Raw genomic sequence first — 246,574 nt, 5'->3', positions numbered from 1 at the left:
GGTTTTAGGGAATTTAGTGTACATTTGTAATTGTATTCAGAATGAAATCCTACAATGACTTCTTAAAGAACCATATGCAACTAAAATGACATCAATTGGTTTTGTAATATAGTAGTAAATGTTTCTTTTGTGAATTCTTCATTGACACAATTATTCAACCCCTTAAAGAACTACCACTCTGAAGAACAGAGGTTCATTGAAGTGTTTTCAATCAGGTATTGAAAACACCTGTGGATGTCAGGGAACAGCAATAAAGCCTAATAAGCACCAATTAGGCAGCTTTAAAATGACTGTAATACTCAACTCCTTCTAAACATTTACTGGTGTGGTTACAAACATGGTGAAGTCAAAAGAATGGTCCAGGAAGACAAGAGAAGAGGTGATTAATCTTCACAGGAAGGGCAATGGCTATAAGAAGATTGCAAAGATGTTACCAAGAGACACCATAGGAAGCATCATTCGCAAATTCAAGGCAAAGGGCACTGTTGAAACGCTTCCTGGTCGTGGCAGAAAAAAGATGCTAACTGCGACTGCTGTGCGCTATCTGAAGCGTAGAGTGGAAAAAAGTCCCCGTGTGACTGCTGAGGAACTGAGAAAAGATTTGTCAGATGCGGGTACTGAAGTTTCTGCTCAGACAATACGGCGCACCCTGCCTACTGAAGGCCTCCATGCCAGAACTCCCAGGCGCACCCCCTTGCTGTCTCCAAAGAATAAGAAGAGTCGACTGCAGTATGCCAAAAGTCATGTGGACAAACCACAGAAGTTTTGGGATAGTGTTCTGTGTAATATTAGAACTGTTTGGGCCCATGGATCAACGCTATGTTTGGAGGAGGAAAAACAAGGCCTATGAAGAAAAGAACACCTTGCCTACTGTGAAGCATGGTGGGGGGTCAATCATGCTTTGGGGCTGTTTTGCTTCTGCAGGTACAGGGAAACTTCAGCGTGTGCAAGGTACCATGAATTCTCTTCAGTACCAGGAGATATTGGATGACAATGTGTTGCAGTCCGTCACAAACCTGAGGCTTGGGAGACGTTGGACCTTTCAACAGGACAATGATCCCAAGCATACCTCCAAATCCACTAGAGCATGGTTGCAGAAAAAAGGCTGGAACATTTTGAAGTGGCCATCGCAGTCACCAGACTTAAATCCGATTGAGAACCTCTGGTGGGACTTAAAGAAAGCAGTTGCAGTGCGCAAGCCTAAGAATGTGACTGAACTGGAGGCTTTTGCCCATGATGAATGGGCGAAGATACCCGTAAATCGCTGCAATACACTTGTGTCAAGCTATGCTTCACGTTTAAAAGCTGTTTTAACTGTAAAAGGATGTTGTACTAAGTACTAAGATTGAATGTCACTTGGGGGTTGAATAAAACTGATAATGATGTGAGCACAGAAAAGACATTTGTGGTTATTTCATTATAAATGTTATGTTATATTTGTCTGACCTACACATGCCTCTTTGATGTAATTGTAAGCAGGATGACTGAATGATCAAAATCAATGTCAAACCGGCCAAAACAATCAATTTCAGTTGGGGTTGAATAATTTTGAACACAACTGTGTATATACTGTATATATATATATATATATATATATATATATATATATATATATATATATATATATATATATATATATATATATATATATATATATATATATATATATATATATTAATTTATGGTTAATGCATATATATATGGGTGATTCTCACGAAACCATTGAAACAACACGGCACTAATGATTTTAGCTTTAAAATGTGTAATATAGTAACATTAAAAAGCATCAGAATTAACACAATACTGTGTTCTACCTTGCACAATGTGTGATTTCAACATAAGAATTTATAATTGGAAATTTAATCTCATTTTCTGCAGAAATTCTCATTACCGCAATGTGTCCGGCTGTGTTTGAACATGCGTTATGTTGTAATTTAATCAAATTAACACAAAAATATTAAGAAAAAAAATAAATAGATGTTTTGCTAGACTACTTTAGATGACAGAAAAAATATTTACTGAATATTCATGTATAATAATAATGAAGAAAATTTAGGAAAATTATGTGTCCATGCCTGATGTTCTCATCCTCCGCAACACTTTTTGAGAACAGTTTAAGCACACATACAGAATTTTAATAAAGTTTGATTTTGAGTGACCAAGCACATGGACCAGTTACTTCAAGATGGCTACCAGGTAAGATCATTTTTTTACAGTTAATTTGAAATATTGTCTTGTCAGAATGCTTACACGACATTTTGATTATCATTACCGCAACAGATGCTTATTAAATGTTAATTTAATTAATAGAAGCATAATACTTTGATTTTAAATGCATGTGCAGAATCTCCAAATTATGTTCTTTCAGGTTTGTCATGTCATTTTGAAAATATGTCAGTGTTGATGTTTTCTGACGGTTGCGGTAATGAGATTTTTAAGGACTAATTTTTAAAATTATGTTACAAAAAGTGTTAAATGATGAGTAAAAGTTTTTAAATTAATGTTCCCATTTACTCCAGACTTTGTTTTTCAATGTCTGGTGGGAAAAAAGTAAATTTAAGCAGTTTTTACATTTTCATGCTTGACATTTTTAAAACCAAGTTTTCGTGAGAATCACCCATATATCTCAATACTAATGTGTACCTAAACAACAAAATAGTTCAGTGTTTTGCAGTTTATATTACATGCACAAATGTCCATAATAATAATAATTTATCATAAACCACCAATAACACATGAAAGTCATACAGCAAATGAAAGTTAATAAAGGAGGATGACATTTTTTTATCTATTAATTACATAGACTAATAATAGACTCCATAATCTATCATCAACATCACAAATCATAACATTCACTAAATCGAACAGTGTGCTCCAAGCTGAGCAACCAACACATTATTAAAATAAACCTTGCTTGACTCACCAGTTTAACTCTGCTGAATTCATTTTAATGAAAACAATAGCAAGAGCATTTAACCTTCGCTGACCTATTGCACTTCGTGTCAATTTTTAAATCCTTTTAATGGTTCTTGCTGAATGACTTGCCAAGGTAAATATGTTCCTTTGGTATAATACATTTGTTATGCATGCGCATGACGCTCTTCAAATCTTCCTTGGTTAACACAGATGGCAACAACCTGGCCCCACGCATTATACACAGAGGACCATTTTAATTGCTTTAATAATAATAATAATAAACATATAACAACATAATATAATTATTATTTTCTAACTTTCTTGTATAATAGACATAAAGTAAACACTGTGTAAATGATTAATATAATATAAACATGATATTTATATAATACAAATTACTGTATTAATTTGTTATCCCACACATTTTGCACAACAGCGCCCCCTCCATCTAATGTAGATATGCTACTGGTCAGTAAAATTATATTTTAATAATATTAAACTATGCTGTAAAATTGCTGTAAAAGAAAAACAGTAAAATCCTGTTTTTCAACAAAAACAGTAATATACTGTAGAAATGTGCATTCTGGGTAAAATTATATTACAACAATAATTTCAGATAATGTCATAAATGATGAATACCTGCTGGTAACAAGCAAAATCACTAAAGGAAATGTGAACAAGAGACAAGAGGTGAACAGAAACACAACAGCAACAGATTTACAGACACAAAAACTGAATGATGAACATCACTTGCAAATAACAGAACCCATTAAATCTCTCAAGGTCTGCCAGGGGAACATTAAACAACTCCACAAACACCATTACCACCGTTACAAACCAGTTTATTTCTTTCATACATTTACAAAAGATCTTATTGGGAATTAACATTTAATATTTATGTTTTGTTGATGTTTTGTTGATGTTTTCAGTCTTAAACTGGAAGAGTCACCCCTGATGCTGCTGTTGCATTCCTTTCCTACCTTTTCATGTGGTTCATGAAAAGGACATACTGCCACTTTTGCCACATATTGCCATATTGCCAAATATAAATAAGTTTAACCTTTAAGCTGTCTTGGGTATTTGTCTTTTGACTTAAAGGTCCTGACTGAAATAAAAATTCTGTCATCATTTACTCACCGTCAAGTTGTTCCAAACCTGTATGAATATATTTGTTTTGCTGAACACAAAGGAAGATATTTAAAGACAAGTCGGAAACAGTATCTCTGACTTCCAGTGAGCAGAAAATACTATGGAAATCAATGGTGCTCAAACATGGTTTGCTTATAAACATTGCTCAAAATATCTTTTTTGTTTGTTTAGCAGAACAAAGACCAGTGACGGCTGGTGCTAGAAAAAAATTTAGGGGCCGCAAACAAACTTTAAAATCAAACTTTTACTGTAGTAATGCAGGACTGTAAATAGCCAATAATATTCATGTGATGAATTTCATTACTGCTTTGCTAAAATGCTGAAAATGTTACTGTTGAAGTCAACTAAAGCATGAAATAAATGTACTATGAATCTGTAAATTTTAGTATAATGTGGGTTTATATCAGTAATGAACTAATCAAGGTAATCATACCAGTGGCGGCTGGTGCTAAAGCCGACAATCTGCAATGCAGTTATGAGACTCTAAGAACAATCCAATCACATGAGGTCAAAAACTTCGCTTACAACATAAGTGGGATGGTTTGGGGCGCACAGTGCTGCGCCCCAAGGCGGATCTGAAACCAGCAAATTAGAGCTCAGCTTTAAGTCACATGCTTTTACCTCATTTACTGACCTATATAGACACTCGTTTGGGGTGCGCCCCCACAAACACGACACACACACACACATACAACAAACTTAAAGTATATATTTAACTTTTTGGTAACATTTTAAAGTAGCTTTCCCCTCTGGCCAATTTTAAGGGGGTGGCGCCCCAGCACCCCAATTGACAAGCCACCACTGACAAAGACATTTATACAGTACAGATTTGAAACAAATTGAGGGTTAGACATTTTTTTTCATTTTTGGGTGAACTATCCCTTTAAGGGAAATCTTTTTCAGCAGCTGTTTCGATCAGAAACGTGAAAAAATGTTTTAAAAATGTTTAAAAATTGAAACGTAGGTCAATGTAGGTAACAATGAGACCATTGGTTCTGGCTCTGACGCAGTTATCATTTTCACATCCACCGGCATGTTGATTAAATAACAAATTCACTAAACGAGATGTGTTCAGGCGCATTGTAGGTGTATTGCTATCTTGAGGCAACTGAAAATGATTGCGTTATTGTTCAACTAAAACTTGGTCTAAAGGCAAGCCATGTGCTAAGATCGTTAAAATATGGCCACGGGCATCGAAATTCATAATACAAACCTTAAAGCAACACCAAAGAGTTTTTCTTACCTTAAAATAACGTTTCCAAAAAAGTTTCAGTGGTTCATCCACTCAAAACAGGGTGAATGGCACTTTCACATTCGATTTGCAGCCCTCTATCGGCCAAAACCGCACTAAAGAAGTTTCCAACCGTCGGGTAGTGGTCCTGTAGTTCGAGTGAAAACTACAAAACTTGCTTTACGGCAGACCTACAATCCAATCAGAGCCAGCTATGCTGCAGTATTTACGACAGTGGTAATGAACAATTACGCTTCTAACCTGTAGGGGGAGCAAAGAGCAATAAGTCTTTAGTGTTGCTTTAACAATGCATGGAGTTGTCATGGATAAGTTTGTTACTACGCTGATACTCAGCATGCAATGCGGCATGAACGTTTTTTTGGACTTTCATCATTGTTGAGTTTCATACATTGTTTCTTAATGTCTTTATGTGTCCAGCTGATACAGTAGTATTCAGTTGAAGCCTTGTTAGCAGCAGGTGTTCATCACTAATGCACAAACTAATACTGTTAAAAGCAGTAACTGTGTTGTGCGAACATGATTGTATCACCTAAATTACAAATAAAGTGTTTTCAGTTTCGTTTTATATTAAGGAATGTTTGTTTTTAATGGACTCATAAGTTCACAGTACTAACACCATATATAAATATATGTTTTTAAAATGTAATGGTCCAAGACATCAGTCAACTTCCAGAGTATTATTATGGTACTGTAACACTATTAAATGAAGAGTTTCTTTGCAAAACGAGATAAATCCAATTTTAACATTTTTGTCAAAACATGTTTATTATTATGTTATCATGTTATTATTTAGTTTTATGGTGCTACTTTGCTGTATTTTTAAGTTATGAAGGTTTAAATGAAAACAAACCAACTGCAGTTGTATTGATATTAATTGGAATGCACAAAAAAAAAAGATTTCTGAAAAATAAAAAAACGGAGTTATCTCGTTTTGCAAAGCAACTCTTCAAATATAGGAGCTGTATATTAGCACTAGTAGAACTGTAAATGAACAGTAGACTACTGGCAAACACAGCTGCCAGTTTTACTGCTATTTAACAGCACAGGTGTTTTACAATATTTAAAAGCACAACAAAACAGTGCACAAATGTGTTTGCACACATAATACCTAAAGCAGTATATACAGCAAGTATATTTACAAGTACAAATAGCAACAATGAAAAGGTTCAAACTTTTTTCAACATTTCTACAAAACGAGACACTTTACAGTGTAGTGTTCCAGATATGTGCACTGCAAATTATTCTTAAATAAGCCATTTTCAAAACAAAATTATTCATTACTAATATAATCAGAATAATTACTATTGAAGATTTTCCCAATCTGTAATCACTTTACAAGTTTCTTTTTAACATAATAATAATTTAGTGTTTTAATAAATACCTATGGTAAGACTTTACTTGAAAGGGTGTTCATAAGACTGACATGACACCTTCATAATCATGAAATGGACAAGGAGTTTTTATTCACATCTATGACAACTTTCATTAATTGTCATTGTTAAATTATGTCATTTTTAATGCAAAGATGACATTGATTGAATTGTCCCTGTCATGACTTGAACTTGACATAAACCAATACATCATAACTTGTCATAAATCAGTCATAAACATGACATAGCAGAATAATTATTAAAAGTAAGAAACTACCTAAATATATGGGTTAACATTACATTCAACTGTCATTTAAATGTCATGAAGTGTCAATACTTTAATTTTAAATACCTTAAAGGGACATTCCACTTCCTTTTGAAAATATACTCATTTTCCAGCACCCATACATTAGATTTGTACCGTTTTGTAATCCATTCAGCTGATCTTCGAGTCTGGCGCTAGCACTTTTAGCATAGCTTAGCACAATCCATTAAATCTGACCAGACCACTAGCATCGCACAAAAAAACAACCAAAGAGCTTCAATACCCCTCCCATTCAAAACCTGACTCCTCTCTAGCTACATCATGCACTAAAATTAAAAGTTGCGATTTTCTAGGCAGATATGGCTAGGACTATACTCTCATTCTGGTGTAATAATCAGTGACTTTGCTGATGTAACATGGCTGCAGCAGGCACAGTGATATTATGCAGCGCCCAAAAATAGTCCCCTTAGTAACTGTCAATGCCTAGAAAATCGCAACTTCTAATTGTCGGTCCCGCTACACGATGCAACTACAGAAGAGTCAAGATCCAAATAGGAAAAACATCAAAACTCCCCGGCTACTCCTCAGCGCGATGCCAATGGTCCAATCAGATTCAATGGATCATGCCAATCCATGCCAAAAGTGGCAACACCAGACACAGAGATCAGCCGAACGGACTCCAAAACGGCAAAAATCCAATGTTTAACTCTATGGGAGCGGGAAAATCAGTTTCTCAAAAAAGTGGAATGTCCCTTTAACAAAATGCAACAGAAACGTCAAAATATTATACTTAACTTTATGTATGTGCACAATACATAAAAAACTGGCAACTAACAGAACTTGTTCTTCCTTACACAGAGGGTTCTGAAATTTTCTAACATAAAAGAAAAAACTAACAAAACATTTAATCAATTTAATTCAATGTAATTAACTTTGCAGTGATATGGATGCAACACTGCATGTTTTCATTTAATTTTAGGTGAATCGGTCTCCAAATGCAATAAAATATTATTTGTAATAAAAACTAAATAAATTTGATCAATTATTATTATTAAATGGTTGATTCTATTTGTTAAACACATGGAAGAAATTTAAAAAAACATTATGAATTAAAGAATATTCATGATATTCAATATTCAAGAATTAACAATATTAACACTTAAAGGAATATTCCATTTTCTTAAAAGCAAAATCCAGATAATTTACTCACCACTATGTCATCCAAAATGTTGATGTCTTTCTTTGTTCAGTCCAGAAGAAATTATGTTTTTTGAGGAAAACATTGCAGAATTTTTGTCATTTTAATGGACTTTAATAGAGCCCAACATTTAATACTTAACTCATCACGTAACAGTTTTTTTCAACTGAGTTTCAAAGCATAAGGGTCTTATTTAGCGAAACGATTGTCCTTTTTGACAAAAAAAAATGCACTTTTAAACCACAAGTTCTCGTCCAGATCCGGTCGTGATGCGTCAGCGTGACCCCACGCAATACGTCATTACGTCAAGAGGTCACAGAGGACGAACGCGAAACTCCGCCCCAGTGTTTACAAATGTGTTGAAAGAGGACCGTTCCTACGTTGTTGTATGTCAGCTGATACTAATTCATGTCTTTGTGTCAGTTTATTGTTTACAATGGTCCGCAAATTTGCGTTTTATATATGTAACACGTGACCTCCCTACGTCACTACGCATTTACGTTAGGTCGCGCTGGACCGGACCTAAACGAAAAGTTGCGGTTTAAAAGAGCATATTTTTAATTTTTCTTGTCAAAAAGACAATTGTTTCGCTAGATAAGACCCTTATGCCTCGTTTGGGATTGTTCTTCTGGACTGAACAAAGAAAGACATCAACATTTTGGATGACATGGTGGTGAGTAAATTATCTGGATTTTTCTTTTAAGAAAATTGAATATTCCTTTAATGACATTGTAGCCTCTTATGGAATGGCTGAAATTCCACAAGGGGGCGTATTTGTTCCTCAGACGTTGCACAATAAACCTGACATCCGAATATATTCATTATGAAGCGTGAATGAAAAGTGAGATTCGAACGAATATCCGTTAGTGAACTAATTGTATACACTATTTATATCGTAATTCAGTCAGAAACGTCAAGATTGTGAGATGAACAAATCGTTTTGGATTAAAAGGCTTGGATATTCAATTTCCTTGGACTTTTGGGAATTTATGAACAATTTGTTTTGGACAATTTAACCGAAGCAGATAAAGGGAAGATTTTGAAGGTAAGTAAATATCCTATATCAGCGCCGCCCGGTTCAGGTAACTAACACCCAGATTACAGTTTTATGACTGCTAAAAATCATATTATGCTTTGTGTGTGTGCGCTTAATGGAATCCCGAAAGTCTAAGCTTTACAACGATGTGCCGCATGGCCGTATATTTTAAGATGTAATGCTTCAAAGTTACAATGACGTAATGCAGCCTCACGTGCAAGAGAGGGGGTGTACCGTGTACGGCACAGTGTTCCTTATCAGGTTAATGACAAATTATATTTGTACCACTGTAGTTGAGGTCAAGAAAAATATTTACGATGCTTTTATAAAACTATATGATAGAGTATTAACACTCAATAACATTTTAATGACAAATTCAATTTGTATCACTGGTAAAAAGTGGTCAGTTATGTTGTCTTGGTAGTGTCAAGTTGTCATGACAAGTTATGATGTATTGGTTAATGTCAAGTTGTCACAACAAAGACATATCAAACAACGTCATACCCGCACTAAAAATGACATAATTGAACGAATGACACTTAATGACAGTTGTTATAATCATGCATAAAGTCTCCTTCATGTTCATAACATGTCATGTTATGATTATGAAGATGTTATGTCAGTATTATGAACATTGGCTTTATCAATTTTGATTCATAATGAATATTTTGAAAATACATGTTATTTAAGAATGCCCTGGCTGTCGCAATTTAATACTTTAGTATAGGGCGAGTGCACTGTGCAATATATTGCATTTCAACACAATTTACAAAAATATTATGAATATGACTTTATGAATATGAAAATATGTCTTAGCTATTATAAATGGAGAATAAGATCAATCTTTTGTTTTTGTAAGGCAATTCTGCACATCCATTCATTCAAATGATCACCGCTTTCAAGCAAATAGACAACCAAAAGTCTGAAATGACAAACTATGCAACTTAATAAATATATATAACAGAACATTGTCAGATGATGATCACTACCTGCTAACAACAACGTGATTTAATTCATGTAATTTTGTGCTTTGTTATTATGCGTGAATGGACTTTCATCATTAGGTTGAAAACATGTCAGTGTGGAACAAAGAGAATATCTTTGATACTTTCAGAAACCTTAAAATGTTCACTGAAAATGTTTTATCATGTAACATCATTCACATCAAATATATGTGAGGTCACACCAACTAAATTCATTTTAAGAGTTAGTTTAAATTCAAATATATCCTTAAAGGCGAGGTGCATGATTTATGAAAAACACTTTGGAAAAGGGAGTTGGGCTGAGTACCATATCACACTTGTAGCCAATCAGCAGTAAGAGGCGTGTCTACTGACCGACACTGTTGCCTGGGTCGCGTATGTGTTAGGCGAGTCTATCAAAAGAAGGTCCAGATTCTATTGGGGTAGGAGCGTGTTTGTTTAGGTGATTTCATATATCAACATTGGCTTTCAGAGATCATGCAGCCCACTGAATTGAGTAGGCCTTTTATTGTAGTTTTTTTTTTTTACTTGTGCCCTTTAGTTGAAAAGTGTAAATGAAAGCGAAAGACAGCGAGATAGAGAAAAAAGAAATCAAAAGTTGTCACTCTCCTTGTCTCAGACCGTGGAAACACTGTTCTGGGGCTCAACTAAGGGCTGCTCCTTTGGGCTGGATTTCTCTAAAACTGAGATTTGTGTGACCGTGCTGCTCTCAGTAAAAAGGGTTCGTCTTCTCTTACTGTATCTTAAATAACTTTGCGTCTGCCACTTCCACAGCCTCTTTTTCAGTTCTGCTTGTACCTGAAACACACACAAAAACTGCTGTGCATTCCTAGAAAGCAAAATACATTTTCTGTTTTACACAACTTTGTGAAAATCTGTGGCTTACCTCTCCATTGAGAAAACAGTATAACAGAGCGACAACAAAACCCTGAAACCATTAGAAAAATATATCACTATAGGTGGATTAACAATCACATGAATCTTATTTAAATAAAGACCCAATACATGTTGATTTGTGACCCAGTCTGTGAAAAACTCTTAAAGTCATTTGTACTGTTTGCTTCATAAAACCATCTTACATAAAAAACATTCTGTGAAAATATAACATTTAAAGGCGGGGTGCATGATTTTTGAAAAACACTTTGGAAAAGGGAGTCGGGCCGAGTACCAAAACACACTTTTAGCCGATCAGCAGTAGGGGGCATGTCTACTAACCAACCAGTTGCCTGGGTTACGTATGTGTGGGGCGGGTGTATCAAAAGAAGGTCCAGATTGTATTGGGGAAGGGGCGTGTTTGTTTGGATGATTGTCAACATCGCCTTTCAGAGATCATGCACCCCGCCTTTAAGTTATATTGAGTAAGTAAGGCCATGTCAATGATGAAATTAATGTGAAATCAATGACTTGCTCTCTAATTAGATTACAAGACTTTTGCAACTTACATTTAATAATCTTTTATAGATCTCAGTTAACAAATCAAAAAAATAAAACCATGTAACATTCAACTAAATAATGAGTAAAATTTTTAACTTAAAGGTTCAGCTTTGAATTAAATCTTTGAGCATTAGTATTCTGTGAATTGGATTTTAAAGATGGTGGAGTGTACTGTACCTGAAAAGGTCCAAGGCCGAGCTCAAGGAAGTGGCGTGCGTTCTCGCCTGTGTTCTCTGGCAGAAAGGCAAACACCATGTAGTGCATGCCAAACAGAGGAATCAAGAAAAGAGTAGATTTGGCCAGTCTCATAAAAGTATATATGTATAGTTAAGCATTAATTCAGATCAATAACAAACAATGTAATCAAATTATTTTCATTAGGTGGCTGTAACTAATAGCAGCCTACAGGAAAATTAGCCTTATGTGCATTTTGGAAACAGTAAACTGTTTTTGCATTTCATCAATGTAATATTCTTAGTTTTGCAGTATATGGTTGCAGTATTTGATCTGCATGCATTAAACAATTGTGAATGCATTGCTGCTGTATTCTTATAAACTGAACCCGTGTGTGTATCTCAAGCCTTACATAAAGTGACTGGTATCATTTGTCCCTCCGATTCCTGGAGACTTCAGCTTCTGCACAAGAATCCGGATCACATTTATGAAGATGAAGAAATTGATCTAGATCAAAAAAAAAAAAAAAATAGACAATTGTCTATCTATATATCTATAAACGACTAATATGCATGTTCATGAACAAATTATGTGTCACCAGGGTGATCAGCATTTGTGATGTTATATTTAGGTATTTGTGATGAACTATATATCACACATTTACTAAGGCCAACCACTCATTAAAGTGATCTTACTCTGCTTTTTTAAACTTTATACTTTTTCTATCAAATTTGAATTATTATTAATATACTAATAGTATAAGTAAAATGAAAAAATTGAGGTAAATTTAATAATCTTGCTCAAATCCGTTTTATCCTAGTATGGTATATTTACATTATGCGTTTGACAGATGCTTTTATTCAAAGCAACTTACAATATGCATTGATCGTATACAGTATGTTTAGCATATGTGCTCTCGCCTAGGTACGCAACCCACAACTTTAAACTCTTTTTCCGCCATTTGACGAGAAAAGAGGTAAAAGTTAACTCGTCAATATAGAGAAAACGTTTCCCTGCCAATGACGAGTTTTTCCTGCAATCCATATTTCCACTATTATCCACCAGTTGGCGCTCTTACCCAACTTATAAAACCTGGAAACAACCCAATAGGGAAAACAGTAAGAACTCCATGTAAATTTCGACGAACACTCTGATTCTGATCTCTATCAAAAGTCCTTCATAATAATGGAATTATCTCAGCTTTTTGCTCAAATTTGCGCAAATGTATTCACGCTGCAAGTCTAGCATGGAAACTGTGGACCTCTTTTGTCCCTAAAATAGGAAACCACAGTGTCACTAAATTGTGTTGCTTTTCAATACCAATATACAGCTACCGGTTTAGTTGCATAGCTTTCAGCTGTGTGCACACGCACCAATAAAAGTTGTTTACATTTGAATCCATGTGGCTCTACATACGTCATCTGGTATAATTGAAACAATTGGCTGTGAGCTACATACAAACGCATTTGATAGACATTCATAGCGCCCAATAAATGGCTCTGGGCATTCGTAAACCACGTCTCAAATACGAGAAAATTTGCATATGGTTCCAGACCACATCTCATTCTCTATGAGACTGATCTGGTGTTAGCCAGGCTAGCGCTGGCTGGCCATTTTTTTTAAAAACGCTGGTGAGGAAAGAGTTAAAGGGATAGTTCACTTTAAAATGAAATTTTTTTATCATTTACTCATTCTCATGTTGTTCTAAACCTGTATTTCTTTTTTCTGATGAACACAAAATAAGATATTTTAATAAATGATGGTAAACATACAGCAGATAGTGACCATAGACTTTCATAGTAGGAATAAAAAATATGATAGAATTTAATGGGTACCATCAACTTTGTGCTTACCATCATTTATCAGAATGTTTTCTTCATCATTTATCACAATACTTCCAAAATATTTTTTCCTACTATGGAAGTCTATGGTCACTACCTGCTGTGTGTTTACCATCATTTATCAAAATATCTTCTTTTGTGTTCATCAGGAAAAAATTATACAGGTTTAGAACAACATGAGGATGAGTAAATGATGACAGAATTTTCATTTTAAAGTGACCTACAGTTTTAAGTTGCTTATGCTCGAACTGAGCTATAAGAAGACATACAGTAGAGGAATCTGAGAATGTTCTAAATTCTAATGGAAGCAAGACATTTTTAAACCATTTAAAAGTAGTTTAGATGTCACAGATTTGTCTTCATTTGACTGGTGACCAAGAAATAGTGTAGACATGTCAATTTTTGTTTTAATTAATACCGTAATGTCTTTTTTGTTTATATACTGAATAAACATTGACTCGAAACCTTAGATTTGGATCAGAACCCTTGATACAGACATCTTATTTAACCAAGAGTATTGCCTTCGATTCTAATTATGCAATACTGATTTATTGATCGTTTTGAAATCAATTTTGCCACTAAAAGATACAAACAGATATTAGCATGACAATGATAGGTCAACAGAGAAAATGTAGTATAATCCCTTTAATTAAAGGGGACAGAGAATGAAAAACCATTTTTACCTTGTCTTTGTTGAATAATGGTAGTCTACCCACATTCACAAACATACAAAAATTGCTAAACATCTCAGTCTCATAGAAATTCCTCTTTTAGAAATGTAAGCCAGAAAACAGCCCAATCTAAAAAACTGATGCTTATGACATCACAGGCATCTGCCCTTCCACTTTAAAATAATTGGCTACATTTTTTGAGTGGCGGCAAAGTCAGCCAATCAGTAATGAGATTGCAAGTTAAGCCAGTAGGGGGAGCCAAATAGGTGCAAAACCACTTGTTTAAAATCCCCCACCCTAGAGCTTTCTTAGAGAGGTTTTAAGGAAGCTTCTAAGGCATTACAGACCCAAACAAATTTTTTTTTGTCTACATGTCACATCACAGAACAAGGATAAATACTCTGTTCAATCATTCTATGTCACCTTTAAGGTTTCATGAATATGATTAACTCAAGGGTGCTTCACTGCAATTCTTTCACATACCAAAAGAGAAACTGTGATTGGTCCTTTGATGATCCACCAGAAGTAAGCATTATCTGTGTCATCCCAGCACCTTCAACATTAACAATTTACATTATTGTTATTTATAAACAGACCTGGATGAAATTTAAACACAAATGTAGCATATTTACCACAGTTTCTTAAAACCTACTGATCCCCACCCCTTGCATGTTTGTTTATAACATATTTTTTGTAATTTAATTAAAACTATCAACAAAATGCATGGCCATCGGCTGTTGTTGGGAAATGTGGGAAGTTTGAAAAGTTTTTATATTAAGCAGATCTTACTCTCTGTTGTCAAAAAAATTCCTTGCCAGAACCCAAATGGTGACTGTTACTGTTGGAAGACCTAAAGGATTCAACAGGCAGCAGAATTACACAAGAAAAATGTGATTACATTGACAAAAGTCCAAGGTTATTCCCTTTTAGATTGAAGATGCTATAATCTTCCATTTGATGTCTAGAGATGTCACTTATGTTATAATAGCACATACATTGGGGAAAATAAGTATTTGAACACTTTTTTGAACACTATTTTGCAAGTTCTCCCACTTAGAAATCATGGAGGGGTCTGAAATTGTCACCGTAGGTGCATGTCCACTGTGAGAGACATAATCTAAAAAAAATCCAGAAAATCACAATGCATAATTCTCTAACCATTTACCTGTATGACCCAGCCGCAAACAAGCATTTGAACACCTGTCTATCAGCTAGAATTCTGACCCTCAAAGACCTGTTAGTCTGCCTTTAAAATGTCCACCTCCACTCCGTTTATTATCCTAAATTAGATGCACCTGTTTGAGGCCGTTAGCTGCATAAAGACACCTGTCCACCCCATACAATCAGTAAGAATCCAACTACTAACATGGCCAAGACCAAAGAGTTGTCCAAAGACACCAGACACAAAATTGTACACCTCCACAAGGCTGGAAAGGGCAACAGGGAAATTGCCAAGCAGCTTGGTGAAAAAAGGTCCACTGTTGGAGCAATCATTAGAAAATTGAAGAAGCTAAACATGACTGTTAATCTCCCTTGGACTGGGGCTTCATGCAAGATCTCACCTCTTGGGGTATAAATGATACTAAGAAAGGTGAAAAAATCAGCCCAGAACGACAAAAGAGGAGCTGGTCAATGACCTGAAAAGAACTGGGACCACCATTTCCAAGGTTACTGTTGGTAATACACTAAGACGTCATGGTTTCAAATCATGCATGGCACGGAACGTTCCCAGGCCCGTCTTAAGTTTGCCAATGAACATTTGGATGATCCAGAGGAGTCATGGGAGAAAGTCATGTGGTCAGATGAGACCAAAATAGAACTTTTTGGTCATAATTTCACTAAACATGTTTAGAGGAAAAAGAATGATGAGTACCATCCCAAGATCACCATTCCTACTGTGAAGCATGGGGGTGACAGCATCAACGGTTTGAGGGTGTTTTTCTGCACATGGGACAGGGCGACTGCACTGTATTAAGGAGAGGATGCCATGTATTGAGAGATTTTGGGGAACAACCTCCTTCCCTCAAGTAGAGCATTGAAGATGGGTCGAGGCTGGGTCTTCCAAGATGACAATGACCTGAAGCACACAGCCAGGATAACCAAGGAGTGGCTCTGTAAGAAGCATATCAAGATTCTGGCGTGACCTAAACCCAATAGAGAATCTTTGGAGGGAGCTCAAACTCCGTGTTTTTCAGCGACAGGCCAGAAACCTGACTGATCTAGAGAAGATCTGTGTGGAGGAGTGGGCCAAAATAAAAAACTACAGAAAAAAATTACAGGAAAGATTTGACCTCTGTAATTGCAAACAAAGGCTACCGTACCAAATATTAACATTGATGTTCTCAGTTGTTCAAATACTTATTTACAGCTGTATCATACAAATAAATAATTTTAAAAAATCATACATTGGGATTTCTGGATTTTTTTTTTAGATTATGTCTCTCACAGTGGACATGCACCTACGATGACAATTGATTTCTAAGTGGGAGATCTTGCAAAATAGCAGGGTGTTCAAATACTTATTTTCCTCACTGTACATATTCACAGTAATCATAAAGCAACCATATGACAAATTAACATAAACATCACATTATGATTATTTTAAATATTCTTCTGTATCTACAAGCCCTGTATCTTACATTGTGTATGGTATAGCTACATTTTCTACTGGCCCACTCATGTGGTAATATTCTGTGCTTTTTACCCAACTTACCCCAACCAATAAGGATGTACCACCAGAAATATTTCTTCTGTGAGACAAAAGTAAGGGCTAGAAGAGTCTGGAGATACATCCCCTCGACGAGCAGCCAAAAATAATTAGCCAGAATACTGAACTGGAAGAAAGCCACTGCCGCCTTGCACGATGGCTAAAGAGGAAGACAGTCAGATACCATCAAAGATGTTTCTTACCACAGACGATACAGATACATAAGCTCTAGAAGTATCATATAAGGGTTGATAAAATAATGAATTGTGATAAGAAACACAGTTCAAATAGAACTGCAGTGCAGGAAAGTGTTAACTTTGTACAGAGGCTGCGTTGTAAGAGGTGGATTTTACACTTCAAAGGTTTGTACGTTTTTTTTAGCAGAGGCAGGTCTTAAAAAGTGTGTCTGTAGGCGCTGGTGGGTTTGCTGTTCTGATACTGACTTGGGGTAAGAAGCATAAAATTTGTGTTGTACTGTATATGCCCACAACCTAATTGTTAAAACTCAAATGTCTCTTCATCAACACAAACCAAAAATGTTTTCCTTAACCTGAATGTTTTTGTAAAAAAGTGAAAATTCTATGCTATATTATTAGGCTAACAACAATATACACCGTCAGAAGAAAATGGTCAAAAAAATGCTCCCTAGCGCTCACTGAGACAGTACCCTTTATAAGGTCCTAATATTTATTTAAAATATAAAGATTTGGTTGTAATATGTACCGTTGATGTACTAATTTACACTCTTTGTTAACAAGACCTCTGAGGTACTAATTTGAACACTTTGTTAAAGGAACACTCCACTTTTTTTTGAAAATATGCTAATTTTCCAGCTCCCCTGGGGTTAAACATTTGCGTTTTACTGTTTTGGAATACATTAAGTCGATTTCGGGGCCTGCCAGTACCTCTTTTAGCATAGCTTAGCACAATCCATTGAATCTGATTACCATTAGCATCGCACTAAAAAAGATCAAAGAGATTACGCAGTGCCCAAAAATAGTCTATTTTCCGGCACTGCGTACAGTAATATCGTTGCGCCTGTTGCACCCATGGTACAGCAGCAAAGTCCTTGAATTATTACGCCAGAAAGAGAGTATATAGTTCCTAGCGATATCGGCCTAGAAAATTGCAACTTTTAATTTTCCGTCGGTCTTAGTACACGATGTAACTACAGAAGAGTCAAGTTTTAAATAGGAAAAATATAAAAACGAATTGGTCATTTTTGAGCGCAATGCTAATGGTCTAATCAGATTAAATTCATGAATTATGCTAAGCTATGCTAGCCTGACGTTGTCATACTCAATTCTAGTCAGAATTTGAGTCTGATACCGCTCCATTGAGCTATAATTATGAGGCGTGTCTCAACCGAAAAATGCCTCTGCACTCAATTGGATAGACCTACGACCAATCAGAGTGTGTGACGTATGTTGAAATTACGTCTTTGCAGCCTGACCGAACTGCCAGTTATTTCGCTACAATGACACTAACATTGTGATTATACCGAGTTAGCGAATGTACATCAACACCTATTATGTTTACAACATTTTGTTTATATCACAACATGAAGTATTTACTAAGTCATAGAGTAAGGCTATCTCTTACCATTTGTACGTTAGGTGAACTTCATCCACGACAATACCCATTACGTTGGCTTGAAAATATTGGAGCTTAGCATGTCCCTCCACTTATTCAGCAACCACGATTCCGGGCTTCCGAAAAGAAGCTGGCAACGACCGCTAATTATATCCATCTCGTCGTGCACGCTGCATCGCCTTGATAACGTTAGCCATTTCAGTTGCGACCAACTTTTGCCGAATAGGAAGGACGGCAAAAACATCAACAAATGCCCTGCTCGCGTTTCTCTGTTCCTCTTTTAAAATCAATGCTCTGTCGATATCTTTTAGAACAGACTCAATGTCAGAATCCACACATCTGAATTCTACAGCGGCAGCCATCCAACACACGCGCTCTTTGGTGACGTGGTTACGTTACTGTTGATTATCTGTCCATCATCGTATAAAGCCCGCCCTGACAATTTGATTGGTTCGACCAGCATTTGTCTAAGCATAGTAGCTCCTCAACGGAGAAACGCCAGACCGATCTTCCCGGTTTCAAATTCTTGTGGGCGGGGCTAAGATCGGCTGGCACCCCGGCTAAAGCTATGCTAAAAGTTGTACCTCCAGACCTGGAGATCGGCTGAATGGATTCCAAAATAGTAAAACTCAGATGTTTAACTCTAGGGGAGCTGGAAAATGAGCATACCTTTCCAAAAAGTGGAGTGTTCCTTCAACAAAATATTCTTCTGAGGTACTAATATGAATCCTTTGTTAACAAGCTAGAGGCGCTAGAGAGACACTAGTATTTTTACTTTCTACATATAAGTACATTTTTACATATTCATATTTTATCAGTGTTTTTCTTTGGAAAACATATACATTCCAAAGCATATTATCATATCTTTTACTCTACTATATTTCATATGTTCAAGTTTTTGGCTTATAATTAATATTTAAGTACATTAAACATCTAGTATTTTTTTACTTTTACTTAAGTAAAAAGTACTTTTGTACTTTTACTCAAGAAAAGTAAAAGTACAAAATTTTTATGTAATTAGGTATTAAATCTATTTTAATATCCAATATAAAAGGAATACACAGTATGATTCTATGCTTTAGAATGTAGTGAACATTTTTTAGTTAAGTAAATTTTTTTCTCAAGACAAGAACTCTTATAAAGCACAGATGCTTGGAAAATGTACTTAAAATACTCACGTAGTGTCCGCCTCTGTGGTACTAATATGCACCCTTTGTTAAAAATATATACCTCTGAGGTACTAATATGAACTCTTTCTTTAGGTGCAAATGTGAACTTTTTGAAAGGGTATTGCCCCAGTGACAGCTAGGGACTTTTTTTACAACTTTTTTCGGAGAGTGTAGGATGTTGGGGAATTTATTGCAATAGTTTATTACAATGATCATTCAGATAATGATTACTGCTTCATATGTTCATAATTAATTTCAGAGTTTACTACAAATAATTCCTTTCTCCTTTTCAAAGCGATTAATATGGTAAAATATTACAGACAGGTACCCTCTGTAATTATTACAAACAAACATAAAAGGTCATAATTATGTAAAAAATGCTAATTATAATATACCTGACAATTACTATTCTAAAACTGTACAAAGATTACCATAATATAGCAGTAGCTGGTCTTACTTTAAATGTCATGCTTTAAATGTAAATGTATACATATTCCAATAGTGTGCTAGTCTGACATTAATGTTTATATTGTATATCAGAGAGTAGATTCAACATGGCCTTTAAGTTATGAAGGGAGTGGGAGAGCTGAACATGTGCATTCATGTCTATACAGTATACATTTTTCATGAGACAGCTGATGAGACTCACTGTTGACATGGAGCAGTGGTCCTGATTCTCATCTGCAAATAGGACCCCATCTTTGATAAAGACCGCACTTGCTCTCAAGATGAAGGACACAAACAAAGTCATGTGGATGTAGTTTCTGGTGCAGTGAAATTTTCTGTTGTGGATGAAGTAAAATAGAGTAACAAGAGTACCAAAGTATCCCTGGCCTTTAGTTACTTTTTAACTGTGTTTTACTGAGGTTGGTGGGCATGCACAACAGTGATATTTTTGTAATAATTTGTGTCTGCTTAAAAAAATCACAGTAAATGGAATTGTGTTGAGTTATTCACCATCATGCAATCTCAGAGGTATGGCTTATCAATTATTTAACTAAACACAAATAAAGTAGTTGTTTTTTTAAACCAGATGACATGAAGCTGAGTAAATTACTGTATGTTAGAATTTTTTCCCAACACTACCTAATGTGGAATACGCAATTGAAAAGTCATTGTAGTACCTGAAGGCTGTAAACACAACGATGGCGGAGATTAGGGAAATCAGAGAGGTAGCATAACCTGCAGTGTACACCTGCATGAAAGTGGAATAGTATGTGGTCTGAAACAGAATAAAATATAAATAAAGACAGAGAGTTAAAAAAAACTTGATGTCTTTTTAAACATGATTTGAGCTTAAACAACGGCCTGTTGAATGCTTTATTCTGATTGGTTGAGAAATGTTCCACAAGAGTGAACCTATGTGCATCACGTGTCTTGTCAAAATAAGTGTCTGCTACAGACACGTCTAAAAGGTTTATGATGAAAGAGACGCTCGCGTTTGCCAAATACTATAATCTCATGCGTAATCAGAGTGTACTGTTAAGGGAGGGTCTTGCGTGTATTTTGTGAATGTAAGCGTCTCTTCTATCATAAACCGTGTGTAGCAGGCACTTATTTTGACAAAACACGTGGTGCACATGGTTCACATGACGCAACAAAGACATAATTTGCATTACCACCTTGGGTGTGCATTATTTGTGCTAGTCTAGATGCTTAGACTACTTTTACAAGTTATGATGAGTTCAAACTGCACAATTTTCAAAGTAGTCGTTTTTTTCACACTGCATGACTATCAGTGGTAGCATTCAATCCCTGCTGTGTTGACACTGCAGGATAGATTGGTAACAAAATTTGCAGCAACAAGAAGAAAAAGAAATAAAGATTATTAAGAAGGAAATGGTTGCGGAGACTCCTCCACAAAATTCCAGCTGTCCTGTATGTTGCTCTGTCATTGGCTGTAGGTCATTGCCGTCATGTTATTTTCAGTTAAAACACTTTACACGGCATGATTTTGAATTGCAGACAGGTCCAGATATCTAGCATGCCAGATATCTCATGGGTGTCGGGACTCGTCTGCGATTCTCATAGATCGCGTCTTTGATAGTTCACACTGTTTTATTGTCACTCGCGTGCACGTGCACCGATTTGTCTGTGTTTTCGGGCATTTGTTGGCGATTTTTCAAAACCTGTCGAAATCAGGGCTAAAATCTTGCAGTCTGCATTACTGTGCTTGGAAACCGCCAGCAACTCTTTCAAAGAGGTTGACAGGAGGCGTTCGTAATTCTGTCTTTGTTACAACTATAAACAAATGAGTATACGTCCTATCAGTAATTGACGAAAGACGGATGACGTGAACTCCACGGTTTGACTCTCACTGATAGACGCTCATGAATGTTGCTGGTCATTTGCATAAATTTGTTGCATAGATGGACACGCCCACTTCCTGTGACCAATGGTCACTGTCGCTCATGTTGCAGGAAGTTGGCAAGCTTCCACTGAAATAAGTAGATTGCGTCACTCCACCCTTGATAGTCGCTGGCGGTGTGCATGCAGCATGAGGGGCGATTCACATTTCGCATCTTTTGCGCACTTAAAGGACAAGTTCGGTATTTTACACTTAAAGCCCTGTTTTCAGATTGTTTATGATGAAATAGAACGGTTTTGACTGAAATTTGGACATTTGCGGCTGCCCCGAGAATTTTTGGGTGTTTGTTGTATCACCTCCCACCTTTACAATGGGTTTAATGGTGCACTGGAACAATCCTTCCTAAAATGCATTAAACTTTCGTTTACAAAGATGTGAAACTCACCGGGTGGTCAGGAGTGTTCACTGATGTGCTCACACAAAAATCGCTGCAAAATACGCATTCCAACAGGTTTTATTGTAGTTTTTGCCAACTCCATTGACATGTATTAGATGTGCTGTGAGGTACGGTATTACTCCGCGCCGGGAACTTTGTTTCTATACTTGCAATTGGCAATGGTGGATTATCACCATCACCTGGGCTGGAGTGTCTATTATTCAAGCTCTAAGCGGAAGAATATACGTGTGTGAGGCGTCTGGAAAAATAGGTCCACAAGTTAACAACGAATGCTAAAACAGCTGTTGGAAAGCATCTTCTGCAGAGATTTTTGTGTGAGCATATCAGTGAACACCCCTGACCACTCGGTGAGTTTCACGTCTTTGTAAACGAAAGTTTAATGCATTTAAGGAAGGATTGTTCCAGTGCACCATTAAACCCATTGTGGAGGTGTGAGGCGAGACACGGACACCCGAAGATACTCGGGGTAGCCGCATATGTCGAAATTTCTGTCCGGGCCGTTCTATTTCACCGTGAACGGTCTGAGGACAGGGCTTTGGGTGTAGAATACCGAACTTGTCCTTTAAGCATCTTAAATGTAGGTGCGTGGTTGTGACTCGAACGCAGTGCGACGCGCTAGTTTTTTTCAGGCGCGTCCGCACTGAGTTAAAAACATCTCAACTTTTCAGAATGTTGCAAGTGCAGTGCAGGTCATCTGACAAGAACCAACCGATGGTCAGATTCTATGCGCAGTTTTAGGCAAGAAATGTGAACCGCCCCTTAGTCATCTAATTTTTTTACTGCACATAGTGCTTGGACTGGACTAGATAATTTAAATCCATAGTTTATGTTTTGGCTATCTTTATGGTTCAGGTAGTTAAATCAGTTGGCCTTCAGAAGCAGGACTTCAAGATTATTTTTTTTACCAACAATTACCAATATTATTCCGGTTATTGTAGCAGTTCCTATTTATGTCAAATCTTTAAGTGCATAAATGTCACATTAAAGCAGGTCGTGTTGTTCTGGGACTACAGAATATATAACTAAATATATCCCATAATAATGCATAATCTATAACCTCATTGCCCCTTCCCTTGATGCAGGCACAGGTGAAAGTCATTATGAATAGGGAGTTTAAGTGGCAGATATTAAATTTAGCACACGGGAGAGAGGGAGAGAGGGAGAGAGAGAGAGAGAGAGAGAGAGAGAGAGAGAGAGACTTATTCTAGGGCTTGTAATGAGTTTGTTCACATTGCAACATGCTCCTCTATTAGTCTGTGTGTGCTGAATATGATCTCTCTTTAATAATCAAATCAAACTGAATTGAACTGGTGAGTTTCTCTGAGGGAGTGTAGATAAAAACCAACATGGAATGAAAGGAGATAAATGTTTACCCCTGTGTCTGATTCCACATCCTCTGCAATCTTGCAAGCATTCTCATAGGATGGGTAGGTTTTTGTCCAACCATCTTCAGTGCAATTCCTGAGTATGTAACCTACATTCAAAACAATAGTAAACATACTGATTGGTTTATCAGTTTGAATAAGCCATTTCTTGGTTCATTGTTGGGAAAAGAAACTGGGATTTTTCATCCTCTAGCGTTGGGTCAAAAAGGGATGAACCCAACCCATTTAGTTATAATTTAACATTTCAACCTGAATTGCTGGGTTCATTCAACCCTTTGTTGGGTCAAATATAAAAAAATTGGGGGGTTAATTTTAACCCAACAGCTGGACAACTTACACTGCATTTGATCTAAACATTTAATCAGTGTTCCCTAAAACCCAATGCAGTGCTCTACATAAACACTGTAAGTTAATTCTGCTTGAGGTCAGTTTTTCCATTATAGCACAAATAGGCAAAATAACCATATTTTATATATGGTTTTATATCATATCTTATTTTTATATTTATAAAAAACTTTGTTCATAATAATTATTATTCGATAATCGGCATATGAATCACGGCAATCACAGTTTTTTTTTAGCAAAACAGCACTCAGCACTCCCACATATAAGTATTTGACACATCAGCATTTTATCAGCTAGGGGATTTCTAAGTGGGCTATTGGCACAAAATTTCCACCACATGTAGCCATCAAGCCAAATATTGAATTTATACAAAGAAATCAGAACATTTAAGTATACAGGTTGAGTCATAATAATAAAGTGAAATGACACAGGGTATAAGTATTGAACACACTTTATTTAATACTTTGTAGAAAACCCTTTGTTGGTGATGCCTCTTGTATGGAGAGACCAGTCATCTGCATTGCTCAGGAGTTATTCTGGTCCATTCTTCCACACAAATGTTCTTTAAATCTTGAAGGTTCCTTGGGCCTCTTTTATGAGATTTGATCTTCAGTTCTCTCCATAGATTTTACGGGAATCTATGGGATTTAGGTCAGGTGATTGACTGGGCCATTTAAGCAACTTGATTTTCTTTCTTTTAAACCACTTCATTGTTTCCTTGGCCTTGTGTTTGGGATCATTGTCTTGCTGAAATGTCCACCCTCTTTTCATTTTCAGCTTTCTGGCAGATTTTTATCCAGAATGTCCCCGTACATTTCTCCATTCATTCTGCCTTCAATAATATGAAGTCTGGCAGTACCCCTTGCTGAAAAGCAGCCCCAAACCATGATGCTTCTACCCCCAAACTTAACTGTTGGTATGGTGTTCTTGGGGTGGTGGGCAGTGCCATTTCTTCTCCAAACATGGTGTGTAGAATGACTGCCAAAAAGTTTAATTTTGCTTTCATCTGACCATACTATAGTCTCCAATAATCCACAGGCTGCTCCAAATGCCCTTTCGCAAACTTTAACTGAGCCTCAACATGCTTTTTGTTCAGCAATGGAGTCTTGCGTGGTGAGCGTGCATGGATGCCATAGCGGTTCAGTTAATTGCTTATAGTTTTCTTTGAAACAACAGTACCTGCTAATGCAAGGTCTTCCTGAAGTTCTTGGTTCTTGGCTCTTGGAGATCTCTCCTGATTATTCTTTGGACTCCTCGGACAGGGATCTTACGTGGAGCACCTGATCATGGTCGATTTATGGTAAAGTGATGCTCTTTCCATTTCCGGATAATGGCCGCCACAGGGCTCACAGGAACATTCAGCATTCTGGAAATGCGCCTATAACCATTTCCATCAAAATGCTTTTCAACGATAAGATTACAAAGATCTTGAGAGAGTTCTTTGCTTTTACCCATCATGAAGTCTTTCCTGTGTGTAAGTCTATCTCCCTCTCACTTTAAGGGCTTATTCACATTATGCGTACTGTACAAGAGTACGTTTGAATCCAAAGTTTTTTTTTTTGGCTATTGTTTTTGCTTAGGACTGTACCAGGGTGCGGTCCCATTAAGCTTATCCTAGTCTGTTTTACAGAGGTGGTCTCAGGCATGGCTTGCCTTGATTCAGGGACAATATTCAGACAAAAAAGCCAACATTTTCCTATTTATATGTTGTGATATGTATGTCACAGCATGTACAAATAACAAGGTCATATGAGACACAGCCATCTTTTAACCGTATACATACTGGGAACTATATTCTCAGTAGGTGAAGCCCTGTGGTGAGGAGCAAAGAGTGTTGCACTAATCACTGCTAGCTGGAGCCATTTACTTCCAGTCTTTGTGCTAAGCTAGGCTAGCGATGGGCTAGTCAGACAGAGTTACGGCACACACGGAGATGAAAAGGGATGTATGAACTTATCTATCTCTGTGAATAAGCTAAAGTCCCAAAACGTTGGTGTGTTCCTTTAAATCAGATTAAATTAATAATACTTAATAATATGATATTAAATACTCAATATTATTAATAATATTAATAACTACATTTTAAATCATGATGTTAAATCAAAATAATATAATTGAGTAGTATTTATTAGTATGGGGCTGGTTCTTTATCCAGTATACAGTAGTAATTTTTTTTAATTTGTAACATTTTTTTATTTGCAAATAGCAGCTTTTTTCAATGGGTTACTATCAATTAATTAATAGAATTGCTTGTAATCTGTTGCCACAATTGTATTAAGTAGATATAGCATATTATTTTTACAGTGCACCTTCTCTTGCCCTCAAAATAAACTTTCTCAGAGAGTACACACATACGCTCCCAAAGTATTATTATTATTATTTTCACACAAAAGAAGATATTTTGATAAATGATGGTAAGCACACAGTTGACAGTGCCCATTGACTCCCATAATATGACAAACAAATAATATGGAAGTCAATACTGTGTGCTTACCATCATTTATCAAAATATCATCTTTTGTGTAAAACATAATAAGAAAACTCATACAGGTCAGAACAACATGAGGGTGAGTAAATAATGACAGAATTTTTATTTTCAGTGTACTATCCCTTTAAATATAAGCTACAGTGCCGGTCCTAAATGCTGGGGGGCCCTAAGCAAACCTTTGTGAGAAGCCCCCAGTCAGTGCATTCAAAAAACCCATTCATTGTTTCTGCTAAGTTAGTTGTTAAATAACACGTTTTTATTATATTATTTTATAGCAGTATATTATTCCTATATGGAAATTTCTTTGACAGCCACCTCTGACTGATAAACTTGCTGATAATAACATGAAACATGCATTTGCTGTTAAGCTGTTTTGATTTAAAATGTGTTGTGAAAAGCACAAAAAATAAAATTGATTTTAATTTAAATGAATTTAATGAATCAAATTAAATATAAATACATAATTTTAATACAGTAAGAGTTAAAGAAATTACCCATTTAAAAAATGGCCCATTCTCCAAACTGAAAGACAAACACATTAAAGTTCATAAATGTGGTTCTCTTGCTTACAATTATTTCTTTTTATCTGCTTCAGGCGAATAGCTCCGTTTTGAAGCCATGGTGGGCATACAGTACGATATGCGGACTGTTAGCACATCACTTTCCTGCGTCATCCACCTTCGGAGGTCTCATATGTACGCTGCATACATCATCAAGCTTGTTTATGTTTAACTGAGCATTTCATTTGCAAATCATGAGCATATTATTACAATTTAACACTAACTAAGAATAATAGTCAACTTTATAATTGTTAAAATTCTGAAATGAGTCTTTATGACGTATGCAGCCCACAAATGTGACCTCTGAAGGCCACAGACTTCGGATTGGGAAACAGCCTGCATGTTGTCTGAAAGCAGTGATTAAAGAAATCATTCATTATTTATAAAAACCCACATAAATCCGCATGTTTGAAAATTATTAAAATTATAACATCTTGTTTACATTAAACATAATAATCATTTTGATTTGGTATAATGGCATTTCATTTATTTTGAGATTAAGGGGGGCCCCTAGTAGTGTGGGGCCCTTTACATATAGGAAGGACAGGCACTGATAAGCTACAGTTTTAATTTTTATATAAAATCAAAGTTTTTTATTTTATGGTATGATGTTCCTAATTGATTAGTTTTTGCTCAGTTCCTCATGATTCTGTGCATTTAATATGTCACTATTTTGTTTCAATTATTTTCAGTGACTTTTCAATACAAGCTTACAATGTCAAGGTCACCTTGGGTAAAAAGATATTTGTATTTGTTGACCTATGATGAAATATGTAATTGGTCAAAGTGTGATTGAGCACCAGATTAGACACAAGCACTTAGCCCTAAATTGGCACGGGAGGGTAAGAGGTTGACTATGGATAAACAAAAAAGTTTCAAATCCTGATACACTGAGGAATTAAATCATGTGCTCCAAAGACAAATGTGACTCTACATGCTAAAGTCATTTTTTTACCAATTTAATGTTTTCTTCATAAAATCATCCTACATACTGTAATGTAAAGAACATTTTGTGAAAATATAACCTTGATATCTTTAATACTGAGTAAAGTCATATCAAAGATTATAATCTATGTGAAATCAATGAGTGAAATCAAACTTTGATACTCCAATTCGAAAAATGAGACTTTAGTCTGCATTTTACAGACATAATCACAAATGTTCTTTTTTTACTCAGTGGGAGATGGAAAAAATTACACTGGAGCAGCGGGCATTACTAAAAACCAGCTGTTCCCCCTTTAATTACAAAATAAACTGTCCAGCCATTACAAAGAGTTTGACAGACCTTTTGTACTATGAACTCCCACAGTCACACAAGCATGAACTGAAAAATGTACAAAAATAATGAACCTGCATCAGAACAGAGAAAACACAAATGCCTTCAAGATTCTTTATGGAACCATACAGCTGAAATTATTTTTCCTAATACAGTCGATTTGTACAAAGCTTAACATTTTGAGAAAGTGCACTGTGATCCTTATCAATACGAGAACAACTAAGTTAAAAAAAAATGTTTACCCTTTATTTTACCAGGTGATGTCCCATTGAGATATTCAAATCTCTTTTGCAAGGGAGCCCTGGAGCAACAATTACACAAATTACACAGAATCACAGAAACAGACACAACAAACAATACAAATTTACAGCCTACATATAAAACAATTTAAAACACAAAGGGGTCATTTAAAACATGTACATTGTTCAAACATTTAAGTAATTGTTTAGAATGTTCAAGTGAAATAAAAACAGAAAGCTTTAAATCTTTTTGGAGCAAGTTCCAACACCAAGGAGCAGCATAACTAAATGCAGTCTTACCAAGTTCAGTTGTTTTACATGGGATTTTTAACGCCAGAATATAGAGATTGTAAACGGCATGATTCCAGGTCAACAGACTGTTAAGATAACTTGGTAAATTACCGTTAATAGCTTTATAAATAAAAATATGCCAATGGAACCATCTACGCAAACCTAAAGAGCTAAAACCAGTTGCCTCATAGAGACGACAATGATTAGTACGTGATTTGGCGTAAGTAATGAACCGTAATGCACCATGGTAAACTGTGTCAAGTGTATGCAGCAATGTAGAAGCAGCATGCATATAAACAACATCCCTCCTAGCTTGATAAGTAAAGCAGGATTTATTTCTAAAATAAAAACAGCTCTAATCTCAACGTTCTCACTAATTTCTCAATATGAACTTTAAAAGTAAGCTTTTCATCAATCCACAAACCAAGACATTTATAAGATGAAACATTTTCTACACACTTCCCATCCATTGTGAAAATGGATAGGGTGGTTGACTGCATCACCTTAGTTTTACCAGCATTTAATACAAGTCTAAGTAGTGATGCACCGATGTATCGGCTGACGATATTTATCGGCCGATATTTGATGAATTTGAAACCATCGGCATATTGGTAATAGCACGAGAAAGGCCGATACCGATTGTTTTTGAATTAACCACATAAAGGCAATGAGTTGCATGTCTGTTGTTCTATTAAAATGATTTAATGTTCTGGTGTGCACTATACTTAAGCACCGACAGAAAACCTTTGTTGAGCTGGCTCAAATGTCTTGGACAATAAAAGAAACAGACTGCACTTTAGTGGGGGAAAAGAAGTCCACATTTTTTTGAAGTTGCAATAGCACTGGCATTATTTATGTTTATTAAAGAAATCCATTATATGTAAAAAATTAGTTAATGTTGTTAATAATAGAAATGCTGAATAACAAAAAACACCTGTGAAGGTTGTCATGTTGTCGTGTTATATTTGTTTTAGCTTAATTTGTGCCTCTCTTATTATGTTGGTCAGTTGAATGTTAATTAGATCCAATCCATGTTCAGTAAAAATAATTTGATGCAGAAATAAACTAGCTAATAGACCAACTGTATAGTATTGTATTCAAGTGTTTAATATCGGTATCGGCCAGAAGTTGTCTGTTTAAATCGGTATCGGCCCAAAAAATCCTATCGGTGCATCCCTAAGTCTATGTTCAGTAAAAGTAGCTTGTAACAAATTAAAAGACTGCTGTAGTGATTGATAAGCTTGAGCTAGGGTAGGGGCGGAACAATATAATACTGTATCATCTGCATAAAGGTGTATTTTGCCATTGTCTACTATAGAGGCAATGGTGTTAATAGGACCGGACCAAGGATAGATCCTTGAGGGACACCTCGCCGGACCCCCAGTGGGGCAGAACTATGCCCATCGACAACAACAGTTTATATGAGTCATATGACCCAATTTCATGTTTTCCTTTGTCTTTACAGTGTTAAAAGCTGTCTGTGCATATAAAAGATCTGTAAAGTTACAAATATTAAAGTTTTAAACCCAAAGAGATCTTTTGAAGCCTCGTCCTTACTTTCTTAAAACAACTTGTTCAAACCATAGACTGTAAAAAAGATGTCTGTGACGTTGCCCATAGGTTTCTGAAGATCGTTTTGAAGCCAATATTAGGTGCCTGCCATTGCCATTTTGGTCGTGCATCACTGGCGGATATCCGAAAATTAGTAAAGAGGCGAGACGTGTGTGAAGCTGTGTGTGAAGCTGTGTGTGAACCACGCCTGCCTAGCTCGACTCTAGTTACAGCAGTAGCTGTTCAACCGTCACTCAAGTGGCCACGTCCTTAATTATGCAGAACTTTAAGGCTTAACCCTTTAACTGGCACAGCCATTTTTGAGTGGGGGGTTGGTGAAAAGGTGATATACACCTTTAAATTAATATAACTCTGGCATTTTTTTTTTTTTTTGGTCTAGAAGCCTAATTTTGGTTTTAATTTTGGTAATTTTTGGTTTTAAAAAGACACTTCAACGTTTTTTAGGGAAGTGTCTGGAGGTGAAAATATATTTTTTTAAAGCAGTTTACATTTATTTGTAATAAATAAAAATGCAATATAGTATAATTATTAATACACAAAATTGTCAAAAAACTGAGCTTTGTGCTGGTTTGCTTTGAGGTTTGCTGCATACTTGTGTCACAAATGAATAAATTACAGTTAGTGCATTATTATTACTGCTAAAAGGTTTTGAAATATGAAAACTACATTCTTAGACCTTTCCAACAATATATAGTTTGTCGTGATAGATTAACATTTACATAGAAAATATTGAAATAAACGTAGGTGTCCCGCTCACGGGACAGCGCCAATTAACGGGTTAAATTTAAACGCATGAGTTACAAAAAAAATTCACCCCCCTCACAGTTGTCATGAAGGGCAAAATTAGCTATAAATACCAAAAACAATTTTTGTACCAAGCTGTAAAAATGTTTCTACTCTAAAGATGGGCATTACCAATCTGTTACGTTCTGCTAAAGTCGTGCTGGCAAAATTGATCGATCTGCTTGGTCATCTGCGTTTCCTGGGTCAGATTCGGGCTCGTATTGATAAGGATCACACTGCACTTTCTCAAAACGTTGAGCTTTGTACAAATCGACTCGTTTCAGAAAGGTGGGGCATAGATGAGCAACACAAATGTACATTATGTGGAAAATAACATTGCATTACACCAAATACACAAATGTATGTCTTTTTAGCAATGGAATATTCACATTACTACCATCCTCCCCCTGTGTTTGAGAAAAAGCACCAAAATAATATAAACTCTCATCACTCTATAAAAGATGAGTTATTCCATATGGGATTTCTATTGGGGAAGAGCTAAAAATATGCTTATACTTATGTATGCATTCGTACAGTACACTTACTATGAATCAGTACACTCGGCAAGACTTGACATTACAGCAAACCTATAACCTCCGTTTTTCTCACATACTCTCATCTCGACCGCTCTGAAGGCCTGCTAAGTGGGTGTTTTAGTGCAAGCTTGCCAATGGGAGTTTTTCCCACCCGCTGTTTCTAGCATTATCATAAAGCAGAGTTCATGATGCAAGTCTCACTCCCTCAAGCCACAGTGGGAGAAGACGGACCAGTAAAGGTCTGACCGCTGCTGCTTTCTGTGGTAGGGGTATGAGGCATTGGCCTCGGGGGACTGGAAAGATTTACAAGAATCGAATAACCAGTACTAACATTTATTGCTTTGGCCCTCTTTGATTTTTTTTATTATTTCCTTGGCACATGTTTAGCAGCATTTGGAACACAGGGGTGTTTTTTTAAAGCCTCCGCAACCTTTCTACCTCTCTTTTGATTTCTCTAAAGCCCCCGGTAGTTATGCTTGCTTCGAGATTTTGAAGGAGTAGCTCAACCACAAACAATATATATATATATATATATATATATATATATATATATATATATATATATATATATATATATATATATATATATATATATATATATATATATATATATATATATATATATATATATACTTACAAGAGCATTGTGTCAGCAGTGCAAGAGGTCATTTGTTCAACCCACATGCTGATATAAATGTATAGCTTATAATGCTGGTATTAAGATGCCTTTTGGATAATTGGATTGCGAGTGGATGAGAGAGGCATATTTACGTGTCCACTTTCGACTGCTTCTGTCCAGAATACAGGGGAAGAAGTCTGAGGGCGAGTCCCTCTGCTTTCTTTAAACGCAAGCGAGAGAAATGATGGGTTAAAATTGATGTGAAGTAATATTATGACATTTTGATTATGAGTATTATGAGTTCGCTGCTTGTGTTGTTAGTAAACATGCTGCAACAGAACTTTCTCTGATATTTCAGAGCAATTCATGAAATAAGCTTGCGCAACTTTCAAACGCTTGCAAATTGAAACAAAAGCAGAGAGCAGCCGCTTCAGTTTAATCAGTGAAAGCCTAAAGCTAGTGCTGTACAGTAGCCATGTTTCATCACCATTATTTTATGGGCATTTTGAAGTATCGCATCAAAAACGAGTAATGGAAACGCCAAATTTCGATTAAAAATCCCTTAATTAACAAAAAAGTTTTTACGCTCGCTTGAGGTGGTTTTTGATTTATGCAAGCATTAGGCACAGGACTGACCGTTTAGGTGTTTCCGCTGTCATTGTCTTTACCATATATGGGGCTCGACGTTGGCACAATGTCCTTGTTGCAATGCTGCATTTCTCAGTTTTGCTGCAGCGCTAATGAATTAATAACTTGCCACATCATGACTACATGCAGTCCTGTCTCCATTTTCCATGCATGCCTTGATTTGTTTACTATTGGTTACTAGGTTACCAATACCATGTAATTCGCTCAAACAACTTGATGGAAACACACCTAATTTGCATTTGTTTGCGGATTTAAAAAAAATATTCGTTTTACGTTTGGATGGAAACCCAGCTACTGTGGGTTCGCACTAGAAGTCATGGCCTATGTTTAAGTATAGAGACAGAGCGCAGCGCGTCACAACCTGAAAACCACGCCCACCGGGGGGGAAAGCAATCCAACAGTCTCCATTGACTTTGTATTGCAAAAGGCCACCTCCTTGTCATTTCTGGCTTATAACAAAAAACTGAATAATGCCTAAAAGCTGCTTTGGGACAATATGTACAGCTAACAAGCCAAAGAACGCAGAAATAAGTTTTTATAAGCTGTCGAGCCGTAAAACCCAGTCTTTAAGGAGAATAAAGTGGATCGCCGATTACGTTTCCCCCTATTGGACGCAGTTTTACTAATAGGAGTACTATGAAAAGTTGCCTGTTTCCATTTCTGTGTCTAAACGCTCGTTTTTTGAAGCTTATAAAAAATTATTTTTTTTTTTTTTTTTGGCGTGTTAGATGTACACCTTGTCACACAGCAGCTTTTAGGTATTATTCTGTTTTTAAGTTTAATCTGTAAATAAGTTTTTATAAGCTGTCGACCCCAAAAAACGAGCGTTTAAAGACACAAAAATGGATACAGGCAACTTTTCATAGAAAAACTTTTGTACATAAAAAAGTACATATTGGTACCTCTACGGTACATACTTGTCACTAAATGGTATTACATACAGTATTAGGACCTTTTTAAAAGGTACCGTCCCAGGGACAAAAACGTACAGCTTTTGTAGTTTTTTTCTGAGTCTAAGAGTGTACTTTCAGGATTTACTTAAAGGTGTATGGAAATGTCCTTTTTACACAGCCTATTATGTTGCGTTCACACCAGACGAGGAAGAGGCGGCAAAAATGCGCTATTTGTGCAATGTTGGACACTTGAACATTTTAAGTTTACTCGCTTTATTCACGCGTGAAAGTCGCATGTGAAATTTTAGTCATTTAAAGCATTTACGCAGAAATTCGCGTCATGGGAGGGGCTTATATAGCTCAAATTGAGTTAACTTACCACATTGTTCGACCTCCTCACTCACTTTCTTCCAAACAAAGATCCTTTTAATTCCTTTTAAGTCTGCGATGATGATTGTCATCCATCGTTGTCTTATTTTTTTGCCTCTGCTCGCTTCCTGCAATCACGTCACGGCTAGAGCAAGCTCCTGATTGGGTAACGTGGTGCGAAAATTCGGCAAAGTTCAGATTTTTCAATTTGTGCGGCTCACGCGTCAACGCTCAAATCGCGCCATACACGCCATTGGCGCTTACCGTGCCGCAGGATGCCTATACACGTCTTTGCATTGACTTAACAAGTAAATCGCTATTTCATTCGTTCCATCATGATGCTTGGAACAATAGTGATGGACATAAATGTCAAAGATTGTTTTTTGTCAACAGAAAATAAATCACAAGAAGATGCAAATGTATCCGCATTTCAGGAACATGACCAGTTTAACACATTTATAAATAAAAAAATCTGAATTGAGCATTAATGCTTGCAATCTGAACATAGTCTTTGACTTTAAATGTCTTCAACTGGTTAAAAGTATGTAAGGTAACCTGCAATTTTATGGTTCATACAGATGCCGATAGAGAGTCAAAAGTTACATATTGCAGCTTCAAAAAAATGTTTTAATGTCATGTTTAACTTATATAATTTTCTTACCTTATCTTAATCAAATTCCAGTATCTTCTGTTCTTCTGTCAAATAAATAATAATAATAACATTTTGCCGGTTTGCCCTTTAGCATTAGGGTGTCTGCATTAAGTTGCAGACCTAATGCAAACAACCATTTCTTTCATAGACGCTCTAAAAACCTTGTCATCCGCTGACCATAATATCCAATTTTTAGGCACTCTCGTAAGTTGCTCATTCATTTTAAATTGAAACATATTTATGGTGTATGCTCTTCAGCATGAAATGTAGCCTAAGATTTGTCATCTGTAAAAATTTGAAACAATTTCCTGTGCACTACACAGCACTTACAGTCCATCACGTGTACGATTCCTGTGATCACATATTGCAAAGACAGTGAAGAACAACTGTAATATCTACACAACCCACAAAAACAAATACACTCAGTGTCCCTTAGCAACTATTAGCAATGTTTATGATATCCGGATATTCAGAAAAAGAGTTTACAGAGCACTCCTGATGTTTCTGTGTGCGTGTTTGCCTTTTCACTTTTATTGCATGTGCCAGGAGAGGCTTTCAAACATTTTGTTTCCTTTGCGTCACCAATTGTAGACGCAGGAGACAACGCAAGGAGTACAATCTGATACGGGGTGTATACTGTTGAAGATAAATGCTTGGAAGTGGTTAAAAAAGGGGTGTTTGACATATACAGAGACAGCCCAAGATAAAGGTTGTCATAATATTGCCTTTGTGTTCCGCACAGATGTAAAGCTTCAAGACCACCAGTGTAAAAATCAACTGAGCACACATCATTTATTCACCAAATAAATGTTACCCTGTCTGTGAAATCCAAGGTGAAGTATCATAATCTAATTCTGAGATAAGGAAGATGTAAACTTTCATTTAATCTATGAAATGGCCTTACTCAGTCAATATTAAAGATATCAAGGTTATTTAGAATTTATTATATATGATTATTTTAGAAAGAAAACAGTAAATCACAAATATAACAATTTTATCTGTGTTTTCACAGATAGATTATTTAAACATTGGTTTTGCACTTCTATGTGTCTTCGTGGTCTGTGTAATGCTTCACAATTCAATTTTCAGACCATACAATGTAAATGCAAAAATAAAAAAATGAAACTAAAAGTTATTTTTCTATTTTTCTGGATAATCGCATTATTGGATTACTGTAATTTTTATTTACTTCTACTAAATTATAATTTAAGAAATTAACATTTAAACAAATGAAAAGTTAGCGATGCATTTTCAGATGCACTGGAGACCTACCTACCCAGTAAATAGCACGAAGTGTAAAAATCGTGCAATACATACGCCAAATTCCACTTCGGCGTGCATATGATACGCCAGTCCTTCCTATTCACTTAAACGGCACATCATTTTTTGTCGTTTTATTTATTGGTTTCTCAATTGTTTTCTGTTTTTTAAACCATTTTGCTTGGGGTTAGGGTTAGATTTCAGATTTGCTTAATGAGGTTATTTAATATAGAGGTTTCTCCATGTTTTTGTCTATAATTAAGCCATGGTTGCTTGGAGTTGGGGTTAGAATAACCAATAAATAAAATTTGACGTATGTATTGCACGATTTTTACACTTCGTGCTATTTATATGCAACTCTGTGAGACTGGGTCTTTTTATTTCATTTTGGAACCAAACTCTTCATATCTTATAACAGCCAAGGTACATTAAATACGTCATAGAAAAATAATTACATGTGATCGTCTTTCTGTCAGTACTGAGTGCGATACATTGTTCTGATTAATCTTAACAATGTTACTAGACATGTTTTAAAATAGTGATCTGGATCAATCGCAATACTGCGCGGCCATGGACAATTTATATGTGTGCTTATACTCATTGTTACGGTAATACAGTGAGAAAAAATAAGTATTTGAACACCCTACTATTTTGCAAGTTCTCCCACTTAGAAATCATGGAGGGGTCTGAAATTGTCATCGTAGGTGCATGTTCACTGTGAGAGACATAATCTAAAAAAATCCAGAAATCACAATGTATGATTTTTTTAACTATTTATTTGTATGATACAGCTGCAAATAAGTATTTAAACACCTGAGAGAGTCAATGATAATATTTGGTACAGCCTTTGTTTGCAATTTCAGAGGTTAATTGTTTCCTGTAGTTTTTCACAAGATTTGCACACACTGCAGGAGGGATTTTGGCCCACTCCTCCACACAGATCTTCTCTAGATCAGTCAGGTTTCTGGCCTTTCACTGAGCTCCCTCCAAAGACTCTCTATTGGGTTTAGGCCTGGAGACTGGCTAGGTCACGCCAGAACCTTGAAATGCTTCTTACAGAGCCACTCCCTGGTTGTCCTGGCTGTGTGCTTCGGGTCATTGTCATGTTGGAAGACCCAGCCTCGACCCATCTTTAATGCTCTTACTGATTGAAGGATGTTGTTCCCCAAAATCTCGCAATACATGGCCCCGGTCATCCTCTCCTTAACTCTTTCACCGCCAGCATTTTTTTTTTAAGTTGCCAGCCAGCGCCAGCGTTTTTCATGATTTTCACCAAAGTTTAATGCCTTCCAGAAAATGTTCTTCTTCAGATATATAAACATACAATATACCAAATGAAAGAACAGATCATCTGCTTTCAAAAAAAAAAAAAAAAAACGTTTCATCCTACCTTGAGCAGTTCTTTTGTAATCAGCTTTTGAAAATGGGTAGGTTTCTGCAAAAACACCACATTTTGAGCAAAAAGCAGAGATAATTCCATGTTTGTGACAGACTTTTCATAGAGATCCCATTTAGAGCGATCTTTAAAACAGACAAGTACATGCAGCAGCTTGCCATAGGGCAATACTTCCGGGTTTAAAAAGTTGCGGAAGGGCGGAACATCTCGTCATTGGCGGGGAAGCGTTTTCTCTTAATTGACGAGATATCTCATCAATGGCTGGGAATAGGTTCAAAACAGTGCAATCACCCTGTCCCATGTGCAGAAAAATACCCCCAAAGCATGATGCTACCACCCCCATGCTTCACAGGATGGTGTTCTTGGGATGGTACTCATCATTCTTCTTCCTCCAAAGACTTTTAGTGGAATTATGACCAAAAAGTTCTATTTTGGTCTCATCTGACAACATAATTTTCTCCCATCCAAATGGTCATTGGCAAACTTAAGACGGGCCTGGACATGTGCTGGTTTAAGCAGGGGAACCTTCCGTGCCATGCATGATTTCAAACCATGACGTCTTAGTTTACCAACAGTAACCTTGGAAACGGTGGTCCCAGCTTTTTTCAGGTCATTGACCAGCTCCTCCCGTGTAGTTTTGGGCTGATTTCTCACCTTGCTTAGAATCATTAAGACCCCACGAGGTGAGATCTTGCATGGAGCCCCAGTCCGAGGGAGATTGACAGTCATGTTTAGCTTCTTCCATTTTCTAATGATTGCTCCAACAGTGGACCTTTTTTCACCAAGCTGCTTGGCAATTTCCCCGTAGCCCTTTCCAGCCTTATGGAGGTGTATGATTTTGTCTCAAGTGTCTTTGGACGGCTCTTTGGTCTTGGCCATTTTAGTAGTTGGATTCTTACTGATTGTATGGGGTGGACAGGTATCTTTATGCAGCTAATAGAGATGCACGGATGGGCTATTATTTCATCCGCAACTGCATCACAAAACTCATCATCCGTCCGCCATCCATCCGCACAAACGTTTCTGACCAGTTTTCAAAACCGCACCCGCCCGCCATCCGCTGACTGGGCGATGCAAGACGCTGCTGATGACAGCCGCGAGACTAGAAAGCTCTAGAATATCTGCAATGAACTCAGTCTCCGATCGGCGCACATGGGACAAAAATAAATAAATAAATAGCCTAAATTAAACGCACAAATTACATAGTCTGCACTGGTGTCATCCTGATTTACCACTTTTTAAAACTTATTCAAGGCAAACCTTTTCTGACCTTCTATTTCCTTTGTTTTTAATTCTCATTTTTTGAGTTTGCCACGTACCTCCTTCGCCAGCGTTGATAAGAGCTGTGTCAAAATGCGTCCTCATTTCTCCGCGCTTGTAATGATAGAACGAATGGATCCTTAACATGCAGAGGCTATCCGAAACAATTAAAACCTTTATTAAATAAAAGTGTATTAGAAAACTTTTTCTTGTCACTGTTTTAGTATTATAAGCAGTGGCGGCTGGTCACTAGGGGGCGCTGGGGCGCCGCCCCCTTAAACCTGGCCAGAGAGGAAAGCTACTTTAACATGTTACCAAAAAGTTAAATATATAGTGCAAATTAATACAAAATAAATTCATTTAGTTGTACTATTTCACTTTTAGTCATGTTATAATTTATTTAAAACAATTAAAAATCAAAACTGAGTTCGTTGTGTGTGTGTCATGTTTGTGTATGGGGCTCACCCCTAATGAGTGTCTATGTAGGTCAGGAAAAAGTATAAAAACATGTGACCTGTGGCTGAGTTCTAAGTGGCTGGTTTCGGATCCGCCCTGGGGCGCAGGACTGTGCGCCCCGAACACTCCCACTTATGTTGAAAGCTAATCAATATTGCTTTTAATGTTTTTTACCTCCTGTGATTGGATCGTTCGAAGAGTCTCATAACCGCGTTGGAGATTGCTGTGTTAACTGATAGCTACAGTACAGATCAGTGAAAGCAAGTGAAATATCTTGAGATGAAGGAAAATATGCTTTTATCCTTACAAAATCACCCTATAAAAGGTATTTAATTGATGAATAAATAAAGGATTAATAAGCTTGGACCAGATCGACCAACGGAGTCAAATGATGGCAGTCTGTGTTCTCCACCACTTCTCATGGCAAACGGAGTTGGCTAGCTGGATATCATGTAAGTCTTCTTGAGTTTTATTTTTTCCCTGTTTGCTGTTTTAAAGTCTGAATGCGTGATAGACGTGCACAACATGAACTTTTGTGGCGCGTTTGAGCTTGTGTTGGGTGGACATAATGAGAGCGAGAGCTCATATAATCCGGTATATTACGTGGCTTGGTCAACTTTGTTGTTAGTTTTGTTGTTGTAGAGTTTAAAAAAGCACCCACGAGAAACCACTGTTTTTAAGAAAGCTTCACGAACCGTGCATATTGAGCTGATGGACTGTATGTAACAGTTACTTAGTCTGTTGTGAGGGGAAAATGTGCTTGTGCTATTGCTATAAAAGCAAAAAGAATTGTACGAGCCTGTAATTAGGCAACTTTAGTGTCTCTTTTTGTGTGTGTTCGGTCGCGTTAAACGAAAAGTCTTTGACGGAGAAAATTTAAGCAGGATAAAGAAAAATATGAGCGCCATTTTGGCAGATTGCCCACTCAACTCAACTTGGGAATGTAATTCCTATGTATGTCCAGTTGGTGGCAGTGTGTTGCTCAAATGACGCCCTGGTTTCTAGACATTCTTACGATATTTTGATGTCATACACTGATTGGTCTGCTCATGGCTGCTGAAGTTAAACACTACAGGAGCGCTGCAACAAGACGTATGTCTAAGGTAAAGATACAAAATCTAATGACAAGAGTCTGCATTAATCTGCCTTCATGCGTTTATTACATAAGATGGTTTCAGATGAGTTTAGTTCAATTCAGATTTTTACATGTTTATTGATATTTTAATCGCAGTAGTATTTTGTTATTTGATTTGTTCATATTTGCCTGTTCAGCATAAAGCTCCGTGTTTTATTGCCTCCGCTCTCACTGTGAGAAAAAAACATTAATTCATCTGCTTCTTGTGATGGTAAAGTGATCCACGGTCTCCGTTTATCTGTTCTCTAAACAAATGAATAAACACATTGATTTGTATGCTCGTCTTGTAAGTTTATGATTAGAAATAGACATGTTGTGAAGGACTCTGTTTATCAAAAAAAATGACGGAGATTGAAAATGTCTTTCGCAACCTCTCTGTGTGTGTACGTGCGTGTGAATGATTGCCTTGATATTAGTTCATTACAGATTCATGGTACATTTCCGTGCGTTTGATTTCAACTGTACCATTTTCAGCATTAAATGCTAACGATACTCATCACCTGATAAATGGCTATTAAGAGTACTGCATTACGACAGTAAAAGTTTGATTTTGATTGTGTTTGCGCCCCCACAAATTTTTTTAGCACCAGCCGCCACTGATTATAAGTTATGTTTTGTGTTAATATTATTCTGTTTAAGTTGCGAATATTTGTTTAATAGTTTAATCTACATCAATGTGTCATATTTTCTCAAATAAATTAATATTTTTGATTACATATTTATTTTAATAAGTCAGAAATGTCTCCGCTGTTTTCTGCTGACAGGCGCGGTGGGCGCTACTGGGGGCGCGTGCAACAGGTGACGCAAATTATGGGTCCTCAGAAGGCTAGACCGTCTCATTTCAGTTCTCTTTGAGAATTTCTGAGGCTGCCACCCTGAAAGACAGAGTGCTCAACTTTTAAGGTTGCATGCTTAGAAGGACACAGCTAACAAGCAGTCGATCCGCCACCCGCCCGAATTTAATTAAAATATTATTTTTCGTCACGTCATCCGCCCGATCCGCGGTTTATCCGCGGAGTCCGCGGCTGTAACCACCAACCGCGCATCTGTAGCAGCTAACGACCTCAAACAGGTGCATCTAATTTAGGATAATAAATGGAGTGGAGGTGGACATTTTAAAGGCAGACTAACAGGTCTTTGAGGGTCAGAATTCTGACTGACAGGTGTTCAAATACTTATTTGAATAAATAGTTAAAAAGCACCTACGATGACAATTTCAGACCCCTCCATGATTTATAAGTGGGAGAACTTGCAAAATAGCAGGGTGTTCAAATACTTATTTTCCTCACTGTATGTCACTGAAAGAGTGTGCATAACCTCCTGGTAATGACCCACAGCAAATAGAAAAATACAAAAAAAAGAAAATTGCCTACTTTTCATTTGTTTAAATTTTTATTTCTGAAATTACAATTTAGTAGAAGTAAAATTAAGAAAAGGAAAGTAAATGACAATAATCTAACGATGCAGTTATCCAGAAAATTTGAAAAATTAACTTTTACTTTCATTTTTTAAATTTTTGCATTTACATTGTATACTCTGAAAATTGAGTTGTGAAGCGCTACAAGGACCCTTTTTCATTGTCTGATTTAATCCTATAAAAATCCTATAAAAAAGAATAACTAGATAAAATAGTAGTAGTAGTTTACCCTGGTTATTGGCGAACAACTGAGAGATATTGGAACATGAAACATTCACCACCTGTCCAACTTCTGCCTTGTACCAGCACCAAAATTCATCTCCCTCAGTGCGGCATCCTAAAATAAATAAACAATTGTTAAGTATTGGTAAAAACTATTTTATACATATAATATATAGTTTTCTATACCAGTGTTTCCCAACCAGGGGGTCGGGGCCCACAAGGGGGCTCAGCAGATTTCCAAGGGGGCCTCAGGATGACTTATGATTATTACAAACTGGACATTAAAATAAGCTGAAACAAGCAAAAATCAAGATGTTTCTTTTTTTGGCTATTTTAGTAGCGAATATACAGTACTGGGCAAAAGTCTTAGGCCACCATTAGATGTGGTGTTTTTGCAATTGTATAGTGATCATATATAATTATTTCTCAGTCTCTTTATTAGAATACAACCAGGATATTACAGGAAATGTGTATGTAGTATTAAAAACAGTATAAAAGTAAAAGCTGAAGTGTCAAGTATTTAGGGTAAACTCCAAGTCCACTTGAGCACTAGCAGAAAACTGCAGGATCTCTTGAACCTAAATGAAATTAAATCCTATTTTCTAATTCTAATCGAATGACTTCAGGACTTCAGTCTCCTCAAAAAAGCTCAAGATGTGTTTCATGCCAAGAGATGTCACACTAAATACTGACTGATGCCTGAAGAAAACATTTAGTTCTAAAAATTGTTTTGTTTTTAATTTTGTGTACATATTCTCTGTATTTTCGGTTGTATCTTAAAAAAGCGTGGAAAATAAATATGGATGGACGTTAAAACTTTGCTAAAACAACAAAGCTGGTGATAGTAGCATAAGACTTTTGCACAGTACTGTACATCTGTAGTCATTCCAAATTCTATTGAATTGTATGTGGATAAAAAAAATGAGTGAGTAAGGGGCCTTTAACTAGAGGGACTTGAAGTGAAAAAGTTTGGGAACCACTGTTCTATACAAAACAGTTTTGTTAAGTAATATTTATGACTTGAATTCAAGTAATTAACATATTAAGATTTACCACAAGCACATTACTTTGGTTACCTGACCAAATGTCTTACAGCGTACAGTAGATAAAAGCAAGTAGCTGGAAGCTGCAGGCAAAGCAACAGAATGTGTGCTCTCAGAGAAAGAAAAGAACAAAGGAGATTGTCTCTCCTCAGTTTGACAGGAGCACAGAAGAGGGGCACTACGATGTTAAGAGAGATCGGGACAGGGCACAGACACTGAGAATTGCTAAAAAGCTTTAGATAAGTCAGGCAACTCCGCTGTTCATAGGAGATCTTTGACTGAGAAATAAGACAACAGAAGCTGAATCAACGAAGAAGATCTTGCGTATAATGAGAGCCACAGGGATCATATTAAGGCATGGCTTAATAAACATGACTGCCACATCTAAGCCATGGACCAAATTTCCACCGTTTGCATCTATATCCTCAATACTGTACAGTACTATATACACACACTTTACATACACAGTGGCAACTTGATGTAAAAAAACACTTTTCAAACAAGTTAACTTCACTACACTCTAAAAATGCTGGATTAACCCAGCGTTGGATCAAAAAGGGACAAACCCAGTATGCTGGGCTGTAATTTAACCTATGATGGGTTGTTTTAAGAGTGTAGGAACAGCTTAATTTGAAAGCAAATTCAGGAAAACTGTTGATCACATCAAGTAATACCGCAATGATGTCTATAAATAAAGTGACCTCATTCCTGGAAGGAAAGATGTGGAAATCTGTTTCAGAGTGAAAAGTTGACACAACTAAAGCCTGCTTCTGGTTTTAAAGAGTCATTGCATTTACCGAATTACAGAAATTAATCCAACCCCTCTTTTCTATTATCTCAACGACCCGTATATAAATCTTTACAACATCCCCTTTGCAACATGTTTGCCCCTTTGTGCACAAAATATGTAATAATTACAGCCCAGTCTCACGAAATTTCGTTATATAGTCACGTATTTTTTTGATTCTTTTTTCGTGCTATTATCACGAAATTTCGTGTTTTTTCGTAGTCGTATAACGAATTCCTGTTTTCGTGTGATTATCACGTATTGGTTACTCGACTGTTTTGTCCTATTTTCCTTACCATTGTCGCTTCGGTTTAGGGTTAGATTTACATAAAATGACATCCCTAACCAAACCCAACTCTAACCCTAACGGCAGGCGACATATAAAAAAAATAAATCAGGAAAATAGTATAGATCAATATATTAAGTGACATTCTAATGCAAGCACCAAATCTAACCCTAAACCGAAGCGTCAATGGTTTAAAAATAGGAAAAAACAGTCGAGTAACCAATACGTGATAATCACACGAAAACAGGAATTCGTTATACGACTACGAAAAAACACGAAATTTCGTGATAATAGCACGAAAAAAGAATCAAAAAAATACGTGACTATATCACGAAACTTTGTGAGACTGGGTAGAATAATTAAGACAGCACTGCAATGTGTCCAGGTTTAAATATCATCAACATTCAGGTCAACAGGATATTACAAAATTCTCCTTAAAAGTTTTACTTGTGATAGTATTTGTCTTCACATGATGCTTAAAATTGGCATCTTACTGTCTCTTTAGAGCATGATGAGTTACTGTTTTTATGGTGGCTTTAAGACCTCGATAGCTCCTGGTTAAAACAATCTTTCATTCTAGTGAAAATTTCTTAGAGGGGGACATATTATGAAAATCTGACTTTTTCAGGTTTAAGTGCTATAATTGGGTCCACAGTGCTTCTATCAACCTAGAAAATGTGAACAAGATCAACCCAGTAACTTGCAATTTGGCCCCTTTTGTGATGTCAGAAGGGGATAATACCGCCCCTTAATCTGCACTATCCAACCACGGCACTGCCATTTAGTGCAGAGATCAGCTCATTTGCATTTTAAGGGACACACCCAAAATGGCACATTTTTGATCACACCTACAATGTGGCAATATTAACATGTTATAATAAAATTATTTATGGTATTTTGAGCTAAAACTTCACATACGTACTCTGGGGAAACCAAAGATTTATTTGACATCTTAAAAAGTCTTGTGAAATGTCCCCTTTGGAATGAGGTAAGGGTAAGTAAATAAAAACTTTATTTGAACTGTAAAGTCATATCACAAAATAAATATGAAGATCTTGTTTCGTTCATAACAGGGTGATACTAGATCCATCCACTTGTATCCGGTCCCAGTCAAGGTTTGAAATAAAAAAGTCTGGAAAATCCAGAAAGGAGAATGAGTGATGTGCCATAGCGCAGACAGTCAGGAGTCATGCAAACTTGGACTGATCCCTACAGGAATAAAACGACTTTGAAGGCCTAGTGTCACCTCATTAATGTACATATAATCAAAGAGCCACTGAAAAATTCAGTTAAAAACTCTTTAAGTACGTTCTTCAAAGTAGATTCTGCCATTGCAAGGTTTAACATATCTATAGATCTGCAGCTCTAATGAGAACGGATTGGACAGATAAACATCATTAACTTCAACTCTCATTATTGGAGCGCAATCAAATTTGGCCGTATAGCAGAACTGCCAATCAAAATAATTTCACAGATAATTCAGCTTAATATAGTGAAACGGTTATAGGCTCATAGCTCAGTGGACTAATAAGTATCAATGTAGAGTAGAGCCCTTCATGGCATTGCGATACGGCTAAATAGTTTGCTTTCTGTCTGTGTTGTCATTCAATCCAACCCTGCTTATGTGAAATCACTGTCAGTTACATTAAAGGGGGCATTTCAGAAGACTTTTTAGGATGTCAAATAAATCTTTGGCGTCCCCAGAGTATGTATGTAAAGATCTAACTCAAAATACCATATAGATCATTTATGATAGCATGTTAAAAATTGCCACTTTGTAGGTTTGAGCAAAATTGTGCTGTTTTTGGGTGTTTCATTTTTAATGCAAATGAGTTGATCTCTGCACTAAATGGCAGTGCCGTGGTTGGATAGTGCAGATTAAAGGGCGGTGTTATCCCCCTCTGACATCACAAGGGAAGCCAGATCTCAATTACTTATTTTTTCACATGCTTGCAGATAGGGGTCTCCATGGTTAACAGATTAACCGATTAACAGTTAAAAATTGTTTAACCGAGTGAAACATTTTGCTCGGTTAACTGGCATCAATGGCGTGCATTGAATTCAGTTGTAATACATTTTTGCACCACCAGAGACCGCCAAAGCGCTCCCAGACATTTGTAATGTCCACAAGTAGTAGCAGTTTTCTAATATGAAGCGGGCAAAGAAAACAACAGCGTGGGAGCACTTTAAAATCGAGAATGACAGGGCAAAATGCAAGTATTGCAATGCAGTGCTTATATACTTCATGTACAACCTAGGGTTGCTGCGGTGACAGAATTTTCCCACCGGTTAATGCATGCAGACATGCGCATTTTTATTTTCACTTTTGAATTACGCAATTGTTTTAAATGCAGCGCTTGCGTAAGCTGTATTAAATCGCGTATGAATTTGCGTGCTTATGAAAAAACAGCTGGTTTAATCAAGTGTTTGAGTCAATGTGCGCAGGTAATTCTTGCAGAACTCGCCAGTTCCAAGCAGTGCAACCGACTACTCCTCCATAAAGCGCTGCTTGAAGGATGGGTTTATTATTTTTCTTGATAAAAATACAACAAAACTATCTCGCTTATATTAAACATCATATATGTGCATTATAACAAAAACTAGTAAGCACGCGGCTTCTGCTATCGTCTGGTCATTCAGCTCGCCTCGCAAACTCTGACAGAAATAAATGAAATCTGACACCTGCTGCTTTATGACGTGACGCGCATTCAGCTCCGCTGTGAATTCATGCAGCAGACACATTCAGTTATAAGTGTTTGCTCTCTCTAACGAAGCTAAATGATTTAATTACAAGAAAATATCAAAACGACGGTGAAAGACGGTGTCGGGGTGGGCAAGTGATCTAACCGGTGAGAGGCTGAAGCACCGGCAATCACCGTTTCACCGACTATCGCGACAAACCCAGCCAACACCCAGGCATCATAGAGAGGGCGGCCGCGGAGCCTGCGATTACCTTCGCCCAGCCTAACATCCCCGCGAACGCAAAAGTCAGTGACATACTTAAGCTGCTCTGTCCTTACCACTGCGTTTTATTTCTATAAATTAATTTTTTTTAAATGTGGTCCAACCAGTTATTAAAGGTGTTAAAAATTAATAACTACCCCTTTCTCGTGTGTCTGTATCTCTGGGTTGCCTTGCGCATATGGTTAACGTCTCGGTTACATATGTAACCCTCGTTCCCTGAAGGAAGGGAACGGAGACGTCACGTCGTGACCGACGAATTGGGAACCGCTTCGCGGGTGACCTATCTGCTTCGAGAAACCTTTAAAACGCCAATGAACTTGGCATGCAGATAATTGCCTCTGCCGGCGCCGCCCCGCCGCACAGGGATTTAATGAGCGGCAGGTGCAGTTATCAAATCAGCTATTTTTTGCTGAGAAAGCTGGACAGAAAGAAAAGTGTCCGGCCGATATCAGCAGTGGAACAGCAAACTGTGGCGACGGGACGTGACGTCTCCGTCCCTCTTCCTTCAGGGAACGAGGGTTACATATGTAACCGAGACGTTCCCTTTCAGTCGGTCACTACGACGTCACGTCGTGACCGACGAATTGGGAATCCCTACCAAAGCGCCACTGAAGCTGACCCTTCCAGTGCCTGCGTAAACCCCTCGACTCTCCTCTTTAAGGGAACGGAAAATGGGGTTGAAGCAGAGGCCGGTCACTACTTGTTCCTTAACCCACGATAGTGACTAGGCGAACTGGGAAGCGAACTCGTCAGGCGGGACTAAGATCGCTGCGGAAGAAAAACCCTCTAGGGGTCTACCACTAAGGTGATGGATAAAAAGACACGAGGTCTATAAAAAATACACTCTCTTAGCAACACTAGAGAGGCGCGGAACAAACTCCGCTAAGGGAAACGTGGTAAATCATAAACTTTCCACGGAAATACTCACAAAGAAACCACTAGGGGGCGCAATGTGGGCGCTAGCCTCACCCAGATAGTCAAGAATACATCTAGTGAGAGGCTGGCAGCGGATGCTCCGCAACATCGGTCACCAAGCGGTGGAAAAGACAAAAAACATTTTTTGTAACGTTTTTGCCTTAATGGCCTTCCATAATGGTGCGGTTTCCGCGCAGCCAAAAAGAAAGGCTCCAAGCCGACACAGGAGCCGTTCCTCGATGTTCTCACTGATCTGACGAGAGAACTCGAGAGGATACCGGCTCAACACGAACACTGTAGAATCTAGTGAACGTATTAGGTGTCGCCCAGCCAGCAGCTCTACAAATATCTGAAAGCGAGGAACCACGAGCCAAAGCCCAAGATGAAGCCACGCTTCTGGTTGAATGGGCTCTCAAACCAAAAGGGCAGGGAATGCCCTGTTTCTCATAAGCCAGGGCGATTGTGTCTACAATCCAGTGAGACATCCTCTGTTTAGTGACAGCTCTCCCTTTCTGCTGACCACCGTAACAGACAAAGAGCTGCTCTGAGGTCCGAAAGCTTTGAGTGCGATTCACATACACACGTAGTGCACGTACAGGACATAACAAAGCCATAGCTGGGTCTGCCTGTTCCAAAGGCAGTGCTTGTAAGTTCACCACTTGATCCCTAAAGGGAGTGGTGGGAACTTTAGGCACGTAGCCCGGCCGGGGTCTCAGTGTAACGCTGGATTCAGCCGGCCCGAACTGAAGGCACGAATCGTTGACCGAAAATGCATGAAGATCCCCTATCCTTTTAATAGAAGCCAGTGCGAGGAGCATCAAAGTTTTCATAGTGAGAAACTTGACACTCACCGTCTGCAGAGGCTCAAACGGGCAGTCCCTGAGAGCATTCAGCACCATGGACAGGTCCCAAGGAGGAATAGAGGGAGGACGCGAAGGATTCAGCCTCCGTGCACCTCTTAAAAACCTAATGACCAGATCGTGCTGACCCACAGATCTACTAGGGCTGGGTAAAAATATCGATTCATCAATGCATTGCAATTATTTGTTCCTCAATTCAATATCGATTCATCAAATCCTATGAATCGATTCAGCCTACCGGCCAGTGGCGGCGCTGTAGGTGGGCAACACTGTAGCGCCCGCTCCCCGAGGTAATTTGATCCGGCCCTTTATGTAGTCTGTGAAAAAGACATCTCTAAAAATAAATAAATGTTGAATTAAAATAAATGTAGTTGGACAACGGGCCCTACAGTTACGAGTTGATGAGCGTGCATCTGTTACAGCATGAGATGCAGAGCGCGAGTCACGTGACTGGCGCGAGCAGCTGTGTCACGTGTTTATATTCGTGCTTTGGTCCAACGCGAGCCGCTCGCGCCCGCATATCAAGACGCGATGACTGACAGTGGTGAGACCACGGACTCTATGGCTGTTTTAACTTGTATTTCCATCTTACAAAACCGCCTTTTCCGACAGTTGTTGTTTGATATGTCGGCTCTATGATGACTTGCTTATCCACAATGACATTAGATGTCTTAATAAAGGAAACGCATTGAAACGATAAGTAACAGTTAATCAACTATCGCACCAAACACCTGAACCACTGAACGCGTATCTACTAACAAAACATACACCTGATTTTACTGCTCTAGCGAAATCTAAAAGTATAATTTCTCTTATCAGAAGCTAGACTAATGTTTGCCAGTTATTAAGATGGCTGTTGTAGTTTAAATAGGGGTAGTGAAATAATTAGCTTTGACAAAAACAGCATAAAACAATGTTATGTTACATATTGTAAACTTTTTTTGTTATGGTGTACTAAAGTGAGTAAGTTAAATTCTCAATGAGTGTGATATGGCTCTTGTTTACCCCTTTCAATGTAAATTAAAGCATCTTACAGTGCACTTATGTTGTTATGCAGTTTTAAAATACAACATATGAACATGTCTGGATGTAGAAAAAGCCTACTTGGACATCTTACAATGCACTCATTTTGTTGTATGCAGTTTGAAAATACATGTTTGTAGAAAAAGCCTATACAATGCACTGATTTTGTTGTTATGCAGTTTAAATATAGGAAAATGTAGTCATAATCACTTGATATATCTTCGGCCCCTTATATGAGATGCTTTTCATGAACTGGCCCCATGACAAACTAACTGAATAGCCCTGCTCTAGTGAGAGCGTTCAGCGTTGAACAAAACACGCTTTACCAAAACACGCTTTACCAAAACAGCAAGATGGCAAACAGCAGCTGCAACTCGTGTACTTAATTACTTGTGTATCTACTTATTATTGAATCGATATTGAAGCAAACAAATCAATATCGAATTGAATCGAATCGAATTGAATCGAAGCCTCAAGAATCGGAATCGAATCGAATTGTGAAATTCCTTACAATACCCAGCCCTAAGATCTACCGTCTATGGGTGCATGATGCGCGGATATTGCCGCGATATCTACTTTAATAGTAGATGGTGACAGCCTCTTCTCCAAGCGGTGCTGGAGATATGAAAGCACAATACTGATCGGGCATTCTCGGGGGTCCTCTCGTTGAGAAGTACACCAAACAACAAACAGGTTCCATTTCAGCGTATACGCCTGTCTCGTAGACGGCGCTCGCGCTGCAGCGATGGTGTTAGATACGCATTGATATACGCAACAGTCGCAATGTTGTCTGTGCGAACTAATACATCTTTGCCTCTCAACTCGCTGCTGAAGCGGACGAGCGCAAGATATACAGCCCACAGTTCTCGGCAATTTATGTGCCAATGCAGCTGAGGTGATGTCCATACTCCTGAAGCTGCAAGCTCGCCATACGTGGCTCCCCACCCCGTGTTGGAGGCATCTGTGCACACTATCGCATGTCTGGAGACCTGTCTCAGTGGCACCCCCGCCCTGAGAAACGCTGGGTCTGACCACGGGGTGAAAATGAGACGGCATTTCGGTGTGATCGAGACACGGTGAAAGCCGGTTAGCCACGCTCTCCTCGGGACTCGGTCGTGAAGCCAATGCTGAAGCGGTCTCATATGCAGCAACCCGAGCGGTGTTACAGCCGCGGCTGCAGCCATATGCCCCAGTAATTTCTGAAATTGTTTCAGAGGGACCGCAGTCTTGCCCAAAAACGTATTCAAGCAAGCCAGAATCGACTGAACGCGCGCCTCCGTGAGGCGTGCTGTAAGATTGACCGAATCCAATTCCATGCCGAGAAAAGAGATCTTCTGTGTCGGGCACAGTTTGCTCTTCTCTCGGTTGACCTGAAGACCGAGACGGGCGAGGTGTTTGAGCACCCGATCTAGATGAGTGCAAAGCATTTGACGCGACTGTGCTATAATGAGCCAATCGTCGAGATATGCCAAGATGCGAACACCGCTCTCTCTGAGAGGCTTTAAAGCGCCCTCTGCTACTTTTGTGAAGACGCAGGGAGAGAGAGAGAGCCCGAACGGTAAGACTTTGTACTGATATGCTCTTCCCTCGAACGCAAAGCGGAGAAACGGCCTGTGCCGGGGAAGTATTGAGACATGAAAGTACGCGTCCTTCAGGTCGATGGCTGCAAACCAATCCTGTGGGCGAATGCACTGAAATATGGTTTTCTGCGTAAGCATTTTGAACGGCATCTTGTGAAGTGCTCGATTCAGAACGCGCAGATCCAGGATCGGTCGCAACCCGCCGCTTTTCTTGGGTACGATAAAGTAAGGGCTGTAAAACCCTGACCTCATCTCGGCTGGAGGAACCGCCTGAATCGCGTCTTTCGCCAATAAGACAGCAATCTCTGCACGTAGTACGTGCGCATCGCCGGGTTTCACTATAGTGAAACGGATGCCTGTAAATTTGGGAGGTCGCCGGGCGAATTGTATCGCATAGCCAAGACGGATCGTGCGTAAAAGCCAGCGCGACGGACTGGGAAGTTTCTGCCAAGCTTCCAGATACCGGGCGAGGGGAATTAACGGCACAATCGAAGTACCCGCGGCAGAGCGGAACGGCGGTGCTCGATGACGCACTTTCTTGGGCTGCGTTGACATGTGTATTGTGAGAATGAGCACTCACCTGACTCCGCTGATGGATGGCTGCGCGGGGAAGACTCTGATGAAGATATCTCGGTGCGCTTAACACATCCGTTGGCGAGAGAGGAGGGGGAGGACGTAGGGTTATGAGCCCATCCGTCACACCCGACTGCCTCTGATGACCTGGAGGAGGAAGAGGAATTCGCTCTTTTTGTAGTTTTGTGGGTGACGGCTGAAAAGCCGTCGGAACGGAAATTAATGAAAACCAAAGATTCCCCACCCGGTCCTCCTCCGGGGGGGGGGGGGGAGTGGTGCGTTCACCATCTCCCGAAGAGCGATCCCCTCCACCTCCAGGTCGCCCATCTCAGGGCCGCTTAGATTTTCGCTTTCCACCAGGCTTAGCGGGCTGAGCGGGCAGGGCGGGCTGCTGACGGCCGGTTCCTCGCTTTCTAGGACGGCCCCGCGATGAGGAACGGAGGCGGCCGCCGCTGCAGGACGCCCTCGGCGAGGGGCAGACTGAGGTGCCGACGTCGACGGGGCAGGTGCTGGTCTCTTCCGACGCGGCATGATGTTGGCAAGAGCCTCAGTCTGCTTCTGGGTGGCGGAGACCTGTTGTGCGAAGTCCTCCACCGCCTCGCCGAACAGGCCGGCCTGGGACACCGGGGGCGTTTAGAAGCCGGGTTTTGTCGGCATCCCGCATGTCCGCAAGGCACAGCCAGAGTTGGTGCTCCTGGACCACCAAGGTGGACATAGCACGACCGACGGCTTGTGCGGTGGTCTTGGTCGCACGTAGCGCCAGATCTGTAGCCACACGCAGGTCTTTAAAGACCGCCGAATCGTGACCTCCCTCGTGCAGATCCTTCAGAGCCTTAGCCTGATGAACCTGCAACAAAGCCATGGCATGTATGGCTGAGGCCGCTTCCCCACAAGCCTGGTATGCACACTCCGTCAGAGCTGGCGAATGCCTGCAGGCCCGTGAGGGAAGGGCAGGACGGTCCTTCCAGTAGGAGACGCCGGCAGGACACAACTGCATCGCTACCGAATGCTCCACTGTCGGGATACCGGCATACCCTTTAGCGCCCCCCCCCATCGAGGGAGGTGAGGGGTGATGGCTGATACGGACGGTTCCGGGAGGAAAACAGGGTTTTCCACGTCCGAGTCAGCTCATCATGCACCTCGGGAAAGAAAGGTACCGGTGGGGAAGACTGTGAAGCCCGTGCAGCCCCAAAGTACCAATCGTCTAGGCGGGACGGTACGGGGGGGGAGGAGCTCTCCACTCCAACCCGACCGTCTCCGCAGCCCCGAGCGAGCATGGCCGTCATCTCGGGGTCGAGATCGGGAACCGCAACCCTTCCCGAAGGAGGGAGAGGATCCGGATCCACGTCTGAAAATGACGGCCCCCCCCTCCGATGTTACGACAGACAGGGAATCCTCGGGAGGTCCAACAGAGGCAGAAAGCGACGCAGAACGTGCGCTCTCCGTCTCCATCGGAACCTCGGATGGTTGCGGATCCGTTGGCTGAGAGCCGCTGGACGAACCAGCTTGCCGATTCAGCACCGTGAGGCGGAGGTCGTCTCTCCGTAGCTTCACAGCCGCCTTCTTGGTGGTGATCAGCAACAGAGGGCGGCGTTCCCGGGGAAACGCCACACGACCCCGCAGATCCGCAAGAGTCAGGCTCTCGCAAGCGGAGCATGTCCCTCCCACGAAAGCCGCCTCAGCATGCTGGAGACCCCAGACATGAGAGACAACGATCGTGTCCATCGCGAGGACCCATGTACTTGCCGCATCCAGAAGTTGAACACGGACGAAAAGACATCTTTAAAAAGACGCTTTAACGCCCGTGACCAGTGAACGGCTGTCTTTAAAAAGACGCAAGTTCAACTGCAGCTCTTTTAGGGGAAATCACTCTTTTAGCTGTGTAGTTGATGAAGCACACAGGGAGGAGAACGCACACACTCAAATAAAGAGAGTGAAAAAGAAAGAGGTGGAAACACTCGCGAGCCTTGCTGTGGTGCCTTCGCCCAACCAACTGACACGCAGAGATCTATTCTTGTAGATAAGAGCAGCTTCTCGTGAGCAGTGTCACTGCCAGCTTTCGAAGCTAAAAAGCTGATTTGATAACTGCACCTGCCGCTCATTAAATACCTGTGCGGCGGGGCGGCGCCGGCAGATGCAATTATCTGCATGCCAAGTTCATTGGCGTTTTAAAGGTTTCTCGAAGCAGATAGGTCACCCGCGAAGCGGTTCCCAATTCGTCGGTCCACGACGTGACGTCGTAGTGACCGACTGAAAGGGAACCGAGTATTAACCGCTAAGGGTGTCGGTTAACGGTTAATTAAAAACTTAAAAACGTGCAGCCCTACTTGCAGAGAATAGTATACCCAAACTAAGTTACTGGGTTGATCTTTTTCATATTTTCTAGGTTGATAGAAGCACTGGGGACCCAATTATAGCACTTTAACATGGAAAAGTCAGATTTTTCTGATATGTCCACTTTAAAGAGAAAGAGACCGGAACATTACAACTTAAAGGTATAGTTCACCCCCCAAAAAAATAAAAAGTCTGTCTTAATTTACTCACCCTCATGTTGTTCTAGGACTATATGAATTTCTTTTTCTGATGAACATAAAAGGAGAACATTTTATAAATGATGATAAGCACACAGCTGCTGGAAACCATTGAGTGTGTGTACATGCACAGTCTTACGCCAATTATGCTTAATAAACTGATAACATGTGGGGTCATATAAACGCGTATAACGGTTTTCTTTTATCGGGGAAAGCCCATAAACGGTGTAAGCAAAAACCCATCAGCACAGGTTGTTTTTTGCTTATTACCCCGATTTTTCGTGGCATGTAAACACCTTAACCAGCTTCCTCGCGGTTTTGTTCATGTGTGTATGTCTCCGTGTGTGAAAGATAAACGTCACACGTGGAAGTAAGCGCAAAGTAACGCATAAAAGTCTCCGCTCGACTAAAGCAGTGGGCAGAGAAACTGTGAAAATAAAAGCTCAAGTTACATTTAACGGTTCTGAGAAGAGATACAACAGTATAGCTTAAAGGTGCAGTGTTTATTTTTTTAGATGGATCTCTTAACAGAAATGCAAAATAATACACAAAACTAAATTATTAGGGGTGTATAAAGACCTTTCATAATGAACCATTATGTGTTTATTGCCTTAGAATGAGACATTTTATCTACATACACAGAGGGTCCCCTTACATGGAAGCCGCCATTTTGTGCAGCCATGTTTCTACAGAAGCCCTTAACGGACAAACTTTTTTAGTAAGTTGTCTTCAACAATGATATGTATATCCGGTGGTGGCTACCGTAGCTTCTCTATGTGTTTCAAAAGCAAGAGGTCAGCAGTGGGGACTTAGCCGTTGGTTGCAATTTGCAACCTCACCACTAGATGCCCGCTAAAATTTACACACTACACCTTTAAGACAGATATGCTGTCGGCTTTTTGAAAGACTATTATGTACTATAGGCGTTGACATCACTGCCTGCGAGAAACCTGACAAATCTTCAGATCCCATGTATAAACGCCGTTGTCTGCATAGCCGGTTTATTGATTTGCATGTAAACGCATGAAAACAGATTTCTATAATAAGCAGATTTTTAATAGTTATCCGCTTATTGACTTCCATAAACAAATCCTATGGAATTCAATGGGAACCGTAAACCCTATGCTTACATATTTTATTAAAATATCTTCATTCTTATTTAATCACAAAACTTCCATAGTATTTGTTTATCTTACATCAAGATTTTAATAAAGTATTTGTATTTGTAGAAATTAACATTAAAAAAGATTAATAAATGCTGTATAAGTGCAGTTCGTTATTAGTTCATGTTAACTAATGTAGTTAACTAATGAACCTTATTGTAAAGTGTTACCGAAAAAAAATAAATTCACGGTCTAAAACAACATGAGGGTAAGAAAATTATGACAGAATTTTCATTTTTGGGGTGAACTATCCCTTTAAAGCGTAACTAAACCCCTGGTCAGAGCCTGACTCCACCCACTGGCAAATTTGAAAAATCCAAGAAAAGTGGGCAGATCCCAACGGAGATAGAGGGGACGACCTAAGCTCGTACGGTGAGATCGTAACAAGGGCGTGGTGAGCTTGAACCTGCTTACGTCATGAGTCATTTTTTGGACCCAACATCCAATAGGAAAATTCAACTGCAGTAGCCACCGTTCAACCTGAAGAGGGCAGCACTCAGACGTTTTTACACCATATATTGTAGTATTGAAACAGTTTATATCCAAATGTCAAAAAACTTACTAAAATCAATGAACAGCACTAATAAAGCATCATTCTTACAGATTATTAACTAAAAAAAGTTGGTTAAGGGTTTAGTTACTCTTTAAGCAGTGCTTACTGTACAAATGTCACAAATAAAGCAGTGACTCCAAATCACATCATTTATTTAGTTTTTCAGTCAGCCTATGTTGTATTGATCCTTATATAAAATCTCCCATTTTTCTCTGAACTCTCATAATATTACCTTTAACACAATTTTTGGTTATTTATCACATTTCTCCGTTATCATATTTGTCAGTTGATGGTAAGTGTACTATTCATTCTTCTGCCCAACCAAAATCAAACTCTTATTACTGCATTTGTCTTCTCCCACAGTACTGTCCATGCATGTCACCGCTAGATTTGTTGTTTTTACAATGGTACAGTGACCATATATAAATATTTCGTAGTCTCTTTACAAAAAAAATACAAGAAATTGTGCGTAATGCAGCTGGGGTACATATTATACATATTAATATCACATATTTCTATAAATTTAGTTTTATTACTGTATTGTATATCAGAATTGTTGGAAGTATAGCACGAGAATTTTGTGTTAGCTGGCCAACTGTTTTATGAGGCAGAAAAGAACAGAATATTTAGAAGAGCCTTTTAAATATTTAGAAAGGTCTTATCTTTCCCTCTTTATTTGTCTTTTCCTGTCCATTTTATTTTGCTCTTTTCTTTAGTGACTGTCCATTAATGTTTGTGTGTGAAGTACAAGGTTGTGGGAAGAGAGCCAAAGAGAAAATGTAAAAAAAAGAAACATCTCCATGATGTGTCATTCTGTCTTGATAAAATGTGTCACTAAGTGCCGGTCGATAAAAGGCTCAAGGAAATGGTAAGCTACAGTATACAAAATCAAACAGGTGACACAAATCGACAGTTAATAGGATTTTTTAATACAACATTGCTCAAACAAACACTCCAGTTCATCACTTGACATCCAAAATGAAAATTATAATGTAATTGCAACAATACTAACCTGCTTGCAATCAATTGCAGATACAGAACATCATGATTTATATGTTATTTTTGGATCATCATTTTGAATTGCATAAAAACAAGTACATTTTGTGACAATCTGAGATTACTAGCCATAAGTGAATTTGCCAAAAGTTGTCCTTAGTTAGTTCAATGTTAAATACAACATGTAAAAGCCATAAAAATAAAACTGACTTAAATATTCAAGCTGCTAGTGAATTTGAAAGCCAATTTTATTTTAGCACCTATGATGTTTATCTCAGTAACGGTGGTAAGGAGGAAAGGGCATTGTGGTGTAATGTGCCGTGTAAATACCAAGGGCAAAGCGTAAAAGCCATTCAATCTTTATCTGGCAGTCAGTGGATAAATGGAATCTAATTGTGAATTCGGTGGGGGGCTCTTCTATCACTTTCTGATCATGATATGCTATAAATAGGGGGGGTTATGGTCATCAATGACCTTTGCTGCGTCTACTTCTTTGTCAGTTGGAGGAAAGGCAGAGCATCACAATGCTGACAATATCGGATATCTGATTAGACATTACAAGTTACGTGAACAGCTTCAAAAAGGTCTTCAAAGAGATCTCTTTGTCTGTTTTCTCAGAAATAAAAAATCTTTAACATCTCAGTCGTTCCTTTAAAGTCTGCGTAAAGCCAATATTAAATGTGTTCTTAGTTTGTCACACCACAAAAAAATGTTTTATTAATCACCCAGCCAAATTGGAATATTTAAAAAAATAAATAGCAAGTAAATAAAATAAATTCTTGGAAAAAAAGTCAGGATTCTCTGTTCTCAAAAGCTGGGGCGTGTCCGCTGTACCAGCTACAACCTGAATGGATGCTCGCAATTGTGTTAGGGGCGGGGCCATGCTCGGTTGCTCCAGTGCATCATCGAGCCACCATTTTAGCTCCGCCCAAATAATTCTGAATTCTGAGAAGAGGACTTAATATGAAGTGTTTCTTCAAAAGCTTTGAAACGATCAAACTAAAGTCTTATTCGAAATCTCAGTTTAGTATGAACTGTAACATTACTTTTCAAATCTTTCCAAGCTATACTATTCACATATGCTATTTTTAACCATTATACTTTACTATGTTGTCTCATTTGTACCTATTTGAGTGTTTCTCACGAAATCCAGGCTTAAAAGGTGTCTAGCATCAAATTTTTAAAAAGCCATTGAAGACAATTTTTTTTGCACATATAAGATTAAATCTTTCCCCGACAGTGTTTTTTTTTTTTTTAAGTTGCCAGCCAGCGCCAGCATTTTTCATAATTTTCATAAAAGTTGAATGCCTTTCAGAAAATGTTCTTCTTTAAATATATAAACATACAATATATCAAATGAAAGAACAGATCCTCTGTTTTCAAACAAAAGAAAACGTTTTATCCTACCTTCATTAGTTCTCTTTTTATCAACTCCCAAATATGGGTTTCTTCAAAAACACCAAATTTTAAGCAAAAAGCTGAGATAATTCCATTTTTGTGAAGGACTTTTGATAGAGATCAGATGCAGAGTGATCTTTAAAACATACACAGAGTTCTTTGTCTTTTACGTGAGGCAATACTACCGTGTTGTAAAAGAAAGCTGGAAATTCTCGTCATTGGCAGGGAAGCGTTTTCTCTTAATTGACGAAATAACTCGTCAATGGTGGGGAAAGAGTTAAGGTCTAAACTTACTATAACCATTATTTTTAGAGGATTTAAAAAATGTTTCCTATAGAATTATTTACATTTTTAAGATTATCATTATAAAAAATTATCATTACCGCAACATAATATTACATTAAATATATGCATTTACAAACTCATGTTTCGGTCATGTCATTTATGTCCCTTCCAACAATTTTTTTTTTTTGAAATTGTTAGTTTATTGAGGGCTTAAACAATGATTGAAAATTGTTACGGAGGATAAGAAAATTTGTCTTGGACAATTTTTATTTTCTCTACATTTGCCAATGATCACCAAATACCATGTTTCTTTACTGTAAATGTGTATTGTATAACATGCACTGAAGCTTTTTATTTTTAAAATATTTTTAATTATCAATATTTCCATGCAAAGAACCCAAATGCAGTAACGGACACGTTGCGGTAATGAAACATTTCCTCTTAAATGTGGAAAAACAACAAAATTGGTTTGTATGATGTCATTTGAAATAATGTGCAAAATAGTATATGAGGAGATGCTTGTAACTGTATGCTTCTTATTTTGATACTCTTACTTTGCATTTACTTTCTTATCAAAATGTTTCATTGCACCTCATAAGTCTAATTTCGCGAGAATCACCCATTTGTGTTTTTCTTGGACAATTTAAGGAGGAACATCTTAGACAATTTATGAGACATAAATCTCCTGGTATAAAGAGCTACTTTTGGACAAAATAATCTTTCACTGGGTACTTTATCCAAGTGTCCTACTCTGAGCACCTTTAAATTTCTATTATTTTCATTCTGTTTTATTATTCTTCATGGTCAATTATTTCATGGATTGGAACATGTTGTACTAAACCACCCATCTGATTGACTGACCGCTAACAAGTGCCCATTGAGTCTATGCTCTGCCTCTTTCTCCACTCAGTGTCAAGTCAAGGCTGGTCTACAATAAATCAAATGAAGAGATGGCGCCTGCCCTCCTCCTTCATTAGCCCAGTGTTAATTAAAGTCTATGTGGAGCAGAAGTCAGATCAGCGTGGGCCACCATTAAGAACTCAAGGGCAACATTACCACCTGCACTTATTCCGGGTCTGGAGACTTACTTTAAAAATCTGTTAGCATGTCTGCACTGCGCATGTCGATGCACTACCAACTATGTCACGATGGAACCAAGAAGCCTCATTTGTCAGGGCAAGGTTATATTATGTTGTTTCATAAACCTATTGTATGCAAAATGTATATTATCATTTCTGCAGATTACAGATTTATTGTTCCATTGATTGACTGAGTATTATTTAAGGAAGTATAATTCATTCCTAATTTTTTTTATTCACTCCCATAACAATTTCTTTTCTAATTCTCTACATTTTGTTTGCTCCACTAACTTAAATTAAGACAATTAATTTATCGCATCAACATTGGCATGCCAGCAGAGTCTGCTTTTTCATTTGCACGCTTAGTTACAGGTTTTTGTTACATGTACAAAATTACTTATTTATTTAGCATTTTCTTCTCTTCCGCGTCTGTTGTGAAGCGCATGCGTGAGACAAAAGCACGTGACTGCAGTGACACAGATAACGTATGACACGGCTGACGTGTTATCTGGTGCGCCCCAGTTTGGTTTATTTTGTTGTTGCCCGGGATTCGTTTACAGTCTAAGGGAGACGTACGCTGTAAGTTTTTAAAAAAAACTTTGCAAACATGTTTGAGGATAACACGCAATCTGTGTCACTGCAACCACTAACTTTAGCCTCGCGCATGCGCCTCACAACAGACGCAGAAGAGAAGACAATTCTGAATAAAGTCGTAATTTTGGTTAATTTTGGACCAAAATGTATTTTCGATGCTTCAACATATTCTAACTGACCCACTGATGTCACATGGACTACTTGATGATGTTTTTATTACCTTTCTGGACATGGACAATATACTGTATATTGATTTTCAATGACTTTGACTTCCATAGTAAAATATTTTGGATGTATTGTGATAAATAATGAAGAAAATATTTTGATAAATGATGGGAGGCACACAGTTGACGGTACCCATTAAATTCCATCAGATTTTTTTATTCCTACTATGGAAGTCAATGGTCACTATCTGCTGTGTGTTTACCATCATTTCTCAAAATATCTTCTTTTGTGTTCATCAGAAAAAAGAAATTCAAACAGGTTTAGAAGAACATTAGGATAAGTAAATGATGACAGAATTTTCATTTTAAAGTGAACTATCCCTTTAAGGTGACCCAACTGCTGGGTTGTTTTAACATGGTTGATTGACAACCAACAGGCAAACTGAAACCTCTGGATGTAGCCTGAAACGGATTGAAACCGTAGAAAAAAAAATGATTTTATGTTTTTTGGCCGTTCACACGTTCTAAATGCGTTTGGATTGCAATAGGCTTTATGCCCAGTTGCACTGCTTCCTGAGCTTCGGCCGGCTCTTTGTTTCCTGTCTGCTATTGTTGGACGGACTGATTAATCCAGGTGTGTCTGACCTCAGTAGTCACAAACAAACTGATTAATCCAGGTGTGCCTGACCTCAGTAGTCACAACAACAATAATCAGACACACCTGGATTAATCAGTTTGTCCAACAATGGCAGACAGGAAACAAGGAGCCGGCTGAGGTTCAGGAGGTGTTGCAGCTGGGCATAAAGCCTATTGATGCACCAAAATCAGATTTGGACTGACAGTGTGAACAAGGTCTAAATAAATTGAAAATCTCATCTGTGTTTTTTTATGAGGTGTCTACCCAGGGTGATTACAGTAATTCATTTAAAATTATTTTTAAATGATATATCTTTGACTTGAATAAAAGAATTTTACTTACTTTACAAGGCACCACATGAAGCCCATTTTGAGTTATTCCTGACAAAACATTTTACAGTGTAAAATGGCTGATCCGGGTGTAGCCTTTGTTAGACATAAAATCAATTTACGTATAAAAAAGCCCGTATCCAATAAGTTTAAACTGTGTATATTTAACAAACAAATCTGACAATTAAACAGGGCTAAATATTCATGTGTCTCAGCTGTCATACTGCAGAATTGTGCACGATTTAAGTTTTTCAGCAATAATACCATGTGGGTCTCCAAACCGTTCCAAGAAATTATCACATTAGTTTAGTGAGGGTGTTAAAGAGGTCAGCAGTAATTTGGTTCCACACCTGGGGGTTCAGTAGTTTTGTTACATTCCCTAATGTGGGTGTTAAACACACACTCTATTCATTTATATACCATGAATTATATTTAATAACCTGCCGGATACATCAGGGATCCAATAATTTACTAATTAAACACTGATTGCAACATCTATTAGTTTGCATACTGGCAAACTAAATATAACAAAGAACAAGAAACAAAGTGTAAAATCCCTGCAAGGAAACAGTGGCCATTACGTTTACACAAATAAGGTTAGAAAAAGAGGGTAAATTGGAAACACATCCTCTGCGCTACAGAGAATATATGGTCTGATTAACAATTTAAACATAAATGTGTATATTTGTTATCTTTAATTTAACTATGTTCAGTAACTCAGGGAAGGCTTAAGCATGAATTGTGCTTCATGCTGATTATTTGTACGTGCCGTCTGCTTTGTTTTAGTGCCCGATTTACTAAATAATTTCTCCAGGCCAATTCAAAGTCAAAAAGGGACAAACCCAGACATTGGTTACATTAACAGCAGAACATTTTTAGATTTAACCCAACAATGGGTTGAAACAACCCAGCATAGGTTAAGTCTCAACCTAACAGGTTGAGTTCATCGCTTTAGACCCACTGCTGGGCAGTGTTCGATTGAGAGGGGGGGCTGGGGTGGTAGGGACCCCCTATAAAGCAGAAAATTATATATTAGGGTGTACCCTGGTTTTTATGAAAATACTACCTGAATTTAAAATTCTCGTGTTGCGTTGCCATAAAGCGATACTCTCCATTATTTGTCCCAATTTTGAAAAATAAACTAATCCAAAATATTTCTGTCTCAAACTATGATCTCACACCAATTTGAGGGGTAAAAATAGTTCACGTTTGAGTTAAATGTTGATTCAGTATCACATCTTGTGAAATCGCTGCGACCCTTTAATGACTGATGGGTGGGGTGGTTCTTAAATAGGGGACACCCTATAATCTTTGACTTAATTCGAACACTGATGTTTTTGTGTACTGTAGTGAACATGCATGCATTTAAATTAGCGCCGAGTCATTATCCTTTGATCAGAGAGAAAATACAATAAGAGGAGTCATATTGATCCATCCTCCTGATCTTCACTTCCTTCATCAGCAGCAGCCGGAATTGAACATCATCTGTTTAAGTAACTGCCTTTAATCTCCTAAACCTCTACACCCGATAACATCCTGTATAATTGCCTTTGGCTGACCTGACCTCTATCGGAAAGTGTAAATCCTACTTTTCTGTCGAATAAAGATAAAGCGCATTTGAAATGTAGAAAAAAACATCACATGCATTTTTGATTTTTCATTTTAATTTTACCCTAATTACACTTTAAATAAAAACAGTAACATTAACAGACATTTTAGTGGTTTTGAAGTTGGCAGATACTGAATTGCTGGGAATATTCCTGTTGTAGATACATATATAAATACATTTATAGATAGGGGAGAACCGGGGCAAAAGTAACATGGGACGAAAGTAACAAAGCGATTTTCTCCGAGCCCTGATAATAACATTTGCATCCCAAACTGACGACAAAGCTGACAAATATCACGTTATTTTCTCACCATTTTTATATAACGGCAATGGACGTCTCATATGGCAATTAATATCCCCATAGGTTATAACTTAACATAACAGCATAATGAAATTAATAAACAGACAAGGAAGCAGGATTGACATGTAAATTGTATTATTATTAATAAACTCTGAGGTAAGCTAAATGCGCCAAACACGCTGTTAACCACAAGTCTAGATAAGCAATAAAAGTGGGTAAAACATTATTATCTCTTAAAACTTTATATGACAAAAATTATATTTAAAGGAAATGTATTCTTACAGTTATTCAAAGATGCACAAATTATTCCATAGATTTTTCCAGCACGTTCGTCTCTGTCCTCGCTCGCTCTGTTATGTAATAGTTGCTTGACAGGTGCGCATCTCCGTCTTTCAAACAGGTATCATTATAACCTTTATAACAATAGAGTAAACTTTATAGTTGCTTCCACTGTGTTTGTCTGATATGAATAACACATGATGATTATTGATTATTATCTGAAAATAATTTGTATTTATTATTTGCAAATTATTTTTTTTTATAGATTTTTATTGTTGCTTCCACAGACATCAGGGTGTATTTTACAAACAGTGCTTATGTGTATTTAAATGTCTGAAATCTAAAATAAACATTATGAGTTTAAAAAACACTGCATAGTGTTGATATATGACAGTGCTGAGCTCGTCCGTCTGACTCAGCGTCAACCAACGTGAAAGACGTTTGAATCTGGCAGTAATGGCACGTTACTGAACATTCTTAATCCCGTATGGGGATAAGGTTAAATTATTATTTAACTCAAAATGATGAAAAATGTATTTGAAACCATGAATACAAAAATAAAACAGAGGGGGCACAAATCAGATCTGAGGGGGCAATGCCTCCTTTTGCCCCCTCGTGGCTCCGGGCCTGCCTGCAGGTGAGGTCAAAAGTAACAATGCACTACTTATGTTTAAAGAAAAATTATACTGTCGTTTTACATTTTTACAAAATTCCACCTGGTATTGATAGACCACACTTGTGTGTTATTGACCACTGCAAAAATATATCTCTGTCTATAACATTATCTTTTAAAAATTACGTTTTTCTGAAAAATGGTACTTTCGCCCCAGCTCTCCCCTATATACATATAGATAGTTGCAGCTGTTGCACCTGTGACCTCAGTAATTACGATAACATCCAGAGACAGAAATATTCTCAGCAGTGTCTGGAATGGGCAAAGACTGGAACATTTAATAATTTAAAATCTGATGCCTAAAATCTATAATACAACCTGACTATAAGCATGGAAATGGAACAAAGTATTAATAAAAGATGGGTTTGTGATTTTTAAAGCTGTTAAAACATTTTATTGCAACATTCGTTGGAATGCTTGATTCTGATTGGCCAGTCACGACATTCGAAAAACTAAAAACACACGCTAACCCAGATGCAGCAAATCTTGTCTTTATCTTAAAACCGAAAATAAATGGGTTTTCCTCACGGAAGGTCTGCATTCATTAAAAATGAGCAAATAAAATATCTTAAATCAATATTTAATGTTCCTTACATTACTTATGAGGTAAATAGCCGTGTAATAAGCGGGATAATGTACAGGCAGCCAGTTGTTATGTAAGGAATAATTGACAACGAGCCATTGAATTTTAAGAAAATAATGCACACCCAAGGTGCAATGCAGAATGACACGAAGCGGAGTGCCGTTACACCGTGGGTGTGCATTATTTTCAAATAATTCAAAGGACCGGAGTCAATTATTCCTCTTATACCACGGTTACCACAAACATTGCTCTTGTGCCTATTTTTAAGACATTTGACAAGTTAGGTGTGCGGTTATCAGAAATTAATGCATACCCATGGAACATTTCTCAGCCAATCAGAATACAGCATTCAACAGACCCGTGGTATAACGTGAAATAAGCCACTTCAGTGCGAGTCGGGTCTTTATCATACGGTCGGGGCTTATTTCTGCAATAACAACCAGCTGCCTAAACATGTTCTCTTACAAAACAAATCCCTAGATACATTAACTTTGATAGCTTTTATATTAAAGCACAAAAATATAAATAAATAAATGTCAGTTCAGTCATAAAACAATAGCGATCCACAAGCCAATCAGCTTGACAAACCATCTCTCTTTAGGTAATTCGTATCGTTTGACAGTGCACACCTTTCTCTCTCTACATTTAAACAGTTTTGTCAAGATCTTAAAAAACACCCACCTCCATCCCCAGCTCCACGTTTACAGGATATTGCGCCTACAGTAACATTGCAGCAGAATCACTTGCATGCTCACAGGAGCGTGTGTGTATAGCAAAAGCAAGTCTTCATACTTGCCTTGGAACGTTATTAGCATAAACAGATCTGTAAGACCAAATAACGTTCAAATAACATGACCATTAAACATGTCATAGCCATGACTAAAAAGTTAAACTGAAACCTGAATGAGGACTTGACCTACTGAATGAGGTAATAAGTGTAAGTGATGTTAGAAAATCATACAATAATGGGCAAGCTCACCAGTGATATTGTGGCTTTTGGCCTCTTGTTGTTGTGTTTGAGTGCATTGTTCCTGAGCCTTTATATGTTCAGCCACCAGAGCACATGCTGGATGAATCGTTTCCACCTGCAAACCATAATCAAAATCATAAATATCTGAGGAAGGAGAAGCACAAAATCATTTCAAGCCCACCAGAAAACCACATGATAAAGAAGCTGTTCCCAACTTCAATCACTTATTGTTAAGAAAATTAACACTCAAGATCAAGAAAAATAACATGATATACACGTAGTTTCCAAGTACCTGCAAAATGATTCAAAATACTATTTCCAGATTTAAACCAAGCCACATAATAATTCTTTTCTGCAGCAAATGCAGCATTTAACCTTTAAAACATCCATTTATTTTCTTTTAGACCAAAGACATATTCAATTAAAACATATGGATACTTTATAACCCTTACTGGTCAAAAGGGTCAATTTTCTGAAATTGAGATTAATACATACTCTGAAACCTGAATTAATAAGATTCCAATTGATGTATGGTTTGTTAGGGTAGAACAATATTTTGGTTTGAAAATCTGGAATCTGATGGTGCAAAAAAATCTAAATATTGAGAAAATAGCTACTGCCATCCACTCACAAAAATAAAGTTTTGTTATAATTTACAAAATATCTTTATGGAACATGATCATTACATTATATCTTTTTTTGCATAAAAGAAACCTCAATAATTTTGACCCACAAAATGTATTGTTGCCCATTGCTACAACTATAACTGGTGCTACTTAAAGGGACACAAGGCAGCATTTTTATGTTAATAAATCTTCGTAAGTCGGTATATGGTTAAATGACTCATTACATGACGAATGAAGACTCTCTCGCCCGCCCTTACCGTCTGTAGGAAGAATACTCCACTTGCAAGTTCGCTGTAACCGACCCGGTGTCCTTCAGTCTCGTAAAGTCTCAGATATAGAAAGCATTTACTCCCAGACACTAGGGGGAGCTAGTAGAGAAATAATACTCAGACTTGCCGTGTGTGCCTTTAAGAAAGGTTTTAGGGTCCTACTGTGGTGCAATAACTAAATGAGATGTATCACAGATTCTGAAATACATATGAAGAGTTTGGTTCCAAAACGCGATAAACGCCATTTAAAAAAAATAGTTACCACCAAAATGAGTATTATATCAGGTCAGTATTAAAAAGTAAATTCTTACTGTAATTTTACGCAAAATTCGATATCCGCTGTGTTATTCTGTGATCTTTTCTCTCTTTTTCCCAAAACGCGATAAACGCCAGTTCTCCTTCTCTGCAAAATGCAACCAATCACAGCGCATCATTCAATGCATTGTAAACAATAATGGCGGCACGTTGAATACACACAGAATCCTAGTTTTCCTCATCTACTTTGTACTTCGTGATCAACAACCAAACAAAAACAAAATAATACTTTTGATGGCATTGATAAACCTGTGGCGGGGAAGAAACGTAAGCCACTCGGAGACGCAAAAATGCCGGCTGTTGCTTGTTCTCACATGACAGCATGAAACTTCTGTCATGCTAACACAGTGACCCCAGGTGATCTTATGAAAAACTTTCCATTATTTTACTCAAAGTCAACGAAAATCGAGCAGGACCAAAACATTTTTTCAGCGATGACGTCCCAAGGACAGTCTTTATATGACAAAGTAAGTGTTTTGATTAATACCATTAATGTTTATTTTTAATCAGTGTATACCACTAGTCAACTAAATGAATATAACATGGCACAGATAAATGCACATTTATATATTGATTCAATAGATTTATAGCATTTTGGGGAAAAAACTTGTCATGGATTTATTGCATTTTGCGGGGGAAAAAATCTGTTTTTATAATAAATCTTTCAAAATCAAATTTTGGATTTGAATTGTTAATGTTTTTATAACCTAAAGATGCTATGTGGAAGTTTATAATAGGAAATAGTGGTTTTCATCTTGTCACTTTCTTGGTATAGAAAACACATTTTTACAAATATTTGTAAAAATTGATTTATTGCGTTTTGGAACCAAACTCTTCATATTCAGAAATAAGTCACATACACTCTAAAAAAACAAATGGTGCTATATAGCACCAAAACAGTTGCTTTGGATCGTAACGATAGAAGAACCATTTTAGTGCCATATAGCACCGGTGAAGAACCAGTGAAGTACCAGTGAAGCACCAGTGAAGCACCAGTGTAGAACCATATAGGGGCCATATAGCACCACATATGGTTCTACATAGCACTATATGGTTCTACACAGGTGCTTCACTGGTGCTTCACTGGTGCTTCACCGGTGCTATATGGCACTAAAAATGGTTCTTCTATCGTTACGATCCAAAGCAACTGTTTTGGTGCTATATAGCACCGTTTGTTTTTTAGAGTGTAAAATAGTCAGCAAAATCTCATTATCTCTAAAGAAGCCCTAGAACCAGTTTGCTATCATTTACTACACTGAAAAAAAATGATTCATTGAATTTAATCAATCCTTTAAGGCAAGTGGCTGCAATCAATCCACTTAAGCTACATCCAAACAAAAGTTTTATATTTTATTTTACTTTATTAATCTTTTTTGTTTAAATGTAGCTTAAATAAATTGATGGCAACCACTTACCTTAAAAAAATCGATTAAATTCAATGAATCATTTTTTTCAGTGTACAATTCACAACATGTTTGAGTGGGGAAGATGGAGAGAATATGTTGGATGCTAAATCCCTTTATCTCATCGACAAAATAGAAATGGAAACCTGCCTCTGTTTCACCCCTTTGCTGTATAAAAAGGCTTGTAATGGCCGCCCACTTGTTCCTGAGAGGAATGAGGCAGAAAGTCAGAGGTGGGTGAATGCTAATGATCTGATTAAGCCTGGGGTTATGATGGAACAACCAGTACAAACACATTCAAAACTTTTTGAAACAGATCCACATATCTCCTAAAGAAATGAAGAGATGGTGAATCATAACAGTATTGACAAAACATTACTACTTTCTGTAAGGTTAAAGATTTTAGATCAAGCGTAAATTGTTATAATTCGATTTATAGGGATGCCTCAGGGCTGTGTTCAAGGGTCACACCAATTATTCCCAAGTGTAAATCAAATCAGTTGTATGACGCAAGTATTGAAATCAAGGTAAACAGACATCACTGCTTTATTGAGTGTTATTCATCCAGTGGCATAGTGTTTATGTTCTTTTAAAGAGACAGGGGCAAATTATAAGCTATTAGAGAAGTTAATGCAATAAAAGGGAGTTTATGACAGGGCATTTATGGCTATTATCATTTTAGTAAAGTGCCTGTGTATATACATGTGAGCACTTCTGAGTGCTTTGTGTATGACTAAGAGCAAATGTTTGAAAGTGCTCTTACAATCAAATGTGTCAAAAACTGACGACACTTTGGATGGTCCTTTACTATATATAAGCAGCCTGATATAAAGTTGTCCTCGCCAATAAACTGTAACTGTAGCAAGCTTATATACAGTATAAGTTTGAATTCTGAAAGAACCTATTATAATCAAGTCCAGAACAGATGGTAACACCGTTGGATTCAATGACCTCTGTCGCCCGCTGACAGGTGAGATAGTAGAGGAGAACAGGGATCTGGCTTTTCATTTTCTCAGATAATTTACATTCAGTGTGAATTGAAGAGGATGGAGCTGGTCCACATAAAGATTTATTTAACAGTTATCTACACTTTAAGAAAAATTCCAAAATTGAATGATTAACCACCTTTATATTTACCTACTACCTAAGCAAACTTGCATTTACACTATAATGAGTGATATATTGGAACTAAGGTACAGTATGAATTCACCAGCCTGATCTCACGAGAATTCGTACATATTTTACGAGTTGGTAAATCGTATGAATTCATATAAAGTTAATCATGCAAAAAGACAGAGCGGCAGAATTTGTGTACAATGTGAAATCAGCGTAAACACGTGGAAAGCGCGTGAAAATGGGAAAAAGCTATTGTGCGACAACAAGAATTCTGAGCTATCTTTTAACAGACTGCCAAAAAACACAGAAAGAAGTAAATGGATCGTCCATGCCAACATCCACTGACCACAGGTGGGTTGACAAGTTGCTAGGGTCACTATCAAGTCCAACTAAATAAAATTTTTGCTGATAATTGATAATTTCCATTTTGGCTGAGCCACAGCATTAACAGCGTAAAAAAAACACGCCTAAAATGGGAAAAGTAGTTGTGTGATCGACGGTGCTAACAGATTCAACAAAACTTTGGAGCTTTGGTCTTTTTCCAGACTGCAAAAAACACTCAAAGGAGAAGTAAATCAGTAGGAGTAGCCATATGTCAGATATGTAAAAATATAGGATAAGAAATCCTATGAAAAATACACCAATGAATATTCTTATTCTGTGTAATTGCACAATTTTGTCAGTGATCCTTCATTAAAAAACATCCATTATGATGAGCCTTGTTTTCAACAAAGGTGGGATGATTTAATGGTGTTAGGCAAGACAAACATATGTCAGGAAAAGCAATGTCTGGCCATATGCCAATGTCCACAGACTACTGGTTGTTTGGCAAGTTGTTAGGGTCACGGTTAAGGCCAACTAAATTCAATTTAAGCTGATAATAGTCAGTTTTACTGCCGTTTTGCAGCAGCCGCTATGTAAACCAGCCATTTTGTTGAATGGTTTGCCACTCAACAGGGCGAGCTTTGGCGTGGTCACAAGGAAAAGTGACGTCAATTAGAGCCTGACCGATATATCGGCAGGCCGATATTATCGTCCGATGTTAGGCATTTTCCAAACTATCGGTATCGGCATTCATAATGGCCGATAAATGAATATTTAAAAAAAAAAACAGACGAAACAGCCTTCAACCATGTCATGAGTGTTGCCGTTGTATAGTTTGTCGACCAGGGGGCACCCTACAACCTCCCTGTTGGCAACACTCGTGTATAACGCTTCACACATCCTGCAACCTGCTGATCCAACCAAAGTTGGGCAGAGAGAACAACGGTTAAGTGAGTTCATGGTGAGTTGGTCACAAGACAATAAAGGAAACAAGTTTCTTTTTAAAATGCATTATCATATTATATTGGTTAAAACTCATAAATAACTACAAATAACTAATGTTAGGGAAATCTGTTAATGTTTTGTTGCGCGTTTCATGAAATAAAAAAATATATATATCGGCAGATGTATCGGATTTTAGAACCAACAAACATTTGTATCGGTATTGGCCTTCAAAATCCTTTATCGGTCGGGCTCTAACGTCAATGCATACGCTCTATATGCTCGGAATGGTAAGCTGGCCCAGTGTTGTAATTCGCTAACCACCTACCACACGTGATCCGGAAACGTCATACCCCTTACCATTCCGGGCAGTTGCATGTGCTCCTGTGTATTGTACACAGTGCCGACAATATTGTCTTATAAATTTGAGCCAGAATTGGATTGAAGGAATATTAGTGAAGAAGATCGAGCAGAACCCTTGCAAGCACAGATCTTACAGGACGTTTCAGAATGGTATGTTTTTTTTGTTTGCAATTGTCTCATACTTTTAAGATACACTGTGATTTGTAGGTATTACAGTATTTAATTACAGGCTGCGGATCTACTAGGGCCGGACTGGGACTCATTTTTAGCCCTGGAGTTTCATGCCTTAGACTGGCTCACTTTAGTTCACTACATCATAATATGACTATATTAAAATAATATCATTAAATCCTCAGTAGCCCATATAAGTCTGCACTAGTGAACTGTTCTCTACAGCCTTGCAATTTGTTGTATTTTTCATATCATTTCCAATTCAGTGCAAATACAGTAGCCTAAACAATTATAATGTTTGCCATAATCGTGCAGCTCTTCCATAAGATATTTTAATATATTATTCAATTAAACTTGAACAAATGTGTTTGTGCTTTCCTGTATATTTCTATTTTTTTTTAATGGTGGGTCTTACTTGAGATTACCTGTTGGGTTGAAAAAGTTTGTACACCTGATATACAATACACAAACAAGATTTAACAAGTATGCAGGTGAAACAGATGAAAAAATAAAAATCCTAATTTTTATTAGTTAATTATTTAGATCATGTATATTGCCAAAGAAAGTAAGCCTATTTTGTGTCAAAAACAAATATATACAGTAATGGACTTTCATAATTTGAAACTTTTTCCAATAAACTGAGATAAGTTTTGCATCAAACAGATTTTTATTACTCTTGCAATAGATGATAATGATGATTCAAAGGCGATTCATATGTACATCTATTACTTAGATTTACGAGATTTACTATTAGAATTACGAGATCCTTTTTCTTTTAGAGGCTGTTTGCATCAAGTGCGCTAAAGTTTATTTTATTTTATTATTTTAAATGTAGACGTGTGGCAAGCACATTCAGAAATAGACGCATGTGAAACACAACTCGTGTTCACAGCGAGTGGAATGGTAGCAAAGGCAGACAGCAAGCACTTCCTGCATTTTCCATGCATTTTAGATGTTAATAACCCTAATGCAAGAATTCTTCCAATAACTGGACACAATAAATTTGGGCATAAAGTGGTGGGGACATCTTCCACCAGCACATTACGCCAGTGGAGCTGCTGTGAGTGCAGGCAGGGACAGCAACCTTCAACCTGGTGCTCCCGATTAACCAATCCGGGATCGCAGTGGTCACTACGATCTTTAAAGCACTGTTCGCTTGGTCTTTACACAACGAGTGTAGCCAAATATCTGTCACCAGAACTATGAGCCTATTACAAAAACAAACAATGGATTTATTACGGTACAGTGGCCAAACAAAACACAGAACCATGTTTAGTGTGCCTGTAGGAGCATGTAAGTAAACACTACATAAAAGCTCTAATCAAAGAATAATTTACACCGATAACACAAATGTCAACAAACACCAACATTCAAATTTGCCTGGTTGGATTAAAAAAGAGGTTTGCAGGTGTTTGTCTGAATTAGCATTTCTAACAGAGCCAAATAGCGTTGTCCTTTGTTTACATCCTTGCCACGACATAAGAAGCAGTCCAACATGGCCTCACTTTGTTGCGTGTTCCCGGGGGCAAAGTTTTGGAAATTTTGTGTTTGTGTAAATTTTGGAGTTTGCTACTAGGTGATGAAGCTCCAGCCGTTCATTTGTAGTTTATGATAAGAGATTTCTTTTAAAGAAAATATCTCCATTTGCATTGAACTTTGACTGTTGTAACTTTGCACATGTTGTTTATGCTCAAACCGCAATTAGGGCTGTCAAGGTTATGAAATTTGTCTGACGGTTAATTGTTTAATAAATTGTGACAGTTATGGCGATTTATTGCCTGATTTAGGGCTTTGGCAATTATGACGATTAATTGTCTGTTTTATTGCTTTGACATTTAATTCTCATTAATTTTTTGTTTGTTCATGAAATAATTTTCACACACTGTTGTGATTATTTAAATGATATATTTTGCAAGGTTTATCTGGAAGTAAATATTAATACACATAACACATGTTTAAAAGTAATCTGATACTGTCTCATTTATACAGGCGCTGCAGCTCCCCCTTGTGTTTTTTACAGAAATGTGCAATCATTGTGGTGATTTGAAATCATCGCGATGAGGTCAAACAATTGCAATGATACGATTATTTAATCATTGTGACAACCCTAACAGCAACATTGCAAATTAACTATAAAGTTAAAAAAGTTAAATCATAATCAAAGCCACCTTTAAATGAATCTTCCCCCTAAATGATAATTCACCTTACAAAAAACTGAATGTATGAATGTGTGATGGAGCTTTTATGCTGTAGTAAAATGCAACAACTACACGCGTGTGTCTAATCGGTACAAAGAGGGTGCATACTGAACATATTTCTCAATTGCTTCTAGCAAGATAAACTTTAGGAACATTTTACACCAGAATAACTAAGTCCCCGCCTTCTTATACCCGCATTACATGTAATCTACATATAAACCCCCACCTGTCCTCTCACTGATACTACAAATCTCTCTGGCATTTGCTCAAGCCAAAGCTCATCTGTCTAAGGACATATAGACAGTGTGAGAGGAATTGTAATGAGCGGAGCCCTCAATGCATCACTCCAGCAAATTTAATTTGAGTCAAAGGGCCTAGAGTTGCACCCAGGGTCCCGAGGGCGCATGAGAAAGCAGAGACGTGCCGAGTGAAGACCAAACCATTGCCCCGCCAGCGCTGGTGACATACCTGTGCAATATTGTGCTTGATTTTGATTAAACTGCATCCCGCAGGAAGACATGCCATTGCACCCGAGTGGCACTTGTAAACCCAATGTCTCCTATCTCATCCAAAGCAATTTGGGGACAGAATAATTTCTATATATCTGTCCAACACTGTAGGCAAAGATTTACACGATAATGCACAATGAATTTTACCGCCGACTCTAAGGTGTTAGCTGTTTAAACAAACTATCCAAAGCAGTCCTTACATTCTATCTTTATGGCTTTGTACAACTACAGCAACTAAACAGACACCTGTTAACTTCAGTTGGTTCAGCCTTTTGAGACTACTGGTGACCTGATTACAAATGTTAAACATGATGTTCAGGAGGAGAATATATAAATGGGAACAATAACTGACAGATAAACATCCTGTTATCATCCTGCATCCAGTCTGACATTAAAGAAGCTGATGAATACAGGGAATCATTATTATAGGAAATGAAGCACCATTCACGATAGGAAAGCAGTATCATTAGAGGGCATACCAAACAACAACTACATTTAATTACCACATTGATTTGTTTTCTTCATTGTGGCCTGTGTTACTCAGAAATAGGATAGACTTTGTATTGGCTGGTGGTTTAGTAAAACTGGTGGTTAGTCCCTTTTGAGGTCCAATAAGTCATTTAATTTGGTATGTTTAAATACCATTTTTGTCATTTGAGTTAAATAAAGTGTTTGCTTAGTAAAGGTGTACATCAAAAAAAAAAAAAAAAATGAGGGCAAGCTCTTATTTCTCAGATCAGGTCAGTCTAATCACATCAACCTATGTGGTGCATCAGCACTTTAAATATAGCACAGAACTAAACTCCAGAGAATACATTGGCCATCAAACAGCATGCTTTATACTTTGTCTACATTTCTGGTGCATTGATGCCTTTCAAAAGTATTGTGTGCATATATTTACGTTTCAAAACTGAACCTGTATGCACGTGCTTATACATTTTTCATTAGTTAGTAGTTTTCTATTTTCAGTTCACAACGGAAGACCCCACAATACAAAATCTAAATAGTAAGGTGTCAGAAAACTATGAGATTTCACAAAACCTCAATATTTACATTTAAGCAGTTGTTAGAAATGTACATTGGCTGTACATATGTGTCTGTTTCCTAGATTCGAACACATTGCCATTGCGCTGCTTACGCAACGCACTACCAGTTGAGCTGCAGGAACACAAATATACTAAGCTTTGATTATTGAATCATAACCATTAAGAAAAAAATCACATTTTAAACTACGTTTACACAGTTTTTTCATTTTAGACCTTCTCCATATAATATCAAAATAAATAGAAAACATGCTAATTACGTTACATCAAAGCATTTAACTGAAAGCGCGCGAACCCGCGCATACACAAACACAACAACACTGTCAAAAATAACTTACTGCTTTCCAGGTACTCTGGTGAATCCACAAACTCAGTAAAACGGCAACCAGTCTTAAAGTTGACGAAGTTCTGTAGAGTAACATTTTCAAGGCTCCAGTGAAAACTGAATGAAGTTTCTTATAGCCTAACAAAATAATAACCGTCCAGCTTCTTTTCAGATTTCTGGATGTTTTCAGTCATAATGCGCTTTGGAGTTCGGCACAAACCCTCACATACTATCTAATAAAGAGTGCACATTTTGAATATAACTCCCTTCTAACAGACTGTAGTTAATATCGCTGTCTGGATCCAGCACACACTGGACTTTAATGCTGCGCGTGTGGAGAAATGTAGTAGACTACTTGAAGTCCCAGCGCGCCACCCCTTTTACGCACAAACGCGCGCACCAGCTGAAACTGCAAGTGACTTATCACAACGTCTGGTAAATAGAGACTCAATCCAGGCACTGGATTTTAATAAAATTAAAGGTTTACACGTTAGAAAACTTGTTGCAAAGTGACACCATTTCTGATATATTTTATGTTTTGGTGTCCCAATCTCGACTTGAGTTTGCACATCCCTTTCTTAAATACAATTTACATATATGCATTTGGCAGACGCGTTTATCCAAATTAACTAATAGTGCATTCAATGCATAAACTTTATGTAAACGTGTATTTTCTGAGAATGGAACCCTGTGTGCGTCCAAATCAATGATCTACCAGTTGAACAACATATGTACTGGTATAGACGTTTCATTCTACACTTGGGTTTTGCAATTGGTTATGTTTTCAACTTTAGGGTCAAAAATATAATTCTGGTGATTACTGTATTTGCATGAACTTTATTTATTGCATTGCTCAAGGCCTTAAAATGTGTTTTGTTTGCTATTTAAATACCTGTATAAATACAATGTTGTGCGAATGCAAATAGTTTACATGAAAATGTCATATGTCTTGTAGGAGAATATGTTGGACATAAAACTTTAATATGCAACATTAATTACAGATATTAGGAATACATTGGGGTAAGCCTGAATGGGGGTATAAAGGAGAGAGAAAGAGAGAGAGAGAGAGAGAGAGAGAGAGAGAGAGAGAGAGAGAGACTTTAAGGTCCTAAAAGTTAATTTCCCAAGATGAGTGCTACTGTATATGGTTATATGATATGAAGTTCTGTACTTCTTTTACAATGGAGAACTATGGTAGCACTTAAGATTACAGCCCATGTGTTTCTGAACTAAGAATCAGGCATGTGGGAAATTAATTAAAATTGTTCCACATTTTTATACGCTACTAATTTAATACCAGAATACTAATAATATTTATAGTTTATAAGGTTACTCATTCAATAATTTACATGATTAGATGTCTTGTGCTATTACAATTTTTATTGCTTTTATTTAAGAATATTTAAGGATTTGGGGCGTATGTTAATCACAAGGTTTACAATACATTTTGTAGGCAAAGAGTGTATTTTCTTAACATTATTAAGGTGGTGAAGCACCAAGGACATTCATTTTAATGATTTACTGTAGGTCTTTAGAGACATTTTCAACAAGGATCTCTGGACATCAGCAGTTATCTCTGCCTTGAGCTTGTCATAATTTAGTCTCAGCTGGGAGATTTGAGAAATAAATCAGTATTGTGCCATTGAGCATGAGGAAAATGTAAAGTGCACTGTTTTGCATTTAAGGACAATAATAAATGCATCCTGCATTATTTTTTAAGACTAAAATAGGCAACATTAATAAATCACACACAGTATTTGATGAAGGGACTTTATTATATGTTAACAAATAGATGAGCACATTGTCATAATATTATGTTGGGAGTCCATTATGTTTGGAGACTTTTACTGCATATTGAAATTTTAATCAAACAACTTTAGGCTGTGGTTCCAAAAGCAAAGGAGAAAATAATGGCATAACTATATATGACACAACAGGACAACAGATGCTGCTTCTCTGTATAATAACTATTGAATTTTTCTGACTGCCCATTGTTTAAACAATTGAATGCTTTTTGTGCATGCAAGTTAGAAATCACTGCAGGGTCTGAATCCAATTTAAATTCATGAATGATATACACAGAGATGGTGTCTGAATCCACTATATTCATGCATTTTTATATCGGTCAAAAATGGCAGGAAGAAATGGACCTAATTTGAAGATTTTTAAAAGATTTAAAGATTTTTTATTTTTACAGTTCGACTGCTAAACATGGTGTTAGCATTGCAGTATCTCTTAATATATCTTGTAAAATCATTTTGCATAAAAGAATCTGCTAAATGCACAAATGAAAATGTTCTGGCTTTTGTGATATAAACTATTTCAGTTAAAAGGTTAAATGAAATAAGTGCTGCATTGAGATCACAAATAACAAAAGCTCTGCTGGGAGAAAGAATACAGTGCCCTTCACTCTTTTCAGTAACTGGTCAGTGGTCAGATAATTATTTCATATTATATTGTGATAAGTCATTGTGCATGAAATTCACCACTTCTGTTATATTTTACCCCAATCTTAAATTACATTGCATATTTTCATCAGGTCTCTTAGTTGCCCCCATTTAACCTTTTGTAACTTCATTGTCTGAATTGTGTGTGTGTCTGAAGTCTATTCGTAACGGAACGCTCATTTGCACATCTGTTTTAAAATCAGAGGTTTAATTTAATCTTTTAGTTGCGCTGCGGCTTTTCAGAGTGCCCTTAATGAACGCTTCCAAATTCGTCCCACTGAGAGCAGAGACTACATTACCCATACACCCTTGCTTTTACAAGTTAAAAGCGCATGCGTTGGTCAGTCAGTGTCAACGTGGTGTGGAGAGGTGTGTGTTTGTGTGTGAAACGCGCAACCATAGCTGCTCGGTTAAAATGAAAATACAATGAACACTTAATATGACCTCCTTATTTTAGACTCTGAGTAGTAAAAGAACAAGGTCAGAATCAGAGGACTCGCTGGCTGACATCCCACCAAGCCAGAATGATAGCTGCAAGTCAGACGCAAGCCTTATTCAATGCCCTTTTGTAGGTACGTGATAATCTCCGCTGTCGCGGCTGTCAGTTTGGTTCCCTCGAGGCAACTTCGGATTTCCTCAGGCGATGTGCAGAAAACATTCTTGAAATTGTAATATACATTTAGTTTCATTGCTAAACTACAAGTGAACGAAATTTCAATGAATTTGAACAACGTGCACAGTAGTTTTACCAACCGCAAAATGGAAAACAATGGGACAAAATAAATGACTTTCGAGATTCAAATGGCCAGTATTTTGTTATTCTTGAACCCATAGACATGTCTTGGTGTCATTTTAAAGTTTTTTTTCAAGCTCTTTCTATCTGAACAACTAGTTTTAGCATTTTACCATGCTGAAAATTTTACTCACATATCTACCTTTTGCACATTTTATTTATGTTCAAAAGCTCTACAGTAGCTCTTTCTAATGGTATTTAAAAAAAATCCTTTTGCACATTTTATTTATGTTCAGTAGCTATTTCTAGCTCAAGCAAATCCACAAACTTATAAAAGGATTTATTATATTTTACAAAGTTGTCTGTTGACTGCTGAATATAAACCCCCTTCAATATAGGAGTCGAGTCAGCAAAAAAAAATGAAAAAAAAATAGAGTACCGGTACCTCTTTTGGGCCACTTAAAGCAGTGGTTCCCAAACTTTTTCAGCGTGCGGGCCCCCTCGTGTACGGTGCATTCCTTCGCGACCCCCCAAAGATAATTTGTGACAAAAAACTGTTTTAAAACTCAACATTTTAATAAAAAAAAAAAACATTAAATTATACAAAAAAGTAGTGATTTTGGTTAGTAGCCTTATTTTTTTAGGTTTAATTACACAGATTTCGTGATAAATTAATGTTTTTTATGAAATGTCATAAAACTGGGGCCCCCCATCTCGCGGCCCCCAGTTTGAAAACCACTGACTTAAAGCACTGGGTGGGATAGCTTCTGACATCACAAGGGGAGACAAATTTCAAGGACCTATTTCACATGCTTGCTAACAATGCTTTACCAAAACTAAGTTACTGGCTTGTTTTTGTGCCACATATTCAGGTTGATAGAAGCACTGAGGACCCAACATTAATTCAGAAACAACATTGAGTGACAGTAGACTTTTTTAGGAAGTGGAGATTTTTGCATGTATTTAGAGCGCTTTGCAGCACAAGGTAAGGTTTGTTAAATACCAAGGAAATAAAGCATTTCAATTAGTGACTAATAACCTTTTCTGTACATTAACATTAGAGCCTGATAAAAAAAAATGTTAATTTACAAGAAAACACAGAGGGTTTTGCATCTGAGCTTTTTATTTGATGTTCATATTCAGCTGGAGGAAATATTATCTTAGTTGGACAACAGACCCCCCATTGTTTCCAGCTGTCTTGTCATGCTGCGAATAAAAATGAGAGAAGCAAGAGTGACTATTAGTCTTAAGGAAGGAGTTTCAGAAACAACCTTACTGAAAAGAACCTGATTTGCAATTACTGATCAATAAGATGGTGTGGTAAACACTTATTATGTGCCGTGTAACAAACACTTACTGTACATACATGTGACTAATGGCCACATGCATTTCTGGACTCAAAATATAATCTTCATTTTCTTTGTTTTGCTCGCTCTCTCACTTGCTCTTTTCTATATATAGCTAATAACAAACCCATCTGTCATAAGAAAGGAAAAATATTCTCAGTTCTCAGAAGTTTCCATAAAGCTCAAAGAGAAAGATGCACAGGGAAGCTGTAGCCTTTCGGGACATACCCGGGTTATGTTATGGTTGCAGCAGGTTTGATGAAGCTAACCTTAATGCTTTCTAAGGACTCTGGAAGTTATAAAACCCTCAAGACATGCCAAATGCAGGATTTTTTTAATAAACACAATTAGCCATTTTAATTCTTTTGTATAATTGGATGGTAAAAATACTTTTTTGAGAGTAAAGACACAAAGAGAGCTGTGAAGGCGAGTAGACCAGAACATCTTTGTATAATTTAATCCATTTTAGACATAAAAATAGATCTCACTGTACCCCTGAGAGTCTCAAATTGTGTGATTTGGCAAAACATTAAGCTGTAGACATTCGTGAGACGTTTCTATTTTGATTTTGCTCTTTTTATAATGCTATTATGGTGCAGGGCTACCTGGTTAATTGCTATTTGAACTGTATGCGCTTGCATGGAGAGATGCTGTTAGTGTATATTTAAGTGGCACTAATTTATACAAATATATGCAATGTCAGAGAAAGGTCAGACTCTAATGCTGTTTGGATGGAGTCTTTGTTTAATTTAATGGATGATACATTGACTTAACTGATTAGCATGTGCTGCATTACAACAACATTTTGTAGTTTGTCAAGGGGATTATTTTATTCACATCCTCAGATTTGTTTTTCCTGGTCTGCTAAAAGTTATGTCTTCAAATGGATAGTTCACTCAAAAATGAAAATTTTCCCAAACTTGTATACATTTCTTTGTTCTTCCCAACACAAATTGAGATTTTTTTAGAAATGTTTATAACCAAGCAGATCTGAGCACCATTCACTGTAAAAAATAAATGCCCGCCCGCAATCAAATTTATGTTATGTAAGTTGACTATTTAATGTTTTGGACTATAAATGACACTTTATAAACAAGTTGAAATTATTTAACTTAATTAAACCAAAAACTTGACTTCCATAGTATTCTTTTCTCCTACTGAATGGTGCCCTATCATTTTTGGGTGAACTATCCCTTTGAATCTTTGGTTTCATTTTGTTCATGTGGATTGAGAAAAGCAAATGTTTAATGTTTTACTCTCTTATTTAGGTGCTGAAAGCATTCTTTAGAAATGTTGGCACATATTGATAGGACAGCATCTTGCAGTTGATGGAGATTTGTGGGATGCACATCTAGGGCACGAAGCTCCCGTTCCACCACATCCCAAAGATGCTCTATTGGGTTGAGATCTGGTGACTGTGGGGGCCATTTTAGTACAGTGAACTCATTGTCATGTTCAAGAAACCAATTTGAAATGATTCGAGCTTTGTGACATGGTGCATTATCCTGCTGGAAGTAGCCATCAGAGGATGGGTACATGGTGGTCATAAAGGGATGGACATGGTCAGAAACAATGCTCAGGTAGGCCGTGGCATTTAAACGATGCCAAAATTTGCACTAAAGGCCCTAAAGTGTGCCAAGAAAACATCCCCCACACAATTACACCACCAGCCAGCACAGTGGTAACAAGGCATGATGGATCCATGTTCTCATGCTGTTTATGCCAAATTCTGACTCTACCATCTGAATGTCTCAACAGAAATCGAGACTCATCAGACAAGGCAACATTTTTGCAGTCTTCAACTGTCCAATTTTGGTGAGCTCGTGCGAATTGTAGCCTCTTTTTCCGAGTGGTTCCCGGTGGGGTCTTCTGCTGTTGTAGCCCATCCCCCTTAAGGTAATGCGTGTTGTGGCTTCACAAATGCTTTGCTGCATACCTCGGTTGTAACGAGTGGTTATTTCATTCAAAGTTGCTTTTCTATAAGCATTCTCCTCTGTCCTCTAGCATCAACAAGGCATTTTCCCCCACAGGACTGCTGCATACTGGACGTTTTTCCCTTTTCACACCATTCTTTGTAAACCCTAGAAATGGTTGTGTTTTTAAAAACACTGAGCCAAATCTATTTTACTTCAATTATGTGTAAGGATAAAAAGGTGAACTTGTGAACCTTACATTATCCATAAATACCAAGTTAACAATCTTAACCACAAGCTCCAGAGTCGTACATTAAGCATCACAAGCGTTATCTGCATCCGTGCTGCTAAGCAACATCAAACAAAAGCTGCTTTAGCAAAAGAGAAAATAAATCAATTAGCATGACCACATAATGGCTCGGTTATAAGGCGTGTTCAAAGGTTTAGAAGAAAACCAAAAGGGTGAGCCCTAATTGACTATGCAGAAAACAACAACCTTCACTTTCTACTTATTTGTCAAAGCTCTGTTTCGGTCATTAGGGATAAATTTAGAAGGTTAGAAACAAGCAGGTGACTTCAAGGGATGCAAAGCAAAGGTTAGGAGACAGCAAGGAGAAAGAAATTAATGAGGATGGCACTGTCTACACTGCACAACAGATGTGTGTAAATAGTGGTGTGCAAAGTGATGTTTCAGACCACAGGTACTGTCTCTGTGTAATTGAGTGTGTTATGCAAAAAAAAGATTCTTTGTGCTATATTAACAGCCTTGAAAAAAAAAATGCGTGTGTGTAGGAGGGACTTTTAAAGGATTAGAAAGATGTTTTTTTGTGCATGCCTACTTGTTAAGATTCACCTTCTTGGTCAGTTCATTATATTCTGTCTTTTACTCTGGTCAACTGCAGTAGAGGAGTTTTGATACAAAGAACACCTATGCTTGTTTGTCATCAATCATTGTTGGATTTAGGTATGAGGTAATGAAAGATTTTTTTTCTTCATACATAAGAATAGTTATTTTCTTGGAAAAAACAGCTCGCCAGCCTCATTTAAACTCAAGATGCATCTCTTCAAAACTCACCTACTTCTCATTGATCTTATAGGGGGAACAATCATCCCTGTCCTACACTACTAATATGCTATCTTGTTATCTTTCTCTGTATGGTATACTGTATATACATATAATGCTAAGGTCAGGTGGTTCAAGAAATACACAAAGTACTTATTCAATGTATAACTTGAATGCACCTTCGATAAAGCATTTGTTAAATGCATAAATGTAGAATGTAAAAGAATAATGTGAAGTTATCTTTCAGTGGGCTTCTTCTTAGCATCTTATTTCTGCATATTGTAATTTGTTCGGATTACATTTGGGATCTCAGTTACTCTGAAAGATATTTATAAGTATTAGTCCATTAAAATTTTAAACCAGAGGAAATTTTTATTGCTTGGATGTTGCTCCTTCATAATTGAGAAAATTCTCAGTTGTGTTTCATTTAAGCATCCCAGCAAGTAATTTTGCATTTATATTATGTCTAGTTGTCCAAACAAAGGCCAGATGTCTAAACAAGGCAACATCTGGGCTGTCAGTGAAAATGTAAAAGACATCTAACCATGGCAAAAAAATAATTTAAATAAAATAAATAATAAATGAAACCCAACTGCTTGTATTCACGGTTGAATTTGCATACATGGTGGAATATAAAATTCATCCCCGAGTTTTTTTGTTTTTGAAAAAAAAAAACGACAAGTACCCAATTTAATGTTTGATGCCTATTACTTGCTGGGAACTGGGATCTCAGATGTTCCTCATAAAATTAGAGAAATAAAAATTCAATGACACCATTGTTAAAATGCATTAGGATAGCGATAAAATTGTTGTGAATTGTAAAGGTAAAATAATCTTGATTTGGATATATTTGAAGAAAAATGTTTCAGTTCATACTGAAATCTTCAATAATATGTATTGATTATAGACGTGGCAAATCTGAGCTTATAAATAAAAATAAAATTAACAACAAAGGGTAAAAATGGACCCAAGCCATCACTGGGGCAGTACACTTTCAAAAAGTACTCCTTTTCACCTAAAGAGTTTATATTATATTAAAAGGAGGTATTAATACATATTGGGACAAAATACATACATTTCAGTGGCGGCTCGTGATTGCTCATCCGAGGGGCACAAAATATGTGTTCGGAGTGTCATGTGTGTTGCTTGTGCTTTCAAAAAGTTGTTGCGTCATGTGAACCATGTGCATGTTTTGTCAAAATAACTGCCTGCTGCACATGCATTAAAACCGTTTATGATAAAAGAGATGCTCACGTTCACAAAATACACGCAAGACACTCCCTTAACAGTAAACTCTGATTACGCATGAGATTATGCGAGAATCTGGCAAATGTAAGTGTCTCTTTTATCATAATCCCTTTAGACGCATCTACAGCAGGCACTTATTTTGGCAAGACACGTGATGCACACAGGATTACTTGACGGCAGAACACATATTTTGAAATTACAAACCACACACATGAAAAGCTACATACATGTTGTGACGAACTTCGCGTCGATCGCCCTCGATAAAAAGTCACCGCGTACATGTACCAGACTGATCTCACGGAAAGTCGTGTTATAGTCAAGCAAATAGTTTTTCCATGTTCGTTGCATGACTTTCTTTATGTATTGTTTTCTCATTTTTCATTTTCATTGTCGCCTGGGGTTAGAATCACTTTCTGTTACATTTTTAGACATCCTAATCCAAACCCCAAATCTAACCCTAACTCTTGACAATGATTAAAAAAAAAAGAGAAAACAATACATAAAATTACACGAAAAAAGAAATCATGCCACGGACACAAACAACTATTTATAGAAATTCGTACAGGTGACACGAAAAAGACATCCGACATGCACAAAAAGCTGAATTTTGCGCCATGGACACAAATAAATAAATACAAATTTGCGTGACTATAACACGACTTTTCGTGAGATCATGTTGACATGTATCCAAATGGTAGATATTGGGATCTTTTCAAAGAGTTCCCTTTCAGTAAGTCACTTCGACGTCACACCGAAAACTGACATATTGAGAACTCCTTAGGGCCGATTCACACCGGCTGCGTGGCGTGTGCGTCTCAGCTGCGTGGCGTGTCCGTTTTTATTTAGGCTCCCATGTTAGCAGGTTTGACCGTGCACACCGCCTGCATCACACGCACGTCTCAGGCGCGCCTCGAGCCGCACCAAAAATGCGTGCATGCTAGGAATAGGACCGACGCCTATTTTTCACGCCACACGCAAGGGTCTTGGAAGCGTCTCCAGGCAAAATATATGTCATCTATAGCAACAGCAGCGCGTCAGCGCTGCATCAGGCATGCTTCTGGTATGTACAGACACAAAAAACGCGACGCAGCCGCCGCGCAACTGATATGTAACAGATACGCCACGCAGCCGGTGTGAATCGGCCCTTAGAGAGACCAATCTGCTTGAAGAAACTAACAAAGAGCCAACGAATGTTGGCATGCAGTTTTTGCATCTGCTGGCGCCTTCCCTGCTGCACGAGTATAAAACGAGGAGCCGGTGCACTGCATAATCAGCTTTATTCGCTTCGAAAGCCAAGCAGCAAGCTACTTATTGAGGCCTTTACTGATAGGACTTAACAATAGATGTAATGCGCTCAAAATTGATAGAAGATTTGCTCAGGTACGTAGAACAAAAAAGTTTGTTGAGTCTAATAAATTGTGGGAATTGTCCGCAAATTGAAAAATTCAGACCAAGAGAGGTCTATCAAAAATATTTTTTATGCAAAAAGTGAAAAAAGTGACTACAGTGCAAAGTATATAAAACCAGACCAGAGAATAGATGTTTCAGCCCATGCTTTCTTCAGTGCTTATGAAATAACAAAGCAAACTCTGGTTGTTTCTCAATTCCAAGAATGCAAAGAACAGACTTGCGTTCTCGTGTAGATTGGTCTTGCCAGGCGACCTTGGAAAAACAAACTCAGAAGGTCACAAGAACACAGAACACACTTGTGAGATTTGAGATGCGTGCGATCTTCCTGTTGGTCACTTGACCTCCCCAGATTTCAGCATGCAAGTCTTCACTCGATGCATCCTCGATATCAAGAACACATCGGGGTATTTTCATGTGTCCTCTGTACTTGTGTTCTTGAAAATAGCAGCAAAGGCATTACAATGATGTCGTGCCCAATAGTGGGTATGCATTGACGTCACTTTTCCACGTGACCATGCCTGAAGTTGCCCTGTTGAGTGGCAAACGTTCAACAAAATGGTTGGTTTTCATAGTGGGTGCTGCAAAAATGCCAGTAAAACTGACTATTATCAGCTTAAATTTAATTTAGTTGGACTTAATAGCAGAGGTGGACAAGTTACATTAGTTACATTTTCCAAACATCTGTGCTTTATTAGGTTGTTTGTATTGGGAAAAACATGACTTCACTACTTTCTAAAGCATAGAATCATACTTTGTATTCTTTAAAGGAACAGTATGTAGGATTGTGGCCAAAGCTGGTATTGCAATTACAAAACTTGTGGCTAAAACTGGTACTGCAATCACACAACTGGTGGCCAATACACAACATGACAACATAAACATCAGTTGAGGGCTGCAACTCCACTTTTTAAATGACAATATCCTGGCTGGACCACTGTTGTCAGTGATATAAGTATTTGAAATGAACATGATTTCTTAATGTCTAGTGACATATCAGGGCCATTTTATGATTCATTGATATAAATTTCTTACATACTGTTCCTTTAATATTGCATATTAAAATTGATTTAATACCTAATTACATTAAAATGTGTACTTTAACTTGAGTAAAAGTACGTAAATATACTAAAATATTAAATGTAAAACAAAAACGTATTGTTTATGAAATGTAATAGAGAAAAAATTATGATAATATGCTTTGGAATGTATGTTTTCCAAAGAAAAACACAGATAAAATACAAATACTTGAAAAAACACTTAAAAGTAGAAAGTAAAACCTCTGCTTTATAGTGACCCTAGCAACTTATCAACCCACCTGTGGTCTCGTCTGTGGACGTTGGAATGGACGATCAATTTTTTTCTCCTTTCGGTGTTCTTTGGCAGTCTGTAAAACGATAGCTCCGAATTCTTGTTAAATCTGTTAGTACAGTCTATCATACAACAGCTTTTTCCCATTTCGAAGCGTTTTCACAGTGTTTTCACCGATGTCACGCTGTACTCAAATGCTGCCGCTCTGTCTTTTGCCACTCAGTGGGCGTAAACGAAGTCCCTCTAGCCGACAGTGACGTCATGTGCATACCCTCTATATATGGGAAAAAGAAAACGTCAGCTGATGCAGCTAGATGGTCAGTCAGATGGGTTTGGTGTTTGCTACATCAAGAAATTAATAGAACCATAAATCAAAAACCAACTAAAGCGAGCGTAAGTTTTCCATCACTTGTTTCTGACTTCAAAATGCGCAAAAAAATTGTGAAAACCCAGCTACTGATATAGTACCATGAGATAAATAATTGAGATTTTAAAGAGATCTAATCTGTGATCTTATCTCAATGATTTCATCTTCCTTTTAATGGACAAAAACTAGAACACTGCTACTTTCAAGTAGGCCTTCAGCCAAAGCATCATTACTTAGAGAATTACCAGATAATCAAGACAATTGTTTGTGTTGGATCATGCTCAGGCTTACCTGAGCATGATCTGAGTTTCGACTGATTGCACACTATGGTGATAATCAATACTGATAGTTGTTGCAGACCCATGAATGCATTGTGTAATGGGCCTATTGAGACACAATTGAGAGACCATTCAGTTGCCCAGTTATTTAAAATGAATGATCATCTCCATTTGTCAGCCTATAGCGTCAGAGGCAAACTTAGAGTATGGTTACAATATATAGTGCGCTAAGAATGTTGACTTCTTGGTAATTATTGTATTTATTTGTCTTCAAGCTCATCAACATGCACTTTAAAGGACAAGTTCGTTATTCCACACTTAAAGCCCTGTTCTCAGACTGTTCACGATGAAACAGAACGATTTTGACTGAAATTTCGACATACGCGGCTGCCCCGAGAATTTTCAGGTGTTTATTGTTTCACCTCCCACCTCTATAATGGGTCTATAGATGGTTTCATCGGACGCACGTAATACACGTCTGGATCCGAACCTTACTTCCGGTTTCGTTTTTTAATGGTCTGACTAGTTGCTAAACTGATCTCTTGAACAAATGCCTCGTCGAAAATAACAAATGTTTTGGTTTCCTAGGTAATGTATGTGTTGTTTTTTTGCTTGTTATATAAATAAACAACGTTTAAAGTACTTAGTTGTTATTTATTATTAGCGGAGTTTACCGGAAGTTACGTGCAGCCGCTTGTTTATGTTGTTACTGCTGAAACCATCTATAGGTGCACAGGAACAATCCTTCCTAAAATGCATTAAACTTTCATTTACAAAGACGTTAAACTCACCGAGTGGTCAGGGGTGTTCACTGATATGCTCACACAAAAATCGCTGCATGCTTTCCAACAGGTGTTTTAGCATTCGTTGTAAACTCGTGGACCTATTTTTCCAAACGCCTCACACCCGTACATTCTTCCGCTGAGAGCTTGAATAATAGACACTCCAGCCCAGTGGGTGGCGATAATCCACCTTTGCCAATTGCAAGAATACAAACAAAGTTCCCGGCACAGAGTAATACCGTACCTCACAGCACATTTAATACAAGTCAATGGAGTTGGACAAAACGATAAAACCTGTTAGAATGCGTCTTTTGCAGCGATTTTTGTGTGAGCATATCAGTGAACACTATACTGTGTGAATGTCAGGTGTGTGTGTAACAGGAATCAAATTAGTGAACAATAATAGGACGTACTGGCCCTTCTAATGTCACCATTCCGGGGTCACCTCATAAGGCAAAGGCCAGTATAGCTCTATTATACTCTCCTTTCTGATTAAACCTTCTCAAAAAAAAAAAAATATGCAATGTCCAAACTCATGAGGACAAGCGGTGGAAACAAGCGACAGCATGACATTTGTGAGCATGTAGGATTTTAATATTAACCTGACATTGAGCAATGTGCAATTACAGCAAACATGTTATTTTCACAGATGTTTATGCTTTCTCTATACAAATGACAGGTGACTAAATGTATAGTGAAGCTTCTGTATACAAATTTTTTGAAGGATGGATAAATAGACAGGCAGGTTGGTTCTTGTGCCATGATGTGTGTTATGTCTAATATTGTTTTATCACCAATGATAGTCTGCAAAATGTCATTAAACTCCGAGGTCACAAAATTTTGCTGATCATAGCCGAACTTCTTAATGGACATAGAGATCAAACACATTCCCCATATAGGTGCATGAAGAATAACAGATGAAGAAAGATGAAAGAAGCATCTGTTCAGTTTGTGGCACAAATTGTAATAAATGCTGACACGTTCTTACGGAAAAGTGCTGATTTTATGGTAATAGCAGTAGTGCATGTTTGAGCTGTTAACAAAATGAGAGATTTGATAAGGTCTTGGCATGGTTCTCATAGATTCAAACATGAATTTAAATCGACAATGGCGAGAACAGATCAAAGTCATCCACTGTATGGATGTTTTACTGGGTTAGCATGCCTTATTAAATCGGAAACGTATCCTGGTTGAATCATGCACTTGAATAATCTGTTTCTAATAAATAGGCTTCTGTGAATGTGACGGTTCAGTTTCAGACTGTTTACAGCAGTTTAAAAACCTGACAGTTTTGTTATATGACCTCACATTAATAACCTACATTAATGCACCAAGATGATGTGTTGCTTGGCAACTGTAAACATCCATGCCATTATACTGAAGCATAGTTTATTTGAATTCTTACTAACAATACATTTGACAGTTTGTTGAAGATTGGCATTTTACTCAAAGTGACCATAAGCGTTACAATAATTTACTGTGGCTAAGCATTTTACAATGCAGCCTCTTGTGTAGTATTATTGTTTTATAAAGTACCAGCCCTACAGAAATTATCTAATATGTCCATTAAGTACATTAATAAAATGTTCCAAGTGGATCTTGAAGTTTTAACTAGTTAGCAGCATGCTATTTTCGTATACGAACAGTACATGTTGCTTCAGTTAGAAGGTTTGTACCAAATGCATATGCTTTATTTAAATCCTAATCCTCAAAGCAAAGATTAATAAGGATCAATCGTATACAAAATAAAAGTTTTTGCATAATACACTCACCTAGAGGATTATTAGGAACACCTTTTAAATTTTTCATTAATGCAATTATATAATCAACCAATCACATGGCGGTTGCTTCAATGCATTTAGGGGTGTGGTTCTGGTCAAGACAATCTCCTGAACTCCAAACTGAATTTCAGAATGGGAAAGAAAGGTGATTTAAGCAATTTTGAGCGTGGCATGGTTGTTGGTGCCAGACGGGAGTATTTCACAATCTGGCCAGTTACTAGGATTTTCAAGAACAACCATTTCTAAGGTTTACAAAGAATGGTGTGAAAAGGGAAAAACATCCAGTATGTGGCAGTCCTGTGCGCGAAAATGCCTTGTTGATGCTAGAGGTCAGAGGAGAATGGGCCGACTGATTCAAGCTGATAGAAGAGCAACTTTGACTGAAATTACCACTCGTGACAACCGAGGTATGCAGCAAAGCATTTGTGAAGCCACAACACGCACAACCTTGAGGCAAATGGGCTAACAGCAGAAGACCCCACCGGGTACCACTCATTTTCACTACAAATAGGAAAAAGGGGCTACAATTTGCACAAGCTCACCAAATTTGGACAGTTGAAAACTGGAAAAATTTTGCCTGGTCTGATAAGTCTCGATTCCTGTTGAGACATTCAGATGGTAGAGTACATGTGTATGTTTTTGTGTTTAAATATACATAATAATTACACACAGTAGACACACACACACTCACATATATTACGCAAAAACTCACTTTTATTTTGTATGTGATTAATCTTTTCCCACCTCTAAAATGAATCAAATGTATTTAAATTATATTTAAACCAGACAGTACTAGGATGATACATTAAATTAAAGCTATACAATTTCAAAAAAAAAGTAACAAAATAATAAAATGTTGCGGTCTGAAAGTTGCCTTGCAATCAAATACATCATGGTTAACACAATCTTGTCAAGCCAGGTGTAAAAACTGGGACCACAAAACCTTGAAGATAACCTGTTTCTGTCAGCCAGAGATCTGGATTTAGGTTGAAGATTAATTTTCCAGTAGGACAGAGGACTGAAGCATATAGAAAAACTATAAAGAAGGCCAGAGCCCAGATTGAATTCAATTGAAATGCTATTGGATGACCTAAAACTATATTTTCTTCATGCAGTTTTGTAAAGGTGTTGACTATGAATAAGGTCATTTATCGCTTATACTTTTAATTGCCTACTTAGCACACTGTAAAAATATGCAGCATGTATGAAGTTAAAACAACTTGGTTTTGTAAGTCAATTCAAAGTTTTAGCTTGTTTATGGATGGAATAATGTTAATAAGTAATGTTAATAATGTTAATGTAAATAATGTTAATGAAAAATGTTAATAAGTAAATGTTACTTTAAATAATAAGTATCTTTATTCTATATAAGTTGTGCTAAGCCATTAAGAGATTAAAATGAGATTAAAGTTGGCAGAAAAAATCTTTTCACAGAAATTCCCACATTGGACACCATCCACTCACATAAAAGTAACAAGAAAACACAAAACAACACATTTGAATAAATTTGCATTTGGATTCTAAAGAACAAAGACAACATTTTTGGTTAACTTTCCATTTAAAGCAAATATCTGTGTTGCTACAGATGATTTTGTAAGCTATAAAACATAATTGACAGTAATAGGTTATAAAATATGCATTTAGTCGAATGGACTGACATGTTTTTAAATAATCTTAATATAGTAGTACTATTTGTTGGTGGTAATTCTATTAAATCCTTTCAATTGAATTTGTCAGGTGCGTTCGGCTGAAATGGACCCCACCCTCAGTGCTAAACATAATGAAGTTACCAAGCATTGGGCACCTTATTGATACAGTGCCAGACATTACTACTTTTCCTGTGTTTATAAATCATGGATGGTAGATCACAGGTCGGCGCTTCTCGTTTCTTTTAACAATGCTTTGTGAATATAGCATGTGAGCATGCTAAAGCAATTCAAAAAAGCTTCACAATGAAAGAAATGAAAAGAAACCACTTTCGTTACAAGAGAAGGATAAAGAAATTATATACGGTAATACAGTTTGTATTTTTCTGTTTAATGAATGCCTTAAACTTTGCATTTGGACTACATGGAATAAGAAACAGTGAAATTGACCTGATATGGTAGCCCATTCTTGAAATGTGACCTCAGCATTTACAGTAAAGGGATAGTTTACCCAAAAATGAAAATTCTGTCATCATTTACTCACTCTCATGTTGTTACAAACCTGTATAGACCCTTTTACTGTTTGTACACAATGATGACGTGGCAACGTATGAGCACGCAGTTTGGCAACGGAAGAATGGCAAGAATCAGCAGTGAAGCAACAGACAACTTTATTGACTTTATCAACTTTTTAAACACAGCAACCAGATCCGTGTACTATAGTGGAGTGGATAGAAGACGTTAGCAGATGGCCAAAAATAAAGTGGCCGGATACATATACATATATTAGTATATTATATTAGTGCAACCAAACGCAACAACCGGACATTTTGATGCTGGGAAACCATTTTAATAAACTTTCTGAGTTGCTAACACGTTAGAACCACTGGGGAATAACACAACTTCTGTTGCCAAAATGCGCGTGCAGGCTATTTGATCGTGTGGGCTGTAAAAGGGTCTATACATTTCTTTGTTCTGATGAGCATGAAGAAAGATATTTTAACCCTTATAAGTCTCTTGGGGTCAAAATGAAAAGTTAAGGGAAATGCAAAAAAAATAAATTTTTTTGTGAAAAAATCAATGCATCCAGGATAAATTATTTTTTTTTAAATGCAATAGAGTACAAATGCAATGTAGAAAAGACATGCAACACACGCACGCGCGCACGCAAACACACACGCACGCACGCAAACACAAAAGGTATGACTGCCACAGAGAGCATTTTTTATAGATTTGGCAAAAAAAGTAAAGTGGTGGGCTCTAATGTGGCATTCACACAAGACGCGGAAGAGGCGGCAAGCGCGAGTGAATTACATGGTAAGTCAATGCAAAGACTAGGCGAATAGGCATCCTTCGGTGCAGTTGGCGCGCTCCATGCGAATTGAGCATTGCCGCACTAAACGCACAAGTTGAAAAATCTAAACTTTGGCAGATATTCACGCCGCGTTAACCAATCAGGAGCTTGCTCTAGTAGTCACGTGATTACAGGGAGCAAGCAGAGTTGCAGAATCCCCTCCCATGACGCAAATTGCCACGCAAATGTCTCAAATTATTAGAATTTGAAGCGTGAATGAAGCGCGTCAACTTAAAATGTTCAAGTGTCCAACTACGCTTTTGCCACGTCTACAGCGGCTGGTGTGAACGCACATTAATGCTCACACAGGTGCACACACACACACACACACACACATGAAGAGTTTCGTTGCAAAATGAGATAAATCCATTTTTTTACATTTTTGTCAAAACATGTTTATTATTATGTTATCATGTTATTATTTTGTTTTATGGTGCTACTCAGCTGTATTTTAAAGTTATGAAGGTTTAAATCAAAACAAACCAACTGCAGTTGAATTGATATTAATTGGAATGCACAACTAAAAAACGAGATTTCTGAACAATTAAAAAACGGATTTATCTCGTTTTGCAACGAAACTCTTCAAATTTAGTGGTAAACAGGTACAAAAGTACTTCTTATCTCCCAAAACACAGCATTAATGTATAGATGGGAAGTAAACCAAAAAATTATATTGTATCATTAAAAATTTACATATTTTTTGTAATCATTTTGACCCAAATGGACCCTTAGGGCCCTATCATACACCTGGTGCAATGTGTCGCAACGCGCGAAGCAAGTGTCTTTTGCTTGTTTCAACCCAGTGCAATTATCATAATGATAAACTTTTCGACCATGTGCTTGGCGCACAAACCACTTTTCCTATCATTAAATTAGCAAAGGTTTATTCGGACACGACCAGATTCTCTACCATTTAGGCCACAAATGCCTAGTGTAAAGGTTTACAGTGAAGCCTCTTGCTTGAGGCAAATCTTGATCCAAATGATTGAGCTTTTTCAGAGCATATCTAATCCCACAAAGATTTACAGAGCAAATGATGATTACACAAAAGTCAATTTAGTGCTGGGAGAGATAATTAATTACTACATGAATGTGACAGAAAATGACACAAACAAACAAAGACTCATCTTTGACTTATCCTGATTGGTAAGGCGAGGAAAGTAATGAACTTATTTCTATTAGATCTATGCGGCTCACACGCGAGTGAAACTGAGAGAGGAAGCAGAGGATGTAGTTCCTCATATCAATGTTGCTGTCAAAACAGATTTATTTATTGCTTGATCTTTTTCATTGGAATTAAATCAAATGCAATAGAACAACAGCCAAACACGATTTTCAAAAGACAGTGTGTGTATAATGAATGGATGTCTAGTAAAATAAATCAAAACACGATGACAGATCATTTATGAAACTGTCCCTACATATGGCTCATAATGTTATTCACTTGTCAGAGAGCACGATACAGAATTTAATAAATAGTCCTCAAAAACCAACAACAATTGAAAAGGAAGTTTTCTTAAGCATCTATTCGATTTTTTTACAATCTTGTTCATTTTAAATGTAAACAAAAATGTCTTTATCCCTTTTAAACATATAGGAATTAAGCAGCAAGCTTAAGTCTTCTTGCAGTGCAGTGTTGAGCATAAATAGAAAAAATAGAAATACAGCAAAATAGACTCTTTCAATTCCGATAAAAAAAATCCAGAATGGATTAAAAAAGTGCCATCATTTTATACTGAACATTTTTATACATACAAGGCACATTTGAGTAGTTTTATTTAACTCTAAATCTGTTAAGGAAAGTCAGCTGAATCATCCATTATGTTTAATAAGATTATACCGCCCACCTCATATTCACAAAGCAGGCCTAGTCACTGGTAATTACGTTACAAGTACTCATTTACTGTACACGTGTGTGCATTAAGCATGAATTCATTCAACGATAAAGAGACATACTGCGGCTCTGGTATAGGTACATATAACCGTCACAGAAAAGCCGTTTTGCCACTCCTTCCATCTCTCGAGGCACCTGATTTGCTAGCTGAGCCAGAGGCATATGCAGATACTGGCCGACTTCAGGACACGCCGACACTTTCGGGACATTGTAACCATTTTCTTCACCTACAAGGATGATATTGCATAATAATAATAAAAATAAAAATAATTATATATATATAAATATAAATATATATATTTAGTGATGCACCGATGAATCGGCCGCCAATATTTATCGGCCAATTTTTTATGAATTTGAAACCATCGGCATATCGGCAATAGCACGAGAAAGGCCGATATCGATTGTTTATTAATGAACCGCATAAAGGCAATGAGTTGCATGTCTGTTGTTCTATTAAAATGATTTAATGTTCTGGTGGGCAGTGAGCACTATACTTAAGCACCTACAGAAAACCTTTGTTGAGCTGGCTCAAATGTCTTGGACAATAAAAGAAACAATATTTATACTCTGTCAAAAGCAATAGCACTGGCATTATTTATGTTTATTAAAGAAATCCATTATATGTAAAAAATGAGTTAATGTTTTTAATAAAAGAAATGCTGAATTTGTTGGTATTATGTTGGTCAGTTGAATGTTAATTAGATCCAATCCATGTTGAGTAAAAATAATTTGATGCAAAAATAAACTAGCTAATAGACCAACTGTATAGTATTGTATACAAGTGATTAATATCGGTATCAGACAGAAGTTTCGGCCAAAAAAAAATCCTATCGGTGCATCCCTTATATATATATATATATATATATATATATATATATATATATATATATATATATATATATACACATACATACATACAAGGATGATATTGCATAATAATATATATATATATATATATATATATATATATATATATATAAACATATTTGAACTTCAAAATTCAGCACATTTTCTTCACCAACACGGTCAGCCATGCTATCAAAGAAGATCCAGTCAGTAGGTTGTGGTCCATATTTGACAAAAGAGACATAGTGGCTCGTCTCAATACAAAGCACAGCGAACAGCTCTAGTTTTTCACGTGGAGGAGTGCGTGGATCTGAGCCTGAACTCGGTGAGAAGCCCTGAGGAAGCTGTAAGCTGCTGGGTTTGTGACATTGACGCTGTCGATGAGTATGAACCTATGGAAGGTGTAATATACAGTATAAATAAAACAAATACATTTCAATTTTAGTCTGGCACATGTTGTGTTCCCTTCAAGTGCCTTGATGGATTCAAAATGATACAAAATAAAAAACCTCTGATATTATTTACTGTCATTTCTAATTCTAGATTTGTTAAAAATTATATTATACACATTTTTTATATACGGTACAGTACGTGTATCATGTAGCTCAACTGGTACAGCCAATTGCAATAAGTTCATAAACAGTATCTTGCTTATAAAATATACAGCATGAATGCTGATGAAAGCATTTGGCAAATGCATACATTTATAACACATAAAATAATATGCACGAAAGGGTCCAAACAGACCTGAACAGAACATTTATAGCAGAAGTATTTGAATCCTGTATGGCTGAAAACTGGTTCCTTGAAGCATTCAGAACACTCTTCAGTTGCTAGCTGACCGCACACCACGCATGGGTGAGGACCTAATAAACAAACAAACCTTATATATGCTACAGATAGCCACACAAAAACAGAAAACAGTGAGTGTCCTGTTATTTATGACAAAGTACCCTGATAAAGAAGACCAGTGATGTCTAGTTCTGTAGATGGAATGATTTTTGGAAACATTTTGAAGCTCTTTCCTGAGCGTGGCATTGTAAGAATCAAACAGGCAGGTATCTAGAAACATACAGAAGAATATAAACTGTATACATACTGTACTGTAAGCATAAATATTTAAGTAGAGATAAACAGCACCATCTGCAGGTGAAACATGGCCTGTGAAACCATACTATACTACTGCATCGCAGAAGTGAAAAACAGAAGTGAAAGTACAGTAGACTGTTTCACCTAGATAAAACACGCATTAGGGAAAGTACCTCTGCTAATTTGAGACCGTTGCTGTAAAAGGAATGTTCCAGAAGCTGCTGAACTGTCGGCAGTACTAAATCGTGGTCGTTATCCATAAAGATTTGGTAGTAGTAACAGCTTTGCACTTTGCCTTTAGTCCCTGACTGACTCCTGATCAAGGAATAAAATTATATGAATATTTCAGCATAGGTGATATCTTTAAAGGGGTCATATTATGAGATTTTTTTAAAGGGACATTCCACTTTAAAAAAATATGCTCATTTTCCAGCTCCCCCAGAGCCAAACACCCGATTCCCACCGCTATGGACGGTAAGAATCCATTCAGTTGATCTCCGGGTCTGGCTCCAGCACTCCCAGCACAGCTCAGCACAATCCACCGAATCCGACCAGACCACCAGCATCGCACCAAAAAAACAACCAAAGAGCTTCAACATATTTCCCCCTCAAAACTTGACTCTTCTGTAGTTACATCTATTAATTTTCTGTCGGTCTTAGTACACAATGTAACTACAGAAGAGTCAAGCTCCAAAAAGGAAAAACATCGAAACTCCCTGGCCACTCCCCAGCACGATGCCAATGGTCTAATCAGATTTAAAGCTCACGTAACACACGCTGTTTCTGCATTTCTGATGTTAATTTGGAGGACCTATAGAGTAGTATGACAACCTTTATATCTCTGAAGAGTCTTTAGTTTAATCAGATTTATAAAAGAAAGATTAGCTTTACCGAATCTTTCCGATAACGTACGAAAAAATTAAGGAGTTACTACCGCAGGAGGAGCGAGTACGAGTCATGCAACACTATACAACACTGTTTAACTTATGATTCACTACATGTTCGTGTCATTTATATAATATACACGCGCCTATTTCCAACATAAGACAGAAGTCTTACTTACCACGTGTAACTCGTCATGACCCGGTTCTGAAAATCCACAGCATCAAACACACACGCAAAACTCCGCTGCTAATCCGGATAATAAACTATATCCATTGTTTCCATAAGGCTGGATGTCTTCTCCTTACATCCAAAAACACACTTCTTCTTGTGCCATTGTTGACTTTTGAAATTAAACAAAGCTGAGTGGCGTGATAAGCTGTTAGCTCTAGCGTCTCCCGCTGACTGACGGCTGGGCGGGGTTTTCCGGGGGAAGTTTTCCGGCGGAAGCCCATATAAAGAAGTGATACGTATCGAAAACCCCTGAAACGTCAGTTAGAACTGTAATCGAAAAAAACTAGCCGAAACTTGTACGAACCCTGGCGAAGTGCATTCGGCACAGAAATACTCTGAAACACGCCCAACTGCGGTTTTGACACTTTGCCTACGTTTAGCATGAGGAAACAACTCTATAACTGTGTTAATAAGTCAGAATGCTTGAAATACCATTAAACCCCCCCTTTAATGGATTGTGCCAAGCCATGCCAAAAGTGCCAGCACCAGACCCGGAGATCAGCCGAATGGGTTCCAAAACGGTAAAAATCAAATGCCCAACTCCAGGGGGGCTGGAAAAAGTGGAATGTCCCTTTAAAGATATCAAATAGGTCTTTGGTGTCCCCAGAGTGCGTATGTGAAGTTTTAGCTCAAAACACTTCAGAGATAATTAATTATAGCATGTTAAAACTGGCACGTTGTAGGCCTGAGCAAAAGTGTGCCGTTTTGGGGTGTGTCATTTAAAATGCAAATGAGCTCTCTCTCTTTCTTTTGCAGTAAATGGCAGTGCTGCAGTGCAGATTAAGGGTGGTATCATTGTAATTGGCCTTGCTACCTACATCACAAAACCAAAACGCAAAATCTGAACAACCTAATTTTTCACATGCTTGCAGAAAATGGCTTACCAAAACTAAGTAACTTGGTTGATCTTTTTCACATTTTCTAGGTTGATAAAAGCACTGGGAACCTCATTATAACACCTAAATATGGAAAAAGTCTGATTTTCACGATATGACCCCTTTAAATGTTACAATCACATACAGTACAACACTTTTAGCAGAAGGAAAGTTGATGCTATTTCAAACTATCACTAAAGGGGACAGAGAATGAAAAAACATTTTTACCTTGTCTTTGTTGAATAATGGTAGTCTACCCACATTCACATACATACAAAAAGTGCTAAAGATGCTAAACATCTCAGTCTCATAGAAATTCCTCTTTTAGAAATGTCAGCCAGAAAACAGCCCAATCTGAAAAACTGATGCTTATGACATCACAGGCATCTAACTGCTTATCCACTTTAAAATAATTGGCTACATTTTTTGAGTGGCAGCAAAGTCAGTCAATCAGTAATGAGATTGCAAGTTAAGCCAGTAGGGGGAGCCAAATAGGTGCAAAACCACTTGTTTGAAATCCCCCACCCTAATAGAGCTATCTGAGAGAAGTTTTTAGGAAGCTTCTAAGGCATTACAGACCCAAACAAAAAATTTTTTGTCTACATGTCACATCACAGAACAAGGAAAAATACTCTGTTCAACCATTCTATGTCACCTCTAAACATTATAGTTGCAAATCTAGACTAATTAGAACTTAAATGGTTCTTGTATATCTGCATTCGACCACTGATGTGGATTAAATAATGTACCAAAATACATTAGGAAGATAATTGTGTTTGAAAAATAATAGTTTCCAAAAACACAAATTGCACAAAGTTAATATTATAAAATAGTTTCTCAAAAGCACCAATAAAACAATAAGGACTAAAATGCTTGTTTGAACTGTTCTAACTGGGAACAGCTTGCACTGACATATTTTAAAATATATCCGTGCCATTTTTTTTCTCAATCAGTAATGTTTTCTTGTAAGGTATGTTTGTAAAAACGTCTTTAATAACCTCATATAAATAAGGACTATTCCTGGCTTATCCTAAACCCTGTCTGGGAAACCCAATAATGTACTAAACAATGACATAACGCAGTACCCACAGTTTGAGTGGAGGGTCTAGAGAGAGAACATCTTGCATGATGAGAGTGAGAAACTCCTCAGGGTCTACACACAACCAGATAAATAAATTAATTAATAAATAAATGCTGCATAAATGCGCTGAATACCTTAACATTTGGTAGTTGGAGTAACTACAGAGATCTAATACGCTTAAATGTAAGAAAACTGCTATGATGTCATACCCTTTTCATCTGTGGTATAAGTCGGGCAACGGCTGCGCTTCTGTAATTGCTGTCGAAGCTTCATCACACTCTTATCTCGTACAAAACCGTCTCTGTTTAAAATGAATTGCGTTCAGTTGATTTTGTTTTTAAATGGGGAAAAAGCAATATTTATGATAAGCTGAATGTAATTCATAAACTCACCTGCGCAGAGGGTTGACAATTTCTTTTAGAAGAGTGTTTTGAATGGGTTGGTCTGCATGGTTTGTGGATTTAAAAAGTAGAGAATCCAGGACTGATGAACAGGAAAACAAACTGGATGACAAAACAGAAATCAGATTAGGCTATGGTATAAGCGAAGAGAAAATTTATATATATATATATAAATTATTTATTATATTGGTTACATAATAAATTCAAATTGACCCTAAAACTATTTTAACTTTTCTGTAAAATATGCTAATTTTATTTCTAAACACACATTTATAAAAATTATAAATTTGGCAGACATTTTAATTCACAGTGACTTTGCATTGCATTGAAAACCAACAGTGCATTACAAATTATATTTTTATCAGTACTGTATGTTTGTTCCCTAATGACTGAACCCACAATCGTTGTTCTGCAAATGTCAACTCTGGCCCTCGAAATCCACTTTCCTGCAGAGTTAATCCCTAACCCTGATCAAATTTGCCTGCCTGCATTTTCCTGGTATTCCTGAAGACCTTGATTACCTTGCTCAGGTGTGTTTGATCAGGGCTGGAGCTAAACTCTGCTCTACCAGTTGACTTACAGGAACACTTTATGTTGAATGTAATTTTTTTCTGATATATATATACACATTCATTTGTTACTGTACTGTAGCTTAGTTGGTAGAGCATTGTGTTAGCAGCACACAGGTTGTAGTTTTGATTTCCTGTGAAAATACATAATGATAAAATGTGTGTAGCTTGAATTTACTGTTAAGTCACTTTGGATAAAAGTGTCTGCATAGTGCAAAAACATGTAAATTCACATGCAGTATACACACAGTGATCCTGTATAACTGTTCTGAGGAGTGTTTTTACTATTAATATGTGACCCTGGACCACAAACCAATTATTGATTTTTCTGTTATGCCAAAAATCATTAGAATATTAAGTAAAGATCATGTTCCATGGAGATTTTTCGTAAATTTATATCAAAACTTTTATTTCTGTGAGTGGATGCAGTGCTAAGGACTTCATTTGGATGACTTTAAAGGTGATGTTTTTAATATTTAAATTTTTTTTGCACCCTTACTGTAGGTTTACACCAAACGCGAAGCGTGCAATCGCATTCGCGTTGCTTGCTCTAGATTACTCACGGGATTTAAAATCGTGTCATTCGAATTTTTCGCTCGAGTTGAATATTTTTTTGAATATTCGTTTGAGGCGAATAGCGTGTTTTCACGGCAAACGCGCCACCCATATCCCCCCATTCAGACAGCAAGCAACCAGCAGTAGCAGAGCGACGCGATCTCATTAATTTCAATGGAAACCCGGCGACTTCCGGTGGCACGAGCGAAAGTGACCGTTGGCGAGCGTATGGGCGTGTCCAGCCACGCGAGAAAGTTAAGAAAAGTTTAACTTTATGCAAATGTTGAGCGAATTTCGGGAGCGACCACCAATGAGAATGAAGCAGTGGAATTCACGTCATCCTTCTCTCGTCAGTTACTGGCGTGGATGTACTCATTTGTTTATGACAAGCAGATTTAGAAACGCCTTATTGAAAGAGACAAGCGACACACAGCGATAACATCACTGGCTGTCTGAATGCGGCGTTATCGCGTCATTCACATCGCCCCATGCGAGGACGCACCTGATCGCGTCTTTGCATTGACTTTGTATGAAACTACTCGCGCAAATCGTTGAACTCGCATCTGGTGTAAACCCACAGTTAAAATCCAGATTTTCAAATAGTTGTATCTCAAACAAATATTGTCCAATCCTAACTAAGCCATACATTAATGGAAAGCTTTCAGACAGTGGCGGCTTGTGACTGCTCGTCAGATGGGCGCTAATTCAAAATAAGTGTTCGGAGTGTCATGTGTGTTGCTTTTCAAAATATGTGTTTGTTGCGTCATGTAAACCATGTGCATCACATATTTTGTCAAAATAAACGCACACGTGTAAAAACCGTTTATGATAAAAGAGATTCACAAAATACACGCAAGACACACCCTTAACAGTAAACTCTGATTACGCATGAGATTAAGCGATTATCTGGCAAACGCGAGCGTTTCTTTTATCATAAACCGTTTAGACGCGTCTGCAGCAGGCACTTCGCATCGAGCGCCCTCGAAAAAAGAAGTAACCGGCCCGTCACTGCTTTCAGATAATGTATTAATCTAAAATAAAAATCTGACACTTATGACTGATTTTGTGGTCCAGGGTCACATGTTAAAAAGTGACTGGTAAAACTGATCTGTACATGTTGGTCTGTGAAGTCTGTATATTTAGGAGTTCAAACGTTTTTTTTTTTCCAAAAATTACACGCAAGTGATAAAGTTTAAAACAATATTTGATTGAAAGGGAAGTTGACACTGACAGTGCTTCACTGCTGTCCGAAGTGTTTTAGGACAGATTAGCATTTACACAAATTCATATACCACTACTTCCCTTTTGCACCTATATTTAGTACAAGTAGACCTTAAAGTTTGATTTGAATTCTAACCTAAACAGGGCAGAATCCATATAACAAGAGTTGCAGTGACCCTGAACGCCCTTCATACTACCAGTCAGTCGATTTAACACGTCTTCTGAACTAATTGGTGGCACATTTTCCTGATCCAAAGATGCACCTGCCACGTCATGATCTATTATAGAGTAGAAAAATTATGCATAGGTCATGTGCAAGTTTCAGAACTGCCTTGTGGTGACATTGCAATATTGTTTGTGACAACAATTTACCAATAAACCAGTAGAATGATGTCACTCTTCACTGATACATTATGACACATAACCGTAATGTAAATTTAAACTTTTATGAATCATGACAAGTACAACAGGTTCTTACCAAACTTTCCGTTAAACATTGTTTCCGTTGCACCAGTAAAACGGTCATCAGGGCTACAAGATGACAGTTTCACAAATAAACCACATTTAGGAGGACAGTGGAAGTAACGTTTTTCTTTGAATGTTCCATCACTCACTCCACAGCTGTTCTCCTAAGTAAAGTTTTATTTTACAAATTATTTAATTAGTCCAGAGGCTCCTAGTTCAAATCTGTGAAATGACTAACACAATTCATAAAAGATAATCACTTTCAACAGATTTCACTATAAATAATGTACCATTTCCAACCCTGCATGCTTTTCAGGATAATCCGGCAAATATCCAATCCAGCGGACAGTTCCGTACACAGGTGTTTTATATTTCACCTTCACTAATGACCCAATAGTGATTCCTGTTAAATCCATAGCATTTCCTGTTTCTGGGCCCAGAGAAGTGTCCATTTTTTCAGTTTCATCTGTTTAAACAAAATAAATACAAAACAATTAAATAATCCAATAAAAAGAAAAAAAAAACATATACAATATTGACACTGACAGTACAGAAATGATTGTGTATGTGGCCATTTTTTTAAACCAGTGTTCCCAGCAAACCAGAAAAACAAATGTAGCCTGCATGGAAAGTGATTTGAACATGTTACCTTTAGGTAACAACTCCTCTTTAAGTATACATTCCAATGGAACCATTTTGACTCCGCCTTCCTTCCCATCTTCATCCCTATCCTGAGAAAAAAAAAATCTGTCACTTACAAAAATGATTGTTTTTATTTCTGGATACAAGGAGACAAATGAAATTAATCTTCTCATGAGACTAGCGTTGATCCAGCCTAAATGAAACATGCAGATTTTTTTGTGTTTTCTCTACTGATTTTGAAAAAAAAATCTGCTTGTATTTAAAAATGAGTTGATGTCTTATTGGTGGATGCAAGTATAATCGAATTAGCCACAACATTTGCTATGTTTGATACATGCGAGGGCAGGAACTTAAATTTATATAAAACTTTATATATGATATGTGGTAGAGTTCTGCTAACATCTGTGTAGTTTTGTGTGTGTACATTCCATGTGGCCCTAACCATGAATTACATTCAAAGTAATTTAGTACTTACGGTGGATATGACAACCCATTTGACACCTTCTTTGTCCACTATGTCCATAACCATGCCATGGTGAAGTTTTTCACTTTCATCAAAAAAAGCCACCCTGTCTGCAATCTCTAGAGGCTCAGTTGGTGTCTTGTGTGGCATGGAAGTTTTAGTCTCCAGTGGTTTGACTCGGGTAAAGGGGGCAAAAATGCCAGAGTTTTTGGGGCATTTGAAGTAGGTTTTGCCGAGCCATCATTCTGGCCTTTCCCTTTATCTTCACCCTAGAAACAAAGACCTCCACATTACTCTTAAAGGTGCAGTGTATAAATTTTAGTGGCATCTAGCTATGAGGTTGTGCATGACAACAAATCTTCTCAAAGCTGTCTCTAAAAATACAGATGAAGAAAAAGAACAACATGGTGGCAAAACACGCTCTATAGGGCAGTTTGTCTGTTTAGGGCTACGTATGCCGTATTCGAATGAGTTTTACATGGGTAGATGGAGTAATGTCATTTTACCACAGGACGTCTGTAATATTGATGGTCGATTCACACAGGATTAGAAATCTCAGTAAAACATTTAGAAGTGGGATTAACTGATTAGCAGGGCGTCACCTCCCTCGTTGTCATGCGCACATTACCTTTATTCTTAGTATCACATGTGCAAACACGCCACCGGCAAAAAACTCGAAGTTGGACCAGGGAGGAAACACTGTGCCTAATTTTGGTTTGGGGAGAACATCAGTTTCATAAAAAGTTTGATGCCTCTGAGAAGTGATTTAGATTTTGTGTCTTTTAAGTTGGTGTCGTGGTATGCAGGAACTGACTTGGCATGGCCTTGTTTTACCACTCAGAACGCAAGCGAATGCTTCTTTAAGTGCTTTTTGAAAAAATGGCGCAAAACGGTGCAAAATTACAGGAAATTACGAAATGTATGTATCTATTAGTATTACCTGAGGTAATTTCTCATTTTTTACAGAATGTAAAAGTCGCCGTAATTTTACTGACATTGTCCATAATGATTACTAACATGAAGCATTTAGATGGGACTAAAATCACTAAGAAGCTCTGATAATTTTTTTTCACCTCCCCATGTAAAACTACTCCTGTCCGAATAGTACTTTAGATGGTACCAATTGCATCTTTAGTAGACTGTTTGTATCATTTACCCTTCAGTCTCTCTTATACATGCAACACAATGACAGTCTAACATATAAACTACTCACCTGTAGTTCTACCCCAAAGTAGACTCCTGCTATTGGCTCACAGCTATTATATACAGTCGATGAGATTTTGCCAATGTATCGAATTACACCTGTTAGCCATTTGTTAGACAATTCCACAAAAACTGGACTGCCCTCTAACAGATGTAAAGACCTCTCCAACTCTTCATTATTGGCTAGTGCCAATATGCGCTCCTCATTGGATTCAAGTGCCAACAGTAATTCTGCTGATCTTCGTGTCAGTTTTTGCAAAAACACAGCTTCAAGTTCATTTTCAAAGGGTTTGCCCATACATGTTACAGGCAATATTTTGTTGTTGTTTCTTTTCTGTCTGTCCTCATACCGTTTCTTATGTATAAAACATATTTGACCAGGACTTAGATATCCATTTGGTGGAGGCGGTTTAGCAATGATGATGAAGTACTCATGCTCATCCTTTGAATTCATTTCTTTAAATCCTGTCACCTGAAAGACTGGAGGTACATGTATGTAAGGCTTTCAGTTTGACACTATTGTGTTAGTGATGTAAACATGGGCATAGCATGTAATTTTCCATACAGTCTAAACTTCCTCAGAACAACGTACATTAGATTACTCTTGCAAACTACTTAAAATCTTACAATATAGACAAATCAGCAGAATGACTGAAAACTGTAATATTGCATTTTAAACACAAGACAGTAAATAGCAATAGTAAGTTTCAAAAGTAGATCGTTGACATTTTGATTGGTCATTCTATGTGAATGAGGTTTAATAAAAGTTAACAAGTGTGAAGTAACGACGTTTAAAATAATTTGACATTTAAATCATGCAAACAATTGATATGATGTACACAATCCTGCTTACCGACGTCAGCAACTACTTTCGATTTCTCTATAAAATATAGAGCTGTCAAATCTTCTTCCAAATAAGAAATAAACTTCACGTTACATTAATAGAAACGATACATAGTCGGACATTTATAATGTTGCTCCAAATCTTTAAGGAAACTACGTTTCACTAAGACATTTATTCGGTGTGTGAAGTTTCGCACAAGCAGACGTAGTTTGTTTCAGATCTAAACCAAAACCACAGTATCATCTGTTGAGAAGCGTGTTGTGATTGGATGCGGGTTGTGTACGTCATCAATTGCTTCGTCGCGGTTTTATGACAAGCTTGTTTTGGTTGAAGATGGCTGAACGTGAAGCGCTAAAAAGAGAAATAGAGCAGCTACAAAGTGAGTGTGTTTTAATATTTTAATGGTGAATGTATTTTAATGCGTTTTTGTTTTTTTTAAACATGTTTACTTTATCAATGTTCAGTAGGAGTGTGGTAAGCTAACGGTTATTCACTGAAGAAACAGACAAACTGACAGCGGGGCTCTGTAAACACATTTCAGTTGATTTATATGTGACTGTATACTGTCAATTATGTCAATTATTGGTAGGTTAACCAAATTGCTGATATTGTAGTTCTTCGCTGGTTATTGTAATGAAGAGTAATGAAGTAAAAACAATTTTTTTGTTTATTACTCGTGTTCTCTTAAATCCAGCATCGATGCCAATGATACGTTGTCTTAAGTATCTTTAAGCCTTTACCTCTTAGTTTAGTCGTTAATTTTTTTAATATGTTAAAAAATGTAAGTCTAATTCTGTCAATATGTATTTGATAAAGATTGCTCTGAGTGTATTGATGAAAAGTATCGTTATTAATGTTTGTCTAATGCAGTTATAAGGCTATAGTTCAGTTTTTTCTCACCAATCTGACCTCACACACTAACTTACTAAATTATTTGTTCATATTGCAGATCTTATTGATGACTATAAAAACACTCAAGGTGGCTTTCCCTCAAGCTCCGCCCAATGGGATCGGGCCAGACGGGGTTCACGGAGGGGTCATGGATCACACTACACGCAGTCATATTCAGCATTACCACAGCCATATGTACATCATTCTGCCGGCAGTTGGAGGAAAACTTATTCACTTAGCAACAAGTCCACCAGGGCTACTGGGAGACATGCGTCTCACCCTTATCCCCACGTGTCTAATATAAACCAGCCCTCCCATCACATCAGCACCACATCTACAGCTGTTTCAGGGGTTGATACAAGAATTGTTAGGAGCAGCGAAAAGACACCAGAAAAGCAAACCAAAAGTAAATCTGCAGCATCTTCAGTCCAAAGTAAAACTTCACAGGAGAACACCACAGTACAGACAACCAGCGAACAGAGAACTGTGCTTTTACCAGCAGCTAGACAAACTTTTCCTAGCCGTTCATCTAGCAGTAACACAGTGGATTCTACTTTATCATCATCAAATCAAAAAGGTGAACCTGAAAGGAAGATAAAACCCAATTTAAAATCATCCTCGGCTGTGACTAATCCCTCTGACTTAAGTGTCAAAGCAGACCTCCCTACTCCTGTCTTATCTAGTAGGACTGTCATAATGCCAGCGACCAATAAGGATTCTTCTTTGGCTTCTTCTGACTGTAACCCTAAATCTCAGGTTTCTTCAAGCCCGAGAAAAGTCATACTAAAACCAGACTCAACACAGACATGTGTCAGCGTGCACCATAAGCGATCTCAGTTTACCTGGGTAAAAAACCAAGAGGTTGTAAACATAAAAAACCAAGAGGTTGTAAACACAAAAAACATTCCTAAGGCGGAAGCTTGCTCCATAGAGACATCTCTTTCCCCTGCCCCTGGATCTTCTCATGGCACTGCCACTGTCAGACGAGTTTCTGGCTCAAACAAAAAAATCTCTCGCAAGCCTAGTCTTTCCTCTGGAAGTCCTAAGACTTCAAAGTACACATGGGTGTCTTCAGCTTGTTCCTCATCGACAGCTGGGAAAACAAACACTTCAAGCAAACAGCTACGCAAGCCACTTTCACCAAAATCATGTAAAGTGCCTGTAAGAATAACTCAGGGTGGACTTGAAGGACCCAAGAAGCTAAGAAATGTCACAACATCAACAGTAGTAGCTAAAAAATCAAAAGCAGGGTTTGCCTCCACATCCCATGTAAGCCACACCAGCCGCTATTGCTGGAAGGCAGCCGGGCAAAGTGCTACAGCAAATACATCAGGCTCAGTTCCTGCGTCTATCCGTAAGAACACTGCGTATCAGTGGACTGCAAGTAAGAATAGTCCAAAAGGGGAAAGGGGGCCTTTTATGTCCTCAAGCCCAGCCCACTCGAACCCTCCAACCACTCCTATATCAGCTGGTGCCTTCAAGCTTAGGAGCAGAACCAAGATCATCAGAAGGTCCACTAGCAAGTAAGGGCTTTGTTATCATTGAGTTTCAGTGCACCATATTCAAATAGGACGATGATATAAAATTAAAGGCATAGTTCACCAAAAATCATTTACTCACTCTCATATTGTTACAAACCTGTATAAATGCATTTGTTCTGATGAACACAAAGGAAGATATTTTGAGGAATGTTTGTATCCAAACTGATCATGAACGGTTTGGTTACAAAGATTACTCAAAATATGTTCCTATGTGTTCATCAGAACAAATACATTTATACAGGTTTGTAAAAACATGAGAGTTATTATGGAAGAGTGGGGTAAGTTGTCACATGGGTAAGTTGTCACACTGTTTATAACTTCAACACTAGAGGCTCTATTTTAAAAATTAAATAGAAGTCGTCGTCACACAAAGTGTCTATGGTGTTCACATGTGGTCGCTCTTATCTGATGTTAGCACAACTTTCTTATTTTTTGGCTTAAAAAGTAAAAAATGTGCATTTTAAATTTCACGCAGTGCCTGAAAATAGTCCCATGCTATTGAAAGTTACTAATGGGACTATTTTCGGCTAATTCCTAATTCTATCCTAACATCGTAAATATTGTCCTATTATTCAAAATGGATACAGCACAATGTTTTAGGTGCTGTGTCATATTATGAGGACAATAATAAAAAAAAGCTCAGGTGCAAAACCCTAAGATGTTTTCTCCTTAAGTGCATCCTGCATCTGAAAAAAAAACATGCAGGAATTATTAGTTGCAACTGTAAAAAATTTTTATATTGTCCCCTAGATGGCAGCACACAATTTTTTTTTATTTATCTGCTGCACTTTATAGGGGTCATAGTTTTGTGAGGTAGGCCAGGCGAATTACAATAATACCACCCCCTTTATCTGCACTATCCAACCACAGCATTTAGTGCAGAGAGAAAAGAAGGACTTGACAGCACATTTGAGTTTCAATTACAACAAACCACCATCATTGTGATCAGCGTTTGCATTTCATCTGTTCATTTGCATTTTAAACGACACACCCAAAAACGACACACTTTTGCTCAGGCCTACAAATTTGCGATTTTAAAGGCGGAGTGCACAATGTTTGAAAAACGCTTTGGAAAAGGAGACGGGCCGACTACCAAAACACACTTATAGCCAATCAGCAGTAAGGAGCGTATCTACTAACCGACATCCTTGCCGGGGTTGCGTATGTGTGGGGCAAAGAAGGTCCAGATTCTATTGGGGTAGGGGCGTGTTTGTTTAGGTGATTTCAGATATCAACATTGGCTTTCAAACATTGTGCACTCCGCCTTTAACATGCTATAATAAATTATCTATATGGTATTTTGAGCTAAAACTTCACATACACACTCTGGGGACACCAAAGATTTATTTTAAATCTTAAAAATATCTCATAATATGACCCCTTTAATAAAACAAACCGAGCAAACTGACATTAAAGGTCTTGTTCTTTCTGTGTTTTTGAACTTTGATTGTGTTTACAGTGCGCAATGTTCATGTTTCACGTGTAAAAAAAAACATGGTATTTTTCACACAATTTACTTACCTGTATAGCGCTGTTTTCACTGTCCTAAAAACGGGCTGATGTCTTCCTTGTCCTATGAAGTCCCTCCTTCAGAAATACATAACGAGTTCTGATTGTGTAGTTTGTTTAGTGTGTTGTGATTCGACAGCTGCTTAGCTTAGCAGAGCCGTTTTGAGCTGGCGACTGACATATTCCTGTGGGCGGATTTTAGTCAAAACTGTTTTATTGACGTCATTCAATCGGGAAGTACTGTAGTCCAAACCAGCCGTTCGCTGCAGGCTTTGAAAGGGAAATTCTGTTAAAGAAAATATATCGCTTGGCGGTGAACTTTGAGCTTTATCGTTTTGCAGGTATTATTTATGGTGTAACAGCAACATTACACACTAACTAAAGTTTGAAAAATGGGATCAGGAAGATCTTTTGTTATTATCTGAATATTCATTATTATTTAATCAAATTTTTTTGTCTATCCATGTCTAATACATGCTTGTCTATCCCCAGTACTCCTTCCTTAGAGAGGAGAAACAGCCCTGTTGTGGTGACATCAAGGAGCCGGTATTCACTGCGGAGGCGTACACACAGTCAGGTGAAGTCTCCGACCAGTGCCAAGCGAGCACAGTCCAAAGTGCTGGTTTCATTTGGCAAGCACAAGCTGCGCCGCCTCTCTCTGACAGCCGCTTCCTTGGGGAACTCAAGATCAGGTCAGTTACTAAGACTGCATATCACGCAGCTTTTTTCAAACCAGCAGACCAAGAGATTGTTTTTACACCTACTGTGACTAATTGGCTTAAATAGTAATTAACACAACAAAACAGTCTCTGGGAAATTCATTATCGCAGCTTTGTTTGTATTCCTCAGTGAAGAGTTGAAATAAGCTTTATGTTTTCATGGAAACACACAGAGATGAACAGTATACTGGGTACTTTTGTAGTAATAAAGCCATTATGCGATTAGTTCATTGAAGTATTTCAGGGATACTGTCTAGATCAGTTTTTTTCAAGCTTTGTAAACATGTTTACAACACCAAAAATGGTTTGCAGAACAAAATATATTAATTCCTATAAATAATATTTTTATAGCAAACACATTTAACAGTGTTTAATTCACTACTAATTGTCAGTGTAAAGTCCCTCCACATGTTCAACAGCATCTTTGTTGCATCCACAGTTCTGCTGTCTTTTGTATTAGAAAATGCCAAAATAGACTAATATTTGTTCAGCTATAATATAAGCTATGTCCCAATTTGAAGGCTGTGACCCTCTAAGGACGCGAACCTCACAAGGCGAGCACTCGGTCTTTGAAGGTCGCAGCCTCCGAAGTCCACTAAAAAGAACTGAAATGACGGTCTAGCCTTCGGAGGATCCATCATTTGCGTCACCTGCTGTACGTGTCCACCGCGCCTGTCAGTGGGACACAGCGGAGACGTTTTTGACTTATTAAAATAAATATGGAACCAGAAAAATATAAATTTTATTTGAGAGATTATGACACGTTAATGTAGATTAAACTAACCAACAGTATATCAAATGACTCAATTTAGAAATATACACAACATACACAAAATAATATTAATACAAAACATAACTTATAATACTCAAACAGTGACAAGAAACTTTTTTCTGGTAAATGGAGACATTTATTTAACAAGGGTTTAAACGTTTATTTCATTGGCTTGCAATGAATCTTGGGATAGCCTAGTGTGTGAAGGATCCATTCGTTCTATCCTTAGCAACGCAGAGAAATAAGGACACATTTTAAGGCTTTATTTTAAGCAGCCTTCAAATTGGGACGGCCTTACTATGCTTCAGTCGCGCTGCTGTGATGCAATTTGTCTTAGAATACGTCCTTCAAAGGTCACAGCCTTCGAATTGGGACACCACTGTAATCAGGTAATTTCTACTGTATGGACCTCTTGCAGTTATGCATCATACCACTAGAGGTCTGTGGATCCCTGGTTAGGAGAAACACCATTCTAGATTAACTGGTATCACTAGGCCTCACATAGAAAGTTTGGCTGCAGCATTCTGCACATTTCAAGTATCTGTAGTAGTATTAGTGTAGGTAGTACAATGAGCATTTTACAAGTCCATCCTTTTTTACTTCTTTTTACCAAGTTTTACAGAATGGTTTGTTTAATTAAAATTCTGATTGAAAGTGGCCATGACATACATATTTTCTTGATCTTTTTAAATATGCTGTTAAGTAATTAAATATTAGAAAAGTAAAAACAAAGTAAATTATATTATAAAAACATTTAAATTCAAACATTCTCCCAAATGCAAAAAGAGCATATATTGTATTTGAGCTACAAAACTAACTTGTTCCTTTTCAGCATTTGGATTTACCTTGAAAAGTAGGTTTGTCATAACAGATTACAGATTTATTTATCATTGTTTCAACATGAATGGATTGTGAATCATTCAAAATATGCAGACTTTACAAAGAAGCTATTAAAGTGACACACTGTAGTTTTTCAACCTTCATAATATATTTTCAAGACCCTTGTGATGGTACATTGACATAAAATAGGTTAAATTACATGTCTACCATAGCCTGACGGGGTCTCTATTGCTTTAACTCATACTTTTAAACTTGGGGTTTCGGGTAGTAACCCGAGCACAAAACAAAAAACTACAAAAATCTGCTTTACAGCATACGTCACTTCCTTAAATTCGGACGTGAGAGCGCAACTATTTATTTTCCTATTGTCATGGCCGAATCAGCAACTAAGAAAAAGAAACCCATGGTTTTGTCGGAGGAGACCAAAAAGAGAAAACCGGAGAATGACAGAATAAAAAGAAGGACGAGGATCAGTTATATTGGGCCAGCATTCGCTTGCTGGCGTGAACTAAAGAAGGAGGAGGGGTTTCTGACCGATGCTGACTTGGCTTTCATGCTTTTGTACTAGTAAGTAATGTTATATTGCTTGCATATATAAGTCCTGTCTGGCGCCCGAATACTATTTTTTTTACGTGAATTTTGCTGGAGGCTACTTGGAGAGTTTAGAGAGAGACTTATATAATGTGACATTGTGGCGCCATGGTGGCGTCATGGACCTAGGACACGGGCGATCCATGTTCGATTCCCCTTTAAGGCAATTTTTTTATATAAACTTTAACCAAGCAACCACCATTAGAACTGGCTTGAAAACATGAGCTACGCGATCTTTTGGCGTTTGAAATAAAATAAAACCCATGAAATTACACTCATATGACATGCTGGAAGGCACACTTTGTGACCTAAAGGTTTGTCTTCTTTTCCTTTGCGACAGTGCTGCGGCGCTTGTGGCCTCTAGGGGTGCTAGACGTGAACAATACATGTCTAGCACCCCCTGGTGGCCAAAAAGTTCCATGGTGTGCCTTTAATTAAAATTGAGGGGTTAAAAAACAAGGTTCATTCTAATGCTCTATCTGCACATGACTATCATTAAAAAATATTAAAGTATTCAAGAAAGTTTTATTGTAACCCCCCCCCCCCCCGTGATTGAGGAAGAAATGAAACACATCGTTTCAGAAACATTATAGTGCAAAACAGACACATACAGTATACTGTAATACATTTGAGGGAAGGCACATCTGACAAAGAGTAGTATAATAAATACAATATTAATGACAATGACAACACAGCAGTGCAACAGACATATCTACAGGCAATTTCACTGGCCCCAATAAAAAAAATGTCAGTGTCACATATTTAAAAATAATAATTCAAAACGTCAAATATAATTGTATACATGTACAACAGACATGTTCCACCGAAAAAAGGTTTCCAACTGTTCTGCTTTACCTGTAAACTGACAGCAAACTGTGCAAAATATTGCATCGTTTCTTTCGTTGTGTTTTACCCAAGTTAATGTCTGCTTCCAATATGTTAAATAATATACATGAATCGCTATTAATCGCATACAAAATAAAAGTGATTTTTGGCATAATATATGAGTATGTGCTGTGTGTAATTATTATGTATAAATAAATACACACACATTCATGTATGTATTTAAGAAACATTTACATGTTTATATATATTTATTTATATTTTTATATATTCTATATTAAAAATAAATGTAAAAAAATTATAAGTAAAACAATTCTGAAATGAATATATGAATGTGTGTGTTGTTAAATATACACAATAATTAGACACAGTACACGCACATATATTATGCAAAAATATCACTTTTATTTTGTATGCGATTAATCGCGATTAATCTTTGCCCAGCACATGTATAATTACACACAGTGCACACACATAAATTATGCAAAAACTTTTTTTTTTTGTATTCGATTTAATCGCAATTAATCTTTTGGCAGCCCTAGTAAAAACAAAATGTAGGCATAGGTGGTCTTTTCTCTTTCATTTCCTAAATGTGAAACTCATTGTGTTTAAAACAAAACAAATCAGATGGTGTGATCATGAATTTACATGAATCATGAATTAAGCCTGTAGCTTTTGACCGTTTACCTCCAATAGAGGGCAGCATGCTCCCAGCAGCCTCGTTGGTTTAAGAAGGAGCATGATAGGGTGCGATGGCCTGTATCCGCTGGGGATACGAGGAGTTAATTAATTGCCCAATCGGCCCGTGATGGTGTACATGTGCCGATAGTGGGTAATTTGCAGCAGGGGCACGCCGAATACGGCTACACTATCAAACCCTGCCAGCGCTCTCGCTCAGTAGATAAAAAGGAGCTAATGCGTAATTATCCCTTTGCAAATTGGATTGTTTTAACGAACTGGAGAATATAAGCCCAACCTGATGGAAAGCAATCACTGTTTTTACAGCCAGCTCCACCCCCTCCACTCCATTCCTACGTACTAGGCAATAAGGACCATCTCAATGTAATCGCTCGTGGTCTGTTTCTGCACGCAGAGTATTATGATTACTTGTTTTTCAAACTCGTGTTTTTTGTTTGTGCATCAGAACCTCCATAAATCTGTTTGTCTCTGTGATGTACAAAAGAAAGTTGTGTCTGGTTCTGGGCAAAGCTTCTTTGGGACGAACGTGTCGGACGTTAGGCAGCATGCGGAGGAAGGGGGAGAGCAGGAACGACAGTGGGGGTGATGGAGGGGTTAGCCAGAGGGACTCTGTGCCGGAGATAAGAGCAGCTAATAAAGAGCAAATTGAATTACTAATGAGGAAAAAGAGGGCAGCTGCGTTAAAAACCACCACTAACTGCCTCTCCTCACTGCCATGGCCACTGCCGCGTGACATCTCTTAATTCCTTCTCTGATGAGTGCCTTCCTCATGTCTCTCTCTCGTTCCCCCTCTCTTTCTACCCCCTCCCTCTTTCTCTGTTTACTGAGGCTGGTTGGTTATCTGGTGGGGGATTTAAAGGGGCATAAACCTAAGTGAGCAGTTAGGAGTGTAATGAATTGCGGGCAGGGTAGAAGTGCCTCGATAATCCCATAAAATAGATAAATGACAGAACACAATAGCTAGGAGATGAGAGAGAGAGAGAAGGAAATGAAGCCGCCCGAAGCTTCTCAACTGTATTTTGGCTCAAGACCCTTTAGAGTTACACAAACAAAAGCAACTTGGTCTGCACTGATTAGTCTTCACTCCCTGCAGATAGAAAAGATTCCTGTGTTTGTCAGATGCATCTGCTCCTTTCCAAGGCCTCTCCGTGGTTTGCTTTGGCTACAGTTATGTCCAGCTGCCTGAATTGTCTAAAAAAAAAAATATTGTTTCTTTACTGACTTTCATTTACAAGGAACAGTAGCTGCATTTCCTTTACAGATTTGCACACTTGACTTATGCAGTTTTTTCTAAATGTCGATGAAAACATTAGTGAAATGGTGCCGTTTCCACTAATCGATGATATGTGACTAAAACTTAGTTTCTCCTCTCATAAGTCATTGCAAAAATCCAGTCGACAGATGTTGGTAGGTTTACTAATATCTTACATCCACCGCACCAGCTGTTATTTTCAAATTAAACGTAGGAGTGTTATCCAAAATTAATGCCAATGAAAGCCCCTTGTACTTGGAGGTGGCAACCTATGAAGTGTTTATTTGAGGTAATAGTACAGTATTTTAAATCAAAGGAGATGTAGGAGTGTTCTCCAGCCCTTTCCAGTCTTGTGAAGGTGTACAATTTTGTCTCTAATGTCTTTGGACTGCTCTTTGGTCTTGGCCATGTTAGTAATAGTTGTATTCTTACTGATTGTATGGGGTGGACAGGTGTCTTTATGCAGCAACCTCAAACAGGTGCATCTAATTTAGGATTATAAACGGAGTGGAGGTGGACATTTTAAAGGCAGACTAACAGGTCTTTTACAGCTGTATCATACAAAGAAATAGTTAAAAAATTATACATTGTGATTTCTGGATTTCTTTTAGATTATGTCTCTCACAGTGGACGTGCATATACGATGACAATTTCAGACCCCTCCATGATTTCTTAGTGGGAGAACTTGCAAAATAGCATGGTGTTCAAATACTTATTTTCCTTACTTTGTAAGGCGTTTCTGGGAGGTTTTAGTATCTCAAATAATGATTATGTGATTTGCGTACATCAGGTGACCTGAAAATGCGAATACATTTTATTATTACCATTGCAGTTTCATTGCAAAATACACCTTTTCCGAATTCCAAAAAACCACCTCATGCGAGTGTAAAAAATTTGTTTATAGCAAAATATAGGAGTTTTTGCGAAATTGACATGTTTCCACTTCCTGTATTTTTAATTCGCAATGTCAATTTGCATAATTTGAAGGGTAATGGATACAAGGCCTGACCTACAGCTTGATATGGAAAATCAGCTGTACATCTCTGACTGTGGCTTCACATCTCCCTCTTGTGCGTGTTTGCACAGGCAACCCCTCTCCCATGTGGCAAAGCAATTAACTGCAATGGCTTTATTTGGTATGATGTGTGTACGCCGCCCCTTTCATACACACACACACACACACACACACACACACACAAACACATCGTTCAGGTCAAAGTAGCATCTCCCTTTGCTAGTCTGGTATCTCAGTGTGTAAATCAGTGTGTATCTTTTTCAGCAGGGCATCTCACGCAGGCGCTGCATGCACATGCTCACCTGCTGGGCAATTTGTGATTAAGTCGGGCACATCACTCTTCCTCTGAATGCACACTTGCATAGTCATGTTACTGCAATTCCAGAAACACGCACATGTACACAACTTAGCCCTGCCAAATTCCACATGGGTCCTGTTACAGTGCAATTATGTAGCTTTTTATTTACCCATAAATCACACCTCGGCCCTGTCACAGCTCTGATCTCACTGTCATTTTCCACTAGTTTTTATAGTGCCACCCCTCACCAGACCATGTAAAGTACACACACACACACACACACACACACACACACACACACACACACACACACACACACACACACACACACACACACACACACACACACACAGGCTATAAGCTGCCTATTATACAGGTTGTACATTTTGTATTTTTGTTTGGATGCATTTAATAGAAATCATTAACTGATTTCTATCAAAACTTGAAACTTTAATGCTTTCCAGTATGACATGCTGTGATGGTAAATGTATTGACACTGTAAAAAGTAAAAGTTTGATCAATAAAAAAATATTTCAATTGGTAACGCCCAAAAAAAGTTTTTTCAACAAAAGTGTTTATTCTGATACGACATAATATAAATGTCATGAACAGTCATGTTACTCCTAGAAAAACGTGATAACATGTGAACTAAATACAAGTAACGACAGCCCTGTCACAGCCCTGATCTCGCTGTCATTTTCCACTAGTTTTTATAGTGCCACCCCTCACCAGCCCATATAAAGTACACACACAGACACACACACACACACACATTCTGGTTTCCTTGTTTCCATTCATGTTCCCGTTTTTGTTTTGTTTTTTTTTTTGTTGTTTTTTTTAATCACCTAGTTAAGGCGGTAGGGTTTTCTAGGCGGGCCGCCTAAACTGAAAAGTGCTGCGGGAAACCCTGTAAATGCAAGTTTTGTCTTAGCTTGCTTAAAGAGCACCTATTGTCCGATTAACAAATTTACATTTCCTTTTGTGTGTAAGTGTGTTTTAATGTGTAATGAAATAGGTGCCCTTTAAATTTCAGAAAACGATTAGCATTATGTGCAACAAGTGCTTTCTTTATGTGGTGATGCATCTCCTTGCGCACGCCGCGAGACCTCTGCACGCGAGAGACCTGCTGCATGAGCACAGAGACAACGAGCTAGCTGCTCTTACAGAAATTACTTGTTCGTTTGTTATGAGTGAATTATTTTACATGTTTCTTCGTCACACTCAGTCTAACATGCGGAGTGCAGAATTAGCCACGCCCACTTATTTACATTCTGCGGTATAGAGACGGAGCGCAGTTTTGCAAATTTGAAAACCACGCCCACCGGGGGGAAAGCAATCCAACCGTCTCCATTGACTTTCTATTGCGAGAAGCCGCCTCCTTGTCATTTCTGGCTTATAACAAAAAACTGAATAATGCCTAAAAGCTGCTGTGTGACAATATGTACAGCTAACAAGCCAAAGAACCCAGAAATATTTAATAATATTTATAAGCTGTCGAGCCGTAAAACCAAGTCTTTAAGGAGAATAAAGTGGATCGCCGACTACGTTTCCCCCTAGTGGACGCAGTTCTACTAATAGGAGTACTATGAAAAGTTGCCTGTATCCATTTTTTTTCTTTAAACGCTCATTTTTTGGGGTCGACAGCTTATAAAAACTTATTTACAGATTAAACTTAAAAACAGAATAATAACTAAAAGCTGCTGTGTGACAAGGTGTACATCTAACAAGCAAAAAAAAAAAAAAAATACGTTTTTATAAGCTGTCGACTTCAAAAAACGAACGTTTAAAGACACAGAAATGGAAACAGGCAACTTTTCATAGTACTACTATTAGTAAAACTGCGTCCACCAGGGGGAAACGTAGTCGACGATCCACTTTATTCTCCTTAAAGACTGGGTTTTACGGCTCGACAGCTTATAAAAACTTATTTCTGGGTTCTTTGGCTTGTTAGCTGTACATATTGTCACACAGCAGCTTTTAGGCATTATTCAGTTTTTTGTTATAAGCCAGAAATGACAAGGAGGCGGCCTCTTGCAATACAAAGTCAATGGAGACGGTTGGATTGCTTCCCCCCCCGGTGGGCGTGGTTATCAGGTTATGACGCGCTGCGCTCTGTCTCTATGCACGGAATAGAAAAAAATTGTTACGTCTGACATTTATTATTTCATGGTAATGGAATCTACTTTCATACCAGCCCTAATACCAATCATCCACGCTTTGTGCTGCGAAGGAAAGCGTATCAACTTGTCAGATGCTATTCTGGATTTTGCCCTTCGCTTATACTGTGACTTTAAATTGTCAAAACACCTCTCAAAATGCTTTCTACATATGTACATATCCCAGCAACAAGAGGTTAAATAAAGAGTTCAGAGGTTGTGTAACCTTAAAAATCCAGTGGTAATTTTGGTTCCCCACACAAACAATCCTTATGTGGTATGTTTATTGATTTTAAATAGTTTTTTCCATCACTAACTAGTTCACACTTTCTTAAGTTTCTGACACTTTTTTTTTCACACCACCTCCGCTTACTCAATCCATCCTGCCCCGCTTCCCCCGCCTCCCATTCTTATATATCTCATTGCCATTTTAAGAAAGCATACCAGCTTTAGTACGGTAATGTAGACTCTGTAATGTACGGTAATGTAGACTGTGTTTATGACAAATGTGCGTCGGCAGGTCCTGGTTTACTTGATCCACTTGCTCCTAGGAACCCATGGTAACCCTACGGTGTAAAGCAGTAACCCTTCCATGGAACTGGGACACGTTATCTCACATATTGGCGCACACTCTCAGGCTGAAAATTGATCAAGACAGCAGTGCGCCCACATTTCGTATCAGTGCTGTTAGTGATGTATGTTGGGATTGACTTTGTCTGTGTATATACAGATGAGTTTGTATGCATGACAATATAGATGGATGTCACCCTGATATTTTCACTAAATACTGTATTGCCACACTGGTCTCATCAACCGCATCTGTCACACTTGCACCCGCACAACGTCGACTTATAGTCTCTGAGATGGACATTCTGCTCATTCCACATCACTTTCTCAGGCCCCGCATGTCAAACAGATGGGCCAGCTCACTTTTTAATGGGGTGTAATATCTCCCCCAGTGTCCACTGGATAAACATCCAACTACTCGTGTTCTGTACTGGTCCTGGCATTCACACTGACCTGTCCAGCAGGCTTGTCTTCGGGAGGACCACGCACCACCTGTTAACAGCAATTATGTGTGTGTGTGTTTGCGTATGTGTTTTTTGCAGTATATCCCATGTCCATAAGCTTTAACTCATCGGTCTGTCAGCTGTCTGTTGTCAGTGTTTGCAAAGTTTTACTTACCAAGTAGCATGCAGCATGGTTTCAGGGAAAAGCTGAGAATGGTGCTGTGGCAAGACAACCATGATTTGAACCTGCTTCCCCGTGAGCACAACATCTCTTTTAGGTGTTGAAAGCACGACCATGTGTTCCATGATATGGCCTTTATTAATAATACCTTATCTATGATGCAACGTGTCCTATATTAAGTAAAACCAAAAGGTTTTATAACATGCATCTCTTGCAAGAGCATTTAATGTGTGTGATATTAGCGCCTTCCCTTAACTGTGATGCCACAGTGTCGAATAGCAGAAAACTGTCACCAGATGCCGCAACAGTGGTTAAGTATTTTTATTTTGTATCAGTGTGCCTACTGACACTCTACTGACTCCTCTAAAAACAGGTAGTAAAGTGTGAAGGTCACTGACAACTCAGTTATGTTCAATGTTAGAGAAAGTGCTCTTAAAGGACACATGGAGATTATAGAGCAAACAAAATCTGTTAGCAGACTCCTTTTTAAAAATAGATGTTGGTAAAACCTTGGATCAGAATGTAGTAGCATATCAGTGTAACACCCAGATTACAACCTTGGGTTGAGTAATCAACCCAAAAGTCCCATGTTCGACATGGATTCCCAGTGTGTAATACTTGTACAATCATTGACAGACATAGAGAGACATTATTTACTGCTTCTGGGCTTTGCTCTTCTCCTTTCTGAGGAAAGGGGGCCCCAGGCCCTCTGCCTGCTCTCCTGTCAAACTGTCAGCTGGCCATAATTAAAGATACTCACTCCTCTGTCTTGCGTGATACACCCAACTAACAGTCGACTGCTATGCACACGAGCACCTGCCGGTTAAGAAGCTGGGGGAAAGTTTTTTATGATGTGCACCTGAAATAACCAAAGCTCACAAAGAAATGCGCAAACTGAGTTTATTGTCTAGCCATCGCACACATTGTCATGTTAGAGCGGAGAATGCGTTCGTGCAACGAAGGCTTGTCGTGTGAGAGCATTTGTTGAGCGTTTGTGCCAGCAGTTGACGGCTGAGTGACGAAAAGTGTAATCCAAACTCTAATGAAATGAGACACTGCGCTTAAACTCTTTCCTTTTTTGTTTTAGGGATAAATGTTTTCACGGTGTCCAAAGGGATCTCCGGTGACCCCAGGGACCGAATAAATCAGAAACCTTAAACAGGACACACCTGCTAATTATTTAAAAACACACATGCCATTGGTGCCTTCAACGCGTGCATTGTATGGGTGTGGGTGTTCATGTCCGTAAGACTTCAAAACATGCTTGAGTTATGATTTATTGATGAAGTGTAAGTGAATATTGCTTTGCTCTTCTCTAAGAATTAGGGTTGATATATGAGACCACCATCCTCTGGGTGCTGCATGTCAGTTATAAAGTGCCAACTTTAAAGTGAAAGTTCACTTTTAAAAAGTCAGAATACTACTAACAATGTAGATTTTGTGCAGATTTAAGTTTTAGCCATAATATATTTCTGTCAAAGTGACTGTATTCCTATTTGTGTTGATATTCAGCACTGTTGCCTTTTTGAATCAAGTCTAATGTGGCAAAATATAAAGGTCCAATTCTGTTTGATACCAGGGCAAGGTTTTATAAATGGCACATTAAAGGGGCCATGGCACAAGACTTTTTTAAGATGTCAAATAAATCTTTGGTGTCCCCAGAGCACGTATGTGAAGTTGTAACTCAAAATACCATATAAATTATTTTTTATAGTATGTTAAAATTGCCACTTTGTAAGTGTGTGCAAAAATGTGCCGTTTTGGGTGTGTCCTTTAAAATGCAAATGAGCTGATGAAATTCAAACACTGATCACAATGATGGTGGTTTGTTGCATTTTTAACTCAATTGTGTTTTTCTCTGCACTAAATTGCAGTGCTGTGATTGGATAGTGCAGATTAAGGGGTGGTATTATTATAAGAGCTCTTTATGACATCATGAGGAGAGACAAATTTCAACGACATATTTTTTCATGTGCTTGTAGAGAATGGTTTACCAAAACTAAGTTACTGGGTTGATCTTTTTCACATTTTCTAGGTTGATAGAAGCACTGGGGACCCAATCATAGGACTTAAACATGGAAGAAGTCAGATTTTCATGCCATGGCCCCTTTAAAATAATACTTTCTCTCCAGGCTTTTAAAGTTTCCCTTTTCCAGGAATCTGATCTCGCCAGCCTCTCGCATGCACCCTTTGTCTGTCCACTCGACAAGAAGTGTTACCGTAATAATCTATGTAAATTGTCATTTTGTAGAAAATGTACTTTAAGTGCCTTGGAATGTGCAGCATTATTTGATGTGGTGACGTCAGTTAAACTGAAACAAAAATTCAGAACTATCAAGAAGACCCTCCTCATTTTTTTTAATAACCAATAGCTTTTCATTTATGGCACAGTGCAGCAAAGATGCACTGTAACAAAATGTAGATGCTTCTGCTTTTAAAGAGCATTTGACTGGACAGAAAATTTGATGAGAAGCTGAAAGGTATAGGGGGATTTCAACCATTTTTAGAAACTGTAGGTTTTTTATGTTTATATCTTCTGTATGAGAATTTTGTCGGTGTTTTATATCATACCAGTTTTTTTTATTCTTAAACCTAACGTATTTATACTAAAAGTAAAGTTTGTCTTGAAGTTGCTTATGTTTAAATAAAAGTTTAATTTCACTTTCATGAGGGCTTCTTTAAACATAGAAATGATGAAGTTCCTCCCTGATTGGGTTGGAGTAAGTGGATTTGATAGTAGCATGACAGGCTCATGGGGTCAAAGCAAGCGTGTCACACAAGTTCTGAAAAGTGAAGCCAAAACGTCTCGATCCCCCTCCCAGTGACTGGTCCAGGGTTCCTACACGTTTTGGAAAAGTATGGGATTTGATTTAAGTTTTTTTCAAGTCTGGATTAGTATGGAAAAAAATAGAGTATGAAGAAAAATATAAATTTCCAGACTATTAGCCTATTCAGTTTCCTATAATGTAAAGATATATCAAGGGTTTCTAATAATACATTTATTTTATGTTGTTTGGAGCATGTCTTAAGCGCTGCCATAAGATCAGTGCTAGATCAAATCTGCGCAGGACTGTATTTGCAACTAAATACATTGAACATTGTAAAATTTTGCATTAAAATGTGAACCAAACCATCGGCCACAATGGGTAAATGTAAGTTTTACGATGGGAACTTGAGCTAGTCCAGCCCAGTCTTGTGGAGATGTGTATAAATAGCCTGAAGTGTGAAAACTTGTGCAATACATATGCCAAATTCCAATTTTGCCTGCATAAAATACGCCAGTCCTTCCCGTTCACGAAATACGACGTATCTTTTTGTGTCGTTTTATGTATTGATTTGTATTTTTTTCCCCATTTTTTTTACCATTGTCGCTTGGATTTTGGGTTAGAGCAACTTTTTGTTGCATAAAATGACATCCTAACCCAAACCCAATTCTGACCCCAACTCCAAGCGACCATGGTTTAAAAATAGACAAAAAACTTGAAGAAACCTCACTCTAAAAAATGCTGGGTTGTTTTTGACCCATGGCTGGCTCACTATTGGACAAAACACATTGCTGGGTTACATTGACCCAACTTCTGGGTTGTTTTAACCCAACTGCTGGGTTGTTTCAACATGGTTGATTGACAATAACCCAGCAGTTATGCACAGAATGCACAGTTTATTTTTTTTTTTTTTTTTTATACAATAAGGCAAGTAGAGTCCTTACTTAGAGAAAGTTAATGAACTTAACTTATAAAAACAAGTTAACACTAGAACTGCCATGACGGTCAAAATGACCGTTTTGAAATGTATATGTACAATAACTTTGTTAAAGTAAAACATACAATATTGCTGGTTTGTGACTTTTCCTAAAAGTGTTTTTATTTTTACTTACAATAGATTTTATATAAATTACATAAAAGGCACAGAAAATATGACCATTTCTACCTATTTAAGCCATAGCGGTCATATTGACCGCTCTAAATCTCACGCGATTCTATTGACGGTATTGATATATTTATTTAATATAAAATTTGTAGCATAATTATTTTATGGTTGTAAACTTTGTTTGTGGCTCTTTTTAACTTTAGAGCTGCTTGTTTCCAGCTTTTCCGATTATGTTCTGTGTTATAATGTATCATAAATGTTAGAACATTTAGAACATAGAACAATAGATCCTTTTAAATGTTATTTTGTTGTTCTAAGTAATGTTAAATAAATAGAGAGAAATACTGAATATATAATTACATTTTACTATATGAAATGATGCAAATATTTTGATTAATATTTATCTATGTATAATTATCTTTTTTAACTAAATAAAAATGTACATGTTGGTGTTATTTGTTTTTTTAAATATATCCTAACACAATTAATGCATTAATCTCTCATTTGGGTAATTTATTTAGAGATTATAGAGTTTATAGTCTAGCGGTCAAAATGACCGCTTATGGCGGTTCTAGTAGTTTTGGAATTCGGGCGCTTCTAGTGTTAAAGTTGTTTATGTCAACTTCAGGTCAAAACATAAAATAGTAGTTTGAATTGACTTGCAAAACCACGTTTTTTAATTTCATGCGGCATTTTTTTTACAGTTTATTAATTATAAATCAAATTGATTAACCAAAAGATTCACACTGCTACACTGTAAAAAAAGTAGTTGGATTAACTCAAATAAGTAAGTTACCTGGTTGCCTTAGAACTTTGAGTTAATACATCTTAAAAACATTAATTGATACAACAATTTTTACACAACTTTTTTGAGTTAACACTGTTTTATGAGTTGAATAAAATAAAAATTTTAGGGGGACCAGGAAGTTGAACCAACATTTTTTTACAATGCGCACTGTGAATGTCATTCTGCCAGCCACATGCCGCGATTTTCTTGTAATAGCTTTATTTTTATAAATGTCTTTTTGATAGCCACGATGATCAAGAATTCGTTGAAAAGGCCTGCAAAATCTCCAATTTATCATATCTCCAGTTCATTATATAGTATGACAGTAGTATATGTTGGTGACTATTGAAGGATAGGTCGGGAGGAAGTGTAAGAATTAGGTAGACTGATTAATATCCATTTATATTTTTGGCTCTGGGTATGTGAACTCACAGATGTGCATATCGTTTTTAGTAACTGAATCCAAGAACAATTTCATCACATCACAGTCAATTTTAGATCTAGCAGACATAGAATTGCCATTTACACTACCTTCCCTGGTGCCTTACTTGATTTTTGGCTTTGATCTCCCTTGTTCACTCTATCCAACTTGACAAATGACCAGATTACCAAGTTGCCAAGTTACTGCATAGATTACAAAGCTTAGTAAGAGATGAACCTGACTCTAAAGCCAATGAGCTTGTTGCAATACAAGATGAAAGCCTTTCATTTTTTCTTTAATGGCTGTAATGAGTTTGATGGGTGCACATATTTTTTGTTTATGTTGTGCTGGTCAATCAGTCATCAAAAATACAGCATCATGCAGAAATATTTTCAGTTGTCGACAGCATTGCACAAATTCCCTTTTCACATTCAGCCATGGTCACTTACACAAAATTGTCTAATTCTGGGGGTTACAGAGAGAAAGTGAATAGTATTTGATAGGATCTTAATATGTTGCCCCCTTTGAAGTGACAATGATATGCTCCATGTAAAATAAAATTATTAGACCGGATCTCATTTGAATGTACAAGATGTAACAAAATACACAATTCATTATTTGATAACACTTAACAATAAGGTTCCATTTTAACATTAACAGGTATATTTCTATTAACTAATTTTAACATCCTTATAAACTCTATCCAAGAGTGCTATCCATTTCTTTGTGTAAAATGTTTTAATCAGGTGAAAAATAATCAGTGGACCTTTTAGTGTGGCTACTTTAGAACTGTTAACACCATGCCAATGTTAATTTTACACTTGCTTTAGATGAATGTTGTGGTGTGAATATTAGTTACTGTCTGTCAACATCATCTGCAACATTACCACATTAAAATAAATTTGACTCAAGCTTAAGACATATGTGACCCACGACCACAAAACCAGTTGTAAGTCGTATATTTGTAGAAAAAGCGTACAATTTCCCTTCAATGTCATTACAGCAGTAAGCCAGCAGAGAGTGTAAAACAAACCTTTTCATTAGTAATAATGTGTTGCTAAGGACTTCATTTGGACTTTGAACTTATGACTGGCTTTGTGGTCCAGGGTCACATATAGATTTTAAACCTGATTGGTTAATGCGGCGCGAAATTCCGCCAAAGTTCAAATTTGAACCGCAAAATGTACAAATAGCACCATTCGTGCGTCCCGCGCACAACGCACAAATCGCGCCTTTCGCGCGAGCTACACGCGCGAATGAGGCGGAAACGCGTCTTCCGCGCCGCGCCAAACGCCTCTTCCGCACCGCGGGACCTCCAGACGCGCGTCAACGCGTCTTCACATCGACTTAACATTGAAATCACTCGCGCTTCACGCCTCTACCACGGTTGGTGTAAACGCAGCATTAAAGTGACAGCAGCCCATATAAACTTTAACAAAATACTTTACACATTTAAACCCACATAAATGCTTTGCCCCAACAGATCTCCATTGTAAGTACATTATTGCAAAAAAAGTCTTTGTTTCTTCAGGGTCAAGATGACATGATTTACTGTGGTAATAGATAGCATGATTGATACTTGAAAAACATATGTGAAGTTTTAGATAGCAAGGAGACTGGTGAGACGGAGAGAGTAATGCTTTCTTTATATAGAAAGAATGTGAAACATGTTTTGTAATTTTTTTGTTTTAAATATAATTAGTGCTGGGCAAAGATTAATCACATACAAAATAAAAGTGATTTTTGCATAATATATATGTGTAATTATTAGGGATGCACCGAATTCAGATTTGTTGGATACCGAATCCTACTCGCATCCTTATTACATTAACACAGTAAAACACATTAATGAAGTAAACAACGTCCACAGCAGTGTATTTTTCATTTTATTTTATTTTAACTGTAAATAAAGGATAGGCAACATTATGCCAGGATGACAAGTTGGAAAAACTATTTTGACAATTACCATAAGCCTATGCATAATGAAAGCGATGCGGTGTGATGCGCTAGTTTTTTCCAGGTCCGTCCACGAAATGAGAACCGCCCCCAAGGCTCACCAAAAAAAAAATGCTTATCTCCATGTCAGCACCCAATGTATGTAATCAACGGCCGTGTGACTTCAACCAGCGTAGCGCAAGCCTAGGGTTCGGTTTGGTGGAAAAAAAATCTAAGATTCGGGCATCCCTAGTAATTATGTATATTTAACCACACACACATACATATATTCATTTTAGATTTTTTTTATTTATATATCATTTTTTTTATTTATATATTATATAGAATAAATAAATAAATAAATATATTCACATGTAAATGTTTCTTAAAGGAATAGTCAATTTTCTTAAAAGAAAAATCCAGATAATTTACTCACTACCATGTCATCCAAAATGTTGATGTCTTTCTTTGTTCGGTCGAGAGGAGGTTGTGTTTTTTGAGGAAAGCATTGCGGGATTTTTCTCATTTTAAATGGACTTTAATAGAGCCCAACATTTAATACTCAACTCAACAGTTTTAAAAGTGCATATTTTTTATTTTTCTTGTCAAAAATGACAATCGTTTCGCTAGATAAGACCCTTATGCCTCTTTGGGATTGATTATAGTCCTTTGAAACTCCGTTGAAAAAAATTGGTAAGTGTTGAGTTAAGTATTAAGTGTTGGGCTCTATTAAAGTCCATTAAAATGAGAAAAATCCTGTAATGTTTTCAAAAAACAAAACAAAAAACATAATTTCTTCTCGACTGAACAAAGAAAGACATCATTTTTTTGGATGACATGGTGGTGAGTAAATTATCTGGATTTTTTAAGAAAATTGACTATTCCTTTAAATACATACATGAAGGTGTGTGTATTTATATATACATAATAATTACACACAGCACAAACACTTGTATATTATGCCAAAAATCAGTTTTATTTTGTATGCGATTAATCGCGTTTAATCTTTGCCCAGCACTAATTGTATTATTATTTAAACTCAAAATGTAAGGCATAATTGAATCGCATAAAGTTTATTACATTATTTACCAAGATACCGCACCCCACATTTACTACATTGTCTTATTTCCCTGCACGTTCAATTACCTGCTTGTTGAAAAAAAACATAAACAATCAATAGGAAGATATCAATAAAGCAACCACTACTGAGCAGTATAGTTGAACTGGAGTTTGTGTTACAATTACACCATCTGTATGGGCTTGAAACAACTTCACTGATCATAGACTAATGGCATATTTCTGTCCCTTCCAATCACTTTCTCTTTCCTGCTCTGTGACGGAGTGATGAAATTCTACTAATTAACTGGCTGACTATTGCGGTACGTCAGCCAAAGAGGCCATCCAGGGGCTAGAGTACACGCATGCTTCTCAAACCCAAAGTCCGTTCCACCTGGCACACAGCCCAAGACAGAGGGGCGAACTGGGAAACCCGACCCTAATCACTCTCAACTTTCCATTTCAGTCGAAGTGGCCCAGACATTGGAGCTCACGCTCTATTCTGGGCTGAGAAATAAGCCAGCAAACCTTGTAGGCATCCGTTCATTTGCCTTTCCCGTTCCCTGCTGGTTATATAGCGGGTGACCTGGTTTGTTCTCCCCTCCCCAAAATCAGTTCTTTCTTCACGATGATCCTCTTTCGAGCAGTGCAACTTTATGTTCCATTGGATGTTCTCTTTTTCATTTAGTCTCAATCTTTACTTTGCTCTCAGGGGAGCGGTTAAGTACCTTCGTGCCTCTTAGACACTCCTGGCCACAATTGGCATGCAAGTTCCCCGGCTCAACACCCCCTATCCAAGTAAGCTCCATAAACCCTGAACGCACACACACACAGGCTGCACCATCCAGCTATCTCAGTCATCTTCACAGGTGGCTGTCCAAATTTAAAACCACAGACAGGCCATACATGTGTTATCCTGGGAACTCTGTGGGAGATTGTTTAACACACACAGCTCTCAGACTGATAGACAGATGAAATCTGGGAAGCAAGTGTGTTTTGTCAATGGATGACCTCCTTTCCTTTTCTTTCACTTTCTATTTCTTCTTTTTTCCTTCGTTTTCTTTTTTGTATATAAATAGTTCAAATGCAAAACCCGCTAAACACCACCTCCATCAAAAATTACATAATAATATTGTCAAATACTGGTTTGTTGGCAGAAACATTAAACACCACATAGTTTTTCCACCAAAGTCCTCAAAGTGCACGGAAGACGAATGTGAAATGACTGCAGGTCCCTTGTGAGTACTTGGACCTGAGTACAACTCGAATGTGACAGCTACGTGCATTACAGCTCCCCCTAATGTGTGGGAGTTTCTTCATTTTGAATTCTGACTTTCATCATTTGCAAGGTTTCTAGTTGCATATTTTGTAATTTTACTATGGCTTGGCGGTATGGCGTTACCATGGTATATTCCGTTACCATGAAATAAAAATGTTAGATGTAACAGATTTTTCTATTTCGTGTAAAGATACAGAGCGCAGTTATGCTAATTTGAAAACCACGCCCACCGGAGGGGAAAACTATCCAACCGTCTTCGTTGACTTTGTATTGCGAGAAGCCGCCTCCTTGTCATTTCTGGCTTATAACAAAAAACAGAATAATGCCTAAAAGCTGCTGTGTGACAGGATCAAGCGTGCCGCACAAGCCCTGAAAAGTGAAGCCAATATGTCTCGATCGCCCCTCAGTGACCGGTCCCAGTATAGGTCATAAACCTCGCCTCCCCATGTTATTCAATGGGACTTGAGACCAACTAAAAAATTTAATTACACTTCAATTACCTTTTTTCCGAAGCTGGTTTCTGTCATTTGCTGTTGTTTTTATCACGCTGATGGAAATTCAAATGTTTGTTTTTAAAATAAGTTTGTGTTTAGTTAGTTATTTAATGATATAAAAACGGTGGTGTCACGTCATGATTGACAGCTGTGATATCGTGTGATATGCGCATTCTGTGAGAGCGAGGACGGGGCCTTGCTTTCGCGGCTTTACTTCCTGCTCACTACTGCGCAGGACTGGTCCCAAAATCGCTACTGCGCAGACTCAAGACCCAAGATGTCAGCGCCGTATCGGTACGCTGGTGGCTTCACTTTTCACCAATGGAAGAGAGCGAACAGGTGTCGTCCATCTTTTTTTACAGTCTAACAAGCAAAAAAAAAAAACAGAAATAAGTTTTTATAAGCTGTCGAGCCGTAAAACTCAGCCTTTTAGGAGAAAAAAGCGGATTGCAGACTACGTTTCCCTATTGGGTGCAGTTCTACTAATAGGAGTACTATGAAAAGTTGCCTGATGACGCGGTTTTCAGGTTATGATGCGCTGCGTTCTATCTCTATTGCGCAGAGTGTAAATAAGTGGGCGTGGCTAACTCTGCAGCCCCACATGAGTGTGACAGAGGAATGGGAAATAATTCACTCATAACAAATGAACGAGTAATTTATTTAGAGTCTCTCTCAGTCTTTTATCTTCAGTGCATTTTTACTTTAATACTAACTTTACCTTATTATATTTTCAAAACTGTGGTAAGCATTTAGTTAAAAGCTAATTAGTGAGTGGCACATTTCTGCAAGTATTAAAAAACAATATAAACATAAAGCTGAAAAATATAAATACCATTACCGTTAAATAAAATGACTCATTCTGTAAAATAGATTTTTGGTCATACTGCCCACACCTACTGTTTACTATGTCTTGTCCAAAGAAGTGAATTTTTTTTGAAGTTTTTAGAAGTTTTTTAGCAAAAAAGCTTGAATGCTTTTAAAGGGTTTTGCAGCGAAAGACTGTCAAATTTGTTAAATACTGTTAAACACCAATAAAATGACTAAAGTCACATTTGTGAAAATAAAGCATTTCAATTACTGACTAATAACCTTTCAATTTCCATTAAAGTGAAATTACTGAACATAAGAGCCTGATAAAAAATGCTAATTTAAGAAAACATGTCAGATAGGGGTGCAACAGATCACAAAACTTACGGTTCGGATCACATTATGGTTTTTGAGGCACGGATCGGATCATTTTTCGGATCAGCAAAAAAAATGGATGGGAAATCAATTTAGTTTTTTTGAACAAATCAAGAAATTACAAACATTTATATATAAAAAAGTTGCACATTAAGTAAGGTCTAAAATTATCGTTATGTACAGAAATTGAATCAATTAAATAATAACACAGTATTTATAGTATTATTTAAATGTAATTATTATTTTTTAGAGCGTCAGAAGTGATTTTCTCTTTCTCAAACGCCGCAGCATAAACAGTCGTCCCACATAAAAACGTTACGTTGTTTTTCATTGCTCTATTAGCCAAATGTATTTTAATACACTACAGTATGAGATACAGTGACGCAACTCTCTTAAGTTTACACATCAAGATGTCTGAATCTGCTGATATTTAAAGGATGATCACGTCTGACTGGAGCTGGACCAAACATTCAACCACACATGTTTTGCGTTAGAAAACTGCTCACTTTAGCGCTTTTTTGGGGTTAAATTGTTTAAAATCACTTGAATGTTAACATTTGCAAACCTTTGTAACGCTTTCAAATGATAAACTTTCCCTATTTAAATTTGCTTATTTATCCGTGAATCACATGCGAGGGTTTTTGCAACTGAACTGTTCGATTATATGTTGTAAAAAATGCTTTTTTTATTTCCTCTGTAATCTTTTTGTAATGTCAAACCATTTAGTGTGTGCACTTTTTAGACCCAATACACTGTGTGCCTGCATTTCTTTTTTGTTGTGTGTGTGTGTGTGTGTGTGTGCGCGCACAAATCCGTTTAATTATAGATGATTGTTTGTGTTGGTCTGTCAGCCTGCACTGTTGTTAAAAGACTTTAAGATAACTGCTAATTCCACTCCTAGTGTATCGATTGGACGGAATTGGTGAGTATAGTTTTATAGGCTCACACTCAGGCTACATAATTAATGCTTAACGTATTTAATTAGTAAGATTTGCTTTGAACAGAGAAGGTAATAGAATCTCGTTGAGTAGGAGAGGTAGTTTTTAGTATTAAAATGTGCATTTGTTTTAATGTGTTTTTACTTGTTGTGGAGCAGTGGCATTGTGGGAGCATGTGTTTTTGCGTGGATGCATATTTGAGTCCATATTTCAGTGTCTTAATCCTATTACACCCGCTCCACGTCTATCTTCCACCTCATAAAATAAAAAGCTAAAGGAATATTTAAACAAAAGAAGTGTGTTGCATTGGTTGGGTTCCCTGTGGCCAATTTGTCCCAACTCACCAGATCTCCACAGTGTTAGGCATGTTAATTCAATTTTACTTATATAGCGCTTTTCACAATTAGTAATTGTTTCAAAGCAGCTTTACATTAATAGAAGCAGTGAAAAGCACAGAAAATCGACAGATAGCACAACATAATACACGATAGCACAAGCAGCTAAATTTGCTGCGGCTATGAATCAACATTATAAGCGAGCGTATCACAAATTTTTGCACCTGTATCTGTTCACTATGCAGACACCAGCCCAGACTAGGTCGGGGAAGTCCACCAAAACAATTGCAGATCCTTACATTTTAATGCTTGGTGTCACCATATTGCACTTAAAATGACTCGCTACATACAGTACAGTGTCATTTGTAAATTATAATTTAGATTATGTTTAAGTTTAGTTCTTTCTTTTCAGCATAAAATAAATAATACTAGTAATGCAAAATGTAATTATGTTGTCTAAGTATACAATATTTGTATACTGTATATACTGTAAATATGAAGAGCTCAGATGCAAAACCCTTTAGGTGCGTCTGATGTGTTTTCTTATTTTCTTCATTTTTTTATCAGGTTCTTATGTTTAGGTTCAGTAATTTTACTTTAATGGAAATTGACTTTAATGGATTCTCCTATGTATTTCTAAATGGCCTCCTCATATATTTAGAAAAGTTTTTTTGTGTAATTGTTCAGGTTGGATGTTTAATGTTAAATACAGCTCATATCCTGCAGAGGGAACCCTTTCACAAGGGCCCATTGATCATTTTAAACTACCTAATGACTTCTTCAGTACAGATTCTAAGCCTGTACCTTTCAAATCATGCCTCCTAATACAAACCCTTGTATTCATTTGTGTCAACAACTGCTCATTATTTGTTTTTACTCTTTAGAAAATATGTTTTTGTTTGTAGACATATTGCTTTGGATTTAAGTAATCTTGAATTAGATTTAGTTGACTGTAATATAGCCAAATAGTTATGATTCCAGTAGTTTACAATACGTAGATTACTTTTAGTAAAACAAATTACTTTGCTACTTTATGTAAGCCGTGCAAACTATGCAATTCCAACCCATTATTAATCTTTTATAAATGCATGAATACATTTCACAGTGGATTGTAATGTATTGTAAAATGGCCCAAGTCACTTAAACATTATCCTTATTTGACATTAAGAGACAGACTTATGTGATTGTGTGAGTGAGTTTGAATAGCAGCAGTGTGCTGTTTACCCACCTGTTTCTGGCTGAGAATTCTGTTGAAGGTCTTTCCTGCACCTGTGGACTAATAACAGCGCTCTTCCCAATTCACAGCATTCACGTACTGTATCCCACACACTTACCACGTCCAAAAGAAACACAGACGTACACCCGTCATGTAAAGATTGTGCTCTAGTAATGTTGTTTGTCACCAGGACCCTTCACAAGTTCTCATCTTAAACGTATCACTTATTTATTTTAAGGTAATGTCACAACAGCAATATCGACAACATAATTATTAAATCAATACTATACTGATGTACAGTTTGTTATCAATAGAAATGCACCAATAAGTTTTTGTGTCAATACAGATCTTAACTAATAACAGTTGTTATTTGTTAACTTATTTGAACTTTTGTAATCTAAAAAATTCACAATTTTGATTGTATTTTTTATTAAGTTATTAAAGTTCAAAAACACATGCATTAACATATATCACTTATTATATATTAGTGTAACTTAGCTTATTTGTTGCTGCATAATCAAATAATTTTCATTGAATATTGATTGGATTCATTTAACAATTATCAGACCCATATATAATTTATATATAACATTTATTTTGGCATATTTATAACATTTGCAGCTGATTGTCGAATATATTGCATTTCCAATGAACTAATTATTGTTTGTTTTTTATATAAAGAAAAAGTTGCATACTCCGAATTCTAATATCCTTTTAGACCAAACAAATTTTTACTGAGCAGTAATGTAGAATACCAATAGCAGCTTTTTTACAGATTGCAGTTGTCTGATTTATTGTGAGAAAAAAAATCATGTAGCTATTGAAATGAACGCAACATAACCATTTATTCTGTGTCGCTTAGTGTTACTTCATTATACTGTAAGTGACTTTGCACACAGTGCTGTGTGTTATTTGTGCATTTGTTTCTCATTCCCTCTGTGAGCAGCACAGAAGTAAGCAATGAATAGGAGAGAGCAAGCAAGAGGGAGAGGATCTGGATAGTATTGATTAGGGCCAGTTCATTTTCTCTTGTCCCTGGTGAGTTGTTCAGTGGGAAATAGCTAGTTTGTCTCCTGTCAGGGTAGCTGTAGAGCGACCTGGGCTCCATCCTGGATAGTGATAGTCACTTATCCGGTTAGATATTCTCTATACAGTGTCTAATGTCTGGCCATTATTGTCTGCATTATTGGTTGTAAAAATGACATTTCTTCACTAGTTACAATAATCACATCAATTATTACTTTCATTTACATAGTTTACTTATTTTACTCATTTAATTTAATTAGTAGACTACTATATTTCAAACTCAGCCAGATACAAGGTGAAATGTGGGCACCATCAGTGTTTAAAGGATTAGTCCATTTTCTTAAAAATAAAATCCAGATAATTTACTCACCACCATGTCATCCAATGATGTCTTTCTTTGTTCAGTCAAGAAGAAATTATGTTTTTTGAGAAAACATTGCATGATTTTTTTCTTTAATAGAGCCCAAAACTTAGGACTACAGTTTCAACGGACTATAAATGATCTCAAATGAGGCATAAGGGTCTTATCTTGCGAAACGATTGTCATTTTTGACAAGAAAATAAAAAATGTGCACTTTTAAACCACAACTTCTCGTCTATCTCCGGTCCTGAAAAGCACCAGCGCGACCTCATGTAAATGCATAGTGACGTCAAGAGGTCACGTGTTACATATATGAAACGCACATTTGCGGACCATTTTAAACGATAAACTGACACAAAGACATTAATTAGTATCATTCCACATACAACAACGTCGGAACGGTCCTCTTTCTCCACACTTGGGGCGTAGTTTCGCGCTCGTCCTCTGTGACCTCTTGACGTCATGACGGATTGCGTGAGGTCATGCTGGCGCATCACAGGACCAGACCTAGACGAGAAGTTATGGTTTAAAAGTGCATATTTTTTATTTTTCTTGTCAAAAATGTCAATCGTTTCGCTAGATAAGTCCCTTATGCCTCGTTTGGGATCATTTATAGTCCTTTGAAACTCCGTTACATGTTGAGTTAAGTATTAAGTGTTGGGCTCTATTAAAGTCCATTAAAATGAGAAAAATCCTGCAATGTTTTCCTCAAAAAACACAATTTCTTCTCGACTGAACAAAGAAAGACATCAACATTTTGGATGACATGGTGGTGAGTAAATTATCTGGATTTTTTTTTTTTTAATTGACTAATCCTTTAAGCTCAAATAATTTGAAACCGTTCACATTAGATATTTTTTATTATGTTATGCATCTGCTTTAATCTACATATAAACATTAAAGCAATAACTATAAATATCTTAATTTATGTTTAGGTTAGATTTAGGACCAGTACCCTTGCTATTTTCTTGATCTAAATACGTTATATTTTATACAATATATTTATATTTATTATACAGTATATTTTAGGAGAAGTAAGACACTTTATGCACACGAAATTTTCTCAGTTGTATGAACCAACTTGTAACGCTTCCAAGCTAGAAAACATGCTGAGAGCAATAGATCGGTACTGCTTGGTGTATTTTTGCCTGACACTGACTGATTATCAGGCTGCCAAAAGCATTCATTCACCAATTTGGGCCAGTTCCCATCTGTATATTTAAAATGTGACAGCACATTAGCACTAGCTCCCATGTGTAAAGCACTGGGCCGGAAGAGTCTATCTTTTAGGGACAGTGGACTCTGTTGTATTGATTGTGTGGTATGTGTAGTGGTCAATCAGTCTTAAACCTTAGTGCCTTCAGTGGTTAAATGTTGTGCTCTCTGTCTTTCTCTCTCTCTCTCTCTCTCTCTCTCTCTCTCTCTCTCTCTCTCCCTCAGTTTTATTTGTATAAATGTGTATAATTTAATGGATCACTGTCCGTATGCTTTTTTTACACTGAACTGCTCATCCACTTTACTAGTCAACTAGTTGTCCAGAAAAGCATTTGATTAGACTACGGGTCAATGTTTTCTTAATGCAAATGACTTAGAGTACAGTGTGCAGCATCAGCGGTCTTTGGTGTTTCTGGCAAGTCCAACACTGCATTGACTGCGTGTACGTACAGTAAGGGGAAGAATGTTTTTGAAGCTGAGATAGCTAAATGGATATAATCAGGACATTACAACGTTTAGCACTGTCTCTGTTATGCTCTGTTAACGCTTTTTGAAGGCCAAAAGTGTCCCAACCCTGCACTTGCATTACACCCCTGCCTGTAATTTTTAGGTAACAATTATTGATAAGTTCAAGACCTCATGAGTTAAATTTAAAAAACTTGACCTGTAGTTAACAGTGTTGGGGTAGCGCATTACAAGTACCGTGCATTACGTAATAATATTATTTTCTGAAGTAACGAGTAAAGTAATGCATTACTTTATAAATGTACACATTAATATTTAAAGGGGCCATGGCATGAAAATCTGACTTTTTCCATGTTTAAGTGCTATGATTTGGTCCCCCGTGCTTCTATCAACCTAGAAAATGTGAAAAAGATCAACCCAGTAACTTAGTTTTGGTAAACCATTCTCTACAAGCACATGAAAAAATATGTGTCGTTGAAATTTGTCTCTCCTTATGATGTCATAAGGAGCTCTTATTATAATAATACCACCCCTTAATCTGCACTATCCAACCACAGCACTGCCATTTTAGTGCAGAGAAAAGCACAATTGTGTTTTAATTGCATCAAACCACCATCATTATGATCTGTGTTTGAATTTCATCAGCTCATTTGCATTTTAAAGGACACACCCAAAACGGCACATTTTGCACACACCTACAAAGTGGCAATTTTAACATGCTATAATACAGTGGTTCTCAAACTGGGGTCCGGGACCCCCAGGGGGGCCGCGAGATGGTGCCAGGGGGGCCCCAGTTTTATGACATTTTTATAAAATACATTAATTTATCTTGGATTCTGTGAAATTAAACCTAAAAAATAAGGCAGCACTACTTTGTATAATTTAATGTTTTGTTTAATTAAAATGTAAAGTTTTAAAACTATTTTTTGTCATACATTTTCTTTGGGGGGGCCGCGAAGGAATGCACCGTACACAAAGGGGGCCGCACACTGAAAAAGTTTGAGAACCACGGCTATAATAAATTATTTATATGGTATTTTGAGCTAAAACTTCACATATGTGCTCTGGGGACACCAAAGATTTATTTGACATCTTTAAAAAGTCTTGTGCCATGGCCCCTTTAAGTTACTTTTTTAAAAAGTAATGCGACTTACTCTTCAGCAATTTCTGAATGCAGAACTTTATAAAAAATACCTGCAAGGCCTGAAAGAGATCAAGCCTCAGCCAAGTAAGAAAACATAACGCAAAAGTAACGTAAGTGTTACTTTCCATGAAAAGTAACTAAGTAATGTAATTAGTTCCTTTTTGGGGAGTAACTTAATATTGTAATGCATTACTTTTAGGGCTGAAACGATTCATCGAGTTACTCGATTTACTAGATTCAAAAAATTCCTCGAGGCAAAAATTCTGCCTCGAAGCCTCGTTAAATTCTTATGACGCGCACTACACGCGCCGAGATCTGATTCACATGGACCGTTGTTCAATGTTCAGGAAGCACATCATAGCGCGTGGTACATTTTGAATTTAGTTGGCGCGATGGCGGAGCGAATATGTCCATAAACGGCAGAGAGAGAATGTTTAAAGTTTGGGATCATTACATTCAGCATCTGAACCGAAAACATCCACTGCCGTTTCACCAAGCGTCGATGAAACAAGGTAACAGCTTTCGCTGATTTTAATCCCATACTGTATTTGTAGCGATGTCGTTATGCGGTTTGACTAGATATGATGTTTAGCTTTGATGTTTTCGTATTCACGTTCAATTGCTTAAAAAAGAACCCCTTCATAAACACGCATGCACTTTACAGGTGTGTGTACCAAAAAAACGGCTCCACAGTGCAATCATTTATGGGCAACTTGTAATCTGACATATTTTGTTCCATAATAATAATCTCTGTCTTATTGGAGTTTAGCATAAGGAAGTTATTCTCTCTTACGCGAGTCAGACCGATCGCGCAATGCATCACATATGCTTAAACTTTTATGTAGCCACGCAACAATAATTTCAGCATGCATTCACTGTATACAGCGGGACGTGATGTCGTAACGCGTTTTTTTTCCGAACGGATTCTTAACCTAAAATGCACCGCAATGCAAGTGATGCAAACCAAATGCAGCATTCTATTGAAAAGGAATGTATATCTGCCGTACCAAAATGCAATGAAGCAACTGAACGTGACTGGGGTGTCACTCTTCCTCAAGCACAGCACGCGTGCACACAGAAACACAGGTACACGTGCGCGCGCACACACACAGGTTGTTACCATAGCAAATAGGCGCACCCCAGAAATGATATATTACATGTTAGTAGCCTAATGGTAAATGCTGCAGGTGTAGAAATGTACATAAACCAGATATTTACTTTGATGTCAGGGCTAGATTACAGCATGAACCCTGATATGCATATTAATAAATTAAAGTGCTTAATTGTTGGCACTGGCACTTATAAACTTTGAAATTAATAGGCTTATTTTTTGGAGCCAAATACCTCTGGGTTTTTTTAGAAATAAAAGCCAAATGCTTGAACATTTTACAGCCACGTCATTTTCGTTATGCATTATTTGTTTTGGATGTTTAAAAACACAAACAAAAATTTTATCCGATTACTCGATTAATCGATCGATTCAGTGCTAGATTAATCGATTACAAAAAGAATCGATAGCTGCAGCCCTAATTACTTTTAAAAGTAACTTTCCCCAACACTGGTAGTTAATATTAACCTTTGAGTGATGTAAATACTTTAAATCAACACAAGTCATCTTGGATATCCACAGCAGTATTGTAGTTCACAAACATTCATTTATATGTACAGTACACCACCAGTGGTTTTCAAACTGGGGGCCGCGAGATTGTGTCGGAGTGCCCCAGTTTTATGACATTTTATAAAATACATTTATTTATCCTAAATTTTGTATAATTAAACATCAGAAAAATAAGGCTACTAACCAACAGCAATACGTTGTATAATTTAATATGTTTTGTTTAATAAAAATTGTTCGTTTTAGAATGTTTTCTGTCATACAGTTTACATTGGAGGTTCCACGAAGGGATGCACTGTACACAAGGGGGACCGCACGCCGAAAAAGTTTAAGAACCTCTGAAAAAATTGCAGTTTAATATATACTAAAGTAATGTCTAGAGAGCATTAAATAAATGTATGTCTTGTGCATTAATAAATATAGTCTGGTTGTCTGACCATAAACACTGTGGCATGCTGTGGTTACCCAACCTGATGTTACATAAAGTCTGACCTTTCCTTGGGAAGCACTGCCCCCATTAGGAAAACTACAGAGCCATCTTTGCAGGTGTACACAGCTTTGTTTATGACAAGTAGGAGGGTAAATCAAATTTTAATATTTACTTTGTTGCATGCTGCATTTTGCCTTATATGTTACATAATATCTGCAACTAATTAATTGACAACTAAAGATCCTTTTAATAGGCTAAATTATATGGCTCCTCAATGCAGCTCTGTGGTTAGCGTGAATACGGCCTGGTCTATTTTAAGTGCCACTGATTTGTCCCTCTCCCTACCCTGCCAGAACACTTGTCATGTCCCGGATCCCCTTTCATAGCATTCTCCACTTAACAAGTTTGTGGATATTAATGACCAGCTTGAGGTGAAGACTCTTAGCTTACAACAGTGATGGGACTGTGTCACTTATTGCCCCCACTATCATGAACAGGTTTGTAGATTTTGTGTGGCACATATCCAACACCCAGTATCTTGTTGAGGGATCTCTTATTAACTCCTCCCAAATGACACATTTGAAGTTGGGTGTCCAGATTCACTGAAGGTCAGGGGTTTACCCTTTTTCAGCGCCCTTGCACTTACCCTAGTGACATTGAGGGCAGCTGCTCCAGTGGTTATTTGCCCTCCTCTTTGCCCTCTCCAAACAGATGCCCATGGCATTCAGTGCCAGCCTTACCCAGAGGGACCAATTAGAACTTACAGCAGCTGCCGGCATTCGTGCCAGTCAGAGCTGAAGGAGTCCTGAAGAGATGAGAAGGGATATTAAGTGAGAGGGACAGTGAGGCATCATGTACGTTTTGTGTTTAGAGCACATGCTTGACACCCAAAACTTTGGGTGTGAAGACAGGTCTATGCATTTACGGCAGGCAAAACGAACATGGAGCATGTCTGACCTTTGGTGAGCTCACGGGAGGTGGATCTTCTTGGATTGAGGACCAAAATGAAATTTAAGTTGTTAATCATATTAAAAGTCGTCTTCCCCAGCTATAACCAACTAAACTGTATGTATGTTTAACTGGTCCTACGTAAAGAGAGTGTTTTGGTGAACACTATTTTGATTAAGCATATAAGGTAGACATCATTACGTGTCTTTTAGGGTCTACTGGCTATAATTTATTGTCCTGTTTTGTTGAAAGACCATCTCAAGCTACTGCCTCTCTGACTAGGTGACTGTTTACCTCAAGGACATTTTCATGACCACCATAACTCACTCAGTAAGCCATCGACACTCAAAAGCACACAACCTAGTGACTGTTCAGTCACGCTCAATGTCTCACTCAGTGAGTAGAACTTGAGTTTTTAAGACAGTCGAATGCTCCGACTTGATCGAGCATGAACAACCAAACACCAACTCATCCACATTGTGATTAATGATGTCCTGCAAGAACAACACCATTGCTGGGTTTGGCCTGATCTGCCACTGACTCTTACATGCCCTTGATAGCAGACAGGTGGCTGACAGGTGAAGTAAGCCTGAGAGGGTCTTTAGCTCTCAGTGGACATACACACTCAACCCAAAATGCATCAGTCAAGTTTATTCGGCCTGTCACCACCACACAATGAAGCGGGTATGTGCACGCCATTGGGACACACATGCATACATGTACTTTAGTTGCGGTTATCTGCAAGTCATTCTGTGTGTGTTTGCAATTGACATAATCGCTCACTCATTTGGGTACATGGTGCAATCTGCTATATTTGTAATTCATTATTTGTGTGGTTGAGATACTGCTCGGATGTTTACAAAAGCATACCGCCATCTTTTAAAAGATACACAGCTTTCAGCTGTGATGGGCAGAGTTTCACATCTCTAGTGTTGTATTGGGACATAGGACACTTGACTTTCATCAGATCTCCTATGTGATAGATGCGTGCCAAGTCCTTAAATCTGTAACTCGTCTAATAAATACTTGTTGCTTTAAACTTAAGTAATATCTCGATTTTATTTACATGGATGTGCTTTGATTTAAATCTCAGAAAACATTATCAATATTGTATCCCATCCATTGAATTGGACATGTCACATCTGTGTTTTGATAGGAGTGCAGTCTTCTTAGGCTGAGGGCAAGGTCAGAATTATTGCCTCTCATCTCTTATTCATGTCTTTATTGCCATAACCGGATGAAAACAGCAGCGTGTGTAAGAAAGCCATTGCCATTACTTATTTGTGTTTTTCCTGCTCTGTTTCTAACCAGCAGTGACATGCAACCGTGTGCCTGCGGACCTTAACCAATGGTGAAATCCCAAAGGAGTTAACATTAGCAATATGGAAACATTTCCATGATGTGGGTTCTAAAGTATTGATTTCCAACAAAGAAGCACAAGTAAAAAAGTAGCTTTAATGTTAACACGCAGTTCAAGCAGCAGTCAGGGATGCTCAGTGCGTGTCGTGTTGCTCTTATTAGTCCCAGCCATCTTGGGTCCAGTCATCAGCTGATGTTGATGCAAGGCTGAGTATTTATGTGTGTTAATGTGGTGTTTGTTTCTGTGACGATAGCGCCATGCTGATGACTGATGATTCTTGGCCTCATGGGCGACACTTGAGCCTCCCCCAATTTTCACTGGTATGGCAACACAGTGGTCCAGCAGTGGCCATGGTTCATGGCGAGGAGGTTCTTCCTGTTCTGCATCTTTCATCGGCTCTGTCCAAAGCACATCAGCACATGTTTTTTGACTGCTACCTGGGCTTTTGTGGGCACTTTTTATATCTCTGCCCTTTCCCCTTTCTGTTACATGTGCACAAACAGTTGGCTGAACAACTAGAGATCTATGTGACACACCTTACAGACACAGATATGTACATCTCTTGTTTGTTCCAGAATGGAGAAGAGGCATTTTGGTATTTGGCCTCAGATTATAATGGCTCCCCTCCAGTCACAGGCTGAATGTTTTTTACATTCGTCATGAAGCAAATGTCACCAAATGATGCAAACTTGTTTGTTGCATGCCATATGCCGGGCAATGAAATACAAAGGGATCTTGCTCTCTATGCCATTGTATGCTATTTCATTGTCTTTTTTGAGTGTGGTGACTTTTAATGCAGTTTTCGGCATGGGTACCACACCTACTAAAGTTACACAATGGTATGAATGGATAGCAAATGCAACTTGCTTAATTTTTTCCATCAGTCGGGTCGGGTGTAATTTCGAAATGTAATGATGCTACTAACAGTACCTAGGATTCGGCCCTTTTACAAGACCTCAAATTGAAGAGCTTTGAAGCCCCTCCTCTGCGTTTGGTATCATATTTTTGCTTTGCCCTCTCCTAGGGTTTTAGGAATGCTGTTAAAGCAGCTGGTTCATAACGCAGGTGCTACTGGGAATCATTGACTAAATTGCTTGGAGACAGACAGACATGCAAAGTAAAATCAAACAATAGTCAACAAGCTCTGCCAGTCCGATGCCACACTCTTTCTGCCACACTTACTTTGAAATTCCACTTTTCCTTGGCACTAGTTTGATAGCGATTTTAAGTGTTCCTGGTTTACCAGAAAAGCATTTAATGTCATTGATGCCGTCCCACTGGGAATCAGAGGATGTGTCTCTGGGGGATTGCTGCAGAAACGGCCTCTTGCTGTCAATAATGCGACAGAGATGGAACAGCAATGAATCGGACCGCTGTTAAGCGGAATTAGTTGTCAAATTTAGAGACGGGATCAGAGAACACGAGATGACGCGGTTTGATAATCCCTAAGAGGATGCTGGGTGTCACTACTGCTCTGTCATAACATACTGTAGATGAGGAGCTCAAGGAACATTTCAGTAAGTGTGAAATATAAACTTAACCAGTATTTAAGCTATCAATATCTGCAGCTATCTGTTCCAGGGAACGTGGTGGGACAAGTAGCGCAGCTTGAATGTCTTGATTTCACATCTTAAAAGACACCAAGGACAGGCTGACTTGACTTGCTGGCCAATTCAAAATGTCAAACGGTGGCAGTTACGTTATTACAGAGGCTTTCTATTAATTAAGTCTTAATTTAGGATGATTAAAAGCATGCTCTGTGGCAATCTTTGACGAATTTTCTCGATTGTAAGATGCAATTGTGTGGACACTTAAAGGGACACTTCACTTTTTTTGAAAATATGCACATTTTCCAGCTCCCCTAGAGTTAAACATTAGATTTTTACTGTTTTGCAATCCATTCAGCGGATCTACGGGTCTGGCGGTACCACTTTAAGCATAGCTTAGCATAACCTTTTGCATATGATTAGACCACTAGCATCGCGCTCAAAAATGACCAAAGAGTTTTGTAGGGGTGTGCAACTATTGTCAACAAAAACGGAAGCTTAGCAGCTTTAAGACAAGTCTTGTCTAGTTTCCCAGTAACTTCATAGAATCCGAAATGTGCCCATATGTCCACTTTTCCATTGCCAAATCGATTATTGTTGACACCCCTAGAGTTTAGATAATTTTCCTATTTAAAACTTAACTCTTCTGTAGTCGTGTACTCGTGTACTACGTGTAACATCCTGCTGTTTATGTTCACTTAAACAAGAAAGAATACTTTAGTGATCACACGTGTGTTATAGACGGTTTCAGCAGTAACAACATAAACAAGTGGTTGTCGCGGTCCGCACGTAACTTCTGGTAAACTCTGCTAATAATAAATAACAACAAAGTTCTTTAAACGTAATTTATTTATATAACAAGCAAAAAACAACACATAGATTACCTAGGAAACCAAAACATTTGTTATTTTCGACGAGGCATTTGTTCAAGAGATAAGTTTAGCAACTAGTCAGACCATTAAAAAAACGAAACCGGAAGTAAAGTTCGGATCCAGGCGTGTATCACGTGCGTCCGATGAAACCGTCTATACATTTACGAGCTATACACGCTGATAAATGGATGTCAAGAGCGTCACGTTGCTGTGGGAGAGCACACTCATACAGTATATTCACTGCATTGGTGGATCTGCAGTATTTTCTCAGTTTCCTGAATTTGTGAATGTCTTGTAAATACACTTTTAAAGCTGTGAGGACGTGTGCGTGCGTAAGGCGGACGCTGAAAGAAAGTACAGTATAGTGTACCTACTTTGTCTGCTGTGTTCCGGGCTTTGACGAACCTTGTTTGCGCGTCCAATATTACACAATAGGAAATCCCGCTAGGGATTTTCACATTGACCGTTTAACCGTTAACCGAAGGTAAGAATTTATGACCGATTAACATTATCAGTTAAAATAAAAAATATGAGCCGACAGACATTTCGCCACTTTTCTATCTTTAATTTGTGAATGTCCTGTAAATGACACAAATGATTGCTGCCCTGATTGCGTGTTTGGAAGCTGAACGGAGACGCGCGCGTGTCCGTGTGTCTCGCGCACATCCGGACAGACGTTCGCTGATGGCCTCTGACCCTGACCAAACATCTCTCTTTTTGCACAAAAAGGAGAAAGACGACGCAAAACCAAAATTTTCTGAAAAGCATCCTGCTTTAGAAATGACCACTGTGGTAGATGAAACGGAGACCATCTGCCCTTTGGATATTAATCCTCTGGACCGATCGCGTGCTTTTTAATAGGGTAATGTTGCGTGAATATCTGATAATGTATGAATCCTGGTTCTGTTGTTGATCTGTCTCTGTTGTTTGCACGTTCAAATTAAATGTTTTGTTTTTACTAGTTCACAGACAACCGCCAACTGTATTTTTACTCAATGACAATTTCATATTAAAATCTTATAAGTTAACGGTTAATGTTCGGTTTAGAAGCTACGGTTGTTGGTCGGAAAAATTAACTGATATGAGCATCCCTAGTTTCCGCGCATTTGGATTTCGTGATTCCATCCACGTTATCCGCATCACGAAAATCATAGGGCTCTACTAATAAATAAATAACTTGCCCAATCTTACTCCACTCCTTAAGAGTATGTGCCGCATCCGGAAGTGCTTGCGCAACATTACGCACAGTGCGTAAACATTATCGATCACTTACCGAACGGTCGTTATCGTTTTATCGGAAAAGTTTATATCGGTAAAATTTGCATTATCGAATTATCGCCCACCACTAATTTGAAGCCCAAAAAAGTTTATCCTTCATTCACTGTAGTAATTCGCATGGCTCTAGTGGGTTAAAGGGACACAAGGCAAGTCTGAGTATTATTTCTCTACTAGCTCCCCCTAGTGTCTGGGAGTAAATGCTTTCTATATCTGAGACTTTGCGAGACTGAAGGACACCGGGTCGGTTACAGCGAACTTGCAAGTGGGGTATTCTTCCTACAGACGGTAGGGGCGGGCGAGAGAGTCTTCATTCGTCATGTAATGAGTCATTTAACCATATACCGACTTACGAAGATGATTTATTAACATAAAAATGCTGCCTTGTGTCCCTTTAATATATGTCTTCTGAGGGCAATTGATGCAATTTTGTAAGAAAAATCTAAATAGTTAAAACTTTACAAACTAAAATAACTAGCTTCTGGTAACAACCAATGCACGTTCACGAGCTTGTGACGTAGCATCCCGTCTCTCTTGTTTCATCTCCACTACGTCTCATACACTACTTCATATGCTGGAAACGCACTCTTTTGTTAATGTGCATCGGTCATTACCGTAACCTAGTTTTTTTTTTTGTTTGTAAAGTTTTAAATAGAAGTTTTTTAGTTCAAACAGAGATGGCTTAAGAGATGCCAAAACTACAGATTGTAGTTTTAAGCAAAAGTAAGTCATTAGTCAATCAGCTTCTTTATCAAGTAATTCTGTACTTACCTCATAGATTTTTTGTACCGCCCTAATATTGATACGTTTCTTGTTAATGTTTACATCACCACCCAGTTATCCCAAGCAGACCAACACAAGGTCCACGAAGAATAGACCGAAAAATACCATGGGAACCTGTCAGAAAAATGAGTCTGTGCAAGTGACAGAAAGCAATAGATAAAGGTGTGAGCTCGCAGCACCGAAACTGAAGTGAGTTCAGTAAATAATCGGCGGTCTGAGGCACGGGTGCGGGGCCGGCGTGTCAGCGGGCGATGGATGAGTCCCCGGGCCTGATTGTAAAGCCCAGCAGGTTGTGTTGGTTGAGTGAGCCTGTGCCGAGTAGAGTCTCAATCTTCCCTCTAATAGGCCACTGACAGGCCTTTACCACACACATATACACACACTTGCAAGCACACACATCAATAAAAGTGCCCTGACAGGGACCACAGCCTGAGCTTTGGCACCTAGCGTTCAGCACTGCACTAAACCGGCCACACACAAAGACGCGGGCGACATCAATTCTGCGGCGCTATCATTAGACAATAGGTAAGGTGGAACAATACAGCGAAGTGCCTAGCATACTGCTGGCTGTGTAAGACACAAGCTCTCTGACAAGGTGTATTTGTCATCCGTGGGACTGCTGTCTGTGGTACAGATGAGAGGTGTGTGAAAAAGTGACTTTGAGCCAGACAACTAATTTCGCAGACCCGGGCACGCAACCCTTAGAAGTAAGCCCACACAGAAGTGCGAGTGTGCTCCCTTACTTGCGCAGTCCAATCGTACACTCCGCAGCACGAACACTTCATCACGTAGTGTAAAACGCACATAAACGCTCATAAGGGGTCCGCCGTATCACGTACACGTGCAATCAGATTCATCTCTCCGCTTTGTGCTCTGTCACCAGACCATGCTGTGCCGAGATTTGATCATCGGTAAATGTTTGTCGAAGATGAATTCCCTGGCTGGTGTGTGTCTGGTGATAAATGGAGAGGGGTGCCCTGGCTTGGAAGACAGGGAAAAATAGTAGGAGGAAGGGCTTATATTGCGACAGGAAATGTGAGGTTTTATTGTAACATCCAGAAATGGCTCATAAACACAGGACACCAGTAGATATTTAAATGACTGTGGAAAGACTGCTTGCCTTTAGTTTAGAACAAAAATATTTCTCTCATAATCCCTCTTTTCTTTGTTTTATCTTCCTTTATTAGTTATTTTTTCCTTCCTTCAGTACCTTTCTTTTTTCCGTCCCTCCTTCCATCTTACATTCATTCCTTTTTTCTGTCCTGTCCCATTCTTTCATTCTTTCTTTTTTTCTTTCTTTTTCCTCCCTTTCTCCATCCTTCCATCAATCTTTTTTTTCTCTATCCTATCAATTTTTTTCCTGTCCATTTCTTTCATTCTTTCTTTCTTTCTGTCTTTCTTTCTCCTCCCTTCCTCCATCTTCTTTCCTGTCTCTTTCTTTCTTTCTTTCTTTCTTTCTTTCTTTCTTTCTCTTTCTTTTTCCTCCCTTTCTCCATCCTTCCATCAATCTTTTTTTCTCTACACTCTAAAAAAACAAACGGTGCTATATAGCACCAAAACTGTTGCTTTGGATCGTAATCATAGAAGAACCGTTTTTAGTGCCATATAGCACCGGTGAAGCACCAGTGAAGCACCTGTGTAGAACCATATGTGGTGCCATAGTGGTGCTATATGGCCCCTATATGGCTCTACACAGGTGCTTCACTGGTGCCTCACCAGTGCCACACGGCACCAAAAACGGCTCCTCCATGACCACGATCCAAAGCAACAGTTCCGGTGCTATACAGCACCGTTTGTTTTTTTAGAGTGTATCCTATCAATTTCTTTCCTGTCCATTTCTTTCATTCTTTCTTTCTTTCTGTCTTTCTTTCTCCTCCCTTCCTCCATCTTCTTTCCTGTATCTTTCTTTTTTTCTTTTTTTCTTTCTTTCTTTCTCTTTCTTTTTCCTCCCTTTCTCCATCCTTCCATCAATCTTTTTTTCTTTATCAATTTCTTTCCTGTCCATTTCTCTCATTCTTTCTTTCTTTCTGTCTTTCTTTCTCCTCCCTTCCTCCATCTTCTTTCCTGTCCCTTTCTTTCTTTCTTTCTTTCCTCAATCCTTCCTTCCATTTTTTGTAAGCTTTCTTTCCTGCCTCTTTTTTCCTTCTTACTTTTCCTCCATTCCTCATCCTTCCTTAAATTTTACTTTTCTTTCCTGTCTCTTTCTTTCTCTTTTATTTTTTCCTCCCTTCCTTATCCTTCCTTCAATCCCACTTTTATTTCCTGTCTCTGTCTTTCCTTTTCCTTCCTTCCTCATCGTTCCTTGAATCCTACTTCTCTTTTCTGTCCCTTTTTCTCTTTTCTTTCATTTTTCCTCCTTCTTTCCTCCTTCAATCCTGCTTTTCTTTTCTGTCTCTTTCTTTCTTTTTTCCTTCCTTCCTTCCTCCATCCATCCTTCCTTCCATTTTTTGTAAGCTGTCATGTTTTTCTCTTACTTCACTCACTACAAAGTGTTTCCATCTTTTGTTCTATATTTTATCTCTTGAACTCTTTTCTTTCTCTTTTTCCCGCCTCCCTATTTTCATCCATTCTCTCTTGTCTTTCTTTCTTTATTTTTTCTTACTTTTTTCCTCCTTTGCTCATCTTTTCATCAATCCAATTTTTCTTTTACTTTTCCACCCTTCCTCCATCCTTCCATCAATCCTTCTTTTCTATCCTGTCCATTTCTTTCTTTCTTACTTTCTCTTTTCTTCTTTCACCCTTCCTTTCATTTTTTGTAAGCTGTTATGTTTTATGCTTACTTCACTCATTACAGAGTGTTTCCATCTTTTGTTCTTTTTTCATATATCCCTCATTCCATAAATTCTATCTTTCTTTACTGTCCTGAACAATTCTTTCTCTTTTCCCCGCCTCCCTATTTTCATCCCTTCTATCTTTTTCTTCTCCTTTGGTCATCCTACTTTCCTTTCTTTCTTTTTTCTTTCCTGTCTCTTTCTTTCCTTCTTTTCTCCCATCCCTCATCCTTCCTTCAGTTTTACTTTTCTTTCCTGTTTTTATCTTTCTCTCTTTTCCCCCTTCCTCATTCTTCTTTTAATCCTACTTTTCTTTCCTGTCCTCTTTTTTTCTTTCTTTTTCCTCCCTTCCTCATCATTCCTTCAATCCTACCTTTTTTGTCTCTCTTTTCTTTGGGTTTTCCTCTCTTTATCCATTCTTCCTTCAATCATACTTTTCTCTCCTGTCACTTTCTTTCTTTCTTGCATTGTTTCTTTTCTTTTTCCTCCTTCCTCCATCCTTTCTTCCATTTTTTTGTAAGCTGTCATGGTTTTTCTCTTCACCCATTACAAAGTTTTTCCATTTTTTGTTCTTTATTTCATCAATCCCCTTCCATTTATTCTGTCCTTATTTTTTCTCCTCTTCATTGAACTCTTCTTCATTCTTTCTCTTTTTCCTGCCTCCCTATTTTCATCCCTTCTATCTTGTCTTTCTTTTTTTCTTTTTCTTCTCCTTTGCTCATCCTTCCTTCAAACCTACTTTTCTTTCTTGCCTCTTTCTTTCCTTTTTACTTTTCCTTCATTCCTCATCCTTCCTTCAATCTTACTTTTCTTACCTGTCTCTTTCTTTCTTTTTTTCCCTCCCTTCCTCAATCTTCCTTTAATACTATTTTTCTTTTCTGTCTCTTTCTTTTTCTCTTTTCTTTTTTCCTCGCTTCCTCCATACTTCATTTAATCATACTTTTCTTTCCCTTCCTTTTCTTTCTTTCTTTCTTTTTTACTTTCTTTCTTTCTATACTTCCCTATAGCATTTTTGTAAGCTATCATGTTTTTGCTCCTTTCTCTCACCTGACTCATTACAAAGACAAAGTGTTGTCAGAGTCTTAGTGACAAATGCGAGTGTCTTTCAGACATGTTCATGCATGTGCAGGCAGAAGGGAAACATTTGCAATACGTACTGTAGTGACTGGTTTATTTTAAATGAATTATTCCAGTCAATTTAATGAAATCCTTGTTTGATAACCAAGTATATTTTTACATTTCTTTAGTGTTCCTTTTGTCTGGAGCAAGAGAGGAGTACAACTGAGAAATTTAGCTTATTTACTTGCATACTAAATCAATCACTTCTATAATTACGTTTTTAATGTAAGTTCCATCTTATTGCATGCATTTTATTATACCGTATAAAGTTTCAGTCAAAGCCCTCTCTGTCTCACCAACCCTCTTTGATTCTTTTAAGTTCTTTAAGTAATTTCATTCCCCCCGCTGGCTTGTCTAACATGCTAAATTGTAGCTGCTGGGAATAAATCTTCTGGGTTTTTAGCTCCGGTGTAAAGCGGCGACGAGCGAAAGCCGCCATGCCGAGTCCATCTTTTACTCAGCCCGCATGCATGCATGTCACTTCATCCCAGCCAGTCATAAAGCAACATGATGGATAAATGAATACAGAAGGAAATAAATAAAAGCCACACTTATTCTCTCCCGCACATCCTTCCCTCTGCCTCACTGATGGATCTGTGAAATGATATAAGAAATAAGACTTAGAGAAAGGAAGGGTTGGGGTGGAAAGACGGATATGATTTATTAGGCTGATAAAAATTCAGCCTTTGTTATTCAGTCATTTTTCCATGTGCGGCTTATTAAGGAGCGCACCTGCCAAAGGAAGACTTTGTGCGTGCCATTGTGTGTGTGTGTGTGTGTTTTAATGTGTGTGTCCCATAGAGCAGAACTCAAACCTCACTAAAACCAGTTTAGTGTGGAGACAGACTGGTGTGCAGTCTGAGACCACATTTACATTACATTTACATTTATGCAGACACTTTTATCCAAAGCGACTTAAAGTACATTTAAGCTATAAATTTAATCAGTATGCATGTTTCTTGCGAATCAACATTCTGGCTGGAATGTTTTTTAGATTTGAACCATAAAATTCTACAACATGTAACTCGAGTTTTTGCAAACCACAGGCTGACTAACTAATGACTTGGTTATAGCTCATGTGGGCATCATTAGGTGATTAAGTATTATTGATTGGTAAAGTGACACGTCAACTATTAATTGCCTTTCATGATTTGTTTTTCCTCTGCAGGCCCCCCCTTTCCATCAGTGCGAAGCCAGACGTCACATAGGGTCATCAAAACACGCTACAAGATTGACACGCGCAGAGCTCAAGCAATCCACCACAGCCCTGCTCTTTCTTACCGGGTCAGGAGAGTCCAGTCGGCCAGGTAAGGCACCGCCCCCCTTGTACTGATCGTGCGCCCTCTCTTCATCAGGGCTCATTTTAATGGTTTTGTTTTATCATAATCTGTGTGTCTGCACATGTGCGTGCGCTCTGCTCGCAATCACAGCCCGGCACAACCAATTACCAGGCTGATTAAAACCTCTCAGTTGACATTCACTGTTTTATCAGTCTCTCAGCGCCTAATAAAACATTAAATAACCGCCTCACCCTTAATAACGCCACGCAGAACCATAACTAACTGCCTCATCACCACTGATATTATGACAGAGAGAAGGCGCCGCTCATCATGGTAATCTATTACTGTAACCATAATAACAGACCATAAACATGTTCTCCGGGATGGGCCACATGCTTATGAGAACATGTGGGAGGTGACCGAGGCGCTTAATTCAAGTGGCTTATGGCTCCTTGAAATGCAAAATGGAAAACACAAATGGCAAATTGAAAACAACGACAGCTACAGTAGTAATGTACTTGAGCCGTGGCCAAGAGGGTTTTAGTTTGCTTCCAACACATTGAGTCCCGGAGTTCATACAAGAGGTTTAGATTCAGCTCTGACCACCGTTATGTCCTAATCCATTTGCCTTTGCAATTTCCCCTCTCATCTCTACTGTCTTTGTTAATAGTAAATTGATTTGTGTGAATTTATCTCATTTTGATCTGCTTTCGCACTTGTGATGTTGGGGTAAGGCAGTGTTTCTCAAACTTTTCGGCATCCCCCCTTTTGTGTAGGGTGCATCCCTTCACGCCCCCCCCCCCCCAAAAAGAAAATGTATGACATAAAGAAATCTCAAACTTTGAATTTGAATTACCGTATTTTCCGGACTATAAGTTGCGCTTTTATCATAGTTTGGCAGGTATAGGAACTTGTAGTCAGGTGCGACTTATACTTCAAAATTATTTCATATGAACCCAGAGAAACCATTATCGTCTACAGTCGCGAAAGCCTGCTCTATGCTGCTCCTGTATTTATGTAATTCAATGGATTCAGTGATGCGGAAAGACTTCGGGAACTTTTGGAACTTGATTTGGCTTGTCGTGTTAATTTAGCCTATTCAACCTCCCAGGTATTTTCTGTGTATCATGTAAATAACTGTTTATGTTACTTTAACATGTACGGACACCTATTCAGCCTGCTGTTCTGTGCTATTGTTAAGTTAAATAACTTGCCTTTCCAGATTAAATGTCTGTTCTTCTACTTGGATGTTGTAAAATCATTTTCTAAATAAACACGACATATAGTCCAGTGCGACTTATATATGTTTTTTCCTCTTCAAAACACATTTTTGACTGATGCTACTTATACTCCGTAGCGTCTTATAGTCCGGAAAATACGGTAAACAAAACTTGTTGAAACTTGTATAAATATTAAATTATACGGTGTAGTGCTGTTGGTTGGTAGCTATATTTTACTGAGGTTTGATTACACAGACTTTATGATAAAATAATACAATTATTAAATGTCATAAAACTGTGCAGCCCTGGCACCATCTCGCGCCCCCCTCATTTAAGAACCACTGGGTTAAGGTGTGGTATTAGGGGCTGAGGCTTAATATTTTCTTTTTTTTAATAAAAGCACATTTTTGTATGATTCACATTATCTGAATTTATACAATTTAGCCGTTTTGTAAAATAGTTATGAATTCCTACACTGTAAAAAATAAAAAGTTGACTTAACTTAAATTTTCAAGGCAACTTGCTGCACAGCTTTTTTGAGTTTACTCAACTCTTGGATGATCTAGTTCACCTAACTCAATTTACTGAGTAATGTCAACTTAAACCAACAAGTTGAACCAACTTAAACTGATTAGTTAATAAGCAAATTTCTATGTTTACTCAACTAGTGACTAAGTTGGGTAAAGAGTAATTTAGTATATTCAAATATAACTAATCTACATGTTTTGGACTGTGGGAGTGTACACAGAAAGGTCTCATAAACAAACTCTTTAAACCAGAGACCTTTTTGCTGTGAGGCAACAATGATGCACCCTAACTCACTCTGCTGCCCTCTACACTGAACACACACTTCTCAATCATGGTAACAATGAACAAACATCATTCTTTTAAAATTACTCCAAATACAACATATAACTAACATTAACAACATAAGAACATTAATAAAGCCAGCAAACATTAAAACAGTCATCTTTTTTTTAGTAAATATTAACCAATAAGTGAACATGTCACAATGCATGCTGGAAACCATTCCGACCATTTTTTTTTTTTTTTTTAATTGCTTGTTCAGATTACTCAGTTTGGCACGTTGGCTGATGAATTGGACAAAAACGTATTTATCTAAGTCCAGTCAACAAAGTTAGCTGTTAGCTGAATGATTATGCTTTTTTTCATTCAGTAAACACAAAATAATGAATTGACGCCCTTCAACAAAGAAATCTTTGTTCAAGTTACTTAATTTTCTTTGTTGAATGAACATTTTAAAATTGGATTTATACAGTGTAACAGGCAACCAGTTGCAAGAGAAACAAAGAATTTGAGTCCTAGCAAAATTAAACAAGCTAGAAAGCTTCTGAATTGTGAACGCCTAATATAAAGACAGGCCAGAAGGAGGAGGGGGTCATAGCTGTGTCTGTATGGCATTAGCGTTAGCCTGATAGGAGACCACTGAGAAATCCCATTCACTTAAGGGTGTAAATGAAGCACTCATGCGTGTGGGTGTAAATTTTTTATTCCCGCTCTTATCTACAGAGTTAAAATGATCTTCATAAATCCCCCTGCTGTGCGGCCCTGGCTTAGCCATGTAGAAAAAAGAGGCTGTGGATTATAGGTGTTATATGTTAAGAAGGTTGCCACATTAAACAAAATAACCTTCTCTTTTATCTCCCCCTCTCTTTCTCTCTCTTTTCCAGACTCGCTCTCTCTTTCTGGTCTTTTCTGCCTTAGTGAGAATTGTTTTACAGAGCCTTGAGTGGATAGCACTTACAAAAAATTGCTCTTTCTGGCAGGACCACTACCTTAAATCATTTGAAATATCTGGTAGGCTGCTTAAGGAGCTGTAACTTTGTTCATTGAGAATAGTGGAATAAGAATAGGAGATATGTTTACAGTACTGTATGTCGGTAGGGTTTTTAAATATAGTGTAGTAATCTAGCTCTTGTTTCTGCTCATGCTGTATCACAAAGAGCTGATAATAGGTTCCAGAGAAATGGCTTTTGTTTATAGCACACTGTGTTTACTACTTGTTGCTCATAGTTTAGTGAGCTTCTACTGTACTAGACTCCTGATATATGTAGTCATTAAATGTGAGTTAAAAACATTTTGGGCAACGGACATGTACAGCTGCCCTTGAAATAGGTGACTAATAGGTCTACAGGTCATACTCTCATTTGATCTCATTATTTAGGAGATGCTGAGATTTTAACTTCAGCTGTCTTGTTTCAAACATCCATGTGTGTCTATAACTTCATCATTTTGATTTTAAAATATACTGATCAATGCTTTGTCCATTTGGTTAATTCCTGCCTAATTAATATTGCACATTAAGCTTTGTTTATACTCTCGCTTTGGTCCGCAACGCAAGCCTCGTCCAGTGGTTCATTCAATATATACACTCACCTAAAGGATTATTAGGAACACCTGTTCAATGTCTCATTAATGCAATTATCTAATCAACCAATCACATGGCAGTTGTTAAAAAGCATTTAGGGGTGTGGTCCTGGTCAAGACAATCTCCTGAACTCCAAACTGAATTTCAGAATGGGAAACAAACGTGATTTAAGCAATTTTAAGCGTGGCATGGTTGTTGGTGCCAGACGGGCCGGTCTGAGTATTTCACAATCTGCTCAGTTACTGGGATTTTCACGCACAACCATTTGTAGGGTTTACAAAGAATGGTGTGAAAAGGAAAAAACATCCAGTATGTGGCAGTCCTGTTGGCGAAAATGCCTTGTTGATGCTAGAGGTCAGAGGAGAATGGGCTGACTAATTCAAGCTGATAGAAAAGCAACTTTGACTGAAATAACCACTCGTTACAACCGAGGTATCCAGCAAAGCATTTGTGAAGCCACAACACGCACAACCTTGAGGCGGATGGGCTACAACAGCAGAAGACCCCACCGGATACCACTCATCTCCACTACATATAGGAAAAGAGGCTACAATTTGCACAAGCTCACCAAAATTGGACAGTTGAAGACTGGAAAAAGGTTGCCTTGTCTGATGAGTCTCGATTTCTGTTGAGACATTCAGATGGTATATAAGCCAAAAATTCTGAATCATATGTAAAATAGTTTGTGTTTTAAAAGGCAAAGATTCCATACTTTACTTTGAGCGTCATTTTTGCCACGTGCACCACTTTAGGTCAGTAGTTGTAGAGTAGGCGGTCTATTGTGGCTGTTCAAACAAATTCATGCACATGAGCATCTACACCACAAAAACAATCCAGTCAAATGCATTTCCGACTACGTCTGAATGTAGTCGAAAGTGGATGAGCTCAAAACAATTTAGCGCTCATTTACATCTGTATTAAGATTCGCCTGCTTATGAGCTGATCGATCAAAACGCATCTGAATACATTCTATAAATGTCACTGTGCTTGGGTCTATTGTAATTTATCACATTAATACATAGCGCATTATTTTACTCTAAACAATGTTTTTCTGATTCCTGTATATTTATTACCCATTCCAAGCATTTTTTTATTACGCAGTTATTTATGGAAGACCTACGATATACTCTTCACATTTTTTATTTTTAATGTATATGCAGTAAAACTACATTTTATAACTAATGTATATTACATAAAAACTTAATTTGCTTTATGTAACAGGCACTGTACTGTAAAGTGCTACCGATTTTTTACATTTGTGTCATTGAGCGATAATTTAGATTCGGTGGGGCAGCGCTCCTGGATTTATAATGGGTAAGCGAGTGTGTGTTTGTGGGGCTTCATTTGTGTAATGCAGATTTTGTGAGATGGCGTGCTTGGTTTCAGACTGTGCGTGAGCTGTGATGACTTACCGCCATTCATTTAGCTCCCTGCAATAAATATTGATTCATCAAGGGATTTTCAATTTGAACCTCTGTGACGCATTGTGAAATATTACAAGAGAGAGGGAAATGAGAGGGAAAGAGAGATAGCGTGGGGGGAGAGAAGATAAGGGAAGATTTTTAACGATCCACCTAGCTTTGATTCATTCATTTGTTGGTGATGCTTATTTTTAGAGTATTTTAGATTGTGGCGCTCTGCCACATTCTGTACTCATTACATTTACACATTTGGCAGGCATTACGCTTTTATCCGAAGCTACTTAGTTCATTTAAGTTACACATTTTATCGGGACTTTTATCTGTGCTCATTGGGAATCGAACCTGCCTCTGCATTGCTGCATTATAGTGCAGTGGTCTACCAGCGCTCAAGCTTCAGGAACACATGGTTTCGTCAGCTGTCTGACGTGCTATTATAGTGTTTCTTAGTAGTGTGTCTTGGTGTTTGTTGGTTAACAAACAAGATGGCTTTGCACAGTCCGTCAACCAAGAGCTCAAGCGGGCAAGAGACTGAAGCAGACAGACGGGTGGCTGGTTAGCCCCTCACCCTACCATGCAGTGACCCGGCGTCCAGAGCAGCGAGCTGGAGAGCGGTGGGAGTGTGCAGTCAGCAGTACGGCTATGTCTGATGATTGAGTGTTTGAGGGAACCGGGTGGGGGAGGAAACGCCCTCGTAAATCCCCGGCAGCCACCAGAAAATAGATATAATCTCAACATTAACTACATTAATAGTAGCAGGAGTTGAATTAAGAAAGCCGTAAAGAACGGACGCCTGGGCATAAATTACAGAAGCCTATGCATGCGCACACGCATGCAAGCATACAAACTGCCCTCCTCCCATTACACGCTATCTGTTTTGCTCTTTGTTTTCAGCATCTTAATTTTTTGTTCATTTTTATATTTTTGAATACGGTGCTTGTTCTTATTCACCGAGTTACCTGTCAATCTGCTTGTTGGGCAAGTGACTACTATTTGTTTAATTAAACACTCACCTAAAGGATTATTAGGAACACTTGTTTAATTTCTCATTAATGCAATTATTTAATCAACCAATCACATGGCAGTTGCGTCAATGCATTTAGGGTGTGGTCCTGGTCAAGACAATCTCCTGAACTCCAAACTGAATGTCAGAATAAGAAAGAAAGGTGATTTAAGCAATTTTGAGCGTGGAATGGTTGTTGGTGCTAGACGGGGCCGGTCTGAGTATTTCACAATCTGCTCAGTTACTGGAATCTTCACGCACACACTTTTCTAGGGTTTTCAAAGAATGGTGTGAAAAGGGAAAAACATCCAGTATGCGGCAGTCCTGTGGGCGAAAATGCCTTGTTGATGCTAGAGGTCAGAGGAGAATGGGCCGACTGATTCAAGTTGATAGAAGAGCAACTTGACTGAAATAACCACTTGTTACAACCAAGGTATGCAGCAAAGCAATTGTGAAGCCACAACACGCACAACCTTGAGGCAGATGGGCTACAACAGCAGAAGACCCCACCGGGTACCACTCATCTCCACTACAAATAGGAAAAAGAGGCTACAATTTGCACAAGCTCACCAAAATTGGACAGTTGAAGAAAAATGTTGCCTGGTCTGATGAGTCTCGATTTCTGTTGAGACATTCAGATGGTAGAGTCAGAATTTGTCGTAAACACAATGAGAAAATGGATCCATCATGCCTTGTTATCACTGTGCAGGCTGGTGGTGGTTGTGTAATGGTGTGGGGGATGTTTTCTTGGCACGCTATAGGCCCCTTAGTGCCAATTGGGTATCGTTTAAATGCCACGGCCTACCTGAGCATTGTTTCTGACCATGTCCATCTCTTTATGACAACCATGTACCCATCCTCTGATGGCTACTTCCAGCAGGATAATGCAGCATGTCACAAAGCTCAAATAATTTTAAATTGGTTTCTTGAACATGACAATGAGTTCACTGTACTAAAATGGCCCCCACAGTCACCAGATCTCAACCCAATAGAGCATCTTTGGGATGTGGTGGAAAGGGAGCTTCATGCCCTAGATTTGCATCCCCCAAATCTCCATCAACTGCAAGATGCTATCCTATCAATATGGGCCAACATTTTTAAAGAATGCTTTCAGCACCTTGTTGAATCAATGCAACATACTGTAGAATTAAAGGCAAAAGGGGGTCAAACACAGTATTAGTATGCTGTTCCTAATAATCTTTTAGGTGAGTGTACTTATGTTGTTATTTAAAGAAGTAAAACAATTAGATGCTCAACAGGAGAACTAAAGTTAGCCTTTAAAGGACGAGAATTAGCTTACATGAGGAACTCAACTTTTTTATTATACTGATTAAACATTTTATATAAAGTTATTGTGATAAAAAACCGAATAGGATTGTATTCAAATCTTCTAAATTGTACAGTATGGGTGGGAATCGTTTGGACCCTCATAATTTGATTTGGAATAGGGTCCCGATTCGATTCAGAATCAATTCTCTACATACTAAGCGGTGTGCAACACCGCACCCACAGTTAAGTTCTGCCTTTTGGTTCTGATAACGTCACATTATTTTTTAAACTAACTTTTAAGAATCAATTTTTTTGACATTTGTGAATCGATTCAGAATTGTCCACATCCGCATTACGATGCATCTTACAATCGATTTCCCCCACCCCTATTGTACAGTAGGTGTAATATTTTATTCAACCTACTAAAACGTATATGTTGAACATCTACTGCATAACATTACACATCTACTCCAGTGTTTCACTCAAACATTATTTATGTCTTTTAGAGCTTAAAGCAGGACACAATCGCAACGTTTCCGCTATATTTTCTCTAGTCGACATGCACACGTGCGGTCACGCTCTCTCTCGTGTGGGTGGAGTGGCCAGAGTGGCCCTCATCAGGTTTAGTGCTCTGGTATTGATCAGCACAGGATGTGCCGCAGCATGGCTCCCCTCTCCTTTACCACCTCTCCATTCATCTCATCATGAGAGCTAAAGAAAGGGTGAACAGGAGGAACAAGAAACAAGAACCGGTGAAATAAATGAAGAGCAATAGAGCATATTAACACCCAGAAAAGTTTGACTTATAATACGTCTTCTGCCAGCTCATGGCTGAGAATGACACTACAGTATATGCCACAGAGATATCCACCTAAAATATCTACTAAAAGTCTGCCGTTGTTTTTCATTCAAAATGTTTTTGGCAGACACTTTTATTCAAAGAAGCTTACGTTGCATTTAAGGTACTGACAGCTACAGGTTTTACATTTACTATAATGACCCTGCAAAATTCAGACAAAGTCTCATAATCTAATTTTGAGATTAGCAGCATCAAAGTTTTTAACCATTGTTTCCCTTTGATTTCAATCTTTGACATGGCCTTACTCAGTCAATATTATTGATATTGAGTGTTCTTTACATGATGTAGGATGATTTTATGTAGAAAACAGTAAATTATACAAAAAAGACTTTACCTGGGTTTTTACAGGCATGATCACATTTTGTTTTAAAGGTGCAGTGTGTAATTTTTTAAAGGATCTCTTGACAGAAATGCAACATAATATACAAAACTATATTATCAGAGGTTTATAAAGACCTTTTTATAATGAACCGTTTTGTGTTTATTACCTTAGAACGAGACCTTTTTATCATATACACAGAGGGTCCCCTTACGTGGAAGTCGCCATTTTGTGCTGCCATGTTTCTACAGAAGCCCTTAACTGACAACTTGTTTTGCTAAGTTTTCTCCGTCAATGACATGTTTTTCCGGTGGCAGCTACTCTAGCTTCTCTATGCATTTCAAAAGCGAGGGGTGAGCAGTGGACTGAGCTGTTGGTTGCAATTCGCAACCTCACCACTAGATGCAGCTAAAATTTACACACTGCATCTTTAAGGGACACTCCACTTTTTTGAAAATGTGCTCATTTTCCAGCTCCCCTAGAGTTAAACATTTGATTCTTACCATTTTGGAATCCATTCAGCTGATCTCCGGGACTGGTGCTACCACTTTTAGCATAGCTTAGCATAATCCATTGAATCTGATTAGACCATTAGCATCACGCTAAAAATGTACCAAAAAGTTTCGATATTTTTCCTATTTCAAACTTGGCTCTTTTGTAGTTACATTGTGTACTAAGACCGACAGAAAATTAAAAGTTGCGATTTTCTAGGCAGATATGGCTAAGAACTATACTCTCATTCTGGCGTAATAATCAAGGACTTTGCTGCTGTAACATGGCAGCAGAAGGTGCAATGATATTACGCAGCAGCCGAAAATATTTTCCTTAGTATCTTTCAATAGCATGAGACTGTTTTGGGCACTACACGTCACAATGTAACTACAGAAGAGTCAAGTTTTAAATAGCAAAAATATCGAAACTCTTTGGTTGCTTTTGGGCGCGATGCTAGTGGTCTAATCAGATTCAATGTATTATGCTAAGCTATGCTAAAAGCGGTAGTGCCTGACCCAGAAAACAGCTGAATGGATTCCAAAACGGTAAGAATCAAATGTTTAACTTTAGGGAAGCTAGAAAATGAGCACATTTTCAAAAAAGTGGAGTGTCCCTTTAAGTTTGTTTAGGGAGTTTTAATAAAAGGTGAAATGAAACTCAAGTAGGAAGCAGTCAAAGTGGCATCTTGTCATCTGTCCCCCAGCTCTATCACATTCTACCCACCTGTCTGGCCTCCAGGTGTTTCTTCAACCAAATTGTTTAGTTTTCCATCTCTAATAGTCTTTAGTATTGTTATCACTAAGGTCCCTCCCCTCATTATCCACTTTGCCTAAAGCAAAAACTCATTTACACAACGAAAATTGGTTAAGTGAAACCAGCTAGCTCATTTCAAGGGTAACTCTTTTTGTCTATTCTTCAGGATGAGCTTACTAATGCTTTCTCTGCAGCCAAATAGACAAGACAAGCATTATTGCGAATGCCCGTGCGGCCTGTGAATTCTTCCCCGTCACCAAAACAAAAGTCACATCGTTAATCACCCTGCCATAGTGCTGATTTGCTCTCTCCTTCATCTGCGGTCGAAACGCAACGGGACAAGCACACATGCATGCACATGTCTGGTCCAGACAGTCGAGCGCACGTATGCAATCATTTGCTATATTAGTGAAGTAGACCTGACTTACTTCCTAATTAAGTTAACGCATATTAAGGAAGTTCGGTAATGTTCACAGGCATACAAATTGTCCCTCAAATGTCACGCACAACAAAACTGATGTGTTTTTTGTCCTGACACAGGTGTGAGTGAGTCACACCCTTCCTTGCTAATGGTTGCTTACGCTGCCCCCTAAATATGCAGCATACCAGCGAAAAACAGATTTGTGTCCAATGATAAAAGTCATGATGCCTTAGAGATGTTTGCTGTAAAAGCATGTAGTTTGACAATGTAATAAATGGACAAATATTGTGATTCGCTTCGCCGCTTCAGGTATTGGGTCATCATCAGAAAATTTGCTATGCCTACATGTCATGTTTATATTTTGTTGTTCTAAGTGTGAGCACCGGTTTTTGAATTTTCGTTGTGGGAGTGACGTCATAAAATAAGTTAAAATAAGTTCCTTCGTTCTTCTCTGTCGTATCTGCTAGTAGAATCTTAGAACGCGCATGAAGACTGCTTTTTTTAAATCTTAGTTTCAGCGTCAGAGCCCCCAACACTAAATCACACCCAACTCCAACAGTGCAATTACAACCCATCGTGTGTCCCATAAAAATAATTCTCCACTGCCATTCAAGTGATACATGGGTCGACGTGTTATGTCCCTCCAGACCGTGAGTATAAGTACGGCCGGTTCACTCTACTTCTTATGGCAGATGAGCTCTCATCGCTTTGTATCTGAGTAAACGTAACTGATACCAGAATAGCAACTGAAGGAATTTTGCGGCTACATTGTGAAGACGTGTGATTTAGAAAGTGCTGGTTCAATGAAGATATCACAATTGAAAGAGTTCAAGGACAACTTGCTGAGACCTCTATAGATGATGTAGCTCTTTTCTCTCTTACTTGTCTTTTAAAACAAGAGGTACAAGAGGTCACAAAGCAGTCTTTGCCTGTGCTTCTTATTAAAGAGAGGGACAGTTCACCAAAAAATTACAAATTAAGCTACATTCACACTATAACGCCCCATTCAGACAGCCAAATTTCGGCGGACTACCAATGAGAACGAAGCAGTGAAGTTCACATCATCATTCTCTCGTCAGTTACTGGAGTGGACGGTACTCATTTGTTTATGCAGTTTATGCAGATTTAGAAATGCCTCATTGAAAGAGATGAGCGACACACAGCGATAACGTCACTGTATGTCTGAATGTGGCGTAAGTGACTTTGTCGCAGTGTGTTGCTCGTCTCTTTCAAAAGAGGCGTTTCTAAATCTGGTTGTCATAAAAAAATGAGAATCGTCCACTCCAGTTACTGACGATAGATGGATGACATGAACTCCACTGCTTCATTTCCACTGGTTGTCGCTCCCGAAAGTCGCTCATAATTTGCATAAAGTTAAACTTTTCTTAACTTTCTTGCGTGACTGGACACGCCCATCCGGTCGCCAACGGTCACTGTCGCTCGTGTCGCCGGTTGTCGCTCAGCTTTCATTAAAATTAATGAGATCGCGTCGCTCTGCTACTGCTAGTCGCTGTCTGAATGCAGCTTCAGTCACTATTTACCAACCATTGTGTCGTACACACCCAACGCAATCTAATGGCAGTTTATACGTTTTTTTACTCTTATCTTTTTGTATGATTTGCTTTCGCTTGGCACTTTGGGGTTAGGGGTGGGGTTTCATTATTGTTTTTTATGATAATTGTACTTTTTTTCTACGATTCACTTTGTACGAATTAGACAACTCGTAAAATACATACAAATTCTCGTAAGATCATGTTGACACACCTCATACTGCTTTCTTTGTTATTTAGATTTAATACTGCGTTTTTAAAAACTGTTGTTGTAGGTTTTATCCTTACTGGTGCAGTAGATTGTGACTCTTCTCATATTTCAAAAGGGTCAAAAAATAATTATATTTACATTTATTTATTAACATTCATGCATTTGGCAGATGCTTTTATCCAAAACAACTTAAAATGCATTAAAATTATGCATTTTATCAGTATCTCATGGACTTTGTGCTGTTAAAGGATTAGTCCATTTTCTTAAAAAAAATCCAGAGAATTTACTCACCACCATGTCATCCAAAATGTTGATGTCTTTCTTTTTTCAGTTGAGAAAAAATTAAGTTTTTTAAGGAAAACATTCCAGGATTTTTCTCATTTTAATGGCCTTAAATTGACCACAAGACTTAACAGTTTTAATGCAGTTTAAAATAGCTGTTTCTAAGGACTCTAAACGATCTCAAACGAGGCTTAAGGGTCTTATCTAGCGAAATGATTGTCATTTTTGGCAATAAAATTAAAAATATGCACTTTTAAACCACAACTTCTTGTCTTCCTCCGTTCCTGTGACGTGCCAGCGCGACCTCACATAATACGCCATCACGTCAAGAGGTCACGGATGATGTATGCAAAACTACGCCCCAGTGTTTACAAGTGTGGAGAAAGAGGACCGTTCCGACATTGTTGTATGTGGAATGATACTAATTAATGTCTATGTGTCAGTTTATTGTTTAAAATAGTCCGCAAATGTGCGTTTCATATATGTAACACGTGACCTTTCTATGTCACTACGCTATTACGTGAGGTTGCACTGGCGCGTCACAGGACCGGAGCACTTTTTTTTTTCTTGTCAAAAATGACAATCATTTCGCTAGATAAGACCCTTATGCCTCATTTGGGATCGTTTAGAGTACTTTGAAACTGCAATTTTAAACTGCATTAAAACTGTTACGTGTTGGTGTCCATTAAAGTCCATTATAATGAGAAAAATCCTGGAATGTTTTCCTCAAAAACATTTCTTCTCGACTGAACAAAGAAAGACATCAACATTTTGGATGACATGGTGGTGAGTAAATTATTTGGATTAATTATTTTATTTTTTAAGAAAATTGACTAATCCTTTAACCTTGTTTTCTCCAAATTATCTAAAATTATTCTGAATTTTAGGAATAAAATATAATTCATTATATTTAGCAGTTTTAATTTAAACGAACCCTGCTGAAATAAAACTTGCATTTGAGCCCTCTATATTTTATTCATTTATCACTTTGATTGAGGTTAACTGCTGTGCATGTTCCTTGTTCATGTCGTGGCTACATTAGGCTCCATTATGGCTCATGGGTGCTCTGTCGAAGACCCGGTTAGGGCAGCTACTGTTCTCCCATTACGCCTCATTATTGCTCCCATGACTGCAGTCAGTAAGCCAGTATAGACCTGCGTGAATTATGTGTGACATATGCTCTTACAGCTAAAAGGAAGTTGATGCACTACAAGTCGTTCGGCACTTTTATCTTTTATCAGTGCATGTGTTAATAGCTGATTTTTTCATTAGTTTTACTTTCTGTGCCAAGGCTTGTTTATATTGTTTAATCTTTAAATATTTGATGGTGCTTCGTAAGGCAAATGTGCTGTTATTACTGCTTATGCTTAGGGTTTGGATCCTAAGTATAACCTTAAAAACCCTTTAGGTGTGTTAGCTGGGCCAGGGGTCCTTAACCTTTTGCAACTTACGGCTCACCAATGACTAATTAAAAACATTCAGAGGATAAACTTTTGAAACATGATAGTATCAATGCAGAATAACAGCAAAACTGTGGATTGTGACATGCCTTTCGCGTCACTATCTAAATGTATATTTGGCGGTACCATTAGAATTTTTTTTCCAAATTTATTCAGAAAACCATGAAATTCCAAAAAGTTTCACTTTTTCTGAGATGGTCCTCACTGCAGAACACGACATCTAGGGGGCGAGGTTGGATGTAGATCCAACTCCTCCCACTTTATACTTTGCTCAGCTAAATGAACCAGTATATTTGCATTGTTGCAGCCTGCAATTAGTTGGAACCTGTGGTTGCAAGCGTTTGCTCTTATCAATTTAAGTGTACGTTTGATTAATAGTAAAGTCGAGAAAGATTCATAATTTAGTAAGTAATGATCACAGTTAGGTGTAAGGGGATGTAGGACACGTTCCCCGACAGGGTGATATCACTGAAATAATTTATTTGCGACTCGGTTGGCTGTACATTATCCCACTTATTACACAGCTATTCCTATACGAGGGAATATAAAAACACAATTTTATTTGATATTTTTTATCAGCACATTTGTAAGAAAAGTAAACCTTCTGCGAGGGGAAACCTATTGGCTGTAAGCAAAAACGCGTTAAAACAAGTTCAAAGTCCATATGAGATAAGCATATAATTTATTAATTTCTAAATAACATGCCATATCCATATGTTAATTACTTTGCATATTTATACTGTATACATTCATAGGTATTAAACTGCACGTGGTAAGATTACTCGTAGTACCCGAAATGTTTTACTCCAAAACATTATAGCAAAAAAACTTACATTTTACCTTTAAGGCACTACTTGTATTGTAGTCATAAGTAAAGTTTGTTTTTCCGTCAAAAGAATAACTTAATTTAGTTACGACTCAATGTGGAAATGGTAACGCAACAAGTGTATGACGTGTCTTGTGGTAAAACTGCCGACCATTAAAAATGCAGTGGGAAGAGATCTCTGGACCTGGATCTAGCCCCGCCCCCTGGATCTGAATCCAACCCCACCCCCTGGAAGTCGTGTTCTGCAGTGAGGCACTACTGCTTTTTCTTGCCATAGTATGTCAGCTCTTTACTCCTCCCAAACGGAAGCACATCACTCCCACGTTAGCCAGGAAAGAGGCAAAACAAACAAAGACGACACGTTCGTTGCTTTATGGAGCGACAACAGTGGGTAAAAAACTTTCTAGAAGCAATAAAATAGTCCAATGACAAACGCGATTATTTTAAACAAAGAAATAAAACTTTGAGAGCGCGTTTTGTGAAGTGCTTTTCCATGTCATGGACCAGTAAATCTTTGCGCCAACTCTCTCTCTCTTGCTGCTCTTTACTGCGCGCTCCAGCTCATGCCGAGCAAGGAGATGCAAATCCCCTCCGCAACATACAGTAGCACATAAAGTAAGTGCTGCCTTTTGTTGCATAAGCATTGTCTAAAGTTTTTTAAGGCGGAGTAATGAATAGTGAACATGTAATGATTAAAATCTGTTTTGCCAAGAGGCTTTTATTTTGCTGTATGTAAATGAAAATGAGTTTTAACAAATCAGATAGCTATCCGATCAGAGAAAACACATGAAGTGACCAGGTGTAAAAAGGCCCTTAGTTGGAAATTAACAGACACTGAACTGAAATGGTCACAAATCATGTGGAAATGATGATAAAGGGCAAAACTGGAGTCGTATTGTACACATGCACACATGCACTTTTGAACATGGCCTGAATTAAAATGTGTCTTAATTTGACGCATAAGCCAAACAACTGAAAGTACCTTACACGTCAAAACATTACGCGAAAGGGGGAAACCCTGAGGCTCAAAAAGTGATGCGGAATATACATCAAAAAAGTGCCGCTAAAGTATAATGGATGAGGCTTTTGCTTCTTTTCAGGGTATCACACAGCGGAGCACCATGGACGGCTTATTTTTAATGAAATATTTGTTCTGATAATTATAATTATTATACACCAGAGGGCACTTCGCGGTCCATTGAACCACTGAGCTAGGCTATATGATGTCTATGCTAGTGTAGGTCTACTACTTAAACAAAATATTTTTTATTTATTTATCTATGCATTTGGCAGACGTATTTATCCAAAGCGACTTACAGTGCATTACAAAGTATACATTTTAATCAGTATGTGTGTTCCCTGGGTTCGAACCCACAACCTTTTGCATTAACGGAATGCTCTACCATTGAGCTAAACAGTGGCAGCTCGTCACTGATCTTCCGAGGGGCGCAAATTAAAAATATTCAAAGTGTCGTGTGTTGCTCGTTTTTTCTAAATGTGTTTTTTGCGTCATGTGAACCATGTGCATTGCGTGTTTTGTCAAAATAAGTGCCTGCTGCACTTTCTCAAAACCATTTATGATAAAAGAGACGCTCATGTACACAAAATACACACAAGACACTCCCTTAACGGTAAACTCTGATTACGCATGAGATTATGCGAGTATCTGGCAAACGCTTTAGATGCGTGTGCAGCAGGCACTTATTTTGACAAGACACGTGATCCACATAGGTTCACTTGACACACCGAACACATATTTTAAAATTTCGAACCACACACATGAAGGGCTACATAAATAATGTGACGAACTACGCATCGTGCGCCCTCGAAAAAAAAGTCACCGGCCGCCACTGGGGCTAAACAGGAACATTTATGCATTTAAAGGGGGGGGTCAAGCTATTTCATGCATTCTGACTTATTAAAAGAGTTAGATTTAAGAGTTAACTCATTAACTTATTAACTTATTATTAAGAGTTGGAATCCTTACGCTAAACATAGGCAAAGTGTCAAAGAGCAGTTGGACGAATATTTCTGTGCCAAATTCACGACGAAAGGGTTCGTTTCTAAAAGTTTTTTTTAAACATGAAAGATTCACACATAACGATCTTGCTTCATTTTTATGGGCATTTTTTAGCGCAGGAAGTACAGTGGAAGTCCTTATATGGGCACATTAACTAACACACCAACTAAGAGCTGTCACAAAATCAACCTTACTTAAGAAGTGTGTTGTTTGTGTGGGAAATTTAAGCGTGTTCAGCTTCCCAAAGAACCCAGCATTATGGAAACAATGTATACAGTTTGTGTATCTGGGTTTGCAGCAGAGTTATGCGTGTGTGTATAACGCTGGATTTAGTTGAAATGGGGCAGTCCCAACCAGGTCATAAGTCACAGACGGTAAGTAAAACTGCATCAAATGTCTGTGTTTTGTTGGTAATTGGCACGTTAGTGCATATAATGTAAACTACACAAACGTAATGAATCATAAGTTATCCAGAGATAATGGAAGTATGTTTTGTGTGTGTTGCTTTCCCATGACTCGCTCCTCCCGGTATAGCTGATCTGTCTTTTATAAATCTGAAAAAACTAAAGACTCTTTGGATATATGAAGGATGCAATACTACTCTATAGGTACTCAAGATAAACTTGAAATAAGCAGAAACAGTGTGCATTATGTGAAAGAAATTTAAACTTTTGGACAAGTAAATAATTACACAGAGCACCTTTACTGTGTGCGTGTGTGTGTGTGTGTGTGTGTGTGTGTGTGTGTGTGTGTGTGTGTGTGTGTGTGTGTGTGTGTGTGTGTGTGTGTGTGTGTGTGTAGGAGTGTTCAACCTCAGTGTTGATGCTGTGCTGTATGTGTGGGCTGGGTTGGACATAATGGCCGAGGCAATAGATTGTGTAGTTGAAGCTCTTGTATTGGGTGTAGATTGATGTTGAAGGCGATTGCTGTAGGGCTTTAGATGGGCTCTCGAAACATTTTGTAGTAAAGCTCATGTCTTCTAATACAGAATAGGGACCCTTTTACTTATTACACCAACTTTAAATACATTACTTCAGATTAACTATATAGTATTGAGAGTAAATTACGGAGTATGATTAGCATATACTGTAGTATTAACAAAATATTTTACTGTATGCACACAGCACTGAAGATGTGATATTGAGTAATACTAAAAGAATAATTTAAAGGTGGAGTGCACAATGTTTGAAAAACGCTTTGGAAAAGGAGACGGGCCGACTACCAAAACACACTTATAGCCAATTAGCAGTAAGGAGCGTGTCTACTAACCGACATCCTTGCCGGGTTGCGTATGTGTGGGGAGAGTCTTTTAAAAGAAGGTCCAGATTCTATTGGGGTAGGGGCGTGTTTGTTTAGGTGATTTCAAATATCAACATTGGCTTTCAAACATTGTGCACTCCGCCTTTAACGACCAAAAAATAAATTCTTGTATCAATTACTAACCTTTTTTTCAATGAATGTGAATGTTGACTGTAACTGCTGGTTTTGCCTAGACCAATCTCCTGGGAATTCATACATTTATGCATGTAGTGTATGGCCTTGATCTTACATTGCGTTACACAAACATTTTGGGGTGAACTTTCCATTTTAGTTACAATTTAAAAGTGACGGTTAGCATTTGAAAGTATTACCATTCTTAACCACATACATCAAATAATAAACAGTTAATTTCTGCCTGTTTTGCACCAAAATTTCTTGAAACAAAATAATGTGAGAATGTTGTGTATGTGTGTGTGAGTGAAAAAGAGAGAGCATAAGAGAGTATGTTTGGGGGCAGTCTCTCTACTCTGGCCTCATGCCCTGGCAATTATCTCAATGATTTCCTCCTCTTTTCAATTCTCTCCATTTCCACACGGCCGTCCCCTCCATTAAAGGAGCAATTTACCAGAGTGCTGTGACACAGGAGCCAGGAGTAAGAGAGGGAGATAGCGAGCGAGAGAGAGTGTGTTAGTGTTGGTGTGTTTGGAAAGGTGAGGATGAGATTAGAAACGAGTGTTGAAGGTGGGATGGTGAAACACACAGGAAGCCGAAGGAGAGACAGAGAGAATAGCTGCATTGTTGCCCTCACTCAGAGATGTGTGGTGTGTCACGATATGCACAAAAAAGTCTCTTACAGGGGTCATGTCATGATTTAAGAAATCACTAAATTTTATAACGAAAATTATTACTTTCTCTCAAATCCAGAAAAAAACAATTGATTAAGCATATACAGCAATCATTGCATTTTCAGTTTCCTGAAAATGTTGCATATGACCACATATTAGCAATGTCTTTGGAGTTGGCTTGCCTAGAAAAATGTGGGATAGATCATCACCATTTAAACTGTAGATGGGGTACCACAAACCATACTGGACTTGACAACAAACCAGCAAAAGGTTTTCACCTCGAGGTCTTGAAGGCACAGCAGCAAAAAAAACGAATTCCCTGACTTATGTTATCAGTGGACCACAGTAAAAAAATAAAATGCACTCACCTAAAGGATTATTAGGAACACCTGTTCAATTTCTCATGAATGCAATTATCTAATCAACCAATCACATGGCAGTTGCTTCAATGCAACTAGGGATGTGGTCCTGGTCAAGACAATCTCCTGAACTCCAAACTTAATGTCAGAAAGGAAAAGAAAGGTGATTAAAGGTATGCAGCAAAGCATTTGTGAAGCCACAACACGCACAACATTGAGGCGGATGGGCTACAACAGCAGAAGACCCCACCAGGTACCACTCATCTCCACTACAAATAGGAAAAAGAGGCTACAATTAGCAAGTGCTCACCAAAATTGGACAGTTGAAGACTGGAAAATGTTGCCTGGTCTGATGAGTCTCGATGTCTTATGAGACATTCAGATGGTAGAGTCAGAATTTGTCATAAACAAATTGAGAACATGGATCCATCAAGCCTTGTTACCACTGTGCAGGCTGATGGTGGTTGTGTAATGTTGTGGGGGATGTTTTCTTGGCATACTTTAAGGCCTCTTAGTGCCAATTGGGCATCGTTTAAATGCCACGGCCTACCTGAGCATTGTTTCTGACCATGTCCATCCCTTTATGACCACCATGTATCCATCATCTGATGGCTACTTTCAGCAGGATAATGCACCATGTCACAAAGCTCGAATCATTTTAAATTGGTTTCTTGAACGTGACAATGAGTTCACTGTACTAAAATGGCCCCCACAGTCACCAGATCTCAACCCAATAGAGCATCTTTGGGATGTGGTGGAAAGGAAGCTTCGTGCCCTGAGTGTGCATCCCACAAATATCCATCTACTGCATTAGCCTAAAGGAAAACAATCATATCGATTAGATTTTGGCCGATAGTTGGTGTTTAGGCATTACTTTCATTGCTTTCTTGTTATTCAGTTTTGCTTTATCATTTTTTTAAATTCAGAATCCTCCTGCAGAATCGATTGAGGACCACTCCAGAAAGACATTGGAGGGGGCGGAGCATGAGATGGATAGGCGGAGCACTATACAGAGTCTCAGCCAATAAGCTTTCTCGCACCCATACCGTCTGCACACCTAACAGTAAACCAGGTAACAAAATAATTGCCTGTTTTATACATTTGTACATTTTATTTAAGGCTCTAATATGAGATATGAAAATGTTTATGAATGTGGATGTTTGTTATATGTCGAATTATATTTTTTTACATAAATATATGCTCTTTTGGTATTGTAGCTGTTTTTGAGGATCAATTTACTGTATGTTGGTTTTGTATGAGAGCGCTCAACACATACTGTGGTGGGAGAGTAGAGGGTTCTGTGGGTCACCTTCTGAAATAATATAGCTGCCATCCGTCACAGGTCACGGGTTGAGACGGAGACCCAGAGACTTTAAATGGCCCAGATAAAAACATAGAGCCTATGGTGGAATTGAAATTAAAGATCAGATCCAGCCCTGTGATGAGAGTTACACAAAAACACACATACACACTATCCACTTATAATCTCCCAACTACAACAGCACTCTTATCGCACACGGGTCTGGTATAACTACCATAAACAGACTCAATTTCTCACTCTGGTTTTCACATAGATTTCACAGTTGCAACTGACATGACCAGCCAGGCATTTTTTTACATGTACCCAGATTCCCTTTTGCCCTCATTGCCCTTTAACTCAATTCTTTCTCATTTTAAACTCAATTCTTTCTCATGTTCCCACTTGGCTACGGTTGACGGACTCTGACTTATAAATAGACAGCATGATATATGTCATAGTTGTACTGATTGGCCTGCTGAACGTGATGACCCGTGTTTACATGTTATAAAACTTGTAACCCTATACAGTAGCTATATGTTTTTACAAAGGTTTAATTTGTATAGTTGTGTTTCTGTAATGCCACAAACAGAGATAAATGTGATAATAACATGTACTGTTATATTACTAAATTGTTTTATATAAATTTATTTATCTATTTTTTGTTGTATAAAGATCTCTTAATTTTCTGTCTTTCACACTACAGGAGAGTGGTACAATCCGGATGTTTCCTCAACTAGCAACATGACAAAAACATCTGCCACGCGTTACATAGCCAAGTTAGTATCATTATACATTGTTAATGCTACAGGATAATGGTATAATACATTTTTACAAGATAATGGTTTATTCTTGTGCTTTTTTATGTTTAATTTCTTTTTACAGCCGTGCTGTGCAGAGGAGTTTAGCTATAATCCGACAGGCCAGTCAGAAAAAACAGAAGGCCAAGCAGTACTGCATGTACTACAACCGGTTTGGCAAATGTAATCATGGAGACGCCTGCCCCTACATCCATGACCCCGACAAGGTGGCGGTCTGCACCAGGTACTGCATATCAACCTACACTGTGGGCAATTCCATGCAAATGTCAACCTTATTATGAAAAGTGACGTTTTTACCCAAAGTCTGATATCTCAGATGTCAATATTTCATGGTTTAAATACCCATGCAAAGTCTCGGTTAAAGTTTTTAAAGCTTTTTTTCATTATTATCCATAGTGCAAATTAAGGCTGCAACAACTAAACGATATAATCAATAATAATCAATTATGATTATTGACATGCGCCCACTCCGTTTATAATTAAAGTCAGGCGCTGTTTTTTCAGACAGTGCGAGCTGCGTGCTTGAAGTCAAGCACTTTGTCTTCACAATGCAAGCTGCACGTTTATCAGGCGCTGCTGCTTCTCATCGCACAATAGCGTGGACTGGCGTCTGCTTTATACAACGCTTGCTGTGCGCTTGTAATTAAAGTCAGGTGCTGTTGCTTCATACAGCGCGAGCTTCATGCTCAAAGTCAAGCATACAACACAAGCTCCATGCTCATAACCAGGCACTTTTTCTTCATACAACGCAAGCTGCACGTTTATCAGGTGCTCCTTCTTCACATCGCACGACCAGGACAATGACGGAAGCAAATAACCACAAACGAAGCATCTTTTTTTTATATAAGGGGGAAATCCAGGTTTTTATAACTGTAGAAACAATGTATATAACAATGACTATATCACTTTCATATCATATGGCCTTCTTTATTTTGTTAATAACGAATAATGTCAATACACATCAACGTCTAATGTTGAAGATTAAAATGAGTTTATTAATCTATGGCTAATTTATTCACCAGCACATCCCTGTAGACTCAGTAAGTTTTGTTCATTGATATTTTGACATTTAAAGCCGTTTTACTTTTAAAAGCTGCACAAACGTTTTTGTATAAGGCCTAAAATTTCACTATCAAAAAGATTATATTAATAAAACTCTAGTAGTGTGTGGCTTTTTGCGATTTTAAGTACACTTCTATATGTGAATACCCCAATTTCGTGCCTTATTTAGCTATAATAAGTGAAAATTTTAATTGTGTAAATATTTGGTTTTTATTCGATTAGTCGATTAATCTAAAAAAAGAATAATAATCGCCATTAATTGATTATGTAAATAAACGTTAGTTGCAGCCCTAGTGCAAATTTTAGAATTGTCACGTCCATAACGGAGAAATGTCACGTATAACACGCTGTTTCTTTCTCCATTAAATTAAATGTTTAAAGGGACATCCTTTAAATGTTTAAAGGGACACTCCACTTAGAGTTAAACATTTGATTTTTACAGTTTTGCAATCCATTCAGCTGAACTCCGGGTCTGGCGGTACCACCTTTAGCATAGCTTAGCATAATCCAATTTAATCTGATTAGACCATTAAGCATTGAGCTCTACTATTTTCAGGCGCTGCGTAATATCATTGCGCCTGCTGCAGCCATGTTACAGCAGCAAAGTCCGTGAGTATTACGCCAGAATAAGAGTATAGACGGGTTGCACGGCGACGTCATTAACTGGTTGCGTGCGCAACCGAGAGGCAGAAAGAAGAGACGTGCATTGTGTTGTACGCTAGTAGCTGTGTCTGTAAGTCAAAATGCCAAGGAGTTGTTGCGTGGAAAATAGTACCAACAGAGTAAGTGCTGGGTGGCTGATGTTAACATACCAGTAGATGCGACTATTACGTTACTAGCCTAACATTATAATTCATACATGTATCACAGTAAGGGGCCAGTCACACCAAAAGCGCTTTAAACGCTTGCAAACGCAAGGCGCTACGCACTGCCTTTTAAAAAAAAAATCATATTGCTAAGCAACCACCGAGTCAGCTGTCTTGTCAATCAAATATTGAAGCGTGAGCGGTCTTTTGCTGTTAACTGTCATATTAGCAGAAACTTTAAAAAGTGGGCGCTTGCTCTGACCTTGTTTGAGGATGAGAGGTGCACAAACACGCAGGAGAGAGTGAGCGAGTGGAGTCCGGTTCTTCAAAGAAACTGTAAACATCCTTCACCACAACGCAAGGCCCGCCTCTCCCCTCATTCGATTGGACAATGGAAAGACGCAAATGACGTCGGGCGCTTCTCCGCTCTCAGCGCTCCTTCAAAAACGCGTGCGTGGCAGGCGGCAAAAAAACGCAAGGCGCTCGGCGCGCATAAACGGCGCGCAAACGCGCCCTGCCCATAGAGCATCATTCAAAAAAGGCGCCTGCAACTGCCATAAACGCTTTTGGTGTGACTGGCCCCTAACACTGCAAAAATAAAGAGAGAAAAACAGATCCAACTAAAATCAAGTTTTATTTATATACAAACAATAAAGAACGCTTCAATAATTAAGGTTGTTGCAGTAGCGGATCAGCCCACCAAGCGGGCTTTCTGCCTCCTGGATGCGCGCGCACCCTGTAATGTTTGTAAACCTGCAACCCGTCTATAGTTCCTAGCCATATCTGCCTATTGAACTCTTTGGTTATTTTTTAGCGCAATGCTAATGGTCTAATCAGATTCAATGGATTATGCTAAGCTATGCTAAAAGTAGTTCCGCCAGTCCCAGAGATCAGCTGAAATTAGCATATTTTTAAAACAGTGAAGTGTCCCTTTAAATATTAAAAGAGTCATCCCTTCTCCATTTGTTGGGTATTGTTGCTTCTGCTTTTAATTCACAGAATTCCTACAGTATGTTGTCTCCCAAAACAAAATCATATCCATAATGCTGTACTGCTACTGTCAGTCTCACAATTTGTTGGATTAACATTATTTGGTATTTAAAAATAAAATGTTTGCTCTGTATATGAAAGGTAAATTAGCCTCACAAGGAACACTGTTATTGGTAGCATTCAACATGAAGCTCTTATTTGTTCGACAGGTTTCTACGTGGCACCTGTAAGCAGACGGATGGATCGTGTCCATTCTCTCATAAAGTAGCCAAAGAGAAGGCAAGTCCAAACTTTCATCAAAAGCATGAAATACATTTAATCTAAGCCTTTTTTGATGGTAGTAATTGAACAACATTAACTATTGCAGCTTAAATTAGTATACAAAGCCATAAAAGTCTTAACAGAAGTCACGATCGACTGTCCGGGCCGGTGTCGGGTTACTTTCGGTGCTTGATGCCCTGTGGGGTGATAATGAAAGATGGTTTGGCAGGTTCTAAGCTTCCTCGCTCAGGTCATGATATGGTGTCTTACAGTGTCAATATCTGTGAGGTAATCCCAGTAGATTCCAGAGTTACATACTTGGAAGTTTTTGCCCGGTTGTGAGAAGACATTGCCGTCATTGAAACAGGTGGAGGCGGGATCAGCAACATGTGACCCATCATATATTAGTCTAGATTCTCTAGAAGTGAACATTACGATCTTGTAACTTACCTTCCCCTCTCAGACAGACACACACACATGTGGGTCATACAGTATCTTTTATGGCCATGATTCTTTTGCTTCAAGGCCTATAATGGGCTTTAATTTATTACACCGACCATCCAAGACTTTCAATTTATTTTAATGCATTATTATGATTTGCATTGTTGTAACATGCTAACACTTAGCATTTGCTTGTACTTACCAAGTAATTTTATTTGGTTTGTTTAAATACGGCTCACTCAAACAGGGTGATCAGGTTTTGTATAACAGTGAAAGGGATTTATTTTGTAAGAATAATGTCATGCTGATATTCTCTTTATTTCAGGGCTACTTAATGGATAAATACTGTAAATAAATAAATGGACATGAAATATTGATTTGAGAGCAAAGTGCTATGAGAAACATGCACCTTGTAGGAAATTGGTTGTCAGTGTCATATATATATAGTTAAACGCTCATTATAATAATAAAGTGAAGGTATTCCAGGTTGAGAAACTTGCAGACTTTCACACAATGAGGATGGGCACCTGTTTGTGTTGTTTATTTGGCGCAGTAAAATCTCTCCCCTCTGACAGTGTTCACTTTCGGCAAAACACACATACTTCCCCTGCCTGTCTCACTTCTAACACTTGTTTAAAACACGAATCATTGCACCTGTGACAGTCATCACCCTGTACCCTTGCAATGCAGAGAGGCCAGCTGTCCGTTTGTCTTCAAGAAGCGGAGCACCCTTATTGCAGGGCAGGCCCACCTGCTAGTCCCAACCCCCAATTCGCCTTAAACCCCCTCCTCTTTCCATCCCACAGCCTTGGGGTTCAATTTAACCCCACACCCTGTATATGTCACCCGTGTATATGTCAAGAAGCATGGCTCGAGTTCACGCCTTCAATTGAAAACGATCCAATTCCCTCGAACATCATTCCTCCAAATAACTGAGAAACAAGACCCCCTCTGCCCCAAACCATCCCCCACACCCCTTCAATCCCTGTCATGGCAAGCGTTCATTCCCCTCCCCTGCACATAAACACATCATACGGGCGGTACAACGCCCCGCTTGGGTCAATATTTCTGTTGCAGTTAATTAAGCAGAAATGATACGACCCCCATGGAAATGAGATTCCACTTAAGAGGGCAGCGGTGCTCCCTCCCTCTCGTCGTGTGCTCAAACCCCACACGCTATTTTAAGCCAGGAGAGCACTCGCTCACGTTCAGATTATTCATACATGCAGATTATATTCAGATGAAGTCAGTTCAAATCTCATGTACATAATTACTGATAATGTTGATAAGAAACACAATGTAATAGTGATGCCATTTGTGCATGAATCACTTACTTTTGCCATCACTAACTTGAAATCTCCGCACATCTGTTAGACAGTCAATTAAAAGGCTGGGATGTATTGTTACAGGTCTCTTACTACCATCATTAGATTGTGTTTTTGCATTAATACCTAAAATCATTTTCCTGCTGTTTATCAACGGTCGGTGTATGAATGTGTGAGTGAATGTGAGGCAAATTGTAAAGAGCTTTGGATGGCCATTGGTCTATGAAAGCGCTATATAAATGCAGTCAATTTACTATTTATATCAATGTTTTTTTCTTTGTAGATGCCTGTGTGCTCATACTTCCTGAAGGGGATCTGTAATAACAGTAGCTGTCCTTACAGCCACGTCTATGTGTCTCGCAAAGCAGACATTTGCAAGGACTTCATTCGAGGTTACTGTCCTCAGGGTGATAAGGTGAGACTGCTGGACAATTATATTGTAAACACAGTATATGTAAACTTTCCTTGCCTGACTCATTTCTTAAACTAATTTAAACTTTTGCTTGTGTGTGTATGTGTAAACACATACTATGTATGTAAATGTATCAACTGTAAAGCTACCATAAGTAAGCAGCCAATTTCCAAACAATTTACATATTAAAATAAATAGATTTTTCATATACTGACTGGTTTGGTAATAAAACCGAATAAACCTTTTTATCATTATGCTAAATTATAAGCATAAATATGCATTACTAATCTCCACTGTCACTTTTCGTTTCTGTTATAACTATATGTAAACATTTCTGAAAATGTTCCCTTAAGTTGCATGGTAGTAAAGAGTAGCAGTATTGAATACAGTATTTGTTTGTTACAATAAGCCAGTTATTAAGTCAAAAATCATCAATTGGTAAAGTATTCGGCTAGCAACATTGTGATCGTAGGTTTGATTCCCAGGCAGCATATGAATTGATCAAATTTATAGGACCATAAATACACTCATGCTTTGATAAATGTCATCCAAATGCATAAATTCATTTAGTTAGAAAAGTTTTGAGGGGGAAATTAATTATTTTAAAAATGAGCACTTTATATTTTCACCTTATTGTATTGTAAACACTTATATTCTATTTAAAAAAATCCATAAATAATGATAGTTAGAGAGATTAACTGTGACTTTTACAAAAAACTAATGTCCAACAAATGTCCAACATTTTAGGCCATAATTGTCAGCAAAATGTGTCCTTTTGCATTACAGGCCGTATTATTTTATGTACTTTGAGTATGTGTATGTAGTAGTGGTGTGCCGGATTGCAGTTGATTGACCCAAGGTTCGGCTCGCATGAGATTCGCAGATTAATACACACATTTAAATAGGGAAAGTTTATCATTTGCACGTGTTTCAAAGTCTTGCAAATGTTAACACTCAAGTGATTTCAAACAATTTATCTGCAAAAAGTTCTGTACGCACACAGGGCTCCAGACTGCCACCTAATGGTGGCATTTTGCCACCAAAATTTGAGAGTGCACCACTGAATTTTACATGTGCGACCAGTTAATTTGACCTTTTTTTTGTGATGTGACACTGAATTTCAAACCGCACATTGTACTTTCTGCATTTATGATTAAAGTATTTATTAGTAATACAGTGGAAATTAGTAGAAATGTGAATATTTGGTTAGTATGTTGATTTACGGTGTGTGCCCCTAAATTTCCTGGTTGCGCCCCTAAAATTTTCAGTTGGGGGCCCTGGCACAGACGGTTGAATGTGTCCGGTCCAATTCCAATCAGATGTGATCATCCCTATGCCCTTCAAAGATCAGAACTCTTGATGTGTAAACTTTAGAGAGAGTTGCGCTACCTTGTCTCATACTGTAGTAGATTAAAATACATTTGGCGTATAGAACACTTAAAAACAACGTCACTTTTAACTTTATGTGGAGCGACTGTCTCCATCTCGAAGCACCATTTGCAATTCGCCCTCCATCTGTGTGTGCACGCGCATTTAAGTGCAATCAAAAGGGCACACACGGAGAGACGCATTTCAAAAACTTAGCAAACATAAAATCGTTCTGTTATCGACAGGACACAAACAAATAAAATTATCTGGAAAACCACAGTATTCTTTTTCTTATAAAAACATTTGTTTATGTCTTAAGTGTATGTATAGATTAGAGACCATTAGAAACCAGGTCTGTGCTTATCTTTAAAGAGACAATAACCTTAATTATCCTACTAACAACCCAAGACAGAAAGAAAATCACTTCTGTTGCTCTAAAAAATAATAATAATATTAAATGTATACTATAAAGACACTGTCATTATTCATCTGATTCTATTTATGTAACTAATGCTAATTGTAAACTTTACTTAAAGGTGCTCTAAGCGAATTCACGCGTTTTTTACCATAAACCATTTTTTGTTACATACAGAAAACATCTCCTCACTATCTGCTTGCTGCCTCTCCGCTGATCAAACTGTAAAAAAGCGATCACTGTAGACAGCCCAGGCTCCACAAACTGCAATAAAACAATGTGGCCAAACCTACAAATAGAAACCATAACAAAGAGGCTGTTTACACTTGGCATTAACATGCGTTTTCGTCGATCGGATCACAAGTGGACGACATTAATGCCAGGTGTAAACGGTGTTCAAAAGTTTTGAGCTCGTCCACTTTCGACCACTTTCAACCACATCCAGAGGTAGTCGAAACCATTTTCGATCGGATAGCTTTGGAGTTGCGGAACGCATATGTGGTTGAATGTGTTCGAACAGCCACACGCGACCGCCTTCTCTCTGCTCATTTATCTAATCTGAGGTATTAAACACAAGTTTACGTCTTTTTTTGACTTCTGGCGTGAACATACGGTGAACAGCGCTATTTTTAGCCTTTCATTGATGAAACGAAAGCGTCTGATCTCCGTAGTTTCGTTTTGAAAGCGTGTGAAAGTTGTCCGATCATATTTCATCAATTGCGCTGAAAATTTAGAGAAAGCTCTTACATACACACGTACAAAACTCTGTGCAAACTCTAAACAAGCAGTGGACTCCGACATAATATTAGTTTGCGTCCATATAAACTCATCATTACTCCCGCTCAGGTTTGAATGAAAGCAGAGAGACTCGCCCACCGTCTCACAGACCACCCCCTCACAGTATTTAGGACAGAAGCGGTCGGAAGTGGACAAAAGAGACAGATTTAAATACCAGATGTAAACGTGATGTGTCTCTCTCGTCCTCTTGTGATCCGATCGATGAAAACACATATTAATACCAAGTGTAAACAGCCCCAAAGTGTTCCAGCCAATAAACGACAAGAAGGATTTGAGGGTTGGGGGTTGGGCGCGTTCATAAAAGTTATTATACAAATTTTAGATAAAATGGATTGTTTGATTCACCGCTCCTTTAAAAACTAAAAATTACTCTTCGAAAGAGTTATAAATAAAGCTAATAAAACTATGTTACCCTGATGATCTGAAACTTCATCAGGGTGCTTATAAAATACGCATTTGGTTTCTTCCATATTTGTGAGTGGCACATTGAGGGCAGTTTAGGAGAGGGCCTCATGACCCACATTTACTAGTGTCCTCATATGCCCTGAAATCCAGCAAGTTCTAACCCATCCATGACCCCTATCTTCACCCACACATACACACATGCTCATGTTTTCTCCCATCACACCTGTCCTTTATACATAGAGCCACGTGTATAAACCAGCGCATGCATTTGACAGGTGTTTACACAGTCAAATTGCATTATATTTTTGGTCTTATCCAGTTAGTATAGTTTCTACTTGTTTTCAACCGTTGACATCAATGCCACCTCTACCATATTTTAACATACAATGATAAGATACTGACCGCTGGATGGCTTTGTGCAATGAATTAATGAAGTTAATTAAAACTTCAGTAATAAGAAGGTTTGGCTGTAGGCTAACTTTTCTCAACTAGTGGACCAAAGATGCTTATGAGGTTCTTCATAGTGGTACCATAGAAGAACCATTTTTGATTCCTCATTGGCATATAGTGGTAAAACAAACTGTGGTCACTGAGTTAATTTGTTGGTCAGATGGTCTTTTCTTCTCTAAATGGGTGGTCTTTGAACAGAGGTTGTCTGGAAAGTTGTTAAAAGTCTGTGAAATGACCCGAGTGGTGTTGTAGGATAGGTTTTAGAAGTGTTTGCCCAATTTCCAGTGCCATTTCCATATGCCAAAGCATATGAGATGATAGCAATTAATTTATTCCAGGAGAAAAATGATCAATTAAATTATAAACTGTTTGCATGCAGTAGCTTTATTGTCTTACACAGAACGTTTAATTGGCAATTTTTCTGATTGCAATGATTCGATCCTCCGCAGTATGTTTTGTTACGTGTCTCTCTCTCTCTCTCTCTCTCTTTCTCTCTCTCTCTCTCTCTCTCTCTCTCTCTGTCTTCTCCCTCCATCGTAACAAATGCATTCTCTCGGTGTCAGGGCTCATTTAAATATTTGGGGTGAGAATGAGAATATATAAGGAGAGAGATATTAATATTTATTCTATTAGCTGAAGTGCTTAGGTCTGTAAATTTGCACCATCCCAAAAGCACTGTCTTAGATATGATGGATAGCACACCATAATTATGGACGTGAAAAAGTGCTGATGACAGCAGTACAGGCGAGGGGCCAGCAATGGAGACGCCAGCAGAGCAAGGGTTAAACCACGCTCTCATCCTTCCTCTCCTACATTTTCTATCCCGCTTCCTCTTTTGTTTACTGGTCATCTCCATTCACTCTTTATTTTGATCACTATTTTCATGCCTTTATCACTATGTCACGATTCTCACTATGAGCTTTCATAATAGCACGCATCATCACACCATACTGTACATTGTGTCTGTCTGTCTCTCCCTCTCGCTTTCTTGCTCTCTGTCTCCGTAATGTAAAATGTGCTGACTCTTTCTGCTTTGTGGCCAGTAGAAAGCTCTTCTAATAGGCCCCAGAGACTTCCCAGCCTTTCTTAAATCAAGTGGAAAATTGTTAACTTGCACTGATATAAAGATGTTCCATCTACTTTCCCTTTTTTCCCCTCGCACACTTCTCGGCCCCCTATTTTTCTGCTTTTATGTAAATTAAAATGTATGAGAGAGCATGGATGGGGAGGACGTAGGCTTTTGTGGGTTTTTTTCGGACCACAGCCGTGCTGCCACCTCCCATCAGTGGTATTTTCTACTAATTAGATACCATTTTAAATTGCCAATCAACTTATAAGTTAGGTAAGATTTGGCTATCCCTGTGATATTGTAGCTATCATTATTAACAGTCATATGAAATGATTAAAGGAAGTGTTATTAGGATAACACATTTGTTAGCTTGTCGTGCACATTACATTCTTTTCAACCAATGAGATTGAATCTGTTGAATTCCACTACTTCTAGCCATCTTAGTTCAATATACATCAAACAGTCTGTTGGCGGCTGAGACTAGACTCCAGTCAATGTTGTTGAATTATATATGTCCAGGAGATGCCAGCATGATGTTAAGTACAGTTCATGCTAAACAGATCCGACCCATCTTATGTGCAATAGAGGCGATTACTTATACATTGTTTCTACCAACGGTATGGTACAGTACGGTTCAGGACAGTAAACCCTTGCATTTCCATTGCCAAATAGTAACCTTAAAGGGACACTCCACTTTTTTTGAAAATATGCTCATTTTCCAGGTCCCCTAGAGTTAAACATTAGATTTTTACTGTTTGGGAATCCATTCAGCAGATCTCCGGGACTGGCTCTACCACTTTTAGCATAGCTTAGCACAATCCATTGAATCTGATTGGAACATTAGCATCACGTTAAAAAATAACCAAAGAGTTTCAATATTTTTCCTATTTCAAACTTGACTCTTCTGTAGTTACATTGTGTACTAAGATCGACAGAAAATTAGAAGTTGCAATTTTCTAGGCCCATATGGCTAGGAACTATACTCTTATTCTGGTGTAATAATCAAGGACTTTGCTGCCGTAACATGGCTGCAGCAGGCGTAGTTATATATATTAAGCAGTGCCTGAAAATAGTCCCCTGCCATTAAAAGTTACCAAGGGGACTATTTTTATAATCAGCAACGCAGTACATAACAATGAAGGACATACAGCAATCTTGTTTTTGTTGTGTGTGGTATAATGGATTAGTTCCTGGATGAGCATTGTACAATTAAAGGAATAGTCTACCCTTTTGCCATATTAAACTGTTATTACCTCAACTTAGACAAATTAATACATATCTATCTTTTTTCAATGCAATGAATATGTTAGCATTTAGCCTAGACCCATTCATTCCTATGGTACCAAACAGGGAAGCCACCAAACACTTCCGTGTTTTCCCTATTTAAAGACTGTTACATGAGGAGTTAGTTATACAAGTAAGACTGGTGCCACAAAATAAAACTTTTTTTTGGTACCATAGGAATGAATGGGGCTAGGCTAAATGCTATCACCCCAGCTGCCAGAATTTTACCTTTTTTATGGATTTTTTTACAATGATATACATACATTAATAATTTGATAGAATGGACTAGTGTACATACATGTTTTTTTCATTGTACTTGTATATTAAAAATACCAGCATTTATACACAAAATAATTTATGTAATTACATTTGTAATTGCGCAGTTGACCCTTCCCTTACACCTTAACCCACCGTTATTACTAACCATCCCACCACACCTGTCCCTAACCTTACCCGTATCACATCACAATAGCAGATAAAAGTGTTTTAAAAAACACAATAAGTTGTACTTACAATCTTGTACATTGTACTTATTTTTTGATGTAAGTACTTACATCAAAAAATAAGTATAATGTACAAGATTGTAAGTACTTAAAGCCACTTAATATAAAGTGGGACCAAAAACTAAACTTTCAGTGTTAACATACTAAAATCCGGAATAAGCAAAAAAGCTAAACGTATGTGTATTAAGTAAAGTGTCTGAAACACAATTAGAGTGGCTCACGTTATTCCTGATAAAAAACTGGCCCTGAAGTTTTATTTAATTATGAAAGAGGACAGGTGCATTTGGTTCTACAATAAAGAAAAATCAGTATGGTTATGTTTACACATGGACGGCTATTTTTATAAACTGACATTTCAACCTCTCCGGTTTCAAAAATAATATTGTGCACACATGTCAGTTTTCAGAAAAGTGTTTATTTACACGTACCCGTGCATATATGCCGTCAAGAGAAGCTCATGCCCACGTTAGCCAATCCCCGGCAGCGCTGGTGGTGACGCGAACTGGTTCTTCATGTTGGAGGGAGGAGTTGTTGCAGTAGGTGATCGATGACGTCAAAGTACCGCGAGAGCGAGTTGAGGAATCACACGTAGAGGTCTAATTTCGAATCGCTCTCGCGGTACTTTGACATCATCCGTCTGTCGGTTCTTGCAGCGCCGCATATAGTCAAACATGCGTAAAATTGCTGACCTCCGAGCACTCATCTCTGCTCCTTGACATAATGGAGCACGAACACGAGTTTGCACGAACATAAATGTGATCTTGGAAGCGTTCAGAGAAGCAGTCACATGTAAACATAGGTCGCACTTTTGACGTAGGTGCGAGCTCTGGCGCATACTCTGTGATGTTGCCTGCTTAAACATCCGTTTGTCTCAGTTTACATGCAACCGTGCAACTGAAGATTTTCAAGATCTCTACTCTGGCCGGAGTTTTTAGAAACAATCGGTTACAGAGGCGAGTTCTCCGTTTGTGTGTAAACGAGGGGCACAAACGAAGGTAAATCTCTCAGTTTTTAAAAATAACAATGTACGTGTAAACAGGGCCTATATCATGCCTTGACTGTTGCAATAGAACAATTATACAGTGCAGGCCCGGGTTTTCCAAAAGCATCGTAAGGCTAAGTAGATTGTAAAAACGATCGTACGAATCATCTTAGAATTACGGGCAGTTTCCCAAAAGCTTCGTAGCATAAGAAGCACTTGAAAATCATCGTAGATCTACGAGTGCTCTGGAGTAATCGTTCATTCATAAGTGTATCGTAAGACAACCGTGTTACAAGGTCACCTGCAGGACAACCAGCAAATTGCACTAATGTAATCTTTTAAATGTATATTTATTTATTGGGGTTTTCTTTGTTGATTTGTTTAAATTACTTTTATATAATATATTTAAAATTCAAATGAGAAATAAAATTTAAATGACTAAACATAAATTAATAAAGAAGAAAAACGTATTTGGTACATTTTTGGTAAAAGTTGGTACTAGCAAATTGATAAATGGTTCCTACCAATTGCTGCTATAATTCATCTAGGCTACAGTAAAAAAAAAGTTTTGAAGGGTATGGCATCTGATTAAAGAACCCAAATAAATATTTACGGTACAATGCAAAAATCCATAATAATAAATAAACATAGATAATAAATAACAAATAATAATAATAATCTAAACTATAATATAAAATGCAGAAGGCATTTTGCAGTGGGACGAGTCCTAACTAAATACGAAAAATAATATTTCATTATGAACAATTTTAAAACATTTAAAAAGTCATTGAACAATAATAAAAAATATTCAAAAAAATATTAGTGCACATCGGCTAAAGATCATTAGCCTAAACAAGCTTCTGCTACAAATTCGAGTCATTCTATTGGTGACATTTCACCACTTGACAAACGGATAGCGACCCGTAAGTAGCACTTAAAACTCAGCTGCGAGCGATCGTTATACGTGCATCTTTGGGAAACGCACGTAAATGAACAACGAATTTTCGTTAAGTAGCTCGTAGAAAGCTCTCTTAAGTGCTAAGTTCAATCGTTATCTGGAAACCCGGCCCTGGACAGTTGCAATATGAACGTAAATAATAATAATTAAAAAAAAACATGCATTAAAATCCATTACAATAATAACATTTATACAACAACCCCGTTAAAACCCAGCCAAGATTATTCAATGACTGTCTCATAGGGAAATATATATTCTCATATAACTTCATATTACAGCATCAGCATAAAATGACATACATAAACATATAAGGTAGCAGAATTGACATGCAACTGTAAAATTATTACAGTAAAAGCAGCAATATTACTGAAGTAAACACAAATGCACCAAACAAGCTGTTTTAACTGCTAATAAGTCTAAATAAGGTCACTAACACTGGAAAATATTACATTATTCCTCAAAATCTATTCTGATGTATAATTGTGTCTGTAATGCCCAATAATTTTTTTAAAGGAACTGTATTCTTACAATTATTCAGAGGGTTACATGAATAAAAATGATGTTGTTATTATTCCCGTTTACTGAGCACATTCATCTTGCCTCCCTCTGTTATAATAACGCTGATTGTCAGGTGCACTGTACAGTAAGTCCCATACAGAATTAAGATGTAATTCTGATTAGGTACTCCCTTAGGAAAATTTAACTACTAAAACCTTATGGCTATTGAGGTGAGGCCATAGCAAATTTGTGGTTGTTTTTTACTACAAATTAAAACAAAATATTTTTATTAACCCTTAATCTTATTTTTATTTTATAAGTGTTTTGCCTTTTGGCTTTATTCAATTCAATTTTATTTATATAGCGCTTTTCACAATTGTTAATTGCTTCAAAGCAGCTTTACATGAGCAGATGTATAGGGGAAAACACAGAAAATCGAATGCTGGGATTTTAGTCATAAGATCACTATAAAAATAATATTATAATTTAATTATATACATTATAATCAAATTACTGAGATTTTGTGTCAATCTGTGATCATTTTGACCAAGAGAAATTGCACTTTAATTTAGCATGTGCAAGTCACGTGCAGTACAGCAGACTTTACAGAAGTGTACCAAAAAACTGATGGGGTACCGTTCTATGAACTTTAAACGTTAGTCATCAAATCTATTTAAAATAAAGTAGCAGTGTCTCTGTGTTTCTGGTAAGGTTCTGTGTTTTATAAAGGACTTCTTAGTTTTGTGGTTCCCCTCAAAAAGGGAAGAAATTAATAATGAAACTCAATATAAGCTAAGCTGAAAATAGCAGTCAAATAAAAGTTTTTTGTAGAATTATTGACATAAATTTCATAACTATTACATCTTTGTCCATGATACAAATTTTGGGGTTTAATATGTTCAATATAAAATGATTTTGTTTGTGTGCCTTATACGGAAGTTTTCTAAGAATTATTTCTCAATAATGTGGGTGTACTTCTAGGAATACCAACAGAGCATATTGGCTTCTGAAACAAACGCATTAGTTCCTCTAAACAAAAAAAAAGTATTTACAGCAAATACATACTTGCAACACGTGCATGATTCTGTACAGTAAATACCAACCTTTTATTCCATTAAAACTTCATCAAAATTCTGCAAAGACATACTAATCCTTAATGTCCCTAGTCAGGTATTAAATGTGTTCCGAGTTTGTCACACAACAGAAAAATTTGTTATTTAACACCCAACCAAATTTAAATAAGGGAAAAAAATGGCAAATAAATAAAATAAGTTATGAAAATCTTAGAAAAATAAGCAGCATTTTTGAAGCGTTGGGAGCGTGTCCACAGATGGTGCGGAAACCAGATCCACTCGCGGGAAAGTGCCGCTCAAGTGCGTCATCAAACCACCATTTAAGCCCGCCAAAAAAAATCCTGATCTCAGAAATGGTGAAAAGCAGTTTAAAAATTCCAACTCCACAATCTTTGTGGCATGTTTCAGAAATATTCTAACATTTAATAATGTGTCTCAAAACAAATACAAAGATTGACTTTACCATGGACTAATAAATCTCCACATTTCTTTATAAATCGGAAAAGCCTTATTCTTGCACTGATTGAGATCTTCTACACTCTTTGCATTAAACATGTTGAACTGAGTGCCTATTTTATCAAATTAAAATATTTAGCTATTGAATTAGGTGTTATTGTTGCTATTAATTAGGTAAAAAGGTATTATTAGTGCTAATATGTACCACTTACAGTGGTGTGAAAAAGTGTTGCCCCCTCCAGATTTCTTATGTCAAACAAATTTAAATATTAGTCAGAGATAACACAGGTGAACACAACATGCAGTTTTTAAATGCGGGTTTTTATTATTACGGGAAAAAATATCCCAAACTAAATGGCCCTTTGTGAAAAAGTGTTCGCCCCCTAAACCTAATAACTGGTTAGGCCACCCTTAGCAGCTAAAACCGCAATCTAATGTTTGCGTGACTTGCAGTGAGTCAATGTTACAGCATTGTGGAGGAATTTTGGTCCACTCATTTTCGCAGAATAATTGTTATTCAGACACATTGGAGGGTTTTTCGAGCATGAACCGTCTTTTTATGTTCAGGCCACAGCAGCATATGAATAGGATTGAGGTCAGGACTTTGACTAGGCCACTCCAAAGTCTTCATTGTGTTTTTCTTCAGCCATTCAGAGGTGGACTTGCTGGTGTGTTTTGGATCATTGTCCTGCTGCAGAACCCAAGTTCGCTTCAGCTTGAGTTCATGAACAGATGGCCGGACATTGTCCTTTAGGATTTTTTTCTAGACAGCAGAACTCATGGTTCCATTTATAACAGCAAGTCTTCCAGATCCTGAAGCTGTAAAACAGCCCCAGACCATCACACTACCACCACCATATTTTACTGTTGGTATGATGTTCTTTTTCTGAAATGCGGTGTTACTTTTACGCCAGACGTAATGGGACCCACAGCTTTCAAAATGTTCAACTTTTGTCTCGTCGGTCCACCGAGTATTTTCCCAAAAGACTTTGGGACCATCAAGATGTTTTCTGGCAAAACTGAGACAAGCCTTTGTTGTTTTTGCTTATTTTCGTATTTGAACTCCATGCAGGCAATTTTTGCCCAGTCTCTTTCTTATGGTGGAGTCATGAACACTGACCTTAATTGAGGCAAATGAGGCCTGCAGTTCTTTGGATGTTGTTGTGGGGTCTTTTGTGGCCTTTTGGATGAGTTGTCGTTGTGCTCTTGGGGTAATTTTGGTCGAACGGCCACTCCTGGGAATGTTCTCCACTGTTCCATGTTTTTACCATTTGTGGATAATGGCTCTCACTGTGGTTCGCTGAAGTCCCAAAGCTTTAGAAATGGGTTTACAACCTTTTCCAGACTGATGGATCACAATTACTTTTTCATTTGTTTCTGAATATCTTTGGATATTGGCATGATGTGTAGCTTTTGAGGATCTCTTGGTCTACTTCACTTTGTCAGGTAGGTATTATTTAAGTGATTTCTTGATGGTGAACAGGTGTGGCAGTAATAAGGTCTGGTGTGACAAGAGTAATTGAACTCATGTTTGATAAACCACAGTTAAGTTATGTTTTAAAAGCGGGGCAAACACTTTTTCACACAGCCCTATGTAGTTTTCTATTTTTTTCCTTAATAAAAAAACTTTCATTTAAAAGCTCTGCATGTTGTGTTCACTGATGTTATCTTTGAGTAATATTTACATTTGTTTGATGATCTGAAACAATAAAGTGTGACATATGCAGTTACATAAGAAATCTCGAGGGGTACCAACACTATTCACACCACTGTATGCACATATATATATACACTTCGTACCAATATGTACCTGTACCTCTGAGGTACTACTATGAACTCTTTAGGTGCAAATGTGTACTTTTTTAAAAGGGTACCACCACAATTGACCATTAGGAACTATTTACTGACCATTTATTCTGACATTGCACTGTGTATGCATACTGTATATAAAGGTTTCCAAGCACTATATACATATCATTCAGACATATAGCAATAGTAATTTGTTATTCAGGAATATGCAGTGAAACAATTATCAGAATATTGGTATTAGAACTAATATCCTACTTCATTCCTTAGAATATGAATTCATAATATTTTTGTTACATTTGATGTAAAGTAAACCAGTAATCAATTAAAATATTGTCAGACACACCTTTTTCTTAAATTTTAAGAAAAAAAAATGCCAGTGCAATGTAAGATTTTTTATAAACTTGCCATCAAAATCAGGCAGATGATAAGAAATAATTTTTAACACAATATGACGAATAACATTTGATAGTTATATAAAAGCATAAAAACATACAAATAGGCCTGCCATACTTTTCTGAGTAGATTTTCAGCTTATCCCACATTACTATATTTGTGATTTTTCACAATGCGCACGTTTCTCCTGTCTGCCTTCGCGGAGCTTTGGATGATTAAAGCTCAACGCGGATGTTATCAGTCAAACGACAAACAAATGGGTGTTTAAAAAAAGAAAGGCCCCAAATGCTCTTCTGAAATGGGGTGAAATTGGAATCGACTGAATTCAAGTGGCGAGGGATTTAGCAAATTGGACCAATTAGCCATGAGTGTGGTGAGTGATGATGTTGTCTATAGGATGATTTAGGGGGCATTAGAGACCCAGATTCATTGGGTACGATAATCCAGTAACACAAGATTGTGTGTATTTATAAAATATATACGTTTAGCGTTTTTGTATAATAATTTACCACAGCTGTTGCCGTGGATATGAACACTCCATAGCCATTATGTGTACATGTTTTCAACTTAAAGAATTTGTCCATTTTCTTAAAAAAAATCCAGATAATTTACTTTAATTTAATTGTCATCCAAAATGTTGATGTCTTTCTTTGTTTAGTCGAGAAGAAATTATGTTTGTTTTTTGTTTTTTGAGGAAAACATTCCAGGATTTTTCTCATTTTAATGGACTTTAATGGACCTCAATACATAACAGTTTTAATGCAGTTTCAAATGACTCTAAATGATCTTAAACGAGGCATAAGGCTCTTATCTAGAGAAAAGATTGTTTGGCAAGAAAAATAAAAAAATATGCACTTTTAACCCACAACTTCTCGTCTTCCTCAAAGAACTTATATTGACAAGAAGTGAAACTCAATAGAACGTTTCATTGCAACACCAGCGCCCAGCAGCAGCTCTACGAATCTGCCATTTTGGAATGAGAGCGACTCGGTAGTCAACTAGAAGTAATGGCAATATCAGCTATTTTGTACATTAAAAGATCAAATTCAAACTGAATGATGATAACACAGAATAACATACAATCAGACCAGTGATCATTAATTCCTTTTTACAGCTTATTACAAGTCTTCCACTTTTATTTAAGCTAACTTTACATACATACATAAACTCATCCACACATAATATTTTGGCTCCATATACATACACATATACACACATATACATCAGAATTCCTCGAAATGGACTAAGTAAAAAAAAACACAACCACTGTCCAAAAGTGGCAATTATAGGATAACAGACAGAGTAATGCATCATGTTCTATAAGAATATCATGTTTGTAGCGGGATATAGGGGATTAATATGTACAAAATTTATTTCATACCTAGTGGAGTTGGTAACTAATAATAATAGTAAATGTGTAAAGTAGCATAAATTAGAATTACATAATAAAGCAAGAAAAAAACTACCTTAAATGTGCATCTATTTAATGATTGGATTCCACAACTGACAACAACAACACATACATACAAGACAATACAGCGTTTCGTGTAGGTGTAGCAAGTGAACAAAATTTTAATTTAAGAAACGTACGATTGCGCTTCTGATTTGGCTGTGAGATTTACAGAGAATGAATTGTGAATGAATTGGCTGCGAAAATTTTCATTTCAAAATGGCGGTCGCGCTACTGAAGCGCCACCTAGTGGCTGTTGCCAAAAACGAATCAGCGTTTCGCCTCTTGTTCTTTCATACTCTTTGTCTTCCTCCGGTCCTGTGACGCGCCAGCGTGACCTCACATAATTGCGTAATGACGTCAAGAGGTCACAGATGACGTATGCGAAACTACGTCCCAGTGTTTACAAGTGTGGAGAAAGAGGACCGTTCCGAAAATGACAATCGTTTCACTTAATAAGACCCTTATGCCTCGTTTGGGATCGTCTAGAGTCCTTTGAACCTGCGTTGAAACTGCAATTTTAAACTGCATTTAAACTGTTAAGTATTGGAGTCCATGAAAGTCTTTAAAATGAGAAAAATCCTGGAATGTTTTCCTCAAAAAACATATTTTCTTCTCGACTGAACAAAGAAAGACATCAACATTTTGGATGACATGGTGGTAAGTAAATTATCTGGATTTTTTTAAGAAAATGGACTAATCTTTTAAATCAACTTGCCTTACGATGTAAAAAATAAAAAGTTAATAAAGTAACATTTATGGTCTGTGACTTATAACCTGCTAAGGGGTCGTTCACACAGGATGCAATTTTTCTGTACAAAAACATTTAGACAGACTAAAATAAAATGAAACTTCCTACAGTATAGCTCAATTGGTAGAGCTTTGCATTAGCAGGACACAAGGTTGAGAGTTCGATTTCTAGCGCACATGCATGCTGATAAATGTATACATTAAATGTGTTATAAGTTGCTTCAAATAATAGCATCTGACCTGGTACAACACAATGGCCCAAGATGTAGTCTGATGTTTGTACATACTGTATGCACTTAATAAAATAGTGAAGATGGAACAGGAGAACACATTTTGTGCTGACGCTCCCTAAGGGCATAATCCAACTATTAGAATAAAAAGTGAATTAAAGACATCTTAGTAATGATTTCCGGAAGCCACACGCACCTCAAAATGAAAATCTCTTTCGATGGACTGTAAAAAGAACTGTAGATCTGCGTGAGAGTTGTAATGGAGCTCTGCTAGGACAGAATATTGAAAAGTTTCATCATGTGGCTCTGAGTTCTTTTGGGGAGAGTGTCTCTGGGCGGTCTGACCCAAGAGGTGACTGGGAGTCCACACTGTTCCCGGACACACGATCCTTTACCCACACACAGACACAAACTCTCTCTATTTCTGGAGCAACGTGCACCGCACTCGCCCAGTCTCCCTCTCTCACTTATACACGAGTCTCGCGCTCCTCACCCCATAGTGGGGTATAATTAGCTCCTCTGACAGGTGGGAGGGATCGGGTCTCCCAAAGAATGAAGCTACCAATTTACGCCCAAATTACATGGGCACACAGACACTCTCACCTACTCTCGCTTACACACACACAAGCATTCGCTCGCCTTCTCTCACTTGTCAGATAAGCACACCTACTGATGTGTGATCACACAAACACTTTCTTTTGCTAACTTCGGTGCACTCCCGCAGAGTTGTGGCAAACATGAAACCTGTACATTCTTTTTACCCCCCAGTGTCCCACGTTGTATAAGCAACCCATAAACACATTCATAGCGAATTTGAATACAAAAAAGAAAGTTTTCTGAACTTTCTGCTCTCTCAACAGTGCAAGAAGAAACACACTCTTGTGTGTCCGGACTTCTCCAGCAAGGGTGTCTGTCCACGTGGATCTAAATGTAAGCTCCACCACAGACAAAGCACGAAACGTACCAGCTCTAACTCGAACACGGGACCGGCCAAGAAAGCCCGCAACAGAGATGTTTTAAAAAGATCAGGAGGAATTGTGCAATTAAAATCTGATCAAAATTTCATCATTTTTGCATAAATGGAGTATTTTTACATTCCATTATAAATAAAGCGTTGTTTGGTATTTCAAGTGTAGCTTTGCATTCTCAGATCAGAGGAAGAGAAACGTCCATCTGCCGAATCCACACAGAAAGATGAAGACTCATCCTGCTCGGATCCTAAGAAGCTTCCCTCCTTCATTTCTTTGTCCAGCTCTCCTGACACAGCGGAGAACGGTGACGCCCAAGAGCTTCTTCCTACAGCAGGCCCACAGGCCAAAGGTGTGTATGTCAAAAATAAACTAAGTTTACATATTTCTGTGTGAACTAATAGCTTTAAATAACATTGCAGGTAATACAGTTGTGTTAAAAATAGCAGTGCAACATCATTACATTGATAAACTACTGATATTAGTAATAGTAATATGTCTGCATTGCAAATTATTTACTTATAGATGTAGTAGTGTAATAGAAAAACAATAGACTCTTTGGTAATGATATCCACACTACTTGTTCTGAGTAATTGACTCATTTATTAAAAGGGTCGTGATCAAAATAATAGCAGTGTGAAGTTTAATTAGAAAATGAGTTCATTCTATGAAAAAAAGCTTCTTTTTGTCATTTATTAAGAAAGAGAGGAAGCAAATATTTCACCCATTGTTATAAAATAAATCTGCTGCTACATTTCTAAGTAAAATGAGCCGTCCCAATCATTGCTCGGAGGAACAACGTAATTTGATTAAAAAGTTGAAACGTATAAAGAAACGCAGAAAAGTTTAGGATACTCCGCTAAAATGATCTTAAATGCTTTAAAGTGGCAACAAAAATCCGAAACACGTGGAAGAAAAAAGCAACTTCTGTTAAAATTGATTGAAGAGTAGTCAGGAAGATAAAGGTTTAGCTATTCATCAAGTCTAGAAAGATCAAAGATGATCTAAAACAGGGGTGTCAAACATGCAGCCCGCGGGCCGGATATGGCCCGCAAAGGTGTCCAATCCGGCCCGCATGATGATTTATACAGTTTTATTAAATATTAAATACATATTTTAAAAACCCTTTCAGGCGGGTGTCTAGTTCGTTTTTAATATGAGAGACTTGCGGAAAGCAGCAAAACGTGGAACATAGACTAAACACGGTGCCCAAAAATCTTGCCGTTTTATTGTTACCGCTCCGCTAAAGATCCAATGATCCCGGGATCCACTTCGTGTTTTCCCGACCGCTCCGCAGCATCTCTGTGACGGTGTTCACTCTCTGCCTGGAGAGCGAAGACGACAGTTTCCGAAGTTCGTTGCATTAACAGGTAGATTCATTACATTATATCAGTTGTTAAACTGCAGAATTAGTAATTTGTAAGTTTGTTTATGTATTTCTTCCGGTAATGATTTGCTGTCGGTGTTCTAAAAGTGTTAACCACTTAGCAAGCAAACAACAACAAATATCCACATTCTTAGTATTATCGTTACAATGCTTTCAAATGGATTTAATATTCCCGATCAGATCTAAGTTAAACACTAAATTTGCTGTTGTTGGCACACTTTGTAGAAAAAAAATACAAAAAACACCAATGCCTTCACAAAATAACGACAGAGAACGGAAAGAGAGGCTGCTAAAGGCAGTTCAACATTGCAAACATGGATTCAAAGCTCCATCAAGCCAACAGGTAAATCATATTTAATGTTTAGCAGACTTTAATTCTTGTTATTATATTTCCCATTATAATCACTTGTCTAAGTTGATGCTAGTAATATAACACATCATATTTATAATACTTCATTAAAACCATAATAATAGTACCACCCCCCATAGTGCCCATTTTGCTTTTGGGCCACTGCCCCATCTAGCATTTTCATTGCCCTTTTCATTGTACCGTGACGTAGAAGACGTCTGATTGAAGCTAAGCTGTTTGCAAGAAGCTCACGTAAAGCACCAGTGTTGAAAAAAGGCAGGTGCAGAATCACATCAACTGGCCCAAAGAAAAATTGTGTAACATTTTGTGGCCTAATGAGAGTAAAAATGTTATTTTGGGGTCATCGGGTTATCGAGAGAACCTCAGGTGACCCCCGGGTACTGAATTCAAGCCACATTACACTGTATAGACAGTTAAGCATGATGGTGCAAAAATCATTGTATGGAGATGTTTTCATACTATGGTGTTGGGCCTGTTTATCGTGTACAAGGGATCATGGATCAGTTTGAATAGATCAGAATACTTGAAGAGATTATGTTGCCTTTACAGAATAGAAAATGACCCTAAAATGGGTGTTTCATCAAGACAACCCCACACACACACACAAGCAAGTGGGCAAAATCTTGGTTCCAGAGGTAATGGAGTGGTCAGCTTCATCCCCTGATCTCAACCCCATTGAAAACGTCTGGGGTGAGGGTGACATTAAAAAATGTAGTTTCTGAAGCAAAATCTAAAACTTGATAGGAACTGTGGATCCTGGACTAAAATATCTGTTTCTAGAAGTTGGTTGACTCGATTTGAGACAGATGTGCAGCAGTTATCAACAACAATGCTTATTCAACTAAATATTAGTAATTCAATAGTATAAAGTGAAGTTAAATCTAAAGAAATGTATTTGGTTTATAGGAGTCTACAGAGAATTTTTTAAATAAATTAATATTCATTATCTTTGCTTCCATTTTAAAGAACAAGACAGACTTGTAAATTTTGTTAATGCTTTGATTTGTAATTGAATGTGTAATGTTTTCAATACATTTGAAATAAGGAAATTAAATCTATAACATTTATGCACTTTTTTCAATTTTATTAGTACACTGCTATTTTTTAACACAACTGTATATTCAGTGCCTTCATAATATATTTTTCGTCAGCATTTAAAAATCTGTGAATACCATGAAAAAGAACATGAAGTAAAAGTTTTAAAGTATTTCACAAAAACAGGTTGAGTTTGAAATTTTTACATGTACTGTTAAAAAATGATAGAAAACACATGCTTAAATTTAGTTGAACATGATTAAAGGAATACTCCAGCCAAATATCAAAATTACCGAGATACATCATCTTTCAGACGAACACTCTTCCAAGCTTCATAATGGTAGAAAACAGGGATCAGGGAACAACTTTTGACTTTAAACCCCCAAAAAGTACATTCATCCCTCATAGAGGTAATCCACACGACTCCAAGGGGTTAATAAGGTCTTCTGTAGGTATTTGATGCGATTCTTTAAGAAAAAAATATCTATATTTCAAACTGTGTAAACTATAATAATAGGGTCAAAAGATTAATCGGTAACACTTTACAATAAGGTTCATTAGTTAACATAAGTTGATGTATTGAAAACTTGAACAAACCATGAGCAATACATTTGTTACAGTATTTATTCATCTTTGTTAATGTTAGTTAATAAAAATTTAAGCTTTAATTGTTTGTTCATGTTAGTTCAGAGTGCATTAACTAATGTTAACAAGATTTTAATAAAGTATTAGTAATTGTTGAAATCAACATTAAGAAAGATTAATAAATGCTGTATGTGTGCAGTTCATTATTAGTTCATGTTAACTAATGTAGCTAACTAATGTTAACTAATGAACCTTATTGTAAAGTGTTACCGATTAATCGCAAGTAATCTCATACAAAATAAAAGTTTGTTTTTGCATAATATATGAGTTTGCACTGTTTGTAATTATTTTGTATATATAAATATACACACATGCATGTATGTATTAAAGAAACATTTATATATTTTATTTAATTATTTATATTTTGATATATTTTATTTTATATATAAATTTTAAAATATATACATAACATGTTTCTTAAATTTCTTAAATGTAAGTGTGTGTTCATAAATACATAATAATTACACACAAAACACACGCAAATATATTATGCAAACACAAACTTTTATTTTGTATGCGATTAATTGCGATTAATCTTTTGACAGCCCTAATAATTACTAGCTTCTGGTAATGACACCATCTTGGACTCATGCGATTCCCGAGATAATTTTACCATAGTGAGCATTGGTTGCCAATGGGTACGTTGCGCAGTGACTCATGTGAATCGTGTGGGTCCAAGATGGCTTCATTACCGAAAGTAAATAGTTATTATAGTTTATAAAGTTTAAAATTTTGATATTCTTGTGTCAACTTGAGAGAAACTTGCTCAAAATAGCGACTTTGCTAAAGACAGAATAGTTGGTTTAGTGACATTTATTTGCACATCTGTGCTTTTCTCCATATATATTTTTTTAGAGTCACTGTATGTGTAAATATATATGGGATGCATATTGGTGTTGCTAAATATTTTTAGACAAAGTAGACGGGTTATTTAAGACGTAGTGAGCGGGGTAATTATATCAAGGGGGTTGATATTATTTAAGCGTGGCCTACATGAGGTATATACTTCTTACTTAGGAGGTACTAATATTTAGGTTTGTTGTTAAGGACAGGCACAGCTGAAGCTGGCATGTCTGTCTCACGGATTAGAGGACTGGGGCCCTATATCCTCTCTCTCTCTCTTTCTCTCTCTCAGTCAAACCCTATGGAAGTGTCTTTCTCCACACTCAATAATCCAAACCGGTTTCACGCTCGCACACATTCTTACAGTAAATAATGATCAACTTCTCCCACAAGTTCTGAGAAACCGCTCATCACCTTTAAAAATTCAACTAAACTTCCGTCACTTAGCCTTATTCTTTTTCGAGATTTGCTTCTCAGATCAGTTACTGCAATACAGAAACTGCTATGATTAGCCTTTGACCTCACATCCTAACAGTGTCTCTTACACAGCCGCATGGACAAACTTAGGCATGCCACTCATGCACTATTATCATCTCTGTAAACATTTGAACATGCAGTACACATGTTCAGGTCTGTCTGATTCATTATTTATGCTTTGCTTTGTTGTCTTGTACATTTATGGCAATTGCTATTTCCTAAGCTTTAATGTGAGATTATTTCTGTCATGTCTGCATGCTTATTCAAAGTTGTGCTTGTTATACATACACACGCAAGCCTTTGCCAACTTCCTGTTTCTCTGTCATGCCAAGTTCCAGATCACTTTCCCTCTGGGATCATTGATGGCAGATCTCTCTCTTAGAATAGCACAGGTGCCCACCAGACCACCAGAGCTTTCACTTGTCACTTTTACCATCCTGTTGTTGACTGAAATCATCTGCTACATGCAGACTGAACTAGTGCTGCTTATACTCACCTGCTCACCGCTCATGCTGTGTGGTTGCTCTGTTATCTCTGCTACAGCCACACACATACAAAGAAAGAAAGAAAGGGCATTTAATTGTTACTAATGAGAGTCTAAGCCACTTTCGCTCTAAAGATTGGACAAACTTCTCTCAGCTTTGCATAAATTAGCACACGCTATATGCATCACTGCCTGCATCTTTTCTCTCTTCCTCTGTGCTATCACTCACACTTTAACAATCACATACTCCTGTGTCACTCCTCCATCAGTGACACCAGAGTGATAGCTACTTCTGTCATTACATTGTCGGGCTATTTATTTCTTGCTTTTCTGTCTTGCTTTTTCAATTTTTAATAAATGTTGGCCTTACAGCGCTGTGTTTTTCAGTATTAGTTACTGGTATGTATCAACCAATAGTCTTAATTAACTTTCTTGAGAGCATAAAAAGCTTTTAATCTTTAAGTGGTATTTATTTATTTATTTATGATGCACAATCTTTCTTTATGGTATGTTTCCTCTCTCCTTTTCTCTGTTACAGGAAAACCACTACATATCAAGCCACGCTTCTAGCTTCTGTGTTCAGAACCCCTGCCAAAGGTGGGCTATGGTGGGTTTATTTTATTCTTAAAAAAGAATCTGTGAAATGTCTTTGTCCTATTATTTCAGTCATTCAAAAGTGTCTCTTGAACCTTTATGGAATTTTCTATTTTAATAAATACGCCAATTTGGTTTTAAGTCACTAGCCTTGTTTACTTACAAGAATTAAAATATGCGAATTCCAGAAATTAAGTTTATATATTTTTCCGGGAATATGTCTTTTAAGTTTATGAAATTGCAGAACACTGTATCTCAGTTTAAATAGGTCTGCATAATGAGATGCACATTCATCAAAAAAAAGTTTATATTTTGAGTTCGCGGAATTAGTGTCAAAGTAACACTCAGGGATTTTTAAAAACTGCATTCCGAAGTTTCTACGCTTATTATGCAAACAAGGAACATATTTTATTGTTTTGAATGTAATCTTGAGAAGTGTTTTAAATGCTTGAAAAAGCTTGAAATAAAATTGCTTTGAGATTTGCACGATTGTCTCCTTTCTTCACTGTAAAAAGTGTTTCTGTGCCTTAGTAGATTTAACAAAAATAAATTGAGTAAACTGTATTAAAAAATTTTAATTCTTGTTTTTTTAATCAAAATATGAGTTAAAATAAAATAAAAATTGGAATAAATTGATTAATTCTATATGAACACATTATTGAGTAAATTCAACTTAATTTTATTATCTATAATCGATTTAAATTTGTAAGAAATAAATTAACTTAATAATTTTGTGTTAAAACTACATGAATTATTTTAGTAAACACAACTAACTAGGCAGTGGACTTGCAGTTCCCAGCATGCTTTGCATGGGACTGCATTTGGAGAGTGAAATTTGAATTGAAACTTTTTTGTTTTGTTTTTAACTAAAAAGAAAGACTTGTTAGTGTTTAATGTTCATTTGTCTTCAATATTTGGAAGAGTTTCTGTTTTTTCTTTGAGTTTTGTAGTTACCATTGTTCAGAAGACTGGTGCTTGTGCATAGACTGCATACTAAAGTATGTCGCGCTTTACAGCTGCCCAATATGAAACTGAGTGGGTGCATTGTTTGAATAAACATTTCTAGCCCTCATCTCACGGCATAAAAAAACAACTAACAATAAATATGTTACCTGTACCAAGAAAAGTAGGTTTATCTAACTGAGTAATACTAGTACAATTAGTTAACTCAACTAAATTTTATTGCATTCATATTAAGTAATGTTAGTGTGTTCAATATACTTAAAAAAGGTTGCAAGTTGACTCAAACTAAAACTTCCCATGCAGTCACTTGCCTCACTTTTTATAAGTTAAATCTAGGTATTACTTCTTACAGTGTTCTGTACACACACATGCTCATGTAACAATGCAGAAAACTACACCGTAAAGAGTTATGTCGAATCAACATAATATATATTTGTTAAATTTTAACTTAACAAATTAATTTTGATTGTTATATAGGTTTTGTCAATTTATCACAAGTCAAAACTTAGTAGGTTGAATAAACTTGCAAAACCAAGTTGTTTTAAAGGTGCCAAAGAATGCATTAAAATAATATGTTAAATTGTTCTGTGATATTTACATAAATGGTATGTAACTTTCTTAAGTGCAAAAATTATTTAGAAACTAGGGCTGGGCATAGATTAGTCTAGATTGATCTAATACAAAATAAAAGTAATGTTTTGCATAACATATAAGTTTGTGCTGTGTGTAATTATTATGTATATATAAATACACACACATTCATATACGTATTTAAGAAACATTTACATGTGTATATATATTTATTTATATTTTTATATATTCTATATTATATATAAATAAAAAAAATATATAAATAAAACATTTTCATAAATTTGTATATATATATATATATATATATATATATATATATATATATATATATACATATACACACACATACACATATATATATATATATATATATATATATATATATTATTTTTAGAATAATATTATGTATATTTAACCACACACACACACATACACATATATATATGTGTATGTGTGTGTGTGTGTGGTTAAATATACATAATATTATTCTAAAAATAATCGTATATTATGCAAAAAAAACTTTTATTATGTATAAGATTAATCTATATTAATCTATGCTCAGCCCTACTAGAAACGTTTTTACATGTCGATTTACAACCCTTTGATTTATCATTTAAAATAAATGGTCAATTTTTGCCCTATTTGGAAGGGTCATGAATAATAATGTTGAGCTCTGCTCTGTTTGCTCTGCTCTGAGGCTCATGCCAGTAGCTCACATTAGTAAACAGACCTTATATGTTGAAGCCTGTAACTTTTTTTTTTTTTGAGGAACAACTATATGTTTGGAGACGTTTCTGACTGGTAAGTTTGATTCTGCAACCGTAACCGTAAAGTCAATAGTATATAACTTCAGCCTAAATGCTAGCATATAGTAGGCATGACATTTTCAAAAACGCCAAAGCCCAAAATTTATCACATGACTAGACAGAACAGACACAGAAAACAGAAAAAAATTGTGATATTTTTAATGTTAGAAATCAGAGGGAAAAGTTATATATGGATGTCAATGGAAGATGTGAGATCAAAAATGCTGCTTATTCACGTTTTTGCTTTTAACTTTCTAATTTTATCAGATAGTTGCATTAACAGACAGTAGAATTTTGTTAGTTCTTTTAAATGAAATTATGAACATTTACTGTTTAAGTTGGAATTAGTTTGTCATATTCAGACTCAGACCCATGGTTTTTAGAATGATGCCTGCAGTTCTGATGTTCTGACAGGACATTCGCTAATCTACCACCACAAACGTGACTACCAAATTTCCACGATTTATTTAAATACCTTCTTCTCCATAGTTTCGATGAAATGTTGTCAGTACCAAGATAAAATATATATATTTTGTCACCCCTACACCTTTCATTAGTGCCCAGAGTTTATTGGAAGCACACCGACCGGTTGAATGTAACACAATTTTCAAACAGTTGCTGTAAAATTAAAACACCTCAGGACTGAAAGCTCAAAATATCAAACGCTTCCAGTGTTTCTTCTTCACGTATTTATTGTAGTATTTACTAAAAAAATACTACAATCATGCGGCGAGAAGTGGATATTGCATGACACGCATTTTAAAGTTACACACAGGTTGAAACCCAGAAGTTCGACGCGCGTGCCTGTGAGGTCAGCATTACTACTACATATAGCATTAACTAGCATGTAGCGCTAACTCAGCAGTCACAAGTTTGTTTCAAGCATTTTATCAACTTTGTAATTAATTTAAAGGTGCAGTGTGTAAATTTTAACGGCATCTAGTGGTGAGGTTGTGAATTGAAACCAACGGCTTAGTCCACTGCTCACCCCTCGCTTTTGAAACACATAGAGAAGCTACGGTAGCCGCCACCGAACAAACATGTCATCGTCGGAGACAACTTAGTTTAAAAAATTTGTCCGTTAAGGCTTCTGTAGATAAATGGCGGCACAAAATGGCGACTTCCATGTAAGGGGACCCTCGGTGTATGTAGATAAAAAGGTCTCGTTCTAAGGTAATAAACACATAACGGTTCATTATGAAAGGTTCTTTATACACCCCTGATAATATAGTTTTGTATATTATTTTGCATTTCTGTCAAGAGATCCTTCTTAAAATTACACACTGCACCTTTTATGTGTAATTTGATGATGTCACAGTCGGCGTTATGTTGAGATTGGCCTGTTTTCGAGCAGTCGAGGTTTATATAAAATGAGACAAATGCGTTTGAGGCTCACGATATGTCATTACCATGTACAGAGCTCCTATTTTTCCTCTATGCCTATAAATACAGTTTTGTTTTTATGGCACCATTAACTTCATCTTGCATTTTAACAGTGTAAACAATTGAGCCTTTCTCAAGTAATAAAATAAACATTAAAGTTCAATCACAAGTCACATGAGCAGCATGTTTTTATATAAGTGACTTCATTGTTAAAGTTGTAAAGTATCTCTCTTCCCACACGTGTTCAGAACATCGCTTGTGTCCGAAACATCGCTCATGTCACTGTAATTGAGTCTTAAGGAATCTATAGGAAAAGACAAATGTAATACAGCACTTCACGCTCTTCAAAACCCATTTTTCTACCCTGCTCACTTTTTCCTTTTCGTAACTGCTGTCTGAACAAATCAATCACAACTAATTTCTGACAATGTCATTTTCCTTTTTCCTCTCCTTGTCTTCTCCTAAAATGCGTACTTGATTGAGGATCCGTTGGTAGATGAGCCTGCCAGTCGCTGGCTGACCTCCTCCTCTCCCTCTCCTCGTGGTAGGGTAATGTAATTAGTATGTTGAGTGTTAAACAGTGGTACGGCGGGGATGATGTTGAGCCGTAATCCTCTGTACGCCCCTCGCTGTGCTGATATTCAGGCTATTAATGCTCCGTTGAACCAAGGCCTCATGCTCGGTGATCTGTCAAAAACGACTGCCGGTCGCTACAGTAAACCTGGTTAACCATCGGCGCCGGCAACGACAGGGGGCATTAATACGCCGTGTCGAGGGTCTCGCTGCAGAACACGACACATTCGCTGGCAGTGACAAGCCTGTTCGCCAGTTAACGAGATAAAGGCCGTCCCCATGATGCCAGCCACATTTGCGCTCGCAAGCAAGATGACATAGAGAGATGGAGAGAAGGCAAACAGTTTTCATCCAGCTACTCTGTGTCTGTCTGCTTCCCGTTTAATCGTTTATGCAGGAAGGAACGTGTGTTGATATGGGTGTTGTAAAATCAAAACCAAAGTCCATGCAGCTTATATCTTTTCTGCATTGCAGCTCTTGTTGGGGGCTTAGGTTTCGATCCCAAATTTTGTTGAACTTTTTTGTGTTTTGGAAATAAATCAAATCATACCTAATATACATTAATAGTACTGTTAGTTTAGGGACTAAAACTTTTACACAATGTCCATAACAAAAATGTACAATAGTAACCATTCACTGTAAAAAATACAGTATTACTGGCAGGTGGTTGCCAGTAACTTACTGTAGATTTTACATTTATGTTATTTACTGGCAGCTGGTTGCCAGTAACTTACTGTAGATTATGTTATTGACTGGCAACAGTTTGTTCAAAGTTAAATGAACAAACAAATGTCTTATCTTCTTCAGTAAGTTACGGGCAACCAGCTGCATAATTACAGCTAATTTTTTACAGTGTTTTCACCAAAATACTGTTGTCACTACAGTTACTATTGTAAAATCATTAATATTGTATTTCCTTCAAATTGTTTTTATTTATTTGATAAAACAGCATACTACACTGTAAAAATGTCTGTAGAAATTACAGTTTACAATTACAATTACAACTAGCTGCCAGTAACTTACTGTAGATTTTACATTTATGTTATTTACTGGCAGCTGGTTGCCAGTAACTTACTGTAGATTTTACATTTATGTTATTTACTGACAACATTTTGTTCAAAGTTAAATGAACATGAAACATTTTTTGACTTTATCTTCTACAGTAAGTTACTGGCCACCAGCTGCAAATTTACAGCAAATTTTTTAGAGTGTACTGTAAGTACTGGAAAGTAAAGTATGGGCTACACTGTAAAAAATCACAGTGTTACTGTCAGAAATTACAGTGTTATTTGCAGCTAGTTGCGGTAACTTACTGTAGATTTAAATTTATGTTATTTACTGGCAAGAGTTTGTTCAAAGTTAAATAAATTTTAAATATTAACAAGTCTTTATCTTTACAGAATAAAACTATACAATAACAGACTCATCCAATGCGTTCTGGGAACCAGAAATCATCATCAACCTTTTTCTGTTTTTTTTTTTTTTGCTTCAGATTTTGCTTTGCTTGATGCTGTTATTTTAGTTTTACTCTGTAAAAACAAAGACTTTTAAATTAAAAAAGTCTTTTAATCTACGGTAAGTTACTGGCAACCAGCTGCAAGTAAAAGTTTCTAAGGATTTTTTACAGTGTACTGTTACACAGGTATTTAAAGAAACCTTGTAATCTTTGGACATTACTATGCACTTACGAACTTTAAGAGTTGTTTATGCATCATGAAGCATTGAATACGGAATGACAGAACTGTCACATTTCGTCTGATTTCTGTTTTAAGGCAAAAGAGGGCACAAGACCAACTTGTATTTGTGCCCATAATGCTCCTCAAATACGGTCACTTACCGCTTTTTAGTTATCTGCATAGAGAAAGAGAAATTCATGGAGCAATCACTCTTCTTTTCTCACCCTCCCTTTCTCTCGTTCCCTCGCTGTGACGGCAGGGATGTAAGTGCCTTAGACAGATGTCTGCTGCCGCTTGTCTCAAAGCTCAACGCGAGCTGCTGAGCTCGGCAAACTCTAATTAAGATCAATATTTCAATTTTTAGTAAAAGCGCATGCGAAAGAGAACGAAGGAGGGGAGCGGGAGAGAATAGAGAAAACACATTCACATTTTTCCAGGACAATTTCACTTCAATGAGGGAAAAAAGAAAAGAATGAAAGGTCAAGTGTAATTTTTCTCTACCTCGATAGATCGCCTAGGCATAAAAAAGACAAACTTGTTACAACTCAGCAAAGACTCCATCCCATCAATAAAAATCATACATTCACTGCAAGTAGTTAGTCATTAGTATAACTCCTCCATCTCATTTTTGTAGCCATCGTCTCACCCCATCTTTCTTCTGTTTACTCCACTCTGCCATCTTCCTATTGTTCTATACTTTATTTACTTTTTGTTGTATTTTTCCCTGCTATTTTTTATTTTTGGTTCTCTTGAAAGTACCATGCAAACTTTTTTTCATCCTACACTGTAAAAAAAATGCAGCATGAAGTTAAAACCACTTGGTTTCGCAAGTCAATTTAACTTACTATTTTAAGTTTTTACCTGTGATAATTGACATAACTTATAAAAACAAGTTGAAATTGTTTAACTTAAAAAAATATGTTGATTTGACTGAAATGCTGCATTTTCACAGTGTAATGTTTTTCTCTTCCTTCTTCTTGTTCACTTGTTCTTTTTCTGTCTGTGCTGTGTCTCCAAGTCACGTTTTGCTGAGAACTTCAGAGAAGTTTGTATACTTGGTAGTTTCAATAGTCAATAATTATTGCTGAGTCTTTGACCAGGCATTTGAGATTGTGAGGCTCGCAAAAACCTGATTTCCAAAGCTCCCTCTGATCATAACACCCACTCCATCTCTCAACCATTTGGCTAAAGAGGGGTTAACTGGACAAATCCGTCTCAGTCATTTTCACAGTATATCTGTTCCAAACCTGTCACCCCCCTTCCCTTCTCTCTTTCACTCTCTTCTTGGACATGCTGATGTCCATTTTGCTTAAATCGGTAGAACTGCACCAGCAGCTAACTTCCAATATGCAAAGGCACAATGAAAGCCCTGACTTCAAAATTTATGTCTCAAGCCCTCGGCCACATCCATACACACCCACCTCCGCTTTCTGAATGGACGATGGCAGATCTTCTTAAATGTGGCATTTTCAAAGCGGACTGCTTAGCTTGGACTTTAGGGTCCACTCGTGCTTATTTGATCAAATCCCCTTAATAACTTAGCACACTTTCAAGTCCAAACACCTTGATATGATTTGTCCCATCTTCTTTTATCCCCCTTCCGTTGGCAGATTTGAGTCTCGAGCATGTCTGTATTTCACTCATTGGTGCCTGTAAACAGTCTTGCATGTCACATAAAGTTGGGGAATTAAAGTTGTTATTTTAAAGTGAAAAGACAAATTTCAGTAAGTTCAACTCCATTTTTATGTGGATAAGCTATGCAGCAGATTTTTTGTAAAATACTGGCAATGAAGAAATGCGAGAAGTACAATAATAGATTGTTAAATAATAAACATTTAAAGACAAAGAGTGAGGAATTACTGAAGATGGCTGGATCATATTTTGAAAATCTGTACCCCTGAGGTTCACAGACAGGAAGATGGTTTAAAAGAATGGACAAACGGACAAATATTTTGAAAACAAATCCTCAGACAGATAGAGAGATAGAAACAGAATATAGGATAATGGATGGATGGATGCATGCAATAAAATAATCTCTAGCCTACTTCTAAGATTAATAGATATTTTGTAAAGAATAAAAAACAATATTTTGCTCTGACATGGATAGATATTTTGAAAATATGTGTCTGAATTGATCATTTGAAAAATTCTAGCCCTGGCTATTAATTAATTAAAGAGTTTGCCCTCTATATAGATGACCCTCATCTTTGGTTATTTCCATGTGTGCTAGGCTAGGCTGGTTGCTTTGATTAAGACATATGCTGCGGTGATGAAGGCGCGCGCTGCGTGGGGCTTAATTATTTGTCGATCCGCGCAGATGAGTCGAGATGCAATTAGAGGTTAATTGCGAAAGAAATCCGGAGCGTGGCTAGCGCTGGCGAGGCGGATCATCATTAACTCACCCGCACAAATTGCGCATTTTCCCCTATCCGGCGGAAATGTGGATTGATTTTATTGCTGGATCACGCGTTATTGAGTTCATCACTGCCTATAGGTCATAAGCAAGGAAGAAAGTTGCGTTTGTTATCCTATATCAGATCAATACACTCAATTATTGTTGATGGGGTCACGGGACACGGAGAAAGTATGCGATTTTAATGCGTAATTGTGTAAAGAACTGTAGGTGTTTAAACAGTCTGTCCAAACATTAACAAAGTTATGGGTTTTCTTTAAAACAGGTTCTTCTGAAAATGATACTTATAAAGTGTACATTTAGCTGATGCGGTGTGAACTTTATTAAATTTAACACTTAGCCTATATTGTGGGTGCCCCACATTTATAAAAACTGCAAGTTAAACTCCATTAACCATTGTAAAATAACAATGCACGGGCTAAGGGGCTTATCGTTTTACTGTCAAAACATTATTACAGACACAGTTTATTGAAAGCAGGCACGTGCTTTATAAAAATACGTCTTTTTAATGCATGTACAGTGAAATGTAAATGGTATGTGATTATATATTACATTTAATTAGGATTTATTAAATGGAAGATTACCATATAACAAGTAGGCCATAATTTCGCTTTAAAATAAGGCACGAGGATATTGCTGACCAGTTGCAATAAGCCGACACTTACAACAAAATTAAGACACATTATTTCCCAATTAGAAGTAAATTATTTTACAGCAAAACAGCGTTTTGACTTAAACTCTTGTTCAATGCGTAAAGTTGAACAGAAATTATTAAAAAAAATGTTTGGGAAATGCATTGCGGTAATTACAATAAACAGATAGCCTATTTCGTTAATGGTTTATTCAAGTTTATATTAAATAAGCAGTGTTTGTTTAAAATGCAGTCACAGGTGTGTATAAGCTGTAAGCTATTTAACAACGTGTCTCTTCCAATCATGTTTTATCTCGCATTGTCTGTTTTACAAATATCTTAAAGCATCCGTGTTACTTTTAAGGTTTAATAACTGTTTGTTTTGTTCAAAGCAAACATTTTCTAAACAAGCTGGGCTATTTGCTTTTCTTTCGTTTACTCTCCGCGTGCTATAGCAGGAGACGCGTCGCTAGGGGGCGGGATAAACACCTGTTTCGGCCCGGGATCAGCTGCTGCTGGTTCCCATCAGCTGCTAAACGGAGGCGGTGCTGTAGGAATAGCATGCATGATGCTACGCCTGCTCCCATTGGTTCGGTACGCACTATGGGCGGGACTCTTGGAGGACCCGTGTGTATAAAGTGGTACAATGCCCCGTGCAGTGTTTCAGTTATACTGCATGTCAGCGTCCGGCAGTGGTGCAAATATACACTGAAGTCATAACGAAAAGCAACGGCGACAGCAGTCTCAATAATAAGCTTAATAATAAAAGTGACTATTAAAGGAACGCAAGGCGGTATTTTTAGCCAGACTTCAGCTTACTTCTTCAAGCTGCACTGGGGCGTCCCACCAGAGGAACTTGCTGTGATTTGTCACGCATTTGTCCGTCCGTGTTAGCTGTTGACTCTGTAAACAACATCATCATTCCACGGGACCCTCGAGAGGTAAAGTGACATTTTCTGAACTTGCCGCGCGCGCGCGCATGTGGAGGACTGACTGACTTTGCTCGGCATGTGAGGAAAGTTCTCGCTTTCTTCATGAAAGCCTAACCCGCTACTTTGTTGCCTCCAGTCAGGGAAGAATTGAAAGCACGGAGGTGAAGATGGATATTTGAACCAGATTAAACACAAGTATCCTGTATAAGGACATTTCTACTACCACATGTCTGCGTTAATGCGGTGAAGCGAGGACACGTCAGGTTGGTGCTTTTGAATTCACGAGTCTCGAGTTTCTGCCGCCCTGGATGGTGATATTAACGCGTGAATTTGACCTGGGATAAGTTGTCAACAAGACGAGCTGCAGAAGCAAGCTGGCAGGTGTACAAGTACATTTACATGCATGGGCGTACGTATATCTCTATAAATAGAATTCGTCTTAAGGACTAATCACTCCCTGTGCTCGTGCATATGTTTTAAGCCGCCCATCTCCATCGGTTATTTTATCATAATCTCAGTCAAACCCACGCGTGTCGCTTTGGCTGTCAGGGTAGGTGCCGTCGCATGGACTGACATGGCCACCGATCTCGCCATGAGCGCAGATTTGCCCAACAGCCCCTTGGCTATTGAATATGTCAACGACTTCGACCTAATGAAGTTTGAGGTGAAGAAAGAGCCCCCTGAGGCCGACCGCTATTGCCACCGCCTTCCTCCGGGCTCGCTGTCATCCACCCCTATCAGTACACCCTGCTCATCTGTGCCTTCCTCGCCCAGTTTCTGTGCCCCCAGTCCTGGATCGCAACCCGGTCAAAACATGGGCAACGGGGTCAACAACAACAGCGGTGGCAGCAACAACAACAACACCCAAAATTCCTCGGGCAAGCCACAGCTGGAAGACCTCTACTGGATTCCAAACTACCAACATCACATCAGTCCAGAGGCCCTGAACTTGACCCCCGAGGACGCGGTGGAGGCGCTTATCGGTAACGCGCATCACCACCACCATCACCACCAGGCCTATGAGGGATTCCGCGGTCAGCAGTATGTCGGAGAAGATCTATCGGCGGCCACAAACGGGCATCACCATCCGGTGCACCACCATCACCATCATCACCACGGCCACCACGGGCACGCGCGCCTCGAGGACCGCTTCTCGGACGAGCAGCTTGTGAACATGACGGTGCGCGAGCTCAACCGGCAACTGCGAGGTTTCAGCAAAGAAGAGGTGATCCGTCTTAAGCAGAAACGCAGGACCCTGAAGAACCGGGGCTACGCGCAGTCGTGCCGCTACAAGCGCGTGCAGCAGCGGCACATGCTCGAAAGCGAAAAGTGCACGCTCCAGAGCCAAGTAGAGCAACTTAAGCAAGACGTGGCGCGTCTGATTAAAGAGCGGGACCTGTACAAGGAGAAGTACGAGAAGCTGGCGAGCCGAACCTTTAACGGAGGGGTAAACGGCGGCGGTGGCAACACCCGGGACCCGTCCAGCGTCTCTCACGGCAAAACGACTTCCACGGATTTCTTCATGTGAGAGTCACTCTTGTTAAAGACTTTTTTTCACACCAACGTTTTCGTTTTTTAAGCCTTAATTTTTATGATTTTCAGTGTGAATTCATTTACAGTTCTTTATTAAAGACTCAGTGTACACTTTAGAACACAGAACCTATACCATTACATACAGCGCCATGTTTAAAGTCCACACTTGTTTGTGTACTTACATTATTGCAACCTAAAAGTCTTAAGGATAGTGTATGCTAGGATTATCTTTGACAGATACTGCACGGACTGTTCTACAGTACTCCATATGACCTCCTTTCTATATATGGGATCACGCGTAACCTCCAAAGACCCATCAGTTTTGGATTATGTAGTTTTTGTGTGTTGTTTCTTTTTTATAGTAATAGGCTAAATGCAAAGTCCGGAATGTTTAGAGACATGCAGCCACGCCGCATACAGACTTAAAAGCGTCTTCATTGTTTTTCCTTGTCTTAACGAAATCTCAGTGGCGATGAACGATTTTCTGAACGAACTTTGGAAGAAATAATAACAGAAACACTTACAAGCAAGAGAGATAGCAATACATCCTTGACTTTCTTCAGTTGTGAACTAAGGTTTAGGGGACTTGTGAACTTTGAGGGCCCTTAAGCATTGCTCAAGTCTGCATTACCCCACCAATCCTGCATGCGGGACATGTATGGTACTCCAAACGCGCCAAGCCCTTTCTGTCTTCCCCATACAGCACTTGGATGAAAAGCATGGCCCTTAATCACTCTTTCTTCTCTCTCTCTCTCTTTATTCGTTTCTTCTGCTCGATACAAATCACAAAATTACATGAAACCCTTACATTTTTTTTCTTTTGTTAAAAAGTACAGAATATGTAGAACAAAACAAGAAAAAAACACCGAACTGAGCCAGATTTTAAGAGTTATTTATTCCCACTTGTACATATGTAGAGGTTAATTGGTGTGTTGATTTACCTTTATTTTTAAAGTCTTTTTGCTTGATTATTTAAAACGTCTTAATACAACGTTTGTATGTAGAAGCATGCAAATAACAAAGATATTCTCATCCTATTGAATATGTACAATTTTAAAAGAAGCCTACTGCACTATGATTAGAAGAATTGGGATTTATATCAAATTTATTTTCCCTCTGTGGTGATCGAATTAATCAACATACCTACAGGTGTTGGACGTACTCGATCTAAAGTTGATCTTGCAGTGCATCATAAACACAAGGACTTAAATTGCTGCTAATACTCTATGCACCAAATTCGAAAGCAATTAACATAAGCTCTGATTGTTTGATTTTTATACTTTAAAATGAATCCAAGTATATAGAACACTGGACATGGACGTCAGCAATATTCAATATAGGTATTTGTCTTAATAGGTGGGATAATGAAATAAAACTTTTTTTTCTTCAAATACACGACAACCGACGAGGATGTTGGTTTACTTTTTAAGAAACTGTAGCCTATGCTGTATTCGGCTTTAAGCAGATGTCTATTGTTTTTCAGTGGAACAGGCTTTTAACCATACCCAATTAGTCTACAGGTGTGTCTGGATTAAATGGGGATATAATTTTAAAATAATAAAGGGACTTGTGTGCACCTGACTGTATACGCAACGATGCGCATTTTATCATGAGCATTTGAGACTGTTTAGTTCAGGCGGACGGAACAAACTTACAATGAACTTGCCAAAGTGGATTTCAGGATTATCTAATGCACGTCAATTGTCTTAACTCAGTTTTTTTTCTCCGACCTGTGTATGCTTAGTTTTTAAACAGATATGAAATATATCGCCCAGACGTCCAAATTAAGATCACCATGTATGCTCCCTTACCTGTATTAGTATCTGCTTGATGTTCTCAGCTGAAATCACTGTTAATATTGTTTTTATTTCTTTTTGATTAAATCATGAATTATGATACAGTTCGTTGGAAAACAATCTTTCTGTCTAATGGTCTGATTTAAGGCACCGCGGCTCAAGGTTACATAACCCCATGTGCTGTCCTGTGTGCTGTCTTATGTAAAAAAATAAATAAAATAGAAAAAAATGTACATAGCCTATAATTTCTATATATTTATCGAAAAATATAAATGTCCTTACGTGTCAGTAAGTCAAAACCAAAATGTTTTAAAATGGAATGTTGTTCAGAATCTTGTTTTCATAATGTTTAATAAAAATTTCTGTCAAGCGCTTCGACTGTTTTCCGATCACTCAACAAGTGTATTTAAATGAGTGTAGATAAATGTGTGTTCAGTTTGCCGAATGATAACTATAAGGGTTAATGTTGGCAATTAAAATAATAAACGAAATAAAATATGACACGTTTTACTTTATATTAAACCTCTTTCTGGCCAGAATTGACATAATGTTAAACTAAACCGTATTAGTTGTTGTTCTATTTCATGTTTTCAAATAAATATAAAATTAAATCAATAATTCCTTTTTTTAAAATGTGACGAACTGTGTGAAAAATGTGAATTAGCTAGATTATTAAAAACACGTTCGTTTCATTTACAATTTATTTATTGGGTGCAAAGCGAAAGATTTAGTGGACAATATCGGAAAACTTGCTTTTTATTTTAAACATAAAAATAACATTTGGATCAGCTAAACGAAATGAATAAATTATTTTGGTGGCACCAAATGGTAATCTGATAATTAATGGTAATTTGAAGTTTTTTGTTAACCTTTTTCTTAATTTATGCAATCCAGTTGTTGATGTTTTCAATTTTAAAATTACGATAATGCAAATAGAGTTTATAATTCGTTACATTTTCAATATTTTTAAAATATATTTAAAATAATCTTTCTTACTGCTAATTATCTCTAATCAAATGTTTCTTCGTTTGTATTTTTATATCAGAATATACAACTTTATAATCGTAAATAGTTGAAACAAGATTGCACAAAATTAACTTACTAACTTTAAAAAACATATGCGTTTTATTATGTACATGTAGTCTAAATTAGCGACTGTCGTTTTCTTGCGCTTTGCAAGGAAGTAAAGCTGTAACTGTGAATACACCTGTTGTTTGTAATATAAAGGATAAATGTGATAAATAGTCACCAAGAGTTCTATTATCTTTTCAAATTTAATGCTTGTAAATATAGAAGTCAAATTAGTTTTTATACATTATTCATGTAGATTTTATACATAACATTGTAGATAGCATTTTTATTTAATGCCTTTAATAACCCGTTAATTAACACCGGTAAAATAAGCAAAGGAAAGCTTTAAAAATAGGATAAAGAAGTATAATATAAACAAAAGTATGGACATTTTTGTTGTTGTTAACAGTTTAAACACTATTGGCTTTGCAAAGCTATTAAAGCTAATAAGTGGCAATATTTGCTCTTCATACTGGTTCTATTTTGACCAGCATATTAACGAAAATCCAAAATATTCTGATGCAACCAAAATGCAAGTCCTACTCTGCATTTTGCTCAGACCAGTGATTCTTCGCAGTTCTTTTACTCTTAAAAATAAAGGTGCTTCACGATGCCCTAGAAGTTCATTTTTGTATAAATGGTTCCATAAACCATTTTAACCTTTAACATCCGAAGAAACTTTCTGTTACAAAAAGGTTCTTTGTAGTAAAAAGAGAGTTCTTTAGATTATAAAAAGAAAGAATTTATTATTTTAAGAACATTAACTGAATGGTTCTTTGAGAAACCAAAAAATATTATTCTGTGAAAAACCTTTTAAGCACCTTTCATTTTTTTAAAAATTGTAACTATATTATATATTGTAAATATTGTTTATAGTCCACCATTTCATATAATGTGAACTGTATTCCTAAATAGTGTTGTCTGACATTACTTCAGATGTGTTTTATGCACCTTTTAAATGTTAAGAAACTAAAGGGAAATACTTCCATTGGAATTTGCATCCCCAGACACACAGCACTTACCTGTCTGATGTACATTTACTTACCTGATTAAAAAGTGCTGTTCTATATACATGTATATAATATAAAAATGCACTGTACAGCAGATGTGCATGTGCCGATTGAAAACCATTTAAGGCCACATTTTTTAAGCATCCATGCTTGTCCAAGTTTTTGAGGAAAGTCACTTGCACGATTAAATAAAAAAAACATACAAGCAAGTAAGACACTTGTCTATTGATACGACAGTTAATGTCTTCCCCCAAGGTACATTTTTGTTTACCATTGTCTTTTTGAGCACGCATTGATATGTTATTTGACATTTATGTTTTTATTTTTCTTCTGAAGAAGACAGGAGCATTCATAAGGGCCATGTGTATCATCTTCAAATAGAAATCTAGCTTTGTTGACACACACTGACTTAATAAACATGACATTTTTCATGTTTCTGTGTGATGTACAAAACAGGCCATGTTTGGTTGGAGCAAGAGGTGGCCACTGAGATGCTGTCTGTCCTTGTTCAAGGCATTGTCCCACACAGACGCTAAAACCCTTCCCCCACTCCCACTTCCTCTCATTCTGCTGTGTCAGAAGAGCCATCACTTCATCCCGACAGAGCACCTGACTAGCGCACACGCTGGTTTTGTTATAACTGAAATACACTTTGAATCTATTCATAAAATAATTTTTGTTTTAAATCAGCCTTGCGACGGCACACATCCTTCACCCACTAATACTGAATGTATCTCATTCGAGTAAGGGCAATGTCTTACGGTTGGTTTTTCCATACACTTTTTTATTTTAGTCACACTGTGTTCCACACGGATGTATTGTCCCAACAGGCATGTGTTTGATCTTGCACAGAAGGCCAAGGTGTGTTTACTAAGACATGGGAGAAAATGCAAAGGAAAATACAGAGAGGGGAGAGGAAGAGGTACTGTGTTCTTCGGCGTCTAGGTTGCATTGCTGATGAGATTCCCCTGTAGTCAGCGTCTCTATGGTTCAGCTTACAAGAGAGGCAGACACACATACAATAAACATCACACACACACTTATAGAGGCACTTATGTACATTGTGTGTACACATAGCTAAACATGCCCACATATGTTTTTTATTTCTTTTTTGAAAACGCTTAATAATTCAAGTTAAAAAGGTTTTTTTTTAGTTCCCAAAAGATGTTCTTAAAAGATTTAAATGACTTCTAACGTTTTTCAAACTATTTAAAGGTAAGAAAGGTGTGTTTTTTTACTTTATTTTAAAAGTCTACATGAAAGAATGAAAAAACATGCAAGAAAAATGTAATATTAGCTGCCCAAGAAAAACTGCATGTACGCTGCAGATCTAAATTATCAATGGATTTTATATTGGACAATTTTTGATAGGTTGCACCCTGGGGACACTACAGTCACAATTATTGGACGTGTTTGAAATCGCAGAAACAAAATGTCGCAACCTCTAAAACAAATTGACAGCTTGATGAATCGCCCGTGAAGCTCTATGAACGCTTAGCAGGTATTAAAAATTATTTAGAACGCTTTCAGGATTGAATTAGTGACCCGGGGCGCGCAGCGTGCACGATCCCTAAACGCCGACAAACTCATTACTGCGGAACGGCTCCCTCCACACCGCGAGCGCGGCCACGGCACAGCACCGACCCGCCGAAAAAAGCAATTTACAGATGGTGAGTGAGCGACCCTCCGCCGCCGCGCGACCGGCTGTCACACACGCTCGCTCGCGCGCACGCTCGCGCTGACACGCTGGGTGCTGAATAGACAAAGCGCAAAACATGCTATCACAGGGAGAAAATCTGCAAGGCTAGCGATTTTTAGTTCCACAGTTATTCCGTACACTCGAAAATAAACAAACAGACAAACAAATGCGTCCTAATGTCGAACTGTGCCTGATTATGATGAAAATGCGAAGATGAAATGCCAGAAGTTTGGAATTAGACTTTGTCAATTAGTGTGTGGAAAAGGCTTCTGTCAGTCACGCGTCACCTTGACAGCACTATAGCTCAGTAGTGTACAGGTGGAAATCCCTCTGGCTTTAGAAGACCAGCAAAAACATGATTTTAAATAGCAGTTTGATTATTTTTATTGGATAAAGGAAACAAACTGAAATAATATCCATAAATGTCTCAATAGTTTCGCCCTTGGTAGAAGCACAATTCATTTTCTTTTATACTGTATACCTGCGTATAGGTGTTCAATGACATTGCAAACGTGAACCATAACATGAAGAAACCTGAAGATGTGTAAGATTAGCATTTACATGTAAGCATTTTACATATGGTTTTAATCCAAAGCCACTTACAAGTGCATTCAAGCTATAGACCATCTAGCAAGATGGTCCAAAAGCACTTCCTGTTTCAGTTTTTTAACACTGAAGAAAATATTAATATTAATCAATATTAGAACAAAATACAACCAACTGAAATTTTAGAACTGAATCAAAATGTAAAATAAACGTGATCTAAAAAACTTAAAAACAACAGGAAGTGCTTCTGTTGTTTACATCTTGCAAAATGGTCTATACATTTTTCATCAGTATGTAAGTTCCCTGTTATCGAACCCAGGACCTTTTGTTCCGCTAACGCAATGGTTTTCCAGATGAGCTATAGGAACACAATTAGCAATGGAGGGGTCATGGCCATGAGTTATGTATACAGATGTATATGCTTTGGATAAAAGCATCTGCCAAATGCATAAATGTAAACAATGTATCCTGGTGGTTAGCACGCATTGATCCGTGGTGCTGATGTGGGAAAAGCTTGTTCGATTCCGGCTTGTGTACATATATATCTCTGTAAACAAGCTAAATATTAAAGATTCCACAAATTTGTAACTTGTCCGTGTTAGTTCACAGCTTGCTGCTGTGAGCACAAGTGGCAAACCTGAGATGTCTTTTTGAAATATAAGCCTGCTTCTATAATTTTCCTCGAGGTACAGACCGAAAGTGTGTTAAATCATCCCATAATAAAATCACGAAATGAAATGACTGAAATGAATGTATCTTTCAGCTTCTCTACTTCTTTGTTTTGCAAGCCCTCATTGACCTGCAGTGACCTTCAGAGAGAGAGATTGGTTTTGCTGATTCACTTTGATCCATGCGTTCACTTCTCCACACAACTCTGCTGTGTGTGCACCCTCGATAGCATGTACTTCCTCACTCACTCGAGCACTGGTGGTGTTCTGTTCAGAACAGATCAGTCCGAAATCTATTGGCATTTCAACTCTATACTCTTAGCCAATGATGTGATAAAGTGTGCAGTGAATCTGTTAAAGGAATATTCCATTTTCTTAAAAGAAAAATCCAGATAATTTACTCACCACCATGCCATCCAAAACGTTGATGTCTTTCTTTGCTCAGTCCAGAAAAAACATTGCAGGATTTTTCTCACTCCAATGGACTCTAACAGACACCAACACTCAACACCCAACTCAACACTTAACAGTTTTTTTCAACAGAGTTTCAAAGGACTATAAACGATCCCAAACGAGGCATAAGGGTCTTATCTAGCGAAATGATTGTCATTTTTGACAAGAAAAATAAAAAATATGCTCTTTTAAAGCACAACTTCTCGTCTAGATCTGGTCCAGCACGACCTAACGTAAATGCGTGTACTAGTGACGTAGGGAGGTCACGTGTTACATATATATAACGCAAATTTGCGGACCACTGTAAACAATAAACTGACACAAAGACATTAATTAGTATCAGTTTACATACAACAACGTAGGAACGGTCCTCTTTCAACACATTTGTAAACACTGGGGCAGAGTTTCGCGTTCGTCCTCTGTGACCTCTTGACGTATTGCGTGGGGTCACGCTGACGCATCACGACCAGATCTAGACGAGTTTTGTGCTTTAAAAGTGTATATTTGTTATTTTTCTTGTCAAAAATGACAATCATTTTGCTAGATAAGACCCTTATGCCTCGTTTGGGATTGTTTATAGTGTTTTGAAACTCCGTTGAAAAAAACTGTTACGTGTTGAGTTAAGTGTTAATTGTTGGTGTCTATTAAAGTCCATTAAAATGAGAAAAATCCTGCAATGTTTTCCTCAAAAAACATAATTTCTTCTCGACTGAACAAAGAAAGACATCAACATTTTGGATGACATGATGGTGAGTAAATTATCTGGATTTTTCTTTTAAGAAAATTGTGTGAAAATTTGACTTTTGGATTATTAAATATGTGACAATTACATTTTTTTATTGAGGGCAGTGAAAACCTGAACAATTGGCCCGACCGGGTCAGTATAAAAAATTATATTTATCAATATAATGACAGGGACATAAAATACATGTTTCCAATAATTATTGTGGTGCTCTATTTGAAACTTTTCATACACTTTTCAAGCAATGTGAAAAAAAGTGGATGTGGCAGATTTTTTTAGATGGCAACACATGTGACCACTGGCTGTAAAATCAAGGCTAAGGTCTCATAATCTAATTATGAGATTTGGAGCACCAAAGATTGTTTTCTTCTATCATTGATTTTACTCAGTCAACATTAAAATTATATTCTCAATGAATATTCTTTACATTACATAGTATGATTTTATGTAGAAGACAGTAAATCCCCAATAAATGACTTTAGCAGGGTTTCACAGACAGTGCAACTCTGTTGTACTTACCACATTTTTTCAAAGTATTTCAGACAAATAACCATGCTTAATTATTAATGATCATAGATGCTTATGTGTACTTAAGAGTGCTGTGTGTGTGTTTCATTAGCTCTTATTGTGCTTCTTATACAGCATGCCATGATGTGGATGCAGGTTATGGCTTGTGTGGCCATAATGAAAATAAAAGTAATGCATTTGTTGCATAGAAAGAAGTGTCCTTAGTGACTCTGGGGTCAATCAGCAATCAATTACTCCATTACTCTACTGAACCTGGCCAACAGCCATCACACACTTCATCCACAAAGTGTCCATCTCGTTTTTTCCTCTTATACCTTTATACAGTCACTTTATCCACATTCATGCAATGCTTGAGGCTTGGAGTCATGCATGAACCTGCACGTTAATGAGATTATTTACAAGGATCAGTAAAAAAGTTTGACTACAAAATGTATTTTACAGTGATAAAGGAAGGCTCATAGCTAGAAACAAAGCGTGGGAGAGATGCAGATAAAAAGGAGGAAGCGATAAAATGAAGCCGGGTCCACTGACACTATCATTACTCGTGGATGTCAGTAAGTGGACCAAAAGCGCTTTCCCTGAATGAACACACACAGAGTCAAGGACTAGGATCACCGTTCATCTGCTGTAAGAGTCTCCCTCTCTCGCAGCTTTTAAAGCCATGGATGCACATAACAATCATACGCTCCATCTGCACTACTGACGGTCCTCTCCATCAGGTGGTGCACTTCAGCAAAGAGAAGAGCTTCTGTTCTTTAAATACAACTGTGTTAAATTAATTTAGGGGTACACAGTGTGAATACCTCGTTTAAAGTTACAAAGTGTTTATAAAAGTGTGCAAAAGATCTATTAGTATATGAGTATAGAGCGCATACATTTTTAATAGGTCCTGTATGCTAGGAAGTGACCGATATACAGCATGTTTTGTCTTACTGTATGTGCATTTAGCATCTCAAGGATGTGATGTTCTGGGTCGTGTTGGAATAAATGCGACTCAGTACTCTATTTTGACAGGTAATGTGTGTTTCCTAATTTAGTTTGAACTAAAAGTTAGCAACCTTTCATTTGTAAAATCAATTCTCATACAATATAGCAAATATTTTATCCCTGAATTGGCTTACCCTGGAGCACAGGAGGGCTGAAGCGTATCTCAACATTTTGCTTACTCCCCTAATAGATGGCAAGTCTATCATGGCACTCATACACTTAAGAGAAATGTACTGACTTCAGTTCATCTAATCTGCATGTCGGTGTACTTTGGGGAAACTGGAGATATACCAAATATAAATATTTTTAAAACAATTGTATGGTAAATTTAAGTTATGCCTTTAAAATTAGTTTTATATAGAAGCATATGTTATGTTACAATTTAGATAGTTAAGTAAGTGTGTGTGGGTGCATATGTGTGTGTGTCAAATCAATAGATACCTCATAAGTGCCTCCTCTTAATTTGGTAATCTTAGATTTAGTGCACTTGATATCTGCTGACAGACAATGCTCCAATATCCAGGCTCTTGGCTTGATACGCTGTCTTAATGTTGGCAGTCTCTTTTGTATACTGCAGCCCTGAGGGTTCTCTCTATCACATCCTGACAAACCGCCACACGTTATGCACTCCATTATCTGTGTATGCTTATTTCTTATTAAGGCCCTCAATTATTTTTTTGTTTTCCTAATGATGCCAGTGAACTGAGGAAAGTTGTTGTCATTCTTTTACATCGATCTATTTTTATTGCAAAATAAATAAATGAAAATAATTTTCTTAATCAGCATTTTTGTATTGCTTCACGCTAAAATATCCCTGCATATTTAAAGCTTTGCTTGAGAAGCAAAAGATTTTCTTTTTTCACGTTTCAAACATTAACAAAACAAACTTTGTTAGATTCGTGTTTAAACCAGGCCTCACAGAAAGTCCTGTTATAGTAATGAAAATTTGTATTAATTTATTCATGTCCATGGCACAAAATTCATCTTTTTTTGTGCTTTGAGCATGAATGTCTTTTTTATGTCACTCACACAAATTTCTATAAATAGTTTTTCATGTCCGTGGAACGACTTTCTTTTTGGTGTCATTTTATGTATTGTTTTCTCATATTTTTTTCCTATTTTATCATTGTCGCTTGGGGTTTGAGTTAGAATCACTTTCTGTTACATTTGTAGGCATCCTAACCCAAACCCCAACTCTAACCCCGACTGCATGAGAATAGTTTTAAAAGCAGAAGAAAAACATGTAGAAATCAATACATCCTAACCCAAACCCCAAATCTAACCCCAAGCAACAATAATAGGAAAAGAAAAGAGAAAACAATACATAAAATGACACAAAAAGTCATGCCACGGGCATGAAAAACAATTTATAGAAGTTTGTGCGAGTGACGGGAAAAAGACATTCGTGCTCAAGACACGAAAAAAAGCTGAATTTCGTGCGATGGACACAAATAAATTAATCATATTTTTCGTGAATATAACACAACTTCCCGTGAGATCATGTTGTTCAAAGCTAATGTATAAATATATGTTTTTATTGGTTTAAAAATGTAAGTTTTTAAATCTTTTAAACATTTGACTTAACTTAAAGGGATAGTTCACCAAAAAATTAATAATGTCATTAATGACTCACCCTCATTGCGTTCCAAACTCGTAAGACCTCCGTTCATCTTCGGAACACAGTTTAACCCTTATGTGTTGTTGGGGCCATTTTTGGCCATTTTTGCAATTTTTTTGTCTTAATTTGGCCACAACTTTCTCTGTGTTTCAGCAAATTGAATGATTCTTGGTGACAAATCTTATATTTACACATATTTTAAGAAAATGCTTTGAAATTTAAAAAAATTTAACAATATACCGTGGGCAAATTTACTACCCTTCTGTGTTGTTAGCGGCCAAAAAAGGCCACTAAATTAAACTGCTGTAAAAATTTATCAGATTCATTTTTTTCACTTTTTTTTTGCATAAATCTGTCAATCAACCCCAGTACCGATCAAAACTACCAAATGCTTGCAAAAATTCCACGACTCCAACTCTTCCATCGCCAAGCCCATAAGTAGTGCCACCGATCCGGGAAAAAAATACACACAAAATGACCGATTCCCAATACAAAAAGTGAATGTGGACTGGATTCTCCTCCACCCTTTCCACAGTCCTGGGCATGCCAAAGACTGGCAAAAACATTGGCTTTGATGCATTTTTAATTTTTGTGCAGCATCAGATTTAATTTTTTTCTCCCTCATTTATTGTTTGTGGCCATTTTTCCCCCATTGACATCCATTATAACAACATTTTTTGATTGCAGAGCCATGACACCTTATTACCACGCATTCTTGATTCTTTGTGGTTTTACCTTTTTCAAAGAGGTAAAATTTGTCATTTTTGCTGTTGATCACCATGTGGCACCATTGGCCCTTTGGTAGCCTGTGCAAAAAAACAGAGCTTTAGTTCTGGATTGTACACTGAGTTATATGGAGTATAACAGCATATTAGAGAGAGAGAGAGTGTGTGTGTGTGTGTGTGTGTGTGTGTGTGCTTGCATGTGTGTGCGTCTGTGTGAAAAAATCTGTAAAAAAATCTTCTCTGAATCAGATTTTAATATACAACATTTATTATTAACCAAAATGCAAAAACAACTTCAAATAAACTGAACAATGAAGCAAGAGTAAAGGATGGATGGAGAACTAAACAATCAAACTAATTTTTAGTGTGTATATGTGTACGTGTGTGTGTTCAGTCTTTTCAGCTGGACTTGCAGCATATTACTTGGTGCTCTCTGCAAGTGTGTCCACCACAACAGATACAAGTGCTGACTGTTCTTTTTTTGTTCTGTACACCACTTGCATGTTCCCCTCTTCACTCCTGAGCTGCTGGTGCCTGCTGCTGTCTGTGGATTTGTGTCTAGGGGACAGCTACAGGAGAAAAAAATCCCTCTCACCAGGGCAGCACTAACTGGTGCGCGAGGGTGGTCATCTCTCCTCAATACCTAACACTAACCCTAAACACACACACACACACACACACACACACACACACACACACACACACACACACACACACACACACACACACACACACACACACACACTATGGTGTTATAGTCCATATAAGTCAATGTACAAACCAGAAATTAAGCTCTGTTTTTTTGCGCAGGCTACTGGAGGGTTGGTGGTGCCACGTGGTGATCAACAGTAAAAATGACAAATTTTACCTCTTTGCACAAGGAAAAGCCACAAAGAATAAAGAATGCATGGTAATAAGGTGTCATGGCTCCGCAATCAAAAAACGTTGCCATAATGGAAGCCAATGGGGAAAAAATGGCCACAAACAACAAATGAGGGAGAAAAAAACTCAATCTGATGCTGCACAAAAACAAAAAATGCATCAAAGCCAATGTTTTTGCCAGTCTTTGGCATGCCCAGGACTGTGAAAAGGGTGAAAAAAATCCAGTCCACGATCACTTTTTGTATTGAGGGTCGGTGATTTTGTGTTTTTTTTTTCTCAAATCAGTGGCATCACCTACGAGCTTGGCAACTAAAGAGTCAAAATCATGACATTTTTGGAAACATTTGGTAGTTTTGATCAGTTCTGAGGTTGATTAACAGATTTATGCAAAAAATTGAAAAAAATATTAATCTGATACATTTTTACAGCCGTTTAATTTAGTGGCCATTTTTGGCCGCTAACAACACGAAAGGGTAGTGAATTGGAACAAGGCACAAGGGTTAAGATGTTTTAGATTTAGTTCGAGAGCTTGTTGACCCTGTATTGAAAATCTACATACGGTATACTGTCCAGCAAGGTAATAAAAACATCATCAAAGTAGTCCATGTGACATCAGTGGGTCAGTTAGAATGTGTTAAAGTATCGAAAATACATTTGGTCCAGCATTGTCTTCTCTTCCGCGGATGACGTGTTATCCTCAGACATGTTTGCAAAGTTTTTTTTTTCAAACTTACAGCATGCGTCTCCCTCAGACTGTAAACGAAGCCCGGGCGCACAAAAAAAAAACAGCAGGGGCAAACCAGATAACACGTCAGCCACGTCGTACATCATCCGCGTCACTGCAGTTACGTGACTTTAGTCTCAAGCATGCGTTTCACAAGTTAACAGACATGGAAGAGAAGACGGAAGAATGCTGAATAAAGTAATAATTTTTGTTATTTTTGGACCAAAATGTATTTTCGATGCTTCAACACATTCTAACTGACCCAATGATGTCACATGGACTACTTTGATGATGTTTTTATTACCTTTCTGGACATGGACAGTATACCGTATGTAGATTTTCAAAGAAGGGTCAACAAGCTCTCTGACTCAATATAAAACATCTTAAATTGTGTTCCGAAGATGAACGGAGATATTACGAGTTTGGAATGACATGAGGGTGAGTCATTAATGATGTTATTTTCATTTTTGGGTGAACTAACCTTATAAAGGTGATGTGTGTCAATTTTAGCGGCAACTAGTGGTGAGATTGTGAATTGCAACCAACAGCTCACCTGGTAGCCACCACAACATAGGGACAAAACGTGCTCTGTAGAACGGTTTGTCCGTTTAGGGCTACTATAGAAACATTACGGCGATGTCAGGGTCCCACGGTGTATGTAGATAAATACGATACGGCTCATTCTTGGGTAATAAAAACAGTTCATTATGTAAGGTCTAAATAGACCTTTTGCGTGTTTGCAAACAGAGATGCCGTTTTTAGTGGGCGGAGCCCAACTGGTGGCAGAAAGTGAATGCTTCTCAATAGCTGTGTGAAGTATTTTATCGTTAAACTGTGATTTTTATGGATCTGGTGTTCTGTAGAAGTCTGTTTCCCCTATATTTCTCTTAAGTGTAATGTTTCTTATAACGTTTTCACCAAGTTACATTTAATTTTTAAATAAATTAAAAGTTTAAATGGCTTGGCTACTGTATGTGTGCATGTATGTAATGTATATGTATTGTTCTTTATTGGTGAATCAATTATTTTTACAGTATGAATCACTGACGTACTTATAAGAGCAATACTATCATGTATTCTGTATAATATCATTTATTAAATATTTCATAATTTTCCTGTTTTCAATTTCTTCCTTATAGCCTACGTGTTTGTTCTAAAACTGTTATGTTTACATACAAATTAATTTGTATAGGCCTGTTTATATATTATTAACACTTTACATCGTGTGTGTGTGTGTGTGTGTGCTATGTTTATATATTTATTAGTAAACATCATAATTTAGAGCAAACAGGAAGAAGACATAGGCTAAGATATAAGGTAAAAGGAAGTAATAGAAAACGAAAAAAAAATGAAAACTTTAATAAATGGTAATATTATTGATATTATGAACTAATTCAAATCTTTAATCTTTCTAAATAAATTATAAACGTAACGTGATGAAAAATCTATAAGAAACACATAGAGGGATCAGACTTCGACAGAACACCGGATATCTTCTCTAATTATTTTCTATTCAAATTATTAAAAGATTAACGTCGACTCGCAAAAGGTCTATACACCACTGATAATATAGTTATGTATATTGTAATGCATTTTTTATCAAGAGATCCTTCTAAAAGTTACACAATGCACCTTTAAGTTGCTTATTTTGTTTAATTCAACTTAAAAATATGAAACCCCATTCACACAGCACTTTGGCCCCAGAAATTTTTGTAAAATAGTAGGAGACTATTTTCGGGCAGTGTGTAATATCATTGCGCCTCCTGCAGCCATGTTACAGCAGCAAAGTCCTTGATTATTACGCCAGAATGAAAGTATTGTTCATACCCATATCTGCCTAGAAAATCGCAACTTTTAATTTTCAGTCGGTCTTAGATTCAATGGATTGTGCTAAGCTATGCTAAAAGTGGTACCGCCAGACCCGGAGATCGGCTGAGAAGATTCCAAAACGGTAAAAATCAAATGTTTAACTCTAGGGGAGCTGGAAAATTTTCTTTTTTTTTTAAAAAAAAGTGGAGTGTACCTTAAAGACCTCAAGATCTCACTCAAAAAGTGCCCCTTTAAAAAATGCAGAATAGCACGAGACTTCAAAACTTTAATGTTTAATATCAGAAATGTATAAACTGTAATGCAAAGTTTCCTATCTCATTGTCCCAGTTTTTGCGCTTCCTAATAACACAGAACAGAGCATAAACAGAAAGCATTGTGAAATAAAAGTTTCACATTTAATGTAGTGCACACTCAGCTTGTCTTTCAGGGAACGGTTAGCACAAGGAATGAAAAGAAAATCGAAATTGTGGTAAGAATAGTCACATAAATGACAAGAAACTGGCACGTGGTGACAGAAAGAGGTATATTAGCACCAACTGCTGGTAAGTGTGTGGGCGCATGCGAGTGAAAGACTGACAAATCATTTCTCTGGTCTAAATGTTGGAGAGGTATGTCTTGTGGTGAGACGCATTGGCAGTATGAGGTCATGTACGCTGAAGCTGGTGAAAGAAAGCCTGAGTTTCCAACATATCCTATTCCTACACTGCATTACTGAGCATTGCTATGATGAATTATGACACCCGTCTGCGATCTCCTGTTGCGGTGACCCCACTCTTCCTGCCGTCGCAAGCTACATCTGAAAGTCAAGCATTGTAGATGTTCACTTGCCTTTTTACAATTGATTTCTTATCCATTGGGGCAGACAGACAATTTACCTGTCCTGTCTGGATCCACTTTAGATGGGTGGCTATATTCATAGCAACATGACTGAGCATGTAAAACATGCAAACCATTATTACACAGTTCCCATGTGTATGACACGGGAAGGCTTGTTGCTCCTGTGGGAATGCTTTCAATGAAAAGAAGGTCTTTTGGTGCCCTTCCTCTTGAGCAGAAATCAGAGCATAAGAAAAAATACTAATTTTCATATCAAATGTTGCCTTCCCAAAGGTGTCGAGCGCACATGCATTCAGTTATGCAGCTGTTTATGTAGCGTTATTGTAAACTGTGGAGCTCTGAGTGTTGCGCTCGCTTAACTTGCCTCAGGGGTTCAACTCCGCTCAGACACTTGTACCCAAGCTGACATAAACACACATACATATACAAACAGAGTATTCCCTGTAAACCTTACCTTTATATGATAGGCCCTTATAAATAAATAACTCAGCCTCACCTGCCACTGTTTATATCACTGAAATATGCATGGCACCTTTATTAACATTTAAGAGCGGATGCCAAGCAATTGCATTTGCTGTCAAACAAATCTTTCGGTTGTAATTTGTACAATCTAATTCTTCGATGTTATGTTCTCCATAAAGATTTTATTACCTGTTATACTCAGTATTAATGACTGAACTTTATGACATTAGGCAATCTCTTGAAGCAGTGCAGGACAATGTGATTTTATTCATGTCCCTTAAGTTTATCACAACATTTTTGGACGTATTGGACATTGATTATGGCAACACAGAAAATCTGCCTTCCCAGAGGTCAAGCAGGGTCACCCAACGCTTGTCCATCTCCTATACTGTAACCTTCTAAGATAATTAGTGTTGTTTCTGTAAAATCATTTAATATCTGGCACCCCTTAACATACGCAAGTATTTCTGACGTATGATTAATTCCCAAAGCGTGTTTTGCTGGCTTGTGAAATTACTTTGGATAGTAGGTTTACTATAGGGGCATGTTTAAAGGGACACAGCAAATTTTTTTGAAAATAGGCTCATTTTCCAGCTCCCCTAGAGTTAAAGGAACAGTATGTAAGAAATTTATATCAATTAATCATAAAATGGCCCTGATATGTCACTAGACATTAAGAAATCATGTTCATTTCAAATACTTTTATCACTGACAACAGTGGTCCGGCCAGGATATTGTCATTTAAAAAGTGGAGTTGCAGCCCTCAACTGATGTTTATGTTGTTATTTTGTGTATTGGCCACCAGTTGTGTGATTGCAGTACCAGTTTTAGCCACAAGTTTTGTGATTGCAATATCAGTTTTGGCCACAATCCTACATACTGTTCCTTTAAACATCTGATTTTTACAGTTTTGGAATCCATTCAGCCGATTTTTGGGTCTGGCGGTACCACTTTTAGCATAGCTTAACATAATCCACTGAATCCATTGAATTAGACCATTAGCATCGCGCTAAAAAATAACCAAAGAGTTTCTGTATTTTTATTATTTAAAACTTGACTCTTCTCTAGTTACATTGTGTATTAAGACTGACAGAAAATTAAAAGTTGTGATTTATTTAGGCAGATATAGCTGGGAACTTATACTCTCATTCCGGCATAATAAATAAGGACTTTGATGCCATAACATGGCTTGCAGCAGGTGCAATGATGCCCAAAAATAGTCCCCTGCTATTGAAAGTAACCAAGGGGACCAGGCGCTGCGTAATATCACTGCGCCTGCTGCAGCCATGTTACAGCTATGCTAAAAGTGGCATCGGCAGACCCGGAGATCGGCTGAATGGGTTTCAAAATCGTAAATCTAATATTTTACTCTAGGGAAGCTGGAAAATGAACCTGTTTTAAAAAAAGTGGAATGTCCCTTTAAATAGGTAGCCCTGGCCCTCCTACACTAAAAAAACATTCAATATACTTTTTTTTAAGATAAGCGGACGCAATCAAATTATTTAAGCTAAATTTAAAAAAAACCTTTTGTTTAAATGTAGCTTAAATAAATTGATTGCGACCACTTACCTTAAAAAATTGAGTAAAGTGAATGAATAATTTTTTTCAGTGTAATTTCTTTGGCGATCAAAGGTGCCACTCTGAAATGCTAAACTGTGGACATTCAAAGTGAGAAGCAGACCTTTAATACTTCACATTAGTACAAAAATACATATCTCACTGGGTGCACAGAAGAACGACTCTGGAAATGCATGTGAAAGCAAGGGAAAGGAATTCACTAAGCCAAACGAGAGGGGCAAACAAAGTCAAAGACGTCTCCCAGTGTTCCTGAGTATACCTTTTCTGTTCCTGCCCAAAGAGACACACTTTGGAGAAGACTTGCACTCCACATTTTGAGGAGGAATACAGATATTCATCAAACCTGTCTGGGGTAATTCCCTTGGACCCGATGTATCCAGGCCTGAAGATGGGGAACCGAGTGGGCCTGATGAGTCAGATAAATCTTCGGTGTCCCTGTGGAACACTGGGACTTTGGCATCTCAGAACAATGCTAGTTTCAAATAAAACCGTTGACTTTCGTTGTTTGACAGACTTTTTTCTGCAAAATTCAAGGATGGATTCAGGATTTCAAATATTGAATGAATTGTATTTTATATATCAGAAAACGTATTTTTCATGCTACGGTAGAGAAATAGAATAGATATTTGTCATTTTTTGTTTAGCCTATAATAACAGACTGTATTTGTGCGTAAAAAAACCCAACATGATCTCACAGAAAGTTGTGTTAAGCCCTTTTCACACAGAAATTCCGGAAAATACATGGAAAATGCATCCTGGATTTTTCCGGGATCAATTGATTTTTGTTCATTCACACTGCCAATGATTTGCCGGAATCTGCAAGGTCCCAGAAAGACACATGACCTGTTTAAAGTTTTGCACTTTCTTCTACGCAGCGTCTAAAGTTTGCATATTATTTATTATTTCTCTCTCCAGAAACTACTCGCATGCATTTTTGTTTATGATAAGATTATAAAGGAGCGCGTGACGTGCCGTTCTATGCTGGTGAATGATTTCAGCTTCAGAGTGGATATTTGAAACGAGCTCAACGATATATCTTGTTGAGATGACGCGCGGGCATTTTCGTTTACTATAAGCTCAAATGAGCATGTGACGCAATATTCTTTATGCTGCTGAATGATCTCTGCTTCAGCGTGGTAAGTGACGAGCTAACTTACCTGATATCTGCTTCAGTCCAGTTTGCTGACATTTCTCGTGGTGAGTGTTGATCTGCATGTGTAAATCCCTTATTTTAAAGAGTTGAACCAACTTCAAGTTGCCATGACAAGCACGTCCTTACTACGGCACGCCCCTTACAGCGTTGTTTATGCGTCACATTTATAATTTCCTGATAACTGCTTCAGTCTAGTTTGCGACATTTCTCGTTGCAAATGTTGATCTGCATGTAAATCTCTCGTTTTAAAAAGCTGAACCATAACTTTATTGTTGTGATGACAAGCACGTCCTCACTACGACATGCCTGTTACGGCATTGTTTCGGCTTCTTGTTCACACAGAGTGTTTTCTGGGTATCTTACTAAGTCCGCTTTCCGGCAACGATCCCAAAAGATTTACGGGACGTGTTTGCATACACACAGAGGCTTGTCTGGCAATTTTATGGGTATTTTACTATGACCAAAGGTCTGTGTGAATGGAGTTATATAGTCTCAAAAAATAATTTAATTATGGCACAAAATTCAGCTTTTTTTCGTGTATAAATTGTAGGGTTGGGTATCGTTTGAATTTGAACGATTCCAATTCCGATTCCTTGTTTCGATTCCGGTTCCTATCGATTCTCGATTCCGATTCTTTTAAGAGGCAGGGTCAAAAATGTTTAGGATATTTTAAATGAGCTAGCTAACCAATGGTCTTTCTGAAGGAAATAGTCTGACCTTCACCATCAATTTTAATTTTATAAACTTTTGACTTTTTATGAACTTTACTATTAATTTCTCACATGGCTGTTTTCAACAATATAAATATCAAATCTATGAACTTGAATATAAATATTATAAATTATGAATATATTTTTACAGGGGTACACTTACCTCAAGAGAGCTTTATTTTTAAAAACCTCATGAAAACACATGAGTGTATGATGCTGCTGCAGGTACTTGAACATGTTACCGTGCTCCCATTGATGGGCTAACTAACATTATCATTCTTAGCTCATAAATAGTCTATGAAAAAATACATGGGCTAAATTGTTATCTCAATATTGGTGCAAGGCAGTCTTTTCAGGGATCGCAAAATCGCTAGCCCTACGTCCAGGAGCTATTGAGAATTCCTGATGGGGTAATCAAAATGCATCTTCGCTCTGCCCGGGCGGGCTATCATAGGAAAAATATTTTATTGTTTTTTCATTCTCTCAGATTTTGTTAGTTAGTATGTTCTGAGTCGTCTTGTCAGTCTTTACTATCCTCACGTATGAAGAATTGTATCTGAAATCATAATTAAACCCATTATTCCTGTCGTGTTCACGTCTGAGATGCGCGTTCCTCTGCATCCTGGGTCCGGTCTTCAAAAGTACACGCTTGTTCTGTGCTCAGCAAAAAGCGCGAACTCAAGTAATTTAAAAATAATAAGTCCTTTTGTTTTCAGAGACTAACATTGTTTTAGCGTTTCTTTTTTCTACCAGGGATTTCGAAATTTAGCGAGCTCTCATTGTATATATTGTTTTACTTACTTGATACGGACTGCAGTGCAGTCACTGCGGTGCCAAGCTGGGGGTCATAGACAGAGGAAGAGGCAGCAGAGGACGGTCGGCACAGCGCGTCAAAGACGGGGCACACATTTATTTATACTCAATGAACGAGGTGCTTTATTACGTTCGACGTGCACCCTCCTATGCACGAAACAGACGCTTCTTCATTGGTGTTCAGCGGTTTCTTTATCCGGTCGGCGGAATCGAAACTAGGAATCGAATTTTAAACTTTTGAACGATTCCGGGAAAATCGCAAAGCTAGTCCCGGTTCCAATCGATTCTCGATTCTCGATTCCCAAGCATAATAAATTGTTTTTGTGGCCATGGCACGACTTTCTTTTTCGTGTAATTTTATTGTCGCTTGGGGTTAGATTTGGGGTTTGAATTAGGATGTTCTTTTTTGTATTAGTTTCCACATGTTTTTCTTCCGCTTTTAAAACTATTCTCCCTGGAGTTAGGGTTTGGGTTAGGATGTCTAAAAATGTAACAGAAAGTGATTCCAACCCCAAGCGACAATGGTAAGAAAATAGGAAAATACAATGAGAAAACAATACATAAATGACAAGAAAAAGAAAAACTATTTATAGAAATAGTGCCATGAACACGAATAAATTAAGCAAATTTTTGTGACTATAACACGACTTTCCGTGAGATCAGTCTGAAAAAAACAGGTAACACTTTAGTATAGGGACCATGGACCACAAAACCAGCCATAAGGGTACTTTTTTTAAATTGAGGTTTGGACATTGAATAAAAGCTGAATGAATACATTAGGATAGGGCAATATTTGGCTGAGATACAACAATTTGAAAATTTGGAATACAAATATTTAGAAAATCTCCTTTAAAGTTGTCCAAATGAAGTCCTGCATTCACCCACAAAAATAAAGTTTTGGTATATTTACGGTACCAAAATATCTTCATGGAACATGTTTGCATAATATCCTAATGATTTTTGGCATAAAAGAAAAATCTATAATTGTGACCCATACAATGTATTTTTGGCCTTTGCTACAAATATATCAGTGCTACTTATAACTGCACTCTAAAAATGTCTTGGTTATTTTTGACCCATAATGAGTAAATATTGGACAGAACACAGCTGGGTTGAGGTTTACCCAATGCTGGGTTGTTTTAACCGAACAGCTGGGTTATTATAACCCATTGTTGCATAACAACAGCCCAGAATTGGGTCATTTTTAGCCCAGCATGTGTTGTGTCCAATATTTGCTCATTATGGGTCAAAAATAACCCAGACATTTTTAGAGTGTGGTTTTGTGGTCAGGGTCACATATAAGCTTGAATACTGGCTGTTAATTAACTTATAAATGACATATTAATGCCGCCTTCTGCATGACTTGATGTTAAAGTCATGGGTTTGATTCCCAGGGAATGTATGTATTATGGCCGTTTCACACGGTATGCAGCAGCCGAGTGGCTAGTTCATTGTCAATAGAAGACGTGCGTAAAGCAGCAAAATGGGGGTGGTTACAGAGGTAAAGCGGGGTCGGCCTGCACGCCTTGCTCGTGCACCCAAAATCCTGCCCCTTCTGCGGACATGGCTCTTCACGGCAGGCGCCATTGAAGATAAACATATTGGCACTAAATGTTGCACGAAACGCTTCCACTACACGAGAAAACTGTGGCCGCACGTCGCTTACCGTGTACCGTGTGAAACGGCCAATTATTCTTATAAAGTATTTTTATGAATACATTGTAAGTCACTTTAGATACAAAACTGTAGCTTTTGTGTTCCTGTCGCTCAGTTGTTAGCAGCAAAGGTCATGGGTTCAATCCCAGGGAGCACACATACTAAAAAATGTATACCTTGTAAGTCACTTTGGATAAAACTGTCTGCCAAATGCATAACTGTAATGTAAATGTATAAAGCTAAATGCATTAATACAAATGTAAAATAATTGTGCTTATGTAACTTAAACACAAATATATTGATGTTACATAAAATGAAAATGCAATTCTTCACATGATTAGTGCTTAATCTTTGACATATATTAACATTATCCCATAGATTGCATACAGAGGTGTCATTCTCTGTCATATCAAGCTTTACTCTCATGCCTTTAAGTGCAGTGTGGAGTCCAGCTCTCTTTTTCTGCAGCTGAAACACTGATCATCAAATTTTGATGACCCTGATGCCTTTGGAGAACTGTCCCACAGAAGAAATCAGTGTCATGCTCAGCTTTTTGTGATTCCCCAAATGCTTTCTAATAACTAAAAAGATCACAGGCATTTCTCTGGCATGGTCTGTTCCCCTCCATTTGAATCGGGTTCCTTTGCGGCATACTTGCCCAGCTAGACTTCCGGGTGTGCGGACATTTATTAAATATTTAAAAGTTAGAAATCCCTGCCCACACTCACATACACTTAAACGTAAGGATGGACACTAAAAGGCCTCCCTGAGAAAACAGGGTTTAAGAGTTTCTGTTTTAGATATTAACCCCAAACATAGTTTATTCTTTCTATCACAGATGTCTAAGTAAAACTGGGAAATGTTGGTCTCCTGTGGTGGGTATATTTCTGCATTGGGCAGGTCACACAACTAAACAGCATGAAATATTCATCGAGTGTGCTTAAGAATCTATTAGCTACTGCGTGTGTCTGCTCAAGTGTGGCAGCAGGTGTAACCTTGTTGTGGTACTCTGTTAGAACACCCAGTCAGGGGTAGAGAGATTCGGGTATGGTGTGCAGTTACCGTGGCAATGTTTCACACCCCTCTGGAGCTCAACCTAACCCCTGTGGCATGGACACACATGCTTACATTCACACACATTTAGGACGCTTGCAAAACGGGATGTGATAGATGAGTGAATCCTGTGATTTGTGTGGTAGTAGCTTACTGTATATTAATATTTAGATTTTTTAAAATAAATATTTGCATGTTACAGCTTTTCTATGCGCAGTATTTACATAAAACTATGGGTTTGCTCATCAAACATTATTTATAGAAGAAACAGCTAAACTTATGTAGCAATGTAAACATTTTGACTAATACGAAAGAAATGAAAAAACAGAAACATCTGGTTTTGCCGGTATGACAAAGCAGTTGATAATGCACTGTTCCTTTTCAATTATCAGACACTGGAGTATTAACTCACCAAAAGCCACTGAACAATTAACTTCTTTCCTCCCTCCAATAATGAGCACAACAACATGTCCCTCGTGCACTTCAGAGCAGTGGTGTTGTCTACGTGATACGCAGGTATACGCCGTATACCCACTAGAAATTGTCAAGGATTTCCGTATACCCACTAAAAATAGCTTGGGGATGCATGGTTTTCTGACATTTCAAACTTTTAGTCATAATTCAGATGTAAAGCACTGACCAGTAGCATGCTACACTTGCTATTTTAGCGGGTTGAACTGCATATATATTAGGCTATATTTTGGTGTGTTTGAATTCCTGCCGAACTGCGCGATCCGATTCGCGTATGAAATCAAATTACCATAGCGGCGCCAAAGTGACTGGGGAGCAGACTGGTGTGGCACCAGAAGAACCCACAGGCGAGTGACAGCAAAGTACCGCGAGAGCGATTGCATTTATCACATGGAGAAATCTGCTTTGAATCGCTCTCGCGGTACTTTGACATCACCAAAGGGTCTGCTTAGCGCCAAATGAAGTCGAACCTGCAGTGTAGCTGCTCACGCGACACTGTAAACAATCCATGTGAAGTGAACGAGCTGCTGCAATATAAAATCCGGAGAGTTAACAACGCACATGTGAGTAAACAACATTTAAAACATCAGTCCAGTTTATTACTTTATCTGGAGGTAAGGCTCCAAATGCCAGAGGTGGAAAGTAACGAATTACATCTACTCACGTTACTGTAATTGAGTAGTTTTTTTGTGTATTTTTACTTTTTTGAGTAGTTTTTAAAATCTGTACTTTTACTTTTACTTAAGTATGTTTTATTTAAAGTATTGTACTTCGCTACATTTTAAATCATATCCGTTACTGAGTAAAAAAATATTTTAAAAAGCAAGGTGATAAAGACGCGCAACGGATGTAAATGGGCGGGGCCCGGGGGAACGCGCAAAAAGAACCATGGAGACGGACGAGACAGGCGCGCGCTATTGCAGACCCGCCTCAGTTCAAATCTTATGAAAGAAACCCCTGGTCATATTTAAGCGACCACTTTCCACTGACGCGAAGCGAGTGTTTCATTTCTATGAAAGGTAGGATTCATGCTCTTAAGTACGAAATTGCACGACGCGTTTTTAATACCATTATCTTCCGAGGTCTAGCAGCTTCGCGTCAAGTCAAACACAACTTCAAAACGTCCTCGAGAATGCGGAGAGAGAGAGAGAGAGAGAGAGAGAGAGAGAGAGAGAGAGAGAGAGAGAGAGAGAGAGAGAGAGAGAGAGAGAGAGAGAGAAGAAAGGTCATCAGGTAGTAAGAAGACAATAAACGTGTCAAATGTATATAGACATGGCACTCATCTCATTATATGCTTATTTAAACTATATATAGTTTAATAAAATAATGTATGTTACCAGCAATACATCAATTACAACCTTACTATAGTGATTGTATTTACTAGCTGCTGACCACCTTCAAAAGTGCATAACTCACATGTAAAATCATTAAATAATTCCATAAATGTTTCTTACTTTAAAAAAGCTTTTTATTTTATTAACTTTTTGTTATTGCACTTTAATTGTAAAGATGTTCCTACAATTAAAAACAACTAGTTTGAGATGTATATTCCCTTGTCGTTTTTGAACTATACTAGAATCCTCCACCTCTTCCCGCTGTAAAAAAAGTAACTTTTACTCTGAGTAAAGTTAAAATGACTTACTTTTTACTTTTACTTGAGTAGATTTTTAGACAAGTAACTTTACTTTTACTTAAGTAAAATATTATTAAAGTAACTTTACTTTTACTTGAGTACAAAATTTTAGTACTTTTTCCACCTCTGCCAAATGCAATAAAATAAGCCCGTAATTATATCCTGATGGTTTTAGCTTTGTTTGCTTGTGGTTCATAGTGTTAAACTTTCCTTCTCTGTGTTAATTTATATATCTACGTTCAAGATGTATACGATCTTAAACTTTTGTGAGGAAAATCATGTCTGCGTTGATGTTCAGTTCAGACTTGCAAATTAAAGATTATTTTCTTCACTTTGGTTTGGGTGTCTAATATTAAGCTACATGATGGTCTTGTAATAATAATTAAGTAAAATCATATTTTCATTTTTAGACACTGCTTGTATTATATGCATTAAATAAGCTTTTATTTCAATGACTATGCAAATTAGAGTTAATTCATGGTCATCTTAAATGTGTATTAATTAAAAACATTTACACCATTAAATTACACATGGTAATGTTATCAATAGTTGTCAGATAATAGCTATTGAAAGAGTGGATATTTTTTTCTCCTTCAATCTATGTGTTAGCCACGGATTGAAGATTGGAAACGGTTTATTTAATTTTAATTAACAGTTGAGTAACTTTTGGCCCTGAGTTAGATGTTGATTAACACTAAACCAGCCTAAAAATCAGTCCAGTTTCCCCAGCTGTAAACCCATTGACTGTTAAAGTCTTTTTTTCTTATAATAAACTGACATGTTGATAACACATTCAGTTTATGTGTTTATGAGTACACTTTCAGAATGCTCTCGATTACATGAAGATCCATACTGTATGCATCTGTAAGTGTGGTGGTGCTTATGGGGTGTCACTCTGGGACGAGTGAGCATAAGGGTGAGAGGGAAAAATCACAGTATACTCACTAAAAAAATCTAGACTACACCACTGCTTCAGAGTACAATTCATTAACAACTCTCATTTGCGCTCTCTCTCTCTCGCGCTCTCTCTCTCTCTCTCTCTCTCTCTCTCTCTCTCTCTCTCTCTCTCTCTCTCCCTCCCTTTCAATTTTTTTTTTCAATTTAAAGGTAATTTATTTGCATGACTGTGTATGCTTACAATATTGCCAAAGCATTATACATAATATACGAACATTGAGGTGGAATTAAGCTAAGTGATTCATGTGATGGATGAAGTACTACTGCAAATAAAATGAAATAGAACCCAAGAATATTTACAAAAAAGACTTTAAAACATAAACATTTGAAGTAGGGGAGAACCGGGGCAAACGTAACATGGGACGAAAGTAACAAAGCGATTTTCACCGAGCCCTGATAACACTTGCATCCCAAACTATGACAGCATCTTTACCACACAACCCTGACAGAGCTGACAAATATCGCGTTATTTACTCACCGTTTGTCGCGTGTAGATCCAGAAAGGTGTTTTCAACCATGCAGGTAAATTCCAAAAGCGGTCATTTTTTTCTTATAACGCGTTGTGTTTCTGGTTTCATGTGTTAAAGTACTGATCAATCTACAAGTTATTTAGTGCTCTAACACATCCTGAAGTTTCACTTCTCTGAGTTTTTCAAAATAAAAGTTAATCCGGTTTAAATGTGAGGAGATCCTGCCGGGTGGAAAGTAACTTCTTACTTCTGTCCCGCTGCTAAAACTGGTGTATTTGTTGAAAATGGATCTTATTATAATTTGATTTAATTTTCATTTTCATAGTGTGCAAACTGTTGAAAAAATATTTTATTCTCATCAATTTAAGTTTGTACTGTTGGTTGCTTTTGAAACATTTGATAAAACTGATATTTTAAAATAAAAATGTAATTTCATTATTTTTTACAAAGATAAATGACAAAATAAGTTATTAACGAGGTCATAGTCATGTATATTTACTAAAAACAAGTTGACACAATAATCTATCTTGTTTTGTTGTGCTACTTTTGATACACCTGTGTGTTACTTTCGTCCCTGCAGGAATGGTCACAAGTAACAATTTACTACTTATGTTCAAGAAATAATACTGAAGTCAAAGTTCAAAATTCCACCTGGTACTGATAGACCACACTTGTGTGTTACTGACAACAGCAAAAATATATCACTGTCTATTAGTGTTGTAGTTCTCGCGATCTCAAGACCACTTTTTAAAGGTCTTGGTCTCGTCTCCGTCTCAGACAAAGAGGACTCTGAATTTTATTTCAAGACCGGTCAAGACCACAACTGATGGCACATCACAAATGTATTTTTTATCATTCATTTTATGCAGTTTATTCAGGTTTGGCATATGATGTTGGCATTGTTTTAGCTTTGTTTAAGTTTCTCCCAATGACAATTTTTCTAAAACACCTGTATTATGTTAAGAGGGTGGCAAGCCATGGAAAGACTGTTCAGAATAAATGGTTAAGTTGATTTCAGCTCTTTAATGTTTGTTCACTTTTATTTGCTTATAGACAAAGATAAATTCCCACATATCTGCAATGCCTTTGATTATTTTATTAACTTCTCTGATGGCACACACACACACACACACACACACACACACACACACACACACACACACACACACACACACACACACACACACACACACCCACACACACACACACACACACACACACACACGCAAGCATGCAGGCACACAGACAAGAAGTGCCTAATCATATATTCCACATTTTATCATAACTGTTTTAATGCAGTGACTTGCACTGGTCTTGGTCTTGACTTGGTCTCGGTTTGGGTGGTCTTGACTACAACACTACTGTCTATAACATTATCTTTTAAAATTAAGTTGTTCTGAAAAATGGTACTTTTGCCCCCGCTCTCCTCTATACAAATTTAAAGGTAAAATAAAAATACTTTACATATCAGGGCTGTAGATCATTTCTGTAGGTGTGTAACTGATAAATGAATTTTGCAGCAGCTGACGAGTGTCTGTCCCTTTCTATATCTATGTCTCTCTGAAAGAAATAGCACAGGACTGAATCACAGTGCTCGTTTAGTGAATTATTCATAATTTCCTTTTCTCTTCCTGTCTTTCATTTCTACCTTCTTTTTCTGCCTGGTTCCTTTTCTTGTTATAATAAACTTGAATTGACATGTGTAAGTGGGTTTTGTGTGTATTATGGTGCTGTGACATACATTAACTGTCTTGCGATCAGTGTCTGTTTAGTGAGGTAAATGGAAGTTCAGAGAAAATTGTGTCAGGGGGTCATGAGGTCAAAAGGTTGAGCAAGTGGACAGGCCATTTAAAATGCATTTCTTCTGCCGTGCTTAAGTGAATTCTTTGAGGTTAATTACACTCTTCTGGAATATTTACATTTTGTGCATTCGCAAGCAACTTACTGGGCATTCAAGGTATACTTTTATATGTCAGGATCCTGCCTGATTCCAGTTTGTATTTAGATCTAGTTTAGCATGGCAGGGTTCTGACAGTACAATGTTTTATGTGGGAGATGCGTGGTTTTAGTATTGGTTTAGGGCCAATCTCATTTCTCTGTCTTACCCCTTCCCCTTTGTCTTTTTCTTCCCCTTGCCCCTCGAAACCGAGAAAAGGGGAAAGGGGTAAGACAGATCGTGTGTCTAAAAAATGAGACACCACTTGATTACCGTTTGCGTCACCTTCCCTTGCCGCTAACTGGCTGTTACATAAACAGATAAGCGTTGACAAACAAAGAAGATGCCGTCGTCTCAGGTTGTGGTATCGATTGCCTGAGCGGAGCTCAACAAATAACGCATAACTTAGCTGCTAGCTAGCGCCTTAATTAGCGATTCAAAACAAAAACATTACAATTAAAACCGCTTGAACATTTTATTAAAAGTATCATAAAACATGAGTGTCATAATATAATCTCAATTAAACTGCAAAAAATAACATTACTTTCATTTGTGCGACTCCTTGACAGTTCGACGTTCATCAATAAAACGTCTTGATGCCGGCTCTCCTGAGATATTCCTACATTAACGTTTACCCCTCTCTTTCAAGTGTGGTCCTTGTCACACTTCGTTTCAAGGGCTATGTATCCCTACGCCTTGGCCGTGGCCCTTGATCAAACTGAGAATTGAGACGCCACTTCGCCTCGCATGAACGCGCAAAACCGAGGTGAAGGGGTAAGGGGAAGGGGTAAGACAGAGAAATAAGGCACACCCTTATTCTGACCACGCATTTCCCAGGTCTCGTCACTTTTTCCCCGATCCCTTACTCATGATTCTTTTCAGGTGTGTGTCATTAAGTTTTCCCTATTTAAAGTCCTTGTGTTTGGTGTCTTGTACTGGTCCGTTTTGTCCTGTCAGTGTGAGTATTTGAAGTCTGTTTAGTTTAGCCTAAGTCCAGTTGCATGTTATTGTTTTTTTTGTAGTTTAGTCTAGTTAGTATAGTCCTGTGTAAATCCTGTCTTTTGTTCAGTTTATTGTTTGTTATTTGCCCCATCGTGGGTTTTGTTTTCTTGTTTTATATTAAAGTGTTTATTGTTCATACGTCTGCGCTTGGGTTTGTCTCTGAAAATCCTGACATTATATCAGTATGTGTGTTCTGTGGAAATCAGACCAAAAACATAAAAAAGGATAAATGTGTAAACTGAAAAAGTGTATTATTAATATCATAATGATATTGTATCATGTAGGAGATTTTGATCTGCCCATTAACTCTTTCCCTGCCATTGATGAGTTATCCCGCAACTTATAAAACCCGGAAGTATCGCTCTAGGCAAACAGCTGTATGTCCGTATAAGTTTTAAGGATCACTCTGCATCTGATCTCTATCAAATATCCTTTACAAAAATGAAATGATCTCAGCTTTTTGCTAAAATTTTGGTGTTTTTGAAGAAACCTATCCATATTTGAGAGGTAATAAAAAGAGAACGAATGAAGGATGAACATTTTTTTTATTATTATTTTGAAACCAGAGGATCTGTTTTTTATTTAATATATTATGTGTTTATATATTTAAAGAAGAGCATTTTCTTGGAGGCATTAAACTTTTGTGAGAATCATAAAATGCTGTTGGGGAAAGAGTTAATAATTGTTATTACACTGCTCATTGGAATATTTAATTTTGATTAGCCAGTCACAACCTTTGCAGGTTTGTTTATAACCCAGATGCTGCATTTTACAGGTACAGATCAATAATACATAAAAAATTACATTTAAATATATATTTTAATAACATATATGGCATTATATTTACAAATTATAAACTTGTTAAAAATGGCTTTAAAAAAAGTTGCCAGCCAGCAGAAACATTTTTATGATTTTCACAAAAGCCTTGCCTGCCAGAAAATGCTCTTCTTTAAATAAATAAATAAACATACAAATGAAAGAACAGACCCTCTGCTTTCAAACAAACAAAACACATCAGATTTAGACAGATGATCAAAACATCCACAGAGATTTTACTGTTTGGACTTAGTTGATACTTCAGTGTTTAATAAGTTGGGTAAGAACGCCACCTGGTGGATAATAGCAGAAATATGGATTGCCATAAAAGCGTTTTCTCACTGTCAATGACAAGTTAACTCGAAGAGTTAAACCAAATAGTGTTCATGACATTTGCACATATATAAGTCAGGCAATGATGTCGGTAAGTAGACATACCACTTACAGCTGATTGGCTACAAGTGGGTTTTGTTACTCAGCCCGACAGCCCTCAAACAAGTTTTTCTCATGCAAGCATTCATTAAAAATGAGTAAATAAAATATTTCAAACCAATATTTACTAAATAGCCATGTAATTAGAGGAATAATGTACAGGCAGCCGAATGTTACTGAACTGATCACACTGTCAGGGCTTATTTCTGCGATAACAACCTGCTGCCTATACATTATCCCTTACTTATTACATTGTTATTACATAGTAATAGCCATTTATCAAGACCTTTTTAGGTCTATAGTAAATCTTGATATGGATATTGGCACGTAAACATTAATTAGCTTACAATACAGTCATAGTCATACGATTTGTTGCAGCCGACACAAGTCGACAGGGAAAAGCTGACACGGCATTTCAACCCTTTGTCCTTAAAAATCCATTTGCTCAGTCAAATAGTGTCCCCGAGGCAAGCATATGTAAACATATTTAACTCATCATAAAACATTTTATAGAAAAGTGCCTATCAGCAAGAGTGGCCGTCCATTAATATTAATAGCAACACTTCGAACAATCCACAGGCATTCATTAGTGCTTATAAGCTATAATTAGCTCTGGCAGGAAGGTCACAATCCTTGTATCTTTGGATGACAGGGAAAATAATCACTATCAACTATTAATAATTGTTTTTGTGATCCATTATTCAGTTAATCAGAACATGGTGTTTAATTTAATCACTTTGTGCAAAAGTGGGTGTGGTTTAATTTCAATGATGTCAGCTATGCATGCTTAACTGGTGCTCTTTAAATGTACTCTAAAAATATTTTATAATAGACTGTCCACTTAACTCATTCCCCGCCAGCATTAATTTGTGATTTTCAGAAAGTTTAAAAAAAATGGCTTCTAGGAAAATTTTCTTCTATAAATATATAAACATACAAATATATCAAACGAAAGAACAGACCCTCTGCTTTCAAACAAACGAACAAAACGGGGAAAAAAGTTTGATTCCTATCTTCGTTTGTTCTCTTTTTATAACCTCTTTAATATGAGTAGGTTTCTTCAAAAATACCAAATTTTGAGCAAAAAGCTGAAATTGCCAAAGTAAATGATGACGCGAGTTATCGATTCCATCGTAAATCTTTTTTCTTGGACTACAACAAACACACTGATTGTAGGCAACAGTTGACGTGGACAAGACCGACATTATCATAATTCCTCCAGCTTTGACTCATAGCTTGTAAATTATCTCCTGTTAACATTGCATTGTGAGCGAATCTTTCAAACATGGTACGTCACTTTTCCGGCTGACGTCAGAGGCATTCAGGCCAATCACAACTTACAGATTAGCAGTATATCTGGAACTACAAAAATGTACGGTATATGGAAAATAATGTGTTTTTATTAACCATAAACCACGCGAACACATTGTATTATACCAAATACACCAAATTATTATGTTTTTAGCAATGAAATAGGTGCACTTTAAATTAGTTTTTGCTTCACTTTTTATGAATTGGGTAGGAGCGCCATCCAGTGGATAATAGCTGAAATAGAGATTATCGTAAAAACTTGTCAGGAAAGCGTCATTGGCAGGAAAATGTTTTCTCTTAGTTGACAAGATAACTTGTCAATGGCAAGGAAAGAGTTAAGTATGTTTGATACTGTAGATTAACACTAATAGCACTTTTCCATTGCATAGTACCCCACGGTTTGGGTCGGGTCAGCTTACTTTTGGGGGCTTTTCCACTGGGTGCAATACGTAGTACCCGATATTTTTTTTTTAGTACCGCCTTGGTTGGGGTTCCAAGCAACCTGAGCTGATACCAAAATGTGAAAACAGTCTGATAGAATCGTCACTACCAACGTCAATCGCTATAATGTAAAAGATTAGCTTTACCTTTAATGCTAGCTTGCGCTGTCTCGAGCAAACATGTTGTCATCTGTGCTCTGCTATAAGTTCCAAACTCCCTTTCAGTTTCAAACTCGTTTTGGGTCATTCTACAAAAAAGGTGGAAATTCTTGTCCCTTGCTTTTGCACACCCCTTAATCATTTAATTTGCCCCAATAATCCCATAATGATATATATTTAATAAATATAGACTGTCCTTAACATTATGATAGAGTTTATTTATTTAATTTTCTTTTTTTTCCTTTTTTAAACTTTTTTTTTTTAAATGTCTGGTCCTGAAAATTGCCCTGTCCCTTTGATCATACATGGAAGTTGAACTGTGTACTTCTTATTTAAAACCATGTTTTTTATAAAACAAATAATTTACATTTACCTTTAACCCTGTACTGTATGAATTTACTACAACACTGAAATGGTAAAAATGCACAATTAATATGAATAATATCAAATAAATATTTGTCCCCCAAATTTATGTCATTGGTGTTACCACACCCAAAGCACTTGAAACAATGCATCAGCTCTTTGAAGTTTTTCTTGGGGCAAGAGGTCAGTGAAAGAAGTGCAGTGGAGGAAGGCAAAAGGTTTTTGAAATGTCTTACCTTATTTGTCTAAAATATCATGATATATCTAAGAATTTTCAGATAAGATTTTTTGGATGTCATTAGTGTTACTCTTTTTTATAGCTGGGAGTGTTAAGATCTTTACATAAAATGAATGAGTATGTGATTGTTACATTTCTGATGAAATAGCAC

At 37.5% G+C, this 246,574-nt stretch overlaps 4 protein-coding genes across 5 annotated transcripts; 2 read left to right on the top strand and 2 right to left on the bottom strand.

Annotated features, from left to right (window-relative positions):
* Positions 1 to 8,858: 8,858 nt before the first annotated feature.
* ghrhrb (growth hormone releasing hormone receptor b) lies at positions 8,859 to 76,465 on the bottom strand. The gene is made up of 13 exons (XM_073870251.1): positions 76,118 to 76,465; positions 66,510 to 66,615; positions 42,333 to 42,440; positions 23,897 to 23,997; positions 20,883 to 20,980; positions 20,408 to 20,540; positions 17,003 to 17,156; positions 15,079 to 15,139; positions 14,773 to 14,842; positions 12,196 to 12,284; positions 11,781 to 11,916; positions 11,056 to 11,097; positions 8,859 to 10,967 (listed from the first exon to the last, which is right to left on the bottom strand). Exons 1-13 carry the CDS (start codon positions 76,199 to 76,201, stop codon positions 10,785 to 10,787), a joined length of 1,365 nt encoding a protein of 454 aa, XP_073726352.1. The 5' UTR covers positions 76,202 to 76,465; the 3' UTR covers positions 8,859 to 10,784.
* An 18,544-nt stretch (positions 76,466 to 95,009) lies between these two features.
* cyldl (cylindromatosis (turban tumor syndrome), like) lies at positions 95,010 to 107,216 on the bottom strand. The gene is given in 16 exon segments (XM_055212690.2): positions 95,010 to 95,901; positions 96,696 to 96,915; positions 97,271 to 97,389; positions 97,477 to 97,585; positions 97,786 to 97,927; positions 100,693 to 100,756; positions 100,894 to 100,985; positions 101,077 to 101,187; positions 103,567 to 103,708; positions 103,909 to 104,059; positions 104,186 to 104,361; positions 104,545 to 104,626; positions 105,013 to 105,233; positions 105,236 to 105,269; positions 106,214 to 106,683; positions 107,057 to 107,216. Coding segments are annotated over 15 exon segments (2,292 nt in total). The 5' UTR covers positions 106,658 to 106,683; positions 107,057 to 107,216; the 3' UTR covers positions 95,010 to 95,716.
* A 69-nt stretch (positions 107,217 to 107,285) lies between these two features.
* Positions 107,286 to 201,637, top strand: zc3h3 (zinc finger CCCH-type containing 3). Of its 2 annotated transcripts, none has more exons than XM_073870253.1 (12): positions 107,286 to 107,426; positions 107,997 to 109,461; positions 111,481 to 111,680; positions 152,977 to 153,115; positions 172,971 to 173,116; positions 174,048 to 174,120; positions 174,227 to 174,385; positions 177,230 to 177,299; positions 179,331 to 179,462; positions 195,211 to 195,379; positions 195,506 to 195,670; positions 201,098 to 201,637. In XM_073870253.1, the coding sequence occupies exons 1-12, from the start codon at positions 107,357 to 107,359 to the stop codon at positions 201,127 to 201,129; spliced, it is 2,820 nt and encodes a 939-aa protein (XP_073726354.1). In that variant the 5' UTR covers positions 107,286 to 107,356; the 3' UTR covers positions 201,130 to 201,637. The 2 variants fall into 2 exon arrangements, with proteins under 2 accessions (XP_073726354.1, XP_073726355.1); XM_073870254.1 differs by lacking the exon at positions 107,286 to 107,426 and adding an exon at positions 107,605 to 107,632.
* A 9,203-nt stretch (positions 201,638 to 210,840) lies between these two features.
* Positions 210,841 to 214,825, top strand: mafaa (MAF bZIP transcription factor Aa). The gene has a single exon (XM_055214018.2). The coding sequence runs from the start codon at positions 211,696 to 211,698 to the stop codon at positions 212,647 to 212,649; it is 954 nt and encodes a 317-aa protein (XP_055069993.1). The 5' UTR covers positions 210,841 to 211,695; the 3' UTR covers positions 212,650 to 214,825.
* Positions 214,826 to 246,574: the final 31,749 nt, after the last annotated feature.

This window comes from Misgurnus anguillicaudatus, chromosome 8, assembly GCF_027580225.2.
Source record: "Misgurnus anguillicaudatus chromosome 8, ASM2758022v2, whole genome shotgun sequence".
Taxonomy (NCBI): Eukaryota; Metazoa; Chordata; class Actinopteri; order Cypriniformes; family Cobitidae; genus Misgurnus; species Misgurnus anguillicaudatus.
Note: the sequence above shows the minus strand (reverse complement) of the source record. Positions and strands in the feature narration are given on the sequence as shown.

What these genes read in the sequence shown, in the direction of transcription:
- ghrhrb (XM_073870251.1), bottom strand. Translation starts at nt 76,201, where the DNA reads ATGTTACTCTACAGAACTTCGTCAACTTTAAGACTGGTTGCCGTTTTA. An exon ending in ACCAGAGTACCTGGAAAGCA is followed by an intron (nt 66,616 to 76,117) that starts GTAAGTTATTTT and finishes TATGGTTTGCAG; the next exon opens with GTGGAAACGATTCATCCAGC. An exon ending in GTTGTGTTTACAGCCTTCAG is followed by an intron (nt 20,541 to 20,882) that starts GTACTACAATGA and finishes CATCCACAACAG; the next exon opens with AAAATTTCACTGCACCAGAA.
- zc3h3 (XM_073870253.1), top strand. Translation starts at nt 107,357, where the DNA reads ATGACAAGCTTGTTTTGGTTGAAGATGGCTGAACGTGAAGCGCTAAAA. An exon ending in GCCACGCGTTACATAGCCAA is followed by an intron (nt 174,121 to 174,226) that starts GTTAGTATCATT and finishes TTCTTTTTACAG; the next exon opens with CCGTGCTGTGCAGAGGAGTT. An exon ending in AGCAGGCCCACAGGCCAAAG is followed by an intron (nt 195,671 to 201,097) that starts GTGTGTATGTCA and finishes TCTCTGTTACAG; the next exon opens with GAAAACCACTACATATCAAG.
- mafaa (XM_055214018.2), top strand. Translation starts at nt 211,696, where the DNA reads ATGGCCACCGATCTCGCCATGAGCGCAGATTTGCCCAACAGCCCCTTG.